Genomic DNA, 241,948 nt, shown 5'->3' with positions numbered 1-241,948 from the left:
TACAATACCATCCCTGACTTATTCTGTATCAGCATGGAAATATTAATACAATAAGCCATGTTAATATACACAATTCAGGTGAAGTCAATGATGGCATCTTCAGTCTTTCATTGATATTCACAATTGTGTGTCAGCACTGCTGTGCTTTGCAAAGGATTATTCAACTCAAGAATTGGCCCTGAAAAACATGTAAGGTTAATTAAAGACTTTAAATTGCTTTAAGGTGTGAATGTAAATGGTTGTCTGTCTCTATGTGTCAGCTCTGTGACTGACAGAGATTAGTTCAGGGTCTACTCCACCTGTCACTGAGAGCAACAATTACTAAAACTACTTTGAAATTTGGACTTGTCAGAAAAATCACCTCTTCCTTTTTCTCATTAGACCTTCAAATTCCCAAAGAGGTTTGCCACTTTTTTAGATCCTGTTGGTAATGGAGAAACTGTAGCAAGTAGTGACCATGTAGTTGTGTTACATGAATTGATGTCAGAGTTTTACAAGTTTCGAGTGTCTGCGAGGGCATGAAGGTACTGTATCTGGATGTGATTGCATGAACATGAGTTGCATGAGGCAGTCAGGTGGAGCCTCTTACATGTATGTACCCTTCACAGGCAAAATCCAAATTAAGTATAGATAATAAGCACTATTGATTGTTTGAATAACTAGACTGAGCAACAAAACACACCTGTCAGTCACATGCTCTAGTACCTCAGCTAACTTGAAAAATTGGTGGGTTCAAACAAAAGATCCGGATCTAAATACCCATAAATAAAAGCTGGACTGTCATATTCGTCTTTAGTTGTCCAACTCAAATGTTTTCAGTCGAAATGGTAAATGGATTACACTTACAGTATATAGCGCTTTAACTACATCATCACGGAGCCCGAAGCGCTTTAGAGATGTCCACACATTCACCCATTCACACATACGGTACATTCGTACACCACTGGGCAGCTGCTGCCATGCAAAGCGTTGCCAGGCCCACTGGGAACAATTAAGGGTCCAGTGTCTTGTCCACAGACACGTCAACAGCGGATAGCCGGAATTCGAACCCTTCGGTCACTGGAAAACCCACTCTGCCAACTGAGCCACAGTCGCCCCAACAACACACACACACACACACACAGTCTACAACAAAAAACAATTGGCCACACTTTTCCAATACTTTTGGAGGGAAGTGTATTGTTGCCTGATGAAAATCTAATCAAACCAGAAGTCCACAAGATTATGGCTTTGTAACATATACTATTTGTACAGACATTGCTTTAAAAATAAATAAATAAATAAATAAATACATTAAAAAAATAATAATAATAAAAAATAATAATAATAATAAATATATATATATATATATGATTAATGAATGGAAAGTATTGAGTTGAACATTGACAACAAAGTTTTTAGTTTCCCTGAAATGACTCTGATGTGCCTCTTAAAAAAAAGGGCCATATTCTCCCATGTGTTTAAGTCACAAAAGGCTTTTCTGGCTAGACACATTCTTCTGTCCACTTAAAGTGCTAGAATACAGGCCAAAAAAATGTGTTGTAAATTCGACACACCACAGAAGAGAATAATGCTAACAAGCTGGAAAATGAAAGAATGGGTAAAAAAACTATATATATATCGCAAAGTATGTGAAATAAGGCTTTAAAATGGTCAAGAATTGAGACATTCTTTCAGCTTCCACACGCTGTGGTGTCGCTGGGTGCTCTGAAGATCCTGCCTCCAGCGTTCAATCAAATAATTCTTCTCTCGCGGCTCCTATCTACGTATCTGCAAGCCGAGGAGCGATACACATAGCACACGCTTTCAAGGGCCACAGAGATTCCGTCTGCCCCTTTGTTTCCATTGAAATTCAACGGGTCGTTAATCAATGGAGGGACCCTTCAGCCGCGACGCATCGCGACGAGTAGGAGAGGGAGGGAGATTCCGTGGTGCACACATTGCAAGTTGCAGCCTTCGGCAGTCAAAGCCAGATTTTTTTTCCCCCCCCCCTCCTCTTCCTCGCTCGCGATTCAAGTGGCTGAAAGCCCTTCGCCATTTCTGTGGGACCTTCATCATGTACTCCAACCCCTGTCGGGCTGGCGTAGGGCCGCGGGGTGGCGGAACCTGTGCGGTTCGCTGCACCCTCACACCACAACGCTCGTAGGGGCAGACGGCAGAGACATGTTAGCCCAAGGAACACCAAACACATTGAACTTCATGGAAAATGTATTTTTTCAAATTGCGGCCATAGTTTCATGGCTAACTGCACGCTATACTGGTTTAACTGGGTCCATTATGAATGAGGAAGTGGCAATTCCGCCGGATAGCCACTGCATGGTTATAGGGGCGCTTCATGTTTGTATAGTGTGTGACAAAAAATATATGCCCAAACCTTTTGACCGTCACGAGGATAGTTTTTATCCCCGCCCACAAAATCAGGAACATTTAGAAGGTGAAAAAGTGTTTTAAGCCATAGCTCAACAATTCAGTATTACATTGTTCTCAGTCTTTGCACATTTTGTCCGTATTTCAAACATATTTAATGTATTTAGAAACAAACAAGGACTCACGTTTTGGGGCACTTTAAATCGAACCATTTATGAACCCTCATGCCAGGTACGCACTCTCAGTGGAAAAAGTGGGCGTTCTCTGTCAAATATGGCCCATCATGCATGCTTTTCGTCTTCCGCACTCCAGAGGCAAAAGTAAGTGCAGCACCCCGTGAAGGTGAAATATCATATTGCACATTTTGATTCAGTTGACTGCCCGCCAATGGTCCGGCAATGGATGACTCATGCTGAGGGTGCAGGACATACCTGGCCCATAACGCTCACTGATGCTCACAGACTGCCAACGGCCATTGTGTGTCCTACCACATTTCGCTGAGAGCTGAATGTGACGTGTCAGAAGTCTGGACGGGTGAATGTGTGTAGATGAAAGGTGCGCAAGCCACGTGTGTTTAAAAAAAAAAAAAAAAAACACTTTTGTGCGAACAGGAGAACATGGCACTTAATGACTAAATGAGCCATTTGGCTTTAAATCATGCTTCTTCAAATGTATATTATCAATGGAATTCTTTGATTTTGGTTGCAACGCATCCTTCCATGTGGAGAAGGAAATAAATAGGAGACAAAAGGCTCCTGTCCTTCATAAGGAGTCATTAGTATGGATGGTTATTTTTAACATGTACTGTACATGTTTTCTATAACATAGTAAAATGTGAATTTAGAACATAAAAATTATAACTACAAAGATAGATTCACATTTTAGTAATAAATCTGTCCAATACTAAGTAAGAGAATAACAAAAAACAAAAGAAATAGAGCATATATGGTTGTAAAGTCATTTACTGTACATACGTTGCCAACATAAGTCAAAAGCTATTGTATGCCAGTATGCGGCAATATTCGATTGCTGGGATTGAGACCTAGGAAAAAAGAAATACATTTACTGCATAATGTGTGTGTTTTCTAATTTTTTGTTTTATTAAGTCAGTGGTTTCTGGGGGACTCAATGCTGTCCAATGTTATTGTTGATATTATTATATATATATTATATTATGTTGATGTTTCAGTTTCTTGCTTTTCTTTTCATTAAAGATAGATGTGAATATAGTATAGTATAGCATATAGTGAGATGATCATTTTAAAAACAGTTTGGGTTGGATGTCCCAAAGGACTGGGCTTGGCTGGCGACCAGTTCAGGGTGTACCGTGCCTCTCGCCCAGAGTCAGCTGGGGTAGGTGCCAGCACGCCCGCGACCCTAGTGAGGGATAACCAGTACGGAAAATGCATGGATGGATGGATGGATGGATGTCCCAAAGGATGTAGAAGCTTGTTTTTTGGTTGTGCCTACCTCATACAAATGTGCCAAGATTGGTAGGTCAAAAGAGGTCGTACAGTTGATAATAAACCCCAAACGTGATGCTTACTGGACCGATAAGACCGTGTTTGTTTTCTCCTGCACTCTAGTAAGCTAAAATTGACGGGCACTATCTAAAGCTTCTTGCGATTAGCTGACATGCCAGAGGGTTCATGCTGCAAAGACTAATTAGGTTCATTAACCTGCACTCAAGATAAAAACAATTGCTTTCATGTAATTGAAATGCTGATTTCTCCCATCCTTTAGCTTACCCCCTACAGCTGTCTTGTTTCATTCTTCTCCAGATTTGATATACTTAGCCTTTTCCTGGCCCTCCACCTTTTGAAGCTGCTCCAGCATACAGTAAATCACTCTCACCCCTTTTCTGATAATCAATTTTATGTTCTTGATCTGATGTTCTTGAAATTGCCATGTCACTAATCAGTTCTTGACGTAGTTATAACATTAGCACCTAAAAAGCACCAATTATATGTATGCATATACTGTACATACAGTGTAAATATATATATACATATATATATATATATATATATATATATATATATATATATATATATATATATATATATATATATACTCAATCAATTGGTGAACAATTAAATCACGAACAGCATCACCATTAGCATCATGCATCATGAGGATCCACAACTCTGACCAGTAGTTGTAGCATTTATGTGAAAGGTGATGCCAATACAAATTAACTTTGTATATAAAATCTTGAGAGTTCAATAAACCCATCAAACCATTAAGACTGTTCCAGGATTTTATGTTATAAGGCTGTGCTTGGGGACAGATTACTGAGAGCAGTCTAAGAAGTCACTAACAATAATTACACTTGTACATGGCTAAAACATGTTCCCTGTTCTTATAACTCTACAGTAATTTCATTGATTTTCTTCACTCTGCTGAGTCTCCCACTTATACTTGCTTTACTATGCTTTTTAAACAATAAGAATATTATCAATCAGAACTTGTTGTTTATATGAATTCTGACTCTGTTATAGAACAAAACCTTTTTTCTATACCAGGCCCCTCGCTCCCACTGTTCTTTTTCGTCCCCTGCCACTGATCTAACAGGGAGAGTGATATTGTTCACATTAGAAATAGTTACATATTACTAAAACCAAGTGTGCCACTTTTCCACACACTTTGCATAAAATTTACCCTTTTCTCCTGCTCATGGGCGTCAGGTCTTTAATATAAAAATAAATGAGCGGTGACGTGATTCGCTTTGTTTGATATTGTTCAGAAAGTGATGGACTCCAGGGTTTGACAGAAAGGCACTGCAGGAACCATTTTAGGCGTGTTTGGCCTATGAAGAGATATCGGCGTTTCAACCAGAGGGGTCCAAGCCCGTCACTAATGACCTTTTCAAACAGGAGGTGAATTCATTGTACTGAGGCAGTAAGCCATCTATGGGCGCTTTGTTCTTTAAAGTGGTCAGGCTGCATAAATCAAAGGGGTAAAGATTTTGATATCCGCCCTTTAGCACTCAAAATAACAAGCATGGATTGGGAAAGCTGGTAGGCAGGTTGTTGCCTGAATAAATATTTCACAATCTCATGAGATCAAACAGTTGCCTCAAAACTACATAAGTCACCATATTGGGCAGTACAGTTCTTCACCACTGCATTATCACTGGAATGAAGGCTGAATTAGTGACACTGTTCTTTTATTGTTGTATCTCATTAGATTGCGTGGGTGTCTCTCTGAGTTTATTGTCTTCCATAAATTAGGTAACTGTGCATCCGTCCATCACTTGAAGTGGAAAAGCAGTTAATAGCCATATAGTGAAACGTCCTCATTTGAATACGTCTGAATGCGTACAATCCTAAAGTCTACAGCTGCTGAAAACCTCAGGAGAAATGTTCCTCTCCCAAAATTTGTGAAGTTGACCGATGTCAAGCAAGATGTGCTGAAGTCTCTTTAACAGATGACGTTAGACTTCAGTGAGTATTTAAAGGATTCCACTACTCACTCCACCCGTGTTTTAGGAGGGTATTTATTTTTCATGTGTGTGTGCGTACATGCGTATGTGCGTGCGTCTGTGATGACTGTAGAACTGGAAATGGAAGTTGCTGGGATGTAGTGGCAGCGTAGCAGCTCTGTATAATATTGAAGGGGATTGAACAATTCAATTTGCAGTATTTCTTATGGTGGGATATGTATTCTAAATTACAACCCATGTCGCGGAATTTATCGTAAAACGAATTTAAATTCAGAGTAAAATTCAGAGTGAAACTTAAATCTCTCGTTTAATCGCTACGAAACATTAACTGTCGTCATCGATGTCACTTTGATCAGCATTAAAAGACCTTATGTTATCAGATGTCAAAAAGTTGGAAGAAAAAGTCAAATTTCAGAGATACTGATAGAAACAATGTCCTCCAAAACATTACAGGTCAGAATGCGTGGCAGTCATGAATCATTACATTGTGACCAGAAAAACTCACAGCCCCAGTTTGCTTCTGAAATAGGACATCCTGAATTTCCATTTTAATCACCTGCATCCTCTTTGGAGGTGCCAGGATGGGAGAACTCAAGCCAAGTCCCTGAGATGCCAGAAGCATTTAGCGTTGGGAAACACAGCCTGACGCCTGCTTCCACTGCGAGTTTCCCAGACAGCCATAGCTATCTATAGTAAGTAGAACCTAAGTGAACACCACAAACTACACTCAGTGGATGTCTTTGCCTTGTTTCTTTGTAGCTCAGTTTCGGGTCATTTAAGTTGGTCAATACAAATAAGATTATTTGCCCCTGGAAGTAGCCATCCTATTTAGGGAGCAATGTAGCCATATACTATAATACAGGTAACGCGGGGATGCAACCTTCTGACCACTAAGAAGTGTATGCATGTGAAGTGTGTAGCATGCCCGCCTGTGCGGAAGAGTCAAAGCAGCACTGTTAGTCTATAAGTGGGATGCACTGATGCTCACTGACATAAATAGGTTCTGCATATTTTGTAACACATTGCCTAGATATATTTGGATGTCTTCTCTCTGTGTTTTTATAAAATACTTTCACAACTTCTGTCGTTCGACTCTCCTGTGCAAATCAACTTTAATGTGTACAATGCAGGCTCCATTGTCCTACTGCTGTTGTAGGAGCACACAGGATCTTTTAGGCTACAGATCTGTTTAACGGTGCTATCCAGTAAGCTTGATAGTAGCGGTATGGACCACCTTTTACGTTCGGGAGAGATGCTGTAACTATATCACGCATGTGCAGCATGGTGGATTAGTGGTTAGCACGTCTATCTCACAGCTCAGGGGTTCGGCTCAGAATCCTGGCTTTGAATCTCAGCTCTGTTTGGAGTTTGCATGTTCTCCCCATGTTTTTTTGTGGGAACTTTCTTTTACTTTGTCACACATTGCAAAAACAAGACTTTAGTGTAGGTGTGAATCTGAATAGAAATGTTTTTTTTCTCTACAGTATTTACACTCAAATGGCAGGCCGCAGTCTGGGTCTGTACCAAGTCAATGTCACTCTATACAGCCCTTTTAAGAGTTATCAATATGATCTTGTGACCAAAGAGCTATTTGATTTCTTAAAGTTCACCTCTAAAACCATTTACAGTATAAGCATATTTGAGACAACAGAGGTTGATAGAATGTGAACTCAAAATGTTTTTTGTATTTGTAAGACTGAATTCCAGTGCTATTAACCCCTCTGAATGGGTTATGAGTGTGTATGTAAACATGAAGCTCATCTATACACATTGGTCTGGTCAGGATAATAATTAGGCATGAGTAAGTGTTTGTCTTTTTCTCTCCACTGCCTATCCTTTGCTTCTCTGCTGTCAATAGCATTTGGAAGATGAAAGGATCGTTTAGGTGTAATACAATAAAGGCATTTCTGTCCCCAGGCCCAGAGTCTTAGGATCGATGGCCGCCAGGCATGTTTTCCTGTAACTAACGTATATGAATACATTTACAAGATGGATCTGTTGTTAGTCACAAAGATTTTTTTTTTCTCCCTATTGTTTGAAATCAAGCGGCACGGTGGCCGACTGGTTAGAGCGTCAGCCTCACAGTTCTGAGGAGCGGGGTTCAATCCCCGTCCCCGCCTGTGTGGAGTTTGCATGTTCTCCCCGTGCCTGCGTGGGTTTTCTCCGGGCACTCCGGTTTCCTCCCACATCCCAAAAACATGCATTAATTGGAGACTCTAAATTGCCCGTAGGCATGACTGTGAGTGCGAATGGTTGTTTGTTTCTATGTGCCCTGCGATTGGCTGGCAACCAGTTCAGGGTGTACCCCGCCTCCTGTCCGATGACAGCTGGGATAGGCTCCAGCACGCCCGCGACCCGAGTGAGGAGAAGCGGCTCAGAAAATGGATGGATGATGTTTGAAATCAGGTAGGTTGATTGAAGACTCAAAATTGCCCGTAGGTCTGAATGTGAGTGCAAATGGTTGTTTGTTTTCTATGTGTACCCCGCCTCCCGCCCGAAGATAGCTCCAGCAGCCCGCGACCCTAGTGAGGATAAGCGGTAAAGAAAATGGATGGACGGATGGGTTTGAAATCAGCAACGGAAGAAAAGAACATCCACCTTGTTGTGCCCTTTATAGTTAAGCTTAGCTATTAAGGACTTCTGCATTTTTTTTACATCCATCCATCCATTTTCAACACCGCTTATCCTGGTTAGGGTCGCAGGACGCTGGAGCCTATCCCAGCTGACTTCGGGCGAAAGGCGGACTACACCCTGAACTGGTCGCCAGTCAGTCGCAGGGCACATATAGACACGGACAACCATTCGCTCTCACATTCAGACCGTCACTGAGTGGGAACTGAACCCACGCTGCCTGCACCAAAGTCAGGCGAGTGTACCACTACACCATCAGTGACTCCATTTTTTCTTACATTGACATTTTATATAATTTTGTTAGTTATTCAAGCCTATTCATATGTGATGTTAAACCTCATGATCTTTCATAGTATATGAGCAAGACAAATGATGCCAGTAAATTAAATTGAAGACGACTACCCATTTCTTACTAAATCACAATCATAATGACAAGGAGGTTTTGTTTTTTTTTCGCTTGCGTTTCTGTTTTTTTCAACGACATTTGACACAAACCTGTAGAGTGGGTGGGCTTTATGAGGAATGCATCCTCATTGGCTAATACGTTTTGAGTGACAGCTCTGTGCCCCCGGATTCTGTCTTTAGCGCCGTGGGGCGGGAATTTTTCTCTACTCTACTGCGCATGCGTCTGGGTTGGGAGGAAGCCCATGTGCCCAGCACAGCGAGTGGACAAGAGTTCAACTACTGTATTTTGGCTCACTTCAGTTAAATGTAAGTAATGTATCTGTCATATATGTTGTCAATGCTGTACTAGGAAGAAGTGATGTTTTAATATTATGCTAGTAACATGTTAGAAGCGCGCAGCCACAGTTCATCAACAATTTAGCAGCTATTAAACCGGCTCATCTATTGTAACTTGCTAACGTATCTAGCTGCCATATTCATCTTTGACCACTGACCAATATGGCCTAACATGGAGTTCATCAACACAATTATTATTGATTGCGGTCTTTCCCTAGTACAAGGACTGACTCCACCTCCTGTCAGACCTCTCATACAGAAGACCTACAATGCAGTCTCAGGTAGGTCAATGAAATGTATATTGTCATTTTATGTGGCCGGCTGTCACGTATGGGGAGTACCTGGACCCAAGAGCAGGCGGAAGCAGATGTAAAATGATGAACAATTTATTGAGGAAAGGTTATGGAGGTGGTCCTGGGTGCGTTGGCAGGCGGTGGCGTCGACAGGTGGCAGGCAGTGGGGAGGACAGGCGGCTGGCTTGGTGGCAGGAGTGATGTGGATCAGGAACACGGGAACACTGAGAACAAAGAAACACAGGAGTCAAAAAAGGGAACGAAGAATAGTGTGGCTTACTTGGAGGTAAATGGGCCGTGGTACCGCTGGAAGTAACTGCAATACTTTGGTGAGGATTTCCTGGAACAGGCAGGCTTATATACCGGTGGTGATGAGGCTGATTGGAGACAGGTTGCTGAAAACAGAGAGGGGTGGGGGGGGATTGAGAGAGAGGACGCAAAGTGCCCTCCCGGCTCCTATATGACAACGGCCGACAAAAGCATATTATGTGTCAACTGATGATTCTTGCTCAAATTTGCACCACATTTTCAAATTCATATGTAATAAATAATAACATTGAGATATTGCAACCATTTTATTTTTTATTTTTTTTTACCAAATCCTTTTTAACAATAACTCGAAAGATAATTGAAGAAACTTATCCTTGACTTCTGATTACAAAACCAGTTATCCATCAATTGGATTAGTATATGTAATAATATGATGATAACATTAAACGCCCAAACTGTGCAATTTTATTTTTTGTTATCTTAAATAAATTTTTGTTAGTTTAAATTCAAACATCCAACGTGACGGTAGTCATATCCAGACCGACCTTCTCTTTTTATTAGCCTTTGGTGAAGCTTCATAAAAGTGAAATCTATCTCCGCGTTCCTTTTACATACATTCTATATCTTGAAGCTGCCACCAACAACAAAGCCTCAACAGCATTCTCCTTCTTCATGGATGGTGTCCACAAACATGGATGGCCCTCAAAGTAGGAAGTACATCAACGGATCATTATTCTTTGTTTGTATGGGCTTCCTTATCGGTTAATCCCTTGGACCCCAGCACAAGGCATGATGACTGATAAAATTCTTTTAGAGTGCATGCTGACCATGGAGTGGAAAACGTTGACATCGCACGATGCATGTTCTCTGTACGAGGAACTGGACGTGGCAGCTTCATTCCTCGCAAAAGTCTCCACAATCAAAGGTAAAATCCACCAAATTAAGTTACAGCACAATCTAACATAAACACGGATTAAGTGTTACATTTCTGTTTTGTTTTCTTTTATAAAACAATCTTTAATTTTGTACTCAGAATTGAGAGGCTGTGGCGTGATATGCGGTCAGCTGTCCCTTGTAAGTACTATGATGTACTTCATACACTGGAAGAAAGGGGACTGTTTGACCTCTCACCTCTATTGTGTGCATTACGTGTCTCTCCCACGGCTCAAATCTGATCTGAAGTGCTTCATGAGGAGCTGGAACAGGCATCCAATCAGAACTGAAGGAAACTGTTCTCCGGAGCAGCTGTGGGACATTGGAATTCTCCATACCTGTGGCTGAACCAGATATAGAGGTACACTTGAATTCGCGTAAGCACTTTACTTAGATCACTATTACTCCAAAATTGGAAACCAGGTCCCACCTCAAAAAATACTTTGCTCTCTCTAGGGACCACCAAAATGATCAATATTAAAATTAAGTAGTGTAGTAGGCCCAAGTGTTCAACTAAAATGAGGCAGGCTTTACTGCTGACAAGTATAATTCATAAATTGGACTCTAACCCACACATTAGGCACAGTTTGAACATTAACACTGCATTCCAAATAAAAAAAATAAGAATAATGATTGAATTACATATATTGCGCACATACACACATGCCAGGATTTTAACCAGAACCAGAAATAAGACATTACTACTGGTTTAGTATCTCTTTGGATCCCATGTTTTGGATTGGAGTTTCACTACTAATTACTTTGAAAGCTCTCCATGGGCTTTCTCCCAGCTACCCAATAGATCATTTACTACTCTATAAACCTACTCATACTTGGAGGGCAGAGGTCCCCTGGTATTTTTGGTGATTTTATTGGAATGTAAATTTTAACTTAAATGTTTATTTAAAATTTCATTTAATCAATAGTAATTTATACAGCTTGAGATCGTTATTACTGAACCCTATTATTTCATAAAGCTTTAAATCAGGTGACAAGACTGCAACAGGTTAACATTTAAAGCATGTCAAGTTTTCTTTTTGGTTTCAGGCCAGCTTCCAGTGTAATCTTCCTTAGTAGTCTTCTTCTGGTGTGAGAATTTGCAAATAAACAAAAAGTCCACTATGTGTCCCTCAAAAATGGTCCTGGCTTCAAGCCTAAGTATGCTTGATCAGTATTCATTGTTCTAATCTAACCTTACTGTCTTTCAGTCGTTGGAGCCTTTTCTCCAGTATAACCGCACTGATCCTGACCCAGAGGATACGGTGGTAGTGTCAGACATTCCTTGCCCCCTGCCTGTCCGACCATTGCGTTGATGTCCTTCAGGGAATAATAAATTCCTATCAAATCGACCTTGTGTAACCAGGAACTTTATATTCAGACAATAGATTTTCGGAGAAGACTGCGTGAAGTCTAATTCATTCACTGCAACTTTGAACTGAGACACTATCAGCAAACTATCAGAATTTTAAAATTTCAAATTTTGTTATAAGGTATTTATGTACATGACTGCAAGTTTCAAGTAGTATCAACATTTAAGATTTAGTTTGGAGGTTATTTTTCCAAAGATGATTTGTTGTTCATTCAGTGCCTGTTGAAAAATATTTTAAGTCTATATATTATCTTTTGTTCAAAATTGACTGGATTCTGTGTATTTCCTTGTCAGGCATCCTGTCCGGGTTGAATTGCATGCGACTTTGTTTTCCAATTAAAAATAAAACATTGTCTTGTGACTTAATAATAACACTTTTGAAACTGGTCCAAGCTCAGAACCCACCATGAACTGAATACTGCAATAAAATAACAATCAAGTCATCACTCAATCAACTTTATATATTAGCATTCTCAGATGCAGAAAAATACAACCAGTAAATACAAGGGTGCAAAAATGCAGACTCCTTTCCCAGCCGCCCAAAACGCCAGTTTCTTTTAATAACAAAAAATTGCACTTAATTGTATTGTACTGTATAAAACAAGAGTAAAATTTGTTCTCGACATAACCTGCAAACACACAAAATGAGAGCACAAAACACAATTTTTCTCCCTGTATAAAACACTAATAGCATTTGTTCTTCACATAACTGGGCAACATAAAAAAACTTTTGCACAAAACATAGCATTTTCCTTTCTTTTTTTTTTTTTGTTTGCACATAACCCTGAAACACAAAAAAATGTGAGCACAATGTGGGGTCATATACATAAACATATTAGTACCATGACATTTCTTCATTTTACAGCTTCTGCAACCCAACAGGGCTGCAATCCAGACAGGAAGCAGGAATGCAGAAAGATAAAATTCCCCATTAATATGAATGAAATAGTTGCCATGATAAGAGAAGTTCCAAATATATATAAATCATTTTAACGAGTCAGATTTACATTCACAGAAGTGCTAGCTATATAAAAATCCAAATCAATTATATATTGATGCTTAATTAATATGTGTATTAAAGAAACATGATATATTAAGATCTCTATTAAGCAACATTAGTGTCTTAAAATACAGTACATGCAGTCCAATACAACCCACCACATATATCACACATCAGTACAGTTACTCTCCTATTAATAGCTGTACTAAACTGATACTATACCTTTCCAAATTATTCTCTTAGTCGCCGCAAACACTAGCATGTTGTTCTAAATCCTCAGTTGGGTATTCCTCCTGGCAAATGGTGCACTTTCCTTTTCTTGGCTAAAACAAAAAGTCATACAATTCATTACAGAATATTGACAACAGTCTGAATGAGCCTATTTTTTTTCTTTACCCCAGATGAGAGAAGATCCTACTTCTGTTATCTAAACATAAATATGGAAGTTGCATTTTGATGAAGTTACTATCATCCCTTTTTCTAGAAAGAAGTTCGCCATAATCAACAAGAAGTCTAATTGTGTACCTCTGGTTCAGAACGTGAAGATGTTTGGCATTCTCTGTGGTTACATTGCTGTACATGTAGAGCAATAGCCTTAAAGAAACTCTTGCGTTCAGCCTTTGGCATGAGTGAAAATTCTGGGGCAAAATCCGGAAGAGGTGTTAGATCAAATGCTTCCTGTACAGGGACAATGTAAAGGATGTAGTTCCCTCCTCCAGTTGCTCTGATCTGATCTGATCGTACTTCCTGTGTATCCCTCTGAGTCAGGGGAAACTACAGAAAAATGCCGCCTTCCAATTCCACCTGTTACAAATAATATCATATTACAAATGTTTTGCAGCAGGTTCAAATGAATTACAGTTACATTACAACTTGGGCTGGGTGATAAAAAAAAAAATGGAACAAGGACTTTTATTGATTGATACGTTCTATATTTGATATCAACTTTGATTTAAGTCTGAATAAACCAGGTTTAATATGGTTAAAAATATTAGCTTTTAGAAAAGCTAATTGACATCAACATTTCAATGGGAGTTGCAGTGGACTGCTTGCCGAGTTGACCCCCATTGCATATATAACCGGAGTATTTAAATGTAGTGTGTCAGTTATCAGCAAATTGTTGTGTACTTTGTGTACATGCAAAAAAACCAAAAAAAACTGTACACTGACATGCTGTTGCCATGTTACTTTGTGCCGTGCAACAGGCTACCAGATATCTAGTGTCAAAAATGTCTAAGGTTTAGCATATTTATCAGTAAATTTTACCAGGTGATTTGTACAGAAGCCATCCTCCAATGCTCGTTTTCACCTTCGGATATCACCTTCTTGAAACAGGCTTAAGACCTAAAAAGTAACTGTGTTAGGACTTTTAAACTGTTACTTTTGTGTGACAGGCAAAGATAGTTGCTTGATACGAAGTTGTGTCAGAAAAAGAAAGATAGATTACCTGTGAATGAGTCATGTCTGAAAGCATACAAAGACTTCTTTTACCCAGATCTGCCTGCCTGTCCTGGTCTGGTGAAGGAGTTGTGTCACAGTTTTTGTAAAGAAGAAAAACTGTAAAATTGAACGGCTTCCATGTTTTGGCTAGTTTTGACTGGTTATTATAAGTTTTTCACTGCAAGTGTTTGACAGAATGTACAATATTAGTGCCTGATAATTTAGGCGAAATTACTAGCTTCAGACAAAATCTCAACTTTGTCCTCTCTCTTTCTCGTCCGGAATGGATGCGTTAAACGCTCGCGTTTTCCACTTTAGTCCAACACACGATGTTCTACGTCCCTTTTCGTACACCAATTTTTCTTCTTTTTACCATTATGAGTGTTATTTTCTTTCTTTGGTTAGACCCCTTTGTGTGTTTCCCTCTAGATCCCTTGTAGATGTCGTTAAATATTCTATAAAATCCCACTCTTGGTTGTATTTTGTATGTGTTCTGAGTTTAAGTAAGCCTCTGTCATCTAGAACTCAAAATTTCATCAAATGTAGCAACCGTCAGATTACGAGACTGATAAAAAGGTTTCTCATCACTTTCCCTAAATTGTATACACATAAAAAATTACGCGTTGCCCCTGTACGACACAGATTAGTTTGATTTTAACAATTAAATTGACAATTACGCTAAACCGGAAGTAACGCAGGCTACGCTTCCGGCTTATTCTTTTCTCCTAAAATAATTACGTTTTTAGTTAACCCTCATATACGCTACAGCCATACATACAGAAATATGTGAAATGTGGTTGAATTTTGTCTGTAGAGCAACATCATGACACACAGCTACTGATGGCAAAGTACGGTTTACTGCTGTCTGTAGATTGATGCTCCAACCCTTTATTATTATTATTATCATTATATCAATCAATTACACAGTGACTGATATTATATATATATATATATATATATATATATATATATATATATATATATATATATATATATCAACTGAAATTTAAAGAGAAAAAAATAAAAATGTTGCAATTAACTTGAAATGGTTGTCCAATTGAAAACAATGTAACCATGAGAGCACAGATTTTCATCAAGGTATCATTTCTATGAAAACATATTCCTGTATCCCTTTCTTTCTGTTAATAGAAATAACCTTAATATATAACCTGTATAATATAGCCATCCATCCATCTTCTATGCCGCTTATTCTCACTAAGGTCTATCCCAGCTGATTTAGGGCAAGAGGCAGGTTACATCGGTCCCCAGCCAAATGAGCCTAAAATGAATGTTTTTTGAATGGGGGGGGGGGGGGGGGGGAACACTGAAGTACCCGAAGAAAACCCAAACAAGCACGAGGAGAACGCCAAGCTGGAGCCTGGATTAGCGCCCCCAAATGCAGAATTGTAAGGCATATGTGCTAACCACTTGTCCGCCATGCTGCCCTGTATAATATGTAACCTGTAATAAATAACATACAGTATCTTTTGGACAGCATGAGCAGACATGCTCCAGACAGTCAGGAGTTTCCTATCATGCCTTTAGGTTTAACTTGTCACATTGCTTTGTTTCATCCATCGTCAATCATCTCTTATGTACATTTCCATGCTGCCTTGACAAAAAAGTATACTGGCAGGTGTAGCCAGGGGCAAAGCAAGTGAGCCTTTGTTTAAAAGGGTACACGTGCACTCATGCTGACAAAACGTTAAAAGCCAGCTGGCTTTTCTGACTGCTTGAAAGTGTTTCATGCAAGATCACATATTTACCTGCTTGAGGGGCGTGAATGTTGTGTTGTCTCCCGCACCCCATATTGCGTATATGCACAACCACAAAAATTGCTATACATCAATAAGTCTTGGGTAAAAGTGTCAGTTAAAAAATAGTGTTTTTTTTGTTTTGTTTTTTTTAGTGCAAAATATCTTAAATGGTATATTTTAATGATCCATGTACAGTCGATGAGAAATGTCTGTATTTTGGCATTACTGCCTAAGTAAGTGAGTACAGGGAACTTGACTTGAGATTTTCATGGTTCATGCAAGGAAAACTGCCGCAGTGCTTTTTCCCATGGCGTCATCCGCATTATTGTGAAGGTTTGTGTAAGCTTTAAATGAATCAAAAGAAATGATGGTGTTTACCATCATGAACGATGTTTACTTCAGACTAAATATATATATTTGTTCATTTCATCTGTGGATCTTGGAGAAGTAAGCATACACTGAGATGTTGAGCCCTTCTCCATGTCTGATCTGGACATGAGCTTATTAAAAATGGATGGTCTGTGTTCCTGCCTTGGTTTGTGAAACTGTCTCACTCCCATTGCCATCGTCTAATGGAATAATAAAAATGTTATTAACAAGACTAATTTCACTCTTAAGGCAGTTTATATGCACACACTCTGATGGAAAATTGTCAGGACCTGAGAGATCAGCAGTGGCTATAAGTATATGCACATTTATTTCAAGGTATGTGATGCCATGTGGAATTTATCATGCACATTAATCAGGGCAGTATTTTTTTTAATTCCCCTAATGCCAAATGGGAAAATGTAAATCATGCCTGTTAACTTCACTAATAACTTGTGAAGCTGATTCTGTCAGGACGGAAATCTGATGGCCTCTGGTTGGGTACCAGCGCCACCCCTTTGAGCTGGTCTTCAACCAAACACGTCAATATTATTGCTATAGCTGCCAGCGTTTTTCCTTTATCCCAGGTGCCAAAACCATGTGCACACCTCAATCACTCCCCGCAGTCCATTAACACTGGCCACTTTACTGACCCACTAGTCCTTGTAACACAAAGTGCTTCCCAACAAAAGGTATTATTAAAAACAATTTAAAGATAACAAAGGAGGCTGTCCTAGCACTCTACACGGTTGCCTCTGCCTCTGTTTGGATGGTACAAAATCCATTCATCCATTTTCCGTAGCGCTTATCCTCACTAGGGTTGCGGCATGGTGGCGCCCATCCCAGCTAACTCGAGACGAGAGGCGGGGTACACCCTGAACTGGTAGCCAGCCAATTGCAGGGCATATAGAAACAATGTTTTTTATCATTTAACTACCATGTATATTTTTGGGATGAGGTAGAAAACCAGAATACCCAGAAAAAAAAACCAGAGGCACGGGGAGAACTTGCAAACTCCACACAGCGAAGGCCGGATCTAAACCCGGGTCCTCGGAACTGTGAGGCAGACGTGCCGACCAGTCATTTGCCGTGACGCCTGGTACAATATTTACATTCTAATAATGTTAAATGTAGTATTACTACTGTTTGATAAGCAGCAGCCCAACTGCAATAATACAGTGGGCATACTTTGTCAACGTCTACATTGTCCACTGGTAGATTTGATTTTTTTCTTGACAAAAAGTTTACTAAATAATATTAATAATAAATATTTGTGCATGTCAGGTTATAGTACTAATGGGTCTAATGTGCAGGTTGCTGCAGAAAGGAGAAAAAAAACTGACCCTTGCCTCTAAGTTAGCTAAAATCTTTACTAAAAAATATAAAATATAGTATAATTAAATACAGTTAAGAAATTATCAGTCTACTATATTTGCAAAAAAAAAAGATTTAAAAGTTTTACTGAAAGACAGAACATAAGTTAAACCATTAAAGTAGAACCAAACAAACCCCCCCAAAAAAAGTCTTTTTTTGACACATCACAGAAGAGTCTCGTTAACAAGCCAGACAATGAATGAATGAATTTGAAAAATGGCAAAGTATGTGAAATCAAGGTTAAAAATGGTCAAGAATTGAGACATTCTTTCAGCTTGCAAATGCTATGGGCGTGTCACTGAATGCTCTGAAAACTCCGCCTCCCCGGAACTTTCAGCTGTCAATCAAAATTGCGCCTTTTTTTCACGGCTCCTAAATGGGGAGAGGAGAATTCCCAGCGATGGACATTGCGCACGCTCTCATGGGCTGCAGAGAATCAACCTCTGAGCCGGCAGAATGACCATCAGCAATGCCACCGGGACAATTCCCCCTCCTGCCAGTGGGACAGCGCACTTCTGTGGCCATCAGAGGGTGGATCATAAGCGACAACAGTAGCATGAGGTGCACTGGTACCCTTGGATGATTTTTTTTTCCCTCCTTCTCCTCGGCATGCGACGTGGGGCTGGCAATTGTGAAGCTGACAACCCTTACACTGTTGTGTCAGACCTCCGGCAGCTACTCTAACCACTGTTAGGTGGATCCCATCCATTTCGATGCCGTCTCGCAACGCAACACGTGTTGAGCCAGACGGCAGAGACTGTAGCCCAAATAACACAAAACACAATACACGTCAGGGAAGATGTATTTCTTTCAAGTTGTGAGTATAGTTTGATGGCCAATTGCACGCTGTACTGGGAGTAATGGGTCAGTTCATGATAAATGAGGAAGTGGTAATTCAGCCGAATGGCCACTGCATGGAATACGGGCGCTTGGTGTTTATATAGTGGGGGAGGGCCTCATGCTAGAAAGTATACGCCCCAGCCCGCTGTCATTACAGGGCAAATTTTTAGCCCCGCCCAACAAATCTGACCAACTGAAATGATGAAAAAGCATTTTAAGCTATACCTCAACAATTTAGAACGAAATTGTTTTCAGTCTTTGCACGTTTTCAGCACTTCAAACACTTAATGTATTTAGAAACAAAACACGAGAATGAGTTTGGTTAAACTTTGACTCAGAAACCCATGAATAAATAAATTAGCTAAAAGCTTCACTAAAAAGGTATACAAAAATGCAGCACAGTAAAAAAAGATACCTTACCTTGACTTTGTTTTAATGATGTTGATGACCATCATCAACATGCCTTAGCCTGAGGACATGACAGCAGTAGCAAATCGTCCATCCATAAGATGAGGCAACATCATACTCACGTCAACTTCCCCACTACATATGCATGCAAACCATGAAAATCTTATAGAAACTTGTGCCGTCCAGAGTTGCATCTCTTTTTCTAGCACTTTAATTTACTGTGGCTTGGACAGTATCTAATTTTTGCCTTTGCTTCTCCCAGTGTGTGTGTGTGTGTCTGTGTGTGTGTGTGTGCGTGTGTGTTTGAGAAAGAGAGACAGAGAAAGAGAGAGAGAGAGAGACAGAGACAGACAGACAGACAGACAGACAGACAGACAGGCAGGCAGGCAGGCAGGCAGGCAGGCAGGCAGGCAGGCAGGCAGGCAGACAAGCAGACAGAAAGACCGAGAGTGAAAGAAAAAAATATCCAGTTTTAGGATTAATTTAAAAGATTTTACCCCCTAGGCACCTTCCTGTCTGAACAGTAACCCCCGGCAATATTAAAGCCTCTGTCTATGCTGACAGAGACTCATATGCATCAAATCAAGGGCTGACTGTAATTGTTGAAAATGTTTTTGCTCTACTGATGTTATGTTATATACGAACATGTGCTTCTGACATTGAATTGAAGCTCATTAATGTTTGGTATTTTAAGTCTATGGCTCAAAAACAGCATGTCACAAATGGATCCCAGGCCAGAAGAATTTAAAAGTTTAAAAATAAATAAAACATTGATGGGCAGGGGACTCCTCTTCCCATTGTGCTGTTACATGTATAATACATAAGCCACCATCAAGGACTAACAGTTGAGAGTGACGGCCAGTTTGCAAAACCAGTAATCTATTTTTTAGAAGATATCTTGAAAGTGGAATGCTCCTTATAATGATGAGTTTTTTGCTTTCCTGTATGCATTTTGATCATACAATGTGTTTGTATGCCTTACAAATCTACCTGGCTGCTGTTTGGGAGAAAAGGCCTTCATATTGGCTTTTTCATTTCTATCAACTTTGAAAAGCAACAAAGTGTCCACAACGCCTTCCTTATTTTATTGTCAAAAACAAACATCAACACCTTTTATTTCCAGTATACAAAGCATTTTCCTTTTGAGGTATTTCATTTGAGGAATGAAATCCAATACTCATATTGGAGCTACAGGAAAAAAATAAGTTTCGTTGTTCGCACAAATGGTTAAAATGGAAGGAAGGCTGAAGGAGATGGAAGGCAGACAGGCAGATGAGTGAGTGGGCAGGCCCGCAAAGCAGAGGCACAATGCAGGCAGGTTCATGGGTGCAGAGCAGGCTGGATAGCAGAAGGTGCATGAGTGGGTGATGAGACATATGGGAGGAAGGGTGGAAAAAAGAATATTCAGGAGATCAACATTAGTCACAGACAAAATAAGGACATAGGTAACTAGTTAAGCAAGCAGCATGGCTAAGAGAATGTAGGTAGGAACAATGGTCTGGAGATGAGTGGGTGAAGAGCTGCTGTGCAGGGTGGATAATTTTAAAGGCTGTATTAAGATTCAGAAAAATGGAAAGCAACCATCCTGGGATCAAAAAGGTTTTAACAATATCATGTTCGTATCACGAAACATAAAGTCAAACTTGTACAAGGTTTACAATTTCAAATTTGACGAACATTTTCAGAAAATATACAAGCACTCAAGCATGTCCAAATTTTTTGCTAGGCTTCTATTACCTACTGTAACTGTCTGTCTGTCGGTCTGTCTGTCTGTCTGTCTATCTGTCTGTCTGTCTGTCTGTCTGTCTATCTATCTATCTATCTATCTATCTATCTATCTATCTATCTATCTATCTATCTATCTATCTATCTATCTATCTATCTATCTATCTATCTATCTATCTATCGTCTGTCTGTCTGTCTAGATACTGAGTGCTCCATCTCATGTACGCCACACAGTAGCGCCGGGTCTGGTATGGTATCATTAATTAAAAAAGCATGTGCTCTGTGAAAGCACCTCACTGCAATGCAATTAAGCAAATTTATCGTCCTCCAATACCCACATTCTTTTTATCCACTTTTCATCTTTATGACAAAATGCCCTCTCTGTGCTAAGGTCGTAACTCTCTGCCCACTGACAGCTCCAGCATTACGACTGTGGCGAAGCGGCTGAGGGGAGAGCATTTATATGAAATGGGAGGTAAGAACTGGGCTCCTTAAAGTCCTCATGGCAGTCATAGATTATAGACTTTTCTACTTCCTGGCAGGCGGACAGCATGCATCAATGTGCATGCTGATCACTTTAGGTAGGGATGAGGCAGGAGGATAGCAGACCAGAATCGTATGGCCTGTGTGCTGAGATGAAAAGCAGCTGGTCCCACAGCTGCCGGTGCAGCCAAGGCACCTCTCACACTACCCACTCAATAGATGGCGACAGTGCGAGGTGACTGATATGAGCGGAGACTTTGCATTCATCAACCTTTTATGTGGGACCTCACTCAGCTCTGCCTATAATATTTGCTCACGTGAATGTTGGAATACACAATATCACAGTCAATGTCATGCAAATATACTCTAGTTGGAAAAAAAAATCTTGAAAATTTTTTTTTTACTTTCATTCTTCTAGGCTTGACTTGTTCGTACTCACACTCGGTTTCGAGTAGCAGTTATTGTCGTTCATCATTTAATTTTTCATATCGCTTGACCCTCATTTGGGTCGCAATTGAGCTGGAGCCCATCCCAACTGACTTTAGGCGAAACGCAGGGTACACCCTGGACTGGTTGCCAGCTAATCACAAGGCACATACAAACAAACAAACAGCACATACAAACAAACAAAAATCCACACTAACAATTGCATTTCTTCAATTAACCTTACATTCATGTTTTTGGAATGTGGGAGGAATCTGTACTACAGTAATCACAAGCAAAGGGAGAAGATGCAAACTCCACACAGTCAGGCCAAAGTCAAGATTTGAATCTTGAAACTCAAAACTGTGAGGCAGATGTTCCAACCACTTGCTACCATGCTACCTATTGTCATTCATAAGAACTAAAGAATTACGTGTTAGCTATACTCTTGAAAATGTAATTACTAATTTAAAAGGTGATTTTTTGGTTGGAGGGGGAAATTGTAGTATACTGCATCATACTTCAGTAAATTATTTGGTAACCATTTGTACTTAATAAGATGCCTGAGATGTGCTTTGTAGCAGATTGTTGGAATCAAAATCGTCTTAATACCATAGGATTTTTATTCTAAGGTCACTGGATAATGTCTTGGTCAGGGGTGGGTAAAGTTATCGATTCCCCTTTTGAATTCAATATTGATTCAGAAAATCCAAATAATCGAAACTGAATTGAATCGCATTCTAAAGAATTGAAATCGAATTGAATCGTGTGGTTCTGAACAATCCCCAGGCATAGTCTTGGTCATACACCCATCAAGCAAAACCAGGATGCCCGGAATTTAATATAACTTTGTCCTTGAATGTAAGTATCTGGAACCTCAGAGACTCTGGTTCAGGGACTTTATGGCAGCGTTAACACTGCAGGTCAATTTAGATATATATTTTTTTCATGTCAATGTGAACAGTACAGTACAATTCCAATTTTTTTCAAATACGACCCAGGCCAATGTATATATAATCTGATATGTAGCCAATGCGAGTGCAGTCTAGACGCTCAGGTCAAGCTTATCCGACCTATAAGTCATCCATTGCCAGCCAATCGCAGCCCATAAGTCATCAAAAAGCAAAAAACGTTGCAACTGCTCGACAAAACAGATAAGCGTGAAAAGCAATGGCGGACGAAAGAGTGGCAAAAAGATCTTTTAGAACTTATAAATACAAATGTACAATAAGTATATGGGGTGATCGGTCAGTTTTAGCACACAATCCTTAAAATTGCAAAAAATGCATCAGGACGAGGCACCACATCCATCCATCCATTTTCTGAGCCGCTTCTCCTCACTAGGGTCGCGGGCGTCGCAGCTGTCATCAGGCAGGAGGCGGGGTACACCCTGAACTGGTTGCCAGCCAATCGCAGGGCACATACAAACCAACAACCATTCGCACTCACAGTCATGCCTACGGGCAATTTAGAGTCTCCAATTAATGCATGTTTTTGGGATGTGGGAGGAAACCGGAGTGCCCGGAGAAAACCCACGCAGGCAAGGGGAGAACATGCAAACTCCACACAGGCGGGGCCGGGGATTGAACCCGGGTCCTCAGAACTGTGAGGCTGACACTCTAACCAGTCGGCCACCGGAGGCACCACATTTACTTCCGTATACACACCACGCCTTGTATATTGTGAGCATGAGCCACGTGAAGTCTTGTTCTGTGGGCAAACTTTACAGAGGTCTTTATTAGAGGTCACATTTGTTTTTGTAATGTGACCAACTACATAAAAAGATCAGATTTAAACACAAAACCAAAATTGGGCATCATGCACTATGATTCCCCATGCTCTGCCCAGATGTGAGTACAGTCACCAAATTAGTATATTTCTATGTAACCTCACAGTTTTACCTGGGATAATTTCCGGTTTTGGCATAAGGGGCATAAAAGATGGATAGAAGACAAATGTAAGTTCTTGGAGTGCATTGTTCACTTATTTGTTCATGGATTGAAGACATGTAGTTAAGATATTTTCATGTGTACACCACACTATGAAAATCTGTCCACAGAATGTCCTAGGACTTAGTTATTACACAATAAAGGACTGAGTAAACTCTGTATTTCATAACACTGTTAGCACCATTATTTGAACATTAGCAATCACCGATCAACTACATTACCATTTTCAGCATATCCCTGATGAGCAATGAGCAATCTCCAGCCATCTGCTAGCTATGACGTCTGGATGTGACTTTGTTGGAATCAAATGATTTTATTAGTTGAATGCTGTAGTCATGCTGTAATTGGATACATAAAGTAGCCAATTGCCATAAGATTTTCAATTTGCATGTCTGTAACATGTACCTGGAACCAGTCCTCTGTTGCTGAAAAAAAAATAGATGTCACCCTGCTCTTTGTGTCACATTGACAATTTCTGAAGGTTTTCAGCTGCAACGTGAATGTGCCCTTGTCTTTCCATCTGGGTGTACTGGCTCCATCTCTCTTTCCTCCGTTGGCTATGCCCGTCTGCCTGTTTCTGCACACGCCTGTCACCTTTCCGTTTTTCTCCCAATGTCCCTTTCTCCTTTGACTGCTCTTCTCTTCCAAGCAGAACCAATTTTCTGCACTTCTGTCTGTTTTTCATGCTCCCTTTCTCCCCCAAACACCATTGTTTGGCTCCTTTGGAAACTGGCTCTCCTCTTCCCAGTCCCAGAAGGATTAACATACACTACACATTTCATAGTGAGGCTGTAGTAATAAATAAAATAAAAAAAGTATTCACTTGGTTTCCCAGGGAGCAGTAAGCAGCATGCGCCTCCCCCCCCCCCAAGGTCATGACAGAGCGGAATGGTCCACCTTAATTCATTTTGGGGGTTTGCCAAGTACTTTGGCAATCCTTCAATTTTGCATCACGTAGTAGCCCAGGTGTTATTTCAGATTACAGTGTGCACTCACACAGGCAAATAGATAGTCTGTAATCATGTTAGTTGAATGGAGACACATCGCACCCACTTCATAAAATTATAACCCTCAGGACCAGATTTACTTGAGGCTCTCTGACAAGGAAGTGAGCCAAGTGTGAGCCAAGTATACGGGTTGGAAGTAACAGGACAGCAGAGCTGGAGTGAATATAGTGAGGTGAATCACAATGCAAACCACTTTTCCAGTGGTCCAGTGTACACTCAGACAACTCCATCAACCTCCTGGATACATTTCTCTGGAGATTGCCAGATAGAGAATCATATCCTAAAATTTTCAAATACAGTTAGTGTTCCATTGTTGCCTTGTCAGCTATCCGTCTGTCTGTGACAATCCATCAGATGAATTACTCAAACTGTTCAGGTGCCGTTTAACACCGTGACCTTGTCAATGTTGAGATTGCATTGCTGTGGGTGGAAACATAGTGGAGAGAAAAGACAATACCAGACAATACTTTATACTCTCTGCATCATGGGACAAATATAGTAATAATTACGTAAGATATAGTGTCCCTGAGCTTTTACTTTCCATTTAAAAATGTGGATTTACAAAAGCATTGTTTTGAATAAAACTGTGTGCCTTCCTTCTCGAACAATATTGATACAAAGCAAACACAAACAAAGCTTGAAGGATCATCTAATTTATTATGAATACGGTCCTTTCACCAGAGTATGTTGTAAATCAGATTTTAGCACCCAATCTCGCCAAAATTGTTCTGCAGGGTCCCCATTGGAGTCATCTGTGTCCCATATACCATTCCCAATCACTTTGTGTGCACAATGGATCTATCAGTGAAGGATGGCAATGCGGCACTAAGCATATTTATTTTTTGTAGTGTAAGCATGTGCTATGCATCTTTAAATTTAGTCCCTGTAGTTTAGTAACATATTCATGCATGTGGAATACCAGTGTGCTAGACTGTACGTTTGGCTCGACAAAGAAGTTGCCCGACAACGCCACCCTGGGAATTCCACCCAGGGAAATAGTTGGATATAAAATTACTTTAAGGCACACACGTTTACTCATTGTCAAGAAACGAGGTTCCAGTTCAAAAAACACTTTATTACACCAATATGTACATAATGACTGCTCAGAATACCATTTATTCAGGTAAAATGGGAGAGACAACTAACAAGCGCTGAGGCTTACCGGGGTGCAGGGGCTAGTGGTGATTTGAGCATCGCCCATCAAAAAGAACTGGAAAGCACCCAGACTCACGTGGCAATCACACTCACACTGTGAAAGCACCCAAATCCCAAGAAAACACTGCACACAACAACAAGAGGGATGGGGATCCCACCACCAAATCACCGGTACCACCACTGGGCCTCAGCAACTGACAAGAAAAGCAAAAGTGACTTTGTGGGGTTACACTGGAAGCAAACAAATAATTGGCTAACAAAATCTATAAACCAAACACAACCAAATGCTAAAAAAAAAGATAAAACAACCCTTCCAAACAAACAAAAGGAAGGGACAAAATTAAGTACACATGCACTTCAAATAAAACTAGTAAAGGACAAACAATGAATACATTCACCACCGCTCGTTACTCGGACAAATATAAAATATAATTACCAATGTAAGATAGTTGCTATTAAAATACGTAAACCAGTGCTCAGCAGTTGTCAACAGGCTCGACCAGTTGGCTATATTGCCATAAAAACAACACTAAAACTGGTCGTGTACTTCCCAAAGACAAAAGTAGGAATGGTTCCCATGGTGCTGGTGCTCACATAGTACGCCTGCAAGAGGCACACGATGCTACTCTTATCTTTGAATGATAACACGTTTCCTTTAAAGAATGCCACACATCTTACATATTCTGTCAGGGTAATCTAATTTATGATCACAACTGTAATGTTGTCATTTAAGTAAAACTAGGACTGCATTTTGGGAAAATAGTTCTTGATCAATTACAGTGCTTAACTTCAGAAAAATAAAATACAGTGCAAACTCGGGTTAAAAACTTAATTCGTTCTTTGACCATGTTTGTAACCTGAAACGTTTGTAAAATGAGGTAATGTTTCCCATTGAAATGAATGGAAATACAATTAATCCGTTTCAGCCCCAAAATTATTATTGTTATACTTACCTTTTTTATCAGTGTATATAAAATAAATGAATAAAGTAAAATAAAAACGCCCTCAGGAGATTATATCCAGGCTTCTATCATAAAAATGTTATGATCGAAGAAAAACGATTAATGTGTCGCAGCGCGAGTTGTGTATGCAAGTTCCTGTTGTCAATGCACCCTGAATGCACCCTGTACATGTGACCTATGTTCTTCTGCCCTCCATGAGAGTGCTTTACACTGTTTAATGACATCCCGTTGGGGATTTACTGGAAAACTAAATACACTGTCATGATCTGTGCCCTGCAGTTCCTTTTTTGGAGCTTGGGTTGCGCTTTGTGCCTAGCTTTCCCCCCTCTCTTTCGCTGTCTCTCTCTCTTCTCTCTCTCTCTCACACTCTCTCTCTCTCGCTCTCTGTCTTTCTCTCTCCCCCCAGCAATCACCACCTCCTGGTCCGCGCACCTCTTCCCAATCAGCACTCATCACTGCCTGTATTCAGAGTATTCGCACTCATTTGCGGTACACAGGCCAACTCTGGTATTCCAACTATTGTGTGTAAGTTTATTATCCGACGACCCGCACCTGTACTCACCTACTCGTGTTCTCTTCCGCATCCAATGCTCCTCCCGTGCTTCCTGCTTCGCTCCCCGCTCCATCACACAGTTGATTGTGCAAATGTTGCAGATGCTACTCAGGCATATGAGTGGCCAGTATTGGTCAGTAACAGATATGCAAATAGTGCAGCGTGGCGAGACTACTACAGTGAGTGCACGAGTAATGTATAATTGGCCCGACATTGGCCCCAGGTTCCTGTAACGGCAAGCCTGATGCCCTCGCTCGCCTCAATTCACCCCCTTCAGCCCAGTTGAACCAGAACCCATAATTCCTTCCTCCTGCTACATTTGGGCGGCCACATGGGAGATTGAACAAGTAGTAAAAAAGGCTCAGAGAATCCAACCAGAGCCCAAGACCGGACCTCCAGACCGGCTCTTCGTACCAGATTCTGCACGCTCGGAAGTACTTCAGTGGACCCATAACTCCGAAATGACCTGTCACCCCGGAATCACCCGAACCATTCAATTAATCCAACAACACTTCTGGTGGCCCAGCATGGCGAAAGACACCCAAGAGTTCGTCCTAGCCTGCTCCGTCTGTGCCTGAGGAAAGACCTCAACCCACAACCCCTGATCACATATTGCCTTGGATTTCGTTACTGGCCTAACCCCTCTGAAGGTAACACCATCATTCTTACCATCATTGATCGTTTCTCCAAGTGTGTCCATTATGTACTCCTTCCCAAGTTGCCCTCTTCTTTCAAAACCGCTAACCTTCTAGTCCTTCACATGTTCAGACCTAACAGCATCCCTATTGAAATTGTCTTGGACCAAGGTCCTCAGTTCTCCTGCCAGGTGTGGAAGGGGTTCTCCAAGGCGGTGGGCGCAGCAGCCAGTCTGTCTTCCAGCTACCATCCCCAATCCAACGGCCAGACGGGGCGGCTGAATCAAAACCTGGAGTCAGCTCTTCGCTGCTTTGTTGCATGCAATCCCACCTCCTGGAGCACCTTTCTCTCGTGGGTTGAATATGCACATAACTCCCTCACTAGCTCAGCCACAGGTATGTCTCCCTTCATGGCCTTGCTACGGTTTCCAACCTCCTCTGTTTAAGGAACAGCATCATACGGTGGCAGTTCCTGCAGTGAGGGAGCACCTTCAATGAGTCGAATCAATTTGGTAGGACGTCAGGGCTGCCCAAGCTCATTCAGCCGAAAAAAAATAAGCGGCTGGCGGATTGCCACGGCAGAATACAAGGTGGGTCAGATGATTTGGCTCTCCTCCCGTGACCTCCCTCTCCAAACGGAATCCCATAAAATCACTCCACACTTCATTGGTCCCTTTCGTATCACTAAAATCACCAATGCCAACTCAGTACAGTTAAAACTTTCCCTATTTAAAACCTTCCCTATCTCTCAAGATCCATCCGGCATTTCATGTTTCTCTGCTTAAGCCTGTCTCCACCAGTACCCTTAGCCCTCCAGCCGTACCCCCTCCACCCCCATGACATCGACAACCATCCTGCCTTCACGGTGTCGCGCATCCTTGATGCATGGCCCCGGGGCAAGGGCTTTCAGTTCCTTGTGGACTGGGAGGGGTATGATCCAGAAGAACGCTCCTGGATATCTCGCAAGCTGATTTTGGATGACTCACTGATTAGGGACTTTTATGCGGCTCACCCTGAGAAGCCTGGTAGGACGCCAGGAGGCTTTCATTGAGGGGGGCACAGCACCTCCAGCCATTCCGTGTCATACTGAACACTATGCCGCCTCCTCATCATCCCCCACTGGACGGGAGAAGCCCATGCAACTTGGCAAGACTATATTAGACCCTCTGGAACATCAGCGCCACTTCAGTCAACAATGGACAGCCAGGCCATTTCAATGCCACATGCTCTATAAGACCAAAAGACGGGGCTCCCCAAAAACCGAGAGCACCGTGGTGGGCCAAACCAAGACCTCTCCCAGCTCGCCCTCCTGTATGGCTTCCCCTGGCTCAAGAAGCATAACCCCGCCATCGATTGGACCCACCTGCCAATCACTGGTTGGAGTCACTTCTGCCACTCCCAGTGTCAGATGGTGGCATACATTTATAAAATGTGAAGGTTTTTTCCATTTTCCCCTATACCTATGATGTGAAAGTTTTTTCCATTTGCCCCTATACCTATGTATATGAACACTATTGACTTTTGACACTTTTTTAGGGAAAAAAATGTGCATTATACACGAGAAATTACGGTACATACAGTATATTCATAACATATGCAGCTTTTATACAAAAAGTATACAAAAGTATCAAATGGTCATGTATCCATGTAACTCGGGTAACATCTCCGCATGCAGAGACAAAACATTAACAGAAATACCGTGAACCTCCAGAATATAGGAGTAGCAAAACAGCAAAAGTTCACAAATGGTGGATGTTTAAATGTCGCGTGAATGATTATAACTGCCTATATTAATAGTGAAAAACCTAAATATACCGCAAACTATGATGTGACTTGTCAGCTAAATCCATATAGATATATTTTAAAATGGCAACATTACTCTAAAAATAAATGGCATACAGGCTTTTGATTGCATTTTTTACTAATAGATTTTCTCATTTCTAAATGCATACTGTATACGCAAACGACATACATGAAATTGGCTCTTTATCGTCAGTTTGGTGGGCACTTATTGCACTTTACATTGAGGAGCTCCTAGAGGCTGACATTTTTTGGGAATCCCTCCGGATCCTGTATGATTCCCACGGGATGGGAGTGAACTCTGCCACGTGATTGGGCAGGAGCGGGAGCGAAGGTCATCGGGGGTTGGGGAGTGGAAATTATCAAAATTGTAAAATCTAAAAAAAAAAAATAGAAAAGAAAAAAGAAAGAAAAAAAAGTTGTTATTATTTTTGCATATGATGCTTTTTTTATATATATATAAGCATGAATTATATTTTCCAGTGAAATTTAGCTTTAACATCAGAAAGGGGAAGATTACATAATTACCGTATTATAAAATTAAATGTACGCAGGTATATATATTTTTATAATGCAAAAAAAAGTTTTCTTGCTAAAACTTTGAATGCCTGGCTGTGACTACTAATTGCTATAATTTCACGTGACATTGCTCACATCTTGGTTCTTATGCAACTATTGTGTTTTAGTGCTTTATGTATGCGCAACCGAATGCCACCTGTGTGTGAACCTGCCTGAAAGGATGTCTGTGTCATTGTCGGCATCAGAGCTGCCCAGAGTTAACTGCCAGATGCTATGGGGCTGTCATCATGGTGTCGAACAGCTCATGGAGAATTTCTGTCTTCGAGCATCGGCACCCAACCGCCGCCTGCTGAGAGCAACTTAGTCCAAACAAGGTCGAATAAAGGTCAGCTACTAGTCTCAGTGGCCCTTGTGTATAGTCTGCTTGAGTTTGTGTGGGAAGTACATTCTGGCCTCTGCTCTGTCTCCAACAAGCTGGAATGAGTGTATCTCCCCCGAGAGGAGCTGTCATGGGCAGGAAATGTGAGGAGGAAGACACTTTATGCAACCGCTGAACAATGGCTGACACAGTGAAGACATGTATAAAACAGATTTGGAGCAGGAAAGAAATATATATAAATAATTGCGACACAGTGAACAACTGGTTAGCACATCCGCCTCACAGTTCTGCGGACCCGGGTTCAAATCCGGCCTCCCCTGTTTGGAGTTTGCATGTCCCAAAAACATGCATGGTAGGTTAACTGAAGACTACATTGTCTGTAGGTGTGAATGTGTGAATGACCATTTGTCTACATGTGCCCTATGATTGGCTGGCGACCAGTCCAGGGTGCGCAAATAGGTGAAGTCACTATTGCCAAACTGTGAATAGTCAGGGGTGTACAACTTGTACAAGTATATGGTGCATTCTGCAAAAAAATTGGACGGTGTGTCGAAAATGGTCCTCGGGCCATAGTTTGGACACCACTAATACAGACAAAGGTATCCAAACACACTTACTAATGAATCAATTCACAACTTAGTTTATTAGGTGGGAAGAGTTTGGACAAGGTTTTTTATTTCTGTTCCAGCTTGACTTTGCCCCAGTTCACAAAGCATGGATTAGTCATGTGAGTGTAACGAAGGAGGAAAGATATAGCGTGCAACTCATTTGCTTCACAAAAGGAATGCTTTGTTTGCGAGCTGCTTGTTGATTCCCAGCGATCCTGTGACTGGGTGTACAGTAATATGTATATAGAACATATGTGTATGCATGCACCTCAAGCAATGTCTTGAGGGCAGTTTCACTGCAGATTGCTTCTTTAGTCAGTGACTCTGCTCACCCCCTTCGTCTGCCTTCTCTAAACTATATTTAAAAGTGAATGTTCCTTTATTTGCACATCCTGTTCCTCACCTACTGATCCCTCCAAGCACACACTTTGAATATTTTTTAAGGGTCAAACATTACAAATGGGAATATATAGAGAAAAAATCTATTCACCATTATATAATCATGAATAAAAAGACTAATAATTGGTGTCTCATCATCAAATACAGTACGTCAGCCTTAATTTGTTCATTTAATTCAAAAGTATGCTGATGTGCTATGCACAAATATATTTATTACTACATGGGAGAACATTTCTAGCAGGAGTGATGACTGTGTTTGTGATACTTAAGAAAGTTGTCATTTGTGTGTATGTAACCCACTATAACAAGTTATGAATTCCTTGAAGTAAAATCCTTGACTACTTCAATGGGCCACTCTACTGGGCACTACACTTTACTACTTTTTACATTAAGTGCTTTAAATGATTTTACTATCTTGCTTATTCTTTTGATTGCCTTCGATGCATTTTAACTTATATATTATGTATTAGTTTGTATATATATTGTTATTAACAATGCATGGTATTACACATTCAACATTATACTCTGTGGAATTATAACCATGGACACTCACTGGCTCTACAGCAATTTACTACTTAGATGCAAATCCTCTACTCAAAAAGAAAATATAGTGTGCATTTCCCCAAAAAACCATGATTGGAGTTGCATAAGTTCACAATAGTAGAATCAATACAAAACGTCTTTAAAGTGACAGCAGATATGTTTGTTTGAAATGGAATATGCAGAGAATTGAGTAGGGGGAGAAGCAAGTAAGTTAGGCACACAAACACAACACAACATAAAAATGATAGAACTGCACAAAATCCAATTCTGAGGCCTAATCATAGCAACGCTAAAGGGGAGTGAAAAGCAGGAGCTGAGGTGGAACAGCGTGTCTGATGAGATTATTGGAGCGCACATCAGCATCCATCTCGCCCTGTGTCATCGACGAAATAGAAATTGTGTGGTTTGCTTAGAAAATCTCTGAATTGTGACAAATCTGAAAGTATTTTACCACAAAGGGTCAACTTATATCCTGTAGATCACAGATTTGATTAAATAGTCAGTCAGGGAAAAGATAAGTATAAATTGTACCTTTTAGATTTCAAAACCTATTTGTCAGTGCTCCAACAAAGCGCTCATGGAAACCAATTTTATACTCACACATTATTCATGTAAAGCCATGTTTGTACAACACAATGTTTTGGCTTGCATCTAAATATGAAACATGACAGAGTAGCATCAGGGGCTCACATATGATTTCATGGCTGATATGTCCTGCAGATGTGTAACGTAACGTGAGAGCCCACTAGCATGATCTTTGAACCATTCACAAATAATGCCTGAGGCAGTACAGCAGGGGACTGATTTGACTCTGTTTTGAGGCATTTGTCAGAGAATTCCAAAATTATCATGGGGCATAGTCTGGGCTCCAATCACGTGAACTAGTCTTCAAAAATAATGCCAGGTGATCATATCTGAAGCTGCGCACGCTGACGAACTTTAAAGGAAGCATGAAGGCCTTTGTGATGCTCAGTAAATGTTTTGTTTTTCCCTGTGCACCAAGTTCCTTGATCAATATGTGCTCTAAGTTATGGTATTTTGAAATTGGTCTACCTTAAATAAGAGTCTGCCTGACAAATACCCATTGTTGAGTGTTTTGGTTTGTCGCAGACATTTTGGATAATCCAAATGACTAATGATTTATCGTCTCTCAATTTTACTGGCATAAATTTATGCATTATGGGCAAAAATGCCAACATAGTAGAGACTTTTGGACCTATACTGTCAGTAAAAATGGGCGTCGGGGGAAATAGAATTGGTCGTTCAATATCAGTTTCCACTTTTGTGGAAAGATGAACAGAATTTTGGAAAGTGACTGTGGGAAATATTGTCCATTTATCCAGCTAATAGACAAGCGGGTGGATTTACAGGTCACTGTTGTTGGATGACACGACGTGGCTCACAATCTCTGTTCTAGTTCTTCCCAAAGGTGTTTGATGAGTTTGAAGTCAGGGTTCAGTGACGGCCAGGGCATTTCTTCCACACCAAACACATCCAGCAGTGCCTTTATGGACCTTGCCAGAAATTTAAAGGCAAGGAATTGTCCAAAATGATATGGACCTCATTATAATGTGCGCTGAGTTCAAAAGTTGAGAAACAGTTTTTTTTGTTGAGAGAACTCATGCATATCCTGAAATGCTATTGACTACGACTATAAAGAAACATTCCCTTATCTTGTCTCCTGCGGGTCTGTGCATAAGACACACATTAAATTTGAACTTAATAATTAGTTATTGGTCAAACGTAAACTTGTCGGGTCTCCATGTCCTAACCTTGGAGAATGTCCCTTGTTCCTAATGTTCTTATCAATGTCTGTCAGTTCTCCTGAAGCAAGATCATATTTCACGTTTCTATTGAAAAGTGTGTACATTTGAGTTCATAATCACTGTTGCATTATGCCAGGGGCCAATTCCTCTCTAGCTACTCTGATTTATGTTTCACTAATCTCTCTTCCTGCACTTGTATAGAGCATGAATGTACTGTAGCTCGTGGCAGACCTGGCTGTCTTGAGCTTTATAAAGCACTACAGGGAGTCTCAGGGTTTGATAAATTGCGTGCAAGGAGCACACAAGTGGATTTATGTCCACTGCTATTACATTATCTGCCCTGAGGGCCAACTCCAGGCCCACATTAGGGTCTACAGTTATCCATGTAACCCAATTGTACAATATTACACAACATATGATTGTGATGTATTCAATATTACATACACTGTACAACTTTTGAATGACAGTTGTGTGTGAAAACTTACTGAAGAGTGACAAAGTCTGCGGCGAGCTGTCAACATGGCAGTTCAGGTCAATTCTACTTTGTGGTTGTATTCCTGAATGTAATTTGCACTGCAGTTGCAAATACTAGCTGTGATGCAAGGAAATTATTCAATAATGCATGCATTTGCAATTGTTAACACAAGTAGTTTTAAATGGCTCCATGAAAAACATCACGAGTATAGATGACAAGTTAATATCAGCTCGTATTTCTTAATAAAGGCTTACCAATAAAATATTTCCTGTTGTCAGTCAGAATAGATTCACTGCCATTATCAACAAAACAGGTACACATACCGGTAAAATATACAGTACATTCTTATCCAATTATCTGTTTCTAAAATTGACTTGGGTCCCTCTTCTGAAGTTACACACACGGCACAGGTCAGACATCCTTGCAAGATAAATAAAAAGATGATAGAAAAAAGAACAGTACAGGAACAGATTGGAGAAAAAGGAAGTTACATAGAAAAACTGAGCCCTAGCATGCTTAGGAAATATGATTCCTTTGTTCTCATGCCATGCCAATCAAGGAGCCACATCAATGATGTTTACTGTTACCAATGAGTGGGCGATAGAGCAAAGCAAGAAGAGGAAGAAAGTGAGCGTAAACCATTTAAGATTCTGGAAGGAACTCAGTCCTCCTTGTCACTCGTCCATCCTTTCCAAGAAACACAAAGAGCATTATGCATGAAGCCCAGGTGTCTGAGCACGGGCCATGCTGTCGCCTCACTCTGAAAAAGTCGACCCGACATCAGAGGCCTGGGAATACACAATGCTGCATTACACAATAAAATGCACCTAGATCAATGAGGGGGCAGGGGTGCTAATACTTACAAATTTCATCCTTGACCGCTTCCTCAGTCCTTCCACTGAAATGTGGCTAACGGCCAACTACCTTTCAGATCTGATGTATGTTTCCCTGTGGGTTTAGATTTAATACAAAGTGTCACAGAGGGAGATAGAAGATATATTGATGTGCATCGTATCCTTTCGATGCAAAATCTCAAAGTGCTGTCAGGGAATTTTCAGATTTCTGTGGATTTACTCCCGGGTAGAAGTTCAAAACATCCATCCACTTTGCTGCAAAATTCAGTGAAGTGAAGCAAGGTAGGGATGTGTCAACTACACAAACATTGTGTAGGTATTTTGCAGATAAAGTAAAACACACTTTAGAGAAGGAATAAAGAGAAAGAAGAGAGAAAGCTGAAGTTTGATCATATGCAAAAAAATGCCATGTTGTGGCATATTGCAACAAGGAGGGGGACCATCATCTTTTTATGCATTTCATTTTTTTCCACAGAGCAAATCCCAGCATGACAAGTAATCACAATTATATTCTGTTAAAGATGTTAGCTTTCTCTTGCTTTCATGGAAGCATACTCGTCCACCTGGTTTTCATGGTCTGAAGTGCATGTCATGACGAGACATAAATCTAAATTTGGCTCAGACAACAACGAAGATATACTCTCGTGCTACTGTATATATATTCCAATACTTCACCTAAAAAATAAAAAAAAACTCTATTGCCATTGTAGTTTATAAACTACAAAATAGTTCACAATCAATATTTATCTAATATAACATGACAAAAGGTCAAACCTTTAAATACATCCGACTCGCTGGAGATGCTGATGGAGACCTTTCTTTTCCTCTGGCTGTCTGTGTAAGCTAGCTTATACATGCTGCTCTGAAAGTGCCTCACAGTCCTTTTCTGGGTTGAAAACAAGCCTGACAGTAATATGTTGGCTGACATAGCCCCACAAAGTCGAGTTTTCTTTCTTTTTTTTTTAAATGGCCTTGAAAATGAATTTTTAATCATGCCCAAAATTGTCATCTTAAATAGTAAAGTAAAAAAGTAAATAAATTCTCATGCATATATTCAGCTGAACCAATCAGAGGACGGGAAAAATGCCAACGTGAATCTAAAATATAATTGGTCAATGCTTTGTATAAGGGTTAGGCCAGCAGAGAAGGGTCTGAAGGACCCCACTGCACACCTCTGTTCTGTATGTATTATTATATACATATATGTTTTCTTGTATTATATGTATTGTAACAAATATAATTTAATTAATTTGTAATTGTAAGTAGAGCTTTTGATAGTGTTCAGGACAGCAGAGAAGGCTCAGAAGGCCCTCACGGCACACTACTGATAGGCCTATAGTTCTATTTCTAATTCTTCTGTTGGCAGTCACATCATCATGATACATCAGAGAGCCTGTCAAACATCATACTTGCAGATTTTTGTCACTCCATCTTTCTGATGAAACAGGTTGACGTTTGTTTGCTCAATTTGCCAGAGTAAGCAACCTTTTTGAAACTGAGATCTACTTCATGGATACTGATTAATGTAAAGGGGCTACAAGTTTGGTACACACATGGGAAATAACCAATTTGTTCAAATTACCTTTGGTTATATGCTATTATTGTTAACTAATTGTTCATCTATGTGAAGAAACTGATTATGTTAATGATATCTTCTCATTTTTCTTAAGGCTTCTACAAGGGGGGCAGTGTACTGTCCCGATGTGTTGAGCCGACCAGGTGAACTAGTTTCTTCCAATGCTTGCGGTCTTGTGCCAGCACCTCTGTAGCCTCCATGGCAACTCTGTGTTGTCAAGCCATTGGTTGAGTGGCTTGCCTCGCGTCCACCTCCATCCTGCCTCCTTCGGGTCAAACTGGAGGATAGCTTTTGTTGGATGGTCTGATGGTAGGTGGAGGACATGACCAAACCAGCGGGTGTGGCGCTGCGCAGCCAGGCAGGATGCTGCAGGCTGACATGCACGGGCTCTTAGCTCTTTGTTGGAGACCTGCTGGGGCCACCTGATGTTCTCGATGGTTCTGAGAGCTCTGCTATCAAAGCCATCTATTCTTGCAGCCAGGGCCTTGTTGAGGGGCCACGTCTCTGAACCACAGAGCTGGATGGAGACTACTGCAGAGTTGTAAATCCAAAGCTTCATATTTCATGAGATGGGCTGATGCCACCAGAGTGGTTTTCTGAGAGATTGCAGGGCTGATGCTGCCTTCTGCTGATCATCTCTGGTTTTAGGAGCCCCTTGTCTCGAGTGCGTTTGACAATATTACACCCACGATATTACTTCTGTTGATGTTGTGATGGTTATTTTATTTTCCATGAAAAAAATTATTCAGTGATCATCTACTGTACTTGTTTTCCACCGAAACATTATCCATAATGACCGAGTGAATCACCTGAAGTCACCTCAATAAAGCATGTTATTACTTTTACTGGAAACCAAGACATTATTTATACATAATTCTAACCTGTATTTTCACTCGGGCAACCCATAGCCATGTGGAGACTTATCTGGTTTATCATCAACACATTTTCCCTGCTCTGAATCTGACATTCTTCACTCAGACTCTCTAACCTTTAACCATTTTACATGAATGACCACACAGCCTTTATGTATTTATTTATTTCTTTCTTCCTTCCTTCCTTCCTTCCTTCCTTCCTTCCTTCCTTCCTTCCTTCCTTCCTTCCTTCCCGCCTTTCGTCCAGCGTCTTCTGGAATAGGCTCCGGCACGCGCGCGACCCTAGTGAGGATAAGCGGTACGGAAAATGGATGGATGGAAATTAAATTTTTAATAAGCCACTGACTTAACACATACTGTTACTTCACTAAATAAACATCTATTTGGTGACTAAGGTTTATGTGGGGTTAAAACATGTGCCTCTAAGACTTAAGTTTTGGCACTCATCACACCAGGCAAATATTGGTTTTATCTCAAAAAGGTTTCTTGAGAGTCGGATGTGTTTATCTCCCTGCTAATGGCCAAGCAAAGGCCTCCTTATTATTCTGGCCCCGGCCTACTTTGCTGAGGGTGTCTCCGCAAGGTTAATTAGTGGAGGGTCCCCTGAGGTTCCTTATGCAATGTGGGATATGTTTGGGATAGTGGTGGGGCTTTTACACAAACAAGGTTAATGGAGCCTCAGACAACTGACTCCTCTCTCCCTTATCCACTTATATCCACGTGTGACTGTGCCTTGGTTATTCCGCAGCCGATATGCTGGTGGGCCTGGCTACCTTGAGACCGTGAACTCTTGGTGTTACCTATTATGATGACATATTTACATTACATTATTTCAGTATTGTTTCTTTTTGCAATCCTAAAGGGCAGAATGGCAAAAAGAAAAATGCTATTTTCAGCTGGAAGCCCAGGGCTCAATCATCATTTGTCAATTTGCAGAAACAGATTTTTCTTCTTCTCAAAGTGCATATTACTTTACTGCCCTAAATTCTGATTGTATAAATAAACAATGGATAATTAGTGCTCTTGCTGGGTGTCAGCTTTCTGATGAGTGTTATGTCCTTCTATGCTTTTGTTGCAGGGGTGAATGTATTTATCAACAATTCTTGAGAAAGTAGCATTAACATTAATAAAACACACACATAAACATCAAGAGATGCACTCTAAATTAAACCACTAACAAAGTCTATATTTAAACTATTCCTTAAGGATTATTAAGCAAGCTGTGCCTCGACATGCGCAAAGCTATTCTACTCGCCCTCTCTTCCTCCTCCCACCTCTGTGACCTCCGTCAGGAACAACATGATTTATCACACCAATATCCCCTTCAGCACTTTCCTGATTGCTTTGATTCCTCTATTGACATTTCCTACCTCCCCACCTGCATGCATTTTTCATGCTTACTCTCGGACTCCACAAAGAATAGTCATAACGACACTTAAAAAAGACTCCCATCTATGACTCAGAACTGTATGTGCAACAATCATATTTAATTTTGATCTCATCAAGAGATACTTTAACTTTATTTTTATGTTCAAAAAGACCATCTTTCACATGGAAGTGCATGTGCAACAATCATATTTACTTTCAATCTCGTCAAGAGATACTTGAACTTTATTTGTATTTTGAAGTGTGTCACTGTCATACAGTATGTAACTTCATATTTTTTTCCCATGTTTTAACATGTCGAGAAATTACATTGACTGCAACGCTCTTATTGTCCATGGGAGAATATGGCCCCAAGAGATTTGTAAGGGGGGAGGCAAGGAGCAGAGGAGCAGCTAGGTTTGAAACGATGATCTAGTTCCACTTTGAGGGGTGGACAAGCATGAACTCTCAAGCTTGTAAAGGAATCTGGCTTTATTTATTCTTTCATTTACACATCTAAGCACTTATGGTCTCTGCTGGCCCCTCTCTGTTTATACAGTGTGTGTGCGTGCATGCTTGTGTGCTCGATTCTGCCAGTGATACCAAAGCAATGAAGGATCATCTATTGATGCCACCATTATTTTATGTACTGTAGTATGTCTTACTGTAACTGTTGAGTGTTGTAGCTTTTACAATTCTGATTTGCATAAAGAGACTCAAAAAGAATGCTAAGATTTGGAAAAAATGTCCTGTAGATGATGACAGAAACCTGACAAACATGTTGTGTGTACCAGGCGCATAGCTAAATCATGACTACACCAGCTCAGCAATAAAACTTTGCATGTAACAGTCCAACAAATGCCCTCTTCTTACCTAAGGTAATATCCATCAAGGGAACACCAGACATACTTTCACATCAGGACACCAAATTAATTTGTTGTCACACTGTACATACTGTGGTGCCGGCGACACAACCTGGAGCTGAACACGCTCAAGACTGTAGAGATGATTGTGGACTTCAGGAGGCATCCTTCGCCACAGCTGCCCCTCACGTTGTCCAGCTGCCTTGTGTCAACCGTCGAGACCTTCAAGTTCCTGGGAATTACAATCTCTCAGAACCTGAAGTGGGCGACCAACATCAACTCCGTCCTCAAAAAGGCCCAGCAGAGGATATACTTCCTGCGGCTTCTGAGAAAGCACAGCCTGCCACCGGAGCTGCTGAGACAGTTCTACACAGCGGTCATCGAATCAGTCCTGTGTTCTTCCATCACAGTCTGGTTTGGTGCTGCTACAAAAAAGGACAAACTCCGACTGCAACGAACAATCAAAATTGCTGAAAGGATTGTCGGTACCCCCCTACCCACCATTGAGGACTTGCACGCTGCCAGAACTGAGACAAGGGCGTGCAAAATCCTCTCGGACCCTCCGCACCCCAGTCACCAGCTCTTCCAGCTCCTTCCCTCAGGTAGGCGCTACTAGTTCTACTAGAACTAGTAGACATTCCAACAGCTTCTTCCCTCTTGCGAGCAACTTCTTAAACACCTAACCTATAATTCCATTAAAACAAGCAGTCAATTTTTTGACTTGAGTTCGTTGTCACATTTCTGTGGGGCCAATTATGTATTACTCGTGCACTCACTGTAGTTGTCTCGCCATGCTGCACTATTTGCATATCTGTTGTTGACCAATACTGGCCACTCATGCCAGAGTAGCATCTGCTCCACTGATTGAGGAGTATCTGTAACATTTTCACAACCAACATTGTCCCAGATTATCGCACTACTCGTCACTTTAAACCGCATTCACTCCTTGACGTCTCAGCGCCCTTTGCACAATGGTCATTGCACCGGACTATTGCAATATTAGTCATTCGAACTGCTCTAAGTGCTAGAGGACTCTGCATCTTTTTGCACAATTGTTTTTTGTCAATGTCTTTATGTCTCCAAAGTGTTCTGTAAATTGACTGTCTGTTGTACTAGAGCGGCTCCAACTACCGGAGACAAATTCCTTGTGTGTTTTGGACATACTTGGCAAATAAAGATGATTCTGATTCTGATTCTGATTCTGACGCTCAGCGGCCACAGCATTAGGTATACCTGCACAATCTAATGAGAGCTGTCACACCGTGCTACATCACACTGAAAGGTGTGTCTAAAATTTTGATTGAGGAGCAAAATGTCAGAAAAAGCTCCCTGTATGGAGCAGCGGAGCTGTAAATGAAAACATTTCTGAGCATTAATTTTAATGCCACACTCATTGGTATCACAAGACTCTCTCTCTCTCTCTCTCTCTCTCTCTCGTTCTCTCTCTCTCTCTCTCTCTCTCCCTCTTTCGCTCTCTAACGTGGATATTTCAGCCCACTTATAACTTGAAAAAATACGTTGCGGTAAATTGCAGATGTTTCTATTGTTGTTTTGGCAGTGCGTCTGGCAACATTAGCCCTATTTTATCTTCATAAATCACTATAAAACATGCTTTTTGGGGATACGTGCCATGCTGCAATCTTAATCTTTCTTTCGCTCTCTCTCTCTCTCTCGATTAGCAAAGGCCAATTATCCTTGTGGACAAACTTTGCAGGTGGTATGTTCTTGAGCAGTCATGTGAAGGTTGTGGGGGGTGGTTCATAGAACTCAATAAGCCATTTATTCTGAATAGAAAAATGTTTACTATGTCATAATCTGCCAAACTCTTCTGGAGTAGGATAGGAGGATGAAAGGAAGGCCTTGATCATACATATGCATATAGTAGTGACATTGTGAACTGAAGGTTTGCACAAAAAAATGATGACTGAATATGTTTGCCATCTGTTATTTCGAGAGATGTGCTGAATACATGATGGCAGTGACCGTCCAGTGCACTGTCCATCTACTTCATTTTCTCTCCTCTTCTTCTCTTTGTCTTGCCCACTTCTAATTCTTATTCTGTCAAGGAGCCCGTGCTTGCTGTCTGACTAAGCTGTTAGGGTCCTTGGAGTTGACTCAGCAGTTAAGTGCATTAATTCCCAATCCTGCTCACTCATTTGGAATTATGTTAACAGAAAACTAAAGTGATCTCTGGCTAGTTAAAGGCACACAAATCTATTTGGAAACACACAGCCTGATGCACAAATAGTTACAAAGTTGATAACTTCTCAAATCTAAATGGATTTTCCTTTACTTTTGAATTTTGTGTGTTATAAAATTTATATGAACAGGTCAAATTTGGTGAATTGAAGCTTGGTCACGCCTTCCCTAAAACTGAGAGACTGATTGTGTGAGTGCCTGGTGAATCAAATACCGGTACTGTATAACTGATATAACTACATGCATTCAGAAGATCATGGAAGTGACTCAAAATAATCGTGTGAACCTGACTGTCTATTTTTCTCTGGGTATATGCGTCGATGTATAGCAAGAGTGTCGTTTAAACCACAATTTTTTTGAAATGTGGTTAATAGTCAGTTCAGAAATGCAATTGAAACAGAGACAATGTGAAAATAAAAAAAAGACACGCAATTCATAGAATTGTAGCAGTGAAGGACACTTGATATTGTAGTGCAAAAGGGGATCAAGATTGACAGTCTGTTGCACACTCTGGGCAGTGTTGGCAGCTCCTTGCTGTGAGCCTTGTCTGTTGTTTTCTGAGCACCCCTGCTGCCATTTAAGTGTGATTGAGGGGTTATTTCTGACTGCACAACCTGTTGGGAGCTGCGGTGCTCTGACTCTTGGTGTAATGACTCCTTGCTGAGTGTAAACTGGTGATAGATTGTTGGGGGAAACCACAAATTAGTCATACCGCCTCACATTCCTTGCTTTCCTCAGGGGAGAGGAGAAGAGAAGATGGGACTTTAAAAATAAAAGTCAGAGCATGAACGTCAAATAAAATTAAGATTAATAATATATGGGAGGCCATACACACCTGCCATCATTTCAATTTGTAACTGCCCAGTAACCAACACCACATGCATAGGGAACAGAAACAGAAACATTATTTGCCTTATTCACTTTAATGAATTAATGAAGAAGCTGTTTGCTGAACAGACCTATTGATAGTGTGCGTGCGTGTGTGCGTGTGAGAGAGAGAGAGAGAGAGGGAGAGAGAGCAAGAGAGAGAGAAAGAGAGAGAAAGAGAGAGAGAGAGCAAGATTGCAGCATGGCACGCATCCCCAAAAAGCATGTTTTATAGTGATTTATGAACATAAAAAAGGACTAATGTTGCCAGATGCACTGCCAAAACAACAATAGAAACATCTGAAACTTACCACAAGGTGTTTTCTCAAGTTAAAAGTGGGCTGAAATGTCCACATTTGAGCAGACGCGAGACTACACTGCATCATGAAGTTGTTGTTTTTCGGAGTCTGTAAGTAAGCACTCACGCGGCTGTTTTTTTTCATTGTTCAGGGAAGGCTTTGTGTGAAGTCATGTGACTGCCTTGTGCTGTCTGATTGTTGATTTGGAGTCAAAGGACACCAGTGTTCACATTGGATATGCACAAAGATTCCCCATGCTTAAGTCAAAGATGAAGTCTAAAAATAGATTGTGCGCCCAATAATCGATAATTAAAAGTAGCAAGTGGCATGTCGATCACATTAACTGGGTAAAAATATTGATTTTTCTTAACATAAATACTCAACAAAAAGCAAAAATTATGGTGCATTCAAAATACTCTGACAAGTACATTTTATCCAAAATGTAACAGAGTAGGCGGCACGGTGAGCGACTGGTTAGAGCGTCTGCATCACAGTTCTGAGGACCGGGGTTCAATCCCCGGCCCCGCCTGTGTGGAGTTTACATGTTCTCCCTGTGCCTGCGTGGGTTTTCTCCAGGCACTCCGGTTTCCTCCCACATCCTAAAAACATGCATGGTAGGTTAATTGACGACTCTAAATTGCCCGTAGGCGTGAATGTGAGTGCAACTGGTTGTTTGTTTGTTTGTATGTGCCCTGCGATTGGCTGGCAACCAGTTTAGGATGTACACCGCCTCCTGCCCGATGATAGCTGGGATAGGATAGGCTCCAGCACGCCCGCAACCCTAGGGAGGAGAAGCGGCTCAGAAAATGGATGGATTAATCTACAAGTGTCATATATTTTAAAAACTAGTATTTTAGTAGCGGCACGGTGGTTAGCACATCTGCCTCACAGTTCTGAGGATTGTGGTACAAATCCCAGCCCCGCCTGTGTGGAGTTTGCATGTTCTCCCCGTGCCTGCGCGGGTTTTCTCCAGGTGCTCCGGTTTCCTCCCACATTCCAAAAACATGCATGGTAGGTTAATTAAATTTCCAAAAACATGCATGGTAGGTTAATTAAAGACTCTAAATTGTGTGAATGTGTGCGCGTATGGTTGTTTGTTTCCATGTGCCCTGCGATTGGCTGGAGACCAGTTCAGGGTGTACCCAACCTCTCGCCCGTTTTGTTTTTATTTATGTTTTTAAAAAATTCCAAACTTCATTTAAATTGGGGTTTGTACTTTTATTTGTGGACAACTGCAAGCTTCAAGCTGATATGATTGTAGCCAGGTGCATCAACATCTTTTATGAAAGAGATAAGCATTGGCAAGCTTGTAAACAGTGGCGATGCCTCCCACCCCAAAAAAAAAAAAAAAGCCACCAAAAAGATAAACATAATATTTAGCTGGCCTGCCCTTTTTCAGTTAATCTCAATCACAACAACAAAAATATGGTAATTAGGAATGGTATTCGTGGAGACTGTCGTTGACTTATAATAATAATAATAATAATAATAATAATAATAATAATAATAATAATAATAATTAGCCACAGCTGCCCTGGGCCAGTCTGACGTAAGCGACCTTCTGTCCAGATGCCCATAAGTAAAGCACATCAACCTCAAACCTACTGTAGAACTGCCCCGGTACTCCCATCTCACAGCTATCCCATACCTATATTGAATTTGTCCTGAGACAAACAATATAAAACAAGGAATGCCAGAAATTATGAGAGCAAAATCTTTTTTTGCCTGGAAATGTAAATTTCTCAACTCAAAAAAAGGAAAGAATTTTTAAACAAGCACCACTTTTTATTTTAAAAATTTTATGCATTTATTATTTTTTTCCCTCTGAAAGGTCTACAAAACTGTGTTTCCCTTCATCTCTCCCTTGTCTTATCTTCCCTAGCACGCTGACACTGAGTTTCATCTCATCTCTTGCCCTGTGCCATAATCACTGCTCTTTATGATCGCTTTGCCCTCCATGCCCTTTCAAGATGTGCCATGTAATGAGGGCTCTGGAGTACTGTCTGAGTGGGCTATTTAGTTATTCAGAAAAGATCATCCCACACATCCTGCAGTTTCGACTTAGATTCTGTGCCAATAACTCTTAAGATGGGCAGAGTGATTGTCCTGCTCACAAGGTCACACGATGGATGGACCAAGTGTCAAAAAACAAAAGGAAGTCATTGCAGGGTGTTTGGGTTCTTTGTCCACTCAGTCCTGTACATACCACTACGTACGGTTAAACTAAGCTAAATTAAGTACCGTCCAGATTTAGATTTAGATTTTTAGTTGTTGTTGCTGTTGTGGTGTATGTGAGTGCGAATGGTTGTTTCTTTATATGTGCCCTGCAATTGGCTGGTGACCAGTTCAGGGTTTACCCCACCACTCCCCCATAATCAGTTGGGTTAGAGTCCATCATGAAGCAGAATTATATATATACACACACACACACACACACACACACACACACACACACACACACACACACACACACACACACACACACACACACACACACATCCAGCGTTGGAGTGTTTTACAGACCGCATTGAGCGTTATCTCCAAACCAGCTGTTTGTTTTTTTTTTTTATTTTATTGCACTGATATTTATTTGACAGGGAAGCTGTGCCAAAGCAGGAATGTGTTCCTTAAGGGGAAAAAAAGGGCAAACGCTCAAACCCCCTTTTGATGTGTGTGTGTGTGTATGTTTGTGTGTGTGTGTGTGTGTGTGTGTGTGTGTGTGTGTGTGTGCGTAGTGACTCTGACCCAGTTGCCAGAAGCTCCCCCTCACGTGATGGGCTACATTCCTCCAGGCTGCCGTGCTGTGAGACTCCCCAAGACGACGCCTTGTGGACCCTAAAGTAATTAGCAGGTCCCCTCGAAATCTTACTTTAGAGTCATCAAAGAGTCCTTTTCTTCGTTTGAACTGGCAGCAGCACAAGAGGGGACCGATCAACGATGGGATGCGTTTTGAGACTACTGCAACCCGTGAATTCTCATTTGATGTTTAACCAAGGATAAATGTATGTTTTTATATTTCACGAACTCTGCAGAAATATTCCAAATGTATGCCTTGATGTCTGTGTCAATGTGTCAACTTTACAAGCGCAATTGTGAGATTTTGAGAATTGTTTGTCTTGATTTGACTCCAAGCAACGTGAAATGTGAACCATAAGCAGTTGACTTGCCAAAACTAAAGTTTAAACTAAAGATAAAACTGAAGTCACTGATGGTATAGCGGTACACTCGCCTGACTTTGGTGCAGGCAGCGTGGGTTCAGTTCCCACTCAGTGATGGTGTGAATGTGAGTGTGAATGGTTGTCCGTGTCATTATGTGCCCTGTGACTGACTGGCGACCAGTTCAGGGTGTAGTCCGCTTTTCGCCCGAAGTCAGCTGGGATAGGCTCCCGCGACCCTAACCAGGATAAGCTGTGTTGAAAATGGATGGATGGAAGTTTAAACTGTCAACTCTATATTTTTTACCTGTGAGTAAAGAGTACAAAGTTGGGGTTATTTTATATTAATATATGATTTTAAACCCATTTTATGGGTCAAAATTGGAGACTATATTCAATCTAATGCACATGCCCCGCCCCCGCGGTATTTAACTCCAGACTCCCGCCTTCTTGGGTCTCTTGTGTTTTGCTCTGGCTTCTTAGCTCTTGTCTTGCCTATTTTCCTTCTTTTTGCCATTATTAGTGTTATTATCTTTCTTTAGTTAGACCCCTTTGTGTGTTTCCCTCTAGATCCCTTGTAGATGTCATTAAATATACAACCCCAATTCCAATGAAGTTGGGATGTTGTGTTAAACATAAATAAAAACAATGATTTACAAATCATGTTCAACCTATATTTAATTGAATACATTACAAAGACAAGATATTTAATGTTCAAACTGATAAACTATTGTTTTTAGCAAATCATCACTAACTTAAAATTTTATGGCTGCAACACATTCCAAAATTACGCGAAACCGGAAGTAACGCAGGTGTTGCTTTCGGTTTATTCTTTTCTCCTAAATTAATTACGTTTTTATTCAACCAATATTCGCTACATATGTGCATATATGTATATATATATCACAGTTATATATTAGGGATGTAACGATATCTATACCTCACATGCGGCGCACAGAGTGAGCGATTGGCCGGCGGAGCCAACGCCCCGTGTTTAGGTCCACTCTGCATGTGGGTCCACACAACAGAGACACTATAGCCCAAATAACACAAAACACATAACACACAAATCCAGACAACTGAGAGGGGAACAGTTTAATGCTATATCTCAACAATTCAGTCCGAAATTGTTCTCAGTCTTTGCATGTTTTTGCTAATTTTGAAAAGAACATTTAATGTATTAAGAATAAAATCACAAAAATGACTATAAGGTCTTTAACTATTTATTACGTTCGCTAGTCAGTGAGCTAACGGGCTAGTGGGCTAACAACCTCGCCAAACTGGTGGCAAGGTCGTCTAATACTGTATGTCACTGCCTAACTCGGTGTTGTTTTTCTGTATGGGTTCAAAGTTTAACTGTTTATGAAAGACATCGGTACACCACACATTATTCAGTCTGTAGTTCACACTACAGACATTTGAGCACATTCTGCATGAAAGTATTTGATTGACAGGTGAAGGTCGAGCAGGTTGTGTGTTCAGCGCATTCAGCAGACACGCCCACGGTGCTCGACAGACACTCTGGAGGAGGTATTTATTTGACACCACTTTGGAGCCTGTTGTGTGTAACATTTATACTTTAGTTTCAATTTACTGGGTCCTTATCTAGTAGTAGCTGAATCATGCGATTAAAGTTGTGTCTCTCAACATGCCATCTAGAGCAGTGATTACCAATTACCGGAGACAAATTCCTTGTGTGTTTTTTGGACATACTTGGCAAATAAAGATGATTCTGATTCTGATTCTGATTATCAAAAGTGTGGGACGGGTACCAATAGTGTTACACAGGCTTAATGTGGTGTTACGTGAAATAATCACTGCCCAGGTAACAGTTCAGTTGTATTTAACTTGTAAATTAAATAAACAAATAAAAATACTAGGAGTATAAACCCTTGATGAACACTTAGGGCTACTATGCTACTGTATTTTAGTGTTAGTCATTATTACTCGGAGAGCTAAGTATTTTTTTAGGTGGTACTTCGTGTAACAACTTTTGAGAATCACTGATTTTTGAGTAAGAAACAAAAGTGAGCTTCAAATGAAATTATTTGATCAAGCTAATTGCTGACCTTGAGTAAACATAAGGTAAATCCTCTTTTATATTTCATAATTGTTCAATGTTTACAGCTCTAAAGGAAACCAATGCAACCCTGTTGCTCATATCATAAAAGGACATATTGATATTATTGTTTTTTTTTAAAACATTGATTTGCAACCGTCATTTGCACCCCTGTTCCTGCAACTAGAGTCATACCAAAATGAAATTACACCGAATAAAAAAACCTTCTTTAATTGTAAAGGATTTTTCCATCCATCCAGGCATTTTCTGTACAGCTTATCCTCACTAGGGTCGCGGGCGTGCTGGAGCATTTCCCAGCTAACTGTGGGCAGGAGGCGGGGTACACCCTGAACTGGTTGCCAGCCAATGGCAGGATTTATTCAGCTAAATCTTTGTTTTTTTTGTGTTTTTTTTACAGGTGTCAGAGTATCTGTTACAGGGTTGTGCCAAACACGCATATATGATATGAAAAAAGGAAATGTCTCATAAAAAGTGTATCTTTGACAGCTGAGCTGAACGAATCCAATTATATCATGGGTTATTACCTGTTTCTCTATAAAATATTACAAAGATTTAATTTTTCTCACGAGATATGTACTAACTTCCTTAACGGTTATTTCAACACATTCTAGTACTAATAAAAAAAAAATCATAATTTCCATATTTTTATATACATATTGAATTTGTCACTTTTGCTGGATGTAGTTTTCTCGAAGAGACCGCCCCTGCGTGTCAGTTGCCCTGGAAACGTACACGTGTCCGTGACGTGACCCTAACTCCCATTTCCGTGTCAACATGGCGGCGTGCATGGCATCCCAGGCTGCTACGAGAGGGCTCATGGCAGCCACGTCTAAGAACCTACTTGTGAACAAACTGAAGGTACTGTCTTTTCCTTCCTCCTCAGAATGCCGGTGTGTGTTCTCATGTCGGATTCGATGAATGTCCGCCCGCTGGTATGGTCTGTAGCTTACCCCGTTAGCAAGTTAGCGCGTCAAACGAGAGGCGTGAAGTGAATTCGGTCAACTTGACAGTAGGGCAGCCAGTTGTTGACATGACGTGACATGACATGGCATGACATAACATGACGTTTGTGATGTCCTGTAATATTTGTCACTGCGCGTTACGTCACTACAATGACAGGAGCCCACGTGAGGTAAAAATGTTAAAGCAGATCAAAATAAACAACAATGACATCATAGGGATTGACATGGCACTACTTAAAATCGTATGTGGGTGCATCGTTCGTCACTTTCAGTGACCTTGTCATATCTTACTGATGAATTGAGCCGAATCGTTTTCTGAAAGCTTTCAGCAGAGAACGGTCTCAGTCCCCATAGCACCACCCTTTCGGATAAGACTTAAGTGTAAAGGTCATACTTTGTACTTTGACCAATTGTTGACTGATTTTGGTACTTTGAACAACACGTTTCTTCCGATTAGATCTGTTCCTAATCCTAACAAATAGTTACTATTACATTGATTTTCTATATAGATTCAGCAATTTTCACAATTAGTAAGTCTCTTATTTTCTCGTGCGTACACATACGACAAATCACAAAACCGCTCTGATTAACTCATATGTTAATATTGTAAATATATCCGTCCATCCATTTTCTACCGATTATCCTGTTTATGGTCACGGGTGAGCTGGAGCCTATCCAGCTGACTTTGGGTGAGAGGCACAAAGTACACAATGGATTGGTAGGTAGTCCATCACATGGCTCAAAGAGACAAACAACCAGTCACACTTATACTGACACCTATGGGTAATTTGGAGTAAGTATTCAGTTAATCTAATGCATGTTTTTGGAATGTGAGAGCAAAATGCCATACCCAGGAGAACATGCAAACGCCACACAGAAAGGTCGTAGCCAAGATTGGAACATAAACTACAAAGTTGCCCTTTAAAATAAATAATTTGTGTAAATTATTTTACCTTTGGTTACTTCACACTGAGGCCTTATTATGTCATATTCTGATGAGAATGACAAACAAGTATGCTTGCTCAGTCACAATCTAACTTTATTTACCATATTGCCATATAAAAGGATAGTGTGAATATAAAAAAATTGAAAGTTACAAAGAGTTTATTACAAATAGCAAAGACTGCATACAGTAATGAGCAACAGTTGTTTCTTGAAGATGGAATTTGTATCTTGTACTATTACAATTGAAGTGTTTTTTTGTGTGTGTGGTGCTATTTAAGGTCTCGAATCATGAACTGCACTTATAGTATGGCTAGTGGGGATAATGATGCTGTTGACACAGTGCCAGTGTACAGCACCTGCTTGTCACCACTGTTTATAGATGGAAACTGTTTAGAACATGGTTAGAGCATAGCTGCTCACATGGTTTTGTTTACGTCTAATGATGTGTTATTGATGAAATTTTATAAGGACTTCAGAGTTCGGTCACTTACTCGTTATAATTTTTCGTGATATCAGACTGTTAAATATTGATACTGATGAGGTCTTGACAGGAGATGAATAACCCAAGAGGTACATGTATACCCTCAATAAGAAAGTGGCATATGGTAGGGATGGAGCCAGGCAGGCAGCTGGCTTTCTGTCTCCTGAGACACGCTCTCAGCAGTAATTATCGTCAACGCCACTCTTGGGACAAGCTTCCTCACTCCTACCTAACTGCTGCTGTACTTAATACCACACAGGAATGCAGCCCAACAACCCACCTAAATGCCTCCTCATGTATGCATGATACACGAAAAGTTGCACACAAATGTGCTCCCACTGACATATCTAGATGGCTGGATTGACACTGCAGTGCTCAACTCCAATTTAATGTCTACATCTGATTTTCTTGGACTGTCTGTTAACATGTACATCTCAAGTAATACTTATTCAATATGGCTGTCTTAACAATCATGGAACACCAAAAACAATTTGGGCATCTGCCTGCGCGGACCCTGATTGCACGTCAATAACTACACAACACTGTCAACAGCGGGCCACAAAATCAGGCTTCAAAATTATCAAGATTTAAGACGTTCTTTCAGCTTTCAGGCACTCTGGGGTTATCACTGAATGCTCGGAAAACACTGCCCCGCAGAACTTCCAGCTGTCGGTCAAATACGTGCGTCCTCCCCTTGCTCGTTTTGAGCGGTAAGCATGCTCTCATGGGCCGCAGAGAAGCACCTTGTGGCGGCCAGGTAGCCTCCGAGGCTTCTGAGCTTCAGCGGGGGAATTTTCCCCTTCTTTGCCTCCACTGAAATTCAGTGGGCCATTGGCGTGGTTGGTGAGGCCACCCATGGTGCTCTTAAGGTGGCAACAGCAGCGCAATGCACCCTGGCCCCCTGGATGATTATTTTTTCCCCTTCTCCTCCTTGTCCCGGAACGTCGTGGCCAGCAACTGTGAGGCTGACGGCCGTAACGCCGTTTTGCCAGAGCCGCCAGCATTCTCTAGCTGCGCGACAGAGACACTGTAGCCCAAATAACACATAACACTTTAGGGAAGATGTATTTTTTCCAAGTTGTAGGCATAGCTTGATGGATAACTGCATGCTGTAGTGGTAGAAATGGGCTAAGTTATTATCAATAAGGAAATGGCAATTGCGCAAAATAGCCACTGCATGGAATGATGGCGCTTGGTACTTATACAGTGGTGCAAAAAAGTATTTAGTCAGCCACCAAGTGTGCAAGTTCTCCCACTTAAAAAGATGACCGAGGCCTGTAATTTTCATCATAGGCAGACCTCACCTATGAGAGACAAAATGAGAAAAGAAAAATCCAGAAAATTACATTCTGATTTTTAAAGATTTTATTACCAAATTATGGTGGAAAATAAGTATTTGGTCAATAACAAAAGTTAATCTCAATACTTTGTTATATACCCTTTGTTGGCAATGACAGAGGTCAAACGTTTTCTTCGTCTTCACAAGGTTTTCACACACGGTTGCTGGTATTTTGGCCCATTCCTCCATGCAGATCTCCTCTAGAGCAGTGATGTTTTGGGGCTGTCTCTGGGCAACACAGACCTTCAACTCCCTCCAAAGAGTTTCTATGGGGTTAAGATCTGGAGACTGGCTCGGCCACTCCAGGACCTTGAAATGCTTCTTATGAAGCCACTCCTTCGTTGCCCAGGCGGTGTGTTTGGGATCATTGTTATGCTGAAAGACCCAGCCACGTTTCATCTTAAATGCCCTTGCTGATGGAAGGAGGTTTTCACTCAAAATCTCACGATACATGGCCCCATTCATTCTTTCCTTTACATGGATCAGCCGTCCTGGTCCCTTTGCAGAAAAACAGCCCCAAAGCATGGTATTTCCACCCCCATGCTTCACAGTAGGTTTGGTGTTCTTTGGATGCAACTCAGCATTCTTTCTCCTCCAAACACGACAAGTTGAGTTTTTACCAAAAAGTTCTATTTTGGTTTCATCTGACCAAATGACATTCTCCCAATCCTCTTCTGGATCATCCAAATGCTCTCTAGCAAACTTCAGATAGGCCTGGATATGTACTGGCTTAAGCAGGGGTACACGCCCGGAACTGCAGGATTTGAGTTCCTGGTGGCGTAGTGTGTTACTGATGGTAGCCTTTGTTACTTTGGTCCCAGCTCTCTGCATTCACTAGGTACCCCCGTGTGGTTCTGGGATTTCTGCTCAATGTTCTTGTGATCATTTTGACCCCATGGGGTAAGGTCTTGCGTGGAGCCCCAGATCGAGGGAGATTATCAGTGGTTTTGTATGTCTTCCATTTTCTAACAATTGCTCCCACAGTTGATTTCTTCACACCAAGCTGCTTACCTATTGCAGATACAATCTTCCCAGCCTTGTTTCTGGTGTCTTTTGACAGCTCTTTGGTCTTGGCCATAGTGGAGTTTGGAGTGTGACTGGTTGAAGTTGTGGACAGGTGTCTTTTATACTGTTTACCGAGTTCAAACAGGTGCCATTAATACAGGTAACGAGGGGAGGACAGAGGAGCCTCTTCAAGAAGTTACAGGTCTGTGAGAGCCAGAAACCTTGCTTGTTTATAGGTGACCAAATATTTATTTTTCACCATAATTTGCTAATAAATTCTTCAAAAATCATTTTTACCAATTTTTACTTTTTTTTGGTCATTTTGTCTATCATAGGTGAGGTATACCTATGATGAAAATTACAGGCCTCTCTCATCTTTTTAAGTGGGAGCGCTTGCACAATTGGTGGCTGACTAAATACTTCTTTGCCCCACTGCATAGTGGGAGGAAGGCCAACTCATGCTGGGTGACCTAGTTGAATCACCTGTCCACCGTTTTAGCCACATCCAAAAAATCCGGACAACTGAGATGGTGAAAAAGAGTTTACTTCAATTTCTCAACAGTTCAGAACTAAATTGTTCTTAGTCTTTGCATATGTTTTCAGTGGGCCATTGGCGTTGTTGGTGTGGCCACCCATGGTGCTCTTGAGGCGGCAATAATAATTTTACAATATTTTGTTTGAGCATCGTCATTGCGATGTACGTGTGTGTGCAATAGTCACATTGCAGGATCTGGAGCGATGTTGGTGTGCTGTATTATACAGTGAATCAACTATAATATTAAGAGTGACCAGCAGAGGGACCTGTTTGGACATATTTACGATTAAACGATTGTACACCTGCTATATTTCCTATTTTGTACTTCAGAACGAAACGCCTGTCGGCAGGCATGCTGCAACTGTGGGAGTGTGCAAGGTGCGTTCAGGGACACTGCATAAATGGGAGTCAATGTGTTCTTTTATAATACAGTACATCCATCCATCCATTTTCCATACCGCTTATCCTCACTCAGGTCACGGGCGTGCAGGAGCCTATCCCAGGTGACTGCGTGAGGCGGGGTACATCCTGAACTGGTCGCCAGCCAAGCGCATGGCACATATAAACAAACAAACATTCATAATCACATTCACATCTACGGGCAATTTACTAGAGTTTCCAATCAATCTACCCTGCATGTTTTTGGAATGTGGGAGGAAACCAGAATACCCGGAGAAAACCCACGCAGGCGAGGCCGGATTTGAACCCGGGTCCTCAGAACCTTGAGGCAGTTGTGCCAGTTGTCTGCCGTGCCGCCCGTAATACAGTACATAATTGAAACAACTGATTACTCGGAAAATTATTTGAATCAGAATGCTTTAGTTAAAACACTGTATGATCATATTGTGATAATATGGAATTTATTTTTTTGTAATATAAGAAGAGATAAATTAGTTAAATATATTCAGCCAGAGCTGTGAGGAATGCAAAGTTATCAATGTCCTTTCACCATTGTTCCTGTGCTGCGTTTTTTTGTTTGCACATTAAGGACAAAAGTCATGTTTTTTTTAAATTCCTCATTAAAAAAAAAAAAAAAAAACACCATTCAAGCAATAAGTTTTTTTCTAATGATTTTGAGATTTTAGGGTGAAAGTGGCAGCTGGCTACTTGTGTGGACTGAATGGGTGGCAACAATGGGGAAATGAAATGCCAGTATTTTGAGGATAATAGCCTGTGAGCAACATGTTGTTAAAAAAAAAGAACAGTGAACTAGTTCATTTTTGGACTGGTGAATTTAGTTCAAAATTTTGAATTATGATTTATAAACTGAACCAGTTAATTTTTTGAAAGATGAACTTTGAACTAGTGAAAGAAAATGAAAATGAACTTTCACAGCACTGATCCTGTATTATAACATCGCAATATATATCGCAGGTAAAAAAGAAATCGCAATGCCGTTTTTTTCCAATGTCGTACAGCCCTACTTCAAACATATTTCATGTATTTAAAACACAAAAACGAAACACAAATGACTTTACTTGGTCTCTAATCCTTGCGTTCTGAAAAAGAAACACAAGTGAAGAGAAACCTAAGTCACAGAGAGATGGTTGGAAAAGGAAGGAGAAAGCATTGGCGGAAAGGTAAACACAATTGTTTCTCGATTGTGTGGGTTTACCGGCTCTGGCTATCTCTTTGTTTTGCCTTCGCCTTTACCACTACGAGACTCAATTGTGGACTTTGATTGTGTCAGTTTATCACATTTTCGTAAAAGAAAACCTGGCGATTTCTCCATCAGTGTCGTCTTATGAGATAATTCATAAAAATTTGTACAACATCCCACCTCAATTACTTTTTTCCTCAACTTTATTCATGACAAGGATCAATATTGTTTATTTTGAAATGTGTTTCTGTAGCATTTGATAAATATGGGTAGAGTGGGGAATATAGTTCTAATCCTAACTTTTTTTTCACTAGGATATTCTTTATATATATCAATATATCACGGGTTGTTGCACGTGACATGTATAAAATCACTATATCGTGACTATCGAGTACAAATCCTCACGTTATGTTTTCTTCTTTCACTCTCTACTGGTGCGTCTCTCACAGTTAACAGCACACCCCATGCCCATCCAGAAAACTTCTGTGCGCATGCATGTTTTTGTACCACCTTAAAACTGAGAATATTTCATTTTCATTTTCAAAATCCAACTGTAGTGTCTGCCTGATTCATAATATTGTTGTCATTCAAGAAGGGTTGATTGTAACATTTCTATAGTGATTTACCGGAGAAATCAGAATATCAAAATAAATATTGTGTGTTGATATAGTATCAAAATATTGAGATATTGGTTTTTGGGTCATATCGTGTAGCCCTATGTGGATCGTTATGTTGTGGTGTTCGCATTTCCGTTTTGTGTTAATGTCGTTGTGTTGTGGCATTTGCATTTGTTGTGGCGTTTTCAATTGTTGCCGCCGTACGTTTGAGATGCAATGGTTTCATGAATTCATTGCTCAGCACTTGGCCACAAACCACACACTGAAGATTGGGCTCTTCCTCTCCCTCACTCCAAATAAAACCACATTTTATATAGTTGGAGTCATATTTTTTCAATGGGTTGCACCGTTTGTTGCAGCTAGCGGGGGTTTCACAGGCGTTCACACATGAGCCACTTTTGTTGACGTAGCGCTGCCATAGCTTGGATGAATTACCAGGACCAATAGTGACCTATCAACAAAATCTATTTCAAAAGAAATGAGTAGTGTCGGGCATTGGGTGTAATCACGCCAAAACAACATCATTAAACCAGTACTGTACAACTGTACTTTATTTTCCTCAACTGTACGTCTATGGGTACGTTCACACTGCAGGGCATGATGCCCAATTGGATTGTTTTGTGAAATACTATAACTGATATTTTATTTTAGTAGTTCACGTTACAACAAATGCGACGTCTACTGTGGATGGAATGAGTCTGTGACGTCACATGCATGCGCACTAAGACGAGGTGCCGTGTTTACAAAAGTAAATATGGCCCCTTGCATAAGGCTCATCATGACTCATTTGGGACAATTTCAAGGAGTTTGTGCAACTGGAGACACCGTTTTCTTCGCTTTATCAGTTCTAAAACATCTTTTCACCACTGACAGTTTTTTTGCTCCTTCATCTGCTGTCTGTTTTGTTAACAACTGTCAAACAATTGTGACGTTTGTCGCCTTTTGATGACTTATAGGTCATATAAGCGCAAGGTGAGCATCCATATTGCACTTGCATTGGATACATATCCGATTTATATCCACATATGAAAGAGGCCAGGGTCAGATATGGAAAAAAAATCTAAATTGTACTGTTCACATTGATATATAAAAAAAACAAAAACAAATCAGGTACGTCACATTAGGCAAAAATGTTGGAATTGACCTGCAGTGTGAACATAGCCTGTGTCTCCAAAGTATACATAAACACACTCTCTGCTTCCTCGTCCCTCGACTCACCCATGCAATCACAAGTCACACTTGGTTACCTTGATGGTAGATAATCAGAAATTAAAGAACTCATGAACAAACTGCTCAACAAAACTGCAGGGTTGTGACTGTGAAAATACAGCGGTTGAAATAAATACTTAACACGTCACCATTTTTCTTATAAATATATTTCCAAATGTGCTATTGACATGAACATTTAACCAGATGTTGGGAACAACCCAAGTAATCCATACAGAGAAAGAAAGTAGAACAAATAAGCTTGGAAATTAAGTTGTGTGTAATAATGTGTAATGACAAAGGGAAAACGTATTGAACACGCCAACTGGTATTTATTTAATGCTTTGTACAAAACTGTTTGCAATGACAGGTTTAAGACCCTCCTGTATGGAGAAACTAGTCGCATGCATTGCTCTGGTGTGATTTTGGCCCATTCCTCCACACAAGCAGTCTTCAAATCTTGAAAGTTCAGTGGGCTTCTTTACGGACTTTTGAGTTTCAGTTATTTTCATATATTTTCAATTGGATTCAAGTCCGGTGATTGCCTGGGCCATTCTAGCAGCTTTATTTTTTTTCTTCCAAACCAGTTGAGAGTTTCCTTGACAGTGTGTTTTTGGATCATTATCTTTGAGAAATGTCCACCCTCGTTTCATTTTCATCATCCTCGTAGACGGCAGCAGATTTTTGTCAAGAATGTGTTGGTATATTTGCCCATTCATCCTTCCTTCAATAATGTGAAGTTTACCAGTACCATTTGCTGAAAAGCAGACCCACACCATCATGTTCCCACCTCCGAACTTCACTGTTGGTATGTTTTTTTTTTTGGGTGATGTGCTCGGCCATTTCTACTTCAAACACCTCCTGGTGTGCATTATGGCATCCAAACAGTTTAATTTTGCTCTCATCCTACCATAATATATTCTCCCAGTATTTAACTGGCTTGTCCAAATGTTGTTCAGCAAACTTTAAACAAGCTTTGACATGTTTTTTTTTCAGCAATGGGGTCTTGCGTGGTGACCGTGCATACAGGCCATGGTGGCGGAGTACATTACTCACTGTTTTCCTTGTGACAACAGTACCTGCTAATTCCAGGTCTTTTTGAAGCTCTCCACAGGTAGTCCTTGGCTCTTGGAGAACTCTTCTGATTATTCTTTGCACTCCTCTGTTAGAAATCATGCGAGGAGTACCTGATCTAGGCAAATTTATGGTGGTATGATTGGCTTTCCACTCACGTATTATGGCTGGAATGTTCATAAGGTTAGATATGCGCCTGTAACCAATGCCATCGTTATGTTTTGCAACATTTAGTTTGCGATGGTCTTGAGACAGCTCTTTGCTCTTAGCTATCATGAGATGTGTCTTGACTCACACCTTGGCAATGAGACCTTTTTGTAGGCCATCAATTAGGACTGAACCAACTGAGATTCATTTGCACTGACAAGGGGCTTTATTGCTGTTTGGTTATTCATAGATTTTAGGTGTTGTTTTGGCTTTCCATGCCTTTTTGCATCTCCCTTTCCTCGTGGTCAATACTTTTTCCCTGTCATTTCACATTTTTACACACAACTTAACACATTTACTGCCATTGCCGGCTTTAGAAGTCAAATATCCATGTTAACTGGGAAGGCTGGCAGTGAATGAGTTAATTTCTGAGCTTATTTGTTCTACTTTCTTTGTATGTATGGATAACTTGTTGTTCCCAACATCTGGTAAAATTTTCAGGTCAATAGCACCTTTGCAAGTATATTTGGTGAGAAAAATGGTGACGTGTTAAATGCTTATTTCAGCTGCTGTATTCATTCATTCATTTTCCGTGCAGCCCTGCATACCACTGGGGTACTACACTGAGAATCACTGGAATAAAGTATAGACTGCACAGTGCATGCTCTTTTACACACAAAAGCACTTCAGTTAATTCATCCTTGTCAAGGAGGGAGGACAAATAATTGGGTAGTTACTGTGTTTATACCAAGAAACAACCATACTATACAATAGTTTTAGAATGACAAAAACCAAGCTTTGGGCCTTTTATTTTGTTAACTTTATAACTTGACTCTAATATACAATACCTTGGGAGAACACAATGTAACTATTTTGTTGGCTTTTATCTTTGAAAATCGCACATTCACAGTGACATTGTTTTTGATAAATGTGCACTATCAAAGCATTTTTTTCTGACTGGAGTGCCGATTATTTCCCCCCCCCCCCTCAAATTTTCCATTGATAATAGTGTCAGATGTCTGCATTAAGGTTTCTCGAGCACATACTACTTAAAAGACCTTCAATCAAGTCAAGGTCTGGGCTATGTAGTGGCCCCTCCAAGTGTCTCATTCTCCTTTAAACCCCATCACGATTTGAGCATAATCTATCTTGTGTTTGTCTTCTTGGAGGTTAAATTATAGTAGATTCAGGCAGGAAGTCAGCTTCCAAAGGTACAAACTATGACAAAGGTCTTCCAGACATGGAGTTATGATACGACAGCAATTCATGCTAACTTTTACGTGTTTCCAGGAGTAGTGCATAGCCACTGAGTTTTTGTGTGTAAAAGGACCCAACTAAAACCTCTCTCACACAATTGTAATTATGCTGGGAATACAGTAACACCTAATCTATAAAATAATTTTGCTTTTAGCAGACTTGCACCAATATGGTCACGAGTTTTGTGTCGTGACCAAAAGAACAAGATCCTGGATACAAACGGCCAAAATGAGTTTTCCTCCGCATGGTGTCCGGGCTCTCCCTTAGAGATAGGGTGAGAAGCTCGGTCATCCGGGAGGAGCTCAGACAAGAGCCGCTGCTCCTCCTCATTGAGAGGACCCAGATGAGGTGGCTCAGGCATCTGTTTAGGATGCCTCCTGGATGCCTCCTGGATGCCTCCCTGGTGAGGTGTTCCGGCACTTTCCACCGGGAGAAGACCCCGGGGACGACCCATGACACGCTGGTGAGACTCCGATCCCCTCGGAAGAGCTGAAGGAAGTGGCTGTGGAGAGGGAAGTCTGGGCTTCCCTGCTAAAGCTACTGCCCCCGCGACCCGACCTCGGATAAGCATAAGAAAATAGATGGATGGATATTTAGTTAATCATATTATTGCGTTGTTTATTATTATACAGCATTTTCTGAGCCAGCTTTATTTATTTATTTTTTTTTTTTTTAATGGGTCCCAGAGTGAAGAAATCCTACAAAAAAAATTGTAAACTATCATTTCTGCCAGATGCTCTTAGAAGGATAACTGAAAGACTCAGGAGGTTCTGGTGGAAGTTTATTTTTACAGATAATGAATGGGAGTGGGAACTCCTACATGTCCAGAGCCTTTCTCGTCACCCAGAGGAAGATATTTGCTAGCATATCAAAGGACAAATAACAAACAAAAGTTGTGTTATGGCTGTTGTACAGAAGAGAAGACTGTTGTGAAGACTCTCCTGCGTTCCAAATGCAAACCTACATTATACTAAACTCAAGGCAGAGGATCTCATTCAGGGGTTCCATCGTGCTCAAGGCATGCGGCAGTGGTTGGGACCAGTCAATGGTAACAACGTTGAAATCAAGCAACTGTCGACTAGTGATGGACTGAAAGGAAAATTCTTGACCATAACCGAAAACCGAAACTGGGGAGCCCTAGGCCGAAAACTGAAAGCCGAAACGCTAAAAGGAATTATCAATCAAACTGAATTTGCAATTTTTCAACTACATATGGGCATTGCTTGTTAATTGCAAATTCTTCTTGACTAATGTAGTGTACAAGCTTGCGCGTCGGCGGCGGCAAAGCTATGAGTTGACAACAATCAACAACGTTTTATTTTGGCTTTTTTATTTCAGTCCGAAACCAAAAATGCACTTTTGGGCTATTTTTGGCTGGCCAAATTTCAGTGCATCAGGATGTCTGTGACTGCAGGTACAGATTGTTGACAGTTGTAATTAAGCAGCCTAAGAGTTTGCACGGTGCACAGATTTTTTAAATTCCACAATATATTTTTTTTAAGATGAAAAAAGGCCCTGCTGTAAAAAAGCAGATTGTAGATTATGATGAGGCTGTACTTATTTATCTTCTTAGCGACGCTGCCTGTATGTCTTTTCATTATGCCCACTTTGATCGCCATAATTTCAAAGCAGCCCATAAGTAGCCTGTCAATGAACACGAATTGTACGGAAATTAGGTGATGTAAAGACAGTCAGGAAAATACCTTGACCCTTTTGTGCTCAGGGTTTTTCCTTGCACAAATTGAGACAGAAGTGGTACAATCCTAATCTTATTTTATTGATTTATTTTTTTATTCATTGACGTTGATATTTAAAGGAAAAAAATAAATAAAAATAAATATATATATATATATATATATATATATATATCTTAAGCGGCACGGCGGGCGACTGGTTAACTCGTCTGCCTCACAGTTCTGAGGACCTGGGTTCAAATCCGGCCTAGCCTGTGTGGAGTTTGCATATTTTCCCCATGCCTGCGTGGGTTTTCTTTGGGTACTCCGGTTTCCTCCCACATTCCAAAAACATGCAGGGTAGGAAGAATCTAAATTGGCCGAAGTTGTGAATGTGAGTGCAAATGGTTGTTTGTTTATATGCGCTCTGCAATTGGCTGGCGACCAGTGCAGGGGTCTCGCCCAGAGAGGCAGCTGGGATAGGCTCCAGCACACCCTTGACCCTCGTGAGGATAACCAGTACGGAAGATGAATTAATGAAAAAAAAAAAAAAAAATATATATATATATATATATATATATATATATATATATATATATATATAATATCCATCCATCCATTTTCTGAGCCGCTTCTCCTCACTAGGGTCGTGGGCGTGCGTTGCCAGCCAATCGCAGCATATATAATATATATATGTATAATATATTAGAAATAAATAATTAGGTGTACATTTTTCCAATTTTGAAACATTTATTTTTGATGCCATGTAAACTTATGTTGGATCTCGCATCAAAATTTTCAGCAATAAAACGTCCGAAAATAAAAATGTGCACTTATTTGTGCATATGAACTACAAAAGTTAAAAAACAACAACAACAGTTGTGTATATACTCTGAAAAGAAGTTTGTTGTCGATCAGCGAGTTTAAAAAAAATGATAACTGATTACTGATCCGATCACAAGATGGAGAAATGTGTCTTTAAATTACTTGTTCATTTACTTGTATATACTTGTGAACTGTATACTGAGTATCTTGAAAAGTATTATCTAGCATTTTAGACAAAGGTAAAACATCAATGACATCGAGGGGGCATTCAAGGATTGGCCACTGACATAAGTTTTTTGTTCAGTCAGGTCAAACCACTTGAGACAAAATAAATGGGTGCTAACTTACTGTAATTAAATTACTTTATTGCAATTAAATTACTTTAACAAATACTGTTAATGACATGCCAACACTAACTTTCTCACTGTCCCGGCCAGCTTTATGGACGGGTGTTGTCCAGAGTCTGCGTCAGCATCCGTTTCGTTCTTTGTTTCCTTTTCCATGCTGCATTGCTGAAACGCGGCATACTCCTCCTTGTGTACATTCATCAGGTGCCTGATCAAATTTGTTGTGTTGAAGCATTTAGATGATGTTTGCCCCACAAGGTACTTCAGTTTTGATTGCAAATGACTTACGTGTTGTCCGTCTGAGACATCGCAAAAAAGTCCCACACCTCTGACATGTTTTTTCACTGACAAGATTGAGAAAAAAATACTTTATTGGCCTTCAGATATTTACAGTACTACGTCAGAAGACACATGACAAGGCTAAAAATAAACTAGCTTTTAGATTCATAGACGACGGCGACGTTGAGTAAATGTCTTTAGCGGATCCAATCAATGACGTCATTAATTGGATCGGCGACCTATGACATTAAAGCCGATCAGCATGAAATGCTAATTATCGGTCGATACCGATCAAGCCAATCAGATCAGTGTAACTCAGTCTAACAGTATAACTGTAAGTCTACTGAAAAGGTGTTGAAAAAGTGCATGTAAACAAAATATGCACAAAAATTAACACATAAAAAGTGAAGTGCGTGTATACTTACACAATATTTCTTTACTTACTAGGTTTGGGGTTGCTATTATTATTTGCAGGGTTTTTAAGTAGCACCTAATTAAGTAGCATATTTTCGGCATTGTGACAATTGCCGGTACTTGTCAAAACCTATTCAGTTTTTGCGTCTTGTCAACAAGTTCGCTTTATTGCTCCCTGTGTGGCCACCGTAGCAGGGCTATATAGTCTCCAGGACATTTGACACAAATTCTCCTGCCGTGCGTCTGCTTACTTCAGTTGCCATTTTGTTGTTCTTTGGTAGAGTGCGGCTTCTGTCCATACAACACGAATAACACACAAAGCGTCCCCCACTGGCCAGGAAGGGAATCAATTCAGAGTATTTGCTGAATCGATATTTAAATGTGTGGAAGTATTGCAATGGATTGATTAATCGATATTTTTACACACCCCTATTGTTAACCTGACGTAAAATCGCTTGATCGATTTAAGGGGAGATATGATGTAATGCTGAGAACATTTAGTGTGCAGATCTCCATCCATTTTTCGCACCGCTTATCCTAGCTAGGGTCGTGGCCATGCTGGAGCCTATCCCAGCTGACTCTGGGCGAGAGGCTGGGTACACCCTGAACTGTTCGCCAGCCAATCGCGGGGCACACATAGACAAACAACCATTGACACTCACACCGACGGGCAATTTAGTCTTCAATTACCCTCCCATGCATGTTCTAGGGATGTGGGAGGAAACTGGAGTTAGTTAGTTAGTTAGTTAGAACGCCCAATGCTATGAGGCACATTATGCCGAAATTGCGGTTTATGTAATCTCTTACTGGAGCAGGTGATTGGCCTACTGCCCAACCCCAGCACGTGCTATTCATAGGCCAGTGGTTCTTAACCTGGGTTCGATCAAACCCCAGGGGTTCGGTGAGGCAGTCGCTGGGGTTCAACGGAGGACTTGACACACACCGTGTGTGCGTGCATACATGTATCCGCATTTTGAATGCAGTGTTCATGCCGTGCGGGCACTGCTGCAAATGAAGCAATTTTCAAATGCAGCAGTGCCAGCATTTTAAATGTAAAAAAATCACAGACGATCAGGCTCATTTAATCGTGGCCGCCAAAATCGCGATCACAAATAAAATTCTATTAATTGTGTAGTCCAAATTGATTTCATGGTATTTAATATGAAATTTGTACTGGCTTGGTTGGGCCAGCGTCTGTAGTGTCTTGGTGGCCCAACACCACCCTTAATGTCGGATCCTGGAAATAAATCCTAAAATGTTAATCACTTGTCTCATATCAATCTTAATTGTCAAAAAAATATGTTTTCAATGTACAGCAAACATACATTATTTGGGTACTCACTATTCCAATATATTAGGACAATGTAGAATAGGGAATTACAGGAAGGAAGGTCTGTCTTAAAAAAAATGTCCCAAGGAATGAAAAAGGGGAAAAAAAAGAAAATCCCCAAATATGCTGAATAAACATCCGTGTCTCTCTTTAAAAAGCAATCTGAGTGACTGTCCTCAGACAAAGTCACAGAGAGGGCAGGCTGGGCCTCGGCAGAATCTGCATTGGACTGCCAAGTCCTTGTCACGGCTGTACTGATCCATAAAAGCCACTGAAGAACAACACCTTTTGTATAGCCGGCATTGTTCCCAATAGACTTATTGGACAGTCTATTACGGTATTCAGCACAGCATCCTGCAACATCAGGACAGGACATTTTGCAGTTTCATGGCGTGCAGGAAGTCCAGTGTGACAGTCAAACTACAATTGTGGGAATTCCATCATTATCAAGATTGTAATTTCATGACATGCCACTACAGTTTACAAAATCTTGAATAGTCTTATTGACTGTAACATAATGAAACAATATCAAATACATACCTGCCAACTACTTCGGTTTTGCCGTAATGTTTAACACAACGTCCCAACTTCATTGAAATTGGGGTCGTATGTCTGTCCAGTATGTATATATCCACTGCCCAATATTACAATACTAAGAATTTGAAGTTTCATTTTTTGTCATTTATGATTATTCTGCTCTTACAGATGTTTTAGGATTTTGCCAATGTATTGTGTCAGTATCTAGGTATTTTATGCAGGTATAGTATCAAAGTGAAAATGTTTGTATCTTGATAAGACAGCACTATAGCTAACTAATTTTTGCACAATGTTGTACACTAGGGCTGTACAATTAATAAAATTTTCATCATGATCACGATTTTGGCTGCCATGATTAAATGAGCTTGCTCGTCGGGGATTTTTTTACATTTAAAAAGCCGGCACTCCTACATATGAAGTGCTGTATTTGCAGCATTGCCCGGAACCTAGTCAGCCAGCTAGCAGGGGGGGAACTCAAGGTTAAAGCTTAATTAAGCCAACTTAAAAATAAACGCCTTAGCTGTCATTGATGTCCAATTTCATGATATATTAAGCTTTTATTTTGAATTTGGACCTCTTAGCACGTTGGCGGAGAGGTGGCATGCCATGGTAAGACACTATTAACAATCGTTTTGGCAGCATTCTTGACTTCAACCTTTCGGCTGGCCTTACCACAATGAAAAAAACCCGGGGGTGAATAAAGAGGGAAATCACCACTGTCGAGTTCTTTGCAGTTTGTGACCGTCCACGACTGACCAATTGTTGCTCTGGATATTGCATTCTTCAATTTTCCAGAGGCATCTCATTGCCTAATTTATACACTGGTCAACCCACAGTCTAGCCTTATGACTCGTCATGGACAGACCTTAACCCCTTTCAAACGACACTGTCTAATTGGTGATGACATATGGCTGCAGAGTTAATTAACTAGAATGCTCCTACTGGGAGATTTTCAAATGCTAAAGAAATTAATAGATTGCCAGTTGACTAATTCTAAGTAATTAATTTCTTCCCATTCCGTTTTAGAACTCTTGCAAACCATGTGGGGAGAAATTAAAGGCAACTTAATGTTGTCCATTTCCATGAGCACAGACATCAGGTAACACGGGACTGAGAAACATCAAAATCATTGGCATATCTGCTGCAGTAGAATGTTTTTCTGCTAATGAGGTGGTAGTTAGCTTCTCTTTTTTGACACAGAAAATAAAATGGAGGCAAAGACCCAAAGTTGATGTGAATTCTTCTGCATGAGCAAGCAAGAGTGAACAATAAGGATATTTCAACTTAAATTAAGTCACGTGACAGTTGTATGCCTCATGGGGCATTAATATGCTGAAACAGAAAGTCATCAAACTTGACCATCTAATTAACTAATTCCCTGCCAATGCTGTCCAAAGACTTCATTAAGAATCCATCTATTCCCTGCCAATGCCGTCTAAAGACGTCAATGCCGCTTTTTAACGGGGATGGATGGGGGAGGGTCTTGTGCAGTTTATGTGTGATCGTCAAGCCTCTGGATAACAATGAGGAATAGCACCATGTAGAAGGCAACAATGCCTTGAGGTGAACGTCCCTCCCTCAGAGGAAAAAGAAGGAGGGGTGTGCAAGAGACAATGATAAGACAATGTATAGTGCAAACATAATGGGGGGAAAAGAGAGAAGACAAAATAAAAACTAAAAAAAAAAACTAAAAAAAGCTTTCGGTTCTCGAAATTTATTGCGCCAAGGCAAGAAAAGTATTCATGCGACCGACATGAATGACGCCATAGGTCTTGCGGGGGAATAAAGGATGACACTCCTCAATCGGTTCCACACAAGACATTTAACTCCGCGTGTTCGTCGCGTATGAATCCAAAAGCTAGTTGATTTTTAACCTTGTCACCTGTCTTGTTGCGCAGTACTGTAACTATCTGACGGCCAGTAAAGTTTTTTCAAACTTGCACGTCGTCGGTGTGGGACTATTTTTGCGGTGTCTCAGATAATCAACACGTAAGTTATTTGCAGTCTGTGCACAACTGAAGTACGTCGTGGGGAAAGTCATCGAAATGCTTCAACACAAATTTGATCGAGCACCTGAAGAATGTACACGACGAGCATGCTGCGTTCAAGCAATGCAGCGTGTGGGGGGGGCGGGGGTGGGGGGGAAGAAAAAGAAAAGTGTCAAACCGACTCAAACTCTGGACAACACCCGTCCATATAGCTGGGACAATGAGAAAGTTAGAGTAAGCACGTTGTTAACAGTATTTATTAAAGTAATTTAATTGCAATAAAGTAATTTAATTACAGTAAGTTAGCACCCATTATTTCTGTCAGTTCTAATGTTGATTTGACGTAAATTTATGTCAGTGGCCGATCCTTGAATGCCCCCTAGAGGTGACTTTTAACTTTTGTCTAAAATGCTAGAGAATAATTTAACCTGGGATGGCTCCAGCACGCCCGCGACCCTAGTGAGGATAAGCGGTACAGAAAATGGATGGATACACTATACAGTACACAAGTATATACAATAAATGAACAACTCATGTAAATAGGCACATTGCTCCATCTTGTGATCGGTTATCATTTTTTTTTGGGTCTGTATAAAACAAAAACAAAAAAACATTGAATCTCCTTGAGACAAAGAGTATTAGTTTCATTATTACATATTGATACACCAGTGATTCATTGACGAAAATTAAAATAGTATTCACATATACTATGAATAATTAACTTTAGATATAGATTAGATTTGTATTTTAATTATTGGTATTTTGTTAATGTCTCACCATCTAACTATTCAATTTGATTACGATTCAGAGGACTACGATTCAATTTGTATCGATGCAACTTTTCTTGCAGGTAAATGTCTTCCTTACTACTCTTAAAATAATATTTTGACCCATAGTTCAGTGATTAAATAAGTTACATAACAATCACATAATTAAAATAATTAACTTCCAATATATCTTATTAAAACTGATAACATTTGCCAACAAATGTTTTTCATCATTGCAAAAAACAAAAGTTGTGTTTCAATTGTGTCAATGGAATTTATTATTCTGTTTTAAAAAGCATCAGTATTCGTAATTGAAGTTACGGCAATAAATATTTCACTTACACTATCACACACAAATAAATTCACACATCACCCACATGAATAACAAATACAACACACGTGTGCAACTTTTTCACCTTCCTCAGAGTAACAGCCACAGACAGACCAAATTCGACATAATGAACTTGTATTTAGTTTCCTTTTGATTTGGGTTTTGCACACGTGATGCATATGAGGGTGGTCCAGAAAAGTGGGTAAAATTTCAAAGTGCACTGATCCTTTTTCTCCACCTCTTTATTTTAGTGTTGCATTCCTCTCATTATGTGAGGAATTTCTTCACAATACAATGATATTTAGAGGTCGCCCTACTTTTAATAGCCCTTTATCTACCCAGTGGTAAATTTTTGGCCACTTTCAACAGGATGTTTTTGAAAATTAGTAACTCAAGATAGCTATCACCTTTTGGTTTGGGGAATGCATTTTTCAATAGAGAACAAAGTTCTCCTTCTCCTTTACGTTCACATATGAGGTTATTTTTTTTAGGACAGGAGATGGGAGGGAAGACAGTGGGGAGGATTGCGATTCTGGCAAACGGTCAAGGATTTGAGAAGTTGCTGGGTATTCCAAGTGCTGCTCGAAGTACTGGAGAAGATCAGGTCGTGGCGTGTCTGTAATTTTTGAATTTGCGACGAAGTAGTCAAATTTGATACAACTGCAAGGAACACTGGCCTCCTCAAAGGTGCGTCCGTCCGGCTTGAGGAAGGTCTTGGGAGTTGGCGATGTTGGCGTGCCGCCATCGTGTGTTGGAAATTGAGTCGTCTTTGGCCACATTGGAGGTCCGGAAGTTGCCATTTTCAAGTGCTTCCAGAAGGAGTGGTCTACCATCAACCAGCAAGACTACACGGTGGCTGAGTATACACTTTTTGAAGGACATCTAGAGGAGCTTTATCTGCCCTCGCTGATCCAACGAAGTGCGCGCGTGAGGACTACTTTGAGTTTCTGCAGCTTGAAGCCCTGTTCGTGCCCCTGGTGCAATCCATCATACGAGGTGGATGTCAAAGGGCATTTACTGCCTCAAGATGTTCCTATTTTGACACCAGTTCAAGAGAACGAAACGAGAGGAGCGGAATGTGACTGGCATGGGGCTGTTCATTGCCCGGGTTTATGTCTGCTTTTGGCACCAAGCTCCTCTGTCATCCCACGCCCCATACAATGACGTCATGATGGTGACTGAACTCCAGAAGTACAAGTACACAAACCAGATGAATGTCTCTGCAACCATGAGCAATGCTCTCTGACGGCATCTCTAATACTTGGGGTAGGATTTGGTTGGCCTTCCCCTGTTGCACTACCGAGTTCAAGACAAAATGAAGGCCGACTGCGTGACTTGGATGAAGACGGAAAATCCGACCAAAGATCACCCACGCCGGGCCAAAATTTAAGACAAATGGGACCTCCGCCTTGATGTTTCTTGACCAAAAGGTCGCCTCATGTTCTTGATGTCCTGAAAAAAGGCGGTGCCCAGGAAGCGAAACAGGGCTTTCTGCAGATGGATCTGTTGGCTTAGAAGGACAACAAGCTGTATGAGGACTTTCAGGACAGAAACAAAAGCCTTGCGAGTGGTGAACGACGCAACTGAATGCGGAGTGGCCCTGGCAGAGGCGTACAATGCAATGCTGACGAACAAACACCGAATGGCCATCCTGACTCCCTCAAAGTCCAACCTGATGAAGAAAAAATGAAGTGTGGCGACCCTTAAATGATGAGAGATAGAGAGATGAAATTTTACATGTAATTCCTTTTTGTGAAGTGTAATAAAATTAGCCCTAAGGAGAGAGAGAAATATAATTTTCTTTTTTTTGGCCCACCAATATAATAATTTAGTGGTGCAACAATACATATATCTGTATCGAATCGTTCACTACAGTGGTCACGGTTCGCTACGCACTAAATGATAATACGTCATTTTAAATCCACTGTTTAAATCTCTGATGATGAGGAGCTGTACTAAACTACGCTGCATTATGTCTTTGTTGAGCGTTGATCCACTATGCTGCTGCTCTCGCATGTTCATTCCGACCAAGGAAGGGTACCTTTGGAGCATTTGATTTTAAGTGTTAAAGGTCCCATATTTTGGCCATTTAGACCTCTATAGCGTGACTCTTTAATAAGAACTTAGTATAAAAGTATCAATTTCATTTCAAAAAACACCTTGGTTTTGTCATACAAGTGTCCAGAAAAGGCCCCTCTGACTGTTACTTTTGTTTGACCCAGCGCCGGGTTTTATAACATGCTGCATGGACACTTGAGTCCAGTTATAAGAACTTTGCGAACCTCAGAGGGCTGGATGTTAAGTGCTGCGCAGAGTTACTTGACTTAATTAGTGCACTATATTACTGCGAAATGGAAGATGAAAAGCAACGTTCTTCAGACACGCCTCCTCGACAATCATGCTTCTGATGATTTAACCAAAGGTCTGACAGAAACTGTGGGGGATTGGAAGTTAGTGTGACCAAAATGTACAGGTACATCTCAATAAGTAGAATGTGGTAGAAAAGTCAATTTATTTCAGTCTTCATACATTATATAGCTTCATTAAACACTTTAAAAACATTAAAAATAATTTTCATTGTTTCTTGATTTGATTTTTACGTAATATTGTAGTTTCTTGAGATGGTGAATTTTGGGTTTTTGTTTTGCTGTAAGCTATTATCATCAAAACTATAAAGCCTACTGTTTCTAAACGTAGCACAAAATGGTTTTCCTTTCCTGTTTTACCTTCAGACCTATTGTTCTGTGTCCTTGCCTCTGCAAAAAGAAACTCACATGCAAACCATTAGGGTATAGAGAAAAATGGCATCTGTCTGTGAAAGACCTGTAAATAGTACAGATGAGCAGAGGCAGGAGCAGTAGAGCATGTCCTCCTGGATTTAGATCAGGTAGATTTGCATCCTTGCAGGATAGGTCTAATCTCCAACAGACAGGCTTAAAAATGGAAAACAAGACTCTTGTGTCTCTACAGGTATATAAGTAATTAGTATAGTTAATAAGCTTGGATTTATGCAGTCTTATTCAGGTATAATACTTGAGAAAAGATAACAGATGAGTAAGGCACAGGCACTGCTAGAGTACAAAACTGTTGTTTTCTCAATAAAGTATAAAAATCAATCCATCTATTATCAGCACTCGTTCGAGATAGGAGCGACCCAGTCTTCTTTGGGTGGGTGTGGGAAAACTAGTTTTGTTACTTTTTAGAGGGCCAGTGTATGCGGGCAACATGTTAATGTCTCAAATACAACTTAAAAGTAGCACTAAGCAGGCACAAAAAATGGCATGTAAATTTGACACACCACAAAGAAGAGTAATATTAACGAGCCTGCCAAATTTGAATGAATAATAAAAAAAAAAAAAATCCCTAATTATATAAAATCAGGTTTCAAAACTTGAATAATAAGGGCCACCTCTCATCTTTCAGATGCTGTGGGTGTGTTGTATGGATGTCCCAAAAATAATCAAACATAGTGAGGGGGGTGATAGCTTATTTGATGTAAAATCATATTAGGAGGCTCAACTTCAAAATCGAATGGTTATTGTGGACTATAATCATAAAAATAAGCCCACAAGTCAACTTATCCTTGTTGTTGGTGACATAATGTCACAGCTGAACACAGCACCTGATGACAGCGGCACGGTCGGAGGAAGCCCAGGTAGTTAGACAGTCATCACTGCCTCATTCACTAGTATTAAGTTACCCACAAAGCCATATTGTCTCTTGTGAAAGTTTAGAAAACTATCCTTCGTAAAATGCGCACTGCAGAGTCGGCTGTTGGTGTTGATGTTCAGCTCGCCATCTGCGTGTGTCTTTAAAAACGGCAATCCATCGCTTTTTTATTTCCTCATTTTTTGGGAGCTTAAAAAAACATCACCGAGCTGTTCTGTAAATTGAGGCATCCTGCGAAGATGCATTTTCAGGGTTTAGCCATCGTTAGCTTGCTAACTGCAAGCTGGAGTGGTAAATGGGTCTTGTTATGGAAGCTGAGCACAGCTTACTCAAAACCGAGCAGCCAAGCAAAATAACGTCACTTTGTACTTATATCGTGGGGGAGGGAACTCGCGCTAGAAAATACACATTTTGGCCCCGCCCACAAATTCAGGAAAATTCAAAAGGTGAAAAAGATGCTTAAGCTGTAGCTCAACAATTCAGCACTATATTGTAAGAAGTCTTTGCATATATTTTCAACACTTCAAACATATTTAATGTATTTAGAAACAAAACAGATATCGGCTTAGAGCCCCTTTAAATATCTTCACGGGACTTTGCAAGTGCTTGTGGTCTGGTGAGAATTTATTACTTTCTGGATCGCTATTCTTTTTAATGCCACAAGCAGTAGACATTGATGTACTTTATAACAGTGTGTAGAGTCGTAAAGTAGCACTGCCATCACTAGATTTATTGCTCAAAAATGACACTGTCTAGCTGACAAATTGTCCTCCTCTGATGAAGGCAAGTCAGGTCTTCTTGACTTTAGTAAAATGTTCCATGACTTTGTTACAATGACTTAAGGAATCCCCTAAGGCAAGCTCTGTTACGGAATGCTACGGAGCCCCTAAAAGGACATGGAAAAAAGAGAAAAGAAAGGTGTTTCTCATTGTGACGAGAAAGTTTCGCATTGTAACGAGAAAGTTTCTCATTAGAACGAGAAACTTTCTCATTTGAATGAGAAACGTCTACCTGTCTGTCTACCTGTGTGTGAGTGGTAGCTTATTTACAGACACGCACACGCACACACACGCACACCTACACACACACACACACACACACACACGCACGCACGCTAGCAAATATGATTCAGCTATTCTATAGCCTATACTGCTATATTTGTGTGATGAAAGTTTACATTTATACTCACCTTATCTTCTTTTAGTTGGTCGATGACACGATCAGGCATATTCCTTGTTTTGAGGAAAGAGAGCAAGTCCACTTCTGTTGCCATTCTCTCAGCTGACATGCGCTGGAAGCAAGTTGTAAATAAGCTACTGTACGGCTCCCCGAACGCAGGAAGCTACCACTAGCAGGTAAATAAGCTAGCACGCACAGCTAGACGTTTCTCATTCGAACGAGAAAGTTTCTCGTTCAAATGAGAAACAAATTTTTGTTTTGTCCCTTTAGGGGCTCCGTAGAATGCAAAGAGCGAGGCAACAATTTTAAAAATAATTGTTTGAATGTCTGATTTTATAGTGTTGGGTAAAAAGTTGGCCTGGCATAATCCTTAGTATTGCAGTTTTGTTAGTTATTGTCAACAGGAATGCGTTACATGACATCAGTGAATTTTAGGTGTAGCTCACACCTTTTATTAACTATGACAGACAATATGTTAGGATTGTTTCCACACACATCACATTCCCAATTTTAGAACCATCCAACATTTCCTAATGGCCATGTAAATTATTGAAAAGCCCTAAAGACCCCACTAGTTACAGAAATCCCTATTAACCTTGGTAAAGCAGTATTCAAATCTAGTTCGAGCTAACTTTGTTCCTTGCGGGGAGGAAATGGAAATGTGTTCTGTAGCTGAGACAGAACGAGAAGCTGCCCGTTGTTTGAAGTTCCTGTAGGAGCCGTTGCAAGCAGAGGGGGCTCCACCCCTCTGTGTAAAATATTCAGGACTGAGTCTCATTTAGACACCCTTGTTGCCTGTTTCCCTACCAATCATACTTGTATAGATTTGGCCTTCGGTAGAGATTTTGGACTCTACAGGTTGCGAAACGCTTGTTGATGACGTAATCATATCTGCCGCAGTGGTAAAATGGGTTCAAGCAGGTCTGACCACTAATGCCGGGTATTGTTAAGCACCTCACCATTTGATTCGATTTCGATTCTTTAGGTTGTTATTCGATTTGATATTGATTCTATCCGTTACAATTTGATTCAATATTTATTTAAATGCTCTGATATCGATTCAGTAAGAAGTAGAAATACACAAATAATAAAGAGTACATTTTCACAATTTTGAAATATTTATTTTTGATGCCATGTAAAAATTTGTCGTATGTCACATCACATTTCTTAAGCAATAATCTGAAAATACAAATATGCACATAACTTGTTTGTGCACATGGAGTACAAAAGTAAAAAATGTGTCATGTATAAACACTGGAAAGATAAAGTCCATGTGAACTTAATGTTTATTACCTCTTGGAAGTTGTAATAAAAATATATATTTTTTTACAATAACTTTTTATTTTTAAGTAATACCTAATTAAGTAGCATTTTGACCATTGGCAATACTTTCTTCTTCAATCCCCATTAATTTATACCCTCATTAAACAAGTTTTCTATATTGCTTCCTCTGTTGCTTCCATGCAGGTCTCTCCTCTGCAGAATATTTGACACTAATTTCCACTCCTTAGAAATGAAATGAGAATTTATAGCTATGTACGTAGGGGTCTGTCGCTCTGGAAGTCCAAGCATCACATGTAAAAGCCACTCTTTCTGACCCACTTCAACGACTCCAAAACGGCTGTGTACAGCTTTCGGGACGGCGACTTCTGTCGTGTTTTTGAGGTTGGTATTGTGTATCGCGGTTCATGTCTTTTGTCCATTTTCTGTGTTCCAGATTTACAGGGCATTCCAAAATGACCCCAAACGTCAGATTTTAAAAGTAGAAGTTGCTTGCACCACGCTGCTGCTGCCGCGCGGCTGCTTGCTTTAGTCGCCATTTTTGTGGTTGTTCGAGTGTGGCTTCCACCAATACAACACGAATCACAGGCCTCCCACAACAGCCTCCCCTGACCAGGAGGTGAATCGATTTAGAGTATTTGCCGAAACTATATTGAAAGGCGGGGGGAAGAATTGGAATGCTTTCATGAATCGATATTTTTAACCACCACAACGCTTACGCTAGATTCACACCAGAAGCAAAAAAATTTTTGCCACGCTTCCCTCGCACAAGTTTGATCCTAAGACTCTCACGACCGCTGACAAAGCGCTTTGAGTGGCCACAGCGGCTAGCAGCACGTCCAGTCCCCTTGGCTTACCCTTTGCTCACCAATCTCGATGCCGATTGGCTGTCACAACGCAATTTGTGGTTGCAAATAGGAGGAGACAAATTTTCGCATGCTCTTGCCTATTCGCGCGAACTGCATTGACTTTATGTAATCACCTTGTGTGTATGATCCCGAATGGCGAATGGGTGCCTGGTTCCTGCATTGCATAGCTGCTGCCTGCCATTACCGTCTTTATATAAACGCTCCGAGCTGGTTAAGAAAAACGTTGCATCCACTAGTGTTGCACCAAGTACTGATACCAGTACCGGACCGAAGTATTTTGACATAAAAAATAGCACGGTACTTTAGAATAGAACAAACAAAACAAAAACAAACATACGTGACAGCGCTCATTTGGTGTCTTAAAGGCCAGTACACAGAAAGCCGACAGTTAGCCAATGACTTCCTGTCTCCTGAAAAGTGAGAAAATGCCTTTAATTGTGGTGTGAGTAACAAGGATTCTGTGTGTACGTGTGACTGTGTGGGAACCAGGAGAATAACATGGCTTCAAACTGCCGACTAGCTCCTGCCTTCTGTGGATACGTCAGCATGTGTTAGTGTTTCGCTACCACAGCGACGTAACGTCAGAGTCCGCAGCTCACAAGGCTCTGTGAGCAAAGTCAGTGTTATATTCAATGGATTATCCTGTGCTGTTAGGGAAAGTCTGCATTTGATGCACACAGGAGTCAGTGTTACCAGGAGGAGAGCCGTAGCATCGATAGCATGGAATAACTTAGTGTTGGTCCGCGCCTCACGGAAGCCAAGCTTGGAGCGCTTCAACCCGAATAAAGGCTCAACGGATCGTCGGTGACCACTCCAGAAATCAGGGAGTTCAAGAAGAATTAAAAATCCACCGGAATGCAAAAGAAAAAAACACTGACTATCCAAGTGGAACCAAAAAGTCCACTTTTTAAGTGTCATGGCTCCGTATGCAATGAAAAACAGCACTGGCCGGCCAATGAGATGGTGCACAGGTACAGTATAGTTTACAATTGGAAAATGCAGTCAAATTAAAGAATATTGCACACAAAAAGCTTATACACTATTACGTATGAATAAAGTAAATTAATTATAAATATAAATAATTAATATATTCATGGGAAAAATATTAGACACATTATTAGTTGTTCATTTTTGCATGCGATGCAGCCCAATGAGGGTCACAAGCCAGCGCAAACTGAAGGCCCGGACCCAAGCCCGGATAAAAGCAGAGGGTTGCGTCAGGAGGGGCATCTGGGTTAAAACTTTGCCAAACAAATATGAACGTTCATCCAAAAACTTCCATACTGGATCGGTCGTGGCCAGGGCTAACAACGTCTGCCACCGCCGCCATTAACCTACAGGGCGCCGGTGGAAATTCAGCTCCTGTGGGTCAAAGACAAAGGAGAGTTGAAAAGTGGGTTCTTAGACAGAAAGACAAGAGGAAAGCACAGAGACTAGAACTGAATGTGGGGACTTTGAATGTTGGGACTATGACAAGTACCTTACTGACAGTAAGGTTGTGCTAGGGAGAGTGTGACTAGACAGCATAGGATGGTGGTGTGTAAGATGACTGTAGTGGTGGGGAGGAAGATTAAGAAAACAGAGGAGAGAACTATGTGGTGGTAGCTGAGAAAGGATGAGGTGAGACAGGCTCTCGGTGAACAGAATGAGATTCCAGAAGACTGGACCACTACAGCCAAGGTGATCAGAGAGACAGGCAGGCGAGTACTTGGTGTATCTTCTGGTAAGAAAGGGGAGAAGGAGACTTGGTGGTGGAATCTCAAAGTACAGGAAATCATACAAGGAAAGAAGTTAGCTAGGGGAGAGGTTTGAAGTGGGGCACTGAGAAGACTGAGGAGAGGCGAAAGCAATACATGGAGATGCGACATAGGGTGAAAGTAGAGGTGGCAAAGGCCAAACAATAGATATATATAGATTTTTTTTTTTTTTTTATGCATTGGGGGAATCAAACCCACGCCATCTGCATGAAAGGCAGCAGCATGTACTACTACACTACTGGTGCTTACAAACATACAGTCTATAAAAATGTAAAAACATATATTTTTAAGAATCATACACTGAAGACTGCTGATGTAGTTACCTGACAGCAAGCTTGCCGAGGTGTATAATATTGAATTGCAAGTTTAGTACGTTAGATTAAAAATACACATTTAAGGTGAAACTCAAATGGGACATCATTTGGGACACTAGTTGACTTTGCAATTGGCAATTGGAACTCATGGAAAAAGACAAGCTATGTGTGTCTAACTTTATGTTTATAGTTGTTTATGTCCCACTTAAGAGAATGTGTCAGGATCAGAAACCTGCTCAATTGTATTTTTATCAGACATTTTTGACTCATTGTTGCTGATAATCTGTGTTGTGTCATTTGCAAACTTGCCAATTTTATTAATAGTGGTAGAGTGGTAGAGAAATTAAAGGAAAGGGCTCCGCACACAGCCCTGTGGAACACCAGTGTTCAGTATGAAGGTGGAGAAGGTGTGGTTTTTTTAACCTGACAGATTGGGGTCATGTCGTTAAATAGTGTTAGTATTCGGCGTGGGACGAGGACCCAGGAGCAGAATGTTAATGGATGGCTCAGTCATAAACCAGGACAGTTGAATCCAGGTGTGGTAGCAAGAGGTCCACAGGTGCGGGGTTCTGGCACGCAGGTAATGAGGCAAACCAAGCAGGTGTACAGGCGAGAATTCACGCGTGGGAGTTCTGAGTGGAAAGCAAAACAAGGATTAGGATTTCGGCAACAAAGCATTAACCTGAGCCGGATGCGACTGACTAAACAGCATAAATTGATGTGACGATAGGGTGGAGTTTAGGACTATCTTAAGAATGCAGCTGATGATTATTCCTGGGTCCCTGCTCCCAACTCTATCTTCAATTCAGACACACGTAGACATACATATTACACACACGGGGGAAAAAAGGGACAGGGCTCAAGGAGGATAGGCAGCAGACCTGACAGAAAGTCCTTGTTCCTATTATGTCAATTTAGTCTTGATGTAAAAATGGATGAGTACACGTGTCAGTTTAGTCAAATTCTGATGAGTTTTATTGCTATTGATAATGGACTATACAGTGGAGGAAAATCACTTGCTTATTTGCCACAACTTACCCAACATTCCTTGTTTCCATTCACGCACAGCAGTGCTATAAGGATTCTTAACTCCAACATGCCTTTGTCTCTTCATCACATGTAAAATTCAATGTCTTTTTAATCGCAACAGCAGCTGGAACTGACAGGGGCTGTGTCTGCTGATGGGGCAAATAGCTCAAGAGCTGTCCTGGTGCTCAACCTGACTTAACGCCTCATTACTGGAAAAGGAGAATGAGAGATGTTTGGAGAAAGCAGACAAGACCGAGTCAGGGAGTGCAGATATGTAGTCTGTGCAATTCTCAGTAAGATTAAAGCATATATTGTGATAGACCTTTTCTGACACAGCAGAGGGGAAAAACTACAGTTAGAGATTGTGTATATTTGAGACTTTATATCGATTATTCTAACTGCATTAGGCTTAAATCACACTTTCTCATCTTGACTTCCTGCTTTCCATCAGCTTCACTGCAACTGGTTGAGTCCTAAAAGATGGCTAAATCTTCAAGAATACCAGAGCAAAAAGTTGATGCAAGAGTGTGGCGTGGCTGTCCAACGCTTCTTTGTAGCTGACACGGCCTCTGAGGCTTTAGAGGCTGCAAAAAAACTCGGTGAGTAGTATAAACACCCATGGACACACACAAATTTGTTGTGTAGAACTGTAAATCAGTTATACCGGCACTAAGATTGGTACCTTGCTATGATGTATACATTTACATAACATTTACATTTTTATTAAATGTTACATTTATATCTTTGTTATCTGTGAATTCCATTATATCTAGTATATTATGTATAAGCTTACCTCAAAATGTCTGGTAAAATATATACATATTTTTTTCGAAAGGAAGTTTATAATGACTTACTCTAATGTGGTAACTGTGGGAAGCATGACTGTGCTCCATTCCTCGAGTTGTATTTTTCGACAAATTAAAGAAAAAATCCTCATTCACCCCAAAATTGTTGTCTCACAAACATAATTACCAACTATTGCCAAACCATTGCAATAATTTATTTCAAAGGACATTTATCTGTAAGTAATATTTGTGTGATGCATAAACTGAAGATATTTGTTTCATGGCATTACCACTTAAAAAATGTTTTAAAAACAATAACATCGCTAGAAATTATGCAAAGATCTTACTACTGAACACAGTGACTATATAATAGCAGTCCTATTAATATTGCATGGCTCTTTGGCTGTGCTACAAGACATGCGAACTGTTGCGATTAATCAGAGATGAAGTTTTATCAACATTAATCGTGTCTTTAAAATTTCTTGCTAATGCATCACAGCCTTTTTTTTGTTTTTTTTAAGCTTTATAATTGTGCCCTCTTTTTTTCATCATGGCACTCAACCGAATTAATTTTCTTTTACAGCCACTCATGTTCAGTTTTTCACACATCGCAAGGCTTTTGTTTTGATTCGTCTTCTTTATAATTTATTTTAACCCTTCGGTTGCAATTTGGATCATTACCCCTGCATGCTCGTGCCATGCCATGCTGAAAAGTGACTAAACGGTATAGTGATTTTATTACAATAGTTTGACAAATGCATTTTACTAAAATAGTACAGAACCGAAACGAATTTGTATGCACTCACACAAACATATTTTGCATTTCCCAGCTTCCCTGTTCTTCTCCCTACCCAGTCACTAAATTGCAGAACACATATGTATCACCAGCTTTGTTTTTAATTTTTACTTTTTTGATTAGTTTTATTTTTTTTATTTAGCGCCCTCTCCAGCTCCATCCATTGTTTGTTGATTGTTGTTGGCAAGTGTGGTGCCATTCTAAACACTGCTGGGCTCATATGTGTGTGTGTGTGTATATATGTATGTATATGTATGTATATGTATGTATATGTATGTATATGTATGTATATATATATATATATATATATATATATATATATATATATATAATATTGAACACATGAAGAAAGGGAGGTGCAAAAAAGCATGTAGAGCCAAGACAACACCTAAAATCTATCAATAATTAAAAAGCAATCCATTTAGCAGGTATTGTTGTCACAAGGAAAATAGTGAGTAATGTACTCTGCTGCAATGGCCTGTATGCACGCTCACCACGCAAGACCCGATTGCTGGAAAACAAAAAGCATGTCAAAGCTCGTTTAAAGTTTGCTGAACAACATTTGGACAAACCAGTTAAATTCTGGGAAAATATAGTGTGGTCTGATGAGAGCAAAATTTAACTCTTTGGATGCCATAAAGCACATCTCGTTTGGAGGAGAAATGGCACTCCACATCACCCCAAAAACACCATACCAACAACAGTGAAGTTTGGAGGTGGGAACGTGATGGTGTTCTGCTGCTTTTCAGCAAATGGTACCGGTAAACCTTATATTATTGAAGGAAGGCTGAATGGACAAATGTACACGAGACATTCTTGACAAAAATCTGCTGCCTTCTTCGAGGATGATGAAAATGAAATGAGGGTGGACATTTCAGCAGGATAGTGATCCATAACACACTGCCAAGGAAACTCTCAATTGGTTTCAAAGAAAACAAATAAAGCTGCTAGAATGGCCTAGCCCATCACCTGACTTGAATCCAATCGAAAATCTATGGAAAGAACTGAAACTCAAGGTCCATAAAAGAAGCCCACAGAACCTTAAATATTTGAAGACTGCTTGTGTGGAGGAATGGGCCAAAATCACACCAGAGCAATGCATGCGACTAGTTTCTCCATACAGGAGGCTTTTGTACAAAGCATTAAATAAACACCAGTTGGCGTGTTCAATACTTTTTCCCTATGTCATTTCACATTATTACATACAACTTAATTTCCATACTTATTTGTTCTACTTTCTTTGTATGTATGGGTTACTTGGGTTCTTCCTAACATCTGGTGAAATTTTCATGTCAATTCCACCTTTGGAAATATATATAGTGAGAAAAATGATGAGCTGCTGTAAATCTATCTATCTATCTATCTATCTATCTATCTATCTATCTATCTATCTATCTATCTATCTATCTATCTATCTATCTATCTATCTATCTATCTATCTATCTATCTATCTATCTATCTATCTATCTATCTATCTATCTATCTATCTATCTATCTATCTATCTATCTATCTATCTATCTATCTATCTATCTATCTATCTATCTATCTATCTATCTATCTATCTATCTACATCCATATTCTTTACCGCTTATCCTCACTAGGGTCACGGGCTGGTGGAGCCTATCCCAGCTATCTTCGGGCGGGAGGGGGGTACACCCTGAACCGGTCGCCAGCCAATCGCAGGGCACATAGAAACAAACAAACATTCACACCAACGGGCAATTTAGAGTCTCCAATCAACCTTACCACGCATGTTTTTGGGATGAGGGAGGAAACCAGAGTGCCCGGAGAAAACCCACCCAGGCACAGGGAGAACATTACATTACATTCGCTAAAGAAACCAGAACTCAATTGAAACCAGGCTTTAAAATGCATTTAATCTGACGGTCATTGATTCTTTAAGTGTGCTACACATACCACGAGTCGACTAGTGGTACGCAGGCTTCCTCTAGTGGTACAATATGCAAAATAGTCACTGCCTAAGCACAGTTTAGCTGTATTTAACTTTTAAAGACCCCTAAAACATAGCAAAACAATGTATATTTGACACATCACAAAAAATACAAAAAAATCCCAAAGTTTGTGAAAATAAGGCTTCAGAAATGGTCAAGAAATGAGAAATTCTTTCAGCTTCTAGACGCTGTGGGCATGTCGCTAAGAGATCTGAACATCCCGCCTCCCCGGACCTTTCAGCTGTCAATCAAATACACGGCGGCTACTTTCTTCTCTCACGACTCGTAAGCGGAATTTCCAGTGACGGAGATAGCTCACACTCTCATGGGCCGCAGAGAAGCAGCCTCTGAGCAGGCATAATGACCATAAGCTGCGCCGCCAGGACAATTTTCAGCGGTACAGCATGTCTGTAACGCTGTTATACTGGACCCCCGGCGGCTTTCCTAACCGTATTCAGGCATGAAGTTCAATGCCTGGATGACATTAAGTTGGGAAAAAAACGGAAAGATGATTTAGTCACATTGGTGTGATATGTCCTTTCCTATGTTCGAAAGGAAGCACCTTTCGCACCACTAATTCAATTTCAAATTATACTATTCAGGTTTGTTTTTTAACTGCAATGTTTCGAATTAAACAATACAAATTCTAATTGTTTTTCAAATTCTGTTTTTGAATGCAATTAATTTAGTGTAGAAATTCAAATTCAAATATATATATGATTGAAATTCATTTCTTGCGGGCACATATTTCAGCCCATAGGCCATGTTTTAATGGTTGAAAGTTTTTTCCAACGCAATCTACTCCTCCTGGGGTTAAGTTGTTTTCCCAGGGGAGGAGGGTTAGGAGCCCTCACAATAAGAGCTGGCTGCTGGCCCCTCAAGTCAAACAAATGATCAAATATAAGTCAAAACTTTTTTTTTTTTTTTTTTTAACTAATTGATCTGTTTTGTCTGCCACTGCTTGTTGCAGATAAACTTCTTGTTCACAGTAAAATATTTTGCAAATATCATATCTCAAGTCACTGTCAATATTCATACGAAACTATGGTATGCCATCGTGATGCTGTACCTCCTCAAAAAAGGGTATAACTAAATCATATACTGTTGATCGCACCAGTGCTATTAGTGCAAAAGTTAGTATAGAGCCCTGATAATAATGTCTGTCTATTTTATCAGTCTATGACAATTTAAAAAAAAAAAACTTTGGTCAACAAGCATTTTCTGCTGTGCGTCTTGTTTGCCTATTGAAACTCATCCTAAAAATAGTACCGTATTTTCTCTTGTATAATATGCACACCCCCAAGTCAACACTCTTTTGAACGTGGCACAGTACTCATCAGGCAATGCTTCTTGACAAACTGGTATGTGTTTTCTCGTGCTCAGAGAAGCTTTAAGCCACACCTTGTAAGTAAAATGTAAGTAAGTAGTGTTTACCACTACCATGATTTGTATGTTGTCTAGTCAATGAACTGAAAATGGCAGGTTGATTCAGGGGGCGTGTCTACACAGTAGGGGCAATGTCCAGTGGAAGGGAACCAACATGTTCCTGAAATGAGTGCAATATTTTGGGAAACCTTTTATTGGAACCCCAGAGGCAGTGCCTAATATTTTCTAAATTTATGAAAAACAAAGCATCCTTTATCCAAATTGAGGGGGGCGGGCAGGTAATCTGATAATGAGCATTACTCCTGTTTTTAACACTCTCCAATGATTCTGGACACAACTTCACACCCAGCACAGAAAACGCTTATAGATTGGGAAATCTAGTCATAACTTCACTTCAACTATGCAAGATATCCGTCAGGGCTAGCCAGAAATACACCACAAATCAATGCATGCCCAACCATGGCGAAATACAAATGTATGCTGGTCAAATACATTTAAAGTATGGCGTATGGCTGACTGATCCTTTTTTAAGTCCATACACCCTCCCTTTTCGTTCCAACTGTCCCCACATAAGTCGCCTTGTGCCCCTTAACACTTAAAGCGCCTTTTCCAAATTACTTTCATCTTTTCCTTTCAAAAAATAAGGCAGTGTCTCTGGTGAAAACTGCTGACAGTGGTATTTGGTCCCGAGTAGAGTTGGCTTAACCAGAGCCTCTTTTTCTACCATCTTTTTCAGAAGCGCTGAGGGATAAGACAACACTCTTAGAGGTTTGTGCGTGGTGTTTTTGTGTGTGTTATTGTGCCTTTGTTTGTAACTGCAGCCGATGGAGACTGTTGTGATGAGAATACAGAGCCACAGTTATTGGTATGCTATTTTTGCTACCATTTTAGGTTTCACAAGTGAATGATGAGAAGCTCCCCCTGATTTGAGAGTTGGCCTATTCAGTTGTAGTCATTTGACATGGATGAATGGCATTGATGTACAGGATTTTAGTGCGTCACTAAAAGTTTTGCTAGAGTGGGCAATATATATCGCCTTGGATATAATCATGTACGTTGCTTTAAATGTGCAATTTTATGTTATCAAGTATTCATACAGTCTCTACAGAACTGTATGAAAACACCTGAACGGGTGCGTGGACGGCATATTAGGAGGAGTGAAAGGAGCAAGTGCATGAAAGTCCTCATTCGCCAAATCAACGGACATGATTCAGTCATGTGACTCAGTGGCAAGCAAAATAAACTCTCGCTGTCAAACAAGCGGGCCGAGCAACCTATTCAGGAGTTTAGCAGCTTAAAAAATGGGTGAATTGAAACAATGGACCTCAATGGCATGCATGTATAGTTTTTTATTGGCCGAAGTACATGCTGGCTGCCCAAACGCAGCCAGTTTAAAAGTGAAACAAAGAGAATGGACGGCGCTGTTATGATCATATATTCACTGAAGGATTATTCATTCTGGATACGACCCTAGTGAGGATAAGCGGTAATGAAAATGGATGGATAACATATGCCAAGAACTGTGCACTCTCATAGTCATCCCGACTGCTGGTGAGGCTAATGGAGGAGCTAGCTAGCATAGCCCAACTCCTGCTGCAACTATAAATATATAGCTATAAATACTGTATTTCACTATCCCATCACTGATCAACCACTGCTTTACTTATTTGAACCCTGTGCTGTATTACCAATATCAGCTGTTAAACTTGTCACGGGGAATAAAACAAATAAATAAAATCTGCGGTCATGACGGCACATATTGTTTCAAAATTACGTGTGTGTGCGTGTGCCCGCGATTGTAAACCTTAATCTTTTTCCATTTAGTTCTTCATAAGAAACACCTAGTCATGTGGAAAGGTTTTAAAACTTTATGAAGCTGGTAAATCAAATTTCCCTCACAGGATGAATAAAGTCCATCTAGCCATCCATACACGACCTCTGCTCAAGAAAAGATGAGAACTTTTGCAAAACACACTCAGAAAACCATCGCTGAGTCATTTAGCAAACATGTACCATATGACAAAAACAAATAAACGGCAAGACATTGAGAATACCATCAATTACATTTCTGTGTTTATGCGGTGTTCGAGCCAAATTTATATGCCAATGTGTGCTGTAGTGAAAAACTTGTCTATGTGGTTTAAAATATTTAATTAGGGTTAAATTTTTATGTAATCGTACTTTTGGGACATTTGTACCGACCGCGGTCACATTTCTAAGGCTTTAGCCAACAGTCTAGAAAAAAATATACGATAATACATTGCGACCAAACAGGTTTTATTAAAGGACAGAGCTCCACCAACAATGTCAGGTTTCAGGTTCGGGTTTGGAGATTTCGGTTCCTGGTTTCGGTGCCTGCGGTCCGCCCACCCTGGGGAGGGGTTGGCGGGGGCCGGCGGGGGGCATGTGCGGGGACGTGTTTGTGCATGGCGGCGGAGGGCAGGGGTGTGTTTTGACTTTGATGGGGTTGTAGCGTTTGGTTCCATCCATTGAAGGGGAAAGGGGGAGACTCACCGGTGCTGTGGAGTGTTGCTTTTCGTGTCGGGGTGCTAGGTTCCGGTGCGTGCCCTTCAAGGTGTGAGCTTGGAGCAGGGGGTCGGTTTGAAGCTTACGCGTGTGGACCATTTCGCGTGGTGGGGCAGTCCCGGGTGGCTCTTTTGGCGATGCTGTATTTAACTTTGAGCTGAGACATTGATTGGCGACTGTTGCGTCGCTTGGGTTGTTTCCGCACGCATTGCCTTTTGGTTCGTGGGTTTGGTGGTGGTGCTGTGGAGCCCCGGGTCGAATGTTAATTTTTGGTCTGTGGTGCGGGCTGAGGGGGAATGGGGCTGGGCGGATGTTCGTCGACTCCCTTTATTTTATTTTTTTTTATTTTTTTTTTGCCAGGCACCCTGGGGGAGTTGGGTTTGGTGGGGAGTTGGGTTTGGTGTCGGGGTGGGGGGCCGAAGTCACTCGGATTCGGGCGATGCCCGGCCCTACTTACCCCCTCTTCTCTGTAGTCTGCTGACTGGTTGGGGTGGACCCGCTGGAGTCTAGCCTCTTACTTCACACACACACTGCACATTTTTTTATACTCACACTGTACATACGCACATTGGGCACACTCATATATCATTCAGGGTCCCCTGGGGGACTAGCACAAGGTGTGGTGGGGTGGACTCCGGGCCGGGTGCTGACACATCTGTGCTGGTTTGCGGTCATGTTCTCCCCGTGCCTGCGTGGGTTTTCTCCGGGCACTCCGGTTACCTCCCACATCCCAAAAACATGCATGGTAGGTTAATTGACAACTCTAAATTGCCCGTAGGTGTGAATGTGAGTGTGAATGGTTGTTTGTTTGTATGTGCCCTGCGATTGGCTGGCAACCAGTTAAGGGTGTACCCTGCCTCCTGCCCGATGATAGCTGGGATAGGCTCCAGCACGCCCGCGACCCTAGTGAGGAGAAGCGGCTCAGAAAATGGATGGATGAACTTCAGAATAATTATTTGAAAAAACTAACAAAATAGAGATAATACTTCGTTTTGATCATATGGTAGAAGCAAAATCATGCATTGTAAATGTATGATTTTGCATTATGCATGGGTAGAAGGGTTTTCCAGAATTTTGAGGTCAACTTTGGGGGTGCGGATAAAACATGGGTGCGCATTATACACAAGAAATTATGGTAATCCAGTTCAAAGTACTCCATAGATCACGTGTTACACAATTTAGTATGCATAAAATGGGCTATTAATAATAAAATCTACCAATATTAATCAATGGCAAAATCTTGTCATAGAGTATATAACACTTCTCCCTGTGGTCTGCCAGCCGGTTGGGCTGGGGGCCGGAGCCGCAGGAGGCTAGCCTTTTACCTCACATTTTTAGTACTCACACTGTACATACTTCGCACATTGCCATCTCATGTAGGGTCCCCTGCGGGACTGGCACTGTGCATGTTGGAGGGGGCGCCGGGCCGGGTCCTGGCACCTCTGTGCTGGTTTCCGGTCTGGTCACCCCCCCTTCTCTGCCCTGATGGTCCTCCAGTTTTTATGCATCATGCACCCATCTGTGAGGGGAGGGCAGTGTCGGGCAGGGGTGGACACTCGTCCAGGTATCCTGGCACTACAGTCTGCTCTCTGTCCCGTCATGCTTTTACCCCACGGATTTTTAATACACCACATACATTCGCACATCCTTTGGGGACCTGGTTGGCATGGATGTAGGTGACGGTTATGGGTCATTATTGCCCTGTGACCGTCTCGCCTCACCCACACCAGTCTCCCCAACTTTAATGCACTACACCCCACCACACATGATCACGGTACAGGGATAATGGTTGCCAGTCAGGGACCTGGTAGCCATAGTCAAAGGGTGGGTGGTGGGTTTTCACATTTCTCTTGGCTTGGCTTCTGGGCAGCTTTACCTCAATGCCCTAGTTCAAGCCAATTCAGTGTTACATAGGGTGAATGCATTAGAGCAGTGAGGGAGTGCTCTGCTTCACTAGCATATTCCCTAGAGTCCCTGGTTGGACAGAGCAGCTCTTGTTCCTTACCAGTTCCTTACCAGTTCCTTACCAGTCACCTGTAACAGAGTAAGACAGATGGTTCTACACTTCTACCAATTCTGGCAAATACCCGATTAGGAGGGAGCGTGTTGGAGGCTGCAGATATACAATTAAAGTGTCTGGAACAGATAAAAAGAATACAAACACATATTTAAGGGTCAACAAAATATGCAACAGAGCACTCAGATAATACAAGGGCTTAGAGAAACAAGTACAAACTGTTCACTGGCCTCGCTTGGGAACTAATGTCACAGAATAAATTAGATGGCTCTTAAGTCTCTAGTTTCGAAAAAGCCATGAATTTCTAAATTGTCCTAACAGTTGTAAATAGGCTTTACAGGGTAAATCCGCCTGTCTCTCACAGAGATGATTTTTGTAAGCAGCTTAGTGTTTCCACCTCCTCATTACGCACCCTAACCTATTCACGTTGAGGGTGAGACATGGAATTATTTTAGACATACCTCCTCCTCCATTGAATTTGCATGATACTAATGTGCCAGCAGAGGTAAACTGAAGGCTATTGCTTGTTTCCATGGTACCTTGCATGCATGCAAGCTACACAACAATTGATATCTGATTTTGATTTCTACTTAAGTCATTAAAATGGGGAAATGCTACTTGAAGTATATCCCTAGACACAATCAATTATCACTGGTAAACTACTTCTAGAAAACTATGCCAGTCGTGATGGTGCCATTTTTTTCATGGATATTCTCAGGGAGCATTTCAAGTTAAAAAGAGAGGTGAAAATGGTATCTCATGAAAATGTGTCTATTATTCAAGTGTTAAATGGAAAATAGAGAGGTCCTACCATTGGTTTGTGGCACTGGACAGAGATGGCCTCATTAGGGGGACATATGGACACAATAATTATGATCTTAAACTGATGAATTGTAAAAACATATTTCTCAATTTGTTTGATCTTGCTGTTTGTCTCACTATACAGGAATCTTCTGTGATGTGCGTCCTGCATCTGAGACGCACAAAAATTAGCAGGGACCCATGAAGTGATTTCAATCTAGAACCCGAGATGCATGGCTTCAAACTCACCCTATGTATGTGTGGGTGTGTTGGTGAAGAGCTTCCACACACAGCAAATCAAAGGAGGAATACTCTAAAAGTACGAGTTCTGTCTTGGTGCTAGCCAATCAAAGGCAGAGTAGGGCGGGTTTTCGTTCGATAAATACAATGGACACTGTTTTCTTTTTTTCTGGACTCGATAAATTTCCATAGTTGTGGTAACAGCGGGCGCTCACGACGCAGGAAGCTGCTGGCAGAGCAGAACGACGTTTGCTCCATAGATGCACACAACTGGGAAACTTTAGGGAAAGTTAACTTTCTATTAGATTTGCTAACCTGCGAGGTAGCGAGCCAGCAGGCTAAGGAGCTAAACAGATCACTCGACTGCGGCGACATCGTTTAAAACATCAACGCTCGGATTTGTGTATTCCACACACAACACACATACGCAAAACAAAGCAAATGTATTTATACAGCGCATTTCATACACAAGGTAACTCATTGTGCTTTACATGATTAAAAGCATTTAAAAACAAAGAAAGAAACATCTTATGAACATTTAAACACACACACACACGGGTTATCTCTATATTTATCATAACCACAGTGACACACAATCAATATTCAGGCAGTAGAACTCATTTTCAGTATCATTTGATTCACTGGTGAAGGTCTCAAAGTCCAGCAGCTCGAGACCGGTCCTTATTTAACCGGATGAAGTATATAGGTAGCAGAAGTTATACCGTACAAAACACAATAACATTCATTTTCTTCCCCAGTGACAAAGCCAAAATGCTGTTGAGTAAATACAGTGGGTACGGAAAATATTCAGACCCCCTTAAATGTTTCACTAATTGTTACATTGCAGCCATTTGCTTGAATCATTTAAGTTCATTTTTTCCCCTCATTAATGTACACACAGCACCGCATATTGACAGAAAAAAACCCTGCATTGTTGACATAGTTGCAGATTTATTAAAAAAGAAAAACTGAAACACACAGCTATAAGTATTCAGACCATTTGCTCAGTATTTAGTAGAAGCAGCCTTTTGAAGGAATACAGCCTTTCTGGGAATGATGCAACATGTTTTTCATACCTGGATTTGGGGATCCACTGTCATTCCTCCTTGTAGTTCCTCTCTAGTTCTGTCAGGTTGGATTGTGAATGTTGGTGGACAGCAATTTTCAGGTCTCTCCAGGGATGCTCAATTGGGTTTAAATCAGGGCTCTGGCTGGGCCATTCAAGAAAAGTCACAGAGTTGTTCTGCAGCCACTCCTTCGTTATTTTAGTTGTGTCCTTAGGGTCATTGTCTTGTTGGAAGGTGAACCTTCGGCCCAGTCTGAGGTCTTGAGCGCTCTGGAGAAGGATATCTCTGTACATGGCGGCATTCATCTTTCCTTCGATTGCAACCAGTCCTCCTGTCCCTGCAGCTGAAAAACACCCCCACAGCATGATGCTGCCACCACCATGCTTCACTGTTGGGACTGTATTGGACAGGTGATGAGCAGTGCCTGGTTTTCTCCACACATGCCACTTAGAATTAAGGCCAAAAAGTTTTATCTTGGTCTCATCAGACCAGATAATCTTATTTCTCACCATCTTGGAGTCCTTCAGGTGTTTTTTGCAACCTCCATGCAAGCTTTCATGTGTCTTGCACTGAGGAGAGGCTTCTATCAGGCCAGTCTGCCGTAAAGCCCCAACTGCTGGAGGGCTGCAGTGACGTTTGACTTTCTAGAACTTTCTCCCATCTCCCGACTGCATCTCTGGAGCTCAGCCACAGTGATCTTTGGGTTCTTCTTTACCTCTCTCACCAAGGCTCTTCTCCCCCCGATTGCTCAGTTTGGCCGGACGGCCAGCTCTGGGAAGGGTTCTGATTGTCCCAAACATCTTCCGTTTAAGGGTTATGGAGGCCACTGTGCTTTGCCACATTTCTGTCTCTGAGCTCTGCAGGCAGTTCCTTTGACCTCATGATTCTCATTTGCGCTGACATGCACTGTGAGCTGTAAGGTGTTATATAAACAGGTGTGTGGCTTTCCTAATCAAGTCCAATCAGTATAACCAAACACAGCTGGACTCCAATGAAGGTGTAGAACCAATGATCAGAAGAAATGGACAGCACCAGAGTTAAATATATGAGTGTCACAGCAAAGGGTCTGAATACTTATGGCTGTGTGATATTTAAGTTTTTCTTTTTTAATAAATCTCCAAAGATTTCAACAATTACGCTTTTTTTTCTGTCAACATGGGGGTGCTGTGTGTACATTAATGAGGAAAAAATGAACCAATGATTCTCGCAAATGGCTGCAATATAACAAAGAGTGAAAAATTTAAGGGGGGTTGAATACTTTCCGTACCCACTGTACATTGTTTTTTTAAAAAAAAAAAAATTCAGAATTTGGCCAGCTTTAATACATTTTTCGGTTAATGACGATATCTCTGTGCCAAATCTTTTATATTTGTTTAAGTGCAATTTTTCTGAGCAGAGCATGAGTCTGTTTTATTTATTTTCTATTTATTTATATTTTATTGTTGTACAGGGGTAGGGTTAATTGAATTATTATGGTCCAATATCATTATATCAGTGACATAAAAAAATATCAACGATGCTATCGTTCATCGTGATAGTTTTTGGGAAAATATATCATCTTAAGAAATTTGCTAGCGTGGCAGGCTGAAACACATAATATATTGAGCAAGAGCAATGGATAACAAAAATATTGTACAAACAGTATAAAAATAAATAATAATAGCATAAACTGTAATACAAATCTGCACTATAGTGGGACCGCGAAGGAAGAACCGTGATATAGCAGAGAATGACTGTATCTGTATTCCATGATGATAAATTGCAGGCACTCATTGTACCAGGGCTAGGACTCATTGTTTCCAGACATGTGCATCCTGGACAGAGGTGGGTAGAATAGCCAAATATTGTACTCAAGTAAGAGTAATGTTACTTTAGAATAATATGACTCAAGTAAAAGTAAAAAGTAGTCATCCAAATATTTACTTGAGTAAGAGTAAGAAAGTACTCAATGAAAAAACTACTTAATAGTAATTTGTGAGTAACTTCTGATTTATTTATTTATTTATTTTAAATCAGAGCATGCACATCAAATAATAAAAAAATAATGTATGGGAGTCGACACACACCTGCCACCATTTAAATTTAAAAACACATGCGTTGGGCCCTACAGAAATATTATTTACTTTATTCACTTAAATGACTGCATGAAGAAGCTGTTTGCTGACCAGACTTATTGATTGTGTAAATTTTGCCATATCCACTGCCAAAACAACAATAGAAACATCTGCAACTTACCGCAAGGTGTTTTCTCAAGTTAGAAAACACAAGTTTGAAATATCCAAGTTCGGGCAGTCACAATTGAAGAGCTGGATGACAAAGCTGGTGATTTTTGGTCTGTAAACACACACGCGCGGCTGTTTTTTCCCCCCCCAAAATGAGTCATTTTGATTGGCTCTCGAAGGCTACGTGTGCAGTCATGTGACTGCCTTGTGTCGTCTGATTGGTGAATTGGAGTCAAATGACACTAGTGATCCCGTTTGATTGGCGCAACGGCCGCCCTATACAGAAGTCGAAGATGGAGTCTAAAAATAGAGGCGCACACGCATCAATGGATAAATAAAAGTAACGAACGGCATCTCAATCATTGTAACGGAGTAAAAGTATCGATCCTTCTTCACATAAATACTCAAGTAAAAGTAAAAAGTACAGTGCATTTAAAATACTCTTGACTAGTACAATTTATCGAAAATGTTACTTGAGTAAATGTAGCACGTTACTACCCACCTCTGATCCTGGGACTCACATAGTCTCAAGTGTAGAATTATCCATGTTATAAATCTTGCAGATGTACCAGTCAAAGGAAGATTTTGTGAAGATTTATCAGTATTTGTAAATCTTTCAACTGAATAGACTAATATCATCGTTAACATTTTTAAAAATACTGTGTCAAGCTAGATGGAGTGAATTTTATTTTTCTATCTAATGCTTCACCTGGGGACCATTTTCTCGCAGAATTGTAAATCGTAAAAATTGGTGAAAAGTTGAACGTCAAAAAGATAACATCACTTTTACCACTACTCTTAAATGAGTCCATCTCAAAGGAGGTTTAAACATTTAACACAATCTGTTCCATTTTCTGGTCCTTTGCGGTGCCAGTGTGATAAATGAACATTGCACAACAGTCAGGAATATTTGATCACTTCATTTAATTCACTCTGTGCACCATATTTTGTACCTTCAGTAACTGTTTGTATCCATTATTTTCAAAAGCAGAGGGCCGTGGGTATGAGACCATTGATCTTAGATTGCAATATACCAGCTGATGTACTGTGGATTTGTACTATGAGCACAAATTGTATGCTAAAATAAATGTTATGTTAAGAAGAGTGGAAGCCGTTACTAGCTGGGAGACCTCTGGCTATCATTCCATAGGCCAGATATCCCAATACTATTCTACATAGGGTGTATCTATAGCGCTAGTATTTAATAGGCATCCGGCCACAAAAGGCAGCCGCCTTTTTGTGTCCCTTTCCAAACCCATACAAGCTCGAACGTTCTCAAAGTTACTAGCATATTCTTTGGACACACTTCACTTGTGTGCCTTAAGCATTTACTTTTGTGTTAATTTTTAGATTTTATAATCAGGCAGTCCAGTTCATGTGGCTTATGCAGGGCCAGTGAAGGCTCTCGGTGGCTGGAAGCAGAGGCGTGACTCTGTCATTGAGCGTGTATACCAGATAAGATAAACTTCATTTGGCTGTATGTGTCAATGACAAAGTGAGTGTTGGGGTAGTTGGAGGGGTTGTACGCCTTTTAAATATTGGCTTAAAAGAAGGATTGTGGAACAGGTACTCATTATAGAATAAACCTTTTTTCCCAGCTCCTGTCATAGGCATGCACTCTTATTAATTTGCACTCATTACCTGACAGGGAAAAACTGAGGCACACACACACACTGGAAATTATGTAAACCCTGAGGATGATGACAGGATTGCGCTGATTGCATGGGATGTCATTGGAAATGTTGTGCATTGTTAATTCACTCCCTTGTCTGCCCTATATATAAAATATGGAGATGAAAGTTTCTTAGCAGTGGGTCATGCTTGAGAAAAATTGCAGAACCGGTTCTGCAATATTGGCCTCGCCTGGAGTGAGCAGAGGATACTGCCGTAGAGACCACCATGACCCGGGTAGACCGGCATAGACTCTCCACATTGTGCAAAGCCCCTCAGACCCCAGACCTGGGGAAGCTCCAGGATGACATCCCCACGGGCAGACCGGACATACCGCCAAGTGTGGAGGCTCCCATGAGGAGACACTGGAGTTAAACTTACAAAGTTTAAAAGACTAAAAGACAATAGGACAGGATAAAACTAACTGAAGAACAATAAGAAATGCAGTAAAATAGGATCAAAACACTGAATAGATGAATGAATTAATAAGTAATAAATATCTAAATAAATAATTAAGAAATCAGTTGAAACCTAAAACAAACAGTCTTGAGCCTCCTTTGGCATGGGCCATACATAGTGCCTGAATGCACACTCTCACCCAAAACCAAACTAATCTCACTGAATCAAAAAACTGTGGTATAAATAATTTAAATTACTACTAGATTGAAGTAGTTGTCCTACTCTCTACAATGGATAATGTTCATTGTGATTTTTAGAACGCGATGATGCCATCTGTAAACTTCAGTGATTCGTCTGTGACTAATATTTTTTTTAAGACTGTATAATAATAATGTATGATCTTTAAGGTATTGTATTTACATAGACCAACCATCCACAACCTTATTACAAAGGTAATGTTTAGTCTTTATTGAAATGGTCTGAGTGGTATTAATTTGACTGTTTTATTTTGTTATAGTTTACAGTGGTGTATAATTGAATGAGAGACCTTGAACTGCCATTCACAAATTTTACTCTCATTTAAAATTGTGGTAACCAAATCAATGGACTTTTATTATGAAACAGGAAAGTTGTACTGGAGCCTCTTTCTGAGGCTAAGTTATCTGACTGCATTCCTTTATTTTTTTATGTTAAATATAAGTCTTAAAATTCAGTTTATAATGGCATTGAAAATCTCTTTAAAAGGTTAAACCTTTAATCTGGCCAATCTCTAAAAATCCTGATGTATCTTTCTACCGCATTTCAAACAATGGGGCACCATTCTTTTTGTCTTAACTCCAGACTGAAAAATGGGTCTCACTATTGTAATGCAGTGTTAGTTTAATCCCTGCCATCTTGTCAGAGACTTTTTTTTTTCCTGGTAAGTGGTCCAGGTCTGTAGCTCTTGCTGCTGGAAATATGTTTTTTAGGCCTCCATGACTTCCCAGGTTGTGTCTTCATGTTCGCCTTCCTTTACTGACATACTGTAGGATGAGCTTGTTTCTTGCCTCCAGGGTTAAGGTGTCCATCTTGCCGTCCACTCTTCTTTCTAAACATTTCTCAACCTGACGAGAGCCACTTGTCAATGACTAAACTCGTCCACTTAGGTAACAATAACCTTGCCTGGAACCGTCTTTCCTCAAGAGTACCAACTCCATTTAAATGAGGCTATTGTAGGATGAATGCTGAAGAGAAAGCTGAGTGGCACAGTGAATTTTCAGCCATTGTCGGGTAAAAGTGACAGCAAAGGAGAAGCTGTGATTTTATATGAGGAAGGTCAAGGTATTTTTAACTGCTTAAATTCGAGAATGTTACCTTTATGAATGTACTGTACAAAAGTGGATTTTTACATTGCATGTTCTGTATTGTTTTCTGAATAAAATCATCTATAGTCATTCCCCTTCACTGAAGTAAATATTTTCCACCTTAGACTTAACATATCACACTCAGTGTTTTTCCTCTTTTTTCTTACCTCAGTCAGATGAGTAGCACACTCAAGGGGGACCTCGATTTTACATACAGTCCTTGTTTATGTTTCTATATATGCCTGTTTTGCGTTTCAGATGCCAAAGAGATTGTGCTAAAAGCTCAGATTCTGGCTGGTGGGAGAGGCAAGGGTGTGTTTGACAGTGGCCTCAAAGGTGGAGTGCATCTAACTAAGGAGTGAGTATGGCCTTTTGATTTAAAAAAAAATAAAATAAAAATGCATTTCTAGAGAGAGTGCTCCCAAATCACAAATACACACAGTAGTCAGGATTACTTGTCATGAAAATAATCCCATTCTTTTTGTTCTCTTTGTGTCTTGTTTTATTCAGTGACCCTAAATTATACTTACAAATTTAGATTTTGACGCATGGCAGATTCTCATACTAGTTATTTTCTTCTGTTGGGTTTTGTGCAGTTGCAGAGGTTGATTTTTGCAAAATTTATTGAATGAAATATTAAATTGAGTGTTAACCCTGAGGTTTTGTGCCTAATTTTTCTCTTATTTAGATTAGTCTTTTTATTCCGTCTCAATGTTGTTTTCATTCATTTTTAGTTTTTTTTTTTTTTTTTTAAATATTAATATGAAGAGCATTTATGTGAACTATGTTGCTGTGACAATTTAATATCCCTCACAGCATGAAGACCCTCTCTCTCGCTCTCTTTTTCTCTTTCCATCTCTGTATTGTTTAATTTGAAACATTGCATTTAAAAACTCAATCTAAATAATATAATTTGAAATTGAATTTTTTGTTTGAACCTGAACTCCAATAATCTTGAAAGTGAATGTAAGAATTTTTTATCCGCAATGAAAATTCAAATTCAGTACGACAAATTCAATTTAAAATTAGCTGTGACAGACATCCGGGAACTGTAAGGAATAGCAATCAATCGGCGATACACAGATCTCGTCTTCGGCCAATCAGCGCCTCTGTGTTTTATCACGTGACATAGGGACTCTACGGAATGTCAAATCTTCTAACCAGCCACAGTATTTTAACACCACTTTTCCTTAACCTTTGTGGAATGCATCATGTGGTCAGAAAGAGATAAAAAGGTGCTTCCTTTCGAACATAAGAAAGGACATATCACACCGATAGTGAAGTTGTCTTTCTTTTTTTTCCCAACATAACGTCATCCAGGCATCGATCTCCATGCCTTAGGCTTTATTGACACCTAGGGGTAGAAACAGCATATCTCGATGCAGACAGCAATGTTTCAAATGAATTCAGGGGTTTTGATATGGATGGAATCCAGCCCTTATGCAGCCGTTGTCCATTTTTTTTGGGACATTTTTTGGACTTTGATGTTTTCCACCAAAGACAAAACTGTTAAAGTCAAAGGTTAGAGGGCTGAAATTTGGCCTCACAGTTTTGAACAAGATAAACTTAAAACCATGGTGCAATTTCCAAGTTATTAGAAATAGGAGATAAACATTGACTCTACACTATTATCGCATTCTATGGCACCTATAATTCCCATTATAAAGCACATTTTTCAATATCAGAATCAGAATCATTATTTGCCAAGTATGTCCAAAAACACACAAGGAATTTGTCTCCGGTAGTTGGAGCCGCTCTAGTACGACAACAGACAGTCAATTTACAGAACACTTTGGAGACAGAAAGACATTGACAAAAAAACAGTCACTGAGCAGTAAAGGGTTGCTAGTTATCTGGTAATGCCGGTACATTTTTATTTTTTTTGACAATTGTGCAAAAAGATGCAGAGTCCTCTAGCACTTAGAGCAGTTCGAATGACTAATATTGCAATAGTCCGGTGCAATGACCATTGTGCACAGGGCGCCAAGACTTCAAGCGAATAGTACGATAATCTGGGACAATGTTGATTGTGCAAATAGTGCAGATACTCCTCAATCAGTGTGCAAATGGAGCAGATGCTACTCTGGCATGAGTGGCCAGTATATGCAAATAGTGCATGGCGAGACAACTACAGTGAGTGCACGAGTAATACATAATTGGCCCCACAGAAATGTGACAACGAACTCAAGTCAAAAAATTGCCAGCATGTTGTAATGGAATTGTAGGTTAGGTGTAAACTGTAAACCTGATGTGTTATATTGTTTTTCCTATAAATACTGAATGAATCCAAGCATTGGGGTCTGTTTGGTGTATATTTACACCCCCAATCAACCAAATGGAACCAGAGACCAAACCGTTATTTTTTTTGCAAATCCAAGCTGCTTACCTCTTGCTAATGTCCAAAAGAAAATGGACAAGGGATGCATAAGGGTTGGACTCCAAGTCCTTCATGTAAACCCCCTGAATTCATTTGAAACAGTGCTGTCTGTATCGAGATGTGGTGTGTGCTGTTTCAACCCGTAGGTGTAAGTAAAGCCTAAGGCATGGCGTTCAATACCTGGGTGACGTTATGTTGGGGAAAAAAACTCCTTTCCTATGTTCGAAAGGAAGCACCTATTTCTCTTTTTTTGACCATATAATGCATTCCACAAAGGGTTAAGGAAAGGTGGTATAAAGGTTCAAATACTGTCACTGGTTAGAAGATTTGACTTTCCGGAGAGTCCCTATGTCACGTGATAAAAAACGAAGGCACTGGTTGGCCGAAGAGGAGATCTGTGTATCGCCGATCGATTGCTATTCCTTACAGTTCCGAGATGTCTGTCACAGCTAATTTGAAATTGAATTTGTCGAACTGAATCTGAAATGATCAAACTGAATGTGAAAATATATAATTACAATTTTAATGGCGGATAAAAAAATCTTACATTCACTTTCAAGTTTATTGGACTCCAGTTTCAAACTAATACATTCAACTTCAAAAGAAAGAGGCTCCAGTAAAGGCCTGGAAAAGCATTTCAAATGAAGAATGCAACAGTCTGATGAAGTCAATGGGTCGCAAGCTTGATGCAATTAATCCAAGTAAGGGTTATGCCACCAAATATTAAATGTTATTTACTTTAAGTTAATTAATAATGTCTGTTCCAATACTTTTCCTCACTTGAAAAGTGGGTGGTTTCAAACAAAAGGCGCTCTGTCCTGAGTTGTTTAACACATCTAGATGTAATTGAACACAAAGCTGATATTATTTGCAGGAAACCATGACTTATTCTGTTGTATGAATGGCAACAGGTGGATAGTCAGCATTATTGTACCTTTTGTCATCCAATGGAAGTGCATTTAACTGTTCTGCCTGTCATTATATACTTCTGGCATATAATAGATAGAACAGCGAATATATATTTTTGATTAATAAATGAAAAAAATAGGGTGTATTCACACCAGGAAATACATTTGTGATTAATAACAAAATTATTAAAATAATAATACGGAAATAAAAAATTATAATAATGCTGTTAAGATACTGTATACTTTCAGTATATTTTAAAAAAGTAAATGTCCGCAAGAAAAGGGGCGGCGGCAGGACTGGTTTGCACGTCTGCCTCACAGTTCTGAGGAGCGGGTTCAAATGAAAATAATGTGCTTCTTCTTTAGCCACTCTTTCATTTCCTTGCTTGTGTGCTTTGGATTACCGTCCTGCTGGAAGCCCCATCCACGACCCATTTTGGCTGAGAGTAGGAGGTTGTCACCAAGGATTTCACAGTGCAAGGCTCCATCCATATTTCCCTTGATGCGGTGACGTTAACCCATCCCCTTGGAGAGAAACACCCCCAAAGCATAGCATATTTTCCACACTGCGCTTGCTCAGTGTGAAAATCCCCCGCGTCAAAGCGCAACAACGATGGCAATGGGGGTGCGGCCATCCCATATTCGGAAGTGGTGAATATGGGATGGCCTCAAAGGAAGTTGGGAGGGTTTCCCCGCTGATTGGACCGCAATCGGCAATATCATTGTTTGAAAAGAAAGCCCTAACTTTGCTTATTTTAAGGAGGAGGAGGTGACGCAGCAGCAAAAAAAATAAATGAAAAAAAGGGAATTGGGAATATCCCATACTGATTTCACGGCAGCATCTCAGAGTTAAACTCATTCGTGAGCTTTCTAGTTCCAGGAGAAGCGCTTCAAGGAGTATTTCAGGCTGAGCAGGGAGCTTTGAAAGGGAGTTTGAAAGCCTCTCGGTATATCATTATTCTATTGGCCCAAAGTTCGGGATAGCAGGACACCGCAATTATTATGCCTTCCTCCATGTCCCCCTTGCCGTTTACAGTACGTCCGCCAAAAAGCACTCAGAAATCACTCTGCCAGCCCTCCTCCCATTGGAGGACATTTTTGACGTCACCATGCTAAAGCTCCAGAATAGAAAATGTTTCTATCCGATGATGCGATGCTGAGCATCAGACGCCCTCTGCATTAACACGACACATGGCGTCACGTCGAAATGCGCTGACGGCCCCACAGCACACAACACGATGAATGGGAAAGTCCACGGCGTCAGACGGTTTGCCAAGTGCAGTGTGAAAAGGCCTTAATGCTTCCACCTCCATGTTTGACGGTGGGGATGGTGTTCTTGGGTTCATAGTCTGAATTCCTCTTCCTCCAAACACGACGAGTCAAATTGATTCCAAACAGCTCGATTTTTGTCTAATCTGATCACATCTCCTTCTCCCAATCGTTCTCTGAATCATTCAAGTGTTCATTGGCAAACTTCGGACAGCCCTGTACACGTGCCTTCTTGAGCAGGGGGACCTTACAGGAGCTGCACGATTTTAATCCATTACGACATAGTGTGTTACCAATGTTTTGTCTTGGTGACTGTGGTCCCAGCTCCCTTGAGATAATTAACAAGCTCCTCCTGTATAATTTTGGGCTGATGCCTAATCTTTCTCATGATCATTGATACCCCACAAGTTGAAATCTTTTGAGGAGGCCGAGACGGAGGATGATTGACAGTCATTTCATGTTTATTCCATTTTCCAATTATTGCACCAACAGTTATCGCCTTCTCACCCAGCCTCTTACCAATTGTCTTGTTCCCCATCCTAGTCTTGTGCAAGTATACAATCTTGTCCCTGATGTCCTAAGAAAGTTCTTTGGTCTTGCCCAGGATGGGGAGGTTGGTGTCTGATTGAATGATTCTGTAGACAGCTGTCATTATACATGTAAAATTTCATTCAGCTAACAAGTTTAGATTAGGGGTCATTTCTTAAAGTGAGAGGATGAGTCTCTAGGAGCTAAAATTCTTTATTCTTGGTAGGGGATCGAATACTTATTTCATTCAATGAAATGAAAACACAGTTTCATCTTTTTTTAAATGTGATTCTGTGTGTCTGGATTCTGTCTTGCACTGTTAACATAAACCTACAATGTTGTACCATTAAAATTGTAGACCGTGTATATATATATATATATGGTACCGTATATTGGCGTTTGGATAAAACGTAATTTATTTAAAAAATAAATTCGTCGATTCCCGGTTTAGCATGATTTGACACTTAACGTTATAAATCAAGCTATTTTGTCTTGTAAAGGGCACCACGTTACATTTATATGTATAAAACCTAGGGTTGCTACATTTTATGAAATACGAGTTCTAGATGACAGAGGCTTCCTTATTAAACTCAAAACACAACAAGGAATGGAATTTATATAATATGTAATGACATTACAAGGGATCTAATGGGAAACACAAAGAGGCTAACTACCGGAAAATAACACTAATACTGGTGAAAGAAAGAAAGGTAGGCGCTCAAAAAGGGAAATAGAACACGGTGTTGCTGGAATAAAGTTGAAAATGTTCACACCAGGCTCTGTCATCCATGTCTTTATGGACCCTGCTTTGTGCACAGTCATGTTGGAAGAGGAAGGTGCCAGCTCCAAACTGTTCCCACAAAGTTGGGAGCATGGAATTGTCCAAAATCTCTTGGTATGCTGAAGTAATCAGTTTCTTTCACTGAAACTAAGGGGCCAATATATATATTAATAATATATATTCATGCCTTAGAAAATACCTGGGCGTGGAGACGTGACTGCACCGTTGACAAACCTCTCTCGGCAGCACGTTGTTCAAGCATCCATTTGTGGCCATCTAGCTTATAGCCCACAATTACCTTTTTGTGTTCTTGCTGTGGCCATCTAGCTTTTAGCCCACAATTAGTTTTTTTTTTGTTTTCTTCATTGCAGTTAGAGTATCCATCGCTTTTCGGCAGTCCCTCACAAGTTTCTCACTCACTCCAAACTTTCTTTCTGCTGCTTGATTACTCTTTTCAGATGCATATTTCACTACTTACAGTTTGTAATCTGCAGAATATGATTTTCTTTTGGGGGCGTTTGTGTTCAGTCTTTCTCAGTTGTCTTTATAAGTTGATGTTTACATTTTACATTTTCAGTGTTACAGGAGTAATAGGAGTAGCAGATACTGGCACAAAATCTAGGGCACCCTCTCGCGGCTGTCAGTGTGAAAATAATGAACGTGGAATTATATACAGTATTAAAGTATGTAAATCGCACATGGGTTTAAGTCGCAGGATAAGCCAAACCATGAAATAAAGTGTGACTTATTGTTTGAAAAATACGGTGTGTGTGTGTGTGTGTGTGTGTGTGTGTGTGTGTATTTGTGTGTGTGTGTGTGTATTATCCGTGGATTTTCACTAGTCGCGGTCTGGCTCCTTCTATACACAAATAGTTTTGTATAGTATCTTCCATTCACAGATAAAAATGTGATTCATGGCCAAATCGTGGTGATTCATGGGCAAATATACAGTATGTATCACGGTTACCTACAGTTGACCTAAAAATTATTCACCGGCCATTGCGAATGACAAATATTTGAAAAATGTCCACACTTTTATTAGATGGCCACTTTAAAAAAATAATGACCATTTCTAGTAATAGTTGTGATGAACTACTGTATTTACATTGTAGTTTTTTGTTTTTTTTGGTTCATTGCAAATTACTGCACAGTTTTAACCTTTGCAAATACATCTGATTTGCAAAGGGTGTACAATAATTTAGAGTGCATCTGTACTCCAGAAAATGTAGTAATTGAGTAGACAAGAGTTTTCCTTGATGAGCGCAGCCCTATTGCTTCTTATATATTCATTTATAAATCATGCCCATTCTTTAAAAGAAATCTTTACATACAGATAAAAGTGAGATTCATTGACAGTACTTCATCCAGGAGCTACAGTTGCTATCACTCATAATATGCTGCATTGATGCCCATAATTTGTCAGTTTGAATGTTCTCTCGTCCTTTATATTGTTAATGTGGCAATGTGTTAATACCTCTCCCATAGCCCTGCAGTTGTTGGTGAGCTGGCCAATAAAATGCTGGGTTTCAATCTGACGACCAAGCAGACACCTAAAGATGGAGTGAAAGTGAAAACAGTAAGTTGTTGTACAGGGAAGATTTTTTTATTGTTTTTCTCCCCTCCTATCTTATTTGAATGTACAGTGGTTCTTTGCGATACTAGTTTAATTAATTCCGTGTCCACGCTCATAACTAAAATCAAATCATTTCCCCCCCATTGAAATTAACGTAAATTCCCCCAAAAAACAAAAAAACAAGAACAAATATTGCAATATTTTTACAATAAATAGCACTTTAAATATTGCACTTAAGAAATAAAAACATGAATGCATTATAATAACTTAATTAAATATAATTTATTTAATATGATTAAACAGTTGGCGTATCATGATATACATACATTTATTTTGCATCTCCTTCTGGTGTGCCAGCCTTGGAGACCCATCCATCCATCTTCTTCCGCTTATCCGAGGTCGGGTCGCGGGGCATTAGCTTTAGCAGGGACGCCCAGACTTCCCTTTCCCCAGCCACTTCATCCATCTCTCACACCGGAGGGCAATATAATACAGTCATACAGACAACCGGACGAGTCACCACGACTCTCAGTACTGAATAAACTGCAATAATAGTCGTTTTTCACAGAGGATAAATAATATATGAGTGTGAGTATTGTGATATTGTCTGTCTACGTGTGTTGCTTCACCATTAGTGTTCAAATATCAGTCTCTTTAAGGATTTGATGCTAACCGTTAACACGTTTGTAGCATTTTCCAAGACTATTTTTCAACCATGCAGAGTGCACATCAAATCACACTATTCAGAAAAAGTTAAGGATATTGGGCTTTTGGGTGAAATTTCAGGATGAACCTAAAATGCACTGTAACCTTTACAGGTTAACTTAATTTGAACTTCTCAAAAATGTTCAATGCGAATACCCAGCTGTTCAATGTTTCCGCAGTTTTTGCACAACCTGCCGGACTCTAACAGGGAGCTTAATGGCAAAATTCAGGTGTTTAAATTAATGTGTACCAATATATTTCCTGGTTCAATTATAATTGTTTTTTATTAAACAGTACTTTTCAGCATGCTTTTCACATGTTGACATTATGAAACCAAGATAAAGCTTTAAACAGGATGTTCTCAGAAGATATAATTAAAATTAAGAATTTGGTTCAAGAAATTGTTTAATAGTCCTTTTTAATGTGAAAATGAAGAAGAAGAAAAAAAAGTAACGGTACTTATTGTTGGAACTTATTGTTGGAATACTATACAATATAATTTTTACTCTTAATTCATTTGACAGTGGTAAAAAATAAAAAAATGAAAAAAAATAAAAAAAAACTCAACTTGAGACTTTTTTTCCCCAAACTAGACCACTGTAAAGTTTAATTGAAAACTGTTTTTAGGCATCACAAGGAAAGATCTGCCACTAGCAAGTGTTGAAGGGCTGAGTAAGTGTAGTCCTTTTAGTCTAGGCTTGGCCAATCATATGACAGCCAGGGCTTAGCTGTCAACCTTCCAGTGAAGCTTGAATCCACTCTCAGGCCTTACTGCACCACAGAGCGGAGAACGGCATACAGTACATTGGGAAGGATTTGTGCCTCTTCTACATGGATTTGCTGTCAATGTTGATTGAGGGATGAGCAGAGGTGATAAGAGAGGCGTGTCAAATATTGTTGTGGAATAAGACTATATAGGGAAAAAAAGCAGAATAAAAATTGCTTTGTTTCCACTAAACAAAATGGGCACAGGTCTATTGCAAGGCAATAACCTAACCACTCCTGTCCCTTTTCTGCTTTTCCAAATTAGCCTTGTGTGTTTCTGTGATTTATTTATTTCTTCAGATCACTACGCTTAAGTGATTCTGACAATATTCCCCAGTCTCTCCTATTCAAATGTGTTAACTATTGCATAGCCATCGTAATACTGTATTTGCCATCGTCAAAGGGGGTCAGCATATTATTATCTTTCATCAGGGACACAGTTGATAATCTGTACAGTCATGAATTGCCATGGTAGCTGACTAAATTCATCCATCAGCCACCTCTTTACTGTTGTCCATGTCCAGGTCATGGTTGCTGAAGCCTTGGACATAAACAGGGAGACCTACTTTGCCATTCTAATGGATCGCTCTTGTAATGGTCCTGTTATGGTTGGAAGTCCCAAAGGAGGTATGGACATAGAGGAAGTAGCAGCCAGCACACCAGAGCTCATCTTTAAGGTATTCGTGCTTAACACTCTGCACACGAGTAGAAAGAGGATTTTTTTTTTAAGTCTCAAATTACAAAAATTATGATACAAGATTCAGTATTGTCAGAGTCCTGTACGTCCTTATTCTAGAATTCAACTTATTGTGATCATCAAGTCTATGTGTCTACAATATAAAAGTCAGCCTGTAACTGTAGACTGCAAAATGACCCTCAGACCAACTGCCATAAACATGTTTACACTCATCATTATGTTAATTCCTTCTTAGTACTGGTCACAATTGTTGGCACCCCTCTGTTAATAAAGGAAAGGTCACTGAAATAACTCCAAACTGTCAAAAGTAATAATAAATAAACTGAAAATTAACCTATGAAAATCAGACATTGGCGTTCAACTTTGGTTCAACAGAATCATTGAATAAATATATATATATTTTTTAAAAAAAGCAAATGAAACAAGTGTTGACAAAAGTGATTGAGAAACATTTGACCATAATTTGACCATTGGGACATAGTAAACTAAGGTTTGTCTTTTAAATAGCAACACATATGTCTTCAAACTTTTAATCAGTCAGTCTGCCTATTTAAAAGGGGAATAAGTACTCACTGTGCATTTTAATGACATGATGTGTACCACACTGAACATAGAACACAGAAAGCGCAGGAGAGAGCTGTCTCAGGAGATTAGAAAATAAATTATAGACAAGCATGTTATAGGCAAAAACCTATAAGACCATCTACACGCAGCTTGATGTTCCTGTGACTACAGTTGCACATATCATTCAGCACATACTGTATTACTGTAATGTTGCACATATTATTCAGCACATACTGTATTACTGTAATTTCTCGTGTATAATGCGCAATCAAACGTATTGTGGGGGTCTGCTTGGAACGTCTGGAGAGTATCCCCTGTCAGAAGGCGTTTCAACTCCCACCTCCGACAGAACTTTGCTCATGTTCCCCGGGGGAGGCGGGGGACATTGAGTCCGAGTGGACCATGTTCCACGCCTCCATTGCTGAGACGGCCGACCGGAGCTGTGGCGGCCTGTCGTGGCGGCAATCCCCGAACCCGTTGGTGGACACCAATGGTGAGGGATGGCGTCAAGCTGAAGAAGGAGTCCTATCGGGCCTTTTTGGCCTGTGGGACTCCTGAGGCAGCTGATGGGTACCGGCTGGCCAAGCGAAATGCAGCTTTGGTCGTCACTGAAGCAAAAAAATCGGGCGTTGGAGGAGTTCGGTGAGGCCACGAAGAAAGACTTCCGGACGGCTTCAAGGAAATTCTGGTCCACCGGTGCATCATCAACACTGTGTATAGTGGGGATGGAGGGCTGCTCACCTCGACTCGGGACGTGGTGAGTTGGTGGGGAGAATACTTCGAAGACATCCTCAATTCCACCGACACGCCTTGTCATGAGGAAGCAGAGTCTTGGTTCTCTGAGGTGGGCTTCTCTGGGGTTGAGGTTACCGAGGGCATTAAAAAGCTCCTTGGTGGCAAGGCCCCGGGGGTGGATGAGATTCACCCTGAGTTACTAAAGACTCTGGATGTTGTGAGGCTGTCGTGGTTGACACGCCTCTGCAACATCGCATGGACATCGGGGACAGTGCCTCTGGATTGGCAAACTGGGGTGGTGGTGGGGGACCGAGTGTGTGTTCCAATAAAGGGGGATCACACTCCTCGGCCTCCCTGGTAAGGTCTATTCAGGGGTGCTGGAGAGGAGGGTACATCAGGAAGTCAGAGCTCTGATTCAGGAGGAGCAGTGTGGTTTTCGTCCTGGCCGTGGAACATTGGACCAGCTCTACAACCTTGGCATGGTCCTCTAGGGTGCATGGGAGTTCGCTCAACCAGTCAACATGTGTTTTGTGGACTTGGAGAAGGCGTTCGACCATGTCCCTCAGGGAGTCATGTGGGGGGTGTTTCGGGAGTATGTGGTACCGAACCCCCTAATATGGGCTGTTCGGTCCCTGTACGACCAGTTTGGTCCGCATTACTGGCAGTAAGTCGGACTCGTTTCCGGTGAGGGTTGGACTCCGCCAAGGCTGCCCTTTGTCACCAATTCTGTTCATTACTTTTATGGACAGAATTTGTAGGTGCAGCCGAGGCATATAGGGGGTCCGGTTTGCTGGCCTCAGTATTGCATCTCTGCTTTATCCAGATGATGGGGCTCTTTTGGCTTCATCAAGCCGTGATCTCCAACTCTTACTGGAACTGTTCGCAGCCGAGTGTGAAGCGGCCGGGATGAAAAACAGCACCTACAAATCTGAGACCATGGTCCTCAGTCGGAAAAGGGTGGAGTGCCTTCTCCGGGTCGGGGATGAGATCTTGTCCCAAGTGGAGGAGTTCAGGTATCTTGTTCAGGTATCTTGTTCACGAGTGAGGGAAGAATGGAACGGGAGATCGACAGGCGGCTCGGTGCAGTGTCTGCAGTGATGCGAATTTGTATCGGTCCGTTGTGGTGAAGAAGGAGCTAAGCCGAAAGGCGAAGCTCTCAATTTAACGGTCGATCTACGTTCCTACGTTGGTCACGAGCTGTGGGTCGTGACCGAAAGAAGAAGATCCTGGATACAAGCGGCCGAAATAAGTTTCCTCCGCAGGGTGTCCGTGCTCTCCCTTAGAGATAAGGTGAGAAGCTTGGTCATCTGGGAGGAGCTCAGAGTAGAGCCGCTGCTCCTCCACATTGAGAGGAGCCAGATGAGGTGGCTGTGGCATCCGATTATGATGCCTCCCAGACACCTGGTGTTCTGGGCAAGTCCCACCGGGAGGAGACCCCGGGGACGACCCAGGACACGCTGGAGAGACTATGTCGGAACGCCTCGGGATCCCCCCGGAAGAGCTAGATAAAGTGGCTGACGAGAGGGAAGTCTGGGCTTCCCTGCTAAAGCTACTGCCTCCCCGACCCAACCTCGGATAAGCGCAAGAAAATGGATGGATGGATAAAATATCTGAGGAAAAACCTGAAAGGGGCCATCTGAAAAAAGGCACTCTTCAAACCTGAGAAGACTGGAACAATTTTCTCACGACAGATGCAGAAGTCTCATTGACATTTTCAGAAATCCTTTGATTGCAGTGATAGCCTCAAAAGGTTGTGCAACAAAATATTAAGTTTAAGGGTACCATTATTATTTTTATAAACAAGCCTCTTTCATTATCTTGTTTTTTTTAAACATATGGGCCCAAACAAAACTATTTACAAATGTGTATCTCAATCCATCCATCCATTATGTGAGCCATCCATTATCCCCACAAGGGTCGCGGGAGCGCTGGAGCCTATCCCAGCTATCATCGGGCAGGAGGCGGGGTACACCCTGAACTGGTTACTAGCCAATCGCAGGGCACATATAAACAAACAACCATTCACACTCACATTCACACCAACGGGCAATTTAGAGTCTTCAGTCAACCTACCATGCATGTTTTTGGGATGTGGGAGGAAACCGGAGTGCCCGGAGAAAACCCACGCAGGCAGGGGGAGAACATGCAAACTCCACACAGGCGGGGCCGGGGATTGAACCCTGGTCCTCAGAACTGTGAGGCAGACGCTCTAACCAGTCATCCAACGTGCCGCCTATTTCAATCCATAAATTTGCAAAAAAAAACAACAACAAAAAAAATCTGTCTGTAACCAGATTCACAGATGTGTGAAATAAATCTTCAAATGCAGAACCAGAGTCACAAATGTGTAGCCAGATGCACAAATCTGTAAACTAAATCTGCAAATGCGGTCATCGATCCGTAAATGTATGATCTCTCAATATCGGGCCTCTCAATTGGATGTAATCTTGCTGGCATAAACATCTACAGATGGTGCACCATATGTCTGGGTGTCCACCATCTTGTGATAGCCATTATCTCTCTGTCGTCAAGGCCCAGTCAGCAGTGGCCAATATTATTGGTGCTTGTGCCCCCTGGTAGAATGATATGTATAGCTACGGAGACACACATACAAGTGCCCTCCAGCATTTGCAAATCGCTGCATGGATTTGCGGATCATCTGCGGCAAGAGTGTCACATGTAAGACCACATCCAATCTAGAGGGCCGATATTTACAGATCACATATTACATATTGATTACACATTTACCTATTTGTTTACGCATACCGGTCAATGCATGCATTTGTAGATTTAGCTTGCACATTTGTTACTCTGGTTATGCATTTGCAGATTTATTTCACACATTTGTGAGCCTGGCTACGCATTTGTGATTCTGGTTACACATTTGCAGATTTATTTCACACATTTTTGTTTTTACACATGTGGATTGACAAACACGACATTTGCAATTAGTTTTGCTACAATATTGGCCCCATAAAAATGATTCTGTTGAACCAAAATTAAAAAACAATGTCAGATTTTCATTGTTTATTTTTCAGTATATTATTACTGATTGTAACTGATTGTCAGTTCCAAGTAATTTCATTGACAATCGTGGGTTTTTCTTTCATTAACACAGGGGTACCAACAATTTTGTCCAGATCTGTAGTTTGACTTCATACAGTACACACTACTAATAGGTGCTCCATTTGTAACACATTGCTTCATACATACTCTAACTAAACCTGCCTTGTCCACACCCAAATTAAATTATTCAATTCCCATCAGATAGCGATTCATCTTTTCAGTTCTTGTTTTTAATTTCTCTATCTGTCAGCTTGCTGCTCCTTGATTATAATGCCCATAGTTTTACATGAACGGATATTTGATTGTAAAATTATAACCTAATGTTTGGGATGCTGTTACCCTTTTTCACTTGTGGTCCTCCACCGTTTTTTTCCCTTTACTCCAACTTTCACAGGAAGTCATAGATATATATGATGGTGTACAGGACGACCAGGCAGATCGCATGGCAGCTAATTTGGGTTTCAAAGGACCTCTGCAGAGACAGGTATTCCGCACAGTAAGGTTTTATCAAAGAGTGTGATGCAGCCACACTGATATATTGTATATACCTTATGTACATACTCTGTGTGCCCAAAGACAGTTGCATGACTATTTGTAGAGAGATCAAAATTGATATTATTAGTTTTTTAAATGTGTGCTGTGAAGCGTAAGCCGACAAGTCACGATTGCCAGAGGGTCAACTGTCATGTCTGGCAGCTCTGTACAGTACTCTGCAAGTGATATTTCCCTTGGTTGTGTTTAGAGCGAGAGAGATATTTAATTGGAAAGAACACTTTTAATGTTTGTCTGGCTGTGAGAGTAACATTAGTTGTATGATTCCACACATTGGGAATTTTATTTTACAGGTCCACCTTGTTGGAAATAAAGTGATAACCCAAAAATACATATTTACACATATTTAGTCAATGTGGAGCCTCCTTGTACATTATAGTAATAACTGAGATGAAAGTCAATTCTCATGTGCCATAAACTGTATTTGTTTCATTTTGGTTGAATTAATTTAACATCATTACCTGACAATAATGCAAAATAAACCCAGACAGTGTGACAGTGAAGGTGATCTGCCATGTTTTGTTGCGTGTGTGGGAGGCTGATTGGTCTTGGTTGGGCCGGCTGCTCGGATCCAAACCATCAGGTAATTACTTTCCTCTATGGACTTTGCAGGCAGCAGATCAGATTAAGAGGCTCTATGATCTCTTCCTGAAAGTCGACGCCACTCAAGTTGAAGTCAACCCTCTTGGAGAGACCCCTGAAGGACAAGGTACTGTCTATCATTATTTAATTAAATGTATATTTAAAATACCTGAAAGATGGCGGCACGGTGGCCGACTGGTTAGAGCGTCAGTTTTCTCCGGGCACTGCGGTTTCCTCCCACATCCCAAAAACATGCATTAATTGGAGACTTTAAATTGCCCGTAGGTGTGACTGTGAGTGCGAATGGTTGTTTGTTTATATGTGCCCTGCGATTGGCTGGCAACCAGTTCAGGGTGTACCGAGCCTCCTGCCCGATGACAGCTGGAATAGGCTCCAGCACGCCCGCGACCCTAGTGAGGAGAAGCGGCTCAGAAAATGGATGGATGGATGGATACCTGAAAGATTTATCCTAGGCTTTAGTGGGTGCTCAATTCAACAGGTGCTTAAATTTATGCCATTAAAATGTTTTTTTTTGTCCTAATTTTTTATATTTTCTCTTCCACTTGAATCCTTTCGACAAGATTTATGATGTAAATATCCCTTGACTTTGTGTTACAATTATTGCTGCAGGTGTGAGGTACACAGACAGACTACGATGGGTTTCATAGGACAAACTTAAGAATTTGTTACTGCTTTGATGTTATTGTAATAATTTTTTTGTTCACATGCTTCCTCAAAGATTGGCGAGCGATACAGTATAGAGTATGTTGTTATCCTTCAATAATAATAATGAGTCTGACGACTGATTTCAGAACCAGGAATTTAGAGTGAGAGGTAATTTATGTCGACTTATTTGATTTTGATTCCTCAAGAAATAGAATTTTTTTTCAGTGAAGTGAAAATTCTATATACTGTATAGCAGTGTTTCTCAATTTTTTTACACCAAGTACCACTTAAGCAATATACATACCTCTTCAAGTACCACCATAATTACCAACATTAAAATACAGTGGGTTAGTAGCCCCAAGTGTTCATCAAAAATGAAGCAGAGGTTTTATTCATAAAAAGTATTTATTTAAGATGAATGGGTTCCCAAAAAAAAGTGAATAGGTGAATTTGCAGGACGCAAATATGCGTGGTTGCACAGTAGTCTTATTTGTTAATGGCAAAATACATTTTTAGATGGATGGACTAAAATAAGAGACGTCAAACTAAAACGAACAGAGCATTTTAGTAGGAAGCTCCCCGCGACCCTGAACATGATCAGAGTTAGACATAGTAGAAGCTGGATGGATTATTCACTGTACCTATTATATGTAACACATTTAAAAGGCCATGTATTCCAAATAATTATTCTGGTGTTATGTATTGATGCCATTATTTTTGTAACTGTAGTCTTGAATTTTCCAAAGAAATGCCTGAGAGCAACCAGCGATTATGTTGCCTGCTGTCATTTGCAGGTAGCCGAATGAATGTGGTCTCTTTGAAATAAAATCTTTGAAGTGTAAAAGCGATGTCCATGAGGTCTACTATAATGGTCTATCCCTTCGAGGCAGGGAAGAAGCACTAAGCAACAATTTATTAGCGTGCTAACCTCAGAAATAAATTATACCAGCAGGCCACAGGGAAACCTTTCAGTTTTTGGGAATGTATTAGCTATAATTAGCTGTTTGTGTGTGACATCCTTTCATTTTGCCCACTGCCCTCATTGGATCATGTTTTGTGTGTTTTTCTCTGGCTGTCATCATGGTCATCACTTATTTTTTGTCCCCTCTTCTTATATGACCAGTGGTCTGCTTTGATGCTAAGATCAACTTCGACGACAATGCTGAGTTCCGTCAAAAGGATGTCTTTGCCATGGATGACTTGACAGAGAGTGATCCCACAGAGATGGAAGCTGCCAAGTGGGATCTCAAATATATTGGTCTGGACGGAAACATTGCCTGCTTTGGTATGTAAACGACACAGTGTGAAGGGGCTATCTTATACACAGACAGATGTACACATTTGCCAGCTGCTGTATGTTGCATTCTTCCATAACACAAATACAGTGGATATATGTAAATAACTGTACACACCCCTGTTCAAATGTAAATCTTTGAGATAAGTAAAAAGGGTTAGGGCGCACAGTCATAACCAGGGGATGTGGCTGTGTTCACAAAACCAGTCACATTCAAACGCGTATTTCATATAAAATGGGAGACAGCAGAAACCTGCCACCATTTCAATTGTCTCTGATTAACCCAAAATAACATTCAGATGTTCAGAAATTTCTAGTAAATACAGCCTGTTTAATACATGTGATAACGATCTCCCATTGCCTTCATGTCTTTTTTATGTTGGAAAATGTGTACGGTCCGATGTACTTCTTGGCCGTAATTCCAAAGGTTACAGTTTGTTTGGTGAAAACACAGTACTGCTCATCATACCTACAGTGAAGTATGGTGGTGCCAGCATCATGTTTTGTTGCTCTTTTTCTTAACTGAAACTGGAGCCTTATACAGGAGAGAGAATTATGAACGGATCCAAATACTAGTCAGTGTTAGCACAAAACCATCAGGATTCTGTTAGAAAGCTGTGGATGAGGAGGAACTTCATCTGTCAGCATGACAATAACCCAAAGCACACATTTAAATCAACAAAATATTTTTTTTTACCAGAAGAGGTTTGTTTAATGTTATGTGGCTGTCCAGCCAGAGTCCAGACCTGAATCCAATCAAACAACTATGGGGTGATTTGAAGAGGGTTTTGTACAGGAGATGCCTTTGCAAGCTGACAAATATGGAGCATTTTTGCAAAGAAGACTGGGAAAATATAGCCACATCGAGATGTGCCACTCTAAACTGACTGCTATAATAAAAGCTAAAGGTGCCACAATAATTACTTTGAGGGTGCGCATATTTATACAACCATGTTGCCTTTAACCTTTTTAAATTTTTGTCTTTCCCCTTAGAAGATTTCAGTTTGTTTTTCAATTGAGTTGTACAGGGTTTAGGTCACATTAAAGATGAAAAAAAGTTGTGAAATGAGTCATCTTGGTCTCTTTTTACATCACAAAAACCTGACATTTGAACACAAGTGTGCAGACTTTTTATATCCACTGTATATCTTAATTCCCTTGGGACACAGTTAAATCCTTGCTGAAGTAAAGGCACTGGGTTTCTGTAATCTAAATTACAAGCAGTTTTCTGAAGACTCCAGAAGGGATGCCACGGTAACCAATGTCTTCTAATTAGTGATAATCCACCCAAGAAAGTCTCTAGTGAGGTGGATTCTTAACATTCTCATTAAAGGCCTACATTATTGTCATAAATCAAAGCTTTTTCAGTCTTAGCACCAACAGGTGCACTGTCTTCTCACTCCGTTCGTTGCCTTGTAAGTAAACACACTGATTTTCTCGTACTCGTCGTACTGTTAGCTATCCACATAAATACATGCCATACTGTATGTGTGAACAGCTCATAGGGCCCAGTTATGATAAGCTCTTAATAAGCCACCATGGCGACATTGGTATAAGTGAATTTCCATTTGTTCTGACGTACCAATCGGCAAGCATGCTTGGACACAATTTCATTTTGGCAAAATCAAACGAGGTTGGACAGTTTTGTTCTCTTGGCTCAAGTACAAGCAGGTACCCACTCGACGAGTCTGCTTAATGATGACTGGTTGTAAAGACAAAAAAACAACAACTCATAATTGTTTATTTCTGACTTTTGAGTATTGAGTAATTATGATCATAATAATTGACCCTGGGATGTTTTATGGCTAGGAAATTATTTTTTCTGATTAGAGGTTGTCCAGCATGTTCACTTTTTGGTTGAAAACAGTTTTAGGTAGGCTTAAAAAGGATTTATTTCCATCAGGTTTTTATGTCTTCAATATCTCCTGTAAATGTATTATTACTTTTGTTTAATTTTATGGTTTGTTTTATCACTCTATCAAAAGTGATTGTGAATAACTTTTGGCAAACATTTACATTTCGTTAATATGACACTAACGCTCAGTGTGTAGGGAATTTTATTTTTTTCTTCATTTTTTTCTGTATGTATATGTAGACAGCTGGACCAATGAATCGCTGTTGAGGAAAAAGATGTAGCAACTGAAAACGTAAAGTCGACTACAAGCATATTATGAATGGAGATTGTGATGTGGCAGAACTATAAATTTAACTCTAAAACTCCCAGAGTTACTTAAAGAACATGAATGGCAAAGGAGAATAGAACTTGGAACGTGGAAAGGATGTTGTCACGAGGCATTTGACTGCTTGTAAAGGTACAGAAATGTCTCTTTTGTTTTCTTGCCTGCCCTTTGATGTCCGGTTTTTGGACCATCCAGCATTCAACTGGTTCTTGTTGTTATTCATATGTGAATTCAAGCTTTAGTCTGGTGCTATAATGTTAGCTATGTTTTTTTACTTGTAGTGAATGGAGCTGGATTGGCCATGGCCACATGTGACATCATTGACCTGCATGGAGGAAAGCCAGCTAACTTCCTGGATCTTGGCGGAGGAGTCAAAGAGAGGCAGGTGTATGAGGCATTCAAGCTTCTTTCTGCTGACCCAAAGGTAGGAACATAACAAAATAAAAATACCCACACCTGTATGCTTTTTGTGGCCTGTTTTGCAGCAGTGTAAAACATGGAGGTTGTTTCACAGCTGATTTGTAAATAAAATAAACAACAACAAATGAATAATCTGTCAGACTGCAGTTTTACAGTATATATATATATACACACACACACACACACACACACACACGCACACACATACAGTGGGTACGGAAAGTTTTCAGACCCCCTTAAATTTTTCACTCTTGCAACCATTTGTTAAAATCATTTCACTTCATTTTTTTCCTCATTAATGTACACACAGCACCCCATATTGACAGGGGAAAAAAACGGAATTGTTGAAATTTTTGCTGCTTTATTAAAAAAGAAAAACGGAAATATCACACAGCCATAAGTATTTAGACCATTTGCTGTGACACTCATATATTTAACTCAGGTGCTGTCCATTTCTTCTGATCATCCTTGAGGTTCTACACCTTCATTGGAGTCCAGCTGTGTTTGATTGTACTGATTGGACTTGATTACGAAAGCCACACACCTGTCTATATCAGACTTTACAGCTCACAGTGCATGTCAGAGCAAATGAGAATCATGAGGTCAAAGAAACTGCCTGAAGAGCTCAGAGACAGAATTGTGGCAAGGCACAGATCTGGCCAAGGTTACAAAAAAAAACTATCCTCCACTTAAGGTTCCTAAGAGCACAGTGGCCTCCATAATCCTGAAATGGAAGACGTTTGGGAAGATCAGAACCCTTCCTCGAGCTGGCCATCCGGCCAAACTGAGCCATTGGAGGAGAAGAGCTTTAGTGAGAGAGGTAAAGAAGAACCCAAAGATCACTGTGGCTGAGCTCCAGAGATGCAGTCGGGAGATGGGAGAAAGTTGTAGAAAGTCAACCATCACTGCAGCCCTCCACCAGTTGCATCATTCCCAAAAAGACTCATGGCTGTTTGAGCTCAAAAGGGTGCTTCTACTAAATACTGAGCAAAGGGTCTGAAATGGCTGTGAGATATTTTGGTTTTCCTTTTTTTAATAAATCTGCAAAAAATTCAACAATTCGTTTTCTTTTCTGTCAATATGGGGTGCTGTGTGAAGATTAATGACGAAAAAAATGAATTTAAATGATTTTAGCAAATGGCTGCAATATAACAAAGAGTGAAACATTTAAGGGGGTCTGAATACTTTCCGTACCCACTGTGTGTGTGTGTGTGTGTTTGTGTGTGTGTGTGTGTGTGTGTGTGTGTGTATATCAGGTTTCACTGCAATGATGCTATTCATTTCCACAAAAGAAAATATTGTGTGGCAGTCATCTTTTTTTTAAACCGTTCCTCTGTTTCACACACGTCTTACCTATTTACATCTCCGAGCTCACACCCACTATGTCTTTGGCTTTGATGTTTCAAGCTCATCATGCTGAGAGGAGTGGAAGTGATGTGAGTGCACTGTTGGCACTGAATAGGAGACACTTGCCCTGAGATGACAAAGGCCCCTTTCTCTTTCTGCACACTTCCATCTTCCCTAAGAGCATTTATTGCCGTACCCACTATTTTTTTCCCTGAAAGAAAATGGTAGCAGAAAAGCTGAGAAAACTGCCTTGCTGTATGGGAAGACAACCTGGGAAAACAATTGAAATTATTGTGAGGAAAAAATAGTGTGGTTTGTTGCCAAATCATGCTGCAACAGGTTTGTGTATTTTGGGTCAGCAACAGTCCATTCCGTTATGTATTTAGGCCTCTAGCATGTTTTAAGCACACTGAGAGATTTGTCTTCCAGATAACAACAACTTTTCTCCGTGCCCACATATACGAATGTTTGTGCATAGAATTCCTGAATGTATTGAAGTTTACGTCACGTCACCTGTAGGCAAGATATGCTGGTAGGCAGAAAATACCAAATAAGCCTTTTATTGCCTTGTGCCAGTGCAGTAAAGAAAGTGACAGATGATATTTTGTCCCACTCAAGATCCATTTTGTTCTCAGGGCTTAAGGCTGTATTCTGAAATGTTATAGGCTTGAGTCAATAATGACATATCTGAAAGGCTGAAACAGTAGTGAACTGTTTGGAATAGCCAACTGATCTCAGATACTGAGATGCAGTTTATAAGAAAGCTAGAAATCGAGGTTTCATATTTGAACACTGCAGAGGGCCAAATTTAGTAAGGGTAAGTACCATAATTTCTTGTGTGTAATGCACATTTTTCCTCAAAATATCTTCAAAAGTCAATAGTTCGTATTACATATAACTATAGTAAAAGTTATAGAATATTTTACAGTGCAATAAGGGATATTCATAGCTCTGTATTTTAGAACAGCCATAAAATGAGTTTTAAAGCCACAGTGTTAAAGCTAAACACTAGGGTGTGCCACAATATTAAATACATCATTAAAGGACAAGTAAGTATTAATAATATTACTGATCAGAATTCATTAGAAAAACAAATTGGGAGAGGCCACCACTAACATTTATTGCATATAAATACATCAAAGGATAGAAAGTCATCAGTCCGCGTTATACATCGGAAGAAAGGTTTTCCTGATTATTATTTTTTGAGTCAAATTTGGGGTTGCGCATTATACTCGAGTGCGTATTAAACATGAGAAATTACAGTCTGTCTCAGTGCGCCAATGGCGTTATTGTTACAAATTTCTGTACTAGTGCATTTACTACAATGTAAGTCTTTTCCACGTTTCTACTGCATGTTACCTACTCGGTTCAACACAGCACCACTTGTCAATGACATTTTCCAATGGCAAAATCTGGCACTTTCAGGTACTGAGAAGCATGCTGCACCAATACCATATTTGATACTTAAAATCACTGCTGGTTACTCATTATTGAGCAGATTCATCATAACTGCTACATTCTAACAGTTGATGATTAACCGTGAGAAATGTTAAAAACACGCCTACACGCTAATATTAGCGTATTCTGTTGCTGACATGTTTTGCTGGCATCTTTGGAAAGCTCAGCTATAATTGTTAGACAAGAGTGTCACTCTTAACAGGTTAATCTGTATGATCCACCCCACAGGCAAATACTGAGGTGTGTTTATATACAGTACATGTATTATAATTTTGTTTCTTTGCCATGTTTTTGACATCAAGTATCTGTTCAGAATAATTATTCGCCGATGTTCAGTATCAATACTTGCCTATGGTCATTAAACGTCATACAATGCAGTACACTCAAGTCGGTTCTATTCATTAAATCACACATTTTTCTGTTGTCATAAGTCACTGCTGTTTCTTCACCTCATGTGGTTCTTTTGGCTTTTCTCAATGGTGCAGTGACTCTCTTGAACCTTGAAGCTCTTACGTCCTATCTCGCCCTCCACAGGGTGCATATTATGATTACTGTCTTTCAAACCTGTTTACCCTCCAAGAGTGTTTGTTTTTTTAATCACTTACATGGTGAATCATACATAGAGATTGAGAGAGACGTCTCACTGCATCTTTCACAAACTACTTACCAAAATTTCCATTTCTCCATCTCTGCTTGGTCTTTCTTGGGCCCACTTTATATATTTTTTTTCTTTTCACTGTAGCCTTTCATCTTATTAAATCATGTTACAGTCAATGCAAGGAGCCTTCTTTACCTCCATGCCTGCTAGCTATTCCTACAGCCTCTGCTTTTTCCTTTCCATTTACAGCTATCTAAGACCTTGTCTAATTATTTCTATGGTGAGAATGTCGTAGCTGCACCCAGAACCAGGTCAATTTTAAAGACCATTTCATTAGGTTTCAGAGGAAAGGGGCCCAGTTCACATGATATGTCTTTATAACATTACAAATGAACGCTTGCAATGGAAACCACAGTACCTCAATCACACGTCTATCAAACCCCACACATACTACGCTCTGGGAACACGACAACTTTTAATCACAAGTTGGCTTTTTTAGAAGGAGAAATCACCCTTGCGCCTTAAGCAGCGGGCCTGTGGGATGTGGCTGTTCCCCTGTGTTGTAAACAGAAGCAATGCAAGCAAACAAGAATAGGAGAAAAAGAATAAAATGACCTACCACGATAATTGAGTTCATTCCCTGTGTGCAGAATATTATACAAGAACTAAATATGTGTCTGGCCATGGAGGGGGCATGTATTTAGTCTGGCCAGCAATCCACTATAGTGACAGTCAGTGTGTGGGTTTGTGTGCTTAAAGGAGAATGAGCTGTCTGCGTGATTTATTTTTCACCTATATTGTGACTAAGCCATTTCATTTGGTTAGCCATTACAAAGGAAAAGTTGTACTTCATCAAGTGTTTTCCTGCAGATTTGCTTACAATGCATTAAAATCCTACTCTTGTGACAGATCAGGGGTTTTGTGTGTCATGGGAAACATTTAGCTAGAGTACTTTTTTATTTGAATTCACAGGGGTAATATGGACAATATGTTGGAGGCTAAAGCCAGATGGCACTGACCTTGTGTCCTTGAAATGATTTGAAGAGTTCAGAATATGTAGACACATCGCCACATAGTCAACACATTGTGTTATGTCTGCAGACAGAGTGTTGCCGTGAGTCAATGACTGGCATTAACATCCCTTGAGGATGATTAAAAATAATAATAATAATAGTGATAAAATAATTGAAAGCAGTTTTACAGAGGTGTCACTGATGTTGTTGTGGTACATTCGCCTTACTTTGATACAGACAGCGTGGGTTGGGTTCTCACTCAGTGACGGTCCGATTGTGAGTGTGAATAGCTGTGTATCTCAGTGTGTGCCCTGCGACTGGCTGGCGACAATCCAAGGTGCAGTCCGCCTTTCTCCCGGACTCAGTAGGGATAGGCTCTGTCTCCCCGCAACTCTGAACAGGATGAGCGGAATAAAAATCTATGGATGGGCTATTTTACAGATATGTCATCCACCTATTTCATAAATGAATTTGATTAAATAAACACTACTTTATCGTACTATGACCACATTGTACAGTTGCCCAACCTCCTTGCTTTCCACTGTTTGGGTACTATAGGGGAATGCTTTGTGCACGGTCTTTTGCGCCAACCCACTTGCCTATGAGGTACGGCTGGCTAGCTAACACGGCTAAACATGATGTGGAGGCGAAAGTTTGCTTTGCATTCGTTGTCAACGAAGCATAAGTCACTAGTAATCACCTGCATGGCAGAAAATAAGCTACACTTCTGACAGTATCGTTATCATGAAGGGAGGATGAGGAGTAATTAACAAGAGAAAGACAGAGAGGCCATGGTAATTACTAAGCTATCGTGACATGAGTTGCAAAACACTGAAATAAGTGACTGGGTGATACAATACATTTAGGTCTGGAACCGTGTTATAGCGGAGAGTAAGCCACAAAATAATACACAGCAACACAGGACACCGTTTGAAACCGGAAATGAATTATACGAATACGTCACCGCCTCCGTCATCTGAGAAAAGGGACTTGTAAGGTTAAAAGTATGTTATTATTAATAAAAGATAACCTTTATTTGGCCCATGATGGGGACATTTGCATGGTTTCAGCAGCAATGGGGGATAAAGGAACTACCAAAATAGCATGCAAGAGAAGACATTTGTACAAGAAGTATAAGTCCTTACATAAATCATCCAATCAATCTATCTGTTATTTGTTTGTTTGAAAAATAGAGTGCTGAATTTGAATTTTGACTTTTCAGTTTTGATTATTCTTATATAATAGACTTGCTCTAGTTTTACTATGGTTGAAAACAGAATCAGTATTGGCTAATTATTCCATAGACAGATATTTTTGACGATGGCACGATAAAATCTTATACACTTTGATCCAGTCTGCAACTGCATCAGCCATTTCAAGGTTGATGCAATAAATACATTAAAATAACAAATTCTGAAGCCATAATTAACATTTATAATTAAAGCATTATGATTAGGTTGTGTAATTGAACAGTATGCCGAATTCTTTTAATCCTGTCACATAATATTCTGCAATAGCTGTCCCGCGGTAATGCTTATGAATGTTAAAAATATGGAAATTCAGACAAATTGTTCTGGAAGTGAATTTCTACAAGTTTGCTGCGCTGCCTAATTTGCTCAGACTATTTACAATTGCTGCTAGGCATGGTGAGAAGTCAGAGTCAACAGCCAAATCTCATTTTTGTATTTGCAACTACCTTAGTTCCGCTGTTTAGGTTAGTGATGAGGAGATGAGGAGAACCATAGACGTACACGTCTATGAGGAGAACAACAGAGGAGCCAGGAGGGACAAATGTTTGGAGAAATGAGAACATACCCTCTTAAATTTGATTGCTTCGCCTCCTCTAATGATATCTCACCAGTGACGTAGATGTATTTTACTGCTTTTTTACATCATGGCCAGGGGACTACAGATGAAAACTAGCCTTCTGGCTAATTCTGGCTTTTTTTAACCATGTGTACTTCATGTGTTTTATGAAATTGCATTGTCCCCTTTCAAAAAAAAAAAAAACTGATAAACTTTTTTTTTTTTTTTTTTTTTTAAACTTACCAGTTACCACTTATCAGTTGAGTGCCACTTACCAGCTAGCGGCATCATACTTATTTTTGTTGCTATTCTTTTTAAATTCACACTTGAATTTGAGTACATTTGGAAATGACAATATACAAAAAATAAGCTATAGGTCAAAGTTCAGTATCATAGCACATTACCAGACCATAACGTTCGTGAGGACGACTCAAATAATTTGAAAAATAATTATTTCAGAAATGTGTATCAAACTTGTAGCCCATCGCCCTAATCAGTACCCAAGCAGTAGCTTTCAGTTTCAAAAAGTTTGGAGACCCCTGCTGCAGGGTTTCTACATTCATAGACGACGCATGGAAGCACTATATAAAGAAATGCAATTCACAGCGCATCAGAATAATGCCAACGAGATAATCTAATCCCAGACTATTTAGGATGCTTGTATTATTTTTATCACAAAATAAGTCATATATTCCTTTGAAGTCCTCATTCTCTAGGGTGCTGGAGCACTACTCTGTCATCAAGATTATACTGCTATAGTGTACTGTGTTCCTCTGCTATTCGTGAGCGATAGAGACCAAGCCGCAAATTAGGAAAATCTGTGCGTAATCGAGATCCCCTCCCTAAAAAGGTTTAGACACAAAATAAAACTCAACTCATTTCTACATAGTTTCTTGGCAACAAGATGCCACATGATGACGGCAAAGCACTACTTTTGTCTCGACGATGCTCCTCAATTCACATAAACATGGTTCCTTGGCACCAAGATGGTGCCAAAGTTATACTTTCAATGTTGTGGCCTGCCAGTAGGTAAGTTTTTCAGTGACTAAATGAGGATATTTCTCAAAAATATCCACAAATAGATATGTGTGGTTTAACTGTTTTTTAGAATGGTGGGACAATTGCCCTACAGCAAATAGGAGAGCTTTTCAACAATTATTGACACAGTATCAAAAAGTAATTGGATTCCCTCTGCCGTTCTTGAAGGATAGAAACCGTCTGGTCTTGCTCCTGCTGCACAGCCGAAAAAATTATTGAAGGCTTAAGACACCTGTACAACATGTTTGACCAGGCAGAAACTACAGGTCCTTCAGGGCTTGGACCGCCAGATGCCAAGTTAATTGTTCCCCTGCCATTATAGCAAGGAACGCATTATAGTAAATATGTGGAACAATATAATGTAATGTGTCACTGTCGTCATGCCATTGTTTGTCCTGTACAAAAGATGAAATGTATCCTGACTTTCAATATTTCAGGCACATTATATATCGCTCCCAAACTGTTACAGTATTGATTGATGATATCGGTAATGCATCTTCAGATTGTCTTCCTAACTTCTCTTGTTGAGCACCAGTTGTCTTGTTTAAAATGAGTACAAAAACTGTTTTTCTATGCACTCAACATTTAAATGCCATGGTAATGTTAGAACATATTATTTCTTTAAAAGTGACTCACACTTCAGACAGCTTTTGTTTATTAAAAAAAATAGTATGTTATCAGCATTATAAATGTTATGTTGCCTTGGGTTCATTATCTGTCCTGGCTTTAGTCTCTCTTTGTGAGGTTTTCCATGTTCTCTCTCCTGGGCATGCCAGCTTCCTCCTCCGAAAATGTGTTGAGGAGTTAGGTTAATTTGAGGTTGTCAGTGTGAGTGGACATTTGCACACATGTATCTTTAGTCAATCATTTTCTTTCTGAGAAATAAATACATTGTCTTTTCACAATTTCTTCCACTAAATGTCATAAAAATTATTTGAAGAAGTGAAGGGATTATATAGTAATGTGCAAGGGGACTGAAGAGTTGTCATATTGATATGCCCCTCAGAGAACTTTTGTACCATCTGTCTCTTTCACCATAGCTTATAGGTTAGTACTGTCCCTTGTATGTTTCAACACAGTTATCGGTTTGTATGCATCATCAGCAGACAGCGGTATGAAGTAACCATCATCTATGCATAAAGACCTTTGACTGCTAATACCTTGTCTACATCCTGTCACCTTGTCCAGTTTGTCCCTGTGGATTCTCAGACACCAACAGATGGGTCCCAACGGCAACATCTGATTGAGAATTCCCCTGTCCGGTATTCCTTATCTGTGGGAAATCAATAAGGAAACTGGGATGGGAGCACCCAGATTGAGCTCTGCGCTCTCTGCTCTCTTATTGCTGCCAGTAGTGTTTTGTCATTGCAGCACCTTCTTCACACTGTTTGGACAAGGGGCACCACTCGGTCATCAAACAGGGCCTTTAGATGCCACTGGGGGAGAAAGATGCTTGTGACTGCTGTCAAGAGTCAGAATGGTTTTGCAAAATGTGCTTCATTTACTATAATGGAAAGAAGGAGTAAATAAAAAAAATAAAATGTAAAAAAATAAGTACTATACTGCACAGTTTTAAAATACTATATGGTTAGGCTACAAATAGCATTCTCAGTTTGATGTTACTAAGATTTTTAGTTGCTGCAACAAAGCAATTTCTTGCATCTATTTACATCCATTTTCCATTCCACTGCTACCTAGATGACGCCAAGGGAACAAATTAAAATTCACTCAACTCAGTGTCTCTGCAATATTGCTCGACTGTTGCCTCCAGAAATCACCCTTTAAAAACTGCATTTTATGTTTACTTGGTTTATCTTTTTCTGATATGTATCTTTATTTGATGATCTTAAAGTGGGAAAACAATGCAAAAAAGAATTTGAGATGGAGCAAATACTTTTCACAGCACAGCATATATATGTATATATATTTTAAACATAAAATGAAGTGAATTGTGATTTTATTTATTAAGAGGGGAAAAAAATATTCAACGCTACCTGGCACTGTGTGAAAAAGTAATTGTGCCTTAAACCTATAATTGGTTGGGCTACCTTCAGCACCAACACCTGAAATGAAAAGTTTTCTATAACTGGCAATGAGAAATTTTGCCCACTCTTCCTTGTAGAATTATTTTAATTCAGCAACACTGGAGGGTTTCCAAGCATGAATGGCCCTTTTAAGGTCACACCACAGCATTTAAATCGAATTCAAGTCTGGACTTTGATTAGGCCACTCCAAAACATGCATTTGTTTTTTTTGAAGCCATTCAGAAATTGACTAACTGGCGTGTTTTGGATCGCTGTCCTGCCAGACATTAGTTGATGGCCGATTATTATCTTTCAGGATTTTCTGGTATAGAGCATAATTCATGGCTCCATCAATCACAGCAACTCATCGAGGTCCTGAAAGAGGAAAGCAGCCCCAGACCACCACATAACCACCACCATGTTTGACTGTTTGTATGATGTTTTTTTTCTGAAATGCTGTGTTACATTTACCCCAGATGTAACGAGACAAACACATCTTCCAAAAAGTTCAATTTTTGTCTTCTCAGTCCATGGATTATTCTCCCTAAAGTCTTGCATATCAGATGTTTATTTGCAAAAGTAAGATGAGCCTTTATGTGCTTTTTGGTAAGCAGTGGTTTTCGCCTGGTAACTCTGCCATGGATGCCATTTTTGACCAGTCTCTTCCTTATTAATGAGTCATGAAGACTGACCTTGACTGAAGCAAGGGAGGACTGCAGTTCTTTAGATGGTTTAGAGCACAGGTGTCAAACTGGTGGCCCGGGCGCCAGATTTGGCCCGCCATATCATTTTATGTGGCCCGCGAAACCAAATCAAAATTGCTCATTGTGTTCTGGTGTAATACCATTGAGATATTTGCAAGCATTTTTTTGTTACCAATCCCAGTTTGAAAAGAAATGTAATAGTCAAAAAACATGTTTTTATAGGCTCCTGATTTCAAAACTAGTTATTCATCAATGTGTTGTGTATACTGTATGTAATTACAGTATATGAGGTAATCTTTCATTTATATGGGTTCACAGTTGTAGCGGCCCTCCGAGGGAAGTCATAACTACGATGTGGCCCGTGACAAAAATGAGTTTGACTCCCCTGTTTTAAAGGGTTCCTTTTTGACCTCCTGGATGAGTCTTTGCTGTGCTTTTGGGGTCATTTTTGTAGGCCGGACACTCCTGGCAAGGTTTACCATTGTTTCATGTTTTCTCCATTTGTGGATAATGGCTCTCACTGTGGTTCGCTGGAGTCATAAAGCTTGTGAAATTTCTTTGTCACCCTTTCCAGACTGATGCACTATATTGCCGAAAGTATTTGCTCACCTGCCTTGACTCACATATGACTTTAAGTGATATCCCATTCTAAATGCATATGGTTTAATATGATGTTGGTCTATCCTTTGCAGCTATAACAGCTTCAACTCTTGTGGAAAGGCTATCAAAAAGGTTTAGGAGTGAGTTTATGGGAATTTTTGCCCATTCTTCCAGGAGCATACAGTGTATATATTCCAGATAGAGGACAAAACATAAATTACCGAGGTTTGTTGCAAGTCATAGAAAGGTTTCAGAACCACTCCAAGACTTGAGGGAGTGACACCATCACGGACCACTTCTTCCTGTCTAGTGCTGAAAATCATTGCAGGAGTAGTGTGGCTGGCAGATCTCCCTCATTTCACGCCCCCCTAGTGCTTATGTGTTCACATTCACTGAAATTATGTGAAGCCACTCTAAAACCGCCTTGATGAGATCATGTTCTCAGAGCCATCTACTAACACCGTAAACACTATGGTCTTTGTTTGTCCTCCTGAGCTATTACTGCTGGCTATATTTTGAAGCCATTTATTGAAGCACAAGTTAATTACCATGAGAGCAATTCACTGCTGTTGCAAATTAACTAGCTGAGTAAAGTATGAGGACTCTGCAAACTCACATGCTGAAGTCTTGGAAAAAAATAATTTGGTTTGAGGTGGTCAAAGTGCGCCTTTTAACACAGTATGAGTCACTCAATTCACAAAATACAGTGTATAGCGCAGTGAGATTTCATTCACACAAAAATAAAATTTATGTTTTCCAACAATCCATACCAGTATAAAATCAAACAGTAGAATATGGTTGAATATTTAAATAGATTAAATTTGATTGTAATCTGATTTATACAGCAGAGCATACAGTCTATCCAGAGCATATTGACAGCATTTCACATTTGCGCTTCATTTACCGGTATGTTACAACCTTGCTCCAAAAAGGATTGAATTCATTTTTCTCCTCAAAATTATACACACAGCACCCAATAATAACAACGTGAAACAGTTTTTTTTGCAAATTATTAAAAAGAAAAACCTCAGAAATCACATTTATATCAGCATGTATATATAATTATGCCTTTGCTTATTACTTTATTGATGCACCTTTGGCAGCGATTACAACCTTGTCTGATTAAATGTGATGCACAAGCGTGGCACACACTTGACACATCTTTCAGTTTTTCCACACCTCTCAATCAGGTCGTATCGGGAATGTCAATGTCCATCCTCTTTCAGATCTTTACAGAGATGCTCATTCGGATTCAAGTCTGGGCTTTGGCTGGACTCAAGGACATTCAGAGGGTTGTTCTGAAGCCACTTCTTTGATAACTCTGCTATGTGCTTAGGATTGCTGTCCTGCTGAAAGATGACTGTTGCCCCAGTCTAAGGTCAAGCATGCTCTATAGAAGTTTTTCACCCATGTGTCTGTGTACATTGCTACATTCATCTTTCTCTCAATCCTGACTAGTATCTCATTTGCTGCCTCTGACAAACATCCCCACAACATGATCCTGCTACCCCCATGCTTCACTGAAGGAATGGTATTGGCCAGTTGAGGAGTGGTGGAAACAGGATGCTTCTGAGCTCAATGTTGAGCTTCTTGCCAAAAGTTGTGAATACTTAAGTATAGATTTCCTGTTTTATTAATACATTTGGGGGGGGGGGGGGGGCACTTTTTTTTTTAATTAGTTTTTTCATCATGAGTTTTGTGTAGAATTAAGGAAGAAGCTGTATGCACTCAACATTTTATCATTTAAAGAGAGCTTAGGTTCGCCTTGACAAATTTTGGGTACGCGTGGAGAAAGCTGAGCCTACTGTAGATCACCATACCCATGAAAAAAAATCCCACATCCATACACCACTTTGGAGTTTGAGTAAATGATCATTATTATATTGAGATTTTATAAATATATATATATATTTGATTATTTAAAAAGTTCAATTATTACTTATTTTAAAATATATGCTTACATACGTTAAAGTGTACAGTGTACTTTAGCCACAGTTAATAATTTATTGAAATGTCTGACATTTCTGCATAAATTGGTCATAAAATGTAGTCTGATCTTCATCGAAATCACAGGAACAAACAAAAATCCTGCTTAAATTAATACCACACAAAAAAATATATAATGTTTTCATATTTCTATTGTAAACATTCACAGGGGCGGGAGGAAAACGTAAGTGAACCCTTGGATTTAATAAGTGGTTGACCTTCCTTTGAAAGCAGTAACCTCAACCAAAAGTTTTCCTGTAATTGCAGATTCGATAATCAAGATGAATTTTGGACCATTTCTCTTTACTAAACTATTACAGTTCAGCAAGATTCCTTGGACATCTGGTATGAACAGCTCTCTTGAAATCATGCCACAGCATCTCCTTCGGGTTGAGGTCAGGACTTTATATATAAACCCCAATTCCACTGAAGTTGGACGTTATGTAAAACATAAATACAAACAGAATACAATGATTTGTAAACCCTTTTCAACCTTTATTCAATTGAATACATTACAAAGACAAGATATTTAATGTTCTAACTGATAAACTTTACTGCTTTTTTTTAAAGAAAAATATTCCCTCTTTTTGAATTTGATGCCTGCAACACGTTCCAAAAAAGCTGGGACAGGAGCATTTTTACCACTGTGTTACATCACCTTTTCTTTTAACAACATTCAATAAGCGTTCAGGAACTGAGGGCACTAATTGTTGCTTTGTTCTGTATGTGGAATTATTTCCCATTCTTGCTTGATGTAGAACTTTAGTTGCTCAACAGTCCAGGGTCTCTGTTGTCGTATTTTGCGCTTCATAATGGGCCACACATTTTCAATGGGAGACAGGTATGGGCTGCTTGCAGGCCAATCTAGTACTCATACTCTTTTACAACGAAGCCACGCTGTTCTAACACATGTAGAATGCGGCTTGGCATTGTCTTGGAACTTACTTGCTTTGGGCACTAACACATCCCCATACCATCACAGATGCTGGCTTTTGAACTTTGTGCTGATTACAATCCGGATGGTTCTTTTCCTCTTTGGCCCGGAGCGTACACCATTTCCAAAAACAATTTGAAGTGTGGACTGGTCAGACCACAGCACACTTTTCCACTTTGCGTCAGTCCATCTCAGATGAGCTCATGCCCAGAGAAGCCGCATTTGTATACAGTCCCTTCCAAAAGTATTGGAACGGTAAGGTCAATTCCTCTGTGTTTTGATGTATACTGAAGACATTTGGGTTTCAGATCAAAAGATGAATATGAGACAAAAGTTCATAAATCCAGCTTTTATTTCATGGTATTTACATCTCGATGTGTTAAACAACTCAGGACAGAACACCTTTTGTTTGAACCTACCCAGTTTTCAAGTGAGCAAAAGTATTGGAACATGTGACTGATGGGTGTTTCTCAGGTGTTGCATTTTAGATTAATTGCTTAAGCATTAGATAGTGTTTGTGTCTGGCTTTGGGTTTCACCTGTGAAAACTGCATTTGCTGTTTAGCAAACATGAATACCAGAGAGCTGTCTATGGAAGAAAAGCAAACCATTCTGAAGCTGAGAGAAGAGGGAAAATCGATCACAGCTATTGCACAAACATTTGGCATAGCCAATACAACAATTTGGAATGTCCTGAAAAAGAAAGAAACTACTGGTGTACTGAGTGAGCAACATACATCTAACAGGTCGGCCAAGGGTATCAACAGTAGTTGACGACAGAAACATTGTAAGAGCTGTGAAGAAACACCCCAAGACAAGAGTCAGAGACATCACTGTCAACCTCCACAGGGCAGGGGTGAGGGTATCACAATCTACTGTTTGAAGAAGACTTCGAGAGAAGAAATATATAGGCCATACCACAAGATGCAAACCACTCATCAGCAAAAAGAATCGGAGGGCCAAATTGGATTTTGCAAAGAAGTACAGCGATGAGCCACAAATGTTTTGGAACAAAGTTTTATGGACTGATGAAACCAAGATTAACCTCTATCAATGGAATGGATGGAAAGGCCAAAGTATGGAGAAAGAGAGGATCTGCTTATGATCCAAAACACACGGTGGAGGTAATGTCATGGCTTGGGCTTGCATGCTGCTTCTGGAACAGGCTCACTTGTCTTTATTGATTATGTAACTCATGATGGTAGCAGCAGAATGAATTCTGAAGTCTACAAAACCATTTTGGCAATTTACCAAAAAATTCATCCGAGCTAATCGGGAGAAGCTTCATCATGCAACAAGACAATGACCCAAAAAACACTGCCTACACAACAAAGGACTTCATCAGGGGGGTAAAGTGGAAGGTCTTAGACTGGCCAAGTCTATCACCAGACCTTAACCAAATAGAGTATGCATTTTACATCCTGAAGAGGAGACTGAAGGGAGAAACCCCCAGAAACAAACAAACAACTGGAAGAGGCTGCAGTAAAGTCCTGGAAAAGCATTTCAAATGAAGAATGCAACAGTCAGGTGAAGTCAATGGGTCGCAGGCTTGATGCAGTTATTGCAAGTAAGGGTTATGCCACCAAATATTAAATGTTATTCACGTTAAATTAATTTAATCTGTTCCAATACTTTTGCTCACTTGAAAAGTGGGTGGCTTCAAACAAAAGGTGCTCTGTCCTGAGTTGTTTTACACATCTAGATGTAAATACCACAAAATAAAAGCTGGAATTCTGAATTTTTGTCTCATATTCATTTTGATCTGAAACCCAAATGTCTTCAGTACAGAACAAAAACAAATCGACCTTACCATTACAATACTTTTGGAGGGGACTGTATGTAATGATGAATTGTGTTAACTGACAAGAGTTTTCTGGTGTTCCTGAGCCCACGTGGCAATATCCTTTGATATTGCAATGTCCAATGATTCTGGTTTTGAATGCAGTGTCGCCTGAGGGATCTAAAGTCACGGGCATTCAATGTTGGTTTTCAGCCTTACCACTTTTGTGCAGAGATGTCTCCAGATTCTCTGGATCTTTTGATTATATTGTGGACTGTAGATGATGAAATCCCGAAATGAAATTTTCAGGATTTCCTAATATAATTTTATTATTATCAAGTTACTTCATATAACCCATCCATCCATCCATCCATTTTCTGAGCCGCTTCTCCTCACTAGGGTCGCGGGCGTGCTGGAGCCTATCCTAGCTGTCATCGGGCAGGAGGCGGGGTACACCCTGAACTGGTTGCCAGCCAATCGCAGGGCACATAGGAACAAACAACCATTCGCACTCACAGTCATGCCTACGGTCAATTTAGAGTCTCCAATTCATGCATGTTTTTGGGATGTGGGAGGAAACCGGAGTGCCCGGAGAAAACCCACGCAGGCACGGGGAGAACATGCAAACTCCACACAGGCGGGGCCGGGGATTGAACCCGGGTCCTCAGAACTGTGAGGCTGACGCTCTAACCAGTCGGCCACCGTGCCGCTTCATATAACCCATTGGTTAATAATAAATGTAGAAAATGCAAGAGAAAGAAGAAAAGGCATGTTCTGGAGTGGCCCAGTCAAAGTAAAGGACCTCAACCTGATTGAGGTGCTGTGACATGACCTCAAAAGAGCTATTCGCACCAGACATCCCAGGAATCTAGCTCAAGTGCAACAATTTTGTAAAGAGGAATGGTCTAAAATTCATCCTGATTGTTTTGCATGTACACATCTGATCTGCAACTACAGGAAACTTTTGTTTGAGCTTATTAATGCCAAAGGAGGGTCAACCAGTTGTTAAATCCAAAGGTTCACATACTTTTTGTGAATGTTTATTTTCAATAAAAATATAAAAAATATAATTGTGTGGTATTATTTTAAGCAGACTATTTTTGTGATTTAGATGAACATCAAACTATATTTGATGACCAGTTTTTGCAGAAATTTAATTCCTCACACTGTATGTAGTTGTAGCTTGTACAGCATCTTGCCATCGTAATGAACATTGTACAGCACCAGACTATGTGATAAATATTGCCCACTCGACATCCATGGAAGCTTAGTCATCCTGGAAGGGGTTCCCCCATCATCTGCGGTCCCTTCTCAAGGTTTATTTTTTTTCTCTAGTTTAGATTAGGGGATGTCATCAATCTTTGACAACTGTGGGCCTCTGAAGCCCTTGGAGATTATTTTGTGATTAAGGGCTATACAAATTAACTCGATTTAACTAGAGAAATTCAAGGTGGCCGTTTCAATAGTGGAACACTCAGTTTGGGGTACATTACGTCATACCCAAAAGATCTTCGGCAGTCTTTGTACACTTATCTTTGTAGAGGTAATATGACTTTTTTCAGAGATGTTTTTAGAGAAGTATTAGTCATTTTTGCATACATCATAGTGTGTCAAACTGACCGTATTGAGAGTGTCTGGAGTATGTTGATTCACTCATGTAGCTAAACAGAGTAAACACAAAGGATTTTTTTTAGGTATACTTAATGCAGATGATAGCTGGTAACTATATGTTTTGTATACTTAAAATCGGTTTCCAAGTTCCGCTGACCTCACTTTCTCTCTGTCCATGTTTTTGGTGTTTGTTGCTTTGTAAGTAAGACATGCCAGCTACAGTACAGCAAGAGATTATTGTCAGCATAATTGAATTTTCCAAACCTAATTCAATACTACCCTCTCCTCTTATTCTCCTATGTCTATATTATCTTGCATAATGGAGAGATGATGTGTCTCACATGATATCTGAAAAAATAAATAAATGTTTTTATGTTCTTGATCTGGATACATAAACTGCACAGCCACAACACTCAAGCTAATGTAGCTCTCTACAGAGTTTGTCATGTACTGTATTTAAATCTCTATAGTCTACATTGTTCAATTCTGGAAACACTACTATGTAATCTATGTAAAGCATTGTGTTGCTCTACAGTTCCTTCATCCAAATATTATTGTCCCCGCATTCTGATAAGTGACAGCCAGAAGAAAGAATTGCTATCAGACTCTGCGATCCTCGCTCTCTGTCTGGACTGACATGACAATCTGATGCAAGAGCAATCTGCCATGTTCCCAAAGCAAGCGAGACAATGTAGACTGCCTTAGCGAGGTTGTTATTGCAGTCAGTATCTGCTACTGCCAGATGAGGCTACAGATAGAAAAGAGATTTGTACTGGATAAACTGAACATGATCACAGAAGTAAAAGATGTACGGTAGCCTTTTTTTTTCCGAACACCCTATATTTAAAACAGAAGTTGTAGCTTTAAATTACTGAACTACTGCACTGTGTCCATAGTTTGGCAAGCTGACAGTTTTTTTCTGTAATATAGATAGTCTTTCTGGAGTGTGGGTCCCTCAACTGGTGTGTTCTATGTGGAAATGAAAAAAACATGAATCAGCGGAATGGTTTAATTCAGTGAAGACGAAAATGCCTGTGAAGGCTAGATTTTAAACTTAAATCACAGGTAAAAAAAAAAAATGCATTCGTTAGTTAGATTCAAAACGTCAACTGTATTCAATCAAGACAGTTTATGGGGAAAAAAAACTTGTAGGAACATTTAATGACTTGAATCAGAATGTGTAAGCAGCTCATACCAGTACCTATAGTTTCCGTGAAGCAGCAAGCCGCCATCTGTGGCTATCTTTCAGTGTGTGACCACAAGAGCGGTTTCCTCCTCCTCCATTTCTCCCGCACTTGCTTTTTGTTTGTTTTGATTGTTGTATTTATTTTACTATTTACTGCGTCAATTGAAGCATTGAAAATTCCAAATTGTATCAACAATACAGATAATAAGGGGACCGATGACAGAGAGCAAATAAAACTGGATTTCCACTGCATGGTTCGGGTGACACAATTCCTATTTTTTGTTTTTTCGTTTTTTTTGAACATGTCAATTAGAACATGTCACAGTAGCCTAACATAAAGAGAGAAGTGGCTATATTAATGTATATATTAAAATTAAATTAAATATATTAGTGACTATATTAAAATATAGCCACTTCTGTTTAATATATTTTATTTATTCATTATTGTTTAGTTTTTACTTGTCTGGTGTTGACGCATAGTGTATCACTGTACATGTAAACAGACAGCCACAAAAATCTAATATAGGCATTGAAGCTGAACTAGGCACTTGGACCTGCAGTGTAAATCCTGCCTAAGTGAGAGCTTACTACAAATACAAAGACAGAGATTAAAGATAGCCAGTGTGTTCAGGAGTCATGAAAACTGGAGGAAAGGAGAGCCCAAAATGGTGGGAGTGGAGAGTCAGGGGTTCTCGCAGTGATTACATTGTCCATCAGGGCGCAGGATGGCCTGCATCAGCCCACAGGATTGATGTTTGACAGAATAATTAGAAAACTGTCTCAGCCTGTAATCACTGAAGCTCATCTTGCAGGAGAAGACTTCCATTTGCTGTCACTGACACACATGCACACACACACAAAGACACCAAGTCCAGGCCATCTGTTGTTGACTCGTATATGGGGCAGTGGCTTGATAGAGTGGTAAGATGGGAGTGTCCCTGTTTATTCTTAAGGAACTAAAAGAGACCATGTTCAAAGGTGGGTGGAGGGGAAGCAAGTATGGCTCTGTTTCACTGGCTCACTGAAAGCAGCAATGGAGAACATGGAAGAACTCAGTTTATTGACAGCCTAGAAATTCTCACTCGCGAAAATGCACGAGTACAAGAAATTAATAGGTCAATCATTGCCAACTGCCTCTGAAATATCCACATGCTCCTTTATTTGTTGCCCGTTTCCTCTCTTTATATTATTTATATATACAATTTATATTATATATTTATATTATTATTTATATTTATATTACCGGAGACAAATTCCTTGTGTGTTTTTTGGACATACTTGGCAAATAAAGATGATTCTGATTCTGATTTTTATGTAGCTACAGCAGCCATGGCAATCCTTGACAACCGTGCTATGTTGTTTGTGTTTCAATAAAAAAAATACAAAACTGAAGTCGTTTTATGATAAGATTGCTTTATTGTGGGGGTCTGGGGGGTCAGAAAACCAGTCCATATCTGGTGTGACCACCATTTGCATCACGCAGTACAACACATCTCCTTTGCATAAAGTTGATCAGGTTGTTGATTGTGGCCTCTGGAATGTTGGTCCACTCCTCTTCAATGGCTGTGCGAAGTTGCTGGATATTGGCAGGAACTAGAGCACACTGTTGTATACGCCGATCCAGAGCATCCCAAACATGCTCAATGGGTGACATGTCCGGGGAGTATGCTGGCCATGCAAGAACTGGGTTGTTTTCAGTTTCCAGGAATTGTGTACAGATCCTTGCAACATGGGGCCGTGCATTATCATGCTGCAACCTGAGGTGATGGTCGTGGATGAATAGCACAACAATGGGCCTCAGGATCTCGTCACGGTATCTCTGTGCATTCAAAATCCCATAAATAAAATGCACCTGTGTTCGTTGCCCATAACATACGCCTGCCCATACCATAACCCCACCATGGGCCACTCGATCCACAACTTTGACATCAGAAAACCGCTCACCCACACGACGTCACACACGCTGTCTGCCCTCTGCCCTGAACAGTGAAAACCGGGATTCATCCATGAAGAGAACACCTCTCCAACGTGCCAGACGCCATCAAATGTGAGCATTCACCCACTCAAGTCGGTTACGACGACGAACTGCAGTCAGGTCGAGACCCCGATGAAGACGGCGAGCATGCAGATGAGCTTGCCTGTGAGGGTTTCTGACAGAAATTATTTGGTTATGCAAACCGATTGTTACAGCAGCTGTCCGGTTGGCTGGTCTGAGACAATCTTGGAGGTGAACATGCTGGATGTGGAGGTCCTGGGCTAGTGTGGTTACACATGGTCTGCGGTTGTGAGGCCCATTGGATGTTCTGTCAAATTGTCTGAAAGGCCTTTGGAGATGGCTTATGGTAGAGAAATGAACATTCAATTCATGGGCAACTGCTCTGGTGGACATTGCTGCAGTCAGCATGCCAATTCCACGCTCCCTCAGAGCTTGCGACATCTGTGGCATTGTGCTGCACATTTCACAGTGGCCTTTTATTGTGGCCAGCCTATGGCACACCAGTAACCAATAATCATGCTGTCTAATCAGCATCTTGATATGCCACACCTGTGAGGTGGGATGGATTATCTCGACAAAGGAGAAATGCTCACTAACACAGATTTAAACAGATTTGTGAATAATGTTTGAGGCAAATGGCCTTTAATGTATTTAGAAAAAGTTTTAGATATTTGAGTCCAACTCACGAAAAATGGTAGCAAAAACAAAAGTGTTTCGTTTAGATTTTTGTTCCATATAGAATGCATTTTCATTGTCACTATACACAAATACAATGAGATTAAGATGAGATGCCATGTATACAGTGGGTACGTAAAGTCGTTAGGCCCTCTTAAAATTTTCACTCTGTTATATTGCAGCCATTTATTAAAATCATTTAAGTTCATTTTTTTACTCAATGTACACAAGGGACCCGATATTGACAGAAAAAAAAACTGAATTTTTGAAATTTTTATACATTTATTAAAAAAGAAAAACTGAAATATCACACAGCCGTAAGTATTCAGACCCTTTGTTTTGTATTTCGTCGACCCACACTTTTGAGCTAATACAGCCATGAGTCCTTTTGGGAATGATGATGAATGATGTTTTTCACACCTAGATTTGGGGATGCTCTGCCATACTTCCTTGCAGATCCTCTCCAGTTCTGTCAGGTTGGATGGTGAACGTTGGTGGACAGCAATTTTCAGGTCTCTCAAGAGATGCTCAATTGGGTTTAAGTCAGGGTTTTGGCTGGGCCATTCAAGAACAGTCACAGAGTTGTTCTGAAGCCACTCCCTCGTTATTTTAGCTGTGTGCTTAGGGTCATTGTCCAGTCTGAAGTACTGAGCACTCTGGAGAAGGTTTTCGTCCAGGATATCCCTGTACTTGGCCACATTCATCTTTCCTTCGATTGCAACCAGTCGCCCTGTCCCTGCAGCTGAAAAACACCCCCACAGTAAGATGCTGCCACCACCATGCTTCACTGTTGGGACCGTATTGGACAGGTGATGAGCAGTGCCTGGTTTTCACCACACATACCGCTTAGAATTAAGCCCAAAAAGTTCTATCTTAGTCTCATCTATACAGATAATCTTATTTATCACCATCTTGGAGTCCTTCAGGTGTTTTTTTTTAGCAAACTCCATGCAGGCTGTCATGTGTCTTACACTGAGGAGAGGCTTCCCTTAGGGCGCTCTGCCATCAAGCCCCGACTGTTGGAGGGCTGCAGTGGTGGTTGACTTTCTAGAACTTTCTCCCATCTCCCAACTGCATCTCTGGAGCTCATCCACAGTGATCTTTGGGTTCTTCTTTACCGCTCTCACCAAGGCTCTTCTCCCCCATTGCTCGGCCAGCTCTGGGAAGGGTGCTGGTCGTCCCCAAACGTCTTCCATTTAAGGGTAATGGAGGCCACTGTGGTCTTAGGAACCTTAAGTGCAGCAGAATTGTTTTTGTAACCTTGGCCAGATCTGTGCCAATTCTGTCACTGAGCTCTTCAGGCAATTCCTTTGACCTCATGATTCTCATTTGCTCTGACATGCACTGTGAGCTGTAAGGTCTTATATAGACAGGTGTGTGGCTTTCCTAATCAAGTCCAATCAGTATAATCAAACACAGCTGGACTCCAATGAAGGTGTAGAAGCATCTCAAGGATGATCAGAAGAAATGGACAGTACCTGAGTTAAATATGAGTGTCACAGCAAAGGGTCTGAATACTTATGGCTGTGTGATATTTCAGTTTTTCTTTTTTAATAAATCTGCAAAAATGTAAACAATTCAGTTTTTTTTCTGTAAATCATGGGTGTTGTGTTTACATTAATGAGGGAAAAAATGAACTTAAATGATTTTAGCAAATGACTGCAATATAACAAAGAGTGAAACATTTAAGGGGTCTGAATACTTTCCGTACTCACTGTAAATCCATCCATCCATCCATTTTATGAGCCGCCGTCCTCACTAGGGTCGCGGGCGTCCTGGACCCTATCCCAGCTATCATCGGGCAGGAGGCGGGGTACACTCTGAACTGGTTGCCAGCCAATCACAGGGCACATACAAACAAACAACCATTCCCACTCACATTCACACCTACGGGCAATCTAGAGTTGTCAATTAACCTACCACGCATGTTTTTGGGATGTGGGAGGAAACCGGAGTGCCCGGATAAAACCCACGCAGGCACGGGGAGAACATGCAAACTCCACACAGGCGGGGCCGGGGATTGAACCCCAGTCCTCAGAACTGTGAGGCAGACACTCTAAACCAGTCTGCACCGTGCCGCCCCACTGTAAACCTACCTATTTATTGTCCGATCAATACTAAGATATTCAAATAACACACAGGTTCAAATATTCATATTTTTTATTTTAAACAAAAAAGGAACGGGCAATCATTCATGTTAATTTTTATTCAAAGACATCTCAAAGATATAAACAAAATTTGTAACTGGGCGAAGAGTGCTGCGGCCGGGGCAGAGTGTTGGTGTTGAGTGAAGCCCCCAGGTACACGTCATTAGTGGATGTGCGCTGGCCCCGTTGAATGAAGGAAGGCCGTTGTGTATTTTGAAATTAATTCCATTTGTAGATGATCAAATTTATTGTCCAGTTAGCGAACATCGCAAAGGAAAATGGATAGGAGTGGGGTTTTACAGGGGTTAGCTTTTACCTTAGCTGTTAGTCCACCACGACAACCGTGCTTCTGCATGCAGCCAAACCGCCCCTGCTTCCTCCTCTGTCGGCTTAAGCTGCTAAAGAGAGTCCGCGGCTTCGTAGGCTGAGAGCTGCGCTCCGAAGGACGTAACGGTCGTGAACGTGGTAGTTACGAACTCAGTCACTGGCTGATCGTAATTTCAGCAGGTGCTAGTGATCATTTGTTAATTTACTGCGGATATTGACTATTTTTTCTGTTGTAGGCAAATAATTTTTGTCCAGATATCCATGACAGGCCCAAGCCAATGCAAACAGCAGCGGCTGGCGACCAGTGCGCTGCTGAATGAGGTTTTTAATTTTCATATCGGACCTAGCGGTGTGACATCATTTTTGTCCAGTATTGGCCCGATAATTATCGCTCTGGTTGTTATCGTGCATCCCTAATAACAGTTTGGCGTTACACCCAACTATTTCTAGTTGGTTTACATGGCATTATGATGCATTTTGTCTTGTCAGAACTTCCTATTTGCGACTCTACCCCTTCTATGCTGTACCGCATACCATACAAAGGAACCTCCAAAGTCAAAAATTTGTACAGTTAGATCAACTAATATTTTTAGAAAAGAAATGTCTCCAAAGTTTCACAAAATATTGGTGGTTAGTCATCATACAAGACTCTTCTTTGGGCTTTAGCTACACCATTGTTTTGGCTATTTTTATGACTTTTGTGTTTCTTGTTGTTTTTGTGTTGCCAGCACAGACGAGTGTCAGTTATGGCAAAGACAAAAAGGGTGATGATATCCATTGAAATGGAAACTAAACTTTTGCAATGTAGAAAAACAGTATACATGACACATAGACAGTCTCCTAGCGTCATTGGCTAAAGTGAGAATAAGGCGACGTAATCGATAAAAGGAGAATGTAATGTACACTGCAAAATAATCAGTAATAAAGTAAACAGTAATCCAGTGCAAGTTTGCTACCATGTCAATCGTAAGTTAAGCGTGATTGCATCATTTATTGTGTTACTATACTGTTGTTAGCATATTTTTACATTTGTAAGACCGGTAAGAATATTCAAAAGAATGATGCATGAAGTCTACTAACCTACAGCAATTCCCTCTCCTCATTTATGGGTTCTCTACGCACCATCGTCAGGAATGGAATTATTAAAAATATAAATATCTTACTCAAGAAGGTAATGAACAGTATAGTTGGTGGCGTGTAAGGTCCATTATTTCTTGACATGTTCTAAAGATCCAAAATATGCAAAGGATGCCAGGATAAATTAAGTTAAAATCTTTATTAGGATAAAAGCTTCAAGTTCCACCTACAGTTCAAAGGTCACATTATTTTTCCATCTCATACGCCCTTTCTGACATGGACTAAATGAGACCTCGATTGATCTGAGATCTACTCAGCATCTTATTTTCTCCCCTCCTTAGTCTCATTTTCTGTAGTCTTTTATTACTCTTGTTGATCCCTCTAATACCTGAGCAAAACCTGAATGGCTAATTGATATGCTGTTCTGTTCTCTAGAGCTCCATCAAATGTCTGCAGGGCAAAATGTCAGCTTTGTTCCTCCCCTTAAAGACGTAGAAAAATTCAGCTTATTTACATATGAGAGAAAACGATTTCTCCATATGTCAAGACTTAAGGGCATGGGGAAACTAACTTCTCCCTCCCAACACTGTTCTGTAATTACACAAATGTGCCAAATATCTCAGCATACACACTTTTCTTTTTGGAAAGTCGAACTCCAATTGTGCCTGTTTGGCCCGATTTAGCTATATCTGACAGTTTTGCACCCACTCACCCAAAATTCACAGATTGAATATAAGCAATGGACATGTTGGCAAGCATAGTTAGGCAGATCTATTCCTCTATTTTATACAAGCAATGGACATGCTGGCAAGCATAGTTAGGCAGATGTATTCATCCATTTTCTAACTATCCATTTATTTATAGTAGAATGTTGTCAGAAAAAGTCATTACTTTTTAAGCTGCTGCTGTGATTTGGTCATTGATGAGATTTGGAAAAAAAAAAAATATTGGGGGCTTATTATGTTTATAGTGCTGTGAAAAGCTATTTGTCCCCTTCCTGGTTTTTTATTTTTTGGGGGGAGGGAATATTTATCACTCTTAAAGGTACAGTATTTTGGTGATTTAGACCTCCATATAGTGACTCTCTAACATGGACTTAGTGGAATATTACAGTCAATTATATTTCATTTAAAAAAAATACTTGGTTTTGTAAAACAAGTGTCCAGAAAAGGCCCCTCTGACAGCTACTTCTGTTTGACTCAGTTTTGCATCTGTCCATATTTGGCTAAGACCGCCCCTTTTCCTCTGATTGGTTGCCTCCGTATAGGAGACCCACTTGTGAGAGCACACGTGTTTGTTATGTTGACAGCGCTGGCTTGGGGCGAGTTCAAGAAATTCGTATTACCAGATTTTACGCCTCTCGGCAGAAAAACGTCTGGGACCCATGGATGCGTGGATGATATTAATTCATATTCACAAGTTTACTGAGGCACCATAGAGACAATATTACATCCCAAATACTAGAAAACGTTGGTTTGGCAAAATATGTCCCCTTTAAAGTTCAGAGCACAAGGATTCTATGGTGGTCGTTGTTAATGTTTTGTAATAAATAAAAGTCATTTACTGTGGCTATTGACCTTAACATTTCACCAGATGTTGGGAAAAACCCAATACATACATACAAAAGAAAGTGGAACAAATGAGCTCAGAAATTAAGTTCTGTATAAAAATGTAAAATGACACAGAGAAAAAGTATTGAACACATGAAGAAAGGGAGGTGCAAAAAGCCATGGGAAGCCAAGACAACACCTAAAATCTAATCCCCTAAGCAATCCAGCCCCTTGTCAGTGCAAATGAATATCAGCTGGTTCAGTCCTAATTGATGGCCTACCAGAAGGTCTCCTTGCCAAGGTGTGAGTCAAGACACATCTCATGATGGGTAAGAGCAAAGAGCTGTCTGAAGACCATCGCAAATTAATTGTTGCAAAACATAACGATTGCAGTGGTTACTGGCGCATATCTAAGCTTCTGAATGTTCCAGTGAGCACGGTTGGGGCCATAATATGTAAGTGAAAAGCCATTTATACCACACTAGATTTGCCACGATCAGGTGCTCCTCGCAGGATTTCTGACAGAGGAGTGCAAAGAATAATCAGAAGAGTTGTCCAAGAGCCACTGACCACCTGTGGAGAGGTTAAAAAAGACCAGGAATTAGCAGGTACTGTTATCGCAACGAAAACAGTGGGTAATGCACTCCGCCGCCATGGCCTGTATCACCACGCAAGACCCTATTGGTGAAAAACAGCATGTCAAAGCTCATTTAAAGTTTGCTGAATAACATTTGGACAAGCCAGTTAAATACTGGGAGAATATAGTCTGGTGGGATGAGAGCAAAACTTAACTGTTTGAATGCCATAATGCACACCACATCTGGAGGAGAAATGGCACTGCACATCACCCTAAAAACACCATACCAACGGTGAAGTTCGGAGGTGGGAACATGATGGTGTGGGGCTGTTTTTCAGCAAATGGTACTGGTAAACTTCACATTATTAAAGGAAGGATAAATGGGCAAATGTACAGAGACATTCTTGACAAAAATCTGCTGCCATCTACGAGAATGATGAAAATGAAACGAGGGTGGACATTTCAGCAGGAAAATGATCCGAAACATACTGCCAAGGAAACTCTCAGTTGGTTTCAAAGGGGAAAAAAATAAAACTGCTAGAATGGCCCAGCCAATCACCTGACTTGAATCCAGTCAAAAATCTATGGAAAGAACTGAAACTCAAGGTCCATAAAAAAAAGCCCATAGAATCTTCAAGATTCGAACACTGCTTGTGTGGAGGAATGGGCCAAAATCACAACAGAGCAATGCATGCGACTAGTTTCTCCATACATGAGGTGTCTTGAAGCTGTCATTGCAAATAAAGCCTTTTGTACAAAGTATTAAATAAATACCAGTTGCATGTTGAATACTTTTTACCGTGTCATTTCACATTATTACACACAACTTAATTTCTGAGCTTGTTTGTCCTACTTTTGTAGTATGTATGGATTACTTGGGTTGTTCGCAACATCTGGTGCAATTTTCATGTCAATAGCACCATATATATATATATCTTGGCGATCCAATCCACGGCTACAGAAGCTGTCTCTAGGGACGTGGAACGTCACCTCTCTGGCAGGGAAGGAGTCCAAGCTGGTGTGTGAGGTTGAAAAGTTCCGACGAGCTATAGTTGGGCTCGCCTCCACGCACAGCTTGGGCTCTGGCACCAGTCCACTCGAGAGGGGTGGGACTCTTCCACTCTGGAGTTGCCCACAGTGAGAGGCACCGAGCAGTTGTTGGTATACTTATTGCCCCTCAGCTCGGCACCTGTACATTGGTGTTCACCCCAGTGGACGACAGGGTAGCCTCCCTCCACCTTCAGGTGGGGGGATGGGTCATGACTGTTGTGTGTGGCTATGCACCAAACAGCAGTTCAGAGTACCCACCCTTTTTGGAGTCCTTGGAGGGGGTGCTGAAGAGTGCTCCTGCTGGGAACTCCATCGTTCTGCTGGAGGACTTCAATGCTCACGTGGGCAATGACAGTAAGACCTGGAAGGGCGTGACTGGCAGGAACGACCCCCCCTCTCCCCCTCCCGATCAGAACCTGAGCGTTGTTCTATTATTTATTATTTTGTGCTCATCACGGATTGTCCACAACGAACACCATGTTCAAGCATAATGTTGTCCATACTTGACACCCTAGGCCGCAATTTGATGATTGACTTTGTGGTCATTTCAGCGGAATTGTGGCTGCATGTTTTGGACACTCGGGTGAAGAGAGGATCGGCGCTGTCAACTGATCACCACCTGGTGTTGTGCTGGCGCCAATGGTGGGGGAAAATGCCGGTCCGACCTGGCAGGCCCAAACATATTATGAGGGTCTGCTGGGAACATCTGGCAGAATCCTCTGTCAGAAGGAGTTTCAAGTCCCACTATCGGCAGAACTTCACCCACGTCACGGATTCTGTTCATAACTTTTATGGACAGAATTTCTTGGTACAGCCGAGGCGCAGAGGGGCTCCGGTTTGGTGCCTTAGTATTGCATCTTTACAGATGATGTGGTGCTGTTGCCTTCATCAAGCCGTGATCTCCAACTCTCACTCGCAGCAGAGTGTGATGCGGTTGGGATGAAAATAAGCACTTCAGAATCTGAGACCACGGTCCTCAGTCAGAAAAGGGTAGGGTTCCCATTCTAGGTCGGGAATGAGATCCTGCCCCAAGTGGAGGAGATCAAGTATCTCGGGGTCTTGTTCACGAGTGAGGGAAGAATGGAATGGGAGATCAACACGCGGGTCGGTGCAGCGTCTGCAGTGATGCGGACTTTGTATTGGTCCGTTGTGGTGAAAAAGGAGCTCAGCCGAAAGGCAAAGCTCTCAATTTACCGGTTGATCTACGTTCCTACCCTCACCTGTGGTCATGAGCTGTGGGTCATGACCGAAAGAACAAGATCCCGGATACAATCGACCGAAATGAGTTTCCTCCGCAGGGTGTCCGGGCTCACCCTTAGAGATAGGGTGAGAAGCTCGGTCATCCGGGAGGGGCTCAGAGTAGAGCTGCTACTCCTCCGCATTGAGAGGATTAGGATGCCTCCTGGACTCCTCCCTGGTGAGGTGTTGCCTGCATGTCCCACCAGGAGGAGATCCCGGGGATGACCCAGGACACGCTGGAGAGACTATGTCTCCCAGGTGGTCTCGGAACGCCTCTGGACCCCACCCCCGGAAGAGCTGGATGAAATAGCTGAGGAGAGGGAAGTCTGCGCTTCGCTGCTCAAGCTACTACCCCCGTGACCCAACCTTGGATAAGCGGAAGAAAATGGATGGATGGCAAATGTAGAATATGGTTGAGAGTATGTTTAAGCAGTGGTTATGTTGCAATTTGTATGTGTATCTTGTTATTGGTTTTATTGATATATTTTTCTGTTTTTTTTCTCATAATTGTATTTATTATAATTATTTTTTTTTTTTTTATTATTTTTATTCAAATGTAGTACACATTCTTATTTTAAAAATTACTTTATGTAACCCATTGGTTAATAATAAATGGGTCAGTTTTTCCTCATACCTACTGTAGCTGATTATTGCTCTCTGTTTCAGTAATACCACTTAATCAAGCCTTTTCAAACTTTACACACTACAAAATAAGTAAAGTAAAGTAGGCCTATCTATGATTATTGCTGATATCGGCTCGGACCGATATTGGTATCGGCGAAAACCCAAGACTGCAATATCGTGACATAATGATCCCTAGTTGCCAGGACACAAGTTGACAAAAATGATTTGCCTACAACAGAAAAAATAGTCAATATACAAAATAAGTAAAGTAAAGTAGGCCTATCTATGATTATTGCTGATATCGGCTCGGACCGATATTGGTATCGGCGAAAACCCAAGACTGCAATATCGTGACATAATGATCCCTAGTTGCCAGGACACAAGTTAATAAACCCCAAGACTTTTGGAAAAATATTTTGTGGACTGAGGAGACAAAGGTTGAACATTTGGAAGGTGTGTGGCTCTTTACATCTTTCGCAAAAGTAACTCTTATTTGATTAAAAACAACATTATGCCAACGGGCAAACAAATTCAGGCACTGGACGACTTGCTTTGATTAGTGGAACAATGAATTCTACTGTCCACCAGTTAAAATTTGGCCATTATTTCTTGCCCTCACGCGCCCTTGGGTTACACAACAGGACGACGACTCTAAACCCACCAGCAAATCCACATCTAAATGGCTAAAAAAAATAAATTAAGGTATTAGAGTGGCAAAGTTGGACTTAAATCTATTGAGATGCTATGGAATGACCTTAAAGGGGCAGTTCATGCTTCTAAACCCACCAGTATGACTGAGTCAAAACAAATCCGCAAAGAGTGGGCCAAAATTCCTCCATCATGATGTGAAATGCACACCACTAGTTATCAGAAACAGTTGATATCAGTTATTGCTGCCAAGGATGGCACAACCAGTTATTAGGTTCAGGGGACAATTACTTTTTCATGAAGGGCCACATACAGTGGACTTATGACATGAAAAACTCAATTGAATTTAAAAAAAAATATTTTCAAGTGGGTAAATGAAAAAAAAAAATGGAGATAATGTGATTGCACAAGTGTGAACACCGTCTTGTAATGTGGCTGCATTCATGTATCTGGAACTGTTCTTAATTCCCTCCACATTGTCCCCAAGTCCCCAGTTCCAGCTGAGGAAAAAGAGCCACAAAGCATGATGCTGCCACCACCATGCTTCACTGTAAGCTTTTTTTGGATGGTTATCAGTGTTATACAATATGTTTAACCTGAAACGTAGAGCGGGTGACAGTTGATAAAAAATTGTATTGTTCGTTAGTCGCAGTTGGTAAAACTTAGGCGGATAGCCTGCAAATCAACATGCAAATGCTGTGGGAGTGTCAAAGAAAAAAGTGGGTGCAATAATTTGCCTTGCAAAGTACACCCATCTGCCCTTTCAGTGGCTCATTGGCTCCCAAGATCATGGTACAATCTGAACTGGAATTATTTGGTTAATTGACCTTCTGTGTGCATACATTACAATAAATTAATTTGGGTCAGCCATGCAACATTAGGAACAAAGCGGAGAATGTTGGCTCTTTTATATTCAGCTGCCAGTTTGTTGTACCCAGCCTCTGATGTCATTATGTGTGCCATTTCACAACTACTGCACATCAGTTTAATGCATGCTGTGAATTGGGCAGAGGAGAAAAACATGCCACAAAACCTAGCTTACAATTTTGTCTCTAAAGCTATTTTGACACCTACCTTACCTACCACCTACTAGTTTGTCAAACCTCCCTAAGTGACCTTGCTATTTCAATGAAGATGTCCATATTGTGTGTGTCTACACCAGGCCCATGTGGCCCCCACGTCTCACGACTGCCTGATGGACAACCATTAACCCACAGTGAAGGGGTTGGCGAATATTTATGTCTGCCTGTCAGCGGTGACATGACACCCTCTGGAGATGAATAATATGTCTGTCCTGACTCCAATTGTTCTGTCCAATTCACAGCGAAGTCTGTATATGTGTGCTCCATATGTACACGTGTTGATGCCAGGGACATCTTCATACCCTGAGGTGAGCAGTAGCACTACATTCCTCACTGACATACAGAATGACAAACCTCCCGCTGACTACAGTTGTCTTTATCTCCTTACTCATGCTTGCCACCTCACAATTACTTTCTCTGTAAGCAAAAATAACAGTTGCAAGTCCATTGTGTGTGTGCGCAAATGTTATGACAATAGTCAATGCTATTGGTCCATAAATTGATTTCAAGACTGATTGGGTGAGATTTCTGTTGTGGACACTTAAAGTTGTATTTGTATGAAACAAGCAAGTGGTGTCAGCACTTTGTTAGCTCCCAAGGGGAACATTGTCAAATAGTGGTTGAGTGATCGATGAAAATAAGTAGCCACCACCACCACATTTGTGAGACAGCTAATGTATGTCCACTCCAGGCATACACATGTATGTCTTACAATAAATTCTATCCTAATAATCACAACACACTATGTAATGAGTTATCTATGGTCAAGAGGAAATCACAAATTGTACGTTTTGAATATAAAATTAGTTCTTGAAAGTGCATACTAGCATGTATGTACCTATAACATGTAGCACATAACATCACAGGCAACGCAGTTTGGTCTGCATCATTGTGTGTGTGACCAAACCTGAAGATGTTCACATCACATAAATACTGGGTCTTCAAAGTCTGAGGGTAAATGACAGAAAAAAGGATTAAAAACTAACTATATTAACTATAATGTAACAGTTTTTACAACCCATTCCTTAGAGGACACTATATTGTCTATGTAATTGCCATGCAAGGATTACAGTATTACCTGGATAAATTTAGGAAAAGATTTTGAGGACTTAGTTTGTGTAGGGCGGCACGGTGGACGACTGGTTAGAGCGCCAGCCTCACAGTTCTGAGGACCCGGGTTCAATCCCCGGCCCCGCCTGTGTGGAGTTTGCATGTTCTCCCCGTGCCTGCGTGGGTTTTCTCCGGGTACTCCGGTTTCTTCCCACATCCCAAAAACATGCATTAATTGGAGACTCTCTGCAGAGGTCCTTTGAAACCCAAATTAGCTGCCATGCGATCTGCCTGGTCGTCCTGTACACCATCATATATATCTATGACTTACTGTGAAAGTTGGAGTAAAGGGAAAAAAACGGTGGAGGACCACAAGTGAAAAAGGGTAACAGCATCCCAAACATTAGGTTATAATTTTACAATCAAATATCCGTTCATGTAAAACTATGGGCATTATAATCAAGGAGCAGCAAGCTGACAGATAGAGAAATTAAAAACAAGAACTGAAAAGATGAAGGCAGGGTGGTGACTGGTTAGAGCGTCAGCCTCACAGTTCTGAGGACCCGGGTTCAATCCCCGGCCCCACCTGTGTGGAGTTTGCATGTTCTCCCCGTGCCTGCGTGGGTTTTCTCCGGGCACTCCGGTTTCCTCCCACATCCCAAAAAACATGCATTAATTGGAGACACTAAATTGCCCGTGGGCATGACTGTGAGTGCGAATAGTTGTTTGTTCCTATGTGCCCTGCGATTGGCTGGCAACCAGTTCAGGGTGTACCCCGCCTCCTGCCCGATGACAGCTGGGATAGGCTCCAGCACGCCCGTGACCCTAGTGAGGAGAAGCGGCTCAGAAAATGGATGGATGGATAGTTTGTGTAGTAATAATCTGATGTGTGTGTAGGGTACAATAGTATAATTGAGCTTGCTGAGACTGTGACACAAACAAACTATTGTTTAACCTCTTATCATCCTCATGATTAAAATGGCACTAAGCAGGCCCAAAAACGCATGTAAATTTGACACACCACAGAGAAGAGTAATGTTAACAAGCCTGCCAAATTTGAATGACTTAAAAAAAAAAACACTTAGTATATTATATCAGGTTTCAAAACTCTCCACCTCTCAGCTCTCAGACACTGTGCGCATGTCGAATGGATGCGCCAAAAGGAATCAAACATACTGAGGGGGTGATAGCTTATACGATGTAAAATCACGTTAGGAGGGTCAGCTTTAAAATTTAATGGTTATTGTGGACTATAATCATAAAAATAAGCACACAAGTCAACTTACCCTCATTGTCGGTGACATAATGTTAGAGCCGAACATGGCACCTGATGACAGCGTCACGGAAGGAGGAAGACCAGGTCGTTAGACAGTTGTCACTGCCTGATTCACAAGTCATTCAAGTTACCCACGAATCCATTTTGTCTCTGGTGAAAGTTTGCAAAACTATCGGTTGTAAAATGCGCACTGCAGAGTTAGTTGGTGGTGTTTGATGTTCAGCTCGCCATCTGCCTGTTTTTAAAAAGTAAATCCGTCGCTTTTTTATAAAACATTTTAGGAGCTTACAAAAACATCACCGAGCTGTTCTGTAAATTGAGGCATCCAGTGAAGAAGCATTTTCGAGGTGTAGTCATCGTTAACTTGCTAACTGCGAGCTGAAGTGGTAAATGGCCCTTGTTATGGAAGCTAAGCACAGCTAACTCACAATTGAGCAGCATAGCCAAACGAAATGACGTCACTTTGTACTTATATAGTGGGGGAGAGAACTCGCGCTAGAAGGTATATGCCCAAGCTCCGTGATGGCACGGGGCTGTGTTTTAGCCCCGCCCACAAAATCAGGAAAATTCAAACGGTGAAAAAGATGCTTAAGATATAGCTCAACAATTCAACACTATATTGTCTTTGCATATGTTTTTAGCACTTATCTTTAAACATATTTAATGTATTTCGAAACAAAACACGGATATCTGCTTGGAGCCCCATAAAAAGCTAGCTCTGGTGGGCCTTGCTCAAGACAAGTAGCAGTCACCAGTTGCATTAGCTTTCGTACTGTCAAGTAAAACCTCAGCTGCCGCTGTCTGTCTCTGCTTGTGACATGGCCAATCTTTGACATAATGCTCAGTCTGTGTCTCCAGACCCGAGAAGGGCCTGTCATGCTTCAGCAGGCCAGATAATTATTTCCCTCTTATCCCTCCTTGCCAGGGCCGGTCTTAGTCTTCAATAGAAGTCAGGGAGTCCACCACTTCCCATCACCTTTTTCTTTCTTCTTTCTTCTCCATCTATCTTCTTCCATTGGTTTCAGTATGCCTCACTCCAAGATTTCAAGACCCTGTTTTCATGCTGCCTGAGTTGCTCTGTTTAGTCTCTCTTTTGCTTTATCAATCGTATGAAGAGATTTGCACAGGCATAATAGCTTTAGTTTTGTAACAGTTCATGTTTAAAAGGCAAAGGTTCCATAAAGAATGTCATATCTTTATTACATGCCCTGCATTACTCGTTTTAATCTCCCTGATTTATGCAAAGGCATATTTACAGTAGCTTTCATTTAAGCACAATCCCATCACTCTGCTGTGATCCAAAACACATTTACCGGACCCTGAAGTCAGAAACCTTTCACAAGGCAGGATATTGCGCACATATAGCACAGGTTATGTGTGTCCTAATATTTGTGTTGTGTGTTGATACACGTGTTTATAATTGTATTAATGGTATTTGGATATTTATGTAATTTAATTCCAGTCATCTTAGTTTAATAAATTTATATTGGGCCAAACATTTCTGGTTAAACTGCAAGTACGCTACTGTACACAAAATCAACTTTCAAATCAACAATCAAACTTGGTATTTGCTGTGAATATAAAGTGAATATAGAAAGTGAAGATGTTAAAGTATTGCTTTTCTTTTTGTCTCTACTTGTTAAACTAGTGTTGTGTGGTTCACATCACTTTCACATTTGTTTGCCTCATTAAATACTTAAAAAAATATATTCCTCTCACTTCACCTGCTTTGTGATTTGTTTTCAGTATGTGTGAAGAAGATGAGATTACACCCTTGCCAAAATTCTGGCCTGCTGAAACACATCTTAATAAGAAATGGGCAGGAAGCATCCTTTCCAGCAAAGTATTTTCCTTCAACATTCTTTTCTTCTGTCTTCAGTAAACTGGGACAGCATAACTAACACTAAATTACATCCATCCATCCATCCATTTTCTGAGCCGCTTCTCCTCACTAGGGTCGCGGGCGTGCTGGAGCCTATCCCAGCTGTCATTGGGCAGCAGGCGGGGTACACCCTGAACTGGTTGCCAGCCAATTGCAGGGCACATACAAACAAACAACCATTCGCACTCATATTCACACCTACGGGCAATTTAGAGTCTCCAATTAATGCATGTTTTTGGGATGTGGGAGGAAACCGGAGTGCCCGGAGAAAACCCACGCAGGCACGGGGAGCACATGCAAACTCCACACAGGCGGGACCGGGGATTGAACCCGGGTCCTCAGAACTGTGAGGCTGATGCTCGAAGCAGTCGACCACCGTGCCCCCACAGTAAATTACATTTAGATAAAATTCTGGTTAAAATGCCTTTCACTTGGCAATTTCTGTTCAACATTACAGGTAGAAATTAGAAACAAAAGATCTTTAAATTGCCAATTAAATCTTGAAAAATACAATGTGAATTTACTCCAGAATGGACTGTACAACAGTAATCGCTGCTCAATAACACCAACAGAACCGTTATTCCAAGATGTGTGATTACAGACATCAGGCCAGCCTTAATTTGGAAGTTGTGCATGTTAACCTAACCTGTGGCTGTAGGGCATAGAGTGGTGATTGAAAACAAATAAACAAGGCCTGCCAAAGCATGTGGTGACAGTACAGGCTGTCTACTGAAGATAAGCCAGAACAGTGGCCCTTAATAGGCCACAGAGGGACACATACCCATCTCCAGCCCAGGCCTTTTTCGAACCCTATCTGCTTTCTCGTAACAAAGGAAACACGAAGCTCTCCCTTTTCCTCCCTTCCTGCAGAGAGATTAAGAGTGCTTAACAGGGGTATGGGTATGAAAATGTGTATCTGGCTGATAATTCAGCAACGCTTGCACAACTTTTGAAAGGAGCCTGGCAGAATGAGGAGGAACACAATGCTTATGTTCCCTCCTTGGGTTGTATCTTGAGGGGGAGAAGTACAAACACTTTTCCCCTCTTTTAGTCTGTAGATGTAATGTGATGACTTTCACAAAAAGTGTTGTTTTATTTGAAAAGGTCATACACTGGTCCATACAGTGTTCATTTTGTTGACGAAAAAGTTTCGTCGTAGTCAACAACCTAAAACGAGACGAGGACTAAATAAAAATGTATTTCCGGGAACTAAGATGATTACACAGTGTATTGACAATATTGTCAATGAATAAAAACAAGATGTAAATGGCCTGCTAGAGACGAGATCCAATCAGAACTCATTTTGTTTGAAGAGGTGGGTGAAGAACGACGAGATAAGGAAGTAACATAGCCAGATTAAGATTGAAGCCAGCAGCTGCAAGCAGCTGGGACCATACAGTCATATCAATATAAAATAACTACACTATATCTTTGCATTGCAAGCATTGTTGGAGCACTCACGAGCTGAACTCCTCACATTGCAGATGGTGGCAGGATATTACCAAAGCGTTCTCGCTTGTTTGACCAAAGACATGATTCAGACTGCAGAAAAGGAGGGCTTCAAACTCCTCAAACAAAAGTGTGTGTAACAACAGAAAATGTTGTCAAAGCCATCTCCCGCAATAAATGGACAAGACTGTCATGCTTGTTGCATGTTTCATGTACCTTTGAAATACTTTTAATTTTAATGATTAATTTATGTTTTTGTTCTTTTTTTACTCATAAAATGGAGGCATGTGGACGATCTGCCTCACAGTTCTGAGGACCGGGGTTCAAATCCTGACCCAACCTGTGTAGAGTTTGCATGTTCTCCCTGTGCCTGCGTGGGTTTTCTCAGGGCACTCTGGTTTCCTCCCACTTCCCAAAAACATGTGTGGTAAGTTGATTGAAGACTCTAAATTGCCCTTAGGTTTGAATGTGTGAGCGAATGGTTGTTTATTTCTATGTGCCCCGCGATTGGCTAGCGACCGGTTCATGGTGTACCCCGCCTCTCACCCGAAGATTGCTGGGATAGGCTCCAGCACGCCCGTGACCCTAGTGAGGATAATCGTAACGGAAGATGAATGAATGAATGAATACTCAAAATATATGACTCGTCACCCCCAACCCCCAAATAAAAATCAAGTGAGAACAAATCCAAAATGTATAATCCTATCTGCGTGAAGGGTGGCTTAAATTTAGTGTGCAATAAAAATGTTGTTCTGAAGCAGCAAATGTGTCACTTATATATCTTACTATTCCCTATACCTTCATACAGTTTTAATTTCATCATGGTCAGTGGTTCCAAACATTTGAACCAAGTACCAACCATAAAAATACTTACTCTCTAAGTACCACTACTATGACCAACATTAAAATACAGAAGTCTACTAGGCCTAAAACATTGCAAGAGTTGTATTCCAAACAACTGTCCTGTGAGATTGAGGGGTCACTCCTCATTGACAGAACACCGGTTCCCAAAAACACTGCAAGATGGACCCCTTGTGACCCTATATGTGCCAAGAATGAACAATGAAATTAAGGAAATCCCACATCTGTACGAATGTGTACAGGCCTGCATGAGTACCCTGAATGTGTGCCTTGATTTCTGTGACATTAATGTTTTGATTCTGCAGGTTTGGCAATGAGTCTGTTCATGAGGACTGTACAAAAGTCTTTTAAGCCAGAAGTATGAAGTAACTTTGTGCTGAAAAATATTCTTTGATATGCCAAAACTAAGATTGAAACAATTTAAAGATTGTACTTAATCCCAGTGTGCGACAGTTTAAAAGTTGGGAATTGTTTTTGAAGATGTGCGGAGTCCACCCGGGATTAGGGTGCGGCCACAATGATAAAACGGTGTACCCCGCCTCTCAAAACTAAGATTGAAACAACGCACACTTACCTCACCTTCTAGTGTACTAGGTGCAGTCCTCTCCTGGATCTCCCTCACTGTGGCTGCAGCGTCTGGGGTCCTTGGCCGGTGCTGCCTCCATTGGATGGGTGGTGTCACAAGTGCCTTCCCCAGCTCATTGAGAAAGATGCGCCTCTTGTACAGCTTTGACACATTCCAGTCAGGAAAGATCTCAGTCCAGATGACAAACGCATTATAGGCCGATACATTGATCATGTTATGAAAGATGACCAATGGCCAGCGCGCAGTCATTCGGTTGGTGCTGTAGGACCGTGTTACTTTGTCCAAGTTGTCTACCGCCCCTTTGGTGGCATTGTAATCCAGGATCATGCTTGGTTTTTGGTCCTCTCTTGTGCTGATTTCAGCAGTTTTGTGCAGTGCTCGTGAGCACAACATTCTTTCCCTTTTTGGGGCAGTAAGACACTAGGGCTGTGGTGTCTGTGAAGGCAAACATGTGAGAGAGTGAGTGAGTGTGTGTGTGAGTGAGTGAGTGAGTGAGTGAGACTAAGTCTCACAGTTACAAAGAAAGAAATAGTCTGACATTTCTGACACCCTTTTACCTCCAGTTTGACTGGTGGGTCAAATTGACCCGAACAGTATCTATGTGATATAAACATGCAGGGGGTGGTTGCAAATATGTGAGATGAACCATTTTCATTTTATATGTTGATTGCACTAATTAAGGCAAGCAGAAGAAGTTTCATGCTGCAAAAATACTTTTAACTATTTTTCCTAGATCTTCAAACCTTAAAACGGGTCAATTTGACCCATAACATAACAGGAGGGTTAAGCAGTAGTCAGCACGAAGCATTATGGGTACCCAGACTTCATGTAGTGATGTTTTTAGACTGTAGTTGTAGAAAACGTTGCCCTTGCATTTGTTCTTGTCAATTTTGTTATGCGTGTGTCTATTAGCTATTTGCCAGGTTAATGTTGGTATTTGTGGATTTATTTCATAAAACTCTGTGGCTTGTGTTTTAAACAGTCACTTTCCAGACATGTGCTATATATTTTCAAGCAGTTTAGTGATTTGCCAAATGTATGAGTTACATATACTCAGGTTTATTTTTCTGCTAGTCATTGCTGCCACATTTAACTTCATAAGTCTATACAGCTGACTGTATCAGAGATGTGCAGGTGACTAACTGCACTACACTGACCTTTAAAAATAAAAAAAATAAATAGAATAAAAAAGTGCAATGCAATGAATCCGAACTGCGAAATATCGAGGGATTACTGTAATGTATAGCTTTCTGGTGAGTGTATTAGTTTAAATCGTAGGAGCTCTTTTTTTGCAGTTTGACTCAAATATGCCTTGGCGTGTTTTGGAATTCCGACAGCAATGATCCTATTTATTAAAATTTTAATAATTTTACATGGCACCCTGGTAGCAAGCAGTGTCTTATGCTGTGTAACGTTGCCTAAAAAAATGCACAAAAATCACCTAAAAAGAGCAAGTTATCATAAGTGATTCTTCATGTGCTGAGCTTTGAAGAAAAAAAAATCCACCTCACTGCCAAGTATGCTCACTAGCTTTTGTGACAAGAAATAATGTGTATTACTCCTGAGTTTGATGTTTGAAACAGATTGGCACTACTTCATATCTTCGGAGGGAATTTTGAGAACTCTAATAGAGCAGGGCATAACTTCTGATTCAAGTGGCGGTCACATCATGAAGATTGGCCTTGAATTGCAGTAGACTCAGACATAACTGAAGTGGCCGTTGGTACACAATTTTCAATAAAATATTTCATTGTTATATTTTTCTTTACATTTTAAGAAATTTAGCATTATACTCCAAAGACCTTGCTCTGTTCACACATCCTATATTCACAGTCACGCTTCCATTATCATTAATATGCTCATTCCTTCTATTTAGGAACCTCTTCTTATTTTACTTTAAATTATTCACTTACTTGCCATGTTATACAAGGAAAAAAATCTCTCACAGGCTATGTACTTGCATGTATACCACAATAAGAAAACAAACTTTGCAAGAATCTTTAGCACATATACATTGTTATAAACTGCACTTACCTCTGTGCCAAGTAACATCAATCTTTTCTTATGCTTCATTTATATACATGGTTGTCAATAGAAGACGCATGAATGGAAGAAATATGGTTCTTCCCAAAAGAGACAGGGTTGAAAAATGGGTTGCAAACACCAAGAGAGCAGAAACTTCCCCAGTGAGGTAATAAAAAAAATGCTTCTGGATCTATGCTGCCCTCTAGTGGGAGTCAGGTCGTGTATTTTGTTTGTACAATAAATCTGGTATTTTTTTCACTGGTGCTCATTATAAGAGTTGTACACATTCAGACTTGTATTTTAAAAATTGGCTATGTAAAACTTTATGACAACAGCAGTGATGTTTACCTTCCACCCCTGCTCTACGTTATTGGCTCAGTGCAGTTAGGAAGTGCACACTGAGCCCATGTGCCCTTTTGGGCAGTATATTGCAGACTTGCCAATAAATATGTTCACATAGTGAACTGCAAAACACAGTTAATGGACTTTCAGAGGAGCTGAATTATAAATGAGGTAGTCCTCATCATGTCAGATACAATTACTACATGAATTGTCCTGTTTCCACACTGTCTTCCAATCTTCACATGTATGCGAACAGCAGACACCCAGCAATTACCATTTTTCATTTTCTCCTCCCGCAATGTGGTGTCAAAAGTACATCTGGTCTGGTGAGTGTTTAGCAAGCAGACACCCATCAAGGCAATTTTTCCGTAGGTTTGATGGTTGATGAACAGCAATTATACCTTGGTGTAGTTTTTAATTGTATTTTATTGTTCTCTATACGAGTCACCGAAGGTGAGTGGTACATTTGCCTGACTTCGGTGCAAGCCGAAGTCAGCTAGGATATGTCCAGCATCCAGCGACCCTGAACAGGATGAGCGGTGTAGAGAATGGCTGGATGGATGGATGGTCTTGATACGTTTTCTATTTCTTAAATCATATAATAAGATAAAAAATAAAAAATACAGGAACATACATGTAATTTGAAAATTATTAACAATCATGTAATTAATTGAGAGAATATTATTCAAATCATTAAAATAAGTGCAGCCAAAGAACCGCTGTATATTAGATTGAAGCAGCCTCCCAGAGCTCATGGTCATTTGCAGCTTTGACACACTGCAGTGTTGTCCCTAAAACGTAAAAACACAATGTAGTTTTTGAACAACCAATATTTTTTTAGTAAAGTGTATTGATGCTTTACCTTTTTAGATTTTTTTTCTTTCTCTTTTTCTATTGCTGACCTATTGATAGCCGTCATCTCATGACACTAAGGTATTTAGCCTGTAGTTTGTGGACAGCTATCTCACAAGAACAGCACCAAGTGAACGCTCCTTGGGCTACAACGCATATCACATATATTACAAAACATGACCTTCCTTTGTATGTCATCTAAGCCAGGCTAATTAGTCCAGCCACTGCGCATCAAAACCACTGGCTCCGTCTGTGTTTTGAGTAAAACACTTTTTCCAGACATTACTGATGTTGGCTTTGCATCAATATAGCGTTACTGCTTCTAAACTGAATACCCTACCTTCTCTATGTCCTGTCCTGAACTCCCGCCTTCAATGATCCACCTCTTTTCATAAGGCTTACTACTTTCAGGCATGACAAAGGACAGCATCTCATCATCGTGAATTTTTGACTGCCCGTAATTATCTGTGATATTTTACCTGCAATCATGACTCCTCATAGCCACCTCATCTTGAAAATTACTCGCCTATTTTTTGATAATTCAACATGCTTGGTGACAAATGAAACAATATTTACATCCACAAAATCGTCTGACACATTTGCAGTAGGAAAGACTTTTGTTTCTGATACATGCCCCATTGACATAATTGCAGTTAAAAACGACACTCAACCAGTGCAACGTTGATCAGATAAGTTTTTATTATGTCAGAGATTTAAGAGCTTGAGATGGCACAAAATTAGGTGGAGGTGGCACACTCTTAATTATATATGCAAGAAAAACCCCGGCCAGAGTCAAGTGGTGTCACCTTTTAATTTATGTTTCGAGTCCCTGTGCTTAATCACCATAAAACAGTTTTGTTGAGCCAACAACATGCCTGCAAACCCCAATTCCAGTGAAGGTGGGACATTGTGTAATAGGTAAATACAAACAAAATACAATGAATTGCACATCATTTTCAAACTATATTCAATTGAATGCACTACAAAGAAAAAATGTTTAATGTTCAAACTGAAAACTTTTTTGTTTTGTTTTTTTGCAAATATTTATTCATTGAGAATTTGATGCCTACAACATGTTTAAAAAAAAACAGAGGGACAGAGGTTTCTTTCCTATTTTTGCTGGATGTACAACTTAAGTTGCTCAACAGTCCGCGGTCTCCGTAGTCGTATGTTGCACTTCATAATGCGCCACACATTTTCAATGGGAGACAGGTCTGGACTGCTGTCAGGTCACTCGAGTACTCGTACTCTTTTGCTATCGCTGTTGTAACACGTGCAGAATGTGGCTTGGCATTGTCTTGTTGAAATACAACTCCCAATTCCAATGAAGTTTGGACGTTGTGTTAAACATAAATAAAAACAGACTACAATGATTTGCAAATCATGTTCAACCTATATTTAATTGAATACACTACAAAGACAAGATATTTAATGTCCTAACTGATAAACTTTATTGTTTTTAGCAAATAATCCTTAACTTAGAATTTTATGGCTGCAACACGTTCCAAAAAGCTGGGATAGGTGGCAAAAAAGACTGCGAAAGTTGAGGAATGCTCATCAAACACCTGTTTGGAACATCCCACAGGTGAGCAGGCTAATTGAGAACAGGTGGGTGCCATGATTGGGTATAAAAGGAGCTTCCCTGAATTCACAAGCAAAGATGGGGCGACGTTCAACTCTTTGTGAACAAGTGTGTGAGGAAATAGTCGAACAGTTTAAGAACAATATTCGTCAATGTACAATTTCAAGGAATTTAGGGATTTCATCATCTACGGTCTATAATATCATCAAAAGGTTGAGAGAATCTAGAGAAATCAATGCATGTAAGCGGCAAGGCCGAAAACCAACATTGAATGGCCGTGACGTTCGATCCCTCAAGCGGCACTGCATCAAAAACCGACATCAATGTGTAAAGGATATCACCACATGGGCTCAGGAACACTTCAGAAAACCAATGTCAGTAAATACAGTTCGGCACTACATCCGTAAGTGCAACTTGAAACTCTACTATGCAAAGCAAAACCCATTTATCAACAACACCCAGAAACGCCGCCGGCTTCTCTGGGCCCGAGCTCATCTAAGATGGACTGATGCGAAGTGGAAAAGTGTTCTGTGGTCCGACGAGTCCACATTTCAAATTGTTTTGGGAAATTGTGGACGTCATGTCCTCTGGGCCAAAGAGGAAAAGAACCATCCGGACTGTTATGGACGCAAAGTTCAAAACCCAACATCTTTGATGGTATGGGGCTGTGTTAGTGCCAAAGACATAGGTAACTTACACATCTGTAACTTACACATCTGTGAAGGCTCCATTAATGCTAAAAGGTACATACAGGTTTTGGAGAAGCATATGCTGCTATCCAAGCAACGTCTTTTTCATGGATGCCCCTGCTTATTTCAGCAAGACAATGCCAAACCACATTCTGCAAGTGTTACAACAGCGTGGCTTCGTAGTAAAAGAGTGCGGGTACTAGACTGGCCTGCCTGCAGTCCAGACCTGTCTCCCATTGAAAATGTGTGCCGCATTATGAAGCGTAAAATACGACAACGGACACCCTGGACTGTTGAACAGCTGAAGCTGTACATCAACCAAGAATGGGAAAGAATTCCACCTACAAAGCTTCAACAATTAATGTCATCAGGTCCCAAATGTTTATTCAATGTTGTTAAAAGAAAAGGTGATGTAAAACAGTGGTAAACATGACCCTGTCCCAGCTTTTTAGGAATGTGTTGCAGCCATAAAATGATGAAATGAAAGTAATGATTATTTGCTAAAAACAATCAAGTTTTTCAGTTTGAACATTAAATATCTTGTCTTTGTAGTGTATTCAATTAAATATAGGTTGAACATTATTTGCAAATCATTGTATTCTGTTTTTATTTGTTTAACACGATGTCCCAACTTCATTGGAATTGGGGTTGTAAACACGGACATCCCAGAAAAAGATGTTGCTTGGATGGCAGCATATGTTTCTCCAAAACCTGTATGTACCTTTCAGCATTGATGATGCCTTTACAGATGTGCAAGTTGCGTATGCTATGGGCACTAACACACCCCCATACGATCACAGATGCTGGCTTTTGAAGTTTGTGCTGATAACAATCCGGGTGGTCCTTTTCCTATTTGGCCTAGAGGACACGACGTCCATGAGTTTAATTTAACTGACAATGGTTTTCTGAAGTGTTTCTGAGCCATCGTGGCAATAACCTTTACACAATGATGCCGGTTTTTAATGTAGTGTCACCTGGGGGGTGAAAGGTCATGGCCAGTCAATGTTGGTTCTCGGCCTTGCCGCTTACGTGCAGAGATATCTCCAGATTCTCTGAACCTTTTGATGATTTTATGGACCGTAGATGATGAAATCATTAAATTCCTTGCAATTATGAATTTCCTAAATTCCTTGCAATTGTACACTGGGAAACGTTCTTAAACTGTTGGACTATTTGCTCATGCAGTTATTCAGAAAGTGGTGAACCTCACCACATCATTGCTTGTGAACTACTGAGCCTTACTTGGATGCTCCTTTCATACCCAATCAAGACACTCACCTGTTTCCAAGTAACCTTTTAACTTGTGCAATGTTCCAAACAAGTGTTATTATTATTATTATTATTTTTTTTTTCTTTTTAGCATTCTTCAACTTTCCCAGTATTTTGTTGCCCCTGACCCAGCTTTTTTGGAAGTTGTTGCAGGCATCAAATTCAAAATGAGAGAATATTAGCAACAAAAAAAAACCCACTGTTCATCAGTCTGAAATTTAATATATTGTCTAAATTGAATAAAGGTCAAAAAGGATTTGCAAATCATTGTGTTCTGTATTTAATTTGCATTTCACACAACGTCCCAATTTAATTGGAATTGGGGTTTGTATTTTCTCTACATCCCCACCCACTCTGTGCAGAGCGCTGTCCTGATCTGTTCTGTTTACAATTTGATACTCATTTGGACGGCATGTAAAGGACAGTGCCTTGACTGTCACTCTATTAGCATTCCAAGTCCTTGATTTTCTCTCAGTAAACATCATTACCACGTGCTAAAAGCATACACATTCATTGCTGGCAAACACACACACACGTATGAGGCACACTCACAAGCTGTTCGTCCAAATCATCACTAGCAGATTAGCAGTGATTATAAACAAGCATGGAGGATTAATCCTGTGTGTTCTGTCTACCTTTCCAGTCAGCTAGCCAGGCTAATTATCAAGTAGAAGATCGGTTATGTAATCGCACATTTAGACAAACAAACACGTGAACTAAGCTTACTTTCTTTGTTTGTTCAATACATCACTTGCTGCTGTTTTGCTACTCTTTGCATGTAGAGACAACGACATCAGAGGTTGAATGTCACACTGCAGTGTGCTTCACATTGCATGTGTGTCCTCTTGATAGCTGTTGAGGAAATTTGGACACCAGGGTGGCAAAAGACTTCCAAGTCATCAATTCCCATAAGTGTTTAACCAGCAGAGGTGGCAAAAAGCACTCACACTCTGTATTTAAGTGGAAGTACAGATATGTACTGGTAAAAGTACAAGTACTGATTTGACTCCTTTGCTTATGTAAAATAAAAAGTATAGATTCTGAAATTTACTGAAGGACAAAAATTGCAATGTTAGTCATTCGAACTGCTCTAAGTGCTCGAGGACTGCATCTTTTTGCACAATTGTAAAAAAAAAAAAAAAAAAAAATGTACTGGCATTACCAGATAACTAGCAACCCTTTACTGCTCAGTGACTGTTTTTGTTTTTTATTTTTTTTGTTAATGTCTTTATGTCTCAAAAGTGTTCTCTGTCAATTGACTATCTGTTGTCGTACTAGACCGGCTCCAACTACCGGAGACAAATTCCTTGTGTCTTTTTTAGACATACTTGGCAAATAAAGATGATTCTGATTCTGAAATAAAATAAAATAAAATAAAATAAAATAAAATAAAATAAAATAAAATAAAATAAAATAAAATAAAATAAAATCTATCCATCCATCCATCCATCCATCCATCCATTTTCTGAGCCACTTCTCCTCACTAGGGTCGCGGGCGTGCTGGAGCCTATCCCAGCTGTCATCGGGCAGGGGGCGGGGTACACCCTGAACTGGTTGCCAGCCATTCGCAGGGCACATACAAACAAACAAACATTCACACTCACATTCACACCTACGGGCTATTTAGAGTTGTCAATTAACCTGCCATGCATGTTTTTGGGATGTGGGAGGAAACCTGAGTGCCCGGAGAAAACCCATGCAGGCACGGGGAGAACATCCAAACGCCACACAGGCGGGGCCGGGGATTGAACCCTGGTCCTCAGAACTGTGAGGCAGACGCTCTAACCCGTCGTACACCGTGCCGCCTAAAATAAAATACAATTACTGTCAATTATATATAGGCTATTGTATGCTGTTTTCATAACTTGGCACGAAACAAATACCATTTCTTTTAAATCAAGCGCTAGTTCGCGTTGACTCAGGCGGCTGTGGCTCAGTAGGTAAAGCGGGTCATCCAGTGACCAAAGAGTAGCTGGTTCAAATACCGGCTCCAACTGTCCACATGTCGAAGTGTACCTGGGCAAGCCACGGAACCCTAATTTTCTCCCAGTGGGCCTGGCAGCGCCTTGCATGGCAGCAGTTCCCCACTGGTGTGTGAATGGTTGAATGTGAGGCCTTGTAAAGCGCAAGTGTAGATAAAGCACTATATAAGTGCAGTACATTTACCATTTATGTTATCAAAATGTGTTGCCATAGCTTTGCTAATCTTGTGAGCTGACAAACAGAAAATACTTAATTAGCTACTATCAACTGAAATAATATACCTTACATGTATATGTGTGTGTTTTTTTTTGGTTTTTTGTAGATTTAATTGAGAATTTTTAAAAAGCCAGAAGCTGGTAGTTTTTAGGCGCAAGACAAATCGCATACACAACATATCATTCTTGAAGCAGACAATTTTCCACCATATATTTCCCCAATAGCTCACAATCAATATCTCAACTGACTTTATCTGTCTCTATTTACATATTTTTTACATGGTGTCGTCATCCACAGAGGCTGTAAAAAGTACCAGCCCTATTTTGACAAAGTAAAGTATAGTACAAAAACTTTGTACTTTGAATTTAATTTGCAGTTTGAATGTGAAATATGTTTTGTGACACTAGTAGTGCTGGATATTTTCTGACACACCTTGTGTTTGTACTTTGTTATTTCCACAAATGATGACCAGAAATATTGATTTTTGCTTTTGTAGGGAAGAATTTAGTGATAATGTATCCTGAACTAGGTATACAGTAGGAAATAGATGGCTGGATGGATTTCAAGATGAAAGTACTGAGGTGTTCACTGGCATGGTGACTGTGTACAAAAACTCATGTTTGGGAGCACAATATGCAAGAATACTGCATGTCCCCTTTTAATATGATAATATTTTGTTATTGTTATTTTGTTCTTCTAGCAGATGCTAGAAAGTATAGAGTACAAAATGTGTCCCCCTCTGAATACTCTCCATCTTTTAAATCACAGGTTGAGGCCATCCTCGTCAACATCTTTGGGGGGATCGTCAACTGTGCTATTATTGCCAACGGTATCACCAAGGCCTGTCGAGAGCTGGAACTAAAGGTGCCTCTGGTGGTCAGACTTGAAGGTAAGAAAACGGTTCTTTAAAGCAGTGGGTCCATAAGCACCTAGGATGATGATGACCTTGAAGTCACCCATTTTTCCAGGATCTTTGTCGACTGCATTGTATTAGTCGATTGTCTTATTGTTGCTGTGGTCTATCGCCATTTAGCTGCTGGCCCCACAGCCTGATGCATACAGGAAACACTTAAAATTACCTGTTACACTGTGTTCCCAGCAGCCAGAGCTGCCCCATTTTCCCGAAACTTTGTGTTACATGAGATTCTGGCCATTGTTTTTCCTCTTTATTCAAGCTTTGCTCAGTCTTCTCATCGTCTATCATGGTACTTGTGATAGGACATGGGGGAAGGGGCTGCTGAGTCCCAGAGGCTCAAAGGTACACTATGGTTTGGCCCCCAGTCTGCCACTGCCTGCCTGTATGTTTCATTCTGAGTGGGCCGCCCACGTTTCTCACGTTTTGCTCAAAGTCTGACACGTTTCATATTCATTGATTTTCTTAAGAGTCAACATGTACGGAACCGAACCGAAAACCGTGACCATGCAAAACCGAGATACGAACTGAACTCTGTGAATTTTGTGAACGTGAGATGCCAGGAAAATACATACGCTTCACATCTTATGATGGGCCGCCTCCAATTTTTTTTTACACCCCATTACAGTACGGTCAGGTTGTCTTGCATTTAGCCCGTTTTACTCTGGCCAACCAGATTTCTAATCCACACCATGACTGCTGTGGCAAATTTTTTGACAGTTTAAAAATCTGGCCAGGCAATCACGGCCTGACATGTCCATTCCGTTTTATCCATGGTGCCTGAAACAGGGCTGCCGTAGTGTAAACACAGCATAATACACCTTTCTATCTGTGTTTGTCCTAAAAACAGTCAGCTTTGGGTCTAACAAATCCATGTCTACCAACAAGAGCATAAAACAAAAACTTTAAGAGCACCTATTTTTCACCCTTATTTTACCTTTGAAACCATTGTGTTATTGCTGCTGTATGAGCTTATTCATCTTCATTGCAGCCCAGTGTCCCAGTACGAACAGCAGTGCATTTCTCATGTGTGTCACATTCTGCTGCACTCGTCATTAGCGGTGGCAAGAACAACAGTAGAGACAGCACTGATAAGCTCACCTTTCAACCTGTGTATGCTAATGTTGCCTGGACAGCTGTGTGTGTGTGTGTGTGTGTGTGTGTGTGTGCGTGCCCGCGCGCTGATTTAGAGTGTGTGTGTGGAGAATGTGATTAAAAGAGTGACTCTTAAGGGTTCTTTATACTCCCGCGGCTCCTATGTGGCAATTGATGCGCACATGGCGCAAATTGTCACTGCGCGCAGGATGCCGCGGAGATCATCTCTCGTGATTGGTCCGTTTTAGTCACATGCTGTGATAATGTACTCAGCTTTCCCCTTGGTTCCACATACCACTTACGCCGCAGCCTTCTTGATCGATTTTGCAGCCTAATTAAACATATCATCTGGTCATCTAGGTCCATTTGTTCTAGTAGATACTGTTCCACGGTCGACATTGCTGTTGCTTTGTTCCTTGTTCCGGAAAAGAAAAACGGCTACCGGAAATGGCCATAAAATGTAGAGGAAACGCCACCCTGTGGTGTCCTGGCCAATACCAGCCGTAGCGACACCCCCGACTTGGAGGAGAACTGCGGAACATTTTCAAAACAGCGTCGATCGTGATCGACAGGTAGAGCTCCATGCCCATCATGGTAGACTGCGAGTCATTTTCAAAGTAAAACCTATGCCGATTTAAAATATATACTATTATCATTTATTTTCTTATTACTTTGAATAATTTTAGTTGGATGTTTACGACTAGGTTCATTGTTCATTTGGATCACCAACGGGTCATATTATGATTTATTGTATTATCTTATTATTTCGTTCATTTTATTTTGAAAAGCCCAAAAAAGGTTACACTGCTAGTGTGTCTGCAAACTTCACAGAGGTAGTCGGATTGATGTGCTCTGGCAAAAAAGCAAATACGTAGGTGCATTATTTCCATCAACAATGGGTAAGCGAATTCCTCTTCACGTCATCAAATGGGAAAACGATATCCCTCATATGCAAATACGAGCATATGTCGTCATGTTCATCGACTTTGTTTCTTGCTAAAATAACAAAATTGCAAATTGTCACTTTTAAGAAGGGTTTTTTGCTACCAATCCCCCTTTCAAAATAAATGAAAAATAGTTTAACAAACAACTTTATACTGGCACCTGATTTCTAAAGTAGGTAAAGATAAATTTTTTGTGTATATGTAATAATATGAGGCAATCATACATTTATATGGGTTCACAGTCATAATGGCCCTCTGAGGGAAACCATAACTTCAATGTGGCCCACGACAAAAATTAGTTTGACACCCCTGCTTTAAAGGAAAAAGGCACTGCTATTCCCCTTTCTTCAGTTTCTGTAAAGGAATAACATTTGATAAATGTTCTTCATGTTTTGACGTTTTTCCCCAAATGCATTTTCACTTATCTACACAAGTATCGGTACTACTTTTTTTAATTATTTTGTTTTTTCACTTTTTTCATACACTGCTATGATCCTGAACACAGTTGCAAGTCAGGGATCTACGATGTAAAAGAAAATAAGTAGACCCTTCAGCATAAAACTCCCAAGCCTTATTGTCTAAGATGACACACCAACTCCAGAAGATCACTGCTGGTGGTTGGCCTAACCATGTTTGCTTGGCCTGGGCCTTATTCACGCTTTCGCTGTGGGTCATTACATCTTGGGTTGCAGTCTAGTGAAGAAGATTGGTTGGGAATCAATCAGCTCAGCTTGCTTGGCCGGCTGCAGGGCAGTGGGCACAGCTCAATGTTCTTCAATGGGATCAGAATGGATTAACTGGCACACTTTTAATTGGGAAAGCTCATTTAAATGGATTGGCGTGATTGCATTGGTCCAAGAGTTGTGTATTCTCATTAGTGGAGGAGAAGAAAGGACTTTTGATGCAGGCAGAGTTGAAGGAGGGAATCAAAAGAGTTGCATGAGGTGTTTTTGTTAAGTGGAAGCGTCTTACTAAACCTCCTTTGATCACTTGCTGCAAAAGACGTCTGAGAGTTTACACACACATGCTTCAGTCCTATCATGTTTTGGCAAATCTTTTTATGACAGACTAAACTAAGGAAGCAATCTTGTCTTTGTGGGTTTTTATTTCAAGAAAAAAAAAATCTTTGCAAAGAGAGAAAAAGGTACAAGTCGCCATGAGTTATTAACCCCTTACTGAAGCACAAGCAAAAAAATCACCTCCATTATACAGAAGAGAGACAGAGAGGAACAGAAAAAAAAGAAAAGAAATACACCCCTTTCATTCTCACAACATTCCCACACAATTAGCTTTGTCCAGCTGCACTCAAATTTATATTTATAGGAATGGGTGCATGCAGAGGGGAGGGAGCGGAGCGGTAGGAGGTGGCGGTGCCGCGTGCGCAGGAGGTGGGCACTGACCGCTGTCACCTGGCTGGACTTGCTCAAGCTGCTGATGGACTTGGGCCGGTGGGGGATATGGGGGAACCCAATCACTGGCGTCATCCCGACATCTTCCACCAGGCAACCTCGGATACAGTGACAAAGGAGGAGATGCACAGTTAGCAGTTTCTTTGCACTCTTTTCCTTTTTTAACCTTGTCTGAGTCCTTTTAAACCTTCTAACGCTTATTAGCCTCTGTCAACCATTTTTCTACAATTTTGACATTTTTCTCAATTTCTTCTAAATCCTTAACTTTAAATTTTTTGTTCTTCCTCAAACAACTCCTTTCTTACTCCAACTTTTTCTTCAGTTGCTGTAACTGCCAAACACTTAAACGTTCCGTCACCGGGAAACCATACTCTATTATCCACTTCTCAACACACGCCATAGATGTTTTTCCCCATATTTTTCCCTCATGTGGGTCATGAGAGGTGATGTATTACACCGGTAATTCTTTTTTGCTCTTCCCACTTTTTTACAATATTCGAACGTCTTCGAAATTTACAGGGACCCTAACCCCTGATCGTCAGACTTGAACTTGAGGAACCTAACCCCTCCAGATTATTGAACCCGAACCTGGGGATCCTAACCCTCGAACCTGGGGACCCTAACCCTCGAACTGAAACCGGGGGACTTTAAGAACTCAAACCTTACCAATGGAATGTGGGGAGAGCAATTACCAATACCACTTTGTATTCAAAGACAAGATTGCTCAAACCAAATACACTACTATTAAAATAAAAAATGATTGAATTCTTTACCTTAATTCTTTGTTGTGGTCTGTTTGGAATCTCGTGGTGATGGCCGATCCAGGAGGGCGGCTGGGCAGTCCCCCGTCCTAATGTTTGGATAGGGGCAGGACTGGTGTGTTCGTCCGGGATGATCAGTCACTGGTCCGCAGGGCCCTCTGGATCGGCGATCAAACCTGGAATCCCACTTCTGACACAAACTGTTTTGGCAAATCTTTTTCTGACAAAATAAATCAGAAAGCAATCTTGTCTTTGTGATTTTTTATTACAAGAAAAAAAAGTTGATAACCCCGTACTGAAGCCCAAGCAAAAAAATCACCTCCGTTATACAGAAGTGAGCGAGACAGAGAAGAACACAAAAAAAAAGAAAATAAATACACCCCTCTCATTCCCACAACATTCTCACACAATTAGCGTTGTCCACCTGCACTCAAACTTATCTTTATGGGAATGGGTGCATGCAGAGGATGAGAGAGGAAGAGAAAAACAGGAAGCAGTCAAAACATCATCCCAGGTTATATGGAAACTAATAAAACTAATATTTGATATACAGGAAGTCCTCGATTTACGAATGAGTTCCATTCCTACGCTGGCGACGTAACCCAAATTTCCGAGTAAGTCGGATTTCACCGTTAAAGTCGAAATTTACGTCGAAATACTTCTGTTACGGGTATTGTCCCACGTGATTGTGACAGCAAGCTCAGTGTGTGTGGTCGTGTGCGTCGATGTGTGAGTGAGACGGGACTGTGAAGGACGAAGGAGTGCGCGGAGGTGCGAGTGTGTACAGTGGCAAGTGTAGTGACGGCGACCAGGGAAGAGTAGCGATTAGGGGAGGACCCATTGACGTTGAATGTGCAGAGGAGATAATAAAGCCATTAAAGCAGCAAATTGGTGCTTCGTGCCTTTATTGTTGCTGCCACCCAGCTCAGCTGTGCAACGAGAGAAGGGAGTTAACCCCTTCGTCTCCCGACCATGGTCAGGTAACCGTAGCAGGAAAGGTTAACACTTCATATAAAGAAACAAAAATACATTAAAATAAAAAAATAAGATGCTGTACTTACCATTACTGCTGAGAGTGTGAAAAAAGGAGGGCGAAAAAGGCAAAGATACTCCCAGCGCACAAACACAGACAACCACTATTCACTAGCTAAGCAGAAACACTATGGTGCTGGGGACAAAATGGCGGACGAGGCACGGGCGTCGTAAAGTCGAAACGTCATAGGTCGAGTACGTCGTAACTCGAGGACTTCCTGTATATGCAACATTAATTTTCCAGATCAATAACTACACTGCCCTCCTATGGCCTATTTCCGCACTATGACGGAAAAATAACTTAAATAGCCCTGAGGGCACAGCAACAGACATAAAGGTTTTTGTTTAGCTGTGGTCCCGGCTTATAAATGTGCCCCTTTTTCCTATGACTATCTGTCAAACAACAAAATTGCTTTCCCCATGAATAGTCATTTGGCTTTATTTGTCATTCAAAAAAAAAGTTAGAGGTCCTTTTTTTTTGGTTTGAATCGATTCCATCATGTTTGCCAGTACCATTGTTGAATACAGCAATCACATTTTGTTTTACATGTAAAAACAAATAACAAAAAAGAAAACATTTTCATTGATACAAGGCATCGTTTCCATCTGCATAACATTTCAATTGTAAATGTGGCTATCCTTGTTATGTCTTTAACAAAAGTCAAAACGTTTTTCAGGACATAAAAAGTGTTTAATGACTGGCACCACATCAAAAGAAAAGCCTATGTGCGTTGCTCACAAGTATCTAGCGTGCATTCTGCTGAGCACATTTGATGTTTGACTCACGGATAGTAATGGGAGGAGCACATTTCCAACATTTTTTGATCCAAAGAGAAAACTCATGCTGCCTGCTACTGACAATTATGAGGATTAATGCTCAGTCTCAACAAGCATGATGACATCGGGTGATGAAAGTAAATGTTTTGAGAAGGAGTTGACAATAATAGTATAGCAATATAGAGTCAGTCATATTTAGATGTGTTAAATGGTGACAGGAACACTGCGGCTGAATGATATGGTCTGTTTCTGAATATACCAGATAACAATAATTGATATAAGCTGATGCAGTGTAACTTCTAAAGTCGTATGCTCTTAATGTCATGCAATTCATTATTCAGCAATTGATTTTCAGATAAAATTTGCCCTTTTGCAGCACTTATTCCAAAAGTTTATTTAATTAATGTATTTTTTTAATATGTAAATATTTCACATTGTCCAAAGCTACTAGTAGTTATCTAGTCATAGCATTTTAGTAATTTGTTAGTATTTAGGAACACTGAAAATAAATCACGAATAGACAAAACTTCGATATTAATGGTGATCTAGCGATTGCTGCATGCCACTCAGCTTCATAGTGTTTTTAACATTTTCTGAGAGAAAAAAAAGTGCACTTTTATACCACATAGTTTGCATGAAGCTATGCCTGTTTTCGCTGAAAGTAAACAGCATTAATATGACAAATTAATGATTAATAAAATAATATATTCCGATCCATAAGACGCCACAGCATTAGATTGGTCTTCTGGTTTACGGCCAATCATCACTGCCTGTAATTTGACGTTTTATTTTTCATAACTACTAGATGGTGGCATACATTTATAAAATGTGAAAGTTGTTTTCCATTTGCCCCTATACCTATGTATAATGCGCACTATTGAGGAATTACGGTACCATTCACACTCGCAGCAAAGGACAATTTATAGAGTCTTCAATGAACCTAACATGCAAGCAGAGTGAGAGCATGCAAACTCCACACAGGAAGGCCAGAGTCCGGATACAAACCCTCAACCTCAGATCTCTAAGGTGGATGTGCTAACAACTCAAACATTTACTGTATAAACTGAAAAATGCATGAGGATTTTGCATTTCTGTTTGGTTCTATAACAACTCACACTGTAGTGCATAGTGTGAAAGTAAGACACGTCATTTCGTTTCCTCTTCATCACTTCTAAGCCTTTGTAATTTCAGCTCCTTAAAGCAGAATGTGACACACAATTAGTAGCTTCCTCGTCAACAAAACTCTTCTGCGCCATCTTTGGCACAGCCCCAAACCTTATTATCCCATTGAAATATGGCGGCCTGTAATTGACTCACACATTAAAGTGACATTCTCACAATAGTCTAGTAAGCTTGCTAATTACAGTGGATACACAACAGAAATATGTTGTAAAGTGGCAATATATCAAAAGGCGAATCACCCAGTCTTGTGTTGTAGATGCTTGAACGGTGCGTTTAAAGGCCTTAAACTGAGCGGGCTTGTAAGGATGCTGACTAGACGCATCATTCAGTATCTTGGAAAGAGTTCAAAAGTTAACGGAAACGTGATGTCTGTGTGGGTTTGCATGGACTTGAGAGTCCACTCGTGGTTTGTCCACATGCACAAAAAATGATAACCCGCAAGCTAGGCAAGCATTGCTATTGCTGTGTAACTTCATCACACCCCAGCAGTATTTTACATTCCTTGCCTAATATTATGCCTTGACTGTAAGGTATATGCAGAAAATAAGAAAAAGGGGGAGTAAAAGTCATTCATTTTGGTTTTCTGTACTTCTGTGCATGAATGTGTGGCCCCATACAAGATGAGAGTCGGTCTCCAGCAGCACCTAGTGGCTGCAGGTGAACACGCACCCCGTCTATTTTAGTCACACGTACACACACACACAGAAACACTACACAAAACACACACCCAGAGGAACTCAGTTCTGTCCTAACCTTTGCTGTTGTGAGCTATCAGCACTTCTGGCTGCTCAGAGCCGAAGTGCCATCAGCACTCTCAAAAGCGCACTCAGAAAATACCAGGTAAATGTGTGTTCTGTCCTCACACTTGGAGAACACGGATGTGTCAGTAACTAAACAGTGCCATACATAAACCGCACCTCATCAATATTTATGAGATGGAGAAACAGCAAAACTGCATGTTTTTTACTTTTAACTCACCACTGTATTCACTTGCAGTAGATGTTTGCCAATGATAAAATACAATATGTAATGAATTATGGATTTGCGTTGGCCATATATGACTGAGTTGTTTTGTCTCATGTTGTTTTTTGTAGTACCAAATTGGTATATTCATTGTCACCCTTTTTGTTTCCCTGAACAAGGCCTCTTCCTGCTCTTATACTAATTAATTACACTGCAGAATTGATTGTTTGCAGTGTACGGTGTTTGGGATTACTTATTATCCGGCTGGACAAAAGAGATGGAATATTAGGCGTTAAGTGGCACTGTAATACAATTCCTGACAAAAGCCCTATTGATCAGGTTGGCGAGGCCTCACAGGCATTCACACACACACACACACAGCATTGGTTACATCATATGAAACCTGCACGTGTTTGGTGAACGTGAAAGCAGAGGAAGTGGATGTTATTGGCACATCACACATCGATGGGAAATGCATGAATAAAAGTTCATAATAATAATGCATACAACTTATAGAGTGCTTTTCAAGGCACTCAAAGACGCTTTACAATTGCACACATTATTCATTCACTCCACAGTCACACCTGGTGGTGGTAAGCTACTTGGGGGGCAGTCTGATGGAAGCGTGGCTGCCATTCTGCGCCTACAACCCCTCCAACCACCACCAAACTCCCAACCACATTCATTCCTAGGCAATGTGGGTCAAGTGTCTTTCCCTGGGACACGACGACGACACAGGCGAGGATACAGGGTAGTTGCAGGGCGTATACTTACTAATGTTTAACTTTTAATCTTCTCATATGTTTCCCCATCCATCTATTTTCTGTACCAGGGATGTCAGACTAATTTTTGTCATAGGCCACATTGTAGTTATGACTTCCCACGGAGGGCCGTTATGACTGTGAACCCATGACTTATCACCTCATATAATAACATATACACAACAAATGGATGGAAATTAGTTTTGAAATGAGAAGCCTATAAAAACATGTTTTCCACTGATAAAATTTATTTTAAAAGGGGGATTGGTAACAAAAAATGCTTGCAATAACTCAAATGTTATTACAAGTGAAGACAATTTCCAATTCTGATATTTTTGGAAGAAACATGAAGTCCAAAATACATGATTTGCTTTTGTGGGCCACAAAATGATGTGGCGGGCCAGATTGTCCTCATTACAGTTGCAGGTGAGCTGGAGCCTATCTCAGCTGACTTTGGGCAAGAAGCGGGGTTCACTGTGGATTGGTCGCCAGCCAATTGCAAGGCACATGTAGACAAACAGTAATTCACACTCACATTCACCACTATGAACAATGTTGAGTCTTCAATTAACTGAACATGCATGTTTGTGGACTGTGGGAGGAAGCTGCATTAGCCTATATGTACAAAATGCATACATGCACAGGGAGAACACGCAAACTCTGCAGAGATTTGCACCCAGACCCTCAGACCTGTGAGGCATGTGTGCTAACCGCTTTCCACTTTGTTGCCCTTTGAATAATTAATTGATCAAATTTCCGTTGTTTGCTGAAGGTGGTTCTCATCTAATATAATGTAAAATATGGTGTGTTGATTTAAATATTGTTGAGCTCTGTTAAGTGCTTTATTAGTTTTTATAGCAAGTTGAAATAAAATAGTCATATATTCACTGGATTTGATCATACTTAGATTATATGTTTAAATGTGTTATTTTGGCCGGCACGGTGGACGACTGGTTAGCACATCTGCCTCACAGTTCTGGGGACCGGGGTTCAAATCCCGGCCCCGCCTGTTTGGAGTTTGCATGTTCTCCCTGTGCCTGGGTGGGTTTTCTCCAGAGACTCCGGTTTCCTCCCACATCCCAAAATCATGCATGGTAGGTTAATTGAAGTCTCTAAATTGCCCCTAGGTGTGAATGTGAGTGCGAATGGTTGTTTGTTTATATGTGCCCTGCGATTGGCTGGCAGGGTGTACCCCACCTCCCGCCTGAAGATAGCTGGGATAGGCTCCAGCACTCCTGCGACCCTAGTGAGGAGAAGCGGTACAGAAAATGGATGGATGGATGTGCTATTTTGTTGATTTTCAGAATAAATTGAATGAAATTTGAAATTGTCTTACAGGTCCATAACCTAATTTCACCACTAAAGGTGTATTTGTATTCATAGTTAAGGGAAACCCTTCTTATCAAATCACAATATATGCAAGTTGACATTTGTCATTGTGCTACATGAACGCCTCGGCATAACAGTAACAGGGCTGCATTTCGCTTTATTTAACCTTTGTGCTCTTTGGCCTCTATCGCATTCGCTGATGCGCTGCGGGCTCCCTCGCTGGCTCGCAGTGTCCTTCCGTCCGCAGAAGCACCCCCTGCCCGTGTTGTGACAGCCTTGTCAGCTTTGTGTTTCCCTTCATAGAGAGCAGCGCTCAGAGGCAGCCGGTCGAGAATCGCTGGCTCTTTTGTGTGTGTGTGTGTGTGTGTGTGTGTGTGTCTGCTGCTCTACGACGGTCCCGGGCCACCATGTCAGGCAGCATCTGCTACCCTCTGTTCATGTTCCAGCCAGTGGAGCACACACAGACAAACAGTGGCAGTGTTTACACACACAGCAACTGAACTTTACCCATCTGTCATTTGTGTGGATTCTTCCGCTGTGTTTATTTGCTGATGGCCTCGGGAAGCCATTTCTCTGTACAGTGAATGAGGATACGGTCCAGACGCACACGCAATAAGTGAAAATATATGATGTCAATAGGTTATATATATATAAAAACACCCCTTTTACCCCATCACACGCTTTCAACTCCATTTAAATTGATTAAAACACAATTAAACTTCGTAAAACACACTTTTGAAATACATTGTTAACATAATGCGGACATAAGAAAGGGCTGCTAGCATAAAATGTATAGAAAATACTGTACCCCGCCCGTGCTGGTGCATCTAAAAGAGGGACGTCTGCGCTGCATGATCATAGCCAACTTCAATCCTGTCTAATCAAAAGGGCTCCTCTCATTCCATTTAAATACAGTGTGCTAGTAGCGCACTGACAGTCTTTGACATGGCAGAAGAAGAAACTGATTTGCTCGAGTCTGGGAGGTCAAAGCATGCAAAGTATGTTTATATGGCAAGCAGATCTCCACAGGTGGATTATGTAAAGTTGAGTTGGAAGGAGATCTCAAATATCTGTGCCGTGAAGTGGGCACTTGGAAACCGTCCCCCCCAACCCCAATCGTTTGCATGCCCCTTTCCGTGCAGGCCAGTGGGACGATTTAAAAAAATAGAAAAATGATAATAATAATTCTAATAATTATGCATGACTTGATGACTTGATTTCCACAACGATTCAGAGGGTTTGCTGCCCGCTGTTCACATATTTATGAATGGATTACTTTCTGACATCCACCACACACAGAATCAGAATCTAATCAAATTCACCAAAATCACATTAGACCAGCTGTGCCAATATTTTGACGTGGTCTGAGCAGGTGTACGTTCAGACTGACATTCTCCCACCAAATTGTCAGTCCGCCAAGCGCATCTCGAAGGGCACATCCTCGCTGCGCTGAAATGGCCAGCTTGGTGCAGATCAGTTTGCCTAATTGACAAACACGCAGCGAACCGTGCACTTTCGCAAAAATTAGGATACTGTAGTTTCGCCACAGGTGCACAGGCAAATATCAAAAGACACTATCTTAATGCTAACATATAATATGAAATCCCATAAATGGGCTAATGCAAATTAGCATCGATGTTACAGTAATCATAAACCTTCAAACAACTGCTTTAACACTCACGCAGCAGCAACACATTCAAACAGGTGATACAGTCTCCAGTATATTCTGTCTGCTTTGTGGGAAAAACTTTATTTATTTATTTTCCTCTAATGGTTTCTTCCTGTCCCTTCCAGGGACCAACGTGCATGAGGCCAAGAGGATCCTGAGAGAGAGCGGTCTGCCCATCACGGCTGCAGACAACCTGGACGATGCTGCCAAGAAAGCAGTGGCTGCCATCAAGAAGTAGAAAAGTCCAATCCATCTTCGTCAGCAACCTCAAGGTGGCCTTACTCGCCGTCTGTGTTATGTTCCAGGCACAAAGCTCACCACAGGCTAAGAGCTCCTAAAACTTTTTTTGTTTGTTTAAGTACAACAACCATCATTACCACTACAGATCCTCAGCTGGTTTATGAGCCATAGAGCCAATCATTTATCCTCCCTCGTGCAGAATTTCTGCCAATGTTTCCTGGTGGCATCTTTCCCTCTGTTCTCTACATTGATTGTCATTAATTACTCTGCAAATTTCTTGTTTTTCATTTCACATCAAGAAAGTCAGCAGAGGGAAGATCTCAAGGACAGATTAGACAGAGCCCTAACACTTTCACCATTTTGTTTTCAAAAACATATTGTTTCCCTCCTTTGTCATGCTGTAACAGTTTTATAGGCATTTGATTAGATAAGTTGTTTTTATGAAGATGCATTGTCAAGCGTTTTTCTAAGAAATAATAAATCCCTTATCTATGATTGAGGTCAGAGGGAGCCAGTAACATTGCGATAATTTAATGCTGCTTGACTTCAACAAAGACAACAGTAGTGCTAGCAGCCCATGCTAAATCATTCTGGATTCTTTTTGTCTCCGTCAATGCATTCATCCAATGCCTTATATGTGTCTGTCACATGAAGTATAGAAAACTGCGCTGTGAATTTTCTACATCATGATATTATTTGAGTTCTTCACTGATGCACATTCAAGATGGTAAATCTGTTTCTAGTGGTTTGTAAACAATCTCTAGCTCACCTTTGTTCAAGTGTGTTTAAAGAGCAACCACAGATCTTATATCTCTATCTATATATATATATATAATCCATCTATGTAAATTGACAGAATATTTAGGAGTAGTACCTTTGCATATAATTATCACAACTATTACCTCTGCAAAGCCCAAAAAAATTGAAATGTATCAATAGAATTTGAATATAGTTAGTACCTAATTTTTTATTCAATGAAATCATTTTTACTGTTGTCACTGGTGGTACTTTGTCCATTTGGAAGCTATAAAACACAGCTACAGATCCATTTTTCATTAACTCTTTGGTCTGTTTGTGCAGTCAAAATAAAAATCTGCATGGTTTCAGACACAATGCTCAGTGGTTCTCTTTGCGTTCTAATTTGAGTTTGTGTTAATATCTTGACAGTGTTGCTGTATTTATGATGGAATGTGTGCGTGTCAGCACACACATGCACACGGTTATGCGTTAGTCTTTGTAATTTTAGCAGCGTACTCTACACAAAACCTCGTATGATTAAACATTTCAAGTCACTACTTATTATATAATCAAAATTTTATTAGCAAAAATTACTACTATTTTGTACACATGGTCAGCAATTCCTGTTATATATGCCTTTTTGCTATGTGCATATAATTTGACATTTGTATATTTTCAAGAAAAGTTTGAGGTCCCATTTCTGCTTGTGAGTGACACACACAAGCTCCTGGAAACTCCCACTTATAATGTTCTAATACAACTCCCAGGGCAGACTTCACAGAGAGTTCACTGAGGCTTCCTCTTGACAGAAGCACTGACTGTGTGATGGATTATCTTGTCAGTTCAATCTGAGAGGAAGTCCACACAAAACCGGTTTGACTACCGTCTGCATGAAAAACACAATATAAGTTGTTTTTGTGCACACACCAGAGAGGAACTGTTGGTCACAAACTGAACTTTTGACTATTTTTATTCTCTGAAAAAAATCAAGAGGGCTCCAGAAGGCTCCAGTGGTTCTTGCAGCCTATCTTTGTTTTCTATACATTTGGGTGTGTTTCACCAAAATTTAACATACAGAAACCAAGTCAGAAACTATTTTGGGAAGTCAGATTACACTACACACTTTATGCGCACACATAGTGAACTGTGGGATGCAAAAGTGCTTCCGTAACAAGAGTCCTAATTTATTTGTCATGTTTTAATTTCCATCACCTATCGAAGAGTCATCTGAAGACGCAAACACGGGGGTGTATGGGGTATCATTGAGCTTCCTTCATGCCTGCCAGCCAAGCCACAGAAATAGACTGAAGGGTTCAATAATTGCTTTATTTCATGCTCTTGGCTGCGTGTGTCAGAAACCGCTCCGCTGATGGATTGGACGGAGGAATTTAAGGCTTGTTAAAGCAGCCTTCTCGGGCCCTGATATTGTTTAATTCAGTGTCAAGCTGGAGGTCACAATGAAATGTGCACACTGATTTACTGGGCAAAATTAGTGCCGCTCCATCATATAAATATAGATGAGGGTAAAGAAGCTTTGGAGGTCAGCCTGAAGACTTCTGTCAAGCAGTCTCAAAAGTGCACTAAATACAGTACCTTTGCAGAGAGGCCATTGCTTTCGATGGCCCTTGGACAAAGGGCTACTCCTCTAATTAAGCTATTTATTATTCCAAGGAAGTTTTATTCGCTTTGGTGGCGCACTTTGTCTTTGCAGTTGTTCATTTTGCTTTGTGAAAATGTGTTAAATGCTTAAGAATTGATATGAAAACAATACGTTGCTTTATTGGGGGGCATACAGCTGTCATCTGAGTCAATAATATTTATCTTGATAAAGAATGTGATATTTACAGACTCGTAAGCAACAACTCATGCTTTATGAACTCAAACATAGACGTTAATTAAAAAAATAATAATAATAATTAAAACCTCTAGTGCTATGAATCACCCTTAGTTCTTATTTACTATGTCTGTCAGGGACATGGCTTCGCTCAATATTTCCCTTTTTCTTCCCCGCTGTTGACAAGTCAGTGGGCATATTCAGTGTATGTCCTTAAATGCTGGTTGTTTACAGGTTTTATGGAGTGGAAAGTCACACAGTGCAGGAGGGTAAAAAGGCCCAAAGTGAGGAAAGGTTGATACCGTGCTGCCATGGGTGTGCTCTGCACTGGCCTTGGTTCGCAAATGAACAGAAAAATCAATTTTCTTCTTTCCAAAACTGTTGTCAGCAGATGTCTGTAACCGAAGGACTTGGAATCGATATGAATTACTTTGACTGCCTGGAGAATAGGAGTGAGGTGTAGACAGGTTTAAAAATGTAATAATCCTCATCGCAACTCCACAATCTTCATTTTTACCGTGACAATCTCTTGTTTTCACCTTGTGTCCCCGCTGCTGTCATGATCTCGCAGTATATTCAGAGTCAATATTCATTTTCAATATTGAACACTTACTTTTGTCATCCACAAATCTGAAAGGAAATGTTGCAAGCTACGTTTCCAACTCATAACAGATTGTTCAACAGAGAATCAGGAGACAAATCTTAAACAAAAAAGTTGTTTTCATTCCAATATGCATGTACCAGGCAGCATGGTAGGTTAGTGGTAAGCCTGTCCGCCTCACTGACGAGAGGTCCTAAGTTTGACTCTCTAACATGCCTGTTTTTAAAATGTTAATTGATGACTCTTAATTGTTAATAGCTGTAAATGGTTGTTTCTCTATATGTGCCCTCCGATTGACCGGCAACCAGTCCAGGGTTTATCTTGTCTCTCGCTCAAAGCCAATTGGGATAGGCTCCAGTCCAGCTGTGACCTAAAGAGGAAACGCACTATAAAAACAAGGTTGGATGGATATGCACGTGACAAGAAGAGAGATCACAAATTTATGGATGGCATCCTTTGTTTAGTGTGTCACATTCATTTTTGAGTTGATAATACTGTGTTTAGAGTAAACCCCCCATTTATAGCAGGAGGATACTTTCCAGGCCCCTCTCCAATACATGATTGGGGAGGTCTGGTACCCTTCTGGTCTGGAATTATCTGGTCTGATGAGACCAAGATATAACTTTTTGATCTTAATTCTAAGCAGTATGTGTGGAGAAAACCAGGCACTGCTCATCACATGTCCAATACAGTCCCAACAGTGAAGCATGGTGGTGGCAGCATAATGCTGTGGGTTTTTTTTTTCAGCTGCAGGGACAGGACGACTGGTTGCAATCGAAGGAAAGATGAATGCGGCCAAGTACAGGGATATCCTAGACGAAAACCTTCTCCAGAGCGCTCAGGACCTCAGACTGGGCCGAAGGTTCACCTTCCAACAAGACAACGACCCTCAGCACACAGCTAAAATAACAAAGGAGTGGCTTCAGACCAACTCCGTGACTGTTCTTGAATGGTCCAGCCAGAGCCCTGACTTAAATCCAATTGAGCTGAAAATGGCTGTCCGCCAACTTTCACCTTCCAACCTGACAGAAATGGAGAGGATCTGTAAGGAGGAATGGCAGAGGATCCTCAGGGTATAGCTGTGCACTGTTATGATGTCACACTACTCAGTTTATACAGCTACCATCTTGCTTAGACACCCCTAGGTAGGAACACAAGCCATATTAGGGTATAATGTTGCTAACCGTGCTCTGGTGAGTTCAACTGTACCACACTTATGCTTCAGTTCCTATCTGCACTTTTTTTTTCCTTCTTGCCCAGGCTGACAGTGATCCTGTCCCGGACAGAACAGCATAGGGAGGAGAGAGGTCCGCCCTGCATACCGCAGTACTTAAAAGCTCATTTAATGTGACCCGTGAAAGGCAAACGTCGCTGATTAAAACAGTGATACACAAGACAGAATACGGTTTAAAATTACTTTGTAATTAGGCACCCAAGTTGTCCTCATGGAACACTCTCCAGGTGCTCGGACACCCCACTGTCACAAACCACTTGACTAGAAGAAAAAACCCGCAGGCTTGACGAGCGGAGACACGTTTTTTTGTTTGTTTTAACATTGATGTGATTGTGTATGTGAACTGTGGTGAATGTTTGTGTGTTCATGTTGAAGGTGACTTTGACACTTCATAGCAGTAAAGGTAACATTCCCTCTATCATCTCACATTCAAGTGGAATAAATTAAACCAGCTTCTGCGCGCGTGTCGGATGCAATTGCAGTCAATGACTCTGCCGGCAGCACGAGCTGATCGGAAAAGTGGTCTGTCAGCTGTGATTTTGCCAGTGACAAGCGGAATACAGTTGCGCTCCATTTCACACTCGCACCACAGATACATGATGTACACACATAAACAACAACTGTGCAGAATCCACATCAACAATCGTGTGCAAATCTATGTTCAGGCCTGCATTACTTCTCGATGGAAAGATGTGAAGAGATGTAATTTTGGTTCTGTAGTGATGTACATTTCCTTGAAAGACAGGGCAGGAATACACGAAAGTCGCGTGGTGGAAATTTGTATAAGCTGAAGGCAACACGATGACTAATCGTGTGAACTTTGGCGCGTGTTCCTTGACCTCCTGAAGTGTGTTTTAGCTGTGGCACACACATTAAGCTGGGGCAGTCGCCGTCAAGCATAAAGAAGGTGTTCTTCCTCATCTGCTATTTACTGTTGTGATCAGAATGATGGTCTTCTGGTATTCTTAAATAGAGTAAAATTACGGATTCCTCTCAAAAATCATTAAAAAAAAGAATATTTTTACCTTTTGCCAGTTAATACATTATGCCCTACTTTTGTACTCAAATAGCGTGGGGGTTCCCCTTTCATCTAACTTGTACAATCTAATCCTATACAAGAGCTTTTGTCACGGTTTGTACCAAATGGTATTGGACTGGAACCAAAAGCAGACTGAGACAGAGGAAGCAGTTGGGCGGGGTTTATTAGGGTGAAGCGCGAGGTCAGGAATTCCAAGCCGTGATGGTGGTCCATAGGAGCAGGGAGTGTGCGGGAGACTGGCGCATGAGCAGGTGAATGAATTTGACAACGCAGCTGCAACGAGCGTTGTGGCAGGAGACACAGGAGGGCACAAGAGGAGGAGGAAGAAGAGAGTAAATTCAAGCACGGGTATCAGAGAATGCATTCTTACGATCAAGAGCAATGTGTCGGCTGGTTTACCACGTTGGAGCGAGAATACTCTGGCATTGGAACACAGGAACAGGCAGGCTGTGATGAGTGCTGATTGGAATCAGGTGCGCAGGCGAGGAGGTGATTAGTGCTGGAGAGACAGGGGAAAAAGAGGCACAAGGCGCCACCCACGCCTCGCAGAGGAACTGCAGGGCACAGATCATGACAGTACCACCCCCTCAACGGTCGCCCCTTGGCGTCCGACCAGGCTTCCCAGGGTGGAATGCATAAAAATCCATGATGAGAGTGTCATCCAAGATGAGCTTACGGCATGGCCGGAGGGCTAAGAGCACTAGTGGACACGGGCTTGAGCAGAGATAAATGAAATGTGGTATTGATCTTGAGAGACTGGGGAAGTTTTAACTGTACCGATGTGGAGTTAATGATTTTGGTGATAGGAAAAGGCCCAATGAAGCGTGGTGTGAGTTTACATGATTCAGTTTGGAGGGGGAGGTCACGGGAAGAGTGTCACAACATCTGACCCACATTGTATTTCGGTGTAGGGGAGTGATGAAGATCCGCCAACTGCTTATTTATTTCAGCCGAATGAGTGAGAGCTGCCCTGACGTCCTTCCAAATGGTGGTCCCACTGGAGCACCTGAGAGCGGACAGACTAGGGCACGAAGAGACGGTCTGGAGGTCCAGTCTTAGGGTCTGCTTGGTCTCTCTGGGCCGCTTTAACCACTCATTCAATCTCCCAGGTAGCAGCCCTGACAAAACAGGAGGAGGGAAGGATGGGTTCAGGCTCGACAGAGCTGGAGGGAGGTGAATGGATGTGAGAGAGGGCATCTGGCTTGGTGTTACGAGACCCTGGGCGAAAGAAGAGACTCAAATTAAAGCGGGTGAGGAATAGTGCCCAGCGAGCTTGACGGGAGTTTAGCCGCTTTGCAGTGCAGAGGTCAGTGAGGTTCTTGTGATCTGACCAAATAATGAAAGGCGTTTCGGAACCCTCGAACCAGTGCCTCCATTCCTCCAAGGCCCATATAATTGCACCTCACGATTACCCACGTCGTAATTCTGTTCGGCAGATGACAGACGACGGGAAAAGTAGTTTCTGGGTCTGGGAGAGTACTGGTCTAGCTCCTGTATCCGAAGCGTCAACCTCTACCACGAACTGGAGGGAGGGGTCAGGGTGTTTCAGGATAGGGGCACTGATGAACAGTTCTTTAAGGCGGTTGTAGGGTTGGGAAGCAGCAGGTCTTTGTTTTTAATGGAACACGGAAGTCAATGCAAGGGCTGAGAGTGGAATCTTTCTTCCCACCAAAGAAGAAACCTAGGGATTCACGGATGTAAGTCTCAATGGCAATTTTTTCAGGGCGGGAGAGGTTAAAGAGGCGACTAGCGGGGAGTGGGGCTCCAGGAAGGATGTCAATGGTGCAGTCATAAGGGCGGTGGAGGAAAGCGATATGGCCAAATCCTTGCGGAAAACCGGGGAGAGATTGTTGTACTCTTCAGGAACCAGGGAGAGATCGAGTGATGATGCTGGTGGTTGAGGTTCACTGGAAGTTGGGATTGCTGAGCGAAGACAATGAGAGTGGCAAAAATGGCTCCAACCAGTAATAGACAGGTGGGTCCAGTCGATAGTCTATATTGGAGTCAAGCCCACACCACGCCGAGATGTTCCTCCCATCCCCCCTCGCCGTCCACTTAGATGCGAAGGGCCCCTCCTCCACCCATGAAGAATCTTATCTGCGAATCTGACTGATATCTGCGGCGTCTTTTCCAGAATAAGTCAGACCCCTATCGAGATCCGACATTTTTCATCCCTGTAATTACAAGGAACAGGGAGTTGGTCAAAGAAATATGCCACAAAAAAAGTAGAACTACAAACTTAGTGAGGATAAAATGTGAATCTATCAAACCATTGTCTCCAGTTATCTCTGCGAGACTAGCTCTTTTTAATATTAGGTCACTGGGTATTAAATCAATGTTGCTTAATGACATCATTAGAACCTATGATCTGGACTTTCTTGTTATTAAATGAAATGTGGTTAACAGAAAGTAGCTGTAATGCCATTTTAAATGAGGCAACACCATCAAATTTAAATTTTATGAACTAGTGTCGAATAGGGGAAAAAGGCGGTGGTATTGCTGTTATTTCTAAGTCATTATGACAGTGTAAAGAAATTATACTAGGTGATTTTAGCTCTTTTGAATATCTCTGTTTTTTAGTTAAAGGTGAAACAAAGGTTATTGTTTTAATAATACAATATGGAGGATTTTTCAGAACTGCTGTCAGTTATTTGTACTGACTTTATTTATTTATTTTGTCATAACGGGAGACTTTAACATTCATTTTGACAATAACATGGGAAAAAAGATCTCAAGAACTCTCTGCTATACTAGACATATTTGACCTCTCTCAACATATTAAGAGTCCAACCCACACTGAAGGTCACATATTAGACCTGGTCATCTCTAAGGGTGTTGAAATTCTATCAATTGACATTAAGGATATGGCTACTTCTGACCATTTTTGTGTATTCTTTGAATTACAGATTCTTCCAAAGATTCAGACTACCTCTATGTCTGTTAAGAAAAGATACATAAATGAGAGTACCGCTACTAAATTTATGGAGACCATAGCTGTGCCACAAACTGTGAATGTTGAGACACTTGATGAACTTTTGGATAATTTCACCGGGAAAATCTCAAATGTCATGAATGCTGTCACGCCTATTAAAACTAAGACAATTTTGAGGCGACCTAGAACACCGTGGAGGAGCACTATCATGGTAAAGACCTCTAATTCAAAGTGTAGGAAAGCAGAACGTAAGTGGAAAACTAAACTCCAAGTTGACTATGACCTCTACAGACAAAGTCTTTGTAATTTTAACCAAGAGTTAGTCAGGGCTAGACAGCAACACTTTTCTGAACTCATCAGTAAGAACCTCAACAATACTCGCACTCTGTTTGCTGTGGTTGACAAGCTCACAACCCCCCCGAATCACACAGCTCCAGAACTCCAAACAACTGATAAATGCAATGAATGTGCTTGTTATTTTCGTGAAAAAATTAAATCCATCAGGTTAAATAGCAGCACAAATCAGCAAAATGATACTACATCTAAACCCACCTAGGAAAAACTCTATTACCATGTCTGAATTTGACACAGTTGACCCAAAAAACTGTAGAGAAAACGTTTCAACAGCTGAAACCATCAGTGAGCTGTCTTGACTCAATATCATCTGACTTTTTCAAAGCTATTGCGAAGTCTGTGCTAGCTGATTTGCAGCAAATAATAAATTGCTCACTTCAGTCAGGCGGGTTTCCTAGGGTCTTACCCAATTGCATAGGCTCCTCAAGTCCAGTGGGGGGTGATGAGGTGTCTGCTGGTTCTTCAGTAGACAGTTGCTAGGGGTGCTAGACTGGGACCGGCTCTCTTTCTCTCTCTCTCTCTCTCTCTCTCTCTCTAACTCTCTCTCTCTCTCTCTCTCTGTCTCTCACACACACAAAGACAATTGTCCATTTTTCCTGTAAGGAAGTGGGCTCCTCTCTAGCCGCTAATTCATCATTTAGTCGTTCGGACAGCCCCTTAGAAAAAAATTCCCATCTGGGCCGTCTCATCCCACTCACGTTCACCTTCCATAATCCGAAACTCAATGGAATATGAGGCCGCAGATTTGGAGCCTTGAGTAAGGGCCAGAAGCCGCCGAGAGGCTTCCCTGCCCTTAACAGAGTGGTCAAAAACTTTCTTCAATTCGGCGGAGAATAATTCAAAGGAGACCGGTGAGGAATTATGCCACAAAGCAGTAGCCCACCTAGCAGCTCTTCCGCAGATGAGATTTATAACAAAATCAATTTCAGCTTTATCGGTGGGGTAACTCAGAGGCTGCAGGACGAAGACTAGCAAGCAGTTCAAAAAAACTGGTCACAGATCATGACAGCTTTATCACAAATTCTGAGTTGACAAGATATTGGTCAGTTTCCCCTTAGTGTGGCCTCCACCCGAGTAGTGGGTGATTCGTCCAATAAGCACTCTCCCCAAACAGAAAGGATAGACAGATGAAGAAACTGATGTTCCCATTTGAAGTCAGGTTTACTAAAACTGCAGCACAGAGCAGTCAGATAAAATGCATAGTCTTATTAGCTTCTGCTCGGATGTTGGTCGGACGTTTTTCCGGCACAGTACTGAAATGATAATTCCAGTAGCCACTGTGATTCCTCCTCGGTGTTGTGCGCATCCATGTTTATGTTGCGGGGAACTGCACTACTCAGATTAGTTCCGGCCAGTCAGCCTCTGTCCAGCCTGCCTAGGTTTCTCTGTAAACTTGGTTTCCCTTGACACATACTTTGTTTTCAAGTCAGCATCATTGTCTTGTCATATGTATGTGTTGAAAAAAGGATACACTTTTTGTCATGTACATTAAAACTGTCAGTACGACCTGACTGAAGAATACTATTAAAATTATATTTTGAAAAATCACCCCTCTCTGGCCCCATCGAATGCCTCTAATTTAATTTGAATTATTATTTTACAACAGGGTACAAGGGGGACAGGAATAGCCAATCAGAAAGTGGCGTGACCAAATAGTCTGCCAACCATTTACACTCGCCCACCGCGCACACGGAGGCTTGCGGGAACGTACCACAGCCCCTCGGAGACTAGACTATTATAGTTTCTTGGCTGGATTATTTAACTCCGGTTAGTAACAAAAGTTAAAAAGAAGGAATTGGACAGCACTCTACTTCAAATTAAGGGTAAAGATATATAACGGTGATGGGTGTCCTATACGTGGAAGGCTGCATGGCTGAGCTTGGAAAACCACCATGTACGTCACGTCACCGTTCTCACCATGTAGTCAGGTAAATTGATCTCTTTCATTGTTATTTGTTTGAACATTAAAAAAAAATACAACATCAAACCGATAAATATATTGTGTAAAGTTGCATGCTCGCGGTCGACCCTGTTGTGCACTCATGAGTTGGCCGCGGGCGAGCGCGACGAACCAGTCTCTTCCTGTTTCTTTTTTAGTTTAGTGAGCTGAGGGCATTTTGTTCGGCAGAGATGCGGGCACTGAAGCGAGGCTACTGCATATTATCCCTCTAATACTGTAGATGCCTTTTCCGCCTTGTACTTGAGTGAATAAACATCCCTGAGAAAATACAGGAGTTCAACAAAATGAGGTGGTCTTTTAATTGTGGTTGTAGTTTTCTGCATTACACTAAAAGGTGTTCCTAATAGTTTTGTTACATCTTTTAGCTAAATGAGAGGGATTAGGATTTTTAGAATCACCTGTCTATACAATATGCAGACCTTGACTGCATACTGTAAGCTTGTTCCAATTGCTTTTGCCAAAGGCACTTTTCGCTTACTGAATCTACATTCAATCTACGCATAAAGCATATTCTTCATGAAAACAAACATACAGTGGGATACAAATTAGCACATCATAACACAGAATGCATAAACTATAGCCTAATATGCACTCAACAGACAAATGATTTCAAATACAGGACGTCAAAATCTAAACAATCAGCCTAAAATATTACAGCTCTGTTTCAGCACATTTGTACACCACTGCAAAATACGACGACGATAATAACCATATTTTTAAATGAAAAGTGTGATGACCATGTCAATTTTGCATTCTGTGCAATCTTATCTCGCAGAATATTTGATGCAGCTGTTGTATTATCGATGTTCTGTCTGGTAAGGTAAGTGTTGTGTGTGTTATTACAATATATTTATTACTACGACTCTGTGTGCTATTACCACTGTTGAAAACCAGGAGCCTGATGTTTCTGTCTGTGTGTGTGTGTGTGTGTAAGTGGGGGACAGTGTATAATGTTTACAGGGCACACACTCCTTAGATGAACACATTACCCACATCCAAAGGATATTTCAAACACTTCCCTTTGCAAAATACTCCATTACATGGGTCAATAAAGGGCAATGGGAGAAGAATAAATACTTTTCCTTTGCCTCCACACACGCACACACATACAGACACTCACACACACTAGCTGACACTTGCTGTCAGCTCATCTGATTGTCTGTTAGCAAGTCTCACCCGCCTCGACAAGTGCCCTTTTTCGCCAAGAACCATTTTCCCCGCCATGTCAGATGTGGGGATATTAATGAATGCACAATGACAGTACTTAGGGAGCCACGGCGCCTTTCTGCCTCTGCAAATTTTCCAACAGGTCACTTTTATATGACAGGAAAGAAAAAGAGCTCCCGAAACAAACAGGTACAGGTCAGAAACTCATCTTCTCTCTAAGATTAAAAACTCATCTTTCAAAGCGGCGCTGCGTTATTGAGGCTGATTCTCGGGGCCCTCCATGCAAATGGAGGTGGGATGAGGTGGTGGAGGGCCGCACAAGACTCGCGGATGTTTCAGAGGAGGAGGATGACAGCGTGTGGCTGTGTGTTCAATTACCTCTGTGGGGATTACTGAGAGAATAAGGGCAAAAGGCTGCATTTGCATCTAAAACACTCTTTGGGGCTTTTGAGGACGTAAAGGTCATATATGTAAAGTCCTGTGTTTGCTTACTGATAACTTCTAAAGTAATTCACAATGTAAATTGTATTTCAACGTTTTGACGAGGATACGTTTTGCTGTCCTTTGAATATACTTCGATTAATTGTTATCCATTTACATAACATTAACTACATAGATTTTAGACGGTGGGGAATGACAAGTTGCTGCTTCGCACCACTGCAGTTAAATACGCCTGTGCATCTCCTTGAAAAGGAAATTTACTCTTGTATCCACATTTGATGTCACAAAATAAAGCGAGGTGAACCTGGGATGAATTCGCACCTCATTAAAGCACTGATTCTGATGCCTTTTTAATGAAATGCACCCCAGTAGAGCAAAGCCAGACGGCATAAAATGAGAGCGATTTTATCTGCTGTTTTTCCTCATTAACCTTAAATTATGCAAACCAGAAGAGTTCATATTCTAGTTTGTGTGGAGCTTCGGCTCACTGCTTCTTCACCAGCCCTCCCTTTCTCCTTCCATAATGATGCTAAGTACCAGGCTGTTATGGTTGTATGGCTCGCATGTATAACAATGTACAAACTATTAACTCTGTTTCCACTTACACTTGGGCTGTGTGAATAGACTATCCCATTCCACTTGCCAGACTTGACCATTCTTAGTGGCTTTGTCGTTAGACACACGTTTTTAGGAATTAGCAGGCTGCTTTTTACATTAATGGCATCAAAAAAAAAAAGTCCTTGTACTGTAGTTTCTAAACATTGTAGACAGTAAAAGGAAGCATGTGGCAATGTGTTTTGTGACGGTTTTCTTTCTTTTAACGTAACATAGAAATACAAACTTGTTTGAGCACTTTTGCATAGCAGTTTAAAACTTAATTCCTTTCTCTCACCGTCATCAATCTTTTTCTTGTCAAATAGCAAAGCATTAGGAGATACGTTCAAGTTTCTTTCAACCTTCATAAATCAAATCGTCAGGCATCATTTCTCAAGTGTCTTCTGCCTGCGAGATCTTTTGTCCCTGGAAATTATACTTGGGGTGTAATTGGACAACATATTTCATATGTCACTTCTCTTTTGGTACCAAAATAATCAAATTATAGACATCACACAAAAACAACAAGAAGTGAGGTGAGGTGTGCAGCCCCTGTTTCATCATCCAAATTCAAGGTCGTTTGTTATTACATAATTGCAGTTTAAAAATATATTCAACAATATTTTCTTACCGACAGATTACATTGGTTTACACACACTCACACACTTCTTTGGTATTTTACCATTTTTTTGTTTTTGACGACCCATAAGGACAGGCATGTTGACTAATTGTCAATACCTCAAGTATGAATCCCTCCACACTCATACTGCCCCCCCCCCTCCAAAAAAAACTGCACAGTATGTTTTTCTTTGATATACTTCAGTACAGCACACGTAGGCAGTTCATTTCACATGACTGTGGAAGATGAGCTGCTGATATTGTATTATATTGTTCAACTTATTAATTTCTTTCCAATTACTTAAGCACATATGCTACATTAGGTACCTAATTTTCCCACTGAACTGCAGCAGATGGCTGTGACAGTAACACAAACTAGTGTTCAGCACCTCAGCATTTTAGAACAGGAATACAGCATCATGCATTTGCCGTTATGCTGCGTTTGTTAATCAGGAATCCCAATAGAATTTAGAGTCCTCAATCAACCCGCCATGCATGTTTTGGGGATGTGGGAGGAAACCGGAGTGCCCGGAGAAAACCCACCCAGGCGGGGCCGGGATTTGAACCCGGGTCCCCAGAACTGCGAGGCAGATGTGCTTTGTTAACATGATGTCAATGCTTAATTAACTCATTAATCTCAGCAGATAAATCCAGTCATTCAGTGAGCTCATATTTTGTGCCACTGATTTGCTTATTTTCGAATTGCTACTTCTAAAATGTCATAGTAGTAGCTTATAAATGTTTTGTTTCCCCTCTGTATAAAGCTGTATAAACATCTTTATCATGATGTTTATACAGCTATTTCACCAAAAGCAGCTACTAAAAATAAAACTTTTCCTTCCTATCAGACACAGCAAAGTTCATTAGCATGTTGTGTCCTTTTTTTCTGGATTTATACACTACCTGTCCTCTGAATTAAGCAATTGAAAGGAGTGTAGTTATGGTGTTTGCTCATTGTGACACTTCCTCACGGCCCTTCTCCTTGTTTCTGTCATGTTTTAGGGGAGCAATGGATATTCAATTAGCACTGAAGAGCGGTCCTCTGCGAAGTGCTGCGGCCTAATAATATTTTGTGTGTTTGTGTGTGTGTATGGGTGCATGCATTTACACTGACACGCCAAGCTTGATACCAAATAGGCGCCAAATGATTCGGACACATTTAAAAGCCTAATGGGAACTCGTCTCCCTAATTAAGATGCATGAATAATTCAAGCGCTGGCACGCTAATTACCATTCCATCATTCCGCAGCGACCATGATGGCACGCACATCATCTTGTTAGGGCCTGTACATGTGGATGACTGCACTATAGGAGTATATGCTAATGTATGCAATCACCACTGCAGACAGCACTGCACACTTGCAGGTGAGTCCAAATTTACATTTCCATTTGGTTGCAAAATGGGCCTTTGGAGCCTTTCTTTTATTCCAACCTGAGAGGAGCAATGTTTTTTGGACACATTTCTCTGTCACCATGGGTGTACTGAAACGTCCTTGTAATATGTATTGTTCTGCTTTAACTGCATGATTTAGTAGTGTTATGGCCCCACTGTTATTGCCTCCCTTTCCTTTTTAATGTTAGCGAAAGAAATAAATTGTTAAAACGGAAATTAATTCCGGATAAATTACTGAGGTCTTCTCTGTGTTGGCTCATAATTACAACAACATAGAATTTTCTTTTTATTTTACTTCCAAAGGGGAAGTAGCTCATTTTCTTGTTTCACTTCCGAAACCATATAATATAATTGCAGCTACTTCTTAAAATGGCACATATTAATGGTGACACTTACAATATGAAAATGGCTTCAGCAACTGCTTCCCAAAGGCAACGTATGTTTAATACCAACACACACACACACACACACACTGTACATGGATGGAGAAGAAGCAAGCCCCCGGTGGGCCCTCGCCTGTGTGAGTGGCTGTAGCCCCGGAGAGACAGGCTGAGGTTACGCGGCGTCTTTGTGCCGGGGCTAACCTTGGCTGCGGGCTAAACACACAGGCTATGTTCTGAGGGGACCTTCAGCCATCAGCTGCAGCTTTTCATATACTGCTCCACTCCTGTGGGAACACTGCCACAAACACAACTATTGATCCACTGTCATACACACACTCCTGCCTTCAGCTTTTCTCTCCAATTGGCTTCCGTTTGTGTGTGTGTGTGTGTGTTTTGTGTCAGGCTGGAAAAATATCCCTTAAAGTGGTCACAAATCCCATGATGCGGTATGAGGAAGATCGATGTGTTATTGGTGTCCTGAGTATCCTGTGGACTTTGGCTTTTGCATTATATTTCTGTTTATTTTATGTGTCTATTCATAGCTTGGCATGTCATGAAGACAAAGCATTAAAAGTGTATGTACGGTTGGTCTTTTTTTTTTTTTTAAATATGGTGACCGCAAGGTGGCAACACACCCAAAGTGATTTACTTGGATGAATAACTTGCTGTGCTCGTCAAACATGACACTGTCAAATGTTTTGTCAAGTTCTGCTTCATCCATCCATGTTCCGTACCGTGTTAAGAAATTCACATTTTCTATAGAGCTTGTGCTCATTAAGGATTAAGCGTATACCAGCTGATTTTGGGTGAAAGGCGGGGAACATCATGGACTGATCACCTCTGGCTAATTTATAGTTTTTAATGAACCTAGCATGTATGTTTTGGGAATGTGGGAGAAACTTCCTGGCGAAAACCCACACAAGCATGGGGAGAACATGCACAAAGAAAGGCCAGAGTTAAGATTCAAACGTTGAACCTCAGAACTGTGAGACAAATGGCCTTACCACTCTTCCGCCATTTTACTTAACGCAGGTAAATACCGTATTTTCCGGACTATAAGTCGCTCCGGAGTATAAGTCGCACCAGCCAAAAAATGCATAATAAAGAAGGAAAAAACATATATAAGTCGCATTTTTGGGGGCAAATTTATTTGATAAAATCCAACATCAAGAACAGACATTTCATCTTGAAAGGCAATTTAGAACAACAGGCTGAATAGGTGAACGGTATGCTAATGTAACACATTCAGCTAACGTTACATGACGTTACTGCTAATGTTGAAATTATTAATTTTCAGAGGTACAGAAGTACCAGGTACAGATACACAGGCCTTAGAGCGCCCTCTTGCGGTTGTCAGTGTGAAAAGAACGTGAAATTATATAATAATGTGTTAATAATTTCACATATGCATCCGGCCAAACTATGAAAAGAACTGCGACTTATAGTCCAAAAAATACAGTACACAGAAATGAAATAAGCCTCTTAGCTGGGATATACTAGCCTACAACCCATCTCCCCTGTGCTCCAATAATACAAAGAAATTATTAATTGCTAAATTACCAGTGTGTACAGCTAAACTAAAATGGGGCACACACAAATCGACAATCGGCCCGAATCTGAGTCGGACTTCCACTTCTGATTCAAGTCGGCAAAGGTCTGATTATCAGATGTCTTTCAAAGATCATCCCGACGGATGATCCTGTAGTGTGGCGTGTGTGAAGGATTTTTTTCTTCCTGATCTGCTCAGAAAAAAAGCTGACTGACAAACATACTGTAAATGTTAAACATGTTTAATATTTACACTGCCACAGACTCCTTGATTGCGGCGATGCTTGAAACTGAACGATAGCCAATAAGGAAGCGACGTGAAGCTTGCGCTGCTGCCAGCTACAAATAGGAAAGCAACTGGTTGGGTTGTGTGTTGGGAGAATGTGTCTCACAAGTCATTCACCACTATGTAGATGAGAATCGTGTGGGGTCTATCGCCTTAAAAAAATGAACATGTTTACAGTCATTGATAATAACCACCTGTTTACATTCACTTCCAATGAATTCAAAACCAATTATTATAGCACGAGTGGTTAATACATCCGTCTCACAGTTGAAATATTTTTTTGAAACGATTATTACATTTTATCTTGGTAGTGTCTGAAAACTTTAATATGACCTGACCCACACTGTTGAAGATCTACAATATAATTCAACTACTGTACAGTAAATCGTTGAGAAATGTGTAGTGTAAAGAAGGGTTGAACAGCAGGTGAGTAGACAGGCATCTTCTGTAGGCTGAATAAATAGCAGGTAATTTTCACATCATAAATATCATCCGTATCATCCGCGGAGTCGGTGACATTGGGCGCCTGGTGTGTGGAGGGGCTGAGTTAATTTTTCTCAATGTCAGCCCCCGTCCCCTCTGACGGATCCTGGGGCTGGAAGCCGAAGAGGATGGGTCCGAGTGATTGATGACTGCAGCAATAGTTCTGAACTTTGGTGTGATTTCCCCCGACCGGCCTTACATGGCAGCCCTTCCACTATAAAGTGGATGCCTGAATTTGGCTCCACTTCCCCTGGCAAAAAGCTCGGTGGAAAATTAGAGTGTAACTGAATGAGCATTTGAATGGAACGCAATGCTTTACTACACCCACGCAGACATGAAATAACAATAACACATTCAAGCAACATCAAGACCAATTGTATAGTACATCCAGAGCTCCTTTGAGTGGGGGTTTCTCTCAGCATCCGTGGAGTGAGAAAAGCAACGAACCTACATCGTGGGTTCATTTAAGACCCCACGTCGTCTATTTAAAAGGATGCTTACCTTGACGCACCCGCAGGTGGGGCTTCAACTCCTCAATTAACACCTTGTCCAAAACTCCCCGTGTTCAATTTCCTCATCAGTACAGGTGTGAAAGATAAACTCCTCCATTGTCCTTCTTTTTGGGGCTCACGCTGCTCAGGCGGTTTAAGAACGGCGGGTTGTTTCCAGTGTAATGTTCTACTTGCCAAACCTCAGGCAGGGGCAAAAGCATGATGGTAAATTAACAATGAAATTAGGATTGTCGCACTGTGACTCTCTGATGAGTCATCAAGTTTGCGCCGTCATGCTTCTCAGCACCAGTCCTGACCATCTGGACCCATGAAAAGCTCCCTCATTGCTTTCCACGCTTTGCAGACATCTCCCGCTCGATCTGCGTCTCGTGGCCACATGCCAGGTGAGCAAAGCTGCACCTGCCCACCCACCTGGGAGGAGGAGTAAACGTCCGCTTGGTTGGGGAGGACGTGATTGGCTGCATACGTCCACGCTGACTGATGACCAAATAGAGCGCCGGGGGGAATATGTCTGCATGCAAAACTGTTAATTCATTTGACTCCAGAGGATAATTGATTTGACTCCAGAGGACCAATCCATGACGAAATGTTACATCCCAGTTGTCATGACCTTGTCAAGTGTCGTGTTCAAGTTTGTGGTTGTCTGAACCTTTTGTATTGAGGACCCAAAAAAAACTATATATAAACTATTTATAAATACAGAAAAATGGAAGGAAGTTGGGAGCCACTTCACATTGATTATAAAACATGCTTTAAATTTTTTTTGACTATATATATATATATATATATATATATATATATATATATATATATATATATATATATACACACACACACACACACACACACACACACTGTAGGGGCGGCACGTTGGCCGACTGGTTAGAGCGTCAGCCTCACAGTTCTGAGTACCCGGGTTCAATCTCCGGCCCCGCCTGTGTGGAGTTTGTATGTTCTCCCCGTGCCTGCGTGGGTTTTCTCCGGGCACTCCAGTTTCCTCCCACATCCCAAAAACATGCATGGTAGGTTAATTGACAACTCTAAATTGCCTGTAGGTGTGAATGTGAGTGCGAATGCTTGTGTGTTTATATGTGCTCTGCGATTGGCTGGCAACCAGTTCAGGGTGTACCCCGCCTCCTTCCCGACGATAGCTGGGATAGACGCTCTAACCCGTCGTCTACTGTGCCGCCTGTGACATTTTATATTCAATTTAAAAAAATTTGTTCCACCTTTCAACATTCTAACTTTTTCCCGCAACCTTTTGATGCAAGCGGTGTTTAGTGTTATTATTAAACTATGCGGCGCGCCAATAAAAAACGTACAGCAGCTAAAAAGCTGGACTTCAGCAATGACTGCTCTAGTGTGTGCTCATACAGTTCACAAAGTGTGTTTGCTGCGCTGAACATTGGACAAGGTTCCGAGTGTTGGTGTTCACTTTTAAGTAGAGCCAAGGACAAATTGAATATAAAATATATTCACTATAGTAGAATGTACCAAACTGTAATCGTGAGGTACCCCAATTGTCAATTGTCGTGAGTACTAAGAAGGTTGGGCATTCTCAATTCTAATGCTGAATCTACACAACAATGCTGTTATAATGTTATATACGTCATAATGAGAACATGATGACCCCTCCTTCTCCTGTCCCAGGTGCCCTGCATTCATTTGAGCTCAGCACATTTCCCTGTGCCGTACCTTCACAATACTACATATGTATTACTGCATCTTTATCATCTTTGTGAATTACTTTGATTGTTCCTCTTTATTTTTATTGTTTATTTCTAAGGCGGTGGTCGCTATTTGCACAAACTAAGTCTGAGGATCAATTTGATTGTTTCTGTTTATTCCTATTATGCAAAGTTTTCAAAATCAAAACGTGCAGTTTGACCAAAGTGAGACAGAAAGAGCGAGAGAGAAAATGCACCCATGTAAATTGTCTTCCGTACCACTTTTCACGGTGTTTTTCCTATCAGAGCCTAATCAAATATTCTATTACTGTACATTATTCTCCAATTTCTGCGCCCGTCCGCCTGAGGACCCAGGGGCCGTGCTAGCGCTGTCGGTCGAGGAAATGTTTCCCCCTCGGCCATCTGTGAAGATGGGAGGACATATTGGAAATCAAAGCAGCAACAGGAGGAGGGTGCAGAGTGCACCTCCCTCGGCTCTGGACAGGCTCCTCTTTGACCGGGAATCTCGACACGGAAGAAGAGGGTAGCCGTGTCTGAGTGGTTGAGAACACTGGCTGGCTCCAGCCTGCCACCACGGGCATTCTGCTGGGCATGTAAACCTTAAAACTGCTCCTTGGGCGCTACAAGTTGCGCTCTGTTCCAATGTGTGATAGTGAAATGGGTTACTGCTGCGTATACATTTCTGGAATATGCATGAAGCGTGAAATTCATGACAATGAAGATTATTGTTGTTCTATTCAAGTTATGATGCAATATGAGCCTACATACCCTGTACATACAGCACAGAAATATTTTTAAATATAGTTTTCAAATTCAAATTTTATTCCTTTAGTTAACATCCACCAATGAGTGGGTTTGTTCACTGGTTTGTGCGGTCATCCCTCTGCTGTTTGGGAAATACCTTAATGACTAGCGTCCAAGGTTATTACTATACTATCATATACAGTAAAAACATCAGAATAAAGCATTCCAAAACCCCTTTTATAATGGAAAACACTCCAAAGCAGGTTTTAATTTGGACCATATCCAGATTGGGTTTTGGATCCATTAAATAGCCACAACAATCAATAAACTAACACAAGAACAAAAATGAGCTGAGACCCGATGAGAAATTGAAACTAAAAGATGAATGAGGACATCTGCAATAATACTTCAACCTCTTACGAGCATTTGCGCTATTAAATCTGTGCCTTCTCGATTTGGGTTTATTCCTACTGAGCTGTGTTTAAAAAAAAATCTCCAATCTCCCAAAAATCCTTTAGGAGACATTTCCCAAGGCCTCCGCTCATATCTGTGTAAAACAGCTGCTCTGTGCTGTGGTGCCAGCATAGATACACAACGGCCGAGATTAAGGATGAATAAAATCAAAAGTGCTATAATTAGAAATGTGGTGTTATATAACCATATTTTTGGTTTTACTAGAAAACACCACTCAAGAAATGAAATGCTGACTTGAATTCATGTTCTTTTTAGCAGCTTCCACACACTTGTTTTCTGTTAATTAAACACAAAAATAATGTGTTGACCTGACATTAACAGAATGCATTTCCAAAAATGTAACTTGACCAGAAGAGTTCTATGGATGTTATTTAATTTGAGTTCATTAACTTATCACACATCTGCTGCACAGTTCGCACAGTTCTGCCGTTGGGGGATGGAATCCAGGTCAACTGTGTGGAGCTGAAATGTTCTCCCCGTGCTTGTGTGGCTTTTCTCTGGGTACTTGGCTTCCTCCCACATTCCTTAAACATGCATGTTAGGCGAGGTTTGAGTCTCAAAATTGTCCTAAGGTAGAATGTGATTGTGAATGGTTGTGCGCGCCTTGCAATTGGCTAAATAAAGAATCTGGAAAATGGCTTGACCAATAACTAATTGTAGATGGCCACATGTCAAATGACACGACCAGCACAGGTAACCACAGCGGAAAAGATGATATTGACAAGTGGATGAGATAACGAAAATGTCATGCACTTTGAAGGGGGTGTGAGATCGAGCAGGTTTTCTCACCTCGAGACTGAAATCTTCACCCGTGTAAAGGTGCCGGTCACATGACCTCCCTAATCACTTAATGAATTAGCCAATCTGAATTTAACAAGTCAGCAAGTCATGGTCTGCGACTGTTGATGGAGATTTTCTGTACATAGCACAGACTTGAAATAAAAATGAAAATGGCAGAATAGCTGGACAATAAATTGCCCATTACATTAATATCAATGAAGACCCACAAATGCACACAAGCACACACACGTGTTGTACACTTCCCAGCTGGAAATCCAGGGTGACACAGCGAGCCCCGTGACAGGACAGCAGGGGCTCTGTAGTGAGGGGTCAGTAGGACGGCAAAGGTTAGCGAGCATGTGTGTGGGATGGGGGAGGATGTGGTGTGTTTCTACTGTGACCATTAATAATGGCCAGGCCTGAAGATCATGCCAAGGGCACCCGAGACAGCTACGTATCGCCAGCCAGCATTTCCGTGTGTGTATTTAGCTCATGGACCATTCAACTATACAGTGTGTATCCACTTTGTGTGTGCGTGCCCACTTTGAGTGTGTGTGTGTGCGTGCGTGCGTATGTGACTCACCTGTGACCGACTGTGTTTGCTCAGAGGCAGCTCTTTGTCTTTGTGCTGACAGTATGAATATGATCGAATGCTTTGCTCCTCCACTTTGTGTCCACTGAGACCGAGAGCTTTTACAGCGATAAGTTGCACACGCACTACGTGTTGGAGCATTAGTCACACACACAGACGCACGCACACACACAACAAGAGACACGCGTCTTAGCTGGCAGATTCTTTTCAAAATGCTCCAGATAAAGTAAATGTAAGAATTCAGGATCACTGCTTCTGCAGAAGTCACACTCGCACAACTGAACCCGAAACGACCGCATAATATCCATCCATTTTCATTTTCGGGGTGGGGGAGGGGGGGTATTGCGTAAATTAGCCCCTCTGTTATGTAACAGTGGGGCAGAAGTACCGAAAAGCTTGCTCACAGACACATTTTCAGAAATAGGGAGATACGAACAGATTTACTTGATTATTTACTTTCACACTTGAAGTGTGACAAGGCACTCCAGAGACCCAACTATTTGTATACAAGCCATTAAAAAGCCCATTTCCATAGTACGTCCCCTTTAAATTTACACTGTTGCCCAATGTGGCACGTGTTCAATATTTTCAGGATTTATTCTTAAAATAAATTCTTATATTCTCATATATATGAAAATGATGAGCAGCTCCATTTGTGATCCCCCACCAAGCAGCAGCATGTTGTGAGAGATCATCAGTTGTGCAGCGGGAAATTACCCAATTTTACTTAATTGGGCTTACTAAAGGTTTTTAAGCATGACTGCTATGAACAAAAAAAAAAGAAAAGAGACTCATAGCTGTTGAAGAAGTTCTCTGTGTGTCATCAATTCCTGGTTGCATGGCAGTTTTCTGTTCAACTGAACAAGCCCAGATTTCACACTGAGTATATTTAGACAAGATCATCAATGATGTGGTGTCCCCCAGCCTCACCTGCGGTGTCCTGCCCATCAGGAAGCTGAATATCCACTGGCAGATGGCAGCAAAAACACCGAGCTGCAGAAGCTTGGAGGAGAGGAGTTTGGGGTTGATGGTGTTGAATGCAGAGCTGAAGTCCACAAACAGGATCCTCGCGTACGTCCCCACACCGTTGTGTTCTAGGAAGAAGTGCAGGCCCATGTTGACTGCGTCATCCACAGACCTGTTTGCTTGGTAGTCAAAACTGCAGGGTGTCCAAAAGGGGTCCTGTGGCGTTCTCGTGGTGGTCCAGCACGAGGCGTTCAAAGGACTTCATGACCACAGATGTCAGGGTGACAGGCCTGTAGTCATTCAGACCCGAGATTGCAGGTTTCTTGGGGATTGTGATGATGGTGGAGCATTTGAAACAGGATGGTACTTCACACAGTTTCAGAGAACTATTCAAGATCTGTGTGAAGATTGGAGCGAGCTGGTCCTCGCAGACTTTGAGGCAGGATGGGGACACAAGGTCTGGGCCCTCCGCTTTGTTGATCTTTTGTTGTTTGAAGATACGTCTCATATCCTGTTCATGGATGGTCAACATAGAAGGTGGAGTCTGAGGTGTGATGGTGGTCGGTGGTGTGGCTGAGTGGGTGTGGGGTGTTAAAGTGTCCTTTTCAAATCGGCAGTAGAAGGTATTCAAGTCGATAGCCAGTCCGTTATTGTCCTCCACTTGGGGGGGGATGGTCGCTTATAGTTGGTTAGCGATTGTACTCCACGCCAGACTAATTGAGAGTCGTTAGTAGGAAACAGTTTTTCCAGCTTTTCTGCATAATTTCTCTTTGCGATGTTCATTTCTTTTGTCAGCTGGTTTCTAGCCCGATTGTACAGGGCTCTGTCCCCACTTCGAAAGGTGTCCTCTTTAGCCTGGTGAAGTTGCTAAAGTTTGGCAGTGAACTGCGGCTTGTTGTTATTGAACGTGCGAAATGTCTTTTTGGTAAACACACATCTTCACAGAAACTGATATAGGATGTGACAGTGTCCGGATATTCATCTAGGCTGCCAGGTGAAGTTTCAAAGACACTCCAATCTGTGCAGTCTAAACAGCCTTGAAGTTCTCTCTTTGCTTCATTGGTCCACTTCTTCAGTGTTACCACCATAGGCTTCACACATTTACGTTTGTGCCTGTATGTTGGGATTAAGTGAATTAAACAGTGATCAGACGAGCCCAGAGCTGCACGGGGGATAGCACGGTATGTGTCATTTAGCATATGTAGCAGTGGTTTAGAATGTTGTTTACCTTGGGAGGACAGTCAATGTGTTGCTTGCATTTAGGGAGTTCGTGGTTGAGTTTAGCTTTGTTAAAATCCCCAAGAATAATGAGGCGTGAATCTGGGTGCTTTTTTTCAAGTGCGTTTACTTGGTCAGTGAACGTTAGCATTGCAGCATTCGTTTTAGCCTGGGGGGGGATGTAAACACTGCCGAGGATGAATGTAGCAAACTTGCGGGGCGTGTAGAATGACTTACAGTTAAAAGACAGCGACTCTAAGTCCGGACTGCAGTGTGTATTGATCACCGTGATGTCTGATGTTTTGTTTACCCCGATAGCTCCTTGACGTGGTCCGCTCGGTGTAGTTGGAAGCCGTGAAGCGTTACGGCGCCATCGGGGATCCGTTCACATAGCCATGTCTCCATGAAGCACAGGGTGGTGGAACGTCCAAAGTCTTTACTGGTCTTTGTGAGAAGATGAAGCTCGTCAATTTTGTTGGTTAGAGAGCAAGGTGAATCGATGGGAGCGGCATTCAGAATCCTCTCTTTCGGAGATTGACCTGCACTCTGGCGCGCTTCCCTGTGCGGCGTCGCCTTCACCTCCCCCATGCGCCATAGACCTCAGACGCTCCGCCGGTGAGTAACTGAGCGGATTTGTGAAAGTTGGTGAAAGAAAGTCCGCAGTAAACTCGTTAATGTTTAGCAAGTCTTCCTGTGTGTAACTGAGTCGCGTAATTTCGCCAAAGACGAATGAAAAACACAAAAACATAGTACTAGAGAGCGCGTTACCGAGGTAGGTGACCACTCGGTTAGGCGCCATCTGCCACTTAGAATGTACCCTTTGACGTTTGTTTAGCGACGTGCTGTGAGATTTGTCTAACCCTACCTGTAAAAGATGTGCCTTGGCTAGATAAAGGTTGGGGAGGCCTACGTACTAACTAAATGTCGCACCAGTCTGCAATTAATCTATGCTGTAGCAGAAAAATGACATGTTTGTCCTCCTCCTCTTGTGATATCGTATTTCTCAGGCTGTTTATGCCATTATGTCGACAACTGAAATATGGAGTTTGGCTTGAGTCCCAGGAGGGTATGTGCTGGTGGAGTGATTTGCACAGCAAAAGCAGCACCCTGTATCTTGTTGGGCTCGATAGTCAGGGAACATATGTACATGTCGCGTGTCTTGTAATCTAACACGTGGGCTGCGGGATGAGGTGAGCTTCTTCTCTCTGGCAGCAAGGATTCACATCAAAACCCTTATGTCAATATTGGATAAGAAAACACATAATACTCATAATATAACTCACATTTCTTTTGCTGCATTGTTTTCATAAAGATATTGTTAAATTTAGATCATCATTTTCAGATAATTTGATCAACGACGGAAAAGACATACCCAACTGATTTTAAAATATTTAGATGAATATTTGAATTATTGGCAGGTTTCAGGTATTTTTTTCTAAGAAAATTATAATTATAATGTAATATGATTTTATATGGTGTCACTGATGGTCTAGAGGTACACTTACCTGACTTTGGTGCGGGCAGCGTGGGTTCAGTTCCCACTCAGTGACGGTGTGAATGTGAATGGTTGTCTGTGTCTATATGTGCCCTGCGACTGACTGGCGACCAGTTCAGGGTGTAGTCCGCCTTTCGCCTGAAGTCGGCTGTGATAGGCTCCAGCGCCCCGTGACCCGAAACAGGATAAACGGTGCTGAGAATGAATGGATGGATGGATGGATTTTATATGGTTCCATATTTTTCTTGAAAAGACAAAAATCATTGGGAATACAATGAAGGTTGACAAATAGGACATAAAGTATCATGGAATCTGCTGGAGTTTGTCATGTTCATTGTATTCTTCAGGAAAATATGCCTTTAGCGGTATCAGTCATTAAAATGAAAAAGAAATTGAAGAAACAAAGTGGTCTAATATTTGTTTTTTTCCGTGACTGTATTTTACAATCAATAATATTTACACAGAGTTTTTAGTCATTCAAAATCATACAAGTAAGGCTGGTTCTAATGATCTTAAAATATTTTTTGTAGGATGATTGAAAGAAAAATGGTAGTTTTTTTAAAGAAACTGGCTCAAACTGTGGTATAAAACAGTGAATTCAGTTTTAAAATCCTCATTCATGTTCTTTGTGTAACGTTTATGAAATGTGCAGTTCTGGGTAAATAAATGTCTAATAATCAAAATTGATTGATTGTATTTTGAAAAAGCACTTTTTCATTACACGCTGCAGTGCATTGTAAATCTTTTTAAGTATATAACATGGTCCATGTGTTTTTCCAGATAAAAAAATCCATCCATTGTCTATGTGAGTGGTGGTTGTGAGATGGAGCCTATCCCAGATGACTGGGCAATAGGCAGAGTACACCTTGGACTGGTTGCCAGTCAATCGCTGAGCGCATACAGACAACCAAGCTTCATACTCACATTACAGTTGTCACTTAACCTATTATTCATTTTTGGAGGGATGTGGAGAAAGCCAGTGTACCTGGGGAAACCCCACAAAGGTAGAGGGTAGACATACAAACTGAACACAGGACGGACCAAGCGAAGATTTGAACCCAGAACATAATGAATTGCTAACCACTTGAGAAACGTGTTCCCCATTTTTTTTTAAATGCTGTACTGTACTTTGTAGCTAACATAAGTGGGGTACAGTGGTTCTCCAGGGGAGGCTATCTATCTATCTATCTATCTATCTATCTATCTATCTATCTATCTATCTATCTATCTATCTATCTATCTATCTATCTATCTATCTATCTATCTATCTATCTATCTATCTATAGGTAGATAGATACATCTGTAGGTAGATCAATACATCTATCTAGATAGATAGATAGATAGGATAGGATAGATATAACGTCAGCTGACTAGGCTCCATATATGGAGGGTGGGAGATGTTACAAGGCGTGGAATTCAACGCCCTACTTCAGCAATATCTTTTGCATTGTAGAAGGGCATGTCACATTTTAAAAGAGCGTCTATCTGGAACCCAAAACTGGAAGTTGCGTCATAAAATGAGTCGACAGAGATAAACGAATCAATTTGACTCATTATTAACTCTATGCTGTTTATTCTTCTCATCTAAAAATATAATATATATTGTGAAATGTTTTCATTTTCATTATTTCAGGTGAATCAGCAGCAGTGAGGCGTGGGGCGTGGGGCGCCGTATCACCCTCTATTGACCAGCCGCCACCGGCGGGGTACATGCCATCAAAAGTATATCCCCTAACCCTGGCCCAAGTGGTAACTATTTTTTATTATTACCGTAGCAGTAATTTATCCATCCATCCATTTTCTGAGCCGCTTATCCTCACAAGGGTCGCGGGCGTGCTGGAGCCTATCCCAGCTATCATCGGGCAGGAGGCGGGGTACACCCTGAACTGGTTGCCAGCCAATCGCAGGGCACATACAAATAAACAACCATTTGCACTCACATTCACACCTACGGGCAATTTAGTTGTCAATCAACCTACCATGCATGTTTTTGTGATGTGGGAGGAAACCGGAGTGCCCGGAGAAAACCCACGCAGGCACGGGGAGAACATGCAAACTCCACACAGGCAGGGGCCGGGGATTGAATCCCGCTCCTCAGAGCTGTGAGGCATACGCTCTAACCAGTCTACCACCGTGCCGCCGCAGTAATTTATTTTTTTAGATATTTATTACACCAATGAATACAAAAGAATACCCTCCTAAACTTTGATGAATTTATCCGCATATCGAATAATGCAATTTGACATTAAAATAGTTGTAGGGTCTGAGAGCAAAGTGCCTTCGAGCCGGCCTCTTTTGTGAAGCTATAATACAAAGTAGCAGTGAGCAGTGTTAATGAGCTAACCTTAAGTGGAGGAAATGGCCATAGAGTGACTGTCAGTGGTGAGCTTTAAGCAGCTTTAAGCAACTGGAGCAGTCCTTGATGCCCACATCAGAGAGGAAGATGCTTGTTTTGATTGAGTTCTGTAAATTCTCAAATCAGCGCAGTGCATCGATTTCATTAGTATCACCTCCTCCTCGATCAATGATTCCCCGGTGTCCTTATTTCTACTAAACTTGCTGCAGATTTTACTGCACACATCATCATATCGACATGATTTTAATCTGCTGTTTGTCTCAGTCATGTAGGGATTTTATTTTAAATATGAGAATGGCAGGCGGCACGGTGGACGACTGGTTAGAGTGTCTGCCTCACAGTTGTAAGGACCGGGGTTCGATCCCCAGCCCCGCCTGTGTGGAGTTTGCATGTTCTCCCCGTGCCTGTGTGGGTTTTCTCCGGGCACTCCGGTTTCCTCCCACATCCCAAAAACATGCATGGTAGGTTAATTGAAGTCTCTAAATTGCCCGTAGGTGTGAATGTGAGTGTGGATGGTTGTTTGTTTGTATGTGCCCTGCGATTGGCTGGCAACCAGTTCAGGGTGTACCCCGCCTCCTGCCCGATGATAGCTGGGATAGGCTCCAACACCCCCGCGACCCTTGTGAGGATAAGCGGCTCAGAAAATGAATGGATATGAGAACGGCATACGCATTGAAGGAGGTAACCTGGAAATAATAAGTAGGGATTGTGATGATTTGTCTGCCTCGCATTCTCCCCCTTCATTGAAACAAGGAGATGAAAACAGATGAGTGTGGTGGAGAGGAGAGGACCATAGGCCAGCAGTGAGGCATCATTGAACCACTTTTGAAACTCTGAACTTGTTTTCAGACAACTGAACAGAATACAGAAACATGCAGTATATATAATCGTGTTCAAATCTTTAAAGGGATCATTGATTTAGGTCAACCTTCCACATATTGGTAAAGTGGTCGTCCTCCAACCTGATCCTGAGCCCTTGTGACGATGTCAAAATGTCCTTGAGCAAGCTACTTGACCTCCAGTGGCTCCTGATGCTGCATCATCAGTAGATGAGAGATACTGTTAAAATGCTTTGTATAATTTGACAAGAATTTAATAATTCTCTTAACAGGTGAGAGTAAAGTGGAATTTTTTTTTTCAGTCCAGTGGAAATCAATTATGAATAACATAAACCAGTGTTTCCAAACCTTTATCAAGCCAAGGCACCTATTTTACATTAGAAAACCCTCACAGCACACAAAACGTATGAATACTGCAGTAATGAGGATCTCGTCTCAATATACTCACAAATTTATTAACTCTGTGTGAAATCTGTGTTGAACTCAAAGCTGATAGACTCACAGGAAGCCAGGACTTATTCTGTTGTATGAATGGCAACATGTGGTTACACTGGTTTATTGTACTGTAGCTTCTGCCAGCTCGAGGAAGAGCATTTAATTGTTCAGCATGTCACTATACGTCGCTGGCATAGATCGATGAACAACGATATATTTGTAATTAATAATTAATACTTTCCAGACAAATTAAATGAACTTCGATAATTTCCTGTGGCACCCCTGATGATCTCTAATGGCACCCTGTTTGGGAATTACTGTCCATCCATCCATTTTCTGAGCCGCTTCTCCTCACTAGGGTCGCAGCGTGCTGGAGCCTATCCCAGCTGTCATCGGGCAGGAAGCGGGGTACACCCTGAACTGGTTGCCAGCCAATCGCAGGGCACATAGGAACAAACAACCATTCGCACTCACAGTCATGCCTACGGGCAATTTAGAGTCTCCAATTCATGCATGTTTTTGGGATGTGGGAGGAAACCGGAGTGCCCGGAGAAAACCCACGCAGGCACGGGGAGAACATGCAAACTCCACACAGGCGGGGCCGGGGATTGAACCCGGGTCCTCAGAACTGTGAGGCTGACGCTCTAACCAGTCGGCCACCGTGCCGCTGGGAATTACTGATATAACATAATTCACACATGCTGCATGATCAAACTTTACAGCTGACTTAACATTTTCCAAATTATTTCCCATTTTTCTGTGCCAAGGCAGAGTAAATAGGGTCCAATCCAAAGTTAGACGCAATGATGAAATTACTCTAAAAACAGCACAGTGGACGATAAGGCCCGTTGCCAATTATATGTGTATATGGACTGCTACAGCGCAATGGCGGGAATTAAATGTTTTTTTTAAAGGCTGCTTCAGCATTCACTTCATTTACTTGTCACAGTATTTAAGAACCGACGGCATAACCCATGTGATGACGTCACAAGTCAGTGATAGGCTGACTTGCCCACGTGCTTGTCCCTCCAAGCATAACAAAGCTTGGCAGACCTCCGGCACCCGCGGTGTAACTCCACTTCACGCAGCCCACGTCCCGCCCTTTTTGCGCAGCCCACGTCCTGCAGCACACATCCCGGCTGCAACCTCGTTGCAAATGAAACAAGTTAGCTTGGCATTTTTAAACGCAAGTAGGATGAATGCATATTTTTCTTTCCACCCTTCTTTGTACTCCCTACAAAAGTCTCAATGTTTCTCGATTTCTACGTCCAAAATCACACGTTCATAGGACTTCGACACAAATGAGAGGTATATCGACATGAAGAACGACTACGATTCTTGTTTTCTGTGACGTTTGATTAGTTTCTTCTCGGCGTGGTCAGGAATGAGATGGCTCGAGCGGATGCCACTGTTGAAAAATGGCCTGTTTAAACAGCACATTTTCATCTCAACTAATCAGAAACATATGGGCATTTTTCTACCAAAGAACCATTTCTACCATTAATTAGGCTCAAAGAAGTTTTTATTTATTTAAAATGGCAATTATTTCACCTTTAAGTCCTAGAAGACAGTGTGTGTAAGTGATTAAAGACAGCTGCCTCATTATCGCCCGTTTCAGGACACTGTGAGGAGCCGCAAAAGTAACAGTAATAACAGCCTGTAACAAATTCATTCAGTTTAAGTTCATTAAAGGTCCCATATTTTGGCTATTTAGACCTCCATAGAGTGACTCTATATCATGGACTTAGTATGAAAGTGTCAATTTCTTTTCAATAAGCACCTTGGTTTTGTCATGCGAGTGTCCAGAAAAGGCCCCTCTGACAGTTACTTCTGTTTGACCCACTTTTGTACCCGCTTTGTCCATATTTGGCTAAGACTACCCTCTTTCCTCTATTTGGTTGCCTCCATGTAGAAGACCCAACTCTCACTACTTGTGAGAGCACACGTCTTTGTTCTGTTGACAGCGCTGGCTCGAGGGTGGAGAGGTAGGCGGAGAGCTTCGCTCGTGATGTATATAAGCTTGAGAGATTCGAATGACCTGATTACAGGCCTCTCGGCAGAAAAACGTTTTTAACTCAGGAATATGTGGACAATTTTAATTCATATTTCACGTTTATTGAGGCACCATAGAGCCAATATAACATCCCAAATACTAGAAAAAGTGGGACCTTTAAATTACATTTTTGTACACAATAGTTGAAATGAGAAAAATATTTTCTTATAAGGAATTTCTTATTTCGGTCCCTGATTGAATTGTCAGGAAAAAAATTGGCCTGGGGCCAAATTTACAACCCCAATTCCAATAAAGTTGGGACGTTGTGTTAAACAAATAAAAACAGAATACAATGATTTGCAAATCATGTTCAACCTATATTTAATTGAATATAAAGATATTTAATGTTCAAACTGATAAACTTGATTGTTTTTAGCAAATAATCATTAACTTTGAGTTTTATGGCTGCAACACTTTCCAAAAAAGCTGGGACAGGGTCATGTTTACCACTGTGTTACAACACCTTTTCTTTTAACAACATTCAATAAACATTTGGGAACTGAGGACACTAATTGTTGACGCTTTGTAGGTGGAATTCTTTCCCATTCTTGCTTGATCTACAGCTTCAGCTGTTCAACAGTCCGTTGAACAGCTGAACAGCTCCGTTGTCGTATTTTATGCTTCATAATGCGGCACACATTTTCAATGGGAGACAGGTCTGGACTGCAGGTAGGGCAGTCTTTTACTATGAAGCCACGGTGTTGTAAAACGTGCAGAATGTGGTTTGGCATTGTCTTGCTGAAAAAAGCAGGGGCGTCCATGAAAAAGACGTTGCTTGGATGGCAGCATATGTTTCTACAAAACCTGTATGTACCCATCCATCCATCCATTTTCTGAGCCGCTTCACCTCACTAGGGTCGCGGGCGTGCTCGAGCCTATCCCAGCTATCATCGGGCAGGAGGCAGGGTACACCCTGAACTGGTTGCCAGCCAATCGCAGGGCACATACAAACAAACAACCAGTCACACCTACGGGCAATTTAGAGTTGTCAAATGACCTGCCATGCATGTTTTTGGGATGTGGGAGGAAACCGGAGTGCCCGGAAAAAACCCAAGCAGGCACGGGGAGAACATGCAAACGCCACACAGGCGGGGCCGGCGATTTAACCCCGGTCCTCAGAACTGTGAGGCAGACAGTCTAACCAGTCGGTCACCGTCCTGCCCCTCTATGTACCTTTCAGCATTAATGGTGCCTTCACAGATGTGTAAGTTACCCATGCCATTGGCACTAACACAGCCCCATACCAGCACAGATGCTGGCTTTTGAACTTTGCGTCCATAACAGTCCGGATGGTTCATTTCCTCTTTGGCCCGGAGGACACGAATGAGAATTTTTCTTAGGCCAAAGTCATGTAATGCTCCATAATCCACAGAAAGTTGGACAGCCACATGAACATGCAAACTTGACATGGCAGAACTCATGCTTGGGGGTAGAAAGCGGAGTGGATTCACGGGGTAGCATTGTAGCCGCTTGCATGGATAACTGTCAAACACTCGGACAATGATTGTGTCATGAACACACTGTAACCTCAAATAGGGAAGTGGAGCTGAAGGACACTGAACAGTGTTTAAAATCACACACAGAGAACATTAATACAATAAATTATGTATAGATGTGTGACCATACTTACATGTACTTACATACATTCATGCAATAAATAACTACAGTGGGTACGGAAAGTATTAAAACCCCCTTAAATGTTTCACTTTTTGTTATATTGCAGCCATTTGCTAAAGTAATTGAAGTTTTTTTTCCCCTCATTAATGTACATACAGCACCCCATATTGAGAGAAAAAAAACTGAGTTGTTGAAAGTTTTGCAGATTTATTAAAAAAGAAAAACTGAAATATCACACAGCCATAAGTATTCAGACCCTTTGCTCAGAATTTAGAAGAAGCACCCTTTTGAGCTAAGACAGCCATGATTCTTTTTGGGAATGATGCAACAAGTTTTTTACACCTGGATTTGAGGATCCTTTGCCATTCCTCCTTGCAGATCCTCTCCATTTCTGTCAGGTTGGATGGTGAACGTTGGTGGACAGCCATTTTCAGCTCAATTGGATTTTAATCAGGACTCTGGCTGGGCCATTCAAGAACAATCACGGAGTTGTTCTGAAGCCACTCCTTCATTATTTTAGCTGTGTGCTTAGGTTCATTGTCTTGTTGGAAAGGTGAACCTTCAGCCCAGTCTGAGGTCCTGAGCACTCTTGCGAAGGTATTCGTCCCGGATATCCCTGGAGTTGGTCGCATTCATCTTTCCTTCGATTGCAACCAGTCATCCTGTCCCTACAGCTGAAAAACACCCCCACAGCATGATGCTGCCACCACCATCCCTGGTTTTCTCCACACATAACCGCTTAGAATTAAGGCCAAAAAGTTCTATCTTGGTCTCATCAGACCAGAGAATCTTATTTCTTATTTTAGCAAACTCCATGCGGGCTTTCATGTGTCTTGCACTGAGGAGAGGCTTCCATCGGGCCACTCTGGCATAAAGCCCCGACTGGTGGAGGGCTGCAGTGATGGTTGACTTTCAAGAACTTTCTCCCATCTCCCGACTGCATCTCTGGAGCTCAGCCACAGTGATCTTTGGGTTCTTCTTTACCTCTCTCACCAAGGCTATTCTCCTCCGATTGCTCAAGTTTGGCCGGACGGCCAGCGCTGGGAAGGGTTCATTTGTTCCAAACGTCTTCCATTTAAGGGTTATGGAAGGATTATGGAAGCCACTCTGCTATTAGGAAAGTGCAGCATAATTTTTTTTGTAACCATGGCCAGATCTGTGCCTTGCCACAATTCTATCTCTGAGCCCTTCAGGCAGTTCCTTTGACCTCATGACTCTCATTTGCTCTGACATGCACTGTGAGGTGTAAGGTCTTATATAGACAGGTGTGTGGCTTTCCTAATCAAGTCCAATCAGTATAATCAAACACAGCTGCACTCCAATGAAGTTGTAGAACCATCTCAAGGATGATCTGAAGAAATGGACAGCACCCGAGTTAAATATGTGAGTGTCAGAGCAAAGGGTCTGAATACTTATGACTGTGTGATATTTCAGTTTTGCTTTTTTAATAAATCTGCAAACATTTCAACAATTCCGTTTTTTTCTGTCAATATGGAGTGCTGTGTGTACATTAATGAGGAAAAAAATTAACTTAAATGATTTTAGCAAATGGCTGCAATATAAAAAATGAAAAGGGGGTCTGAATACTTTCCGTACCCACTGTATACAGTATACATAAACAAATACAGGGCGGTAAAATTGCAACTTCAGGATAGAGAGTAAGTTATCCTTTGTATCTTTATTTTATCGTATCTCATTTTCTTATTCTCTATATATTTTCCAAATCTCAGGACATTTGGGCTCATCTCGGACCTCGGGTATCGTATTTTGTGAAATGTGTGTTGGTATGACAAATAAATTCCTTGAATCCTTGAATAGAAACATACAAACACAATACAAAAAAGGGGAAAGAAGAAATCCTGTCCACCTGTCTTTAGCCTCAGTATCTCACCTGTTATATGTCTGGATATGACATTTGACACCGACTGGTTACGTATTTCTCTGACCTTGATTTGCCCTTCATCCCCAGAATCGGTAACATAATCACACCATGTCTCTACCTTCTCCTCCTCTTCCTTTATCTGTCAACTTCCTGCCACTGTCCCACTCGCCTTCCAGCACTGCTGGCATGTGCACTGAAATCCTTCCCCACATCTTCACCCCTCCCAAACTCCTGTAAATTCATTTGTATGATTTACATAAAAAGTGAACGTTCTCTCTGCAGCCGAGGAGGTCGCTCTAAAATAAGCAGTGTTGGTGACAGAGCCAATGCGTTATGTGTGGCAGAGACCCGGGGGGGTTCGAGGGGCTGCTGGGTGGGTAGCGTGGAGGATCTCCGGGGGCCTGCTGGCCTGGAAATGACACGGAGTGAGGGAAGAGCCCCCGTAGCCCAGAATCACTCATCTCATCTGCAGGAGAGAGAAGGAAGGACAAAGACGCAATGCCCCACCGCAGGGCACAAAACACAGTGCACGCGCAACCTCGCAAGAATAGAACATTTAGTGGGTGATTTTTAAATACTGTACGGCTCTAGAGGGATTATGCTGGGATAATATGGGTTGAGTGAGGTTTCAGGATATTGAGGCTGCTTAATCTCTTTAGTGGTGTGGTGCATTTATTCTTAGCCACTGTTAATGTCCAATGACAACCTTGCAACGCCACTTTGTCATTTTGACTATGATCTGATGGTCTGTATTGTTCTGAATGTAGAGCTAAACCTGCTCACTTTTATGTTAAACTTTACGTTACAACTTACTTTGTTAGTTTACTTACAAACCGAGTGCCGTCCTCCGATGTTGAACATTAAATTTTAAACTGACCAATGTACAATAGTTATTTGTCTGTCTGAACCGTGTTTTATTGAAAATCGGGTTGCTAAATTAGCCATAAACCATTTAATCGTGCTTGTGCATGTAAAATCATCGATGTGTCAATGTGGAAACTTGTCCTTTTACTTTGCTAGAAATACAAGCTTACAAGCTTGGGGGACCCTATCAAAAGTAGATTATTTTTGTGACCATCTGTTCTTTGTTGGAAGTACATCCATGCATCAATTTTCTATAACACTTGTCCTCATTTGGGTCAGCGGCAGGCTCGAGCCTATTTCAGCGGACCTCTACTTTTTATTAAATAACGCAAGCGTTAGGCCGCTCAACTTTTTTAAACCAATCATGTCAAAAGTTCAAATAACATAGTGGTCTAAATGAAAAGATCTACAGTTTCCTCATTAATGAGAACCATTTATTTCAAATGAAACTTCCTTTTTTTACTTCATTTGTGAAAAGTGCTTTAATTGAAGTTTTTATAGGATGTCAACAAACAAACAAACAAAATGCTGCCCTAGGGGGGGCACAAGCCAGTGCAAACTGTCGGCTGGTCCCAAGCCCGGATAAATGCAGAGGGTTGCGTCAGGAAGGGCATCCGGCTTAAAACTTTGCCAAACAAATATGAGCGTTGATCCAAAGAATTCCGTACCGGATCGGTCGTGGCCCTGGTTAACAACGTCCGCCAGTGGCGCCGTCAACCTGCAGGGCGCCGGTGGAAATTCAGCTAGTGTGGGTCGAAGTCGAAGACGAAGAGGTGGAAAGCGGGTTCTTCGGCAGAAAGAAAAGAGGAAAGCACAGAGCCTAGAACTGAATATGGGGACTTTGAATGTTGGTACTATGACAGGAAAATCTTGGGAGTTGGTTGACATGATGATTTGGAGAAAGGTTGATATATTGTGTGTCCAGGAGACCAGGCGGAAAGGCAGTAAGGTCTAAAGTTTAGGGGCAGGGTTTAAATTATTGCACCATGGTGTAGATGGGAAGAGAAATGGAGTCGGGGTTATTTTAAAAGAAGAGTTGGCTAAGAATGTCTTGGAGGTGAAAAGAGTATCAGATCGAGTGATGAGGCTGAAACTTGAAATTGAGGGTGTTTTGTATAATGTGATTAGTGGCTATGCCCCACAGGTAGGATGTGACCTAGAGGTGAAAGAGAAATTATTGAAGGAGCTAGACGAAGTAGTTCTGAGCATCCCAGACAGAAAGAGGTTGCAAAAAGGATGCAAATGGCTGTAGTGAACACTTTTTTCCAGAAGAGGCAGGAACATAGGGTGACCTACAAGAGCGGAAGTAGAAGCACGCAGGTGGATTACATCTTGTGCAGACGATGTAATCTGAAGGAGGTTACCGACTGTAACGTAGTGGCAGGGGAGAGTGTGGCTAGACAGCATAGGGTGGTGGTGTGTAAACTCTGGTGGTGAGGAGGAAGATTAGGAAGACAAAGGCAGAGCAGAGAGCCATGTGGTGGAAGCTGAGACAGGACGAGTGTTGTGCAAGTTTTCGGGAAAAGGTGAGACAGGCTCTCGGGGGACAGGAGGAGCTTCCAGAAGACTGAACCACTACAGCCAAGGTGATCAGAGAGGCAGGGTGGAGAGTACTTGGTGTATCTTCTGGCAGGAAAGGAGAGAAGGAGACTTGGTGGTGGAACCTCACAGTACAGGAAATCATACAAGGAAAAAGGTTAGCAAAGAAGAAGTGGGACACTGAGAGGACTGAAGAGAGGCGAAAGGAATACATTGAGATGCGACATAGGGCAAATGTAGAGGTGGCAAAGGCCAAACGAGGCATATGATGACATGTATGCCAGGTTGGACACTAAAGAAGGAGAAAAGGATCTATACAGGTTGCCCAGACAGAGAGATAGAGCTGGGAAGGATGTGCAGCAGGTTAGGGTGATTAAAGATAGAGATGGAAATATGTTGACTGGTGCCAGTAGTTTTCTAGATAGATGAAAGGAATACTTCGAGGAGTTGATGAATGAGGAAAATGACAGAGAAGGGAGAGTAGAAGAGGCAAGTGTGGCGGACCAGGAAGTGGCAATGATTAGTAAGGGGGAAGTTAGAAAGGCATTAAATAGGATGAAAAATGGAAAGGCAGTTGGTCCTGATGACATTCCTGTGGAGGTATGGAAACATCTAGGAGAGGTGGCTGTGGAAGTTTTGACCAGCTTGTTCAATAGAATTGTAGCGCGTGAGAAGATGCCTGAGGAATGGAGGAAAAGTGTGCTGGTGCCCATTTTTCAGAACAACGGTGATGTGCAGAGCTGTGGGAACAATAGAGGAATAAAGTTGATGAGCCACACAATGAAGTTATTGGAAAGAGTAGTGGAGTCGAGACTCAGGACAGAAGTGAATATTTGCGAGCAACAGTATGGTTTCATGCCTAGAGAGAATACCACAGATGCATTATTTGCCTTGAGGATGTTGGTGGAAAAGTAGACAGAAGGTCAGAAGGAGCTACATTGTGTCTTTGTAGAGCTAGAGAAAGCCTATGACAGAGTACCCAGAGAGGAACTGTGGTACTGCATGCGGAAGTCTGGAGTGGCAGATAAGTATGTTAGAATAATACAGGACATGTACGAGGGCAGCAGAACAGCGGTGAGGTGTGCTGTAGGTGTGACAGACGAATTTAAGGTGGAGGTGGGACTGCATCAGGGATGAGCCCTGAGCCCCTTCCTGTTTGCAGTGGTGCTGGATAGGCTGACAAATGAGGTTAGACTGGAATCCCGTGGACCATAATGTTTGTAGATGACATTGTGATCTGCAGTGAAAGTAGGGAGCAGCTGGAGGAACAGTTAGAAAGATGGAGGCATGCACTGGAAAGAAGAGGAATGAAGATTAGCCGAAGTAAGACAGAAAATGTGCATGAATGAGAGGGGTGGTGGAGGAAGAGTGAGGCTACAGGGAGAAAAGATAGCAAGGGTGGACGACTTTAAATAGTTGGGGTCAACCGTCCAGAGCAATGGTGAGTGTGGTCAGGAATTGAAGAAACAGGTCCAAGCAGGTTGGAACGGGTGGAGGAAGGTGTCAGGTGTGTTATGTGACAGAAGAGTCTCTGCTAGGATGAAGGGCAAAGTTTATAAAACAGTGGTGAGGCCAGCCATGATGTATGGATTAGAGACAGTGGCACTGAAGAGACAACAGGAAGCAGAGCTGGAGGTGGCGGAAATGAAGACGTTGAGGTTCGCTCTCGGAGTGACCAGGTTGGATAAAATTAGAAATGAGCTCATCAGAGGGACAGCCAAGGTTCGATGTTTTGGAGACAAAGTTAGAGAGAGCAGACTTCAATGGTTTGACCACGTCCAGAGGAGAAATAGTGAGTATATTGGTAGAAGGATGATGAGGATGGAGCTGCCAGGCAAGAGAGTGAGAGGAAGACCAAAGAGAAGGTTGATGGATGTCGTGAGGGAAGACATGAGGGCAGTTGTTGTTCAAGAGGAGGATGCAGGAGATAGGCTTACATGGAAAAGGATGACTCGCTGTGGCGACCCCTAAAGGGACAAGCCGAAAGGAAAAGAAGAAGATAGGATGTCAACAAACAAATTCAGCTAAAGAAAAATACTTCCTGTGTGTCACTGATGGACGCATATTGCAAGGCAGAAATTCAACCGAATAAGCATAAAATGTTGTTTTCACCAAGATTATGCAGAGAGATGAATTCCGGAAATTTTTAATTCCATGATCCCCATTTGATTCCTATATAGCCCTGGTTATTTCCGTGCATTATTTTCAATTCCCAGGGAAAGTTGGACAAATTCTCAAAATTTTGTAACCATAAATGTGAAAATGTTTTTTTTCCCCCTTGCTGCCGAAAACAGCTCTAATTGGCCGCATATGGTTGTCACCAAACAGTAACGATATGTAAAAGGTACTTTTTGACTTTTGTATCAGTATTTAAAGGGTTAGTTCAATCTGAACATATGTCAAATTGCAGATTATTGTTTTTATTCCACCAGATACAACTATTTAATCTTGCTTTTCTTTGTACACATCTACACCATATACTGTAGACAAAAGTGTTTGGTTACATGGCCTCTCCACCAACAGAAGGTGAAAATTCACACCCATAAAATATTGCACTCTTCTGGAAAGATTTTCGGCAAGATGTAGGCATTTGTCAGCGGGGCTTTTGGGTCATTCATCCAGAAGAATACTTTTTGTCACTCATACTGGACCTGAGAGAGCCTTGTTGTTATCTGTGAAGTTCTTTCCCATGCACCAAACAAATGTCGGGAATCACCATAATGGATGCAAATAGCAGCATGTGCTGTAGCTTGCCTGTACCACAAGCTTATTTTGTGCCACACCTGATGACAGCTGATGCCTGCAAGCTATGCTGACTGCTTTTTGTTACGCTGACGTTCCGAGAAACCACCATCAATACCAATGAGGTTTGGGCCACGGAAAATACAATCCAGTATCATACTGGACAGAGAAGGTTTAAAACGAGTCTATAGAGCCCATCTGGAGGGACTAGCCATCAAAATCAAAAATCCTACAAAGGAAAGCAGAGGAAAATAGTTGCTTGGTGTTGAAGTTTGAGCTGTTTGTTACCGCTGGCCGTTCGCAGAGTTGTGAAAAATGTCAACATTTAACTTCCCTGCAAAACGTTTAAGCCAAGTGTGATCAAATAAGTTATTTGAGAAAAAGCAGCAACACACATTGGGGGAATTACCTTGAAACATTCATGTACCGCTGCCCTCTCATGCTTCATCCTAATTACCGCCATGCAAATCTAATTGGCTGTATATGCTAGGAATTTTATAACCATACAGCAGTATTAATTGCTCTGGTAAGATTGGTGTTGTATTTGATATGCAAGAGGCATCGTGGCTATTACCAGCCTCTGTGTTTCAGCATCAGGCCCGCGTGTCAGCGGTAATCAAATCTAAACGTTGACAACAACACATTCCTTAATCAATATGGGATCCTTTGATGGTGGAATTTGAATCTGTATCCCCTCATGTGTGTCTTAATCTGTGTCAATATCCTGTAAGTGTCCCACTAGCTTTCCGTTATTTAAAGCACATCTTTTGTGTTCTATTGTTTCCCCAAACCATTAGATTAAGTGGAGTCAAATGTAATGACCACACAATGCTGTTCAATAAACGCATCTGCTGCCTTTGAGGGAGAGAATGTTAATGTTCTGCTGTGGTTCAACTCACAACGGAAGTGGAAGTTTGATGCAACACCTAAAGTGTGATCCAGAGGAGAGGATGAAGAGTGAGAAAGACCAAGGGAGAGAAAACGGGATGGGATGAGCGACGGGGAGAAAACCGGGCCTGCACTTCATCAGCGGAGCAACACTGACCTCTTCTGGCAAGCCTACGTCATTCTTTTGCTGGCGTGAGACGTTGAACTCAAGCGCCAGTGGCTTTAAAATGGCTTTCTTAAATTATTTGCCATGTGTGTGAGGGGGAAAATAAATCAAACACGCTGAGGGCCAGAAATAATGAGAAAAAAAAAAAAGAAACACAAAGCGCTGTGCCAATTACTTGCTCTGGTTGTACATTGGGCTTGTAAAAATGTCATCAATCACTTGCTCCTGCATGGACCACCTACAATGTAGTCTACGGTTTAACACCCCACTGCCGAAGCTATAGAGTAAGGTCACCAAAGAAGAGGTCACACTGTTCTTAATGAAGTAGCTTCAGAGCACAACTTGCAAATGCAGAGAGAGATGACAGGAGGTTTTTACTCACCCATACCCATAAAGACATTCGTCTTTCATTTCAGGAACCCCCTGGTGGAACTCCATTTTCCTCGAAAAGCTTTCAGACAGGCACTAGGGATGCCACCTCACAGTAAGAATGGTGCCGCAGGGATCCTAGCAGGCCGAGGCGTGCTTAGTAATGTCACCCGGCGGGCAGCACAGAAAACATGTCGGCATGAGTATGCATGACCATTTTATTGTAGCCAGGCATGAAAATCATACATGCATGGCACGGCTGGCAGAACAAAGTCCATCCATCCATCCATTTTCTGAGCCCCTTATCCTCACAAGGGTCGCGGGTATGCTGTGGAGCCTATCCCAGCTATCATCGGGCAGGAGCCGGGGCGCACCCTGAACTGGTTGCCAGCCAATCGCAGCACATTGTGTATGTTTACCTCCAAACATAAGGAACACAGAAATTACTTGTGGCTATTGCTGAGGTTTACAGTAGTCAAGCAAAAATGACGACTCAAGCTTCTCAATTAGGGATCCCAATACACAGAGGAGTTGACATTATTTGAGGTCATCTAAATTCATTGTAAATAACGCTGTACATATTTCTAGTAGTTATGGAAAAATATGAAAATCATAATTAAAATTTGGCTCACGGCAGCTGTAATATTAAGAAGTAGGAGGCCAAATGGAAGTTGATGCTAATGAATCTTTAATGAGATGTTGCAGACCCTGCAACATTCTGAAGCAAAGCTAAACCCCTTTATGAACAGAGACTGGAAACATTTGTATTGACTGAATTGAATTTACATACAGTAGATTCCATGCAGATGATTTTTTTTCTCTGCCTTCCAACCATCCATTTTCTATGCACTTGTCCTCCTTAGGGTCACGGGTGCGCTGGACCTTATCCAAGCTGACTTCGGACGAGAGGCAAGGGACACCGTGCACTGGTCGCCAGCCAATCACAGGACACAACAACCATTCACACCCACATTCACGCCTATGAAAAATGTAAAGATTTTGGCATGTTGCAGTAGACCGGAGTACCTGGCGGAAACCCACACAAGCACAGGGAGAACGTACAGACTCCACAGTTCACACAGGAGGGCCGGAACTGAGATGCAAACAACTAACCACTAACTTACCCTGCTCCCGCCTTTTACTGATCCATTGTTAACAAACCAGGCTTACTCAAATGTGCTGTAAAAACAGGCAACGTGGCAACTTTCAGTCTCCGACTTTTCTTCCAGCATGGCCCTGCACATAAGATGAGGAATTATTCCATTTAAATCTTTTTCCACAAATGCAATCTTAATCAGAGTACCATGTTTTGACAAGTGCTGGCACATACAATGTACTATTGCAAAAATACTAAATAAATAAATAAAAGTTAAAATTAAATTTTAAATGTATGTCTGGTGTGTACACTACAATTCGGAATGCAGTATATTGACTATGCTGTAGTTTGTGATTATTATTATCAAGCTTTTTGCTGCCTGCGCCAAACAACCTGTCGATTTGGGGCAAGTTAGTCTCTGCACTACGTGCCAGATCTTGACTGGATGTCTAAGGGTAAAGGGTACTTTGTTCCTGTACTTAAGTATATTTTTTAGGTATCTGTACTTGAATATTTATTTTTCTGATGACTTTTTACTTTTACTCCATACATTTGAAAACGAGTATCATTACCTTTAATACCTTTGTCCAAATAAGAACCTGTGTGGATGATCTAAGAAGACGTAAACATAGAGAGTTAAAGTCAAGCGCGATTGAGAGCTGCATGCAGACCTGAAGAAGAAGCTGATCTTTCCGCATGGGGTGGTGGCAACCATGCTCCACTTGGGCTTGGGCCTTCGCTCAAGAAGTTAAAAAACATCGTCATATCTTAACTGTGCCCTGGAAAGGTAGACAAACCATCTCCCACCAGCTCAAGAAGGTCAAATGCTAAGATCTGATTTATGACGCCGGCATCAAAGGATGGCATGCAGTCTTATTCCCGATAGAGGTTTGCTCTCAAAGTGTCTCTGCAACATTAGTGCACTGTTTCTTGCAAAAAAAAAAAATAATCAGTCTGGATCCTAGACAACTGCAGACAGCCACTGGAGACAGAGACCAGCTTCAGGTGGTTGTGGCTGTCAAGGAATCGCAGCTGGAACCTCTGCCGGTGAGGACTAACTCATCCTCTGCCGCCTCGTTCAAGGGAGCTGTGCATGTTACGCGACAAAACACCTGTGACCTTGAGATTTCTGCTTTGGGGGCAGGAGAGGCAATAATGAGAGTACGCGTTTCCAGAACTTCATCACAAAATTAAACTTCAATTACTTAATTCCTTGTGGCTCTAGCTTGTATCAGTCATATTAGGATTAGTATTGTTTTTTTTTAGTAATAGTAGTAGTAGTAATTATTATTATGAATTAATTTCATACAATTATAACTGCAATATAGTTCTAAAATCCGATTTAGATAGCAATTTTGAACTACTGCGTATACTATTACTAATGTCTTCCTTCACTCATTGATTTCCATTAATAATCCGGTTCTACTTTTCTTCCATTTATAATACCCACATTAAGCAAATATGGGTAAGAAAAAAGGCTTTATTTTCGTGACTAGCGTAAATCCAGTGCTGCGCAACTCTGCGAGGAGGTGGGCCTGTTTTGGTAATTTTGTGGACTGGCATACGCCCAGTGCATCTAAAAGTGGGACGTCTGCGCTGGTGTGGGTGTCATCACAACCAACTTGAATCCTGTCCAAACGAAGCAGCTTCTTTCATTCCCTTTAAAAGCGACGCAATTGTCTCGCATGGAGACATCACTATATGCAGAAGAGGACGCAGTAATCTGTGCGTGACAGGAGCATTGAACGTTAGCGTTAAATAAAGAATGAATTGGTGAGTCGGCAGCCCTCATGTATCTACATCCCCTCCAACGATCGTTCGTTTCCTCCCGCCCTTCTGTCCTGATAATATAATATAGTAATGATGATACGGCGGCACGGTGGATGACTGGTTAGAGCGTCTGCCTCACAGTTCCGAGGACCGGGGTTTAATCCCCGGCCCCGCCTGTGTGGAGTTTGCATGTTCTCCCCGTGCCTGCGTGGGTTTTCTCCAGTTTCCTCCCACATCCCAAAAACATGCATGGTAGGTGAATTGACAACTCTAAAATTGCCCGTAGGTGTGAATGTGAGTGCGAATGGTTGTTTGTTTGTATGTGCCCTGCGATTGGCTGGCAACCAGTTCAGGGTGTAGCCCGCCTCCGGCCCGCAGATAGCTGGGATAGGCTCCAGCACGCCCGCGACCCTAGTGAGAAGAAGCGGCTCAGAAAGTGGATGGATGGATGATGATACTACTACTACTAATAATAATAATAATCATTATTATTATTATTATCCGGTCAATGAAGTGATTTCTACAATGATTAAGAGGGTTGGATGCCTCCTGTTGAAATAAATCCGCCACATATGTCCGAGGAGCTCGCGTGTCCATCTCCCTGCATGTACCCTCATCAAATTCATCAAAATTCACCCATCCCCAAATACATTTCTATAGTTGCAGTGTTGTAGATACTGTAGGTTTGTCTTGCAAAGTGCTTTGTACCAAGGGTTAGGCCAAAAGGCAAAAATGATTTGTAGTTTAATTTGGTGACCCACAGTTCGTTATACTAACTGCATACAAAAATGATAATAAATTCAAACATCTATCAGACACTATTCCATGGGTGTGCTTGTGTGTGTGTGTGTGTGTGTGTTCATGTCTCACAGTAATCCTGCCGCTGCTAAATGATGGCTCGGCATGCATGATGTGGCAGTGCAGTCATTCACGGGGCTGGTGTGTGTTAATGGCTCTGGCGCCCCACACACACACACGGTTAAGTGATACATGCAGCTGGCTTAATTGTGTACGCAGACCGGACCGAACAGATGCCACTCACTTTTCTTGGCCAAAGTCACCCAGTAATCAGCTGTCTAAGCACCTCAAAATCAGAACAAGCCAGCAAGGAGAGAAATGAACGCTCCACTGGGTGAGAACAGAGCATGTTGGGTGTCAACATAGTGGTCACATTTTGCTGTGATTGCCCTTTTTCTGCTCTTCCCAAGTAAATCATCTTTCTACCCTCCTGCTCTCTCACTGGGAAGCATTAGTGTGTGTGTGTGTGTGTGTCTGCTTGAGCATGTGTGTGTGATGCAAGCTGATGCACTCTATGACATATTGAGGTAATAAAAAGCCTCTCCGTAGGGACGGCTGTGGCCCATCTAATTAAACACCTCCGATGCAACCTTGTTGCGGGAGATGCCAGCGTGTCAGCTACCAGGGCCCTGAATCAACTTCTCTGTCTTTTTGCCCAAATCACAGAAACTAAAGAAAGGGGAGAACAGGGAAAGAAAGAGAAGTTGCAAGGTCATTGTTTCAGAAACCCAATTAAATTGTTATGAATAAGAAATATTTCCCTTGCACACAATGAATGTATTAAAATGCAGAACACAGCATAGATCTGCCACAACAGTTACCATGACAATCAGAGAACAAAACGGTCTTGATCACCTCACTTAAAAGGTAGGAGGTTGTTTTGGGTGATTTATCAATGTCACAAGTAGCAAATTAGTGATTGTATTCAGATTAAATGATGCTACAATTAAAAAAAATACTAGATAGGAAAGTGTTAGAACAGCTGTGAGAGACAGGCTTCAGAAAAGAGATGTGGAATATGGGATGAATTTTCAGAGACTGTGGAAGCGGGATTGATGATCTTGGTAATGGGGAAGGGACCAATGAAACGCGGAGTGAGTTTCCGGGACTCTGTCTGAAGCTGGAGGTCGTGAGAAGAAAGCCAGACAGATTGGCCCACCTTGTATTCGGGCGTCAGGGAGCGATGACGGTCCGCAAGCTGTTTGTTGCGTGCGGCGGACCGGGTCAACGCCGCTCGGACGTCTTTCCACACTCCGGAGATGATCCTTGACGGCGGGGACTGCCACTGCCTGCTCCTGTTCTTTGAATAATGGGGGTTGGTAACCATAGAAAGCCATGAATGGGGACATACCGGTAGCGGAACTAGTGAGGGAGTTGTGGGCGTACTCAATCCATGGGAGGAATGAGCTCCAGGAGGCGGGGTTGCATGCGGCAACACAACGGAAGGCTGATTCAAGGGATTGGTTTGCCCGTTCCGTCTGGCCGTTTGTCTGCGGATGATATCCTGACAAGCTGGTTGCTGCGCCTACCGCTTTACAGAATTCCTTCCATACCAGGGATAAGAATTGAGGACCTCTGTCAGAGACAATATCAATGGGAATACTGTGGAGTCTAAAGACAAGGAGGTTAGCAGTATCTAAGGCGGATGGTAGTTTGGGGAGGGGTACGTAATGGACGGAGTTGGAAAACCGATCGATAATAGTGAGAATGATAGAGTTACCTTCAGAAGGAGGTAGACCGGTAACAAAGTCCAGAGCGATATGGGACCAATGGCGGCTTGGGATAGGCAATGGCTGCAGCAGCCCAGCTGGGGGCAGGTGTGAAGACTTCCCTCGGGCACAGATGGAGCAGACTTGGACGAACTCCTGGGTGTCTTGAATAAGGCTGGGCCACCAGAAATGCTGCGGGATGAACTGAATGGTGCGGGTGATGCCAGGATTACAGGTGAGTTTGGAGTTGTCAGCCCACTGAACAACGTCAGAGCGTGCGGAATCGGGTACGAACAGGCGGTTTGGAGGCCCGGTCTTGGGATCAGGTGAGTCTTTTGGGCCTCCTGAACCACCTGTTTGATCTGCCAAGAGGCTGCTCCAACGAAGCACGAGGAAGGAAGGATAGGTTCCGGTTCGTCAGGGCTGGAGGGGGGTAAGTAAACTCGAGACAGGGCATCTGGTTTGCTGTTTTTGGAGCCAGGACGGAATGAGAGACTGAACTTAAACCTGCTCAAGAAGAGAGCCCAGCGAGCTTGTCGAGGGTTAAGGCGTTTGCTGGAACCGAGGTAAAAGACATTCTTGTGGTCTATCCAAATGATGAATGGTAGTTCAGTCCCCTCCAGCCAGTGCCTCCACTCTGCCAAGGCCCATATAATGGCCAGTAGCTCTCGGTTGCCAACGTCGTAGTTCCTCTCGGCAGGGGACAGACGACGGGAAAAAAGGCACAGGGGTGAAGTTTCTGGGTCCTGGGGTCCTGCTGCGAGAGGACAGCCACTCCCCCCGTGTCCGAGGCGTCAACCTCGACCACGAAATGGAGGGAGGGGTCGGGGTAGCGAAGAATAGGCGCACTGGCGAACAGGGTCTTGAGTTGACTAAATGCTTGGGAAGCTGCCGGGGTCCACTGAAAGGGGGAGATGGTGGACGTGAGGCTAGTGAGGGGAATTGTGACCGTGCTGTAATTACGGATGAATCGACGGTAGAAATTGGCAAATCCAAGGAAATGTTGCAGTTCTTTGCGAGTGGTGGGAGTGGGCCAGTTAACGACGGCTTGGATCTTGGCAGGGTCGGGTTGTAGTTGTACTTTAGAGATAACGTAGCCCAGGAATTGTACGGAGGAGAGGTGGAATGAACATTTTTCAGGTTTAACATACAGGCGATTATCAAGGAGGCATTGGAGGACTTGGCCTACATAACGGTGATGTTCTTCAAGGGAGCAGGAGAAAATGAGAATGTCATCCAAAGAGACAAAAACAAACCGGTTTGGCATATCACAGAGGACGTCGTTAATGAAGGTCTGAAAGAGAGCAGGGGCATTAGTCAATCCAAACGGCATGACCTGGTATTCGAAGTGTCAGAGAGCGGTGTTGAAAGCAGTTTTCCATTCATCCCCTTCTTGGATACGGATGAAGTTGTAGGCGTTCCGTAGATCCAACTTGGTGAATATCTGCGCGTCGCAGAGGGGTTCAAACGAGGGGTCGATGAGGGGAAGCGGAGACTTACTTTTGACATTGATGTCATTGAGACCACGGTAGTCGATACATGGGCGAAGAGTGGGGTCTTTCTTTTCAACAAAAAAGAAACCGGCCCCTACTAGGGAAGAGGAAGGTCGTATGAGTCTGGAAGCCAGAGAGTCATGGATATAGCCCTCCATTGCCTTTTTCTCAGTTCGGGAAAGGTTGTAGAGACGGCTGTAAGGAAGAGAGTCCCCCGGCAGCAGATTAATTGCGCAGCCATACGGGCAGTGTTGCGAAGAGAGTGGAGTGTTTCGGTGATTTCTTGAAGGTTTTTGTCCTGTCGTCCAATGTGGGCGCCTTGGAGGTTTAGTGCGTTCTTCAGAGCCTCCGGAGTCGCTGGGTCCATAGTGGCCTAAGTATTCTGTCATGTGTGGGGAGTAGCTGGACCCAAGAGCAGGCGGAGGCAGATGTAAAATGATGAACATTTTATTGAGGAAAGGTTATGGAGGTGGTCCTGGATGTGTTGGCAGGCGGCGGCGTGGACAGGTGGCAGGCAGTGGACAGAACAGCCGGCTGCCTTGGTGGCAGGAATGACATGGGTCAGGAACACAGGGGAGCACTGGGAACGAGGAGACACAAAGAGTTAACAAGGGAAGCGAGGAACAGTATAGCTTACTTGACATAAGGTAAGCCGTGGTACCGCTAGGAGAGGCTGCAATACTTAGGCGAGGATTTCCGGGAACAGGCAGGCTTATATACACCAGTAGTGATGAGGCTGATTGAAGACAGTTGCTGAAAACAGAGAGGGGAGGGGGGAGAAAGAGGACACAAAGCCCACTCGCGGCTCCAATAATGGAACTGCAGGGCAATATATGACAACAGTAAATCCTTTTCTATACCTTTCTTTTATCCTTCCTCAAAGTAAAAAGAGGAAGAAACACTGGCACAGAAAATATCCACTTCTTAAAAATATATTTGACCACCACCAAATGTAAATCTTTTGCTAGTTGCCCCAAATGAACAGTGTTGGTCATCATTTTTTATGTTTCTGTAATACCCCAGTAATTTGAAGCTCTGTAACTGCAATGGTGTTTTTAATGCTAAAATATAATTATTTTAAAATGTAGTTCTTCACAAAATAAAGTCTGGAAGGGATTATTTAAGTTTGACTTGTTCCTGAAGAGAAAGATTGTCTTTAATTACATGTAACATTTATAGGTACAAGATTTGCAAGAGAAGGTTTACTGTACATACACTCTTCAAGCAGCTGGGACTCCATCCATCCATCCATTATCTGAGCCGCTTCTCCTCACTAGGGTCGCGGGCGTGCTGGAGCCTATCCCAGCTGTCATCGGGCAGGAGGCGGGGTACACCCTGAACTGGTTGCCAGCCAATCACAGGGAACATTGAAACAAACAACCATTCGCACTCACAGTCATGCCTACGGGCAATTTAGAGTCTCCAATTAATGCATGTTTTTTGGGATGTGGGAGGAAACCGGAGTGCCCGGAGAAAACCCACGCAGGCACGGGGAGAACATGCAAACTCCACACAGGCGGGGACGGGGATTGAACCCCGCACCTCAGAACTGTGAGGCTGACGCTCTAACCAGTCGGCCACCGTGCCGCCGCAGCTGGGACTCAATCATGAAAAAATACACGCATTTGTCAGAGCAAGAGGCATGGTTGCCGACCGGTTAGCACATCTGCCTCACAGTACTGAGGATCCGCGTTCAAATCCAGTCTCCCAGTGTGGAGTTTGCATGTTCTCCAGGCACTCTGGTTTGCATTCCAAAAACATGCATGGTAGTTAATTGAAGACTCTAAATTGCCCGTAGGTGTGAATGTGAGTGCGAATGGTTGTTTGTCTATATGTGCCCTATGATTGGCTGCCGACCACTTCCGCCTCCTGTCCGAAGTCAGCTGAGATAGGGGCCAGCACACCCGTGACCCTAGTGAGGAGAATCGGTTCAGAAAATGGATTGATCGATGTCAGAGCAAGGTGTGTGAGTGCACGCGTGTGTCAGTGCTGCTGAATGGACGTTTCCTCTGATGTGGTCTGCTATGGCGCGAGGGTCAACAGGATACGCGAGTCAGCACCTGTCCCTCTCATCTGTCTCCACCTCCATATGCTGGCCATTAAAATGAGACACATGGACACCAGGCTGGGACACCTAGTGACCCTTGCCACATCTGTTGACAAAACTTTAAAGTGGCAAAGTATGGCACAGGACATCAGTGGACACTCGACGGGGGAAGGATGAGAAAGAGCAGCTTTGTTTTTGTCTGGTTTCCAGGGGGAACCAAGAACCTTACCACTTAGTCATTTGCCAGGATCCAATATCTGAAAAAAATATAGTTTCGTGGTGAAAGACTCCAGAGATTCCGAGTTGCGATAAGTTATATATGACCAACAGTGCAGTCGAAAACAGATGTTTATATACACTATATAAAAAGACATCCTTTTTTTTCCCTCACTGTCTGCCATGAAATCAGACTGAAACCTTTCCTGTTTTAGGTCAATTAGCATTACCACAATTATTTCTGTATGCTAAATGACAGAATTATGAGAGAATTATTTTTGGACAATGTTTCATTATTTTCTTCAAAATCAGAAGTTTACATACATTTTATAAGTATTTGGCACCATTGCCTTTAAACTGGGTCAAACATTTGGGATATCCTTCCAGAAGCTTCTCATAATAGTTTTAATTTTGGCCCAAACCTCCTGACAAAACTGGTGAATCTGAGCCAACTTGCTTGCACATGCATTTTTAGGTCTGCCTGTAAATTTTCAATACGATTGAGATCAGGACGTAGCTGGCCACTTCAAAACATTGACTTTGTTATCTTAATCCACTTTGTAACCAGTTTGGCAGTATGCTTTGGGTTATTGTCCATTTGGAAGACCCATTTGCACCCAAGAATTCAAAGATTAAATGCCTTTGTCCCCGTGTGCATGTGCAAATTGTAATCTGTCTTTTATATGTTCCTTTTGGAGTAATAGTGTTGTCAGCTATTACATCAGCCGATGTCGGTACAGTACTTGTTTCACTGTGGATAATGACACACTCTTACCAGCTTCCGCCAGCATCTTTACAACATCTTTTGCTGTTGTTCTTGGGTTGATCATAAAGTTAACACACCACTCACAAGACATAAAGCTAAAAATGAAATCTGTTACAGTACATCTTCTACGCTTTGCTGTTATTCTTTTTAAAGTTATCATTAATCACATTACATTTCAAAGAAGAGATTATGTGCTTTAGATATTGTAAGTAGAGATTGTGAGGGGATTTGTGAGTAATGGGATATAAAATTATGTTTTAAGGGTGAAAGCTGACATTATTTCTGATATGTATCATTGTGGAGTGTTCATGTCACTAACAGGAAGATGAGACAAATACTCACTGACAGCATATCAATTAAATCTGGGTTTGATTACACCAAATGAGTCTTTGACTGATATGTGACATCCTTATTTTCTTTTCAGACAAGTCTTTCAGTTCAAAAACATGAGCTATGTCAAAAGGTAATCGTGTTTAAGATGCAAATGTGAAATCCAAGTCGAATGTTAGAAACTCATCAATAATTTGGTTTGGATCTTACAAGATGCAATGTCAATCATAATTATGATAGTTGTCCAAAACTTGTTTCTAGTAAAGAAAACAGAAAATTGCCAACTTTTACCTACAGTATCTGCCTTGTGAGAGGAAATTGTGGCCACACCAGATACTTTGTTTCTTTAAATCCATCCATTTTCTGTGTGGCTGACGGCCCTATTGCTGTGGCGCCGGACATTTTTACACACATTAGATTTAACAATGACCATAAAGAAATAAAACAGTAAGTACAAAAAACAATTGCAATGTTTGAGTTAACAATGCACTGCAACAGACTAAAGAAGATGTAAATGAAAAGATGGTCTCAAGAATATTTCTATACTGCCAGAATTTGCTTTTGAAAGTATACAATGGATACGGAAAGTTTTCAGGCCCCCTTACATTTTTCACTCTTTGTTATATTGCAGCCATTTGTTCAAATCATTTAAGTTCATTTTTTCCTCATTAATGTACACACAGCACCCCATATTGACAAAAAAACAAAAAAACGGAATTGTTGACATTTTCGCTAATTTATTAAAAAAGAAAAACTGAAATATCACACAGCCATAAGTATTCAGACCCTTTGCTGTGACACTCATATTTAACTCAGGTGCTGTCCATTTCTTCTGATTATCCTTAAGATGGTTCTACACCTTCATTGGAGTCCAGCTATGTTTGATTATACTGATTGGACTTGATTAGGAAAGCCACACACCTGTCTATATCAGACCTTACAGTGCATGTCAGAGCAAATGATAATCATGAGGTCAAAGGAACTACCTGAAGACCTCAGAGACAGAATTGTGGCAAGGCACATATCTGGCCATGGTTACAAAAAAAGATCTCCTGCACTTAAGGTTCCTAAGAGCACAGTGGCCTCCATAAATCTTAAATGGAAGACGTTTGGGACCACCAGAAGCCTTCCTCGCGCTGGCCGTCCGGCCAAACTGAGCAATTGGGGGAGAATAGCCTTGGTGAGAGAGGTAAAGAAGAACCCAAAGATCACTGTGGCTGAGGTCCAGAGATGCAGTCGGGGAAAGTTCTAGAAAGTCAACCATCACTACAGCCTGCAGCAAGAGGACTTATTCGGTGCAACGAATGAACAGGCCCGAGGCATCATACCCACTGAGCCAGAGTTTCACCTTACATCCTGACACTTGGAGAGGAAGTAAATAATGAGAGGGGACATAATATGGTACTGCATCTGTGGGAACATGGAGCCTTGTGGTGCCCCAGATTGCTGCAGAAACCTGACCTCAGCACCGTGGGAGTGATGCTCAGTGAATTACCATGTCAGTGGTCCGATACCCCCTCATGCCAGACCCCACACATACACATAATAAACACACTCCATCACCAAGCTCGGCCCAGTAACACTGCCCAAAGATACAGAAGCATATTAATTATAGATGTATGCTAAATTACTTTCATTACCTCCACTGCTCAGCGGTTGGGACAGTGACAGGGATGATGGATGGACAAGCGTTTGCTTCGCCTCCCCCAAGTAGTAAATGTTTTCTATTACTTTCACAAATCATTCCCACAACCTTTTTGTTCTTTATTGGGTGTCAAATGTTACCAGTATCAACACATTTGATGGAAGAAACACTGGCAATTCCAAAATTATCTGTACAAAGAAATCATGCAATTTAGAATTTGACCAAAATTGCCTCTTAAATCACAAAAACTACCATCACATATCACACAAACCCTCAGGATTAAGGATACTTTGCGTTTTCCTTAGCTTTTTGTTGTTTTTCAACACTTTTTTTCCAAAAAGATCAATAACACGAGTATGAGAAAATAATTTACTTGCATTCATTCTTGAGGTACTTTTTTTAAATTTATTTTTTATTTAAGGAACAGTATTTCATGCCCTCCCAGTTGTATTTGATCATTTCTGAGTACAATACTGGATTGCAGTAGATTGTGTAAATCAGGGGTCATCAACATGGGGTCCATAGGCACCAGGTAGTCCCCAAGGACCAGTCATCCGACATTTTGGCTTCCAAGGAATTTTATAAAATGATCATTTGAAAATGCAGCTAAAGTGTTGCATATAGATATTTATTTGTTCCCTACCCTTTTAAATCCATTCATCCAGCCAATATCTGCACCATTTATTTGTGTTGTGGGTAAGATGACTGTGGGCGAGAGGCAAGGTACACCCTGAACTGGTCGCCAGTCAATCGCAGGGAACATGACAAACAACCATTCACACTCACATTCACACCTATGGGCAATATAGAGTCTTCAGTGAACCAAACGTGGAGGTTTTGTTTTGTGTAAACTCCACAAAGGAAAGCCAGAGCCCAGATTCGGTCCCATAACACTGACCTGTGAGGCGGATGTGCAAAACTCTCGTCCACCATCTTGTTAAATCACTGCTGATAATTGTGAGACTTCATTAAACTGATCAGTGTCTAGTCTTCACATAGATGAATATCATTAATTATTAATAATAACACAGTAATTTGAGCAAATTTGTTATTTCAGAAATGTGTATCCAACTGGTATCCCTTTGCATTAATCAGTATCCAAGATGTAGCTCAGTTTTAAAAAGGTTGGTGACCTGTGGTGTAAATTGATCAAGCACCATGCTGATAAAGAAGAGTGCGATTAGATACAGTAAGTGCTACAGAATGCAATGGTATACTACTGTGTTTCCCAACCTTTATTGACCCATGTTACATAAGAAAAATTCACAAACAAGCTGGGCGAAGCCCTCCTCTACGCCTACCCGTAAAATAAAAAATAAAAAAAGCACTTGACGAATACATATATTCATCTGTGTCAGTAAACTTGTTCTCCAGTTGGCAAAAAAACAACAAAAAAAACTAATTCACTGCAGTGAATGAGTTAAAATGACCAAACTCAAAAACGGAAACAAAATGTGAGATACATACATGCCACCAAATAAAATACACAAACAGCAACCTAATCCCGAAAACTAAAGACATCAACATTTGAATATCATCAATACTTGAATATCACACAAGGATACAGAATGCACATGTCAAAAGCAAATTGTCAATTCCTGACGTTTGGCAAAATGAATATTGGGCAAAAATATCTCAGAGGACTATGCTGTGCCATTTCACAGACCCTTTAATGAAACCTTCCATATCATCCCTTTTTGATTAACCTTTGCTTGGACATGAATTGTGCCCCAGTGGGGATCACGTGTGCGACATAATGACCTCTGTACAACGAAGATATAACTAATGTGAAAATACACACTCCTCCAGCTTTTTTTTTTTTTGCTTTTTTTTGGAAGGTTATCTCTCAGTGTTCTCCGTAAGCAAACAACAAAGCATCAAATCTTTACTTCAGCCCCAAAGGCCACATTGTGTGCGCACGTGTCACTGTGTGCCTGTTCCACTGTGTTCTGTGAATTTGATCTCATCCCAGCGAGGGGAAGCATTACGTTGGCCGCCTTGTGCTTGCTCCACACTCAAGGCCTATCTAATCTTTCTTGCTCTCCCAATCCCATTCAATTTCTTTTCCTGACAGATGCCAGTGCTCTTTGAGCCCTGTGGGACCACATTCTTTCCTCACCGCTCATCCCAGACTGTCCACTTGTATAAGACCACTCCCGATTTATCAGGTCAGCCACCAATTGTAAACAAGCCAGATTTGATTCTTACAGATGCAAAGGTCAGGAAAAAGGCTGAGCATCAACATATAGATGCAGTCTTTCATTTTGAAACCCAGTACACTTGTGTGGTAGAAGTTAAAAATACTGTTTGACTTCAACAGGCCTTAGGTTTATTTTAAGTGATTTCAAACTGCAATAAAGGCTTGGCAGACATGTCTTATAGCACATAAGGTCTGTGATATAAAGCATACGTCTGATGTCTTCTTCTTCACTGTCAGAGCAGGGTTTTTTTTCCTTCTATGGTTCCTGTCGACCTCTTTAGTGATTTCTGATCATTTCTATTCTTAGAGATGCAAAATATAGTAGTTATGATTATTACAATTTTAAACGGTATTACTAACCAGTTGTACAAAGTCCAAATCCAATGAATTTGAGACGTGTAAAATGTAAATGATGAACGTTATTGTAAACAAAAAAAACAACAACACCTGTTTGGAACTTTCCACAAGTGAACAGGAAATTGGAAACAAGTGAGTGTCATGACTGAGTATAAAAGGAGCATCCCCGAAAGGCTCAGTTGTTCACAAGAAAGGATGGGGCGAGCTTTACCATTTTGTGAACAACTGCATGCGCAAATAGTCCAGCAATTTAAAAATAACGTTTCTGAAAATGAATTTAGGGATTTCATCATCTACGGTCGATAATATCAACAAAAGATTCAAAGAATCTTGAGAAATCTCTGCACGTAAGTGTCAAAGCCTAAAACCAACATTGAATGCCTGTGAACTTCCATCCCTCAGGCGGGACTGCATTGAAAACCAGCATCATTTTGTAAGGGATATTGGCACATGGGCTCAAGAACAGTTCAGAAAACCATTTAATAACAGTTAACCGGTAAATAATCACTATATCTACAAATGCAAGTTAAAACTCTACCATGCAAGCCGAAAGCCGTATATCATCAGCACCCAGAAACGCTGCGGACTTCTCTGGGCCCAAGCTCGTCTGAGATGGACTGGCGCAAAGTGGAAAAGTGTGCAGTGGTCTGAAAAGTACACATTTCAAATTGTTTTTGGAAATCATGGACGTCGGAATAGGAGCATCCGGATTGTTATGAGCGCAAAGTTCAAAACCCAGCATCTGTGATGGTATAGGGGTGTGTTAATGCCCATGGCATGGCGAACTTGCACATCTGTGAAGGCACTATTAATGCTGAAAGGTAAATACAGGTTTTGGAGCAACTTATGCTGCCATCCAAGCAATGTCTTTTTCAGGTACGTTCCTGCCTATTTCAGCAAGACAATGCCAAGCCACATTCTGTGTTACAACAGCATGGCTTCATTGTTAAAGAGTGTGAGTACTAGACTGGCCTGCCAACAGTCCAGACCTGTCTCTCATTGAAAACGTGCGGCGCATTATGAAGCGGAACATGTGACAACGGAGACCCCGCACTGTTGAGCAACTGAATTTTTACATCAAGCAAGAATGGGAAAGAACTCCACCTAAAAAGCTTCCAACAATGAATTTCAGTTATTGAGTGTTGGTAAACGGTTGTAAGTGCCTTTGTACCATCTTTTTTGGAATGCAGGCATCAAATTCAAAAATACGTCCATCAGTTTGAATATATATCATCTGACCAACTAATCAAAGGATGGATAAATGCAGATATTATTTCGGGCCAGCAGCTGGCTCCCTGAGGCAAATTTGATTGGTCAAATAAACAGTCCCATTAATAACATTGTTCATACAGTATATCAGCCAGCACTACTCATTTTGAAGGCCTTGGGCCGATTAGAGTCACATGGCAGCACATATCTGATTGTAGCCAACAGAAACACTACACAATGGGGATAATAGACTCTTGGGAATAAATTATTACAATTTCATGGGACAAATATACAGCACAAAATGTCAGGAAATGTTACTGGTAGATTATTATAAGACTTCTTGGCAATAAATCTTATACCATTGGGAAAACATGTTTATTACCCTTTTAAAAGGTGCCAAATTTGTAAAATCATGCATTTGTGGGATGATCAGCAGTCATGACTATATGTGTTGTGACCATTAAAAAGAAAAAAAAAAAAAAAAGAGCAAAATCTTCAATGCCAATGCCAAACAGCTCATTTTGCTGTTGCCATTGACTATTGTTTGGATGTTTGAAGTTTGAAATAATAAGACATATTGGCAATTTAACAATTAATTTTATGTTTTAGAACTTGGTCTTCAGTTTGGAGAAAGTACTCAGGCTCACTCCAAACAATCCCACGATTTGGTTTTGTGGAACACCAGATCCCACGGCTCTATCCATCCATCCATCCATCCATCCATCCATTCTCCTTGCTAGGGTCGCGGGCGTGCTGGAGCCTATCCCAGCTGTCATCGGGCAGGAGGCGGGGTACACCCTGAACTGGTTGCCAGCCAATCGCAGGGCACATACAAACAAACAACCATTCACAGTCACAGTCACAACTACGGGCAATTTTAGAGTCTCCAATTAATGCATGTTTTTGGGATGTGGGAGGAAACCGGAGTGCCCGGAGAAAACCCACGCAGGCACGGGGAGAACATGCAAACTCCACACAGGCGGGGCCGGGGATTGAACCCGGGTCCTCAGAACTGTGAGGCTGACGCTCTAACCAGTCGGCCACCGTGCCGCCCGGCTCTATCCAGATCAGTCAAATGTGGCATGTGGATTCTTGGAACAGACACCTACTGACTCAGAAAACCACATTCTTATGTCAAGCTGCTCCACACAATTGTGTGTAGTATTGTTGTGTTAAACTACCAAAATGCAGTTGTGCGGCTCAGCTTGACAGTCATTTTTGGATAGCGATAATAAAGATATTGTCGTGGTTGTGTCCTGCAGTCCCCTTTTTGGAGCTTGGGTGGCGCTTTTTGGCTCCCCTTTCCCTCTCCCTCTCTCCCCCAGCAATCAGCACATCCTCAATCCGCACTCATCACTGCCCGCATAAAAGCCTGCCAGATCCAGGAAACCATCACCAGAGTATTGGCACTCTATTGTGGTACACAGGCCGACTCTCGCACTCTAGTTTGTACTTGACTTTCCGCAATTGTACTCACCTCCTTGTGTTCTCCTTCGTCTCCAGTGCTCCCGCCGTGCCCCCCCACCTCGCCGTCCGCTCCAGCCCCGCCACCGAGCTACCCCACCTGCTCATGTGCCCGCTTCCTACTCGCTCCTTGTTTCGATGGTCCACCACCTCACCTTGGATATCCTTACCCTGAGCCAACACTCAATAAACCATTCTAAACCTACTCCCTCCGCTTCAGTCTGCTTTTGGGTCCAGTCTAAACTGATACGATTAGTATCGTGATAGGTATTACTATACAAAAGAACACACTGACTGAAAGTAAAAATATGTAATATAGTAGGCCGACAGCTGTTTGACAACAGATATACAGTGGATATAAAAACTCTTCACACCTCAGTTCAAATGCAGTCAAGGAGGCTGCCAAGAAACTGACAGCAACACTGAAAGAGCTGCAAAAATTCTGCTCGCTATTTTGTATGTGACGACAATCTCCCAACCTTCTTCGTACGTCTGGACTATGGGATCTGGTGAAAAGAGGGGAAGCCTTATCTTACAAAAAAAAAACATCCAAGCGTGGCTACATTTAGCAAAAACACACCTGAAATCTCCCACACGCACGAGAGAAAATGTGTCACTGTCTGATGAACCCAAGGTTGAACTTTTTGCAATAATTTCAAAAGATATGGCTGACGCAAACACAACACACCAAAAGAACATCATACATACAGTGAAGCATGGTGGGGGCAACATCATGCTTTGTGTTTGTTTATTTTTATTTTTTGCTTCTGCTGAAAGCAAATGTCAGGAAAAAGCCCACTGGAACATTTTATTATATTATTATTATTATTATATTTTATTATTTAATGCAGCCCTATGGGGGGCACAAGTCAGTGCAAACTGTAGGCCGGTCCCAAGCCCGGAGAAATGCAGAGGGTTGCGTCAGGAAGGGCATCCGGCTTAAAACCTTGCCAAACAAATATGAGCGTTCATCCAAAGAATTCCATACCGGATCGGTCGTGGCCCGGGTTAACAACGTCCGCCACCGGCGCCGTCAACCTGCAGGGCGCTGTTGGAAATTCAGCTACTGTGGGTCGAAGTCGAAGTCAAAGAAGAAGAAGAAGAAGAAGAAGAGGTGGAAAGCGGGTTCTTCGGCAGAAAGAGAAGAGGAAAACACAGAGCCTAGAACTGAATGTGGGGACTTTGAATGTTGGGACTATGACAGGAAAATCCCGGGAGTTGGTTGAAATGATGATTAGGAGAAAGGTTGATATATTGTGTGTCCAGGAGACCAGGTGGAAAGGCAGTAAGGCTAGAAGTTTAGGGGCAGGTTTTAAATTATTTTACCATGTTGTAGATGGGAAGAGAAATGGAGTCGGGGTTATTTTAAAAGAAGAGTTGGCTAAGAATGTCTTGGAGGTGAAAAGAGTATCAGATTGAGTGATGAGGCTGAAATTTGAAATTGAGGGTGTTATGTGTAATGTGATTAGTGGCTATGCCCCACAGGTAGGATGTGACCTAGAGGTGAAAGAGAAATTCTGGAAGGAGCTAGATGATGTAGTTCTGAGCATCCCAGACAGAGAGAGAGTCGTAATTGGTGCAGATTGTAATGGACATGTTGGTGAAGGTAATAAGGGTGATGAAGAAGTGATGGGTAAGTACGGTATCCAGGAAAGGAACTTGGAGGGACAGATGGTGGTAGACTTTGCAACAAGGATGCAAATGGCTGTAGTGAACACTTTTTTCCAGAAGAGGCACGAACATAGGGTGACCTACAAGAGCGGAGGTAGAAGCACACAGGTGGATTACATCTTGTGCAGACGATGTAATCTGAAGGAGGTTACCAACTGTAAGGTAGTGGTAGGGGAGAGTGTGGCTAGACAGCATAGGATGGTGGTGTGTAAGATGACTCTGGTGGTGGGGAGGAAAATTAGGAAGACAAAGGCAGAGAAGAGAACCATGTGGTGGAAGCTGAGACAGGACGAGTGTTGTGCAGCTTTTCGGGAAGAGGTGATACAGGCTCTCGGTGGACGGGAAGAGCTTCCAGAAGACTGGACCACTGCAGCCAAGGTGATCAGAGAAGCAGGCAGGAGAGTACTTGGTGTATCTTCTGGCAGGAAAGGAGAGAAGGAGACTTGGTAGTGGAACCTCACAGTACAGGAAATCATACAAGGAAAACGGTTAGCTAAGAAGAAGTGGGACACTGAGAGGACCGAGGAGAGGCGAAAGGAATACATTGAGATGCGACACAGGGCAAAGGTAGAGGTGGCAAAGGCAAAACAAGAGGCATATGATGACATGTATGGCAGGTTGGACACTAAAGAAGGAGAAAAAGATCTATACAGGCTGGCCAGACAGAGGGATAGAGATGGGAAGGATGTGCAGCAGGTTAGGGTGATTAAGGATAGAGATGGAAATATGTTGACTGGTGCCAGCAGTGTGCTAGGTAGATGGAAAGAATACTTCGAGGAGTTGATGAATGAGGAAAATGATAGAGAAGGGAGAGTAGAATAGGCAAGTGTGGTGGACCAGGAAGTGGCAATGATTAGTAAGGGGGAAGTTAGAAAGGCATTAAAGAGAATGAAAAATGGAAAGGCAGTTGGTCCTGATGACATTCCTGTGGAGGTATGGAAGCATCTAGGAGAGGTGGCTGTGGAGTTTTTGACCAGCTTGTTCAATAGAATTCTAGTGCGTGAGAAGATGCCTGAGGAATGGAGGAAAAGTGTACTGGTGCCCATTTTTAAGAACAAAGGTGATGTGCAGAGCTGTGGCAACTATAGAGGAATAAAGTTGATGAGCCACACAATGAAGTTATTGGAAAGAGTAGTGGAGGCTAGACTCAGGACAGAAGTGAGTATTTGCGAGCAACAGTATGGTTTCATGCCTAGAAAGAGTACCACAGATGCATTATTTGCCTTGAGGATGTTGATGGAAAAGTACAGAGGTCAGAAGGAGCGACATTGTGTCTTTGTAGATCTAGAGAAAGCCTATGACAGAGTACCCAGAGAGGAACTGTGGTACTGCATGCGGAAGTCTGGAGTGGCAGAGAAGTATGTTAGAATAATACAGGACATGTACGAGGGCAGCAGAACAGCGGTGAGGTGTGCTGTCGGTGTGACAGAAGAATTTAAGGTGGACGTGGGACTGCATCAGGGATCAGCCCTGAGCCCCTTCCTTTTTGCAGGATAGGCTGACAGATGAGGTTAGACTGGAATCCCCGTGGACCATGATGTTTGCAGATGACATTGTGATCTGCAGTGAAAGCAGGGAGCAGCTGGAGGAACAGTTAGAAAGATGGAGGCATGCACTGGAAAGAAGAGGAATGAAGATTAGCCGAAGTAAAACAGAATATATGTGCATGAATGAGAGGGGTGGTGGGGGAAGAATGAGGCTACAGGGAGAAGAGATGGCAAAGGTAGAGGACTTTAAATACTTGGGGTCAACCGTCCAGAGCAATGGTGAGTGTGGTCAGGAAGTGAAGAAACGGGTCCAAGCAGGTTGGAACGGGTGGAGGAAGGTGTAAGGTGTGTTATGTGACAGAAGAGTCTCTGCTTGGATGAAGGGCAAAGTTTATAAAACAGTGGTGAGGCCAGCCATGATGTATGGATTAGAGACAGTGGCACTTAAGAGAAAACAGGAAGCAGAGCTGGAGGTGGCGGAAATGAAGATGTTGAGGTTCGCTCTCGGAGTGACCAGGTTGGATAAAATTAGAAATGAGCTCATCAGAGGGACAGCCAAGGTTCGATGTTTTGGAGACAAAGTTAGAGAGAGCAGACTTCAATGGTTTGGACATGTCCAGAGGAGAGAGAGTGAGTATATTGGTAGAAGGATGATGAGGATGGAGGTGCCAGGCAAGAGAGCTAGAGGAAGACCAAAGAGAAGGTTGATGGATGTCGTGAGGGAAGACATGATGGCAGTTGGTGTTCGAGAGGAGGATGCAGGAGATAGGCTCTCATGGAAAAGGATGACGCGCTGTGGCGACCCCTAACGGGACAAGCCGAAAAGAAAAGAAGAAGAAGAAGATTATATTTTATTATTTAATTTTGGTGCTACTTCGTGGCACATTAAATTGTGGAAGGTGTAGGGTAACTCCCATTTAGCATGAATTTGAATGTGATTAATTCTGAACACATCCCAGTTACACTGTAAGAGGGTCTGCATACGTGTGCAGCCACCTTATCTTGGTTGTATATTTTTTTTCAGGATTTCTTCTTTTTTTCAATTAAGTTGTCACACTGATGGTAGAAAAATTTGGAAATTATGTCTAATTATTTTTATCATCATATACATTATATCACAAAAACCTGGCATCTGAACCAGGGTATGTAGACTTTTGGTGTCCACTGTAATCATTAGTAGGGGCAAATGCTGTCATATTGGATTGCATCAAGTCCAAGTAGACGAACTGTGATTCCAGTTACACCTTGTCATGTTTCACGGTCTGACATGGCACTCAGGGACAGGACACAAAAATGCACACTGCATTCATTTATGCACAGATCTGTACTTTGGTGCCCCGGTAATATGCTGATGTGTGTGAGGCTCAACACAGCTTGTCGCACCAGCCCAACACACTTTAACAATGAAGTCTTGCTTCATTAGCTGTTCATGCCCTTAAGCTGCTGACATTTCCAAACTTGTTCCTCAGCCCCACAATTGTAACAAATTGGATAAAGCCAAACACACTGCAAAGCTACATGGCTGATGTTGATTTGAAGGCATTTCTTCCACCTGTACTTCACTCCTTGAAGATAGGAAGCTGAACATGGCTTCGTCTGGATTCATTGTACAATGAGTGGTGAGGGGAAAAAAGGGTGCAATATTCTGTCATTTCTTCAACAGAATCATCCCATTAACAAACAGATTCAGAGGCAATCTTTTGATATATGAATCGCACAAGGATTTTACAACCACTTATGTATAGGATTCATTTTAATTTTGCAAACCAACATCCATTAGAACTTACTGACGGAATCATTCATAGTCTGGTCGCTAACAGAAATAAAAACAAGTTACACAAGATAACACGAGACTGACTTCGTACTTATTCACAATATTTCTTATCGGCAACATACAGCCAGTTAACAGGTAGAGAATACCTAACATATTCAAGCTACGTTTGGGAACACTGTCTTAAAAAGTGGAGGAGGAGGGCTCCGTGCAATGTTGTGAGGACATAGCTACATAACACAAAGGAAGGTATGTGGCCAAATTCTGTGAAGAAAAGCATCATCGGCAATCAACAACGAAAACAAAATCAGAAATGACATGACTACATAATCCATCTCCTGTCAGGTTTAAGCAACATATGCAGCAGTCATAGAGACATCAGGCAATAATCTAATGTTCAGTGTAACATCTGCTCGCTTTGCTGTGCCACCCAAGCGTGACTGACACGATAGATCATGTACAAAATAAAAATGCAAAGCAATTTGGATGACAGTTGTTGATAATTTAGTTCATATTTGTTGCAGTTATTCTTCACCTCCTGTCAAGTCTTATTCAGTCGATGGAATCGAGCCTATAATCAGAGGTGGGTAGAGTAGCCAAATACTGTACTCAAGTAAGAGTACTGTTACTTTAGAATAATATGACTCAAGTAAAAGTAAAATGTAGTCATCCAAATATTTACTTAAGAGTAAGAAAGTGCTCAATGAAAAAACTACTCAAAGAGTAATTTGTGAGTAACTTCTGAATTTCTTTTTTTTTTTTTTTAATCAGAGCATGAACATCAAATAAAAAAAATAATACATGGGAGTCGACACACACCTGGCACCATTTAAAATTTTAACTGCCCCAAAACCAACAACACATGCACTGGGCCCTACGGAAACATTATTTGCTTTATTCACTTAAACGACTTGACTTGAAGAAGCGGTTTGCTGACCAGACTTAGTGATTGCGTGTGTGTGCGTGTGCTAATTTTGCCACATCCACTGCCAAAACAACAGCAAAAACATCTGCAATTTACCGCAAGGTGTTTTCTCAAGTTGGAAGTGGGCTGAAATATCCAAGTTTGGCCAGTCACAATTGAAGAGCTGCATGACAAAGCTGTTGTTTTTTTGGTCTGTAAACACACTCCCGCTGCTGTTTTATTCCCCCCCCAAAAAATGAGTCATTTTGATTGGCTCGCGAAGGCTAAGTACGCGGTCATGTGACTGCCTTTTGTCGTCTGATTGGTGAATTGGAGTCAAATGACAGTGTTCACGTTCGATCGGTGCAACGGGCGCAATATGCGGAAGTCGAAGATGGGGTCTAAAAATAGACGCGTACACCATGAATGGATAAATAAAAGTAACGAACAGCATGTTGATCATTGTAACGGATTAAAAGTATCTTCACATATATACTCAAGTAAAAGTAAAACGTACAGTGCATTTCAAGTATTCTGACAAGTACAGTTTATGACAAATGTTACTTGAGTAAATGTAACAGAGTAAATGTAGCTAGCGTGTTACTACCCACCTCTGCCTATAATACATAGCCATTTCTTATTAATGTATACAAAATTATGATCCAGTGTGACGTTAAAAACAAAACTATTAATCCAGCATTCATTCATCACCAAGGCAAAATCAAAAAGAGATGCGTTTAAGCCTTTAGTTTGTAACATAGCTTACTTCCTTGGCAAATGCTGGATCAGTCGTTCCAGTTGTTAGGAAAACTGTAAACTTTAACAACCAGAAGATTACGTGTACTGCTTAGGACCTTCGAAAGCACAATGTCAAGTGAGAGCAATCAAGAGTGTGTGTTTTTTGGATTAGAGGATTTCAGGAAAGATGCATGACACGATGAGGTATTCCATATAAATGGAATGTCTCACATCCATAGGCTGACTGGAATTCACATCCTCTCTGGCTTTTGCCTGTATTGGATCACATTTTTTATTAAACATCACCACCCTTCAAGATAAATACTGTTGCCGTTTGAAAAACTAGGGAATGTAAAAAAAAACTATAATGTTATAGCTGCCTCTCATTTGCACAACAGTGCAGTAACATTGGCAGGCTTATATTACAAGTAGTGCTGGTTGATATATCAAGAAGCTCTAGTCGATCGATATTTTATTCATGCTCGATATAGAAAAAGAGGATCATCGATTTTATTTTCTATACTTTTGGCTACTCCACGAGACTTCCGCCAACATAGAGAAGATGCTAGTGATTAGCGAGTCATAACTAGTCCCAAAAAATTTCGTAGGTTTCCCCTCATTAGCATTAAGAGCAATTAGCTAGCATCGCTGCTTGAGCGATTAACCAAATAGTTTGACAGTGGACCGGGTGTCGCTGTCTGAGCTAACAGATCCGGACAGTTGGGTTTGCACAATGACGCATTCTCAAGAATTGGTCTTATATTTCTTTTTATATTTGCATTATTTACAGATCACCGCATTTTATTTTCTTCTTCACGTCTTCTTTTTCTTCTTGATTCCCGGCAGACAGGACATGTTTAAGTGCATTGC

The 241,948-nt window shown here is 41.2% G+C and overlaps 1 protein-coding gene across 3 annotated transcripts; it reads left to right on the top strand.

The window, feature by feature from the left end:
- The first annotated feature begins 49,451 nt into the window (after window positions 1-49,451).
- suclg2 (succinate-CoA ligase GDP-forming subunit beta) lies at window positions 49,452-180,674 on the top strand. Of its 3 annotated transcripts, XM_061784715.1 has the most exons (12): window positions 49,452-49,603; window positions 78,954-79,101; window positions 95,967-96,066; window positions 103,057-103,147; window positions 105,139-105,291; window positions 110,071-110,160; window positions 110,841-110,937; window positions 112,600-112,761; window positions 115,232-115,374; window positions 163,277-163,397; window positions 175,469-175,615; window positions 179,504-180,674. In XM_061784715.1, the coding sequence occupies exons 1-11, from the start codon at window positions 49,520-49,522 to the stop codon at window positions 175,579-175,581; spliced, it is 1,302 nt and encodes a 433-aa protein (XP_061640699.1). In that variant the 5' UTR covers window positions 49,452-49,519; the 3' UTR covers window positions 175,582-175,615; window positions 179,504-180,674. The 3 variants fall into 3 exon arrangements, with proteins under 3 accessions (XP_061640699.1, XP_061640698.1, XP_061640700.1); XM_061784714.1 differs by lacking the exon at window positions 179,504-180,674 and having other exon boundaries at window positions 175,469-176,698; XM_061784716.1 differs by lacking the exons at window positions 163,277-163,397; window positions 175,469-175,615; window positions 179,504-180,674 and adding an exon at window positions 122,799-123,750.
- The last annotated feature ends 61,274 nt before the right edge of the window (window positions 180,675-241,948 follow it).

The sequence above is a fragment of the Phyllopteryx taeniolatus genome, chromosome 9 (genome assembly GCF_024500385.1).
Source record: "Phyllopteryx taeniolatus isolate TA_2022b chromosome 9, UOR_Ptae_1.2, whole genome shotgun sequence".
NCBI classification, from domain to species: Eukaryota; Metazoa; Chordata; class Actinopteri; order Syngnathiformes; family Syngnathidae; genus Phyllopteryx; species Phyllopteryx taeniolatus.
This window is presented reverse-complemented; position numbering and strand designations above follow the sequence as displayed.

What these genes read in the sequence shown, in the direction of transcription:
- suclg2 (XM_061784715.1), top strand. Translation starts at nt 49,520, where the DNA reads ATGGCGGCGTGCATGGCATCCCAGGCTGCTACGAGAGGGCTCATGGCA. An exon ending in TACTTGTGAACAAACTGAAG is followed by an intron (nt 49,604 to 78,953) that starts GTACTGTCTTTT and finishes GCTTTCCATCAG; the next exon opens with CTTCACTGCAACTGGTTGAG. An exon ending in AAGGACCTCTGCAGAGACAG is followed by an intron (nt 110,161 to 110,840) that starts GTATTCCGCACA and finishes TGGACTTTGCAG; the next exon opens with GCAGCAGATCAGATTAAGAG.